At 42.0% G+C, this 288358-nt stretch overlaps 1 protein-coding gene across 1 annotated transcript; it reads right to left on the bottom strand.

The window, feature by feature from the left end:
• Positions 1–59361: 59361 nt before the first annotated feature.
• On the bottom strand, positions 59362–245745 carry Fbn2 (fibrillin 2). Its single transcript, XM_005069091.4, has 65 exons — positions 245470–245745; positions 244529–244611; positions 239981–240079; positions 237015–237110; positions 230829–230924; positions 201781–201978; positions 198712–198837; positions 176101–176226; positions 166804–166956; positions 165571–165783; positions 164429–164566; positions 158807–158926; positions 157800–157925; positions 156645–156767; positions 153851–153973; positions 149626–149778; positions 147718–147771; positions 144914–145039; positions 142026–142151; positions 136970–137089; positions 130528–130665; positions 129949–129999; positions 129373–129498; positions 126152–126379; positions 125528–125653; positions 123992–124120; positions 123073–123198; positions 121138–121263; positions 120595–120717; positions 120314–120439; positions 119461–119586; positions 117290–117412; positions 115125–115247; positions 113262–113387; positions 110155–110277; positions 109124–109246; positions 106950–107111; positions 106206–106274; positions 105627–105752; positions 104330–104455; positions 103574–103726; positions 100653–100721; positions 99310–99435; positions 99000–99125; positions 98426–98551; positions 96734–96850; positions 95135–95263; positions 94595–94714; positions 91721–91846; positions 90922–91074; positions 90300–90365; positions 89878–90003; positions 89177–89296; positions 87941–88063; positions 87348–87479; positions 78431–78556; positions 76951–77157; positions 75847–75972; positions 74189–74311; positions 72408–72524; positions 71658–71786; positions 70051–70170; positions 64498–64729; positions 63086–63260; positions 59362–61307 (listed from the first exon to the last, which is right to left on the bottom strand). The coding sequence occupies exons 1-65, from the start codon at positions 245721–245723 to the stop codon at positions 60933–60935; spliced, it is 8721 nt and encodes a 2906-aa protein (XP_005069148.1). The 5' UTR covers positions 245724–245745; the 3' UTR covers positions 59362–60932.
• Between the last annotated feature and the right edge of the window lie 42613 nt (positions 245746–288358).

The following is a 288358-nucleotide window of genomic DNA, read 5'->3' as shown; positions in this document are numbered from 1 at the left end:
AGAGCCCTTGATACCTTAAGTCCCTTGGTCACTTCTGGGCAGATCTCAAAGATCTTCTGATTCACATCTTTAGTAGGTTAACATGACTGTAAAACAGCCTTTAAAACAGATAATTACAATGCTGTGAGGAAATTGTGCATGTCAGATTAAGAACATCAGTCAGTCTTCCATTTCAGAAAATGTACTTACATGTGTATCTTGCCTATTAATCAAAAATTATTTTATGGCCTCTCTACCATAAATATAATTTAATAAGACTTTAGGCTATAAATCTAACAGAAGCTTAAAGTTTCTTATTTACTGAGAAAGTATGTAATAACTATTAATGTTTCTATATTTATCAATCTTTTTCTTTCTAATTTTTTTATGGATGGAAACAATCCATTGGGCTTAGGAACCCCAAATTTGGCATCACTCTAAATAAAAGCAGTAAACAATGGCTGGAGAGATGGCTCAGCAGTTAAGAGGACCCAGGACCCAACACCCACATGGCAGCTCACAACCATTGCAACTCCAGTACTAGGGGATCCAACAACTTCCTACAGATAAACATGCAGGGAAAACATGAATGCACATGAAATAAAAATAAATAATTATAAAAAACAATAAGCATTCTTCTTTCCTACTGTTCATTCTAACATTGTCCATCATAGTGACTACTAGTAACTTACACAACAATTCCTTATTTTCACTAAGACCCTCCATCTAATAAATTTCTCTCTTTAATATAATCCTTAGTCAGGCCATGAAATCATTGTTTCTAACTGGCAGTGAATAGCCATCCAAACTCAGTTTAACTTTCTGTGTCAAGCTAGACTAGTTTTCAGTACTGTTTATACCCATTGCTCTCCAGTCATTTGATCAATACTAGTTTTGTGTGACACATACGCTTCAAAAATTGACCAACTCATTAAATATACTCGTTATCTCTATACCGACCCTAGTTACTGTTAACAAACTATTTCAACTTTTTTTTCAAATAAAAGGTATTGATTGGTTGACAGTGTGGCCACACTGATAGTGAACAGGCACTTTTATAACAATTTAGAGAACTGCATTACAGACATTGATGGAAGTCACGGGCCCAGAGGAAAACGTACTGCTGCCCTTTGCTAAACCAGTCTTATGTCTAAGTGCATGCTAAACACCTGTTCTTTACCCACAGATGCATGTAGCCCACACTCTTCACCAAAGAAGTTTCTTTTTACAGAGGATGGAGATCATTACAGAAATCCAAACTGGTCAAAAATGCAGAGAACAACTGACCATGGGGTCCCCAACCCCAACTGATAAACCTGTACTACTGCTCTTAACACCTAAGGTTAAGAAGCATCATGGAACAGGGGCAGAAAGTTTGTAACAACCAGAGAATCAGGGTGCTTGCTGTGAGATACTATATGACAGGAAACTGTGCCCATGAAATCTTAAAACTGGTCATCTCAGCCGGGCGGTGGTGGCACACGCCTTTAATCCCAGCACTCGGGAGGCAGAGGCAAGCAGATCTCTGTGAGTTCGAGGCAGGGCTGGACCGACAGCCTCCAAAACAATACAGAGAAACCCTGTCTCGTAAAACCAAAAACAAAAAAAAACAAAAAAAAAATAAAAACAAAACAAAAAAAACTGGTCATCTCAAGACCAACACAATGACAACACCTGTTGGACTGACTGGGAGGTGCCATCTCTAGTTCACATTCTCTACTTACTGCTTGAGGTTCAGTTTGCTATTCCAGCTGCCCTTCCTGCTGCCCTTCCGCCATGATGACGGCCTCTCTGGAACCAGGAACCCAAATAAACTCTTCTATAAGTGGCCTTGGTCATGGTGTTTTATCACAGTAATGGAAATGGAACTAATAGTGTCCAAGTTTGGTAATACTAATGCTGTGATATGATTACCCTAAGTGGGTCAGTCAAGGAGGAAGCCCATAGCCCATCCAAAACTGAAATGCATTTTCAGTTATTCCTTGACTCTTCTACTTAAATCACATGAGTTGTTTTCAAGTATTATGTGAGTATTACATTATAACATAAATTTCAACACTATAAATATCTTCCATCATACACCTTACTTCATGAATGCTGTATGTGTATTGATAATCATATATTAATGTTCAGTTGAATTCAGGACATACTCCCTATTCAAATAAGCATGCACCCAATCCTATAATGTATGTATAACCCATAAATTGTTTAACCATGTCTCACTTGTCAGGTGGCTATTAACAGCCTTTTAGTTTTTGTTTGTTTTTGCTCTTGCTTTTTTCAGATAAGATCTCATTCTGGATCCCAGACCAGCCTGGAATTCAGTATGTAGCCTAGTCTGGCCTCACACTTGTAGATGATCCTTTTATCCGTCTCCAAAAGTTGAGACTAAGGCAGGAGCCCTTGTGTCCAGCTTATTTATTAATCTTACAAAGGATATGATATTATTACTTGTACACATTAAGTCTAATAAACCTGTCACCATCCTTATCACCTCTAATGGGAATCTCAGCCATCCTGACTATAGAACTACACTCTTCTACACTGGGCATAACACCTGGAATGTTCTGTAATTTAAATGTGCTTCCCACCTTTTTCATTTCAGGACCATTATAACAAAGTCACCTACTCACTGGACTAGTGGTCAAACATGTTATCACACATAAATGCGCTACTATGCCTTTGACTGTTTTTAATTTGGGGAATACTGGAATCCAGCATAGTTATCAAGGTTTTGATGTTATCAATTACCCTGTAGATAAACTTGATTGAATATTCAATAAATTACATATAAATCATAAGGTGCTAATCCATCTATGCTTGATAGACAACACAGTTTTGCAGTACTAGATACACCTAATATGCAGATCTGTATACATACATCTTGATACACATTTACAAATCATCTCTCCACTTCCCACCACATTTCCTCACATCTCTAAATGCATCACTAACAAACTCATGTATTACTGTAATACATAAGCTTCTATTCTTGCCAAACCCCTAAAACCAGAAAAATATATCCATTAGTTGAGGATAATTATATAAATATGAAATTAAATTACAACTTCAATCAACAACAGATTTCATCCTCTTAATTAAACCATCTTTGAAAACTCAAAAGCTTTATATATTGCCAAGTTTAGCAGGCTAAACTTGAGAAGTTGCTGAAAAGATTACCCAGCATTAATACAGTAAGCATAGCATCTTTTTCTCCAAGGGCAGTTTCTCTAGATTTGATTTTTTTAAATTTAATTACTAATTCAACTAGAAATAGGTTTTATCCCAACTCCTACAGAGTATATTTAACTTTCCCTACATAGCTAACATAGTCTAGTAAATAAAACTAGACATAGAAAAGGCCTAGGTGGTTTTAAAAAATAATTCCATTAGCTATAGATTTGGTCCTGGCATTTTGACTAATTTCTAGTATGAATTTGTACAAACTGCCACATGCCAGAAAGAATGCTTCATAACTCTTGAGGTCAGGAAGAAGAAGCAGGCACCAGAGAGCTCCCTGGTAGATCACAACACCTTCCTCAGCCCTCACCAGCGGTGACGTCACTGAGTGGAACTTGGCTTAGTATGTGCCACTGTTGGGGTTGGTAGACAGAATAACCCTTGTCAATATAACCAGCATAAAGGGTCTTTAAGAACATTCACAAAAAGTGGTGCACACCTTTAATCCCAGTACTCAGGAGGCAGAGGCAGGTGACTCTATGAAAGTTCAAGGCCAGCCTGGTCTACTTAGTAAGTTCCAGGACAGCTGGAGCTACATAGAGAGACCCTGTCACGAAACAAAACCAAACCAACTGAACAACCAACCAAACAAACAAACCAAAAGCACCAGCCAAAAGTGCAATGTTAAAAGGAACCCTGTAGAAGTTTACAGATAAAGGAAAAATAAATTACAAAAGTAGCTTTAATATATCTAGCTATACAATAGCCAAACAGTTATGGTTATTGCCAGAGTAAATGTCTAGCAGAATAGTTGGCAAAGTGCACACAGAAGTAGCTCAGAGTTCAAAGGACTTAGCTGTGGTCTCTGTTGTCTACAATGGACCTGTTCTGCAGTGCCTGTCCTCTGAAACTCTGAGCTGCTCTCCTGGAAACTGAATGCCATGGACAATTTGGAAACAGTAAACGACTTCTGAACATGCAGCAACTGAAGACTAGCTCCTCAAACACACAATGATGCCAAGGCGTGTCTAGCAGCCTTGAATCTCACTGTTGCACACAGTCTTGGTTCCGAACACAGCATGCTCTTTGCACTGTGCATGCCATCATGCTACATGATGCCAACAAATGCTGCCGGAAGCACTGTAGCTCAGATTCAGGACTACTGAGTGTTAAAAATGTAGTGTTTTTAGCATACTTACAAAGCTTTCTGTTCAGTAGAAACGTGGTGGTTGGATAATGGGAAAGGGAGACTTCATATTTCCTGATCACATACACATAATTTAAAATATTTTCAATATCTCATGTACTCTCTGGAGGCCCAGATCCATACTTGGTCTCTCTCACACACTCACATACACACACGCATGCAACCACAATTTTAAAATAAAACCTTTTTAAAAATTGTGTGTGGGGTGGTGGTGGTGATATGTGCATGTCAGTATGGGTATCTGTAGAGGCCAGAGAAAGAGTTGGATCTCCTAGAGCTCAAGTAACAGATGGATGTGAGCCACCATGTGGGTGTTGAGAACTGAGCCCATGTCCCAGCCCTGGTCATTCATATTTGGCTCTAGAATAAACCATCTGTTTTTCTTCTTGAGATAAGAGTGGTGCTTTTGCCTGCATGCCTACTTTGGGAGCCTGTTGTTCAAATGACACATAGACCCCAACGTTCCACTGTGAGAATCCCACACCTCTGGGCTGGGATTTGAAGGCTTGGCTCATTTCATCTCTTCCTTCGGGACAATAGAATCTCTACAGAGTTTCTCCTGCCATTTTATTCTCAGCCTTCTGCCCATCACCAACACCACCATTGCCCTCCAGCAGAGCATCTGGGCTTCAATGCAGCTCACACCTGTTATAACCGGACTGCACTGCTTTGGTGAGAGGACCCTGCAGAGCAGGACACACTGAGGGAGAGATAGCCAGAAGTCCTAGGCCTCGGGCACTCCTGATTCTGCCAGGGTTATTAGTTGCCACCCTTTACTTCTTTGGCTCACAACTGACCACTGAGGTGTGAAATACCGAGAACCCTTTGTTGGATACCATCTAATCATGCTTGCTAGCTGGAGGGCTCTTGGCAAAACCACCTCTTGCCCTTTGTACTTCACAAAAGCTATCCTTCACCTGTGCTTACAGAAAACTGGTAGGGTCACCAGAATAGTCAAAAGTATGCTGTTACCATGGAAGGGGAAGGTTTACCCACCACATAGTAGAGGCCAAGTCCCCAAACTGCCACAAGCAGAGATAACTTTCTCAGGAAGAACAGGTCACCTAAGGGAGTGTAGTTCAAATAGGACCATCTCTCCCAGGATCAATCCAATATCTTATACAGGACAGGGTGAGTGTGGTCTGCTCAGAATTTTCCAACAGGTAGAGGTTTGTGGCCAAATGATGTATCTCTGCCCAGGGCCACTCGACACTAGCGAATGACCCTCCTGCAGTTGCAGTTCCTGACATACCACATGCACGGGCACACACACACACACACACACACACACACACACACACACACACACACACACACACACACGTGACAGGGGCATTGGGCCAGAAGCCCTCATATTGATCACTAACTTGTGATAATGAAAGAAATCAGGATTAGTTGTTGTGGAGTTGGGGGACTCGAAAAAGAAGTGAAGGAAAACACCACCTTATTATCATTGGACTGTGGAAGACAAGGGTCTGGTGAGGTTATTTGGGATGTGAAGGGAGCAGGAGAGCTGGTTCCCATGCTTTGCTTCAGTGTCAAAGCGGAATTTTCCAAATGTTAAAACATGAAGCAATTGGGTACAGCATGTTGTCATAGACAGGTGATTTTGTGTTTCTGTATACTTGATGCCTATTCACTTCCCATTTTTACATTTATTGTTAGACTTGTTTCTGTTTTCTCGAAGGAATGATTTTGTATTGATCCCTGCTTTTCTTGGTCATGAAGGCTGATGAAATCAACTGAGACTTTCTACTGGAGATCCCCACTTATTAGAAATTACACAAATTACATGGGATACTTCTGTTTGACTCAATCCCAGTAAAAGCCCATGACTGAACATTAAGAGAGATCTCGGGAGATAACTGTGGCTTTCCCGAAGTCTTGCACATCATGACTTGTGATAATGGTAGAGTTAACCTTACATCTCAAACAGGCTCAACAACTTCACAAAATCAAAGTAAGTCTATTCCTAAAAGGATGGGACAGGTTCCAATCAGGCTCAGGTCACACTGAGAGCTCAGATATTCTGTTGGATGCACTTGACCCAGACCAGATAATTCTTAGAGTTTTCTACAAAACACCCTTTTGAGTGAGGAGATAAAAGGCACCAGCCCAGATCTGTGTAAGAATTCAGTCTTCTGCAAGCCAAAGCCTCTGAAGACGGTAAGAGCTGAGGCATTAGAATACCCCAGATCCTACCTGGGAGAGGAGAGAGAGGCTTCACGGGAAGTTGGTCTCAGTTGTGCTGACTTCACTAGTCCCTATGGCCAGGGGCATGTTCATTGGCCTTTGTGAAATTTGCTCTTCAGTTCTAGCATGAGGATGCTATCTCCCCATCAGACAGATCTTGGGAGACTTCAATAGGCCGATGGGGCTGGCACAGTCAGTGGTAATTTCTATGAGCCCCCCCCCATCCACCCCACCCGCATTCCCATGTGTCTGGAATTTCAGGGAATCTGTAGAGTTCTTGACCACATTGGGTACTCCAGGAACTCTAACTTAGCTTACAGGCAGGAGCAGTCCCTTACCAGATCCTGTTATTTTCTTCTCCCTCCTTCCCTTTATCTGTCCTTTTAGCCATACCTTCATGTGGGGTGTCAGGTGCAGAGACTGGCTAAGCCATTTGGATCATTTCTTCTGGTTCCTCCCTTCCTAGAGCTGTCCATCCAGCTGCTTTGTACACTGCGGTGCACCCATGAGAATCTAGAGCTGTGTCTGCCAGTCTGCTCGTATACTGTGGCTTCTCCTTAGTGTTTCTTTGCTGATTTTTCAGCAAACTCAAGCACAGATCTAAGAAACTAAGCATAAATCATTTTAGTTCTCCAATTCTGAATCGGGCTTTGTAGACTGACCAATTTCAATATTTTTCTCATGTGAGTAAAAAGGATTTCTTGATTTGTTTTGTTTTGTTTTTTGGTTTTTGAAGACAAGGTTTCCCTGTATTGCTTTGGAGGTTGTCCTGGAACTTACTCTGTAGACCAGGCTGGCCTTCAAACTCACAGAGATCCACCTGCCTCTGCCTCCCAAGTGCTGGGATTAAAGGCCTGAGCACCAACACCCAGTGTAAAAAGGGTTTCTAATAAGTCTGTTTCCATCTCCCTCCCAAGCTGGGTAGGGCTTCCGAGGACATGAGACTGGATTGCTTCCCACATTTCACCAGAGCTTTCACCCGAATGGAAGGCGGGTATCTGCGTGGACTCATTAAATCCAGGATCCTGACATCCCTTGGTTTGATTGAAGGTCCATTTGTTTATTCTGATTGGCTTAATTAAGGATCCTAATTTGATAGATGCCTTTATGGCCTGCTTTCAAAGTATTCGGTTTAAGGTATCTAAGACAGCATGTGTCACTTGTTTTAGCTTCTTACTAGGATACTGCTATTTCAAGAAGGGTTATTTAATAAACTGATCTAATGAATGTGCACTGGTTTTGTATCCCTAACACTTAGCACAGTGTCTGCTACATAATAGGCACTGGGTAAACATTTTTTGGAGGAGATGAACAAAATCAAATGAGTGTAAAAATAGAAGCTGACCTACTACTCTGGTTCACATGAGTCTGAACAAGAGCTGACACACCTCCTAAGCCGGAAGCATCTCGTTTGCCTCATTTGGACAAGGAGCTTCACGAGACGGGGTGCTGGGCTAGGCACTGGGTGTCTGTCACAGCCCACCACGATCCATGTACAGTTTCTCATTCTGCTCATGGGTTGTTTACTTATGTATTGTAGATGGATTTTCCCTTGGGCTGCCAGCTCACAAATAACACCACAGAGACCATCTCAGTTAGGGTGCCTATTGCTGCAACAAAACTGAGACTCCTTCCTCGGGTGACTCTAACTTGTCTTAAGCTGACACACAAACCCGTCGAGTACAACTGACCCTTTGTCAACTTGACATACAAACACAAACACAACCCTTCCTTTCTTATTCACCTCCCAAGAGGTAAATAATGTTAAAAGTTCCACAGTCTTTATAAATTCAAACTCATTAACATTTTAGTTCCTTTAAAATAGCCCGTCTCTTTTAAAAATTTAGCGTCTTTTAAAATTCTAAGTCATTTGTGGGACCCAGTAAATTACATTCTTACTTCAAAAGAAAATAATCAGGGCACAGTCACAATCAGATCAAAGCAAAATCCAATTCCAACCATCCAGTGTCTAGAATGCACTCACCATCTTCTGGACTCCTTCAAAGGGCTTGGGTCACTCTCCAGCTCTGTCCTTTGCAACACACACAGCTTGTCTTCTAGGCTCCGGCTGGGTCGTCTCCACTGCTGCTGCTCTTGTTAGTCAGCCTATGGAACTGACATCTCTAAAACGCTGGGGTCCTCTGCTGCAACTGGGCTGCCCTTCACGAATAGCTTCTCACAGGCTTTCTTCATGGTGCCAAGCCTCAACTTCTTTGCATGACCCCTTCAGTCCTGGGCCTTCGCATGACCCCTTCAGTCCTGGGCCTTCAACTGCTACTGAGGCTGCATGGTCACCAATGACCCCTCCTGGCCTCTCACAGGGCCAAGTCTCAGCTGCTCTCTGTGACTCCTTCGTGCCTTCGAGACCAGTGCCACCTGGGTGACTCTTACACATTACCAAGTCCGGCTGCCAGCATGAGGCACAACTATGGCCGCCTCTGGAACACAGCTTCTCTGTGCGCTCAGTAATCACTTCCCAGAAGATTTCACCTCAGTGATGATAGTCTCTCCTCAGTCACCACTAATTTCTTCGATCCAGTCAACCAGCATCAAGTATCCCAGCAAAGCAAAGTTTGCTTTAGTAGTTCTGACATCTTGTTCACCACAGCTGCTTCTTCAGCCCCAGTTAACCAGAACCACAGGATCTTAAGTCAAAATAGCAAATGGCCCTGATAGTGTCTTTAACCTTCTCTCTGAGACTTCACAAGCCAGGCCTCCATCCTCTGCGCTGTTCTCATCAGTCCTATCTTCCCAGCTCCCACAGAACATTCCACTGAGGTCTCAACACTCAATGGCTTCTCTAGCCCTAAGTTCCAAAGTTCTTCCACAATCTTCCCAAAAACATGGCCAGGTCTGTCACAGCAATACCCCACTACACTGGTACCAATTTGTCTTAGGGTTTTTATTGCTGCAAAATGAAACACCAAGACCAAAAAGCAAGTTGGGGAGGACAGGGTTTCCTTGATGTACTATTCAGGACTGCTGTTCATCACAGAAGGAAGTCAGGACAGGAACTCAAACAGGGAAAGATCCTGGAGGCCGGAGCTGATGCAGAGGCCATGGAGGGGTGCTGCTTACTGCCCTGCTTGCTAGGGCTTGTGCAGTCCACCTTCTTAGAGAACCTAGGACCAGTGGCCCAAGGATGGCTCCACCACTATTGGCTTCCACCCCAGCCCCCACTTGATCACTAATCGAGAAAATGCCTTACAGCTGGATCTCATGGAGGCATTTCCAGCTGAGGCTCCTTCCTCTGATGAATCTATGTCAAGTTGTCACAGAAAACCAGCCAGTACAGAGACTTATTTTTAATTATGAAAGCTCAGCCTTAGATAGGCTTGTTGCCAACTAGTTCTTATAACTTAAATTGACCCAAATCTTTTACTCTGTGTTCTTTTCTGTGGCTCGGTTACCTTTACTCTGTGCTGCCCATCCTGCTCCCTCTGCATCTGACTGGCGAATCTACGTTTCTTCCTACCAGCCTTCTCTCCCTGCCCAGAAGTCCCGCTCATCTCTCTCGCCTAGCTATTGGCCATTCAGCTTATTATTACACCAGTCATAGCAAGACATCGTCACAGTGTAAAAATATCGCACCACAATATATATGACCTATGTAAATAATCAACTTAATGTTGCAAAGATGTTTTGAACTGCCAGGTCACAAACGCCATGTTAGTTGCTACAGCATGGAAAGGAAGAGGCCACTGTCTTCTCTTTGAGAAAGTCACAGCCTCTTCCTATAAATAGCTGCAAGTGATGTCAACATCCTGGTCCAACAAAGCAAGGCTCCTGCAGAAAAGCACTTGTTGGAGAAAAAGGTCAGCTCTTGACTTTGAGAGGTACACACAGGAATTCAGATGACCTTTTCTGTGTACCAGGTTCACAAATGGGGGATGAAAAGCCCCGTGGGCTGCTAGACATAGACACGGGAACTCAGGAACAGTCAGCTACTGTTTCTATGCACTGTTTCACAGAAGCTCTTGACCTCCAAGTTACCATTGCTGTGTTACTGCCCAGTTTCACATGAAGAAAGTGGCTTCCAGAATTGGTGATGTCCCTTATTTCTATCTCAGGGAAAATAAAAGTGGGATCCCTCTTGGCACCGGTTCTGGTGCCCCAGACTTGCGGACACCACTTTTGTAAGAGCGCTTGAGGATCTGGGCTTGAGCTTGGACCGTCCAACCCTGAGACCAGTTGTGCCAGGGGAAAGCACTTAAGCTTTTTAAGAGATTTTAAGAGCTGGGGATGGAGCCAGGAATGTTGATGGATGTGTTTAATCCCAACACTCGGGAAGCAGAGGCAGAAGGATCTCTTAGTTCAAGGCTGGCCTTGGCTTGATAGCAGATGAGGACAGTCAGAGCTACGTAGTGACACCCTGTCTTAAACAAAAACAAACCATACAACCATAAAAGTCAAAACAAAACAAATGATAGGATGGCCTTGAACCTCTTCCCCTGTGTAGTCCCAAAGATTAGAAGAAAACTAGGGTAGAGAGGTGGAGAGAGAGGTAAGGTGAGGAGATCAGGAATGAAGCTGCCTCGGTAGGAGAAAGGAGATAGGACGTGGTGGACAGGAGCTGGTGGAGAGAACACAGAGGAGGGGTAGAGGCCAGAGGGACCGAGGGGCAACAGGAAAGAGGCTGAGACAATTGGGAAGATGAGGCTGGGCGGAGGACATCCGGAGCAGGGAGCCAGGGCGCAGGCTTCTGTGAAGCCAACCTCTTCAAAGGACCCCACAAGTGGAGGTCTAGGTGTAACCACTCAAATAAGAGACTAGATATTTTAAAGAGATACTCATAGCCCTCTTCGGCCACCAGGCTGTTGACACAATGGACCCTGGACAACTGAATGTTCCCCTGGAGTTCCTTGTTGCACGGAAGGCTTCAGCCAGAGGAGGAACTGTCCTCAGGGAAAGATTCAGCACTGTTCTGACAACTTACACCACTTTTCAGGAGAGCCTTGGACTGAGGCAAGGACTGGTCAGTGGGACCTGGACCAGGACTGTTGAGATATGCAAGCCTCTTGCCTTCTAGTTCCCAAAAACAGACTTGGGGGAGTCACGGACCTCTTTGTGTCTCTTCCCAGTGTGTGCTCACTGTGTACATCACTCTCCTTCCTGCACTTTTCCGTGTTTCTTTCTCCTTGATCGCTGTCTTAGGGACCTAGCTTGTTGGGGTTCTCAGAGGCAGTCTTTGTCTCCCCAGACTCCACTAACACTGGGGCTTGGTTGGAAATGCCTTAAGTCAAGAAGGACAGGAGTTAGTGTTTAGTTAGGTGCCCGAGTGTTTGCTTAAGGAATTAGCTACCTGCTGGTCCAGGTTTGCTCCTTCAAAGGCATCCTGGTGGCTTTTGTTCCTTGAGGATTACTGGATAATCCAGCCCTACAGGTGCCTACTGTTTTGAGAAAACTTTATGCTGAAAAACAGTCGAATGGAAGCCAATCCTCAGTTGCTTTTCAACCTGCAGTCTTTTTATTTATTATTAATTATTATCGAAAACGGATTCTTCTCTCATGCAATATATCCCACGATGTTCCCCTCACTCTACTCCTCCCTGCTCCCCTCCCCCTCCTCTGCTCTCCCTCGTATTCGCAGCCCCTTCATTTCCTCTTTAGAAGAGAGCTTGCCTCCAAGAGACAACAGGACAAACCAAGACAAAGCAAAAGCCCTCCTAAGGAGGCTGGGCACCTGCTATTTTTCGAGGGATCCTCTGTTGAGGCTGCTGACTCTGAGATTTGATAGAACCCCAGGGTTCTAAACAGAACCGGGACATTTGGCTAAATATGCAGTTGCCCCCGACTAAGGGTTCATGCCAGCAAAAATTGCGCTTCCCTCCCTCCCTCCCTCCCTCCCTCCCTCCCTCCCTCCCTCCCTCCCTCCCTCCCTCCCTCGTTCTCTCCCTCCCTCCCACGTTCCCTCGATTTCTCTTTCCCCTCCTCCGTCCTTCCTTTGCCACTCTTGCCCACGGTCCTCTTTCCAGGTTACTATAGCTGCAATTCTAAATGATTCCCTTCTGCCTTCTCGTTGATATTTCACGTTTTGGGGTGCAGTCGTATTCTGCACATGACTTGGAAATGTTTTACATTTAATTACCTTTGAAAATAATGTTTAGCCAGGCGTAGTGGCTCACATCTTTAACCCCAGCACTCGAGAGACAGAGTGGATCTCTGTGAGTTTGAGGCCAGCCTGGTCTACAGAGCGAGTTCCAGGGCAGTCAGAGCCCTTACACAGAGGAACCCTGTCTTGAAAAAGAAACGCACTTTTTTTCTTTTAAATTTTGACTCTTCAGTATTTGTATGTGTGTTTACATGAGGATATGTACACGTGAGAACTGGTGTCTGCAGAGTCCTGAAGAGGGTGTCAGATCCCATGGAGCTGGAGTTACAGGAAGTTGTGACCTGCTGGATGTGGGTTCTAGGTACTGAATTCCAGTCCTCTGAAAGAGCACTATTAACCACTGAGGCACCTCTTCAATCCCTTGTATTCAATTTTTAAAAGCATCTTTCTTTCCTATTTTGTCTTCAGTTTGACTGAGCGCAGCTTGTGGAGTGAGAACTTGATTGCCTGTTTCAAAAGCTCCCCAGAATGCAAATCTTTTGAGAACCAGCATGGAGGACCAAGGGCTCCGAATCACTGCCAGGGGCGCCCCCGTGTGGCGCCAGCGAATATTAACTCTGCATTTTGAATGTTGACCAGGGGACTAAGGAACATACAAACTACAGTCATAATGGATCTTCTTTACCTCCCTCCTCTCCTCCCTCTCTCTCCCTTCCTCCCCTCCCTCCCTCCCTCTCCTCTTGTCTCTGCCTGCTACATTTTCACATTTATCTACATGACATTCTCAACACAAGGCAGAGAGAGAGAGGATATCACATGCTTAAATAACTGTGGCACTGGCAAATGGGCCCAGTGGTGTGAAATTCATTTTGACTTCCTTTTGTGCATATCTCTAAAAACCAGCTTTTTTTTTTTTTAGAAATTTGTCAAATGATCAGGGGACACACCCCCAACTCCTTTCTAAACACCGAAGCCTGTACATTCTGATTCTGGATGGAGTTTCCACTTAGGCCACCTCTTGTCTTCTGAGCACTCTGTCTTGGAGAGCCAGGGGTATACGGTGGCAGCGCTCTGTCCTGGTGAGCTAGGGGTCCACGGTGGTAAGGTTTGCAGTCAGGAGCTGTGATGTGTGCTCTTGGCTGTTCTTTTAAAGATTGTTTCTCACCATTCTGAGTGATTTGAAGTTTCTTATAAATGTTAGACTCCACCTGTCAGTTTCTCCAAATGTCTCCTGGGATTCAGATAGAGATTGCATTGATCTTCGTGCAGAACAGGTTGGGAAAATTATATTTTAACAACATTAAGTTTGGGATCTTTGAGTATGGATTATTTTTCCTTTTACTTAGAGTCTCTTTAATTTGTTTAAATAGTATGCTGTGATTTGGGGGGATGCAAGCTTGGAATTTTGTGGTTGTTAAATTCATTTATAAGTATTTATTCATGCTGAGTAAGGAAAATGGTTTGCCCAAATTCATTTTTGGTTGCATGTATATATATATATATTTATTTACACACACACACAAACACATATACAAATGAATATTTGTAGAACTAGCCAATCTTCTTTCCCCTTGATTCTACTGTATTCATGCTTTGGGGATTGAGAGAATGCTAAACAATACTGTACTGTGCCGTAATGGTTTCGTCCAACGTTAGAGTACACCTAGTGTTTGCAGAGAGCTTTCCCACTGGGAGATGTGCACAGCAAGCATTTATCTGTGTTTACATTTATTTACTTGTGTGCGTGGGGCATGTGTGCGCCGTGGTTCTGTGCGGACCCTTGCAGGAGTAGGTTCTCCCCTTCCACTATGTGGGCCTCAGAGACCAAACTCAAATTATTAGGCTTGGTAGCTTTGTGCTTTAAAATTTGCATTTTAACATGAAGAAATAATGAGCATGGCCAGAGACTGAGATGGTGAAATTAGAAGTTTTCTTCATGCACCTCTGTGAATGGGAAGAGCTGGGGTAGCTAAGGGGACTATGCTCTCAGGAGAGAAAGAGGAAGAGCCCTGAGAATCAAGAAGTGTTAGGACAACCTAAACCCAGAGACAGAAGGGCAGCACGTAGAAAAATATTTAATAGTCCACAGTGCCAATCACCATTTCCAGGAGAAAGTGACTTGGTAGCCATAGCTACAAGGAAAGGCAAGCCGCCATGGTGACGATAGGTTGGCAGCCCTAGCCCAGCTGAGAAGCCCAGTATGGCATTTTTTAAATTTACTTTTATTTTTATAAGTATTGGTGTTTTGCTTGCTTGTATGTCTATGTGAGGATCCCTTGGAACTGAAATTACAGACAGTTATGAGCTGCCAGCTGGGAATTGCACCTGGGTGCTTTGGGAGAGCAGTCAGTGCTTTTAACTGCTGAGCCATGTCTCCAGCCCCTGGTATTGTATTTTAGATATAATTATGATTAAAGCTGAGCCAAAGAAAACGGAGCCCAGTGTGTGTCATCTTTGGCATAGTCCTAAGTGCAGGAGTTAAGGCCAGGGAGGGAGGTCTCTTTCTTGGCTCCAAGTGTTGAAAAATCCCCTTGTAATTGCTCTTTGCTGTAGGTCATCATACCTTTGGACCGAAATGTTGTCTCAGGCACATTTTCACAGGACAGTCAGGCTAGGACAATATGTCCAGAGTATGGAACACCTGCTTGACTTAGGAGGAAGAGAGGTTGTAGTTCCTTGATCCATTGCACCAAGGAACCAAATTCATACCCTCAGTTCCTCTTCAGAATGGAAAACAAGTGCATGGTCTTTAAATTCTTCCTCATTTACCATGATGGGTGGTGAGGGAGAGTAAATGAGCAGTATTGAGCAGTCCAGTCGTTAGGCTGTCAGACTGTGAATAGCGGAGATACTGGGCTGGGCTGTCAGGTTGTGAATGGCAGGGATCACTAAAAGGAGATATGGTAGTGGTAGAGATGGTGGACAGATGCTATTCATAATAATTTATGGGGCTAGGAAACTCCATTTTATTAGAGGCGTCACACGTCTACAACACAACTGACAAAGCTTTGTAATGTTTGTTTGAGAGCTAGAAACCCATTCTTGTTTATGCATTGTGGCACTTGTAGATTAAAAGAGGGAAACATGCCAATATTCTCTATAAGCCACATACATATCTGTGGGCAGAGAGGGCATAGAAAACAGAGTTAAGTTCCTGGGGGAATCCAAGCTACTGTTCAGGCCTCAAGAACCCGCAGCCTTCAGAGGACTAAGCAAGGAGGTCCAGAGTTGGGATCAGGAAGGTGTTAGGAAGGACACCCATGTTAAGTCCCAAGGCTGGCAAGCATTTCCTACCACTGTGCCACGTCACAGTGACAACCAACTAGGTCAACTGCTTTCTGCCAGGCCCCCAGACTGGAACGTTCCCACAGTTCACCCTCTGAGGGCAATTCTGTGGCAAGGAGCCCTACTGCTGAGTTCAAGAAGAACCAGTAGCCACAGGCCTCCAAAGGGAATTCATGCCTTCGTCACTCCCAGGGGAAGCAGTTAGCTGCATGTGGGTGAAAAGCTGGTGTTGTGTGACACCTTTGTCCCTCTCGTTCATCTGTGGGACTGGAACAGGCCGGAAAGAGTGTTTAAGGGAGGCAATCCTCCATTCCTCCTGATGCAGTTCCAAGAGTGCAAGCTCCTTGCCTCCTCTTCTCTCTCTCTGATAGTTCCCTGCACACAGTGCAGTGAAATAAACCTGAAATCCAACCTAACACACACTTGATTCTCTTGAATGATATAGACAAAGCGGGTTGTGACGCCCTTCACGTGACTGTTCACAGCCCTCTTTTTGCTTCTGAAAACAAGGGAAAGGTCGTTTCTTGCCTGCACATTTAATAGGCGTGTATTTGGCGATTTCGAAATGCTCATTGCAAATAGGATGGTGATTTTCTTGAGAAATCATCAATGATTGAGTCAATTTAAGAGCGATCTTAAGAAAATCAGATGCCAGTTCACGTAAGTAAGCAAACACAAACGTTTATCCAGGAAAAATGCACTCCCTGGCACAAATTGAAAGAAAAATAAATAAAATTGAAAATTTGATTTACAAGTAAGTTAAGAATAATCAACATGAGAATAATATATGATAATGCTCTTCTACTGAATCTGACTTGTTTGTAACCGTCTGGAGAGCAACATGACAATGCTAATTGTATTACTAAAGGGTGTAGCCAAGTTCCACTACGTAAGCATCAGCCCTTCATACCAACGGAAGCTACTACCTTATAATCTGTTTCAGAGACTTTTCTTTTCTGAAGGACAGCATGCAAAAGAAGTTAAAAAATTACAAGTAAAGATGCTGAAGGCTCCCACTCCTGGCAATAGTGCAAACTTGTTCACCTGAAAATCTTCCCATTACAAGTGTCTCAAATTGCCATTCTGCTAAAGGAACATAGCAACAAAATGACTCCTAAGGACATTCTGCCATACTCGTGGGCCAGTGTCTCACTCAGCCTGCCTCAGAGAAACTTCCTCTCTCAGTAGACGGGAGCAAATACAGAGACTCCCAGGCGGACAGTGTGCAGAGAGTGAGAGACCTTGGATCACTTACTTGGTCCTAAGTGGGATGTCTTTATCCAATGGCGGATGCAGCTCAAGGCACATACGCGACAGGAGTCTCACATATGGACTGCCTAGGTCTTAGGGAGCCCAATTGTCAACTAAGGGCACATCAGAAGGAAGTCTATGCGACTGCTGACTGTGAAAAGTGCATGATAAGTGATTGCTTGAACACCGTGAAGGTGGAAACCAGCAAAATCCAAACTGCGACCAGAAAACCATCTCCACCAGGCTTTGCTCTGTGTCTACATGCTCTAAAAATCTCTGTCTAGGAACTTAGTTTTCAATTGCTTCTGAATATTGATGCCTCGGATACCAGGGGAAATCGGCACTGTTCTTCGTTGAGGATGCCCAGTTCTGCGGTTCTATGGATTCCCCACCTGTGGATCTCTGAAGAACACTAAAGATACCCAGGCTCACAAAGGAGAACTTGCAGAAACAAAAGAGCACAGGACCATGGGAGAGCCTCGTGAGGGAGTTTTCAGACTCACAATAGGCACACTTTTAAGACATTTTAAAACAAAAAAGATTATCTAGAGGAGCCTCCAGGGAACAGAGAACTGTAAGAAAGGAAGTTAAAAAAAAGGACTGAACTTCTTGAATTAATAAGACACTTTGAACTTTTAGGTAGGGTAGTAGATGCAACTACAAATGCCACAGAGATGGGTGGGGATTAGTAACCCGGAGGGCAGCTGGGAAAACACTTATGCAAAGCCCAGGGCAGAGACAAGAGATGAAAATAGTGACAAAGACAGCGTGTGTGTGTGTGTGTGTGTGTGTGTGTGTGTGTGTGTGTGTGTGTGTGTGTGTGTGTGGCAGCAGTGGGAGGCATGGAGGAAGAGAGGTGGCCTGGAAAGGGACAATAGTTTCATAGTCATCTTTTCAACAGCTGCCACAAAAGCTTATAGCAGAATGTACTGACTGTGTTAAGAAGAATGTAAATGCTAATCTAGAATTTATACATAGCCACAGTACCTTCTAAGGATGGGAATGAAACACAGGCACTAACAAAGAAAAAAAAAAAGGTCCACGCCAGCAGCAGTCTTTCCATTTTCAGCTGGTTATTCAGAAATTTTATATCATACACCCTGACCGCACTCACTTCCCAGTCCTTCCAGGTCTGCTCCAATTCTTGTGACCTCCTCCCCAAAGAAGAAGAAGGAAGAAAAGGAGGAGAAGGAGGAGAGGAGGAGGAAAGGGAGGAGAAGAAAGAGGAGGGCGAGGAGCCCACAAATCCAATTTGTGTTGCCTATACAGTCTCTGAGCATGGTCAAACTCCCAGTGGCCAGCCCCTTAAAGAGAATTGAGTCCTTCCCAGCCACACCTCTGCCAGGAGCCCTGCATTGTGGGGAGCTACACTTCAGCATCCTTGCCACAATTTCAAAGAGTTCTCTTTGGTGGTTTCTTGTCTAGGCTATTACTGTTTTTGGAGGTGGGGCGGGATGGGGATAGGGGTCGTCTCCAAAGCCTCCCATGTCCCTCTTTCTCAGCTGTGGGTCTGTGGTCATCAGTGACACTGAAAAAGTAGCTTTCCTGCCCTTCACAGTCAGCGAGAGCATGGATCATGGAGTCCTACAGACATCCACATGACCTTTGCTGATATTATAGACTATGAACATCAACACGGCCCCCAACCCCAGCAGGACCATGGACCCAGACACAGTCCTTGGTAGCGGCCATGGATCATAGACATCAACATGGCCTCGGGTGGTAGCATAGATCATGAATAGACACACGGCCTTCACACACCAGCAGTGTTCACAAAAGAGATTTCTGGGGTGCATTCAAAGGCAGAAACAAGAACCCAGAAAGAATGGCTGAGGATAAAGAGCAAAGATGTGCATATAACTTACACAGCTGTTGGCAGCAGCCCAGGCCCATGTCACCGCGGACCCAGGTGGCAAGCAGGCCACTCACCTCAGCCCCCTCCTCACCACCTTCCCCCATTCACATCTGCCTCTCTTCACAGGACAAGAGTCATTCTACCTCTCTATCCCATATCCCACCATATATTTGCTTGCCATAATGGCGTCCACCCTTGTGGCACCGGGCAGGCCCTGTTCTCTCTTCCCTGCCTGGGGCGAGCAGCCTTCAGTGGCATGTGGGTCCTCTTCTCCTGCTCAGTTTACTTAAACCTTTAAAATAAGTAGCTTCCAAATTAGAAAAAAAATCAGATAAAACATGATGCTGGGGTCTGGCCTATATCAGTCCTACGCTGCAGGGGCCATCTATTCTGGACCGATGTCTGGGGCTGAGATTGGAACCAGCTGAACAGCCACCAGGTCTGACCCTGAGTGGTGGAGTGTGGATGAGGGAAGTCTTAGCTATCCAGCGACATCAAGAATGAGACAGAGACATCTGGTCATCTCAGGAGGGCTCTCAGTCAATACTGGAGACCATGTTATTTAAGCATCATCTTAAATAACTCTCCAGAAGTGGGGGTGGGGGTGGGGTGGTGAGGGGTGCGAGTGGGGGGTGATGGGGTAGGGGGATGGGGTGTAGGGGGTGAGGGGTGCTGGGGGGATGAGGTAGGGGGATGGGGGTGGCACTGGCAGAAGACATATTATCATGTATAAAGGGCTGAATAGGGAATGTTTCCTTTAATCCTAGAGAGACTCCTAGACTGCACTCAAGTCCTCAGATACACCATAATGACACCACCCACCAGTCCTCAGGCATGTCTCACCAGCCTCAGGATGGGCGTGGGTTCACCCAGGGCCTAGGTCTTTTGTTACACAAACTAGGAGCCATTCCCCTTGGTGGGCAGGCCATCTGGAGGTAACCAGCCAACATCTAAAAGACAATGGGAGTTCTGAGCTCCTGGAATTGACCTGAGGCCTATTTCCAAAATATTATATTTGGACCCTGACAAAATGAAAAGTATTCAGGCAAGCTTCAAAGTCAAAGAAAGCAAAAAGAAACATTGGGAACAAAGACAAAAATCTTCCAGTCAACACCCAGGCTAGGGGCGGATTGCCCTGGGGTCTGAGGAGGAACCATGTTCCTGCCCAGGGCCATCACTGACAGAGTGGGACAAAGAGATCCACAAGCAGGAGAAAACATGGGCCTACACAGAGACTTGAGGCGTCAGACAGACAGGCACGATTATGGTGAGCAAATGTATGGAGACTGGGGGGGGGACGGAGGGAGGGAGGGAGGGAGGGAGGGAGACAGAGAGAGAGAGAGAGAGAGAGAGAGAGAGAGAGAGAGAGAGAGAGAGAGAGAGAGAGAGAGGTTCATTTCCTAGGGACAGCTGCAGAGGTGAAAGCCGTGAGGAGCCGGCTGAGGTGGGAGACATGAATGACACTCAGCCCACGGTGATGTGTGTGCCTGCCAGGGCCCATGTGTGGGTTTATGGCTCCGATGCAGCTATGGTCAGTGTCAATACCACCACCACCACCACCACCTAAGGCCTGATACTACTGAAGGCAGAAGAGACACAGGGCTGTACCGAGTTGGCCCCTCCTCTCTCTGGCTGCAACACTGGGGAGAACTGGTCCTGTCCCTCACTGGCTGAAACCCTCAGGAGAGAGGGTCACAATGGAGCCGACCCTGTTAGCAGGGACATGGGTTAGCTGACTCTGAGCGGGCGCATGTCGTGCGGCTCCGTCTGCTGTGTGAGGGAAAGGTGTCCCTCATCACCTGCAGCAGGGGGTGCACCTGACCCACCCCCTCACCAGTTGCAGGCCAATGGGCCCTGTGCTACCTGGGTGGTAAGGAGAGCTGACCGTGTAGACAGGGGTGTGGGGGAGCCAGCCCTGAGAGCATGAGAGGGGCATAGCAGGTACCATCTCCCTTGTCTGCAGTGGGGTGATGGGGACGAGGGAAAGACGCCCCTTCCCCTGGCCCCATTGCCTCCATCTGGCGAGGGCGCTGACTCTCCCCTTTATCAGCCGCAACACTCAGGAAATGCGGCCCTGCACCTCACCTGGCCCCTGGGCAACACAATAGTGTGGGAACACCAGACCTTGAGCAGAGACCCTGTAAGACAATGTTTAGTAAAAACATGTTTACTAAAAACGATACAATAAGTTCCTGGAAAAGGCCTTCCCACGGAAACCGCCCTGACCTCGACCTTGTCCAAAGACTAACCGCACCTTCAAAACCCACACACATCCACCTCTGGTGTCAGAGCAGAACCAGCCAGGGGAGAGGAGAGAGCAGAAGCTTCTCTGGAGGGAGCCTTTCTTAGGAAGTTTTTCTTGAACCTTTTTGGGGCCTGCTTAAAGTTTTCTTTACATCATTGAACAAGTCTCTGTGTTGTCAATCCCCGACACCCTCCGCACGTTCTCGGACACAGGCCACGCAGCAGACGTGACACAATAGAGCCAATCATGTTGGCAGAAGTGTGGGTGAACCAGCCCAGAAGTTGGGGGGACGGGAGCTGTCCCCAATGCTCACACCATTCAGCGGTGTGGGTGGGGGAGAGATGCCCTCTTCTCCTCCCCCTTACCTGGGGCAGCACTCAGAAAAGTGGACCCTTCACCTCACCCGGGCAGCACAGTACTACTGACCCTATTGACAGGGGTGCAGGTGAACTGCCCCAACAACATGAGCATGGAAGATATGCCCACCCCCACCACCCCGCATCCCCATCCCCCACCCCCTTGTGCCGGGTGCAGGCTGTGGCGGGTGTAGGGAGAGATAGCCCTGAGGTCATAAGAGTAGGAGAGCAGTCCCTGCCTCCCACCAGCTGCGGCACTTGGGGGAGGCCCCTACACCTCATCTAAGCAACACATACCCTAAGATGCAGGTAAGGGAAGGATGACCCTTAGGGCATGGAAGCAGGAGAACCGATCCGGCCCCTGGTTCATTGCTGCAAAGGTGAACTAGCCAGGGCAATGCTGAAGGGCTCCCTTTGGTGGTGAGGACCGGGAGAGCTGGCAGGCTGACCAACCCTGCAACTACCCAGGCCCAGACTGTGGTATGGTTTGACCCACCCCACCCCATCTGTGATCTGCGGGAGCACGTGAAGGGGCTCCTCCTGAAGACCCTATACATAATTGGGCTGAGAAGAAAATCAGAGAAACGCTTGGGATAACTCTAACCAAAGGAGTCTTTAAAGAAAGTCTTTAAAGAAAGAAATTTAAAAAGATACCAGAAAATGGAAAGATCTCCCATGCTCTTGGATAGGTAGGGTGGACATAGTAAAACTGGCAATCCTGCCAAAAGCAATCTACAGATTCAATGCAATCCTCATCAAACTGGCACAATTCTTCACAGACCTTGAAAGAACAATACTCAACTTTATATGGAAAAACAAAAGACCCAGGATAGCCAAAACAACCCTGTTCAACAAAGGAACTTCTGGAGACATCACCATCCCTGACTTTAAGCTCCTGAAAACAGCTTGGTATTGGCACAAAAATAGACAGGTAGACCAATGGATTCTAATTGAAAACTCTGATATTAACCCATACACTTATGAACACTTGATCTTTGACAAAGAAGCTAAAAATATACAATGGAATAAAGAAAGCATCTTCAACAAATGGTGCTGGCATAATTGGAGACTGGCATGTAGAAGAATGCAGATCGATCCATATCTATCACCATGCACAAAACTTAAGTCCAAATGGATCAAAGACCTCAACATGAATCCAGCCACACTGAACCTCTTAGGAGAGAAAGTGGGAAGTACCCTCGAATGAATTGGTACAGGAGACCGCTTCCTGAACATAACACTAGTAGCGCAGACAGTGAGATCGACAATTAAGAAATGTGACCTCCTGAAATTGAAAAACTTCTGTAAGGCCACAGTCAACAAGACAAAATGACAGCCCATAGAATGGGAAAAGATATTCACCAACCTCACATCTGACAGAGGGCTGATTTCCAAAATTTACAAAGAACTCAAAAAGCTAGTCATAAAACACTAAACAATCCAATTAAAAAGTGGGGTACAGAACTAAATAGAGAATTCTCAACAGAGGGGTCTAAAATAGCTGATAGACACTTAAGAAAGTGCTCAACATCCTTAGCCATTGGGGAAATGCAAATCAAAACAACTCTGAAATACTATTTTACTCCTTTCAGAATGGCTAAAACCAGAAACACCAAGGACAGTTTATGCTGGAGAGGATGTGGAGAGTGCAAATTCCTACAGTGACTTTGGAAATCAGTATGGAGATTCCTCAGGAAAATGGGAATCAGTCTACCACAAGATCTAGCAATTCCACTCTTAGGCATATATCCAAAAGATGAACATTCATACAACAAAGACATCTGTTCCACTATGTTCATAGCAGCATTATTTGTAATAGCCAGAACCTGGAAGCAATTTAGATGTCCCTCAACTGAAGAGTGGATAGAGACAATGTGGTACATTTACACAATGGAGTACTACTCAGTGGGAAAAAAACAATGGAATCTTGACATTCACAGGCAAATGGATAGAACTAGAAGAAACCATTCTGAACAAGGTAACCCAGTCGTAAAAAGACAAACATGGTGTGTACTCACTCATATATGGATTTTAGACATAGAGCAAAGGATTACCAGCCTACAATCCACACTGCCAGAGAAGCTAGGAACCAAGGAGGACCCTAAGAGAGACATACATGGTCCCCTGGAGAAGGGGAAAGGGACATGATCTCCTGAGCAAGTTGGGGGCATGGGGGGAGGGGAGAGGGAGCTAGGAGAAAGAGAAGGGGAAAAGAGGAGGGGAGAGGAGGACATGAAGGAGCAGGAAGGTTGAATCAGGGGAAGAATAGAGGAGAGCAAGAAAAGAGATACCATTATAGATTTAAAGAGAAATCTGGCACTAGGGAAATGTCCAGAGATCTACAAGGTTGATACCAATTAACAATCTAAGCAATAGTCAAGAGGCTACCTTAAATGCTCTTTCCCTATAATGAGATTGATGACTACCTTATATGCCATCCTAGAGCCTTCATCCAGTAGCTGATGGAAGCAGAAGCAGTCTAAATACTGCTCAACACTGAACTGAACTCCTGGAATCCAGTTTTAGAGAGGGAGGAGTAATGAGCAAAGGGATCAAGACCAGGCTAAAGAAACCCACAGAAACAGCTGACCTGAACAAGGGGGGAGCTCATGGACTCCAGACTGATCACTGGGAAACCAGCATAGGACTGACCCAGACCCCCTGAACGTGGGTGTCAGTTAGGAGGCTGGACAGTCTATGGGGCCTCTGGTAGTGGATCAGTATTTATCCCTAGTATATGAATGGACTTTGGGAGCCCATTCCACACAGAGGGATACTCTTTCAACCTAGACACATGGGGGAGGGCCTAGGCCCTGCTCCAAATGATATGACAGACTTTGAAGATACTCCATAGAAGGCCTTACCCTCCCTGGGGAGCAGAAAGTGCACGGGATAGGGGGTTGGTGGGGGCAGGGAAGGAGGGGAGGGAGAGGGAACTGGGATTGACATGAAAAACGAGCTTGTTTCTAATTTCAAAAAAAAAAAATCTGAAAAAAATTTAAAAAAGAATCTCTAGCCTTTTTTTCCCAACCATTTATTGAATGACTAGGTTTAGGTGTTTAATTTTTGGAGTTCTTTCTATAGTGTAGATACTAATCCCCTGCTTTATGGGTAGTTTGCAAAGACTATCTGTGGTGGTATTGGGGACAGAGTGGAACACAGGCCTTTCCCAGCACTGTGGCTGAGCTCTTTGTCTACAGCCCCACATTAGATTTTTAACAGACCTCTTTTAGTTATTAGAAGAAAAAGCAGAAAACTTTAAAGAAACACGCAGAGAAGAAAATACTGGTTGGATCGTGTTTTACTTCAATTTTTAGATCATTCCTCCAAATTTGAATACATAATACATGAAACCCAGGGTCTGGGTGAGGCTTCTGTGGTTTTGTGTCCCAGGACTACGTGAGATCTCTCCATTCCCACACAGCCCACGTCTGTGAGTGATTATGAGCCCCGCGGAGGAGGGAAGAAGGCAAGCATCAGGTGTTAACAGCACTTTCCCCAAACATTCCCCTTCCTGCTTTCCCTAGTAATTCTGCTTTTGGAAAGTTCCTCCTGTGGGTCTAAAGTAAACAAACTACCTCTCCGGAGAGTGTGCCTCAGCCTGGCCCTGTACTCTGACCACTTTGATCTTGATTCCTGCAAGGAAACGACACCCCAAAAGGAGCTGGAATTTCGAAGGGCTGCCTTCTGGTCCTGTGGTGGAGACAAACACGGTTTCAGGGATGTGAGAATTCCCACTCTATGCGAGCCACCTTGCTTCCTACCTGCGACATGAAAAGGGGCCTTGTTCTTTGTGGGAGGGTGCGCAATCCATTCCAGGATAAGGTAAAGGCACTTTATATTATTTTATTGTCTGTGCAAAATGAGCTGACGTCTCCCGGATTGCACCGGATTCTTAGGGTTTTGCTTAGTGTATGAGGAACACACCCCACAGCCAGAACAGCCCACCAAGGACCCATCCAGCACTGACGCGTGGAAGGGAGCCATACCGAGATGAAAAATACTTTCATGTATGGAGTGAGGTGATGGAAAAATAAAATGCTTGGACGAGTATGCACGCAGACGGATACAGAGTGGAGCCTCCTCGATGACTTAGTACAGCACCTGACTTTGCAAATTGCCTTTCATTAAAACTGCTTCCAAAACCACTTTACAGTTAATAAAAAGCTCGGCTTGGGGCTGGGAACGTAGCTCAGTTTGGACGACTGCTTCTCCTGACTGCATGAAGCCCTGGGTTCAATCTTTAGCAGCACATAAAATGGGCGTATGAGGGCACACCTGTAATCCCGATTCCTTGGGAGATGGACAAAGGAGGATTACAAGTTTGCAGTCATCTTGGGTCGTGTAGCATGATGGAGGGCAGCTTGAGATGCATGGGACCCCGCTTCAACAACAACAAGATAATAAATGAGAAGTCCAGCACCTGCCAGTTGTTAGGGTTCATTATAAATCACTGCAAAGACAGCGGAAAACATTCTACTTAATGATACCACTGTCCGCTAGATGTGTCGGGGACCCCAAGGGGGCTGAATTCTGGGGTCCGAGTCCATGTTTGCGGGTTATTATTTATTTCTATCAAGCATAGACGACTTCCTTTTTGAGCTGAGACCACCAGTGTTTGCTTCGCCGGTATTTCTTGCTCTACCTCTACCTCCTTGACCAGCCCGCCGCCTGACTCTCCAACTTGCCGAGTGAAGACAGAAAAACACATACAAATTGCCAGTCTTTCTGAAATGCACCTAGGTTATGGGCAAAAATTTTGAGGTCAGATGCACTCTAGACAATTTGGGAGATATGTAACCAGGGTCTGTGTTCAATCTGGAGCCAATTTAGGGCTCTCCTGAGAATTTACAAACACTGAAATTGTGTACAACCAGACTTATCTTGGAAGCCAAACAGAAAAGGAATTGTTGGTTTTGTAAGGTAAAAAAAAAAAAACAAAAAACAAAAACAAAAAACAAAAAACAAAAAAAAAAAACTTTCCAACATCCTGGCTTTAAGAGCAGTTTCTGCTCGGCGATTGCGAATGTGAACAGTAGATGGCAGTGTTGCTCCTGTCTTCGGGGTATCAGCCGCTGGAGTTGCTGCACAAGCAGAGTCTGGCTAAATGTCCATTCCATTGGGTTGGAAATAATCATACTGTATCCCACCAGAAACAGAGGAATCTGCCTCCACTTCAATGAGCCCCCTACCCCGCTTTTCTGTAGTGTTGAAGAATCGCGTGCTTTCTTCTGCCCTGTCTAAAGAACTCAATCGAGGAGGCAGGAAGAGCTAAGGAGGTAAGGTCTATGGAGCACTCGTTTTGAAAAATTGCCCCAGATACTTCTTTTGAAAAAAAGAAAAAAGAAAGCAGAACAATTGCAGAGTTTCTACCATTTCGACAGTAGCTAGTTTAGCAAACTAATAATCAGAAAGCAGTGTCAGAACTATCGTGGATGATCCGGTCACTTAAGTGAGTGAGGAATGAGGCAGGCTCTGTGCTCACTGGTCCCCGCGTCTGCCACGATGCAGTGGGAACCATCATCCCCATTTTACAGATGAGGGCTCTGACTTTCAGAAAGTTGAAACGCTTCCTTTGAGGTGTCAGTTAACGGCTCCGCTGTTTACTGTCCCGGACTATAAGGATAATTTATTACGCTTTTCTAAGGACGGTCACATGAAGGGCAGTTCTAGGCTCGAGACACACAAATTTCACAACAAGGAAGAAGGAGGCCTTCTATACCCTACCCCAAGTAATACATCAAGTGTGTGTGTGTGTGTGTGTGTGTGTGTGCATGTACACTTTACAATAGTGGTGTACACATTGTACAATCTGTCTACCTTTTAAGGATGTTATTGCGATTTCCAAGCATCTTTGCAGCATGAAAACTTGTTCTCAGAAACTTCTACCTCATGAGAATTCATGGTCATTTTCCCTGTCATTCTCCCAGGCTGGTCTTCATTCATGAGAGCCACGGGGTCTCCCACCTCAGGCCCACAAGTGTCCAGAATTGCAGGTATCACCGCCGTGCTCCGCTCACCCACGCTTTCCTTAAGTGGGAATGCGTGTCTGAGAAGCTCTTTCCTGCAGCGGCTTCTCCCTGCTGACAAGTCGCTGTTTATTGGGAGTCCACCGTGGTGGGCGCCACCGAAAACCAGCAGGCTCCCTTTCCGCGGGAAGTGGGGGACTGGCATTCCAGGAGGTCACCCAGGCTCCTTTGGAAATCAAGGGAGCTCAGCAGAGCCAACCTTCCCATTGTCAATAGGCAGGGATTCCTCAAGTACGTACTTGCGAAGGTAGTTACGCTTCAGATAAGGGCAGTGGGTGAAGGAGCCCCTGAGAAGCGCTGAGCTTTGTGGGCCCTGAGAACTCGAGTTTGGTCAACTTGGAAAAGGTCTGCAAACATCCTCGAGCACCCGGTTTGAAGACCCCACGAGGCAGAACAAACCCACAAGGCCACAGCCCAGGGAAGGCTGGCTTACACTTGGACTCTCAAGTCCCAGTCTATCAAAACACTCCACACCTCCCGGTTTCTCTTTGAGGGCCTCGAGTGTCTTTATAAGAAAAGAGTGGACAAATCAGGTGAGTAAAACCTGCACCGTGGTAGTCAACCTCAGGTTATCCCTCGCATGTGATGCTCTGAGCATCCACCGGTTGCAAGTAGAGGCTCTTCTCAATACTCCCTTACGTTAAAGTTATAAACTGAATGAATACTGAGTGGGGGAAGCGCTCTGCTTTCTGAGATCAACAAGTATACTTTCTTAATGGTTTGGAAGGAATCTGAATTCCTGGAGCCTTCCGGGTTCCACTGCAGAGCATTGATGTACAAAAAGACACCAACTCCTCATTGCTCAAGAAGCCATATGAGCGTCTGTGGGGATACCTAGTCCATATGTCCAACTCTGCTCCCCCAGCACTGAAGCCTGGGGTTAATAAAACAGCTTCGTGACATGACAGGCTCAGTAAGATCTAGTGTGTGTGGACCTGGAAACTGTCTGTAAGGCCATCAGAGTGAAGACAGCATGGTCACATTTGGATGTACAGAGGGTGAAGTTTCTTGGGGGTCAAGTTCTTTTAACCCTGCAGAATTTCCACTCCACAGAGAAGGAGAGAGCCAAAGCTGGCCGGGACCCAGCAAGAAGAACACGGGCTTGGCTAAGGTCCTCTTTGGAGGCTCAAATGTCTATAAAATTTCAAAGTGTCTTTAAAACTTGGCTTCTCTGTAAAGCAGGAGGTCACAATGGGAGACAGCTGGGATAACAGGATAGGAAGGCCAAGGGAAGAGTCGAGAGAACATTCCTCGCAGAGGTGAGGAGGAGGGGATAGAAATAGATTTACATGGCTCAGGCCCAGGCAAACAGAACCCTGAGCAGTGGGTCCAGTATTTTAGAAGAAATTTGTGTGGTAATTCACAAAGACTGGCATTACCCTAAAGCAAAGCCCCGATGAGCACATGAGTATTTGGGCTATTGGAAACATGGGTTACAGTCACACTGCAATTTTGATTTGGGGATAGTGAGATTCAGTAGTATTGGGGATGTCTCTTAGGTACATAGAGTGGGAAGAAAGGAATTTGAACTGGGAGTGGGGGTGGGGTGTACCCCTGCAGTCCCAGTGCTCAGGAAGATGAGGTAGCAAGGTCACACGATTGCCTTCCTTTGAATAACACAGTGGTTTTTACACTCCACTGCTCAACCAGCTGGACCCAGGATGATTCTGGAATTGTTTATTCTCATAATCAGATGGACATGGGCCCCGAGTTCTAAGGTTTCATTATCTTTCTTCCATCACACCCTACCTCTACCTGCTGTGGCTCACAGACAAGCCTGTCTGGACAAGGCTATGGTTAGATGACTTTATCCAGTGTGGAACTCATTGTCGGATGGCAAAGCTGTTTCCTGGCTCCCCCCAAGAACCCTGCTTGCACATGGTGGTTATGAGCTGGCACCCTTACATTCACCACAGCACGGCACTGCCCACTTGCCCCTCCCTTGCCCACTATAAGGATCTAAGCTTTCCTAAGCATGCTGCCCAAGGTAGCTGAGGCTAATCCAGACCCGGGAGCAGCAAGCCTTGAGGTCTGTGCTTTGTTAGCGTTCTCTCGTCTTTGCAACTCTAAATCTTTTTCAAAGATTTAAAACAGTCTTTTAGAGTCAACCTTCATTTTTATTTTATGTGTATGTGTGTCTCACCTGCATGCATGTCTGGGTACCATGTGCACGAAGTGCTGTTGGAGCCAGAGAGTGCTGGATCTCTTAAAACTGCAGTTACAGATGGGCCTAGGGCACCATGTGGGCGCTGGGAACCAAGCCCGGTCCTCTTGAAGAGCAATGACTGCTGAGTCATCACTCCAGCACCTAGATCTAAAAAGTTGTTACTTGAGTAAAACCATGCAGAGGTGTGTGTGTGTGTGTGTGTGTGTGTGTGTGTGTGTGTGTGTGTGTGTATGCACCTGTGGGTGCAGGTGCCAGTACAAGCCAGAGGGGCCATCAGATCCCCTGGAGTGGGGGTTATGCTGGGAACCAAACTTGGACCCTCTACAAAAAGCAATACCCGTTGCTTAACTCCTGAGCCATCTCTCTAGCTCTCTCCCTTTTCTTATTCTATCAGAACAATATTTATTATATAATTATTGAACAATTAGCTGTAAACTTAAACTATTGTGGTAATTGATTTACATTGAGCAAGATCCAATGTTTGTATTTCTGTCTGGTCTGATAGACCTAAATCATTATTTAGATATTCTAGGCTTAGATAAATCATGCCCAAAATGTCTTTTCTAGTTTAGAAGGAAGTAAAATACACAAAGGTGGGCCATCGACTTTGGTACGGGATGACTTCCTGCCTCTGTCTCTATAGTACAAGGGGGCCGACCAGCAGTCTCCTCCTGACACGAGCTGAGTTATCTCACCATTCCTTGTTTCACCAACTGCCTGGCCTACATTCCTCCTGTTTGAGACATCTGGAGTGGTGTCAGGACAAATGATGAGCAGAAAGGCTGGCATCTCCCGGGTTGGTGTCTGGCAGCCTTATCTGATAGGCTTTCCTGTCTTGCAGAGTGAAAGTTTGGATTCCATGATTTTCAGGTCCCTTAGGTGAGCATTCCCAGGACTCAGTTTCCTGTCACTGGCTCTTGAGTGGTCCCATGGAGGTAGGTGCTCAGGTATGCGGGCTGCCACAGGATCCTTCCCAGGAACAATGGGCTGCTGTGTTTGCCTAACCTCCTAGCAGAGAGGCTTCGGGGCCAACCTCTTGTCCTGTAAAAATTCCAGCTGTGTGCCAGGCCTCAGGAGATCAGTTTTAAACCCACACCTCAGACAAAGAGCCCAAGCCCTTGGTGACCACAGTGCTGAGGGAACTCAGCCGGGCTTTGCCAGGAGCCGCACTGTTGATCCTGGCCGTGTTTCCATCCTGATGTGGACAGGCCACGGGGAGACCAACCGCCTGCTCTCACCCTCCATCCTTGCTCCCCTGCTGCGAGGGGGTTTGGGTTTCTGAGACACCGGGGGAGCTAAGTAGCTTGCCTCGGGCCAGGGGTGTGTGGCCTGTGCCTGTTGCTTCCAAGCCAACTTTAATATGCTCAGCTAGCTTGTGCTCACAACCCTGTGGCTGGAAGATGACTCAGGGCCAGATGCAATCAGACTGGGAGGCAGGCAAGTTTTAATGGAAACTGGAACGTTGTAGGTCACACCTAGGGTGTATGTCATATAAAACTAATGTGGTAGAGGGACATGTGAAGTATTGACAGGGGTTTCCCACCACTCTCCACAATTATATCCCTGCCAGCTGGGCTGAGACTAGAGCCAGGCATTGTCTGGAAAAAAGGGAGGGATGTCCAGAAGGAGCTGAGTAACAGACAGTGCAGTCTGCCTGCAGAGCTCAAAGCTCTGTGATCTTTCAACCATAGTTAGACACTTTAAGAGACAGGGCAACGACCATAATTCACTCAATCCCCCTCTCTACAACATGAATACTATCTCCGGTGGGGATGGGAGAAAAAAATGGGTGTAAACAGGGGAAAAAAGATTTTGGAGTGTGTGTTTATAAAGTAGAAGGATATCTGAGTCCAGAGCCTGTCCTAAAATAATGCATTCTGGCCCAGACATCCTGGGAGACACCATGAAAGACCTTAGGAGTATGCCCAGGAGGTGGCGTGCATGAAGAAAGTCCCTCCTCTCTCTCTGGGAATGATTCTACTCATGATGGATTTTGTGGCCTTAAAACAAATGACTCCCTGACTTAGTCTCTCGGGAAGGAACTACACGTGCAGTATGGACCATATGATGTAAACAGGGTAGTCCTTGGAGGTTCCAGCAGGTTCAGCCCCACCTGGCAAAGCACTGTGGAGGGACTTACAATTAAGTCTAGTAGGGATATGGAAAATACCAAAAGGGTGAGCTACAATTTCAGAGGCATGGCTGCTAGGTAGGGAGGCCCAGGTTAGGACCCAAGGAATGGAGGGACCCATTCATGGGGCCACGTGGAGAAGAATGGTGTCAACGATGAACACATGACAGTCCTGACAGATCAAGACAGACAGGCGGTTTTCCATGTGTGCCACTGTAGGAGGAAGTCTGATGCCGCCATTAAACATGTGACTTATTAGAGTCGCATACAGATGAGGTAATAAAAGGGCGGTTTACCACACCGCTAACCACACCCACTTTAGGCAGGACTAAAGACGTATACGTACGTAGGCGGAACTACGTCACTAGCCAGGCCCACTTTTGGGCATGGCTAGGGGGCGTTACGGGGAAGGCATAAAAGACAGCGCACAGGAAGTCTCGCTCTCTTTTTTCCTGGAGTTCGGCTTCCGGTCCGGCCGCTGAAACTGCTTGGCTCCTCTGGGTTTGGTATCTTGTGAGTAATTTCTACATTAAATATTTAGCTTTACTTTCAGTAATTGTGTGTCATGTATTGTTACAGCGTCCATTGAAGCCTACATGCCACCACATGGGCAACACTCATGAACTCTTCTCTCTGAAAGTCCCAGTACAGCAAAGGCAAGTTTCCGTAGGTTGCCTCGTCCACGTTTGTGTATAATATTGTAACTGACAAAACTTAGACCTGAAACTTGAAAAATCACAAAAGTGACTATTTCTAGAAATGACTGTGTGGAGTTTTACATATGCCATGCAACGGTGCATCAGGAAAGAATATGTATAAGTAAGTAGGTCAAGTGTAATGATTAATTTGGCGTGTGTGTGTGTGTGTGTGTGTGTGTGTGTATGGTATGTATTGGATGTGTGTGATGTGTGTGTGCATGCATGTAAGTATGTGCACACATTTGGAAGACAGAAGAGCTACTTAGATGTCTTCTTCAGTTGCTTGCCACCTACTCTTGTGACCATCTCTCACTGAACCCAAAACCCACTATCTCTGCTAGACTTAGTGGCCAGTCAGCTCCTAGGATCTGCCTGTCTTCACCTCCCAGGGCTGGGCTTACAGACATGTGGAGCCATGTCTGACTTTTACATGGATTCTGAGGATTTGAACTCAGGTCCCCATGTCTCCATAGTCACTGCTCTTACTCACTGAGCCATCTTCCCAGGCTCAATAAATACTTTTATTGTAGTTCCAGGCCATTTTTAGCTTTACTTTTAACTATAGAAAGCACCTTTCCTGGCCGTGACCTCACAAATATCTGACTGCCTCTGGCTCCTGAATATTGAAATTAAAGGTGTATGCCATCATGCCATCAAGGGAGCCATTTACTTCTTTCCTGAACTTTTCTTTCTACCGATGCCAGAGTATTAACTTTAGGAAGACAAGAATTTTGTAGTAAATTCGTTTCTATTTCTGCTGCCAATGCTGTAGACTGATCTACATCTTCCTTCCTTCCTTCCTTCCTTCCTTCCTTCCTTCCTCCCTCCCTCCCTTCCTTCCTTCCTTCCTTCCTTCCTCCCTCCCTTCCTTCCTTCCTTCCTTCCTTCCTTCCTTCCTCCCTTCCTTTCTCTCTCTCTCTTCCTTTCTTTTATGTGTGCATATTATATATGAGTGTGTGTGTGTGTGTGTGTGTGTGTGTGTGTGTATACATGTGGAGGCTTAAGGCCATGTTAGGAATGTTCCTCACTCTTCAACTGCTTCCTTGAGGCATGGCCTCACAACAAACCACAGAGCTTACCTATATAGCTAATCTCCCCAGTCATCTTGCTTGAAGGATCCTCTTCTTTGGCCTTGTCTTCCAAGGCTGGAATTACCCTTGAGTCATGACAGCCGCTAGACATTTACATAGATTAGAGAGACACAAACTCTAGTCCTCATGCTTCTATGACAAGCATTTTCTCCACACAGTCTAGACATTCACATTGCTTATGTCGCCCCTAACATGCATCTGAAAACTGATATAATCCTCTGCCATCATCGCACATTTCTCTGGTGTTCAATCCTAATTAAGAAGCTTGGTAGACATGCAGTTTCAGGCACGTCAGGAACACTGGCATTTGAAAAGAAGGTCATTGCACTACTCACCCACCATACTCTACAGTGAGACTCAAGTACAAGCATTGGAACTTAGCACATCCACTTAAGAAACCATGTTCCTACCGGCTGTGTTGTACAATTAGATGTCCCTCTGAATGCATTTGAAACTTGGCCCATGTGTTATTCTTTACACAAGAACCTACTCAAAATTATCAAAGAAGAGCATGGCAGACGGGTTCCTCAGGCAGACTGAGTTTGGAGAGAGGACAAAGGAGCCAAAGACCCCAAAGTTCACATTCCTGCCTCTCGGAGTGCAGCCCTCTTAACCTCTGTGTGGACCATCGCAGCATCCGTTTCTGTCCTCCTTGCCTCTTCTGTTAGTTCTTCCCATCCATTTCCGATCCAATCCCCAGGGTTTTGTTTTGTTTTCAGAGACAGGATTTCTCTGTGTAGGCTTGGCTGTCCTGGAACTTGCTTTGTAGACTAGGCTGGCCTCAAATTCACAGAGATCCGCCTTCCTCTACCTCCCAAGTGCTGAGATTAAAGGCGTACACCACCACCCAACTGAACTCTCAGGCTTATCCTAATTCAGAGACAAGACTACTGCCAACATTCTCCCTTCCCACTCATCCCATTTATAATATCTCTGTTGTATGCACCATCCAAAATGTTGACGTTCCCTTCATGATATGCCTCCTGGCTGTCCTGGAACTCACTCTGTAGACTAGGTTGGCCTCAAACTCACGAAGATCCACCTGCCTCTGGAATTCTGAGACCACACTTGTGCTCTTATCTTTCCTGCCTCCCCTTCTAATGGAGCCTATTCAGAATCTGCTCCATAGATTTCTCATTCCTGTGCTCAGCAGAGCACTTGCTGTGGCATAGACTTCTGGGGAGCAGCAGTTTGGTTGCCAGGGAGACAGAAAGGAGGATATTATCATCTTTTTAAGTCTCCAAGAAGTGTCTCAACATAGAGTAGGAAGAGGCAGAGAACACTAAGGTTTATAGGGACCTGCACTACTGTGGCCTTCTCTTTTTTCCTCTTTAGAAATTAAACTATATTCAGAATTTTCCCACCCTCTCTCATCACTTCAACTCCTCTTGTGTCCCCTCCTCCCACTTCCTTTCAAATCCATGGCCTCTTTTTGCTATGTGTGGCATTTTTATACTCCAGTGGAAAACATTCACTAGATGTGGACCTTGCCAATTTTGGCCACACTGTCCGGTTGGGTAGGGGCTGCGTGTGTGTTCTCTCCATCGGCCCACGCAGGGTGGGCTCCAGACGTATATTAAAGGACAGTGCGTTACCAGAACCTTCAGCTGCTTTGTTTCTCTTGGCGCTTGGCTTACCCAGGGTGAAGGTCCTAATGAAACCCACTTTCTGAACAGAGCTCCCTTTCATGCTCCTTATGACATAATGCGGCTTTGAAGTTTCAGCTTAGGAGAGAGAGAGAACAAAAACAATGTGCTGTTATGGGGCTCTAACGCTGCATGTCACCTGAGTGCCTCGCTTAATTGCGTGCTCATTAATTGGATGCTCTGTGCGGCAGATGAGAACATCTCATGTTCTGTTCCAAAATGACGGGGAAGGAAGGGACTCGAAAGCTGTAGATTTGAACAACAGCTTCAAACCAGAGGGGAACCTAAACCCTGCACCCCTGTAGCACCCTGAGCTCTAAATAAAGTTCAGAGAGCCAGAAGGGCCAGATAAATCTCCAAGGGAGGGAAATGCCACAGTCAGGTAACAGACATCAGTTGCAATGTAGAGTCCTGATCCAACAAAAAAATGCCCTTGCTCCAAGAGCTCTGTTTCCCAAGAGGGTGGCAGGCACCATTAGCTATGAAAAGATTTCTTTTTTTGTTATTGAGAAACCCACCATGTCTCTCCTCAGTTTTACATTTCCTTGGACTCTTTAGGCTGCCTATCACTGAATCTCACAACCCTAACAAGGGAAATAAAGGAACCCTCATAGAGGTGACCACAGGCCTGGAGATTAGTGTTGGTCTATTGCTGTTCTGACCTTCTATGTTACAGATGGTTCTTCCCGCCAGCTTGGTCCCACAACTGGATCAGCCCCAAATGAACACTCAGAGACTTATATTAATTATAATACTGTTGACCACTAGCAAGGGCTTCTTATTGGTTAGTTCTGTCTTAGTTATTAACCCATTTCTATTAATCTAAATATTTCTACATGGTCTTATCTTACCGGAGAAGGACTGATTCGTGCCCTCTCTTGCTGGGATCACATGATGGCTCCTCTCTCCTACACCTCCCAGAATTCTCCCCATCTCTTAGACCCGCCTATCTTGCTGTCACATTGGCTGAAGAGTGCTTTATTCATTAACCAATAAGAGAAACATATTTATACAATGATATCTCCCATGTTTCCATCTTGTCTCAGGCCCAGCAGTGCCTTGGCAGAACTTGCAAACTCCTCAGATTCCCAGCAAGTAGAAAGGTCTTGGTGCATCATGATGGCAATAGTGTAGATGGAATGAATGGGCAAGGTCTGATAGAGAAGTTGTTGACTTTACAATGCAAAGAAGATGGTGCCACAGATGTGTGGGACTGAAGGGAAGCAAGAGGAAGCCCACAAGGGAAGAGTGAGTGATCAAGAGCAAGGTGAATGGGCTGGACAGATGGCTTAGTGATTAAGATCACTGACTGTTCTTTTCAGAGGATATTAAGTTCAGTTCCCAGCACCCACATTGGCTGCCTCACAACCACCTGTAACTCCAGTTCTGGGAGATCTGGCACCCTCTTCTGGCTCCTATGGGCATTGCATTCACACACCCTCCCCAGACATAGATGCATAACTAAAAATAAAAGCAAAATCTTGAAAAAATGTAAAAAATTTATTTATTTTTTAAGTGAGAAGAACATGAAAGACAAATCCTTTCTCTTTGGTTACCAGCTGGGTATGATGTAAGCCTTTTGTTAAAAATCTCAGAAGCTGGGGAACACAGACCTACAGGTGGCCCATTGTGGCCCACTGGAGTGGCAGCTGTGGAGGGAGAAGGTTTTGGGAGAATGGGAATGCACCAAGTAAGATGCCACTTTCTGCGAAGGAAGGAGGGTTGTGCTCAGTGGGTCGGGAGGACCTGTGTGCATGTCTATGGTCCAGAAGGAAGTGCTCCATTGCTGTGGGGAGGAGGGTGAGGAGCCCTCTAGAGCACCAGGCAGAATCCGCACACTGGGGCCTGCCTGTGCCTCTCCGGTATTTCCACCTCTGGCCACAGGGTTCCCTGAGAATGAACTGTAGACTTCTGGAGTATTGTTGGCCACGTGTGTCTCTTTACACTTTCTCCCCAGACCATGGGAAACGTTACAGTACGAAGTCTGCGTGAAGGGAAGTCTAAGAAGTCTCGAGCTTTTGAGTTGCGGAGTTGCTCGGGTATCTTTTCTGCTGCTGTGACAGACGTGGCCAGAAGAACATAGTGGGGGAATGGGTCACTCAGCTTACACTTACACATCCTTTGTTGAGGAAAGCCAGGGCAGGAGCTTGGGGCAGAAACAATGGGGGAAAGCTGCTGGTTTGTATCTCTGACGGATTCACTCTCTTGTGCTTGGATGATGCTTTCTTATAAACCTAGGATCAGCTACTCAGGGGCACTCCTGCATCAATTAATAATCAGGATGATCCCTCACAGACACCCCCAAAGGCCAGCCTGATCTAGGAAATTCCTCCCTTTTCAGACAACACTAGGCCATGCCACACTGACAATGGAGGTTATCCAGGACAGGAGTAGAAAGGTTAAAAAGAACAAGATGAGTAAGAAGTAGACTCAAACTCAGCTCAAGCTAGTTTACACCAGTGTGAACCATATGGATAACGTAAGTGTGCCAGCCCAGGTAGGGAAGCATGTTTGTTAGCTCTAAACAAAAACAAAACAAAAGCAATAGGATAAGCCTGGATATGTGTAAAGAGAAACCTTTTCCTTGAGAGGAGCCTTCCCGCCAGCCTGGTTCTAGAGCCGTATCAGTCACAAATAAACACACAGGAGACTATATTAATTATGAAGCTGTTGGCCTGGCTTGTTTCTTACTGGCTAGCTCTGACTTAAGTAATTACCCCATAATTGTTAATCTAAGTATTTCTCTTACCGGAGAATAGTTCCGGGCTTCCTACCCCATGGCGGTTACATACCGAACTCTCCGTGTTCCTCCTTCCCAGAGTTCTCTTGGACTCCTAATCCCACCTACCTAGATTCCCTCTTAGGCAGACAGTGCTTTATTGACAAATGCACAGGACTTTCCCAACAGATGTGAACATTTATTTTATAAATATTTATTAATGAAGAGAACAAAACATCAACAGATAATTTTGTATTTGGGTCACTTAGTTAACACAGTAAGAAAACCAGGAGAATCAATCCCAAATTCTATACAACATTTTTTTCACTATTTTATCACTCGACTTTTTCCCTCTGTCTCTGTCTCTTTCTCTGTCTCCATCTCTCTCTCCCTCCTCCCGTGTGTTTGTGTGTGTGTGTGTGAGAGAGAGAGAGAGAGAGACAGAGAGACAGAGAGAGAGAGATTGAGGGAGAGAGAGAGAGCGAGAGAGAGAGAGCATGTGTGTGGTGTGCTATGTACTAAAGATGGAGGTATGTACTCACAGGCTCGCAACACACCCACAAACATAAGTTGATTGTTATGCTCCATGACTCAAAATACACACATATCCCATAGACGCTGTGGTGAATGAACATAGCTACACCCACACTTTTGGTTGCATCTGTGAAGGCAACCCATTCCTTCACAGGCTGATGACTAGATTTAAGGAATGGTTCACTTTACTGGAAACCAGCACTGACTCAATGGGGCTTTACGGATTTAGTGGAAGGACCACCAGCCTTCCCCCTTCTCTGGGCCTATGAGAGATACACAGTTTTCTGGGTGGGCAGTAATGCAAATCCACACTCTGCCTAGAATTGGAAATTTCTGAATCCCTATTGTCCATCTGATTCTCTTAGTCCCTGTCAAATCCATTACATTCACGAGTCTTACCTGCTACCATCGTCCTTTACCTGCTACTTATTGCCCTTTAGAGACAGACATTATGGGATATATTTGAGACCAGATTATTGGTTAAAAGTCATTACCTGTGCTCCTGAAAATCTTCTGAACATATTAATGATAGCAATGTAAGTCCAGGGACAATTAATGTGTTCAGGACTCAGTATGATATCTTAATTATGCTTCATTTCCACCAAGGAATTGATTTTTGGTTCTTTCCAAGTTGTGCTATTGGCTGAATTTACTGGATTAGGTCATTAAAGCCCAGTGGTCCTTACCCAGATTCTCTGTGGACACTATGCAGAATGAGTATGTGCTGTCCTGCCCCCTCTGCTAAACCATCTGTTGTCAGTGGCTTTGTTCCAATCCCTCCTCATAAACAAATTAAAGTTTCCCAGGAATAAGTAAAAGTCCTGAAAATCTCTGGAGCTGCCCTGGCTTCCTATGAGCACAATCACAAAAGCAGCTTGATACAGGATGACTAATGCTACCAAAAATGGGGCTCTCCATCTTGCATGGTGGTCTCTGGTTTGTACTCAGGGCAGCATCCCACACACCACAAAGAATGTGCTATACCGGTGGGGATGGGAGCATGTTACAAACAGGGCCAATTTGTGGTGCACTTGCAGGTAATGCAAGAAACACTTATAAATGCTAACTAAACTCCACATTGTCCCAGTTTATAGTGATAGACCCACCACGGGACACTTCTACCCTTCCCAAAGAGCACAGTATCATGCTCTCAGTACTGATGACTTAGCTAAAACCTGTTTATATAATGTGCTCACAATGCCAGTCTTATATATGAGGTCTCTCCCTCAGCTGCTGGATTTTTTAAATAAAGGGAGGGACTCTGTCTTTTAAATCAAACTTGTGTGTGAACAGCAAGACTCTCTTTGCTGGCTGGCTTCATTCAGTAACACCCCACTCTCTAAGCCCAGGCATTTGCATGTTGGCTTTTTATTGTGTGGGTCTTTGGTTTTCTACACCAAGAATTTCAAGAGGAAAAATAATTCCTATTTCTGTTATTCTCCTAGGAGGAAGCCTAAGACTGTTTGGATCCAGGCAGAGCCCTTCCTGTTCTCCAGAGCCATACGTGCGGTTATGGCTCAAGGAATAATTTGGGTGTGTCCTTACAAACATTTCTGTCCCTGAAGGGCTCACACAAGGAAAGGGAGCTGATATTTCTGGGCTGGCAGGGTTCTGTGCTGTTCTACCTGGTGAAGGAGGTGAGGAAATAAAGTCAGACAGCTCACAGAATCAATTCCTTTTGACACATCACACCAAGATGGCTGAAGGTCACACTGAATCTGTTCCTCATGCTGTAACCTAGATGGTATCCATCTGGAGAGAAGTGAGGGAGGTCATCACTTATCCTAGTGTCTAGAGCCTGGGAGAGTGTCCAGGGCAGGAAAGAGAGAGCAGGGGCTGGAGGTGGGCCTGTGTCAGCTGCCTTCCTATGACTGATGCTAGCCAGGAATTCTAACGGCCTCATTTCACCTAACTCTATAGCAGTTGAAGGGTGTGGATAGTCTGAGTCCTGCTATGTTACTGATGTGAACTGATTTGCCACCCAGGTCTTGGACACGGTATATATCAGAGTTAGGTGTTAACTTCTCATTTAATTCTGAACCCCATTTCTTTTGTGCTTGTTTATGCAGATAAACTGGTACCCACATGGGTAGGACAGGCCTTCATTGTCCAATGGGCAGCAATTTCTCAGTGATGCAAATTATCTATAACCCATGTCCGCCCCCTCCCCATTCCTCCTCCCACCGCCCCTCTGGGCCAGGAATACACAGAACTTTTCTGACAAAAAGCTCACATATTCTAGTCAAAATTGTTCCAATTTAAACTATTTCAAAAAGCAGCTCTTATTTTGACAAATGGTGAGTTAATTCTCCCCTCTTCCTATAGCCCATACAGTAAATTCTACCAACCAGGGGAAATATATCCCATCAGACCTTGTGATAAGTATGTATTCTTTTGGTGTTAACAGATTTGTGTATCACTTTTCTAATTTAACTCTGGAGGAAGGAAGGGTCTCTGCTGCAGGAGGTCCATGAGCATCTCACCTCTGACAAAATGTGAAAGTGGAGTATCCCTTGGATCTTTCCCTGCCTGCTGGGGAAACGCCTGGGGAATGGATAAACCCTGGGCGCCTTCAAGATAACATACAAGCATACCAACAGTTCCTCTCAGAATGTCACAAATGATGGGCAAGTTGGAGAGAGAGAGAGAGTGAGAGAGAGAGAGAGAGAGAGAGAGAGGGAGGGAGGGAGGGAGGGAGGGAGGGAGGGAGAATAAAGCAGAGTGAAATGTCCATCGCCCTCCACATAAAAATGTTTTCAGAACATAAAAAACTCAAAGCTATTTTCAGAAAGGCATCACGACAATATGAAACACCTTTGCCACCTGTTTCCCATCAGTCTCTTATCAGCTTCCCATCCTTCAGTTTGATAGGTACAGCTTTGTCTTTAGATTTAGGCTTAATGGCTTGAGGGTTCTAGCTGTGGGTTTCCATACATTTTCACTTACAGAACGCTTTTAGTGGGGGGCTGTTTGGGTGAATGGCCTGGCTGCTGGAGTTAAGTGCTCTGTGGCCGTGGGCTGGGTCTGTGTTTGGAGTGCATGTGAGGAGAGCTATACTTCCAGGCAGTTTCTGTTCCCCTCAGCATTTCTCTAGGGAATGGACTTTAATACCTCCAATCATCCTGAGGCAGGTCTAATTCATGACTACCAGAGCAGGAGCAACTTCTCACCACCCAGTTTGGAATAAGTACCTTTGAGTGGGTGAACTGCCATTTACTGCTGGTTAAGAACCGGGACCGGAGAATCAGTCACCCTGTGCGGAGTAGGGGGTTCTGAGATTGCACTAATTGCTAAGATAGTAATTGCATGTGTGTGGCTTTTTTCTTGTCCTTGAGTTCTCTTTCTCTTTATTCACTTGGCACATCTTCCTATTTGGGGGGATGTGTGTGTGTGTGTGTGTGTGTGTGTGTGTGTGTGTGTGTGAGAGAGAGAGAGAGAGAGATGATGATGATGATGATGATGATGATGATGATGATGATGATGAGAAAAATGTGGCAATAAGCTTTCACCAGCCCCAATCCCTTAACTGTTCTTTTCCCTCCTTGCACCTAAGTACAGGATATGAGGAGGCAGGGGCAGGTGAGGTGTGCTGCTTTTTCTCTAAGGTCCTGTGGTTTGTGTTCTGCATGTGAAAAGGATGCTTGGAGCAGAAGATTCTGGAAGCAGGGGCTTTGAATAGATATTCTGGGAAGTAACCTTGATGAGACTACTTGACTTCCAAATCCTGTGAATTATTATCATTAAAGATAGTAATTGAGAGAAATACTCTTTCTCTCCATTTGCCAGATAATTGTATTCTTTAGCCAAGCTCGGAGTCCAGCGGTTCTCACCCTTCCTAATGCTGCAACAATTCCTCATTTGTGGTGCCCTCCAACTAGTTTGCAGTCCCACCAATGAGGGTTCCCTTTACTCCACAACCTCTTCTAGAATTAGTTGTTAGTTGTTTTGTCGATCTTTGGCATTGTTACTGAAGTAGAAGAGATCTCAAAGTTGTTTTGATTTGCATTTCCTTGGTTGCTAAGGACAAAGGACAATTTTTGAGATATTTCTTAGCCATTTTTATTTCTTCTCTTGAGAACGATCAGTTCCAACCCATAGTCCATTTTGTCTAATTGAGTTGTTTGTTTCATGACTCGGTATTGCTCAGTTTTTAAACATACATTCTGGATATCAGTCCTCTGTCAGATGTACTGCTGGAAAGGGGACTCTCTCACTCTGTAGGCTTCTCCTTCACTGGATTGCTTTATAAAATTTCCCTTGTCAGTCATTGGCTTTAAGTCCTAGGAAATGGGGTCATAGTCCCAAAGACCCTTTCTATACTTGCACCCTGTTTTCTGCTAGCAGCTTCAGCATTTCAGGTTTCACACTGAAGTCTTTGGTCTAGTTGGGGTTGATTATTGTAGTGGTGTTGATGGATGAGGACCTAGTTTCATTCTTCTGTATGTAGACATCTACTTTCCCCAGCACTGCTTGTTCAAGCTGCTGCCTTTGTCATCTTTATTTCTGCTTCACACTTTTCTTTGTTTTTGTTAACTTCCTACCTGTGCATAATAATGAAATATGACCATATACTCTCCCCATTTCCCCCATAACCCCTCCTATAGTCATAAACCCCTCTTCGAACTTCATGCCTTTTTCTTTGTTTTTTGAGAGCCCACCAAGTGCAGTTAGTGCTGGAGAATGGGCATGGGGCTCTCCACTGAAGCATAGGAAGCTAACAGTGTCCATGTCTGCAATAACGAATGGCTCTCTCCCCTTTGGTAACCTTTAGCCTATAGCTCCTCTGTAAACGGTGGTGCCTGAAGACCATCCACATCATCCACACTGGAATGTTGGCTTGCTTGACCTTGCATAGGTCTTGTGCATGTAACCACTGCTTCTGGGGGTTCATGATTTCCATAGCCCTGTCTTATCTAGAAGACAGCATTTCCTTCATGCTCCCCATCCTCCAGCTCTTGCATTCTTTTCCCCTCTTCTTCTGTGATGTTACCTGAACCTTCGTGGTGATGGGGATAAGATAGATGCCCCCTTTAAGGCTCTTCACTATTCTCATTTTCCCCCCAGCATATCTGTTAGATAACTTAAGAATCATGAATACACTTTTCCTTACTAGGTCCAAGGAACTTAATAATCTCTGAACCCAATAGATCCTTAATAGCCTGGATGAAGTGAGTTCCCGAGCAAATGCAGGGAACAAGAGGTAGTGCATGCTTGACAGTATATAGTGTATGTTGTGTACTAAGAATGGCACTGGAAGGAAAATATATCCCTGCCTGAACTTTTTCTTATTGCTTCTATTGCTAAATTTGTATCAAAAATTAGTATCACTCAAGTTATTGGAATAGCTCCTAGCTGACCTTTCTACATCTGTCTTTGTTTGTTCAACCCTTAGTAGCCAAAGTGATCCATGCAACTGACATTATTTTTTCCCTTTTAAGAAACAGTTAATCATTTACTGTGGTCTTGGCACTATCCCATGTCAAATAAGTAACACATAAATGGGCAATATTTTCATTTTTCTGAGAAATTTCTAAAAACGTTTCTTGAAAGATTTGTTGTATTTTTCCATGTATGGGTGTTTTGCCTTTACACGTATCTGTGATACATGCAATGCGTGCCTGTTGCCTATAGAGGTCAGACTATGGTGTTAGATCCCACAAAACTGGAGTTCAAGATGGTTGTGAGCCACCATATGGGTGCTGGGAATTGAATACAAGACCACTGGAAGAGCAGTCAGTGTTCTAAATTACTCCAGCTGAGGTAATATTTTTCAAGGCTTCATTAAACCAGAAGCCTAACTTACACCTAGTATGCCATTAAACCCTCTGTCATCATCAAGATGATGTTTACAGAGAGGATGCACACAAAGAAAAGACAATCGGTCAGAGGGTTGCAGGTCCATCCAAGATTAAGAGAACAGAAAATGTCAGGACTTACTACTTTAAAATCAACTGTCATCAGAAAAGCCTCCTTATAGGGTAGTATTTGAACAGAGATAGACTTGTGATTGCTTATGAGAAGAAGATCCTAGATGAACATGTCTACAGGTGTTAGATATTTACAGGTTCTAGGAGCAGGAATCCCTCTGTATATTCCAGGAATTGCAAGTGTGTCAGCAAGACCATCAGTGGAGTGAGAAGACTCTAAGAAGAGAAGACAGGGGGGTGGGCCTGGGGCTGACTGTCAGGGTCTTGTGGGCTGTCAGTTTCTATTCTGTGTAGCCTGAGAAGGTTCTAGAAGTTTGGAGAATAGTGGAGAAATGATCAGAATGACATTTTTAATGGATCGCTTCTACTGAGGGGGGAACAAACTTCAGTGGTCATCAAGAACAGTGTAGAATGGCCAGCCGGGAGACTATTCCAATAACTAGAGTGACGGGTTTTTGTTTTTGTTGTTTTTGCTTCAGCATTGACAATGAATGTGGTCACATGCCCATGTATAATGAAAACAGTGTCCATATGATTTAATGTAGAGCGTGAGAAGAAAAGTGCCAAGATGACGCCCGAGTTTAGGATTGGATGGTTTCAGAGGCTTCATTCAGACCAAAATTTCATTTGCCTCAGGAAATGTAATAGGAACAATCAACCAAACGTTTCTGTTTATGAGACATAGACACAGCAAAGACCCATGAGAAATGATGAGAAATGGAATGGGCACCAGGATTTGTAAGCAAGTTCACTCATCTGGACCACAGGGCTTAACTTAGCTTGAGGAGCACAAGAAGTTACATGCCCTCTTGGGTTCTCTCCAGCAATTGCTTTCTATAGTTGTGTAAATTACTAGATTTCCCTTTTCATGTTGGCTGCTGAAAGCTTAATGCTATAGTCAGTCCTTGCTAAATAATGAAATCCTAAAATGAATGTCATAAATAGCAAAAATATAACTAATAGCTTATGGGTCAGCTATTTGAGAGGTTTTCCTTGCCTGGTTTTCTTATGTGGCAACTGTCACCTGGTAGCTCAGCTGTCACTTGCTATTGGCTGGGTCAAAGTCTTCAGTGGCCTTGCCTAGTGTTCGTCACTTGAGGCTGGGATCCAAGCAAGAGCAAGCAGTAACTGGGAAATCTCATGGTCCACCTTTAGAAACCACAAAAAGTCACTGTCATTGTTTTCTGATACTCAAGACAAATCCCCAAGGCAGTCTTTTAAGCTTATTTTGGTACAAAGAGCTACAAAGAATTTGTGATCAGTTTAATCCAACTAAGCCAAGGGGTAGTTAGGAGACAGTAAGCACAAGTTGATTATGGATTTTGTATTACACACACACACACACACACACACACACACACACACACACTCTCTAGCATTTTGTTTCAGTGTCCTTTTGTATTTATTTTTTTGCATCACCTTGTCCTTTCTAAACACTAGAAAAAACAATCTTAAATGTTATTACTTATCAAACTATATTATAATATACATTGGAAAAATTTATCTTGATATCTGAGATGCCTTACCTTAAAGGACTTTCTGTTGAATTGGTTGGAATTACTCTATGGTTTGAGAGTGTCATGCAAATTCAAAGTTAGCAGACATTTCAATGGGACTAGCTCATTGATATTTTCCACTCTCATCCAGTGAAAGCTGAACTTCTGCATACATTAAGAGTGTCAGTCACTGGATGAAGGCTCCAGAATGGTTATAGACATCAAGTTCATCATCAGGAATGGGCATTCAGGGTGGTGTCTACACTATTGCTTAGCTTGCCAATTGGTGTCATCCTTTTAGATCACTAGCGGTCACACTGGTGCCTGATCTGTCTTCTAACCTATGATTCCCTTTTCCCCCTATCCTATCCCCCCAGTCAACCTTCCTGTTCCCCCATGACCTACTCTCTCTTCCTCTTCTCCCCCTCTCTATTTCCCAGCTCCCCCTCCCCTCCACCCCTCACTGTGTTCCCCATCTGTTCAGAGGATCTTGCCTCATTTCTCTTCTCTTGGGTACCATGCATATCTTTTATGTTCTTTCCTGTTTCCTAGACTCTCTGTCATTGGAAGTGCAGACTGGCACTATCCTGATCCATGTCTAAAATCCATATATGAGTGAGTACATACCATGTTTGTCTTTTTGTGACTGGGTTACCTCTCTCAGGATGGTTTCTTCCAGTGCTATCCATTTACCTGTGAATTTCAAGATTCCATTGTTTTTTTCTGCTGAGTAATACTCCATTGTGTAAATGTACCACATTTTCTCTATCCACTGTTCAGTTGAGGGGCATCTAGATTGCTTCCAGGTTCTGGCTATTACAAATAATGCTGCTATGAACATAGTGGAGCAGATGCCCTTGTTGTATGAATTTGCCTCTTTTGGATATATGCCTAAGAGTGGAATTGCTGGGTCTTGTGGTAGATTGATTCCCATTTTCCTGAGGAATCTCTATACTGATTTCCACAGTGGCTGTACGAGTTGGCACTCCCACCAGCAGTGGAGGAGTGTTCCCCTCTCTCCACATCCTCTCCAGCATAAATTGTCTTCGGTGTTTTTGATTTTAGCCATTCTGACAGGAGTAAGATGGTATCTCAAAGTTGTTTTGATTTGCATTTCTCTGATGGCTAAGGATGTTGAACACTTTCTTAAGTATCTCTTGGCCATTTTAGCCTCCTCTATTGAGAATTCTCTGTTTAGTTCTGTACCCCACCTTTTAATTGGATCCTTTGGTGTTTTGGTGACTTGCTTCTCAGAGGCAAACACCCACAGTTAAACACTGAACTGATCCCAAGGAACCCAGCCACAGAGAGAGAGGAGCGATGAGCAAATTGGCAAAGAAAGGGCTGGCAAAACCAGCAGAGACAGCTGATCCGAACAGGGGAGAACTCCTGGACCCCAGACCGACAGCTGGGAGGCCAGCATGGGACTGATCCAGACCCCCTGAATGTGAGAGTGAGTGAGGAGGCCTGGGCAACCTATGGGTCCCTGAGCAGTGGATCAGTGTTTATCCCTCGAATACTAACAGACATCATGTGTCCATAACACAAAGAGGGATGCTCTCTCAGCCTGGACTCATAGGGGAGTACCTGGACCCTACCCTGAGTGAAATGACAGACTCTAGATATCCCCTATGTGGAAGGAATTGGCAATAGGGTGGGAGGATGGTGGGATGGTGGGGGGGGTGCGGGAGGATGGGAGGGAGAGGGAACTGGGATTGACATGTAAAACAAGCTATTTAAAATTAAAATTATATATATATATAAATATAAAAGAGTGTCAGACAATCACAGTTGTCTTAACAGCTTTTGTAGTTCTATATTCCAGTTTCCCTTCTGTGAATTCACAGCCTCGAGACTGACCACTGGTCAGAAACACATACTCCCAAACAAGAGGAATTGGGAGGAAACCCTACCTTGATTTGGGGTTTGCTTGTTCCAAGTAGTTGGAGACTGGAATCGATCTCAATCATATAGATCAATATTGATGTACTTACCCGTTGGGAATTGATCTGTCGTGACCCAGCACATGTAAAGACTTCACCTATGTCTGCCTATTGAGTCAGATTCAAGGAGATTATTGTTTTGCTGAAGACCAGTTGACAGTGGATTCATCTGGCTCGTCCTGCTATGGGGGATGCTGCAAAGAGTCCTTTCTCTAAACATTTGGAAGGAAGTGGATTTTCACTTGAAAATACCATATTAAAATGGCAGGACTTGGATCATATCAAGGCAGGTGAAACCCTGAGCACAAACAGGGGCTCCAGAGACGGGAAAAGAACGTCCTACCTTGATTCTTCCTCTTCATCAACAAGATGCACCTTTGTGTGGGTCACGGAGCACTCCTGGTAGGATGAGACATGTTCCCTAGTTGAGGTTTAGTAAGTTTGATTACTAAGACACATGAGATAATGATTGTGAACACAATTTGACTGAACAGTGACTTTATCCACTGGCTGTGGAAGGGGTGATGAGTGGTTTCATCTAGTATACAATGAAGAGAGTTCCTCAGGATTTGATGTTGGTTAGATATGAGAGGATTCAGGGTGACTCAACTCATTTTTATAGGTAAGAACAATGATTTTGGAGGTACACTTTTCCCATTTAAAGGTCTCCACAAGGCTTACAATGACAGTGAATGCTTAATGCTGTGATAGTATGCTATGATGCTGTTCAGGTGGAAAAAATACTGTATTCACTCCATGAGCAATGTAATAGTAAAAGAATGATGGGAAATAAACTGAGGTTGAAACTATGTAGTAATGTGCATTACTGGGTTCATAGGTGTAGTCCATCAATATTTTATGATGAAAAATCTAAACACTGAAGATAAAAAAAACTCTTTGTGGACAAATATCTGTGCCAAGGCTAGTTTCATTTATGCTGCTATGATAAAATATTCTATAAAAACCCAACTTATGTGAGAAAGAATTTATTTGTCTTATAATTCTGGGTTACAGTCTATCCCAGAGTCATGGCAGAAACTCATGTGCCACTACTCACATCACCTCCATAGTCAGTAACAGAGGGAAATAAATGCATTCAGGTCTATTTGTTTACCTGCTTGCTCAAAATCTATTCAGGAATCCCTGCCTAGGAAATGATGCCACATACAGTGGGCTGAATCTCTCGTTACAAATTAGCAATCAATACAATCTTGCACAGACACACTCATGGCAAACCTGGTCTAGATAATTCCTCATTAAGACTCTCCTAGCAGATGATTAAGTTGTAAACTAAATATCACAGTGCCCACAATGTAAAAAGAAAGAAAGCTACCTTTATAATATAATAAAGCTTGCCTTTATAATGTTTTCTCAAATCTATCAGTCAACCCATCCCTGAATTAACCTATCACGCCATCTTCTATTGAAAACCCTACATTAAAAGAATACTGCTTATAGTTACTAAGAGATGGAGACCAGGCTTGGAAAATAAGCAAGAGGAAAGGAGGGGCAGAAAAGAATTTCAGGTCACATCATGTCACAGAAGCACTGTGATGAGGAGCCCCTTGTCCCTGACCAGGACATTCCAAGTTATTCAAAGTACACTGCAGCTTTGGAAATCAGTTGTTGTAGTCACATCTAGAATGAGCTCACTGCTCTCTGAGGGTTGCAGATGATTGGTCAGCTTACTAACTCTGTGACTATCAGCAGCTTACACATGCCTAAAATTCCCATGATGCTCCTTTTGAGGCTATGGTATAGTGTATGTTAGACACTAAATCCTTTAAAAGCTACCTTTCAAATATCCACGAGAAAGGATGGAGGCAGGGATGGATGGCCAGGTGGATGAGGAAATGGGTGAGTACAGGGATGGATTAAAAAAAAAAGGTAGGCTTGAAGAGCTCTGTTCCTGTCCCAAACACACATAGCAGAGATCTGTAATCTTCAAGACTGTTTCTTTCTGTTCCAATGGATCAGCTTGTACCACAGTTTTGGGGCTGTAATTTTCTTTGCTGCTTTTGGAGATGAAAGTGACCTTATTGAGAAATAAAATCTTGGTGAAAGTAATGAAGATGTAAGTTAAGGTGAAATCATACCACTCCAGAATCGTGACTCATTGCAATGTCAGCACCCAGAAGGCTGAGGTTGCATGAGTGTGGGACAAAAACCACCTTAATGTCAGATTTTAGAACTTTGAGACAATTCTTTTCTCTTACTTACAGCGCTTGATTTATGATGCTTTGTTAGGAAACCGATGCAGCTTGCTTTCCTTATCCTCAAAGCAAGTAATAATGGTCTGCTGTATCCTGTTGCAGTAGACTAGTTCAAGGTGAAGGTTCACTACAAATTTTACTGGTAGATGTTTGTTGAGTACACATATTAGGTGGTATATTTATTTGAAATTCTGATCACCAAATCTGGTCATTAAAATTAAAAAGGGGTATATTTCAAGCAATTTAGGTAATAATAGAAATAGCATGTTTGGGGATCTGTGTTAGATGATTCTAAAAGGTGGAAACACACCAAGTCAAAGATACACATTATAAATTTAAATAAATTCAGAATTTAATTGTGCAAATTAAAAGATCTTGAAGTACAATCTTAGTTTAGATAAATAATTTTAAAATAGTTATACAATTTAATTGATAAAAACCAGCATTATACAATCTTTTAAGTTTACAACTTCATTTTGACCTCATATTCATATTTTCTGTCTCTCCGAATAGTCTCAGGCAGAAAAGTAGGGGGAGACCTGCTTGGATTGTCTTATACATGGGGTTTTTATGTTGCATCAAGAGGCATGCTTTTCTTGAAGGCTAGAAATCAGGGCAGAGCACAGAAAACATCACTGTTCATACCATCTCTCACTGATGCAAGTATGAACTCAAAGGGTGAATGGGTGATCAAGGACATCTATGGACCCAAGAACAGGCTGCAGACCCAGCGGCTATTTGAGAACTTGAAGGGATGCATATGTCATTGACTAATCCTTCATCTACCCTCAAAAGAGACTGGCAACAAGTGAGGGGACTGGATGTTTGTAGATTACAGATGAGATCAACATTATAAACCAGAACTGCTTTTATGATCAACAGCAAAATGGAACTTATATAAACTTGGGGGACATGGTTGATATCTTTCCTCTATTTTGTTTTTGTTGTAAAACAAATACGAGGACAAAGTCAGACACACAATGGAGATAAAAACCAGATTTAAAACAGACGCCAGAAAGTTGTTTTTTTTTTCTTCTCTCACTCTGAGAACCATTTGTGTGTAGTGAGTCCAGAAAGACAAAGGAGATGAATTAAGCTGCCAGGTTACTGGAGAAATAGGGGACCAAGCTGGCATCTGTAAGAGCTGGCGCTTAATATTTGAATTAGCCTTGTTCAGCCAAATGCATTTATTCTTTCAAAAAGCTCATGTAATTATTTATTCACACAAAGATTCATGTATGTTTTGTTCTCTCTCAATCAGCCTACGGAACAGTTTAACATAGCATTAAAGGAAAAGCAAAGATGACAGCATGGAAAGAAACATAATTAAAGTGGTTGACACAAGGTGTAGTGGTAGATTTATCTCTCTTCTTCTAGCTGGGCAGTTTTCACCATAATTGGGTTTACTCTGCACGGACTGAGCCTATCCTTTTACTCTAAGGCAGGGACTATTACTAAAGCTATGTTTCCTCCAGACAACTGAGTGGTTTTTTTTTTTTTTGACCCATTCAGCCAGTCTGTGTCTTTTGACTGAAGAATTGAGGTCACTTATAGTTAAAGTTATTACTGAAATGGGTTTGTTAATTGTTGTCATTTTTGATCTTTGTTTTTTCAAGGCAGGATTTCTCTGTGTAACAGTCCTGACTGTCCTAGAACTTGATTTGTAGACCAGGGTGGCCTCGAATTCACAGAGATCCGCCTGCCTCTGCCTCCCGAGTGCTGGGATTAAAGGCATGTGCCACCACTGCCCCGGATTGATCTTTGCTTTTATTGTTTGTGTTCTCAGTGGTACTTTGTGTTTTAGTGCTAATGGCTATGTAGTTCTTTCAGTCTCTTAGATAGGCTCATTTTTCTTCAGTCTAGAATATTGCTTCCTGTGTTGTCTTTAGGTTTGACTTGCTGAATATGAATATTTTCAGGCTATTCATATTGTGTACAGCTTTTCTTTTTTTATTCAACTATATCAGATAACTTTGCTGGGTACGTTAGTCTAGGTTGGCCTTTTAGGATTTTCAATGCACTGCTTCTGGCTTTCAAAGATTTCACCGAGAGGTCAGCATTATTCTGATGGGTTTCCCCTTATGACTTGAATTTTTCCTCTTACATCTTTCAATATACGTTCTTTGTCCTGTATACTTAATGTTTTAACTGTGATATGCTGTGGAGATGGTCTTTTTCTGGTCTAGTCTGTTTGGCAAGGGTATGTCATTTGTAGTTTTGGGAAATTTTCTTCTATGATTTTATTTGTGGTGTCCCACGTTTGCTGCATATTCCTTTCCTGTGTTTTAATTTTCCCCCTCGAGTTCCTCTTTTATCTATCTCCAAGTCCTGAGACTGTATCTTATGTTAATTTGTTTTATTTATGTGCCTTTTCTGTGGGTTTTCTAGTTGGGTTACCAGTCTTTTCACATTTATCTTCATCTCAGTTGAGTTTTCTTCAGTGTTTCTGTCTATGCATAGAATTCCACTTTCAGATCCTGGCTTGTCTTCATCATTCCCATCAACCTTATGTTTGTATTTTTTCATGTATCATTCATGTGTTTATTCTCCTTAAGTTTTTTCCCCTTTAATTTCATTGAGCTGTTTCTTTGGGTCTTCTTTAAATTCCTTGAATTATTTGACAAAGTTTATGGTTTTTCTTTAAATTATCAATCCCAAGGGCAAACATTTCTAAAGGTCTTGTAGGTTTTGGAGAGGAGATTCTGGCCAGATCTTTCATATTGTTTGTACTTTTCCAATGAGGTCTGGGTGTGTGGACTCTTTGTTGTTAGTTCTGTGTCTGATATGGATAGAGCAGGGTGGGGCATAATTGAGCACCTACCTGTGAATGGAGTAAGCCTAGAAGGTGGAAATGGCTTAGGTTGAATGTAGTCAGATGAGCACATCCAAGTTGGATGGTATGTAGGAGGTGCAATCTGGTTCAAGCCTGGAGCAAGGGGATAGATATGGGAGTAGGCGAGGCTGTGGAGGGGAGGACCAGGCAGATTCAGCTGATTGGAGCCTGGAGAAGGATGTGTAGCATGTGACATGGTGGAGAGACTTTACATGGCATAGATGGGTCCTGTGGGTCAGTGACAGGCAAGACACATCAGACAGAGGTAGGCAGACTAGGCCGGGACACTGGATGTAAGTGCTTGGGGAGGGTCTACGGGGAAGAGGATGCACCAGTCTCACCAGGCTAGACCCTGGAGAAGGATGCCTTTTAAAGGTTCTAAAAATGAGTACTACGTTTTACATTTTAGAATTTTGTCATGTGGTGCTTAGTTATATGGCCAGTGTGTTGCTTTGATCCATCCACATGATGTATATTGGTGAATTTTGAGTAATAGATATACCATCTCAACTATTACTCACTCTTTGTGGTGAGAAAAACATCTTGCCTTTACTCCAGGTGACACCACGATTCAACTCCTGTGGACTCTTCTCCCTTTTGTGTTTCAGTAGCCATGCAGAAGACAACTTCTAACATTTGTTCCCACTACTGTGTCAGGAAATTCTCTGTGTCAAGTATCCGAAGCTGCCTCTTAAAGGTAAAGCTCATTCCCATCATTTCTAGGAGACTTCATCTTGACATGATGTACTTCATTGACCACTCTTTCCCCAAAATTCTGGGCCATTTGTACAAGACAGTCAGTATGACCTATGGGTGAATATCATTGCACAGCCATAGATGGTTCTCTTGGTTCTCTAAATTAAGTCTGCAAAGAAAAATCATTTGTGTCTGGATTGTAGGTAACAAATGCTCCTTTGAAAAATTTACTCGAAAATAAAGCTGTGTAATATCTCCCTTGTGATAAAGACTAGTGGGCCCCTTCCCCTGACTATAACACTGTAGCATTAACAGCCTCAGTGGATCAGAGGACCCTCATGGAACAAAGCTTGTTATAGATACCCCCATCATTCCATTCTTATTTGTGAAAGTCCTACAGGACTCCCTAGAATGCTACAGAAAGGAATGTGAATCAAGAAAGTTTTTCTAAATTAAAGAAGGTGCCATCATATGGTCCCCAGAAACATGTTCAGATGTTTTCTGGTAAACTCCCTATTATGGAATTGCCTACTGTCTGCATAAGACCCAAATTCAGGAGGCAGTCCATGAAACTGACTGTTCAGTCAAAAACCTCTCCTTCTCTTCATCCATTTTGGAGGTGGTCTATGAAACTTACTCTGTACATCATTCACCATCCTCATCCTTCCTTCATTTAAAGATTCTAGACTTAGTTCTATGAGTTCAGTAGAATGATGAAGACATATGGTCACTGCTGGCTAGCGGTTCTAAGTACTACTCCACAGTCAAGGGCCAAACTTGCCTCAGGTCTGAGTCAAATACCGCCCTTGTCTTTACAAGAGGAAGAATGCAAGGAGTTTGAATCAGGAAAAAGGATAGGCAGGAGGAACTCCTGGGGGCAGAAACATAGACAGCAAGGCCAGGTCAATATGTTGCTTTTTGAGACACAATATTAGGAATTGGTTATTCATAGCTTCTACTGTTGTTTCATTAATGCAACTCATGTATGAAGCAGTAGTTGTCTGGGGAAGGCTATTCATGTTAGTGTTCGTTACAGTTTGTTCAAAATTCATGTAACATGTTTTCCGTTTCCTTTGGAAAACGTCTACACTACATCCTGACATTTAATCTTTGGCCTTAATGGGGCTGACTAATGTGAGCTGTAGGTTCTTGGCAATTTCGAAAGAAAGCCAACTTAATCTACTAATACCTTTTTTTAGGCTTGCAGGAAAGGGAGGGGGAAGACAATTAAGAAACACAAGTAACTAGTGTACTTTCCCTGAGCATTCTTAGTAAAAAGACGTGTGTATGTGTTTTTAAAATACGAAGGTCTGGTTTAAATAAAATGTTTAACCCTTCAAAAGTCAGGACTTTAATATACATTGAAAGGAACAGGCTTTTGGGTGTGGTCAGCTGTACTGCAGCCAATATCTTGGCATGTTAGTATGCACACAAATCTCTGGTTTATGAGACACTGGGAGCAGTTACACAGAGGGTGGGGTAGACAAAGCAAAAGCAGTGTTTAAATCGTGCTCGGAAAACATTTTGGATTCAGTAGATGCCAAAACCATGGGAACTGGCCTATATCCTTAGGGCTTAAAGGAGATCCAAACAGGCTTACCATGGAGTGGAAGTATGCGGAGTACCAGACTTCAGGCAGGCAAGCAGGGTTCTGGTCTCACTTGTATATAAATTGGCTATGCACTCAATTCTTACAAACCTGAGCCTCAGCTTCTTTACCCGTAAATATGAGGCTTCTAGCTCTAGCTTTCACGATGATAAATTATTCTAATGAGGGCTATTGGTGTGCATGGTCTCTTTACTCGCTTTCTTGGGGACTCTTTAGTGCGAGGACTCTGGCTGTTCATGGCTTGGACTTCTGGGCTCTCACACACAATTTCAATAAACAAGGGGCAGTATGGCAGTTGTAAACATTGGTTTATAATTAGGGCATTTACATTAGGGCATCTAAAAAATCTCACAGGTGTGGACAACTTAGGAGAGTGGTTCATCTGGGTGCTGTGTGTCTGAATGTGATCCTACAGTTTAGTGGATGTATTGGTAGTCAAAGAAACGGGCTTAGGAAGACGTCTTGGATCAGGATGTGGTCTCACTTATCCTCTAGGGGCAGCGATGGCAGGGATGTGAAGAGCAGGAAAAGTTGGCTCTCCTGAGATCCTGCTACATGCAGGGCCCTCTACCAACAGGAAGTGTCCTTACCTCATTGCATCCTTGGAGCCAGCCACACAGTGAGATCAAGTCTGGGAAATGATCAAGTTGGAGATTGGTTCCAGTTACCCTGCTTGGGCACCCCTTGGGGGAGGGGTGAGAAGAGGCAGCACAGGTGACTCACTGGGAGTCAGTGAGCAGCAGAGCATGTGGCAGACTCCCTTGTTAAGGAAGTTAGGCCCGCCTTTATACCCCCTCCCAAGGTCCTATGGGCTCAGGCGGCTGACTCTACTACCTTGTCCTTTCCTCGTTGTTGTCTCTGTGTCAGGTGTCTCTCCATCAGCATTCTCTGGGGTAGAGGCAGGCTTGGCTCAGGGAGGAAGTGCCTGCCAAGCATGCTCCTGCAGGCTGGCCTAGGCACCTGGGCAGGGTGGCTGCTGCTTGGGTAGGCTGGCCACAGTTTCTCTTACAGGAGATGTCACACAACTTGTTGCAGGAGAGACAACTAAATTGCTCTGCCCTACTCAAAGGAGGGTTGCTTGTTTTTGTTGTTGTTTTTAATTATAAGACCATATTGTCTCAATGGTTGGATTACAGACTGAGTTTTACATTGTATGTTAGGATTCTACTGAAAGGTTTTTCAATGATAATTAAAGTCAGAAAAATGTACTTTTTTATTAAGAAGTCATGGGTTTGAATGTATCGAGAAAATGAGCATGGTAAAAAAAATACCAGATGTCTCATTTCCCCACCCATCTTTAATTCTCTTTAAAAGTTCCTGGAAGTCATCCTTTACTCTTTATAAAATGTCCTTACTCACACCCCTCCCCCCCCACAATAAACTTGTCTTTAAACAGCTTCCAATTAATCTATCACAGTCCCACAGATGAGCACATCAGTCTCTTTCCACGGCACTGGAGGAGAAAAGAAACGTCCAGTGAACTGGGCATTGGTGGCACACACCTTTAATCCCTGTACTCTGGAGGCAGAGGCAGGTGGATCTCTGTGAGTTTGAGGCCAGCCTGGTCTACAGAGTGAGTTCCAGGACAGCCTCTGAAACAATGCAGAGAAATGCTGTCTCAAAAAACGGGGGAAAAAAAAGAAGAAAAAGAAAGGTTGAGTGAGTAATGCTGTCTTCCACTGAAATGTTGTAAAGTGGGAGTACAGATCAGCCGTGAGTGGCATGGAGCGCCGTGGAGATTTTGTCTTCTGAAGAGGGGAACTTTTCATCTTTTCAGCATATTCTTGAAGAGTATTTCTGAATGGTCAGGGTGAGCACACCAGTTTGCCCTTGTCTATGTCAAATATGACTGTGTTTCATTCATTTCAATTTCATATATTAATTCCGTTGTGGACCAATGTTGTACAAATTTTTGTTGTGTGTGTACGGCGTGAGAGGGGCCTTGATGGGAAGTCCCCACAGCGGGCGGGTGAGGGAGAAACCATGCTATGCAGACAGAGCTTATGTGGGAAGTTTTATTGGGGGGAGGGTAAGAAGTGGGGAGAGGGAGGGGAGAGAGAGGAGGAGAGAGGCATAGACCTGCCTGCCTCTTCAGAGAAACAGTGGGAAAGAGCGCAGAACTTGTCTCTTCAAGGGACCTTTTGAGCCTGCCCCTGCCTACAGAGCAGGAGTACTGCTTGACAGGTGATCACTCACTCTGCCATGTCCCCAAGGGGCGGGGCTGGATGTGCCTGGAGGATAACAGTGTGTCTCACCTTTAACATGCAGGAGCTCTTGTGCAAGCCAAGGTAATGAAAGCCAAATAAAGCCTCGGAGAATGGATAGTGGGACCGGTGCTGTTCCCAACCCGAAGATAATAGAAGAGTGGATGTTTGAATTAATTGTCATTTATATGCTTCTCTGAATCAAGTTCAGAGTCCTGTTGCAAAGGTGACTAACGTCCATGCAGCCTAAGCTGCCAGCAACATGGACAAAAGCCACAAGAGCTCCAAGTCACAAAGTGGGTAGGGAGAGACTCCCTGTCACCTGAATATCCTTGTCACTAGTGCATATTGTCCCTGGGTTTCGTTTAGGTTCCTGAGTCAACATTATACTTTTCTATAAACTAAAAAAACAAAAAACAATAAGAGAATTAGACTGGGTAAATTTCTGAGAAAAATGGGAATGGGAATAACAAGTTATCTAAAACGTCCTTGGTGGTTAGTTATAAGGAAGATGATGGATGGGGAAACCCACAGGCAGCTGAGCAGAGCCAGTGAGAGCTCACTGACTCTGGACCGACAGCTGGGCAACCTGCAAAGGACCTAACTAGGGCCCCTGAATGTGCGTGACAGTTCTGTGGCTTGGACAGTCTGTGAGGCCCGTCCCTAGTGCATGAACTGAATTTTGGGAGGCCTCACCCTTACCAAGAAGTGTATAGAGAGCTGGGTGGGGGAGGTGAGAGGAGCCGTAAAATGAAAAAAAAAGACTTTAAATAAAAAATAAAAAGAATGATATAAATTACAGTTGTTAATAAAGCAGCCAGGGATGCCCATAAGGATCCTACTTGGTAAACGCTTTTTGGAATCACTTTCTTCTAGCACATTCTTCCGTGTAGCATGCCTAATGCCTTTTATCTTCTGCACGAAGCTCCCAGCTGTGCAGGTTTTTAATCTTCTTCATGAGAAGGTTTAAGGTAAACTAAGAGCCTTGTTGCTTGATATTCAGGGCTAGAGTCAAACTTGGTTCCAGGTCATTTGACATTACAGAGCTCACGCTGTACCGTTAATATACGCCAGATGAAGCTGCGTGCGCATGTTAAGTTTTAAAGGATGCCCCGAGGCAAATACTTTCCTTATTCCACACAGCTAATTTCTGGTTGGCAAAGGACAGAATTAAGATCAGTCATAATAGTTCCTTGTTTTCTTATTCCTTGGATGAAAAATTTAAGCACACAAATCCTACCATGGATCGAATTAACTTGCAGATCTTGGAAACTCGATTGTGTGTGTGTGCGCCCGTGTGTCCACCCACTTTAGCAATGTATCAAAGGAGGGTTCATATTAAGTTCTGTTAAACGTATTCACTTCACAGAGTAGCGTGCACAGCATTCCAAGTGATATGCTCTGGACTGCTTTTGGGTGCAGATGCCATTTACATTGGGATGTGCCTGCGGTTTACTTTTGCTTAAAGATCTGGTACCAGTAAACTTTGTCTTTATTCTCTTAAGAGACACTTCAGGCTGCTTTATTACAACAGCTTCTACAAATATACTGGTGGAAGAAGCGAGATGCTTTGAGGTCTCTGGAAAACTGGGTCCCAGGAAGCTCAGAATTTATGCAGAACTGGATGATGCCACCATTTCAATTGTGTTATTCTGTATGATCTCCTAACTGCTTTTATCATGCATTTCACAGAAGTCCTTTTTCCTGTGGAGGTTCCCTGCCCTGCATCTAGTTCTTTAACACATAGCCCTGCAAGCAAAGTCCCCAAGGCTTCCCACAAACGTACCAGCCACTGTAGTCTCAGGACACTCAGCCAGAAAACTACCCCAAAATAAGCTTTATTGCAAGACAAGTGTCATATTTGATACATAGACCTACAAAAACAAACACAACCAAAATCCATAAGTTTTTCCTCACAAACACTTGATTACAAATTTACATTGTTTTTCTTTTTAGTTATTAAAAATGAACAAACAAAACAAAACAAAACAAAACAAGCCCCCAAACACTGGATATAACTGGTTACTACTCTTTGGTCGACACAGGTGTGAGAGGAAATGATTGGCAGTCTGTGTGTGCTTTGGCCATTTCACATCTGAGGTTTCATCACTGGTCCAGGAATGGGTTCTCTGGAGAGAAGAACTTGGGGATGTGCTTGAATTGGTACCTCCTGGTGTAGCATCTTTTCGAATGGCTAAAGCAAACTAAACATCAATTCATTTTACAAAGGTATTTCATACACAATAAGCTATGATAAAATGAGGCATATGGTGTATAACTACAGTATTAATGAAAATTCTAAAAAAAAAAAAAAAAAACCAAACATGAGTTAGAAAAAAAAAAACAACATCAACGTATATTCCTTGGCTGTGTGGCATGATTGTTTGCACATATGGCAATCCTGAAATAGCTTGAACATAATAAATGCACCATTAATCTACGACAGCACCAAACACGACAGAACACCAGGTGCTCCTAGTCAAAGGAACAGTGGTTCTTCAGCTGCCTAGGGGACCACAAGTGCGCAGCGCGCCCCTGGTAAGAATGAGGTGTTGTGGGTAGCACATGTGGTTCCTTGAGGTTATGAGAAGGAAATACAGTACAGTTTGGCCTGCGATGCTAACGGTCTCACAAGCAGTCAAGGTATTTTGCTACAGTGGTTGAGTTTCCTCTACTGTTGCCTGGTGAATCTGGTGATGTGAAACATTGTCACGTGAGCTGTTTTGGCTTTGATCTCCTTTAGATAGGGTCAAACGACATTCACGTCTTTTAAATTATTGGTTACCCTGACCATTCAGCTCTGCAAGACTTTCTTTCAAATAGCCAGGTGCGTACCAGTTGGAGGCTGGTAGAGAAACTTAAGGAAACATCTCTTGAATGTACTGATTTTTTTTAAAGCACCTCTAAAAGAAATAGCTCAAATTTATAAATCTAAAGAAAAACAAGCGAGTTTCCCTTTTTGTTTACATAGTTTGTTCATTTCTCCATATATTACTGCATTAAAATAAATAAACATCTATATTTTTTAATTAGCAACTATAGCAAAATACCCAAAGTGTTACAGACTGCTAACAGGAAGAAAGCTCACATTATTTTTGTGCATTTAGTGCCATATGCTGACCTCTTGAACATTTTTCATTTTTTAATATATTTTAAAATGAAGTTATATAAAAAATACAGTAACTATGTTTGCCTTTGCACTCAAATCTTTGGCCATACTGGAGTCTAAATTATCCCTTCTGTGAGGGTCAACATTCCAAAGTCTGAATCAGGAAGGAAAGGAGCAGAAGTCTTTTTTTTTTCTCTCCTCTTTAAAACTAGTCACTGACATTCCAAACACTTCTGAAGGCTGGCTGTGCTGGGATCTGAGCTGGGACCCAAGTCTGCAAAGGGCTAATACAGCTGAATCTGCAGCCTCATCCTGAGAGCCTCCCCCAGCACCCCCAGGAGGTAGTCATCCTCATTGTGCTCCTCCAGTTTCCTAAGCTCCTTCTTCCCATAGAGAGGGATGCTGCTGATTTCCAGTGTGTACGTGCCAGGGCTGAGCTTCTTCTTGGCTGTGTGCAGGTAGCTGAGCCCGTTCCTCTGGTGGATGCGGAAGATGCCCTCGTCATTCCCTTGGGAGATGACATAACGGATGTGGTTGTTGAGGGGCTCAATGGCCGGCACCAGTTCTAGGATGTGCTCCTTGGAGCCGAGGCCAGAGAGGTTGAACTTCATGTTGACCGGGCTGTCCATGGCAACGCTATCGAGGCTGATTTGTTCCACCTGGGGAAAGAGCAGACACACAGTGGACTCAAAAGCCCATCCAACGGCAGGTTGGGGCTGTTCCCTGCTTGGCCATCAGCTGCCTGTGAAAGAGGCCCTTGTCAATAGGAGTGAGGCAAAGCTTCATCCCACGGATGATGCCCTGTATCTAATCCATCCCCAACAAGATCGTTAAAGTTACAGGATTTAGGCCACAGAGAATAGTCACATAGACAGTTCTTTTGATGAGTTTATCAAAACAGCACATGGTGCTTGTTAGGTATTGTAAAGTGAGAGACAGTCATTTTTCTCGGGCGCTGTGGCCAGATTGCCCATGTCTCAGCAGATAGCCGCACGTTTGTGAGCCTTCGGGCCGCATTAAGGGCATCCAGTGGGATGTTAACTAAAGAAGCAGCTGGACAGGGGATGCTGTGTTGGGAGATTCTCTTCAGGGAGCTGGAGGGGAGAAGTGAGGGGTCAATGCCTCGTGTGCATTGTGTGCAGTTCTCAAGTAAACACTGTAGAGAAAAGAGGACCATTAAAGCAATGAGTCTAATTTTTATCTTTTCTGGGGTCTTCCCCCCCCCCCCCCCCGAAATCGTCATCCTCAAGGCTGGGCCCTGAGCTTACCGGGACACTCAGAATACATAAGAGTCATGTGCAGAGTGAGCCAAGATGGGTAAAAGCCAGTGGGTGGGGACCAGATACCACAACCCGAATTTGTCAGCTGGGGTGTGAGGTAGGAACGCACTTTAGTTAGACATGCCCAGAAACCCTAATCCTTTCATGTGGGTGTGTGCTTCACTGAGGCTGTGGCTACAGTTGCTTAGAGGAATCTGTCATTATTTGGACAGATTAAGTTTCATGTACCACAATAGGAAGGCTGTGCTCTGTAACTTGAATGATTTTCCCTGATTAAGCATCCACTGGAGACTTCGATCTGTTTAAAAGTAAATGTAGTATTAACTTGTTATTTTAAAATACTATCAGAGATTTGGGGGCTAAATTAGTGTGGTCCTATAGCTAAGGAAGGGTTCTGGGGTCCAGAAAACTGAAGCAAGCTGCCAGTTAGTTAGTGACTGTATTTTGTTTAGAGATGAGGGGAGGCAATTCTCAGTAATATGAATTTAAAGAGAGGTGACTTGTGAGATCATACTGTCTCTGGCCTCAGGGGCAATCATCAACATCCCTATATGTGGGTTAATAATCACTGAGACACATATGACCTGTGGGTGGGGCTGAGGGACAGATCCAAAACCACGTAATTATGCTGCTAAAATGCCACTGGGAGAGAAAAGATGCCAGAGGCTGGAAAGTCAGACCTCTGGTTCTTTATAAAAGACAAGCTAACTGAAAACAAAATGTTATGATGGGTAAGACTTGTAAGCACAAAACACCTGACTGGGCTGTGGACCCACTGAAAAACCAAAACCGACAGTGTCTTGTATGTCTGGAACAGAACTGGAAAGATTCAGACCATTCCAGTTTTGAATTTCCAAATAACTATTTCTCAAGTGGGCACCTCCCACTTTGTGGCACAAGTACAAACTACAGCAAAATGATTTGAAATTAAATCGCTGTCTTCCCCAGGGCTTTGTGAGCTAGACATCATGCCACCTAATTTTAGCTTGCTTATCTTCACCACACTGCACCTGCCAAATTACCCACTCAGTGTCCAGACAGACTTGGCTGAGCTGCAGCTGGAAGCATATAAGTGGCACTGTGACAAGACATAGATAGCTTTTTGTTTGTTTGTTTTTGTTTTGGCAAAGCAGGGTTTCTGCTCCGTGTCTACTCACAGCCGAGGCTGGCTCGGGCTCCGGGGCGCTCCTCTTTTGCCTGGCATCTTTCTTGGAGTAGCCATTGATTTTGCACTCATAGCAGGCTTCTGGGGACAGAGCATTTTCCTCATCCGTCTCTGTGTCCACTGATAGGTACTGTCCTTTGTTGAATCCCATCCCCGAGACACAGTGGCTGTGCATGAGGAAGAAACACGGTTAGACACTATCCTTAGCCTGGGCAGTCTAAGGATCTTTCAAAAACATGGAAGCCACTGAACAAGCCCTAACCCACTGTTTCTCAACCTGGGGGGGCGTGACCCTGGGGGGCTGTCAAATGGCCCTGACACAGGGCCTCCTAAAACCACGGGAGAACACAGATATTTACATTCTGATTCACAACAGTGGCAAACTTACAGTCATGAAGTAGCAATGAAAATAATGTTATGGTTGGGGGGGTCGCCGCAACACGAGGAGCTGTATTAAAGGGTCAAAGGGTCAAAGAACTGCGGAGGTGGACTCTTTAATCACAAAACCTGATCTTTGTGGCTCTTCTCCACACAGAGGGAGAGATTTCCCCTCGGTGTGATTTAGCAAAATTTTGAGGATGAGTCCTGGACTTCCCCAGTTTCCAGTCCTAACTAGACCGAAGCACGGAAGGAGAGTGTAGTTAAGGAGGTAAAAGCAGCGCTGAGAGTCCAACGGCAACGAGAAACTGCTGCTTCCTGAGTCCGAAGTTGGCTCTCACTGTTCAGGAAAAGATCCCTGTGTTAATAATTGCTATTTCCGAATTCCTATTTTAGTTAGGCATTGTGTTGGCACTAAAGTGACCCGTGCTAGGCCCAAACTTTTCTGTTACATGTGACTGTCCGTGTCCCTTGGTGCCTGCTTCATCTACTCTACCTTTCAGAGAAACATCATCCCTATTTACTTCTAAGTTACCATCTTCTGTGTCACTCTCGGTGGAAGGGTGCACGGGGTTAGTACTCAGCCAAGGGAGGTAAGATCTGAGAAAGTTCAGTTGCCCAAAGGAAACCTGCCTTGTGGAGAAGGACTGTTCCATTCCTGGGCAACATAAAACCAAGGAACAAAGGAAGAGACAAAGTCCTTGCCGAGAGGATTGCTGGCTCAGCACCTGTGGCTGCAGAACCACACAGGTCGTTTCCATGTCGACCTCTCCCAGAAATACACAAACTGGCCTCTGGTTGGAATGAGTCAGTTTCAGCCACTACAAGGAGCAAAGAGCGATACTATGAAGCTCAAGTCTTAGGCTCTCCACAAAGGAAGCCATCCTGTACTTCGTGGCGCCTAAGCCCCAACACTTGCATCTCTTGGGCTTCAGTGCTGTCAGGGTTCCTTCCTTTCCTTCCCTGCAGTGGCTGCCGGCTGAGCTCACTGGCGAGAGGAATAGTCACCCTTTGATGCTGCCTTACCCCTGTCCCACTCTGAAGTACCCCGGCGGGCAGCCGCAGAGGTAGCCCCCTTCGGTGTTGGAGCAGCCATAGCTGCAGGGGTTGTTGGAGGACGAGCACTCGTTCACATCATGGCAGGCACTGGAGAACTGGTCGAAGGAGAACCCGGAGGGGCAGGCACACTTGTAACTCCCCAGTGTGTTGTAGCAGGAAGCTGATCCACAGGCGCCAGGGTTGGAGCATTCATTCTCATCTGTTCAAAGAAAGAAAGAAACTCTTAGACTTCCCTGTGTAAGGGGCGGGGACGAGGAAGATGTGAGTCGGGGAGTGGTCTCCAAGGGCCTATCAGTTTATAGGGGAGATAACTAAACAAAAACAAAAACAAAAACAAAAAACTACTGTTAAGATTGTCTTCAACCACGCTGGGCATTGGTGGCGCACGCCTTTAATCCCAGCACTTGGGAGGCAGAGGCAGGTGGATCTCTGTGAGTTCGAGGCCATCCTGGTCTACAAAGAGAGTTCCAGGACAGGCTCCAAAACAATACAGAGAAACCCTGTCTCGAAAAACCAAAAAAAAAAAAAAAAAAAAAAAAAAAAAAGATTGTCTTCAATCAGGTAACTTCCTGGAATGCTGGGAGTTGAACAAAGCCCTATGGGAAATACAGTGGCTGGATGCATTTGTCCTTAAAAAGGCACTATAAGGTGTCTTGCCACCACTCGCTGGGATTCCAGAGAGTGGTCCTCATCTGAGTACATCCTAGTCAGTGCTTAAATAAAGCTTGCTTCAAAGTTGCCTCAAAAAAAAAGTCTTCAAAACAGAGAATATTTAAAAAGACACTTCAGAAATACATCTTTAATGGCAAAAAAAAAAAAAAACCCTAGAAACTCACACTGCCCTTTTCTATTCTATTCATACTATTTTTGAGTACCCAGCCCTAGGGACAGATATTTGCAGTTTACCTAATGAATAATTCTTTCATTTTCTTAACAAAGGGTTATTTCAAAAGCCTGCATTTCAGGTAAATCCAGAGAGAGCAAGTTGGCAGTTGCCAGGGCTTGGGGGAGGGAAGAAGGGGGAACAATGGTATGGGGTTTTTCTTGGGGGAGGGGGCAGCTGCCTACTCTTGGAGCTGACACTGTAAAAAAAAAAGGATAAATTTGATGGTCTGTGAATCAGGTGGATGTTTTTTTAAATCTCGTCTCTGTATCAGCATTTGTGTCAACTGTCCCTTAGCTCTTCCCTACCCCTTCATGTATATGGAGAGGGAGCCTTTATGAAAAACGTTGGAAACAACCCTGCTCGATGCTACTGAACTAAGAGTGGTTTTAACTGCTCCAGGGTCTGCCCCGGGTGGGGGGGATGGGGGTTAGGGCAGCCTGTGCTTTATGCAGAGCGTGGGGTGTGTGTGTAGGGGGGGTTGTATCCCGCCATTAGCAGACACTGAGCCCTTAGCTGCTAAACACTCAGCTCCAGCCCGTGGAAGCAGCACCGTTCCAGGTCTGTTTTCAGTTGGCTGTTATCACAGATTCAAGGCTCCACGGTGCTTTTGACTTGGGGAATTATGAGCTTTCTTTTAACTGTTTGGTTGATAGATAGCCCTGGGTTTGACTCCTTTGAGCTTTATTAGAACCCAAATTTCACCCTGGGCACAAGTCACATCTGGTCCATGGAATTCCTTCCATTCTTGTGAATGCATATGGAGTGTAGAGCGTCTGTAGACATATTTCAGCCCACGTGGGGAAGCAGGCCCATCTGTGAGTGCGCATACCCAGGGAATGAAATGATTGTGGGGTGGGGGTGTGGGGGGAGAGGCCTGCAGTGACTCAGGAGATTTCCTAGGTGGAGATGGGCTCAGCAGAGGCTTCTAGAAAGGAAATTGAGCTTCATTAAGCCCAGGATATGGAGGCTACCAAGAGGGCAGATAGTAGATACATTTTAATGTAATAAGCATTGTCTGAGAATTACACGAGACAACTAAGTGTTGAACTATTAGTCATCGAATATAAAACATATTCAGGTTACCTAATATGTGAGACCCCCTGGCCTTTATTATATATGGAGAAAATATATACATTCTCAGTAACCTGGTTACGTGGGACCTGAACGCATCCCGTGTTTTGTTTCTGTATTTGAGAGACTTGGCATTCTGAGCCAAAGCTCCATCCACTTTTATAATTAGTTCTCACATTAAAATATGTAGTATTTCTCCTCTAACATGGAATCTAAATCAGATTATAACTTAATAGCATGTTGCCACTAGGCATTGTGTTAGGTAGAAAAATTAGCAAGAAAGTCAATTAACTGGGTCAGTTGAATTTGAACATTCCACTTACAAGAACATTTTAAAATAGGATAATGTTTCTAGAAGCACCCTAAGATCTAATATTTATATGCTACAAATATATAGCATGGCAACATTATATGAAGTTAGTCAAATATGGCTTTGTTTAAGATTTATTGTGAATTAAAATGCTGTGCTAGGCTATGTTGTGATTATTTTTGGAGAGCTTATAATATAGAAGGAACTGAAAGTTATCAGCAATAAATGGCAAAAATTTGCATACTGAAACATTTTCTTCATGTGCAAATGTTCATTAGAGTCACAAATTTTTTTTTTCCTTCCCAGACAGGGTTTCTCTGTGTAACCTTGGCTGTCCTGGAACTAGCTCTGTAGACCAGGTGGCCTTGAGCTGGCCTTGAACTCACAGAGATCTGACTGCCTCTGCCTCCTGGGTGCTGGGATTAAAGGTGTGAGCCACCACCGCCTATTGAGTCACGAATTTTCAATTTTGAACAATCAGAATACTTAACGGTGGTCGAGAGTGCTACCTCCATCTGGGTATTCTGTGTCCTAAAATGATCTCTTGATTCTCTGTGGTATCTTATTAAACTTACTAACAGTGGGAAACTTATTAAAGTGGGGATTTGGATGGTAAGCCTTTTCCAAAATGGACACTTTCAGAGAACTTTTACTTTTCTTGAACTGGTGGTAACATGAATAATATATAAACTTAGGACTCTGTCTACCTGACAAGAGGCTGGTACAGTGACTGACGGTTTTGACTGCTCACTAAAGGACTGAGAAAACTACTTGAAATTCTTCTTTATATCCCCCGCCCCCCACCAAGCAGGGCTTATTCCAGCAGTATCAGATAATCTGAACTTTGTCATAATTCTTACTCTTAAAGCTAACTTGTGGCTTTCTTTAGCTTCCTGGCTGGGGGAATTTCACTCCGTTTCTGTCATGAACTTGAGCTAAAATTCAAACTGTGTTAAGGTTTAAAGGCAAGAATAGTGTTGATTTTATCAGAGGCCAGCTGAATCCCTGGAAGGAGCCAATCTCTGCTTGTCTACCAAGGGAGTGGCTGCTTAGAGAACCGTTTTAGGAAAGAAAAGCTCCTAACCGGCTCTTGCAGTTGGGGAGACTGCTTATGTACTTTGGTCCCCTTTCTTGTCTGGCCTTGGGTTCTCCTGCTTTAGTCTGTGGGTGCTGGGACTGTAGGCACATCTCCCCACAGCTCATCCTGGAAAAGGACTCTGCTCAAGGTATTTCTCTCATCAGAAGGCACCCAGGCCTGGGTCTGGACTCTGGCAGCCTAGGATAAAGCACTTAACTCCAGGAATTTGGTGAAAAGGAAATGGGAATGGTACCTTACCATTTCAAACTTCACTCAGGCTTTTAGAAAGGAAATTGAGCTTCATTAAGCCCATGATATGGAGGCTACCAAGAGGGCAGAGGCAATTTCAAGTGGAAACTCCAAAGTTACTAAAAGCCTGTGCAGACAGTTTTGCATTGGATGTTTACAGGTTCAAACTTAAGAAGTGTAAAAACTTGCCGGGCGGTGGTGGCGAACGCTTTTAATCCCAGCACTCCGGAGGCAGAGGCAGGCGGATCTCTGTGAGTTCGAGGCCAGGCTGGACCGACAGCCTCCAAAACAATACAGAGAAACCCTGTCTCGTAAAACCAAAAAAAAAAAGTGTAAAAACTTGAATTGATACCTTATACATGTTCTCATTTCTGTTTAAATTCCCTTGAAAAGGAAGAATTTGGTGTGAGTTAAGTACTAGGGAATGGGTCTTTTGCCTTAAGCTTTGCATAGCTAACCAAGAAGCCTACAGTCCTTACTCAAATGAAGTATAGATTATATTATATTAAATAGAAATATAATAAAGTCTCATATCATCTCTAATAGTCAAAACCACTATTGTCTGTAGTCTGCCAGCACTTGGCCTCAGTATCTATATCGTGTGTGTGTGTGTGTGTGTGTGTGTGTGTGTATGTGTGTGTGTGTATTCTGTGAAGCAAAAAGGAAGTGAATTATATTCATGAAATAATTTTTATTGGCAACTTTGGTAATCAATTTAGTCTTATCCTTTTTTCCTAGCTGCACATTTTATTTTCAGTGTCTTATTCATGTTTTTAAGTTGGCATATAAGACAATGGGTTTCATTTGTGGTACTTGCCCACACAAGTAATCATTGTCCCTTGCTCTAGATCACAGGCTGTGTCTACAGATGTGCATTTCTGCTGTGGCAAAGCATTTGCCTCTGGCCTGGCAGGAGGCCACAGTCCAGATAGAGGCATCACAGACCTCGTGTCTCTTCTGAAACACTTGGTTTTCTTCTCAGCTCATTGAGCTGCCATTAGAAACATCTTCTGAGAAGAAAATAAAAGATCAAACCAAGTCAATCCATTTGGTGGAGCATTACATTACTTTTGAATGACGTGCGTGATAGCTTACATCACTTCAGAGACAAAGAAGCATCCTGCTATTCCTGAGGTGGGGGTGGGGGTGGCTCTGCTTCCCTTCTGTTTGGCAAGGCAAGCTTCTACTCTCAAGATGTGCTGGGCAATGTAGCTACAGAGTATGTTCAAACATAGCCAGGGAATTGGGCATATGCTAAGTAGGTCTACTCAAGAAGAATACTGTTCGCTTTGATCAGTGGCTTCTTACGGGGAGAATTTCCCTGATTATTATCAATGCAAGGAAGAGAACGGAAGAAATGCCTGTGTGTTTTCTCTTATAAACATTTCTGTCTGGAGCTGTCAACAACAGTATCCGCTGTGACTAGCTGCCTTTTCTATGTTAAAACAACGTCACAGTGCTTATTAAAGCTGTATGACAGGAGGGCACAGATAGACCGGCCTCAGTTCTTAGAATTCCTGATCAGACATGGTGGTATGTGACTGTCGCTCCAGCCTTGGGTTGCAGGATCTAGAGTTTGAGGCCAGCTCGAGGCTACATAGCAAGCTACTGACAAGCCTGGGACAATTGAGGCTCTGACTCAAAAAGGCGGGAAAAGATCCTTTATGTTTCTAAGAGTGTAATGGGTGAGTACTTCTGCGACCTTTTTAAGAGTGAGCAGGGGTGGGATGGAAGCCTGGACCTTACATGTGCGGGGCAAGTGCTCTACCACTGAGTTGATATGTAGTCCTCCTACATATCAACATTAAATACTGTTTTTTCTAGGTCCTAGGACACTGTACTACATCTGCCACTTTAATTATTTATTCCGTTTTCTCAGACACTGAAGTGAGGAAAGAGAGTTCTGGGTCCCTGAGGCATGCTCACCAACACACTGATTCCATTGGTAGTGCTGAACGTATCCCTGTGGACAGCCGCACCTATAACCTCCCAGGATGTTCTGACAGCCGTGTTGGCACCTGTGGTTTCCATCACATTCATCAACATCTGCAAAAACAACCCACGTACGGGCTTTACATTCCCTTGTTAAATGCGCCCCAAACCTTTTAAGGGAACAAACAAACGGGCATGGCATACAGAGAGACTGGGCTTTCTTTCCACATGGTTATTAGTCCTTGGCGGTGCAATGAATGGCTGAGATAAGAAACCTCCTTATTCTTATGCTGCCCACCAGGCCATGGCACACCAGTGCTCTGAATAACAGCTTAATTTCAGCAAATCAACCATAGTAACCACAAATGTGGTGCATTTTGAGTTGATTAGCTCCATATGGTATGATTCATTTGGTAAATTATGTACACACACACACACACACACACATATATGCACATTACAGATTCTAGCTTATTCAAAAGTGATTCACATGTAATCCCCACCATGAGGAAGATACAAAAACAATGGAGATATCTATAAAGTATAATGGTTTTGCACGCAAAATTTCTTTGTCGGTCAAGACATGCAAATCCTTTTTAAGTATTTGAATACCTTGTTATTTTTAGACAAGATGTGGTACAGTACATATGGAATAATTTCTTTGTTAATGTATGCATACACTTTTGGAATGACTACTAAGGCTTTGAAATGTACCCCAAAAGAGTGAAATAAAATTGGCATGTCTGATGTGTGTGTAACAAATTTACATGGATAATTAATAAATAGTATCTTATGTGGATGGTCATGAGCTGAATTCACACATGGCGAGCAGCTGTAGATTCAGAAGGCTTTCAATGGCTATTGATTTCAAATATAAAAATTAAAATTACAAATTTTAAAACAAAAATGGCTGAAAAATACAACAGTCCTACAATTCTTACAAAGAGCATATTTAATATTTTGAATGTTTCTAGAGTTGAAAACCACATACTTGAAGGAATAACTTTAAAAAGGATAACTAACTCAATAACATAAATTACAGGACCATATAAAAATGGAAAGGTAGTGTCGCTAGTCCTATAATCTGAGGCCTTCAACACTAACATAGTCATCTTCCTGTACCTGAGCACTTGCCAAGTAAACGCTGAAGACCCATGTGACAGTTTTTTAGGATTCAGGCAAATTCTTACTTACCTCCCAATAAGGTGTTTTATTGGATTTTGTAAGAGAAAAAACACTTATTTCATGGGAGGCGCCAGAGGCTCCCACTAGTAAAGAGAATGGTGCGAGAGCTTCAGTCTCTGCAAAGGTCAACTCCATTTACATGCTCCTCTATTGTGCTCCACCTTGGATACTGAGGCAGGGTCTCTTGCTAAGCCCAGAGCCTGCTGATTCCTGTGATCTAGCTATCCACCTTGCTCCACACAGCCCATTCTTGCTTCCAGAGCATTGGGACTACAGAAGAGGTACTGTGCCTATTGGGCATTTATTTGGGTTCTGGGGCTCTGAACTCTGGTCTGCAGGCCGACAGGACAAATGCTTTATATGTTGGGCCATTTCTGAAGCCCTGATATTAAGGACTCTTGTGCACACGAACTCACCTTCACAGTTCAGCCCAGAGGCATCAAGAGAGAACCCTCTCTGGCACTCGCAGCTGAAGCTTCCAGGAGTATTCTGACAGATGCCCTTTGCCCCACACAGTGAAGGCTGAGATCCACATTCATTATTGTCTAGCAAAGCAACAGAATGGAGAGAAAGAGTCAAGCTTCCTGACATGTACCATGAGAACCAAATCTCACTATGTGAAATCAATCAGCTGACGGATCCAAGCTCAAGTTTCCATCGTATGGAGAAAGCATTTCAGACAAAGTTAAATCCGAATTTGTTAGCAAGAGTAGCGTAAAAAGGTGCACTTTTCAGTGACTTGATGCCAGAACATATTTTAGAGTTAGTGGAGGCACCACTTTAGATGATATAGGCTAAAAATCTCTTAACATGTGCCTTCTAAAATAAAACCTGAAAAGTCCCAGTATGCCTATTAGCCTTGGATCATATTTTATCTGAGCATCACAGCAGTATGGAATAGGAAACTTGTATTGCACTGCCTATAGTACCAATGTGTTTGAGGATTTCTGCTGCTTGACATCACAGCTTTACTGAGGATGTTCTATCGGAGCACCACACAGAGCGTGCCCACTTCACAAATGTGTGTCCAGGCCTTCTTCCTGTGGCTGACGTTCTCGTAAGCAAACATTCATGTTACCTACAACTTCCTTAGGTCGGCCAGGTTGAGCCATAGCTGGGCACTTGCCCAATGTCTGCAAAATACCTTGACTCTGGATTTGCCTTACCAATGCAAGCGGTGTGATGCTGGGTGAAACCAGGAGGACATTTACAGGTGAACCCCCCCAGGGTGTTGACACAGAGGAACTGGCAGTTGTGCTGTTTGGTTTGACATTCGTCGAGATCTGAAAAGACAGAGAGGTCCAGGAGAGTCATCAGGGCCACCCAGGTATGCATTCGTTCTCATGAAGCCACGGGAGCTGTGCATGGTCTAGGGGATCATTTGGTTTGAATTCCAGCTCTAGTCTGTGAAGGCTGCCACATGCTTATGAGGGAGGGTTTGAATGTGCATACTAAACAGACTACGAGAAGAAGGCTGTCGATCAGGGTGGGGTGGCTAAAGGTTTTTAGGGCCAAGCTTTCTTAAAGTAAGACCTGGACGGCCCAAACACAGCAAGTCCACCATTTTCACAGCTCACAATGGAAACGTAGTCCTTCTTGTACTTAATGTGGGTTAGCACAGGGGCGGTCACTTATGAAAGGGAATAGTAAATAAAAAGAAAGCAGAGTTTGGAAATGGAGGAAGGTTTACCAGATCCAAATGGAAACACCATCACTAACATGAGGAGGAGCAAAAACTTAACATTTCTGCTGGGCATGGGGGTGCAAGTCTGCTAAAAAGACAGTCAGAAACCCCAGACCAAAGCAAAACAAACAAAAACAAAACAGCCGTAAATTTAGAATTAATATCTGGACTCTTCTAATAGGAAACTCGAAATTGGACTTTGGGTTGAGTGAAATTTAACTTGGGAAGAGTACGTTCAAAGTGAGTTCCCTGTGCAGTGGGAGGTAAGAGTGCCATACATTTCACAAACCCTGCAAAATCAGTTCAGGAAAACCCATTTCTCTAAGCAGGGTCAAGAGAATTCCAGAATCTGCTGCTTTTTATGCACTTATTTTTCAATATAGGTTGGAAATAAAACCTTGCTTCACAGAGAATACAGTTAAACCATCTCCTCAATCCATTAGCCTCACACTTAGGAGGTTTCTATAAAATCAAACACAGAGTATGGCATTGAAGCCATTTTAGTGATCAAATTTAGCATGGTGAACACTCTTAATACTACACAAAAAGTAAGGCACGCACTGGCTACTCACCTTGCTGCCGTAAATACAAATGAGAGATGAAGTCTGAGGTAAGCAGCTACAAAAACTAATTTCTCAGGATTTTTTCAACTCTTGCTTCAACATTTTTTAATTAAAAAGTTACCATATGTATAGATTATGATATTTTCATACATGGACACCATTGTAATAATAACCCCCATTATCTCTTCTTGTTTCTCCCTCTCACCTCTGACCGCCTCCCCAGAAGTGTTCTTCAACTTTCATGTCATACATAGTTTCTTTAAAATTTTTAAAAATCAATATTTAAGACAGAACACAAAGTAATAGGCTTCATTATGTCATTTTTACACTCCTATAAAAAAGTCTAGAATCTGTATATGTTAGAAAACATGATCTTTGTATTCCTGAGGCTGGCTTGTTTTGCTTAATGTGATGACATCCAGTTCTGCCCATATTTCTTTGATGTAACTTTGAGTTTCCTGGATGAAAAAAAACCCCTCCATTGTGTTTATATGTGTGTTTTATTTTCTAAGGAGTGAAATATCATGATTTAGACTTTTAAATCCCCTTTCCTTCTATAATGGGAGCCCTGGTGCAGTTTTCTGTGAAGGAATGTTTTAATACAGGGGAAGCCCATGCCACAACGCTGATCACAAATATGCAAATGTTACCGGAGGCAGAAGAGAGAGATAAGGGTGGCTGTCACTGAGACTCTGCTCACCTTTGCATGTCTTTCCGTCCTCCTGCAGAACATACCCCCGGGGACAGGAGCACTGGTAACTGCCCTCCGTGTTCTTGCAGATGAAGTTGCACGGTTTTGGAGACTGGGAACACTCGTCGAGGTCTAAGTGGGAGTAACATGGACACGAGAACATGAGCGCCATGGTTACGAGACGGCCAGCCCCCTCCTCCCTCCACATTCTCACTTCATCCTTTTCTGTTCTCTGCAGTTCACAGTGGAATCAAATCCAGAGAGTAGACGCTTAGAGCAAGGGTCTCTAAAGTAGCAGACTAGCTTACTGTGACAGTCAACGGGCAGATCCTGGCTAGCTCTCAAAATGTCTAGGCAACTATTGGGGCTCAAAATTTTTCCTTCAGAGTAATGAGACTGGACTAGACATTGGGAGCCACACAGCTTCTACTGGCTTCATCAGTGGCCTCTCCTACCCTGGGTCTCCTGGACACTCCAGTGTGGGTTCAGTCTGAGCCCAAGGCTCCCTGTTGTAGCCTCTCATGGATGCCCCCTGAGCACTCTATTGGATGCCCCCTGAGCACTCTATTGGATGCCCCTGAGCACTCTATTGGATGCCCCCTGAGCACTCTATTGGATGCCCCCTGAGCACTCTATTGGATGCCCCCTGAGCACTCTATTGGAGGCCCTCCGAGCACTCTATTGGAGGCCCTCTGAGCACTCTATTGGAGGCCCCCTGAGCACTCTATTGGAGGCCCCCTGAGCACTCTAGTGACCTCTCAGGCACTCATCACTTTTCCCTCTTTCTTTTACCCATTTTTGGTCCCAGGGTGGTGTTACGCTGTGGCCTTTCTACACTCTGTTGTCCATTTACAGCATCTTGCTGTTAAGCCATACTGAGCTGTCCTCACTGGGAAGAGTCACCGCTTTACCGCCAGGCCTGTGATTGACAGCAGGCAATCTCTATTTCCTCCACAGAGCTCACTGGATGGATGCCTGCTTCATGCAGGAAAGCCCTCGATTGACAACCTACACCTGGCTAATCCCCGTCTGCTGTTTCTACTGCGTGAGTCAAATACGTATGAAGGGCCAGGTACTTTTTTACTAAAATAGGTAATTTAAGAGGATATTGCAGAAGCTGAGGAAATACAAAGAGACTAATATATGTTTGAAAGGAAAAAAAAGGCCATTCTCCAGCCTTCCATTTGCCACAACATGGTATGGATCATGGATGAGATGATTAAAGAAGAAAACTGCTTTGTAAAACAGTCAAAAGATACTGTAGTGAGACTGCTTTGCAAGGAGAGATTTTAGATGATTCCTATTGGCATTTGTAGAAATGCATTCTGTTTCACATACCAATTCTCTGGATTCACAAAAAAAAGTATTTTTTCACTAACTAAATGCACATTCGCAAATTTTAAATTAAAATAGAGAATGTTGAAAGTACATTTTTCAACTTTTATGTTTCCCTTAATGCATAGAATTTGAGATGAACTGGACCTTGCACCCCACAGAAATAATCAAAAGACAAGAACTCTGTCATTCAGAACAGCATCAGCGATGAGTTCGCATCCTTCTGTAAAGCTGCATAGACAAGTGTTCCACCAACTGCAAGTGCTCTCTAGTAAGCAGGGGTTGCCATACCGTGTGTGTGCAACCTCATCTTACCTACACAAGTTTCTTACCTACACAAGCTGTTCCGCTGATGTCGGTAGTGTAGCCAACCTTGCAGAAGCACCGGAAGGAGCCCATGGTGTTGACACACTGGCCATTAGTGCAGAGGCTGGGCATGACCTTACACTCGTCGATATCTGCAGAGTAAGAAATAAAGAAAAAGGAAGAGAAGTTAATGCCTGCACAGTGGAGATGGCAGCGTGGGAGGGGAACAAAAGCAAATGAGGAGGCAGGGGGGTGGGAGACCAACAGGGGAGGCCAATGCTGCAAGGCTCAGGCTGGACTATTCATTCTGCATTCTAAGTAGGAGTTACCAAATATAGTAAACTGCCACTTGGAAGTCTGACTCTTCTGAACTATGCGATAATTTATATAGATTTGGGCCTCCAGTTCCCACTTGCTTTAGACAAAAGAAAGGCTTCTGTTAGCAGCCAGACAAACAGAAATGGGAAAGAGTAATACTATCACAATTGCATCTAAAGCACTAGTGCATTTATGTGTGTTCTATATGGGCATCACAAGAATTCTCTCGCATAATGCTTTATAAAGCGCATGTGTACAGGTGTGTGTGGGAGCCAGGGGAACTTCCCAAGTAGGCCTGACTGGCCGGCCAGTGAACCTTAGGGTTTCATCTCCCTACCACTCCTGGCCTTTTAAAATATTGGTCCTGGGAATCTAATTCATGTCTTCATGCTTGCAAGGCAAGCACTTCACCCACCAAGCTATCTGCCCTCCCCCTCTTCCCCAGGCCATGAGTCACAAGATTTAAGAGATCTATTCCTACATCAAACCCATGGAAGACTTTACTGTTCTCACTTAATAGACAAGGAAACAGAATCACAAATCTATAGTAACAGTAAATAATGTCCCCAAGAAAATGGCACAAACCTTTCTATCCCCAAGGTCATGTTTGCTAGTAACCTCCGGACTGCCTTTGCCTTGTTGAAAGAAATGTTGCTCACCGAGTGTAGGTAGGGATTCGTTCTATTTTCAGGATACTTCCACACTAGCAAGTTTCATAACTAGGATGACTTTTTCACATTTGTTTTAAACCAATTTGGATGAATGAAAATTGACTGGTCTGACATGATGCCTGAAGTCCCTCTGCACAGTACCTCTTCCATCAGTGGCGTATCCTGGGCCATGAGGACATGTCTTTCTGTACTGGGCAGTTCCGGGAAGTGGGCACAGCTCACACTGGTGGCCCCAGCCTCGCCCGCCGTCACAGCAGCATTCTGACTTTGTGACGAGATTGCGGCTACTGGAGGCCATCTGACACATAGTCTGCAAGACCTCTGCAAAGCACAGACCCTGCCGGTTGTCTGGAATGGACACAAGGCAAGAGATAGGAGTCAAGCACAGACCCTGCCGGTTGTCTGGAATGGACACAAGGCAAGAGATAGGAGTCAAGGTCAAGGAGCCGTCAGCTTGGTTTTCAGGGGACAATCATGCTCTCCTTTTCAGCAACAACCTCCAACCTTGAAATTATTCTTCTTAATGTGAGCAGTCTACATTTAGTTATTATAAAGTTTTGTTGACATTACACCTTACACCCCATGGTATTTATACTACAAATAGATGATTAAAATTGACTAAAGTTATACAATATTTACTCTTTTCAACCCAGTGAAAGTAATGACTAAATGATAAGGAATCCTATTCCCACAGAAACCCAGAGAAAGAAACATTACATATATTTATTTCCTTTTAGATGAAGTAATGGCAGGTAGGAATTGAAAAATAAATTCACAATTATGTTATGAACATGGTGCTTATTTCATTATTCCCTGGTGTTTTCTTCACTGAAAGGACTGAATACAGTTTAGATAGCACATTACTGTAAGTATAGGAATATCTTCTTCAGTATGAATTAATAAGCCGGGTGTGCTAGTGAAATTGTAGTATGAACAGAAAACAGAATTCTTTGTAGGGTATCTTTGCTATTTTTTCAGAGACGTATTACCATTGAAGGTCTAGAAATAAAAGACATTGTCTTGAGTGTAAAAATCTTCATACAATTGGAGGTAACATGTTGATAACCTCTGATGTTTGGCTCCATCAAGCTACTGGATTCGACCACATCCTACTTTTACACCTGGTGTCATTAATTGCGATGGCTAGAGTAATGTTACATGTCAGAATTGGCTGAGTGTGATATAGTGCCCATGAGGATTCTATTTTCCACTAGAAAATATTTTGTGATTTTTTTTTCTGGACCGTAATATAAAAATTAACCTCTACTGCATTCTTGAAATATGGCATTTGCTTTGCATTAATCGTGGCAGGGCTTACTTAACATTGCAAATATTTTCTTTTGGAATTAAGTCATTTCCTCGTGCGAGTCTTATTCGGGTCACATTTTCCACAGAGCTTAATGAATCTTAATTTTGGAAAGACCATTTCAGGTTGTTATTTACAGTACATGTGCATGTATGTCGTAGGCATATAAATATATCATTTTAATAGACATACCTGTGGGGGGGCATTAGAGTACTATGCTTATGAGGTTCAACAGACTAGGATACATGAGTGAGTCTCTGATGACTTCATAAACACGCTTTGCTTACCAAGAATAATATTCATATATTCACTTACCAAGGCATTCAGTGCCCGAGGAACTTGACTGAAAGCCTTCATTGCACTCACATCTATAGCTTCCAATGATGTTAACACAACGTCCATTTTCACAGATGCCGGGCTTGGTCCTGCATTCATTTTCATCTTCATAGAAAAAAAACATGAGTAAAGGGCAGCTTGTAAAACCATAGTTTCCTAACTGTCTTGTAGTGGTTACATCATACTTAAAATTCTTTGCCAAAACATCAGTAAGATGGGATTAATAGAGTCACACAGCTATGGCGCCCAGTGTATCTCATCTATCCAGGTGGTTCCTTTTTAAAAACTTCCTTCTTGACCCTACTCCCGTAGAAGAGGGATGGTGTTCTCATAGAATGACAATGGTAGGGAGAGCTCTTCTCCAAGACATTCCACCAGAGAGGAAGAATTCTGTGGAAGAGGTGCTAAACTTTGGTGATAGAGAGATGGTCTGTTGAGATGGTGGTAACCAGGGATGAAAGCTTTTTGAATGAAATCACAGGGTCAACTGTGACCTCTGAGGGCAGTTCACGGGACAGAGAACTTAGGGAACAGTGCTCTTTGGCTCGGTGACAAATAAGTATTCAACAACAAACAAAACAAAACAAGGCAAAAACCCAACCTCATATAAATTCCCAAATATCATTACTGGGTTTGGACAACATTTTGTAAATTGTATTAGTTGATTTCTCAAAGCTGTTTTCAAGATAAGGGAGCTCATGACAACTTCATCTTTTTGATAAATTGCTCCTTTTCTTTTTATACATTTTAGTTTTACAGTCTTTAGTTTTCTGACATCTTTTTCATGTTTCCTTTTTATTAACATTTGCCTTGCATACCTTTCCCATCTCTTTGCTTTCAAACCATCATCTCACCCTTTGATTTAGGGATGTTTCTTACACAAAGCATTTAGCTGAACTTAGAATTGTAAAAATGCGTTCATCTTTCATCTAGCAATGAAGCCACTTAAGACTTGGAACTTCATTCTTACCTGCCATTTCATATATTTCATATTACTTCATATTTACTATGCTGTTGCCCCATTCTCTTAGCATCTATCAAATCAATCTAATTTTTTACGCTTTCCTTATGTCTCCAACTCAGGTTTGGAAATTACCATGTTCTTTCCACTCTTGTAGCAGCAGCCTGTAAACGATTTCAGGATAGTCCTTAAATGAATTTTCTACCAGAGTCAAGCAGAGATTTTTTTTCTTTACCCTGTGCATGCTACGTAAGCATTCTGTCACTGGGTTATGACTCTAGGCTCCTTTATGTTTTGAGAGAAGGTCTTCTTAAATTGCCCACACTGGCTTAATCTGACTCTGTAGTCTAGGATGGATTTGAACTTGCCATAATCTTGCTTCAGCCTCCTCAGGTTCTGCCTCAATAGCGGGATCTGTTCAAAAGTTTCTACCCATACCTTGTATTTATGTGTGACCGGTGTGTTATTACATATATGTAATGGCTGTCTCTTGGATTAGATTATGTAGTTTGTTTACTAGTTCAGAGAGGGCAAGGGGTTATGAAATAAATTACAAAACAGACTTTTGACAATGGCTTATTTTGATTGTTCTTATACTTCACTAAGCTTAAAATTTTAGTTCAAGATTATTTCCCTCTGAACATTTTGAAGATAGTGGGCTATTTTCTATTGTCCTGTATTTTTGTTCAATTGAAAGAATTCTAGTTCCCTCCCCCCTCCCCCTGAAGCGTTGAGTAGTTTCATTTTGTTTTTAGTGTTCCGAAACTTACAATGATGTGACCTTATCTAGATATTCAGTTTTAGGGGGAAAAAAAACCTTACTATGGAAATTTAAAAGTACTCACTAAAATGAGATAAATTATGAATATTTATGAAGGGTTTTATGAGACAGGTTTTTCTCTGTGTAGCCCTGGCTATCCTAGAACTTGCTCTGTAGACCATGCTGACCTCAAACTCAGAGATCTGCCTGCTTCTACCCGCGCCCTCCTCCCCAGTGTTGGGATTAAAGGCATGTGCTACTACCACCCAGCTTAATAAATTTATATTGACTTAAATTTAACAGTAGGGATGAAGTTCTCCAATAGCGCATTTGCTGGATACATGGCCTAACCTAAGCGCCGATACTTGAATGGCAAGTTGATGTGCCTCAAGTTCTACCGTTGTTAGTTCAAGTTACTGCCACTGGTAATGAGAATTAAAATAAAGGGGCAGAAGCTGAGTTCCCCACTACTGATAAAATCTGTAGCTTTCATTGGTTGTATCTTAGTGTTTCATTACCCAGGACATCTTGATTCCCAGCATCCATCATCTTTCCTTGAACAATTTCTGCACAGCAGGACCACCAACTATTGCCATGGAAACATGCCCACTGCTCTCCTGTGCCCATCCCCTCTTCCTACTCTGTGTCTCATCCACAGAAGCACCACCAAGAGGAGAATGATGCCCCAGGCAGTTCTCAGTTTATTCATGAGTCTGGGCACCATGGAATTTGGACTCCTGTGGGCTAACCCACTACAGTCCCTAGTGTGTCTATGCAGTCACAGTACTGGGAAGTGGATCACCTGTACTTCTGGGCACTGCCCTCCCTTTCCACAAGATGAGGCCTTTGTGTTGTCTTCCAAGTCCGGTACTTTGTTTTGCCTTCTAAGATCTCACAGTTCTTTCTCAGGAAATCATACCCTGGTATACACTCCCCAGTAACTTCTACCTTACCAACCAAACCCAGAGCAGAACACTTCTCAGTCACATGTGATGACTACGGTAACTGTCACATCTCCTCATTCTCTATTAAGGACAAAACTTGAAAGAAGGATCTAGAATTGCCCACCCCACTTCCTCACCTCTGATTCTTTGTTTTACTTGCCTGCTCTGTCTCTCTTGAGTGGGGCTTCCTGAAAGGCCACCAAATACAACTGTCATGCTGCTGTCTACATCTGACCCTTTTACTCTGCCACACCTCGCAAACACAGATTCCCTGACTTTCTCAAGACAGCACGCCATCCCACAGGGTCTCCTTTCTTGCCGGCTACTCTGTTTCCATTGCCTGTGGGTTTTCAGTTGACCTACACAGTGGAGTTCCCAGAGCTCAGCTGCTGCCTCTTCTCCTCTCTAAGATCCCTTCCTGGTGTCCATGTCCATTCCGTGATCATTGAAACAATGTTTATGCCAAGAATTTATACCTCTGCCCCATGAATGTGTGTATGTGTGACAATACCACATACACAGGATACCACTTCCACAGCAGTTTATTATCCAATCAACTCATTCAAGTAAAAAGTCGCTTCATCTTTTAGACTGCTTCCCCATCATCTACCCTGTCAAGCATCCATCAACAGTCCCGGATGTTGATTAGCTTATGTTTTTATTCTAAATCTGTCTACACAACCGTGGCCCCATCCTGGATGATTTTTAAATAGCTGCCTAAATGACATCACTACTTCTGCTTCTTCCCCCTTGAAATGCACCACTTACAAGGCAGCCAGAGTTCTCTAAGAATGTCAACTAGAGGATAACAACGCTAGCAGTTAATTGAAATTTTACCATCTGCTCAGCTCTGTCCTAAATTAGCTGTGACAACATCCCCATGAGGTAAGGGTCCTCATGATTACAATTTGTTTTAGCACAAGGAATCTGAGACACAGTTAATCCAACTTATCCTAGGATTTGTTTTAGCACAAGGAATCTGAGACACAGTTAATCCAACTTACCCTAGGCCAGCCAAAGACTTGTAACTAGGTTCTTCACGCTCACGGCATATCCCCAGCCTTACAAATAAAGCACTTTTCCTTCAGGCTTTCGCCACGGAACCAGACTCTCCACTGTGACAGAAATGTTTTGGTCCCCCTTCTGGCCTCCCTTTGTGCCATACTCTGTCACAGACTCCGGCAACGATGATCTTTGCTGCTGCCACAGGATCTACATTGATACCTACATGTCTTGAGTTTCCATTCCATGACACAGCTACCAGGTCACTCCATTAAACTCTCAAGTGCTGTCTACAGTGTCTCCTACCCAATCGCAAAACCTTATTTTCCTTAAAGGGCTTAATTACTACTGTATGACATTACCATGCTCTTTTGTTTCATTATTTGTTCAAGCCTCTTTTTCCCAAGCCAGGGAGGAAGTGAGGGATTTGTCTGCAGACAAAACCAGTTTACTTTGCCCTGCCAGCATCACAAACATGGCGAATGGTTTATAAATATAGTTAAACTAATGGGCCACTCTTGTGTAAAGGGTTTCCATGAGGCAGTATGTGCTTTTCGATGGAGATTTCAATCTTTCTTTTAAGAATTTCTTCAAAATACTCAAATATACCCTGGTGCTTTTTATTTCCTTAGTTTTCATTTCTTTCTTTCTTTCTCTTTTTTTTTTGAGACAGGGTTTCTTTATATAACATCCCTGGCTGTCCTGGAACTTGCTCTGTAGGCCAGGCTGGCCTTGAACTCATAGAGGCCTCTGCCTCCCAGGTGCTGGGATTAAAGGTATATACCATCATGCATGGCTAGTTTTCCTTTTTAAAAAAGGATTTTATTTATAAGCATATTTAGATACCTTTCACTTGATCATTTTATTGATCCATAATATTCACATTTCTAATTGAGTTTTCTGTCATTTCTATTTTGTGAAAGCACACACACACACACACACACACAGTCTTTACGCATGTGTGGATGTACGTGTGTGTGAATGGACATGTGTGTATGAAGTGTGAATGTGCATGTGTACGTTTTTGTGCACGTGTGTTGTGTGTATGCACATGTGTGTGCAGGTGCACACGGAGACTGGAGATTACCACAGGGTCCCTTCCTCTTTTGTGCTCCACTTTAGTTTTTGAGACACGGTCTCTCACTAAATCTGGTTTTCACTGTCACAGCTAGTCTGGCTAGTCAGCAAGTCCCAAGAAGCCAGCTTCTACCTCTCCAATGCTGGGATTACAGGTGCCCACTGCTGAGCCCGACTTTCATGGAGGTCGGACTGGGATTACAGGTACCCACTGCTGAGCCCGGCTTTCATGCGTGTTGGACTGGGATTACAGGTGCCCACTGCTGAGCCCGGCTTTCATGCGTGTTGGACTGGGATTACGGTGCCCACTGCTGAGCCCGGCTTTCACTCGGGTCAGAGTGGGATTATAGGTGCCGACTGCTGAGCCCGGCTTTGATGTGCAGTAAGCACTTCATCTTTACCAGCAGAGTCACCGTCCTAGCCCTGCATTTCTTCTTTGCCACTTCCCAAGTGATTTCTAGCTCCGGTAACAGGTGTGTTTCCTTTCTGAGCTTTGCCAGATTATCACTGCATCGTCTCTTCTTCTGCATTTCAATGACTTTTAAACAGTTTGGGGTTTTATTCTCACAGATTACTGAAGTGATTTTTTTTTCTAAATCATTTTCTCTTTACTGTTGTCTTCAGCCTATTTCTCCCTATCTTCCTCCCTATCTTTTCTTCTAATCTGTACACATGACGTGCACATTTGTGTAAACTGGTCAGCCTTGGATAGTTTTCTGCAGTTTAACTTGATTTATTTGTTGAAAAAGCAGCTTCGCAGTTCACTAGGGGAAAGCAGGCATGATGTATGGTTTCAATTCACATATTTCTTTATGAACATCTTCAGTGAGTCTATCACGCTTTCTGTCCGTGGGGTGATCGTTGCAGTCTGAGTCACAAAGTGCAGGAAGTCTTAAACTCCTTAGTGACTGCTTTCTCCCTCTACCTTTGGCCATGCCTCAATAAATGTCCACATCTGGACCAGCCTGTCAATAGATAATTAAACAGCATGGTGCCAGCCTGTCTCTCACAGACTGCAGGATGGATCGGGGCCACCACAAAAATACTCCCATGTCTCTCCTTCACCATGCCCCTGATCTTCTAATCAAACTTTTGGAAACTGAGATAGCTGGATAAAGTCTGGAAAGTTTACACTGTTTAAAGTCTGCTGTGACGGGGCCTTTGCTGAAGCCGAGACAACCCAGTACTCATCTCCTCCCACGACGATGTTTCTAAAATCTTCAAGGTTGAGAAGGACACATCTTTATTCCATCATCTTTAAAATAAACCGCCTTCTTCTAAATTACAATCTCAGATGCTTATGCATCCATTTTCCGTCACATTTAATGATCTCTGTATATTTTTTTCTATTTATTAGATTTTGGTATTTGTGATTTGTTCAAGAAATAATTGTTTGATTATAATGTATTGCAGGATCAAGTTTCCACCTCTGGTTAATCTTACAGTTTTCTTTTTTTGGGGGGGGTTTCCTCTGTCCTACATAACATCCTTAGCTTGCCATGTTTTATATTTTTATTAAAATTGACTTTTTCTGAGACATTTTCTTGGACTCTGGGGTCATTCATGTAAAATTTTCATCTTTCAAATGGTTTTACTTTCCATCTTGAATTTTGCAAATACTTTTTAAAATGATATTTTGTTGCTTGTGTGGGATTTCTAATTTCTAATACTACCTGCATCAAATGAACTTTTCCACAGCCTTTTTCTGGTAGTCCAAAAAGGTTTTGCAAACAGTTCCTCTACCAGCATGCTGTAATGAAAGGCTGCTTACTAGATAGCCCAGGCTGGCTTTGAACACGTGGTCCCAAGTGCTGGTGTCACAGGCTTGAGTCACTATGCCAAGCCTCAGGGGCTTACATCTTTTATTGTGTGCTTTAACAATAAAGAGTACAGATACGAAATGCTGCCTATCAGCAAGATCATAAAATATCAGGCCTTCCTCCCTACCCCTCCACCATCATACACCATAAAAAAATGAGGGAGTAAGAATTAAACCCTCTTTGGAGTTATTCAGCTCATTTGCAACAGTTGTAATGAGAAGCTTCATCCTGATGTTTACCCCCTGTCCCCCAGGAAACAAACAGATGAATGTGCTGGCATTATAACAAGAGTCTGCTAGTTATAAACAATGGAAAATTTCCATGTAAATAAATAAAGCAAAACGTATTTCTGAGTACTTTAGCCAGATAAAATTAGACTAAGAACTTACACTCTGATTTAAAACAAAGGAAAAAGGGTCTCAAGTGAGTTAATCAGGACGGTTATTTCCTCCTTCCCACACATTAGAATTTTGCCGCGTGCTAGATTTAAGAGCCTGGGTCAATCCCCTGAATTGACAGGTCCTGGATGATTAGTGATTCTAAAACAACCACGGGGTAACTAAACGCCTATGGTAGGACTTCAGAACAAAACAAACAAACAAAAACCTTAACTTCCATTAGATGAAATTTGTTAGGCTACAAGACACTGCGCTGTAGTGTGGATACTGGACGTCCCCTGAAGGCTAGACGTTAAAGGTTAGCCGCCACGTGGAGGAGGTGGGGCATCACTGAAGACTTGTCCCCTGCTTCATTTCTTTGGCCTTTTGTGGTCCGGATGGTACTTTCCCTCTTGTGACATGTTGCCTGGATGTAAATTCAGAGCTTGGGGCCTTGGGTCATGGACTATAGAATATCTACAGCCTTGAGCCAGAGCAACCTTTTCTCTCTGGAAAGTATCTCAAACACTTTTGGTTGCAATGACAGAAAGAGGGCTAATGTACAGAACTCCATGCAGGATTTAGTAGGGGGCTGCATTTCAAAGACTTAGGAATTCAATTTTGGCAAAGGTCAAAAATTTCAGATAAAGATCAAGTCACTCTAGATATGTAACCTTTAATTTAAATGTAGTTTTGGTGGTTAATTCTTGCTGTGAATTGTGATTTCTCTTTTTAAAAGTTACCCTACATACTCACTTGCTTGTATTACCTCCAGAAAGCATATTACTTTTGATTTCCTATGAAATTGCATGCTAGTTTATATTGCTCACTCTGTATGTTTATGGCTATTTCTGTATTACTATGTACATACATTTATCATACTCATTTTAACAGCAATGTATTTTCTAGTATGAATATACCACACTCTATTCATCTGTGTATCATATGCATATTTTGGTGGTTTCATTCATTCATTTTTTTGTTAGTACAAATAGCACAATGCTATATGTCATATATTTCTTTCCCTGTGGTAGCTTCATTTTTTTAAATCAACTTTACTGAGGTATAATTTACATGCCATAAAATTTGTAAGTGTATAATCCAATGGTTTTTGGTCAATCGTGGGCTCAGGGCTCACATAACTGCCACCACAATGTAGTCTTCTCACATTTCCATGCCCTAAAGGCATCCCTGCTGTCCATTTGTAGCCTCTCTCTGTTCTAACTTTGAGTAGCAGGCAACTGTGAGTAGATTCGTTTTGAAGAAATTTTATTATTTATTTTGGTATTCTTTTCACAGGAAATCATTAATAATTACTGATTCCCTAAAAATACCTCAGCTGCCCTAGAAAGTGGAGGCTGGTTAGGGAGAAACAGGTTCTCAGCTAAGCAGTCCCTGTTCCTAAAGAGGGGAGCGCTCGTGCAGTGGCTAAGGTGGCAGATGGCACTTTAGGAATGAAAGACACAGATAATGACTGGAGCAGTCTTGACATGCTTGCAGGAGGCAAGATTGGCACTCGCTGTGAAGTCATAGCTCTACTCCCCACCCCCTTAAACACGAATGCACTGAGACTCAAACATGTTGGGTGATGGAAGAATAGGTAACAGGCTTGCCTCACTCTTGGGTGGATGCAAAGGTGAGATGGTTAACCTCAAAGCTTTCATTTTGGTACACGAGTAGAGGTATTTCCTGGACTTTTTTTTTCCACACTTCAACATCTGATGTTTCAGACGTCCAGAGGCTCACAAATAACAAACGGCCATAGTTCCCAGCCGTGTGAAGCACCACTGCATGATCCAGAGCCCTGTGTGCCGCCCTGGACCCCGAGATGCTGAACACTGGCCCCGGCACAACCTGGACAAGAGCTGGCTTACATTTAGCTCGTCTGGGAAGCAGTGCGAGATCTGGCTTAGAGCAAGAGTGTCACTCCAGCAGAGAGCGTCCTTGGGGCTTACCTGTACAGCCTTCTCCGTCAGGCCTGCGGGCCATGCCAGGGGGGCAGATGCACATGAAGGTGCCAATCAGATTCTTACACATCATGCCTCGCGATTCACAGTCGTGCAGTCCTTCGGCACATTCATCCAGATCTAGAAGACAGTTGTTAAATACGTATCCAAAGGGAAACGAACAAGTAAAAATAGCACATTGTGTTTAGCGGGCTATCCGTTAGTAATTTGCAGTCATTATTTCTGGTCTCCTGACCCTTATCATGCTGTCATTTGCTGTGACAGAGGAAGGAGTAGCCCCACCTGATGAACAGCTTACTCTAGCCCAGATGTGCAACCCTCTCAGGACTGGTCCTTACAGTGAGTTCAGGGGAGGGCGGGCGACCTTTGCTTTAGCGTGAGTCCAAGAGCATGATGACAACGGATGCTCAAGCCACCCTGTCCATTGACTTTTAAGCGTCCAGTTATCTAGGTGGGGAAATCTACAGCAACGCTGACCCATTTCTTTCTGTAAGGCTCGGGAAGAAAACTGCTCAGAAGAAGACCGTGATCAAAGCATGACACATCCCAAGGGGGCAGGTCAGGCTGCAGGTCTCCCTTACCTTTACACATCTTCTGGTCTTCCCGGAGGGCATAGCCAACGGGACACGTGCATTCATAAGATCCAAAGGTATTCATGCAGCGGAAGGCACATAGCAGTGGGTTCTGGGCACACTCATTGATGTCTGATCAAAGAAATGGGCATGCACTCGCTCAGTGTGAGAGTCTTCATTGTATTTTCTCCCCTTAATCATTTCCTTAAAGAAACATTCATGTGGGCCTGGCGGTGGTGGCGCACGCCTTTAATCCTAGCACTCGGGAGGCAGAGGCAGGCAGATTTCTGCGAGTTCGAGGCCAGCCTGCTCCACAAAGTTACATAGAGAAACCCTGTCTCAAAACAAACCAAAAAAGGAAGCAACGAGGAAATCAAATTCACTTCTGGCATGTAAAATACCAGGCAAACTCATCTTCCAGCGAGTTAGCAGCTGTATGCTTTAGAACCGCAAAGGTTACTTGGAGTTTTATTGATGAGTGAAAACTCAGAGCCGAGAACCCACAGAAACTACCATTAATACCATGCTGACTGACCTCCCTCCCTCTTCCCTTCTCCAGACTATCCCGCAGGTGACCAGTATCCTAGCACTGGCAGCTGAGAATTAAATCAAAAGTCCCTTAATATCGTCCCAGGGGACAGGACCTTGAGGCCACCATGGCGCTAACAAGGGAGTGAAATTCTGGAAAGGAGAGCCAGAAAAGAGAAGTGGTGCGCTTTCTTCCCCTTCATGCACGGCGCCTAGGCTGTTGACGACTGTGCCGCACATGCGTGGGACAGAACTCAAATCGGGCTAACTTCTTGGTTTCCAGAATCAAACTGAAATCTGAGCCCTCACAGGGCCGAATGGGCTGCCATTGTGCCTACACAAGTTACCTCTGCTAAGACAAAAGCATCCGCATCGCTCAAAGGAATGTAACCAAGCCCAGAATGTATCATTCCCAATATCCAGAGTACGAACTGGAAATTAACCCATATATTGAAAAGCCACAAAAATGTAGAAAATGTAACCAAATCTTAAAGAAAGGAAAAATTAACAGATGGTAGCCCCAAGCCACTCAGGTGCTGCTGTGGAGAGACAAGTGCGTAGGACAGCCACTGGGACGGCTTGATGAGGTAGAGGAAAATGGACTCGCGAAGAGTACGAGCAGCACAACAGCTCGGTGACTAAGTAGGGAAATCATCTCCCCCAACGCATTCTGCACAGCAAAGGAGGACAGCATCATCTCAGGACAGCATCACTTGCCTTCACAGTTCATCATGGGCCCCGGCTCAAAGCCCTCGTTGCAGTTGCACTCGAAACTTCCAATCACATTGGTGCACGTACCATTCCCACAGGGATTGCCGATGGAACACTCGTCAGTGTCTGAAAAACAGGGGGAGGGGTGCAGAGTCTCACACCCGCTTCAAGGATCTGACCCAAGCACACTGCCTCCCCTCCCCCTTCCCCCCGCCCCGCAGCGCCTCCCCCTTGGCCTTGGTCTGCCTTTATGTGCGCAGGGGACTCTCAGAGGGTAGTGCTCCCTGCAATGGTCACAAATCCAGAGGCTGCGTGTGGACGTCTGTGTCGAGAAGAAGTGTGCAAAGACATACAAGAGAACGGACAATTCTCCTAGTCAGGCTTTTGTTAAATGAAAAATAAACTGTTTTTTAAATGTTAGGGACCAAACCTGGGCCTTGTGTATGCAAGACAAATATAACCTGTCATAGGACTACATCCTCAGGCCTTAGTTAGAGTTTGTGTATTTGATTAAACACAGAGATACTGGGGAACTTCATCTTCATGTGAACCAAGCTGCGTGGGAGAAATGCAGACGTGAAGGCTCTATTATTAGCTCATCTCCATTCTCTAAGTTTTACCACCACCACGGGTACCCGAAGGCCCTTTGGGCTAACTGGAGAATGAAACCGGGTATTCGGCCTACGTCAACCGGAGCCAATACTCACCCACACAGCGGACTCCAGTGTAATCCAGGTTGTAGCCCATCGGACACTCACAACGGAAAGAGCCATCAGTGTTGATACACTGACCATTTGAGCAAATGCCTGGGCTCTCAAGACACTCATTGACATCTAAAACATAAAACTGCCCATGAACTTTCTCATAGGAAAAGGTATGCCAAGACAGTCACATCTATGAAACACACATCTAACATGAATGGGACATAAGTATTTTTCTTTGTGTTAGAAAATCAGGTACTTCATATATGATACATACATATGATAAATGGTTTACAAACTATTACATACATACTTGAAATATAACACACTATAGGACATATGAAAACTAGCACGATTTATAAAAGTAACTGAAAAATCCATCTGTTTGTACAGAATGTGACAGTAGGTTAAAACGTGTCAAAGCTCACCTTCTCGAGTATCATGAAGACTAGGGACTGTCCCGTGGCCATATGGACACAGATCCTGGAATGCAACTACAGACAAACAGGTTCTCCATTATTGAAATGCTTGGTTTTAAGAACCAGTTAACACTGTACAAATCCATCTCTAACAAGAGTGTTTTCTTTATTTCATGTCGTCATGTCCCATCCCCGTGTTGTGTGTCCCTGTGTCGTCCCCGCCCCCACCACCATCTGCTGTTTAAACCGAGGGTCTAAAACTTGCTACAAAGACCAGGCTGGCCTTGCACTTACAGAGACGGGTTTGCTTTCTGCCTCCTGAGTGCTGGGAGTAAAGGTTTGCAGAACTGCACCTGACCATCATTTATTCTAAAACCAACTTAGAATACTCAGAGAAGGCTCCCTCTTCTGGCACCTTCTGCCCCCACCTCTGCAGTTCAGTCTTCAGAAAGAGAGGAAAACCAATACTTTGGGAGGAAAAGTGAGTGGGCTATCTCAGTGTACACACTGTATGTAAGTGCTGGTGGAGGTCTTGCCAAGTAGCTGCTCCTGGAACCACTGATACTTCTATATGAAGGCATCATTTTGCCCCCCCCATTGTCACAACGGAGTTCTCTGTCCATCCTCTCACCTTCGTCATCTTTGGGGCACAGCTCACACGGGTCCCCCCAGCCCTCGCCTGGCATCTTACTGCAACAGCATTTCGCTTTGGTGGTGTTGAAGGCTTTGGGCACAGAACACTTTCCGTTTTCAAAGTTGGTGAAGCAGAAACTCTGGCGGGTATCTAATCAGGAAAGCAAATGGCACAGCTTGTCACTGCTCTGTGAATGGATGGGACATGTGTGTACCACTGGTGCTCATGGAACAGTTCTCAAGGGCAGGACACAAGGCTCATGCTAGATCCGCACTTAAGAGACAGGCCTGGGCATTCTTCATGGTTCACTTTCAATTGCTAGTTCAAATTGATCTGCATATAAAATGTTATTATATCTAAAATATTTTTACGATGTGTTTAGGGATTTGTAAAATCAGCCTTAGTTAGGAAAATATTCCCATAGTCTCGCTTTTTTTTTAACTGTCACATTAAAGTTGTCCAGAAACAACGAATTTAACTTTCAGTAAGTTAAACTATGCCCCAGGCAACTCATGTACTGATAAATACAACCCATGGCAGCAACAAAATGAAAATGGTAAACCAAGACAATTTTCCTTTTAGCATAAACCCTAAATATATGCGCTAACAATGTTAACAGGGTGTTCTAAAAGCTGTCCTTTTGGGACACTCTTGAGAAGTCTGAGTTGTAATGGCAGACAGTATATTATCGACTGACAAATATTTTATCATAACAAAGCCCCAGCATGGTGGTTTGCCAGCCACATTTAAACAGTCTGGAGGACTGTCATGACAGAAAAGTCACACCACAACTTACCGAAGCATCTCCGCCCATTATCAGACAAGACAAAGCCAGGGGGGCAGACACACTGGAAGCCGCCTGGCGTGTTGGTGCAAGAACCAAAGAGGCAAATGTTGGGGTCTTCATCACATTCATTTATATCTGCAGAACAGTAGAGTTTGTCAAGCAAATCAACATTCTGTCCTATAGTTGAAAATGTCTACTTGTCCATACTGCAACAGCCCTTAATTAATGGATATTTAATAATGGAATTAAAGGTGACACTGTGTACGTAGCCAATTTATTCTTTTAAAATAAGTTATTGCCTTAAAAGTGAAAGATTATATCCGGTTTCAGCCAGCTAATATGCAAGAGCTTCCCATGCCCACCTCCAAGTCCTGACACTCCATCACTAGGGACGGGACTACACTTGCCTACCTGACATGACCAAGTTAACATGCCTCAAAGATGTAGGGTACTCGAATGTCTTTGACTCATGTGTCCCCTTCCAAATGCCTCATTTGGAAATCCAATAGGGCTTCTTAATGCCTAGACACAATTAGTGCTCAGCCTGCCTTTTCTGCTCCTTGGCAGCTTCTGCCCACCTTCAGTCGCCACCCGGTTACTTTATATACCCCTTCACCAGCTTTCAGAGGGAGATAACAGTTGCTCAATGAACAAGGTTAGTGAAAGCAAGGCGCGCAACGTCAGCGAAAGGAAATGAAATGTGAACTGAATCACAGACGCAGGTGCTCCCGTAAGGCAGGGCTATCTAGGATGCTATGCTGCATAATGACATCTGTGTTTCTATGTCCGCACTGCTAACATGCGGCTGATGTGATCACCCCACACGACAACGGGCTGTGGACACAGGGAAGAACTGAAGCTGAACGTGAAAAGCAAAAACGACGGCTCGCTGGGTAGAAGCGCTCCTTGTGCAAGCATGAGGACCTAACGCTGAGTCCCCAGAACGCACATTAAAAGCTGAGGCTGGTCATGTGTGCCTATAGCCCCAGCACGGGGAAGCAGCGGCAGAGAGAGGGTCAGCCCACTAGGGCTTGCTGCCTGCCTGCCAGCCTCACTCCGGGTTCAGCAAAGAGACTGTCTCAAGGAAAACAGAATAAGGAGAATAGCATTTGTGCATACACACATGTACTCATACACCAGACACACCACACAATACACAAGTATACCACACACACACACACAACGCATGCATACTTCCTACCATGTACACGAAACCACACACACATATACTCAAATCAAACACATACAATATATATACACCACACACATATCCCCTTCACCCCATACTCTCTTTCTATCTCTTTCACACACACACACACACACATATCACATACACACATATACATCATCCTCCAATATACCACACCCCCATATATTACACACATACATCACACACACATGTTCATATTACACATATAACACACCACACACAGATACTTATAAACTACACACACCCACCACATGTACACTACACACACATATTTCTCACATGCATCACCCTCCCACATACACCCCCAGCAGATAAACACATATATACCACTGTACCAATACTGATGCTTTAACGAAAGGGAGGGATGGACTATGGAATTTCTTTGCTACTTTGTTGTGAATTCATCCATATGTACACATACACAAGTAAAAATATCCTCTCCCATATTCCCAAAACAAAATTTTAAAAAATGGCAGAGAATCTTAAACTTTCAAGAAACTTTCTACCAACATGATTCAACTATATTTATTATTATTTTGGCTAGTAAAATAAGATCCAACCGTATAACATACAATACATACCAGCCCGAATGACTGGGGATACATATTATCTAATCACGCAGTCTGGAATAGAACTCAGTTCTATGAAGTCAACAGTCCTTTTCGCTCCGTAACTGCCTTGAATATGAATAGCAGAACTAACTATCTTTAGGATATTGCCAAGGGTGAAAGAATGAAAACCTCAAAGAAAAACATATCCCTAGCAGTCTTTTCGAGCTAGCAAAGCCTCACTTGGACGCTACTGCTTCCGAATCTCAATCACGCTGTAAAAACGATTCACAAAAAGTGCAGTGAAGTGAGCTGCACAGAGGTTGCCTCCATCATGTCTACCGGGCATTCTGAGGCTGCACAGAGGTCGTCTCCATCATGTCTACTGGGCATTCTGAGGCTGCACAGAGGCCGCCTCCATCATGTCTACCGGGCATTCTGATTCTGCACAGTGTCCTCCCGTGCTGGGAGCTTCAGTAGGAGACATCTGCTGTGACAAAGCGATTCATATTTTCTATTTTTATGTAAGTAGAGTCTTCCCAAGAGGGGAAATGTCTAGAGAATCACCAAGGTTTCTGATTCATATTCTCAGAAGCCTGGACATCTTTATTAACTATTTTAAAATCATGTGTAAAAGATGACATTGTAGATTTTTGTTGTTGTTGTTTGGAGAAAGGGGTTCTCTGTGTAGCTTTAGAGTCAGTCCTGGAACTCACTCTGTAGACCAGGTTGGCTTCGAACTCACGAGATTGGCCTGCCTCTGCTTCCTGAGTGCTGGGATTAAAGGTGTGGGCCACCACGGCCTGGCCACTATAGACATTTTTAAAAATTCAATGGGTAGCCTTTATTGACATTTAGGACACAGATACTGAGTTTAATGAAAAATCCCTTGACTAGCTTTAGGATTTCTGTTGAAGATAACAAGCCCACACCCCTAAGCTTTCACTGTCAACACTCTACAAACCAACCATTTCTGATGGTTCAGTAAGACAGGTGCAGGCAGCGGTATGTTTAACTCCTGCGGCCAGCATGTCCACGGTGGCTGGGTTTGATGTTCTCACTTAGCCTTTAGCAAGCCTTATTCTCCCACACACCCCATGACTTCAGAATGAACTCAAGCCTCACCAATGCAGTTTTCGCTTTTCACTTCATATCCTGGGGGACAGATGCACCTGAATGATCCCTCCAAGTTCTGACAGGTCCCCGGAGAACAAGAACCAGGAAGTGCCACACACTCATTAGTATCTTTAGAGAGAAAGAAGACAAAAAAATGTGACACAGAGAGGAGACAATCGTCTCAGACTTATCTGTTTGCTGAATGATAGTAACACAGATTCCCCTCGGGCCCTTTGGTCTGCTGGACAAAGATGCCCTGCACTCCTCCGATACCATGGATGGTTCTCACGAGGAAGACTGCCAATTCTTAATTTGTTTCTTCATGTACTTTCATTGAGACATAGCCTCAAGCACTGCCCCCAATAAAAACTCTCCCTATGACCCATTCCCGACTGGTTGTTAATACCTTAGACTGAAATGTCAGTGATACAGGTCATTGTAGTGCTGTGATTTGGTGATGATATGTGGACAAGCTAAGTGAGCTCATGGGGCTCACAGTGGCTCACAGAACAAAACATCATCTAGATGAGCGACTGTTGAGTTTCTTACCGATACAGTTTTTGCCATCTGGTGTAAGTTCGTAGCCCTCATTGCACAGACACTTGAAGGAGCCAATTTCGTTGAAGCACCGGCCATTTCTGCACACTTGGCCAAAAAATGAGCTGCATTCGTCTATGTCTGCAAGCAGAGAGGAGGCAGTATCTCAGGGAGCGTCTACACCGTACCATTTCACTAGCTCAAACTTGAAAGCACATTTGCTGGCATCCATTTACAAAAGCTCTACATTGTACTTGAATAACAGAAGAGAAAACGGCTCATGTTCTGAGAGCCGAATCGCTAAAAGGTCACACAGGGCCTCCTCATTTTTCAAGGACATGAGCTATAACTTAGAAAATTTATAAACAGGCAAAGTTCGACTGTTTAAGGTGAATCTTTCCTTTCTTTCCCCAATTGAAAAGTATTTCTTTTGACAGAGGAGAGGGGACTATGGGATGCAACTGTGACTGAATGATTTGCGGGCCCTTACCTGGACACATGGACACACGATCCTGGTCTGAGGACAAAGACTGAGCATGCTAACACGGAAATCAGTTACGTTAGGAAGCGTAGGGCTGCTGACGAAACGCACGGTTTGCAAAGAAGACGGCAAGTGCTGGGTTTTCAGGTGAGCCTCGGGCCCATTACAAGTGAGTCGGTGCCTATGACTTCTGAAGACTGCATTCTGATTACTGCATCAGCTGTGCCTCTAGGGTCTCCCTATCTAAACCAGGGACCGGGGGCCTACAGAGGAACCTCAGAGGGTTGAGTGAAATATCCATCCAGCTGCAAATCCTTTTCAGGATTGCAGAGTTCCTTAGGATAAGGAGACTCAGCGGGGAAGGTGGTGATTAGGAGGTGGGGCTGATCTGTGAAGATCCTATGGTAGTGGAGGGCATCCCGAAGTCTTCCCTCACACCCCCTAGTCATGTAGCTACAGTTGTAGCTGGATTATGTTGCTAAGCACCCCACAGTGTCAGGCAAACAGGGGATATACAAGTGTTGTCCCCTGTTCTTATATTTACTCTACCTCCCTGGGGCATCAACTCCCATGTCCCATTGGTATGTCTGTGGGAGGCAGAAGCTGAAATCCCTTATTTAGCACTGGTGTGGTCTGAGGGCCCATGTCAAGGCCTGGTCACTGCTTTTTTTGGGGGGGGGAGGGAGTAGGGAAAAGCATATGGGCTTTTGAAGCTGATGGACAAGAAAATTTGAAGACATGGATGGACACGGGTATGTAGAATCTGCTGGGGCTCGAGTGTAAATTAGGCACGAATTCATATAAAATATGTGAGGTAACAGGAGAATAATTGAGGGTCTCTCTCCATCTCACCTAGAGGGGGCAAAGCGCGTAAACTATAAACCAGTCCTGATGCATTTGTGTGTGGCCCAGTGACCTTTCTCCCTGATAACTGGATTTGTGAGGAAGGTCTTGAGATTGCCGAGGGAAACAAATGGCTGTAGGTGACTAGGGAGCACTCAGTGGCTTTGCCTATCTTCTGGCATGTGTGCAGGCTTAACAACAGAAGTGCTCTGTGCTCTTTGGCAAGTTTCTTTCCGTGCATTCCACCGGGATAAAAGAAGCAAGGCTGAACCAACAGAAAGACTTACCGAGGCAGTCGTTGTTGTGAGTGAGCTCAAACCCAGGGTAGCACAGACAGTTGTAGGACCCAACGGTGTTCTTACAAGTTCCGTTTCCACATGGATGCCGCTCACACTCATCCACATCTGCCGAGAAGAACTCAACTTTTAGCTAGAACCAGCTACTCACCTTTAACATTTTTTCACCCCCACTACTTCATCACTTGGATTCCCCCCCAGGACAGTGCTGGGGAATCCATGTTTGTTTGAGGAAAGAAAGAATGTGAAAAGGGGGGGAAACAAATCAAAACTGCAAACTCACAAAAGAGAGAACAGTTTAACTTATTGGCATATACGATTCTCAGAAGCAATGGGTAGGAACATGCCATTGGCAGAGATGTTGCAATGAACAGGCTTGCTTATCAAATGCTAAAGCATTACTAGCACCTGTTCAAGAATTTATAAACCTTAATTTCATAATGAAAACTTTAGTCCCTTTAAATGAAGCAATGAAATCCAAATAGGGGTTTGTTTAGAATTTAGCCATGAGCTTTCCAAAAGTCCTGGTGGGAATAGTTAGCAAGGTCATCTGTGAATGGAGACAGCAGGCTCTTGTGCCGGGAGGCCAGCTTGCAGAGCCACCATACAAGGAACACACAGTTCCTTAGCAGAAGCTATGTCTGACAGGTCTGAGGCTCCAACTGACTTTATTGTGTAAGAACTATTAGTATAGGGACATACTTTTCCTATATGAATCTCTGAGTCATAAATATCACAGATTTTTTTTGGTGGCAGACTATATTCTCTGAGAAAGTATAGAAGGAGACCCCTGTGTCTCCTGTAAGCAAACCTTCCCACGCACATGGGACCAGAACCTATGTTTTACTTTGCATAAGTACCAGTTAGAGATGTTTTCCCCTGTCATTCTGTAGCAGCCCAGGGTGGGAAAGTGCTCTCAGGGTGCAGTGAGTAAACTAAAGCTTTTCCCATATGCTCCCTGTTGCACAGATATTCCATGAAGGAAATAATTCCACACTATTGAAACCTGATTTTAACACTCGCCTACCTGGTATCTAGAATCCCTATAGACTGGGTGAACAAAAATCCCCTGGCTTTTCCACACAGAGAACATGTTGCTTACAAATAACCACATTTTAAATTTAATTTTACTTCTTCAAATACAAAGCACAACCCTCTGCTGACATCAGAATTAAGGGATTTGGTTCAATCCCAGCCTCACCGCATCCTGCCCACCTGCCTTTGCAAACATATTAACCAACACTCTCATCAATTAGCCAGCCATTGGGTTGGCTATTGGGAATTTTAAAAGAATATAGTTATATTCACACCTGCAATTATTTTAAGAGTTAAAGCTTAAATGAAGCCACTAAATCCTAAGCTACAGTTTGTATAAAAGGATGCACAGTTGCATGTGTGCTAACACTGTCACCCCTACTACTCCTTTGCATTCTGAAATGCATTGTGTGGGCAAATTCCACCTAGGCCCGAGTTCATCTGAATGAACGTCATGCCACATGAACTTCTGGAGCGAAATGTTGAGAATCACTGGGCAGAGGACCAACTACGGCAAGTCCCTACTTGTAAATTTTACCCCAAAGCCTTAAACCATTTAGCATGGCAGAGACATGGTAGTTGCCCTCAGAATCACTGTTCTTAAGTCCCAGACTCATGTCACTCCCTGGATCGGAATACCCTTCTTACCCATGCACATGGTCTGGTCTTGAGAAGCCTTAAAGCCATTGTTGCAAATGCACTGGTAACTTCCTTGCAGATCAACACACAGACCATGACTGCAAACATTAGGAATTTCCAAACATTCGTTTCGATCTAAATCAGGAAAAAAAAACACAACAAAAAAGACACATGTTATACATATCTGATTTTTATTAAGATTCCCTCGTTTTTCACAGATGTGTTTCTCTAACCCGCTATTAATTATTATAGACAGGCTAAGAATGAACCGGAACAACAGCCGAGTCAAAATAGGCAAGCCTTTCAAGTACCCAAGTTTCTCTTTTCGGTCCTGCAATGTTTGTGGGTTGACTGCGACCTCAAGGGTTCTATTTTATACCGGAGAAACCCACTGACGGAACATCATTTCTCAACAAAAGAATCTGAACGTCATGGTGGAGGCTTTTTCAGCATGACGAATAGATTGAGTTACACAATCTTTCTAAAATCATCCTTAAAGCATTTTGTGGTGAGGAAGCCAGGAGTCCTTCAGGAACAGCGAACCCACAGGTTGTTATGTGGTGACTGCTAGCCTCTTGCTTACCGACACAGGCCCCATTGGGAGAGAGCTTGAAGCCAGCCGCACACTCGCAGCGGTAGCTGCCAGGGCTGTTGATGCAGTCTGCATTGCGCTGGCAAAGATTGTCGCCATTGCTGCACTCGTCGATGTCTGAAAAAGCAATGGGTCCAGGTAAATGGTCTTTCACTATTGTGTAAGGGTCACATGCAGTTCACCAACTTCCACACTCAACTCTTAAACACTACAGAAGAGATGGTACAAAACCAGAAGCCCACCCCAGAGCCACTTATATATAGCAAAGTCTTTGGAGGTTGGACAATAGTTCCCAGATTACCTTCACAGACCAAGAGCAGGTCATTGTAGCTGAAGCCTGTTGGGCATTCACAGCGGAAACTGCCGATCTGGTTAATGCACACACCGTTTGCACAGATGCCTGGAATCTCTTTACATTCATCAATGTCTGAAATTGAATGAATTTAGTAAAGTATATGTGTTTCTGCTAAACGTGTTTCTTACCTAAAGGAATACTATGTGTAACCATGAAAATATACGCTGTTCATATCAAATGCAAACTGGCAGAAATGGTCTTGTGGCTTACAAAGAGCTACACAGTTCCTCCAAGGAGCAATGGAATAATGAAGGTGGTTGGTTAAATGCAGAAAGTAATTTTAAGTGGCAAGAATGCAGGTGAACCTCTTAAGGAATCAGGCCTCAATCACCAATAGTGTCAGGGCATCCAAACAGCTGCCATTCATCTGATAAAGCATGTTTCCTCAAGTTAATGTATTTTGTTATACACACACATACAAATACACACACACACAGATTGCTTCTAGATATGTAAGATTATATTGCTTAAACTAGGAGGGAAAATATAATAATTCTCAACAGAAAGTCCATTCAGAAGGAAGTAATTTATCTGAAAAGGAGTTCTGTAAATTCATAGTGAGATCAAATGAAAAGGATGATGTAAAAACTGAGGTGTATTTTTGAAAAGAGTAACTAGCAGTTGAAATAACATGAAGGGGCCGGAGAGATGGTTCAGTGGGTAAGCATAAGGACCTGAGTTCAGATAGCCAGTGACCACATAAAGGTTGGACATGGTGGCATGCATCTGTAACCCAGGGCTGAGAGGGGTGGAGTCAGAGGGTGGGTGGATCCCTGGGGCTCCTGGCCAGCTTGTATAGTTGAATAAATGGCCTTTAGGGCCAATGAGAGACCCTACCTCAGGAAATAATATGGAAAGTGTTGAGGGACGACATCAGATACCAATCTCTGGCCTTTAGAAATACTGGCACGCACCTACATATGCATCCTCAAAAGCACACACGAGGCACATCCACCCCGCAAACACAACACATGTATGACAATATGCATGGCAAGGGAAATCAGAATTTTTGCATGGTATTCTTGAAACTTTGAGATTGTCAAGTAGTTATTATACTTTAATTGCCAGGTTACGCTGATGAAATATAATCCTATCATTAACACTTGGTCAAAGTCTGGATGATGGTTTCTTGATTAATTAATTAAGCACATTGGCTTAGAATCCAGATGATTAGATTTTGTGGTACTATTACATTTTGAGACACTTGAGTACCCAGTGTGACATATATATCCATAGGTTTACATATATATGCATGTGTGCATTCACAAATATAATGGGAACAAACTCACCAACGGCTTTTCCTGTGTGGATGTCAAAGGTGAATCCAGGAATATTTCCACATATAGTTTTGAAGTCGGCTTTAAAACAGAAGCATAGGCAGGAACTCTTAACATTCTCAGGCACATTCAAATTATCTTTCTACCATAATAGGCACCAACAAGAACATCTTTATATTATTCACAACCGGTCTTTTAAATTGTAATTATTTGCACTTGAGAACAATGTCAGCTTCTACAAAGGGACGGTCTAGGCATTCTCTATCATTGCCATATCTATCATCAGGTTTTAATTGATCCCAAGGTAAGCAAAATATTAAAGAAGACAAAACTTCCATGACAGTTATGTTCTTTTCCCCTGATGCTACAAGAGCTTTGCTAATGGCTTGATGGCTGCTACGGTGGCTCAGCTGTAGAAGCTCCCACGCAGCAGGCTTGACCAGCTGAGCTGGGCCCCTGGGAGCCACACGCAAGGGGAAGGAGAGAACCGACTTCACAGAGATGTCCCTGATTTCTGCACACACAAAATGGCACGGACACACACACACACACGCACACACACACACACACACACAAACGCACATGCGCACGCACAAACACACACACACACACTATAAGTAAATATTTTAAATCATAACAGAAATATCCAGCTCATATAGACTGAGACCCGGAATCTAAGGAGGACATGACTGCACAAAGCACAGCTGTGCAGTGGAGACGCAGGCCAGAGATGACCCATGAGGCCAGAATTTTGTCTTGTTTGTGTTTGGTTACGGTCTACCTGTTGGAATGTGACATTTGAGAAATAAAAGGAACACTTTATCTAGAGATAAAAGAGAGACTATAAGGGTTATTCTTATTATAACTCACCAAATCAACACAAACTTAAAGGAACACTGATTTGTTAGGGCAAAGTGTTTTAGATGGCTGTCATGGCACACGTGTGTGTGGTACAATGGTAAAATGTATATGGCTCATGACTCTCAGTGACATCAGTGTGAAGATGTTGTAGTTTTCTCCTACCAGTAAACACAGAGTTGTTCAATTCAATGGCTTCTAATAGCCCAACCACCGTCAGATATCCATCCATCCATCCATCCATCCATCCATCCATCCATCCACATCTCTCTAGCATCTATCATCCATCTAGCTACCTGCCTACCTACCATCTATTTATTGACCTACCTAACATCTATCATCCAGCTATCTATCTATCTATCTATCTATCTATCTATCTATCTATCTATCTATCTATCTATCTATCCATCCATCAATCATCTCAGTTCCTCAGAAAGCATGGCACCTACATGGAATAGCCCATTTCCCAGGGAAGGTGTCATTAGAGAGGGCAAGTCCTCTGCTTGGGTCACACAAGTGACAGGCTTCCGTATACATATAGATCTGTCCCACAGACCTAAGCCCTTCATTTCCTCTCAGAGAAAATGACATTTATTTTCGCAAACCAGTAATCTTGAACTTTGACCTCTGGAGCTTGATACTGGAGACTGGAGAGAATGTCTTCACTTCATCTTATGGAACACAACCCGGGCAAGGGAAGGCTGCTGTGATATGGATGTGAGATGCCCCTGCTTGGCTCACCCTTGAAACACTTGGCTTCTGGCCTTTTAAATGCTGTTTTTGAGGCTATGGAGCATTTAGAGGTTGGACATGCCTGGTAGAAGCAGTCCCGAAGGGTTGGGCTTTAAAGGTCGCACCTGCTTCTGCCTCCTGCCTGTGTCCTCTGTGCTCTGTGAACAAGCTGGGACCTTAAGCTTCTGCTACCCTGGACAAAGCTATTCCACTCAGCCTTCACCGCCAGAGTGGGTTGTGACTTTTGGAAAACATGATATAAAATAAATCTGTTGTTTTTAAGATGGGTCTCTCAGGTGTTCTGTCACAGTGATGAGGAAAGTGATTTAAGTCACTGAAAAATGGCCCCTGTACCACTTGTCCACCCCTCTTCCCTGGAATTTATTTTAGCAGCCTTGTAAGTGAAATGTTTGAATGCATGTCATGTCAATATTTGGCAACAAATGCATAATCTGCTTTCCATTGTTCCGCTCAGTTCAACTTTCAGGATCTGTGACTCCGGAAAATTACCATCCCCTAGGCCTCATAAGGTCCAGACGAAGGGTAGTTTAAAGACAAGTGGTTGCTATTCTTGATTTGATGTTCCATTTTTTTCCTCACAATAGAATTAGCATTTGTGAAAACCCCTCCCATGCCGGGCTGGTGACATGCCCTTCTGAGCCCAGTTCCCAGCATCCCCAGGGCACATCACAGCCATCTATAACTCCCAACTCTTGGAGATTCAGTGCCCTCTTTTGGCCTCTGCAGACACCAGGCACGGAAACAAAAAGGAAAACACCTGTACCTATACAATAAAAAAATAGTTTTTAAAATTCATTGTCGTATAAAAGTTCCTTCTGTGTTGGGGTTGAAACTGCACAAGGAATATAAGGAGCTGTCTTACACAGTTTTTCATGAAATTCTTTTTTGAAATGTATTTTCAAGCAACATTTCTTCATCAAATACTTTTACAAATTTATCAAGATTTAATTTAAACAATTGTTAATGAAGTTGCTAGCTTCTAAGTTGCTTTACCAAAATATTGTCCATGGTGAACGCAGTGACAAACAGTAGTTGCTGGATAAATTCATTTGATGGATAAATAAATAAATGCCTGGGGTCTTGTTTGATGACCAACACTATGAACTCTAGCTATGGCGCTTACTGCCTTTCAAGATTTGTGGCTTGCACAGCACACGTCTCAGGAGTCACTGTTTGGCTCCCCAGGTGGGTCAGGTCATTGGGACACCAAGCCATAGCATGCTGCATTTCGGGTCTCTGTGGAACTGGGCCCCTCCGGCTACAGTCACACACACTGTGACTGTGTGTCAGACACAGCCTTGGGCAGAGTGTCAGCTGCCTACCTGTTCCTGGCGTTGGGCATGGCTCACACGGTTTGTTCCAGGCCTTGCCCACGTTGTATGTGCAACAGCACATCCTCTTGGTCACATTGAAAGGTAACTCGTTTTCACAGGTGGTCCCGTTATAGCTTCGGTAGCAGAAGCTTTTCCTCATGTCTGTGTGGAGAGAAATGTGTCAGCTCAGCATCAAGAGCAGCGAGGCCAGTGTGCTTGTTCAGCCGACTTTCCTGAGGGCTACAACTCCGGGAAAGGTCTGTCCCGTTCGGCTGTCTTAACTCTCTGAACTGCTCCACCATGCTCAAATGGACAGCCCCTGTGTTTAGGCAAGGCATTTTATGGGCCAATTAGCATGCATTTCTTCTTCTACTAAAATATTCATTGAATTAAAAATATTAGTTAATTTAATTGAAAAAAGAATCAAGTGTTGAAGTTTAAATATCATTTTGCTATACAAAGTGCATTTTATATACGTGGAGAATCAAAATTATCTAAGACCTGTAACTCCAACTCCTAATTTTTTTAAACCTCAAATTTACAGAATATGTAGCTATGTGGTAGAAGATTAAAAGCTTGAGGTACAGCAGCAGTTTATGGGACTCTGAAACACTTCCTTATTCATGAAGATTTCTCATTCATGAAGATTTGGCCTCCAGACTCCCTGAACAGTAATTTGAGAACAGATGGGCCCTAGGTGCAAAGCCAGCATTTGACTCCAGCAGCATTGGACTCCAGCAGGGCATCTCAGTGCCAACTACTGACCCATGCAGTTGTGTCCTCCGTTGACTTGCATGTACTCAGGTGGGCAGATGCAAGTGTAATTTCCGAGGGTGTTGTAGCAGGTTCCAGGTCCACACACGCCGGGATGGGCAAAACATTCATCAATGTCTACGAGAGACAAGGAAATCTGTGAGTTAGGTTAGTTCTATGACTTTATATGGTGTAGCTTACTGATGAGAACACAGGTGGTTCCCCAATGCCATGTTTATAAGATTCAGAAATAAAAAAAATAACACTGAAGGACGTGTTTACATTTACATGCCACAAGAACACACTTCAAAACTAAAAAAAAAAGATAAAAAGCTCCCAGTCCAGCCGGGTGGTCCGGGTGGTGGTACGCACACCTTTAATCCCAGCACTCGGGAGGCAGAGGCAGGCGGATCTCTGTGAGTTTGAGGCCGGGCTGGACCGACAGCCTCAAAAACAATACAGAAACCCTGTCTCGTAAAAACCAAAAAAAAAAAAAAACCCAAAAAACAACCAAACAAACAAAAACAAAAACCCAAAACCAACAAAACAAAAAAAAAGCTCCCAATCCTAAAACCTATGAACTATAAAAAAATTGCCTCATGCCTGTACATATTTGGGGAAGTTCACATTCTCCAAGAGGAAATTCTTTGAAGTCTGCTTTTTCCTATGCCTTTTGAATTAAATTTTAACAATAACTTTAAACTGAGTGTAGACTATGTGATCCTCAGTTCAAACTAGAAGTCCGTTCATAGGTTCTCAGTGTAGGGTAAATCACATTTCTTTCAGATGCATTGGGATAACAAGTTCAAAGCTAAAGGCTATAGTAGTATGTTTCATTCTTAGTGTTCAGTTTTAGAAACAGCCCCTCGACCCACCACAAACACTGAATATAAACTGTTACCCAGAAATCGAAGCAAACACAAGCAAGAATGGGCCTTGCCTCTAAAGGCAAGAAGGTCTCCTAAAAATAAAGTTATAGCTGCCATATGACAGGGGCACAGAAGAATCCACAGAACATTTCAATGTCTTAATATTATATCCAATATTTAGAAACTATCGACCATATTTACTGAAAGTCACATTTAAGTTTACCTGTTCCTACTTAAATTATTGTCAGTGTTCACATGTAACTAACTTCATATTCATAATTCCATTTTCAGAAAAAATTTTAAATCATTGCAATTGAATTTATCACTATACAAGGAGCAGCATTGCTATGAACAGATAAAAGCGGCCAGCAGTCTCCACAGGTCCCTACTGTAGGATGCAGGAAGACATCGTGTTAGGGAACAGCACCCGATCCCCTCACCTTCACAGATGCGGGTTTCCTCACTGAGGTAGTAGCCTTGTGGGCACTCACACTGGAAACTCCCAAACGTGTTGATACAGTTTCCACCCTGGCAGAGCCCTGGTAGCTCCTGGCATTCATCAATGTCTACAAGAGGAGACAGTTCATTAACAACAAACATCATGACCAAAGAGTCAATATTTTCAGCTTTCAAACATGACAGCATGTATGGGCCACAGACATCTGTGCCCCTCAAGGAAGGCCCTTAAATGCTGGTTTATTCTGACTGTGGTTCTCTTGTCTTTGCTGCAGAACTGCTGCTTTCTGAGGAGAGGAATGGAAGCAAGCTGTGGGGAATTTGCTGGGGACAATGTAATAAGGGTTTCTCTGCGTAATAACTCAACACCAGATGCAGGACATGGATGGCTACTTCTCCCCCGTAAAATTGTTGCCCAGCATGTGTGTGAGACAGACTGTCTACATGTAATTCTACTCAAGAAGCCGGCTGGCACTGTTTCACACCATCTTTTGTACCTGATTCCCTTTAAACTAAACTCTTTTCCTTATTAAAGTCTATATGACAACTAGTGAGGAACTGACCTTCTAAGATGATGGTGATGGGGTTTGGTCTAAAGCCTTCTCCTCCAGGACACAGGGTATAATATTCAGCTGAGAAAAAGAGAAAAGGAAAATGGGAAGTTTGATTCTTGGATCCCAGTGGTTGAAACAACTGGCAAACATTCAGCAACTGCCCAACTCAAATCCTCCATGGGGGTGAAGTTCTGTACTTTATGTCCTTTCAAATGCATTTATAGTAATGTATATCACATTTTACTCCCAAATATCATTATTTCATCAATGACATGCAGCGTGATAATAAAATCATTTTTTTCTGGTTTTATTTTAAAGGAAACACTTCCTTTTAGATAATTCATATCATAAATGTCCAGGTACAAAGGTTTGGGTTCTGTGCATATCGGAACATGTGTTTCAGTTTAAGGTGTTCCGTGACTGACTCCAGGATGCACTCCACCTATGGACCTGAACTAACAACCTCCAAGAACTGGGAATGGTGTTCATTTGTGATACCATGGACAATCAATATTATGACCATTCAGACTGGATTGTGGGTAAAATGATTTTTCAGAGAAACAATGAAAAGAATAGGAAGAAAGGAACTGAAATTCCTTTTCTACAAAACACTCTTGGCAGATTTTAGCACAACTACTGACAACAGTCCAAAGCAACCCCTTCCCTGAGCCCCCAGTCCAAGAATACAACAGCAACTTCTTTCTATCCTGGACTAGGAATGTTCCATTCCTCTTATTACAGCTCCATACTTACTGCTATTTACAGGGGGGCACGTCTCACAGGGGTTTCCCCAGGCCTTTCCCAGGGAGCAGCAGCAGGAGGAGCGACTGACGCCCACCCCGATCTCTGTGTTGCAGGATAGACTACCATCTCCTCGAGGACCGAACTTCAGGTAACAGTTGCCCACGCGGTTGTCTGCAGAACAACAGAAGAACTTATTGTGGTCCTTGCTATGGAGGGTATTTAAAGGACTAAGTTCAAGATTTTACACACTAATGTGGAGAGTGCGTCCTAACTCCTGGCACAGTACAATCCTTCCCTTTTAAGCTTCTCAGAATTGAGTCAACCATAACAAACGATGACACACGGCTGTCACCAGGAACCATAGACTGTTTTCCATCTATTCACTAAATAAACATCACAGTGAGGCATTCCTTACTTGGGGGTACTCTGGACATTTCAAATAAGGTGAATATAAGAAAACTGGGCATGATTAATCTGCATCCCGAGTTTGTGAAGAAGTGGAAACATACCCAGGATAAGTTAACTAAGTTTGTAACACGTTAACAATCTCATCTGGTCTGCTCTTTCGTTGGCATCGCCCTCGTGGCTTTCCTTCAATCTTCACAGCGACATGTGCAGACTATCAAAAGGTTGTCAAACTAGATTTCTCTTGTGAAAGGTTCCATCGCCTGTGAAGGCTGTCTTGTCTCTATAGTTACCATCTTGAAACATGGCTTTAAAAAGTGTTTCCTTCTCCCTGGAATGATCTCAAGTTCAGACTTCTCTCTTACCCTTCTTCTGAGTTCTAAACCTTTCTGTTTTTTTCTTTCTTGGGTATTATTAGTTATTTCCAAGTTAATACTTCCAGAAATTAAACTGGTTACTCTTTGTTCCACATACAGATCTGCTCTACTTTTTGAGTCTTTTGGTTTTTTTGGTGGGCAGAAGTTTCCACCTTTCTCTGCTCTCCAGGATTGCTGCCGTTTCTGATACCTGACTCTCATTCCCTTTGCACACCAGTGAAATGAGGCTTGATAACTTTATCTTCAAAATGTATCTGGCAATTGACATCACTGACACCTGTTCACCCTTAGTCTGAATTCCAGATATCACTATCTTTTTAAACCTAGACTACTACAATGGTCTCCTAACTCACCACTTAGCTTCAATCCTTCAGAAGAACTGCTTTAGGCCAGGCCACTCCTAAGAGGTCCCATCCCAACCAGAGTATTTGAGTCTTTATGAGTCCACAAAGTTCACTTCTGGCTGCACACAGTGCAACCATCTGGCTGCTTCTCATTGCTATACTCTGATATTTTCATTTGTTTCTGATGCCAAATCTTGGGTGCACAGAACTGAGTTAACTCATGGTCCCTCCCTTTCTTGCTTTGAATTCATTCAATATTCCTATCTTTTCCTTTCCCCCTCTTTTAACTTTATCCTCCATTCCTGTCTTTCTCTTCCCACTTGATCATTCAAATGCTCTGCTAGTAGCTTTTGCATGTGTTCTCATAAAACAGTTTTGATGTGCTAATTTAAATTTAAGTAAATGACATTTCTGTCATGTAAAATACTTGTGTTTTTGTGTCTAATTGCACTTGCTTTGTGGACAAACTGTGTTTGATGTTCAAATGATTGTATTCCTTGTCTGTTTTAAGATGCAGCACAGGCTAGACTCTAATGTACAATCCTCCTACCTCAGCTTCCTGAGAGTTTGGATTGCATTAAAAAAGTTTTTACAGTGTGCTAAATTGGTTTCTAAATCTGTGTCACTGCAAGTAATGTAATGAACATCTTACATCTATGAATGAGTCACTATGTTAACTTTGGCATATAAAACCATGATAGTAATTTATGGTTCTTAGAGCTTATGATGTATTATCTACATTCAATGGATCCTTTTTAACGTTTTAAAATGATTTTAATGGAGTTTACAGAAAATAAAATCTATACTGGAAAAAACTATTGCTTATTTTAGTAAGGATTTAGTCACCGTTAACATCTACTACCCCCTCTTTTGGTTTTGTACTCAAAATTGCCCTTCAATTTAAAACATGGAATCATCTAGAGTGTTTCTTAAGTGAACAGGCTGTTTTTCTTCAAATGAATTGTATCAAACACATATTATAGTTAATTTGTCAAGGGAATTCAAATATTCAGCTCCGTTTGTATTATTCTATTTATTTCATTTATCTTTCACTTACCAACGCAACCCACACCAGTGGGGTTCAGCTGAAAGTCAGGTGGGCAGTTACATTCATAGCGACCAGGCGTGTTCACACATAGGCCGTTGACACAGTTTATGGGATCTGCACACTCATCAATATCTATGAACATGTAAGAAGCCCTTGTTAACATCTTTATTTCTACATACGAATTGCTATTTCAAGGAACTGAGTGGATCTTTCCCAAAAGTTATTAGAGATTGCTGTGGAAGACTCAGGAAAATGAAAACAAAAGGTTCAACATACACCTAGAGCAGGTTCCGTAGTGGTAAGAATTTTATATTTTTATACATGTATGTGTGTATATGTACATGGTCACATGTGTGCACATACAGGTGTGTACATGTATGAGCGTGTGTGAGCATATATTTGTGCATATGTGTGAGTGTGTGCGAATGCGTGTGTGTGCGCATTCGCGTGTGTGTATTTTGTTTTTTTGAGAGTGTAGGGGGAGACAATAGGATTGTACTTTACTGCCCTGGCTGGCCTGAAATTCACTATGTAGACCAGAAAGGCCTGGAACTCATAGAAAAGGACATTTTAAGCAATGCCATTTAATGTCCTAATATATAAGCAATAGTCAAATGTTGCAATATTCTTCTGAAGAAGAAGAATGACTTGCTGAAGAACAATAAAGAACCCAATGAGAAGCTCCACAGGTTCAGAATTGCTATTCAGCCTGTGTTCACCGAGACGTGTGGACTCCCGGTCTGGTTAATTTTAGTGAGGGATTGTTTTCTTATTTGCAAGGTTTGTTTATAATAAATTTTATTAAAAATTAAGAAAATGAAGCATATGTACAAATTCACATGTTAACACATGCATATGAATAACACTTACTATTTTTGTATTAAATAATAAATGTATCAGAGTGTGGTTTGTTTTTTTTTTTTGGAAACACGCACAGCCTAATGTACAGGTAATCTGAGAAGATTCTGAGGAGTTTATGTATTTAGCAGAGACTGCTAATGTCAAGCGGTGAGAACGCAGTTGGCCGGGGCTCACAGTACCTGTGCAGTTTCCTCCCGTCCTGTCCAGTTCATAGCCATCATCACAGATGCAGTGAAACATCCCAGGCAAATTGTTACAGGTCCCAAAGACACAGATGTTTTGAAAGGAGCATTCATCAATATCTGAGGACATGGAAAATAAGATCACCTCTTGTTTACAAAAAGATATTTAAAGTTTTTTAATGTTTAACAATGAATTTCTTAAATTCTAAGATATTTATAAGCAGTAACATATTTTTTCTTTGTCTCTGGCTAGATGAACAGCTTGAATGGTAAGTAAGGCACACTTATCTATAGGATAAGATATAAAACAAGTCCTATTTTGGTTCAATGGGTATCTTATGCTTTTCCCCTGTTTCTGCAGTGCTAGAAATCGAACACAGACTCACGCATGCCAGGTTAGTGCTTTGCCACTAAGCTAACCCCAGACCCAAGTGTCTAATATTGTAACTGTTTTGGATTATAACATACTATAACAGGAAGTGCCAGCTTAGGCAGTATAGTAGAAAACAAAAATCAAATGCAAACCCATGAAATTAAAAACAAAAAAACAAAAACATAAGATTTTACCTAATTCGTATAAACAGTACAGTTTGTAAATGACAAATGGAAATATGACATAAAACTAAATATTAAACGTAGTAGTAAAAATGTCTTTAACACGGGCTGGAGAGTTGGCTCAGCTGTTATAGGCTAGGCTCACAACAACAACAAAAAAAGTCTTTAACACTTAAGTTTTAGTTTATTTTATAATCTGACCTATTACCACAGAATCATTTATAAACATGTATAGAATACTGCTCCTTATACCATGAACTAAAATGGCCTCACTACCCATCAATTTCTATGGATTCTGTTAAAATATATCTACCAACAGAGCTGGAGAGGTGGCTCTGCGTGAGGACTGCTCTGTCTGCCAGAGGACCTGAGTTTGATTCCTAGCAGCCACATTCAGTGACTCACAAGCATTTGCAAATCTAGCTCTGGGGATCTGATACCCTCTTCTGAGCTCCACACGCACTCACACATACATATACCACCCTGCTCCACAACACACATATCTGTGTAGTCAAAGATAAAAATCATAAAAAAGATATTTCTACTAAAACCAGAGACTCTGCTTATAAAACGATTTCATGAGGCTGCAGCTAAGGGGCAACAATTACGCAGGTATCACACTTGACATGGGAAAACAAGGCACAAAGACAGAGTAGAGGCACAGCTGAAGAGATGATGAATTTGTGCCCACATAAAAAGAGGGTGGAGATTTTAACATATAAATTGTCCAATACTGTGAGCATGCACCCCACCTGTAGTGTTTAGATTAGACTGGGAACACCATTCTCTTTTAAGGAAACAATTCTTTGAAAATGATTTTTTTAAATATAGCGTTTATTGTGTGTGTGTGTGTGTGTGTGTGTGTAAATGTGTATGTGCACATCATTGCTTGGGCATGGAGGTGAGAGGGCGATTTGTAGAAATCAGTCTTCCTCTTCCACCGTGTGGGTCTCAAGGATGGACCTCACAGCATCAGGCTTGGTGGCAGGCACCTCTCCTTGCTGAGCCACCTTGCAGGTTCCACAGCTAAGCCATTCCTAACCACTATCTTGAAACAGTTGTATCTTAAATTTTAAAGGGTCTCCTGACCATTTAAAATAGTTACACTAATTTGATTTAACAATCTCAGGTTTAAGGTGCTGTTCAAATTGCTGGGACAAGAGAGCTGTCCTCGAGAGAGAGAGAGAGAGAGAGAGAGAGAGAGAGAGAGAGAGAGAGAGAGAGAGAGAGAGAGAGAGAGAGAGAGCAAAGATTTCTTCATGTAGGTTGCAATTAAACTGCCATCAGTCTGGAAGTGGAGAGAGAAGGGCACCATCTTTCTAGGCACACATTTCACTCTTAGATGAACTTTACCAAAAGCACTCCATTCATCCTAATGCAGCAGCTTTGTAAGACAGGGTGAAAACACAGCCGTTAGATTATGGGTACTGAGCAATTCAAACAACCTTGCAAACAGATCGAAAAAGTCTTCCCCTAGGGTCTCCATCTACTACTACCCTGCACAGATGCAATCCATACTGCTGAATGGTTACTCAGACGTCACTGTCTCTCAGGCATAATTTCTCTCTTAGTCTACTTTCTGATGGTGGGGTGGGGTGAGGCTTGCCTTTGAGCCCCCATAGTACGGTTTGCTTGTGTCTGATCGATACTGACATGTTTGTGTGTCATTGCTGGTACTTGCCATTTCTTCCACACTATGGTGGGGAAAAGGGCCTGAAATTTGTTTCATTTTATCATCTTTGCCCCACAGTTAGCTTGAGTGGGGAGGGGCGAAGGAAGAGAAGGAGCCGGAGTTGGAGTGGAGGGGGTTGCAATTTGTAGGGTTTCTATGAATGGCAAATTTTGTTGAAGTTTCATGATCTCACAACAAAACTAAACTCTTTCCGTTCTTCAACCATGTTATATTTCCTAGAGCATCTTGATGGTCCAAACTACATGTAATGTGAATCGAATCTCTAACTTGAGAGAAATTCCATTTTTTTCCCTTGGACAGTTAGTATACTAGACTCAAAGCCTGGTTTTTAGGAGAGAGATGGTGTTGATTTTTTTCCCTTTCCTCCTGAACAGAGGTGAACAAGTCCTTGATGGACTTAGGAGGCTTCTAGTCTCAGACATACACACCGCAGACTCAAACACGAAAGGAAATGCCAGAAACAAGCTGCTTGGACTTTGCTGAGCATAATAAATACAGATAGATGGCTGAGGTAGGCAACAGGTCACCACTTAAAAACCAGAGACATGTGTCACGTGTCATTTTTTTCGTGACACACAAGGACAAAAGGAAATGGCGTTAAAAAAGGAAAGAAAGAAAGGAGTAAGCCAAACGTCCAACTATTGGATCTCAGCCAGAAATATTTCATAGGAGATGAAAGCCAGCCTTCCTCATTATTCATTCCACAAAATAATCCGTGCTTAAACGAGTGGCTTTTATATGTGCTGCGTGCACTGTGCATTCTGCTTCCAGGGGGAGCCTGTTCCAGCCCTTTCTGTGGCTTCATTTGCTGGTGGCTGATCCAACTTGAAAATGAGTTGGCAGCCTGGCGACCCACCTTGGCAGGACCTGCTGTCTGAGGCTGGGGTGAAGCCCATCTCGCACTCGCAGCGGTAAGCCCCCGGGACATTCAGGCACTGGCCGTTTTCACAAAGGTTTATGTTTTCTGCACACTCGTCAACGTCTGCAGAGCAAAAAAAGACATCTCCATTAAGTTCAGGGTTCCATCACACATTCATTTCCTTGCTCAAGAATGAAATCAGTGGCCTGTGTTGGTGTTCATTAGTATGAAGCAACAATTAACCCATTCGCTAGAGTTAGGGTCCGTCCGGGGCCTGAGAGCAAAGCTCCCTAGCTTACACCCTAACACTCAGCTATTATATAGACTGATGGGGGTTTCCCTGAGTTCTCCTTAATACCCACTGATTAGTCAGTATTAAAAGCAGTTTAGTAGATACGACCAAGAGCTCTGGAATTGCATTCATTCATTTGAAAGCAGAGCAATACACATGCTGGTTTCCCTAGCTGAATCGTCTTAAAGGAGATTAGAGACACCACGGAAACAAAGTTTCCTACCTACTGCTAAAGTCTCATCAGACAGTGCCGGCGTTGGTGGCACATGCCTTTAATCCCAGCACTCGGGAGGCAGAGACAGGCGAATCTCTGTGAGTTCCAGGCCAGCCTGGTCTACAGAGTGAGTTCCAGGACAGGCTCCAAAACAATACAGAGAAACCCTGTCTTGAAAACCTAAAGAAAAAAAAAAGACACAGACCCTTTCCAACGACCTTCAAGATGATCTACTTATTTTTATGAAGCAGGAAGTGGGAGGAGGCTGGATGGCCGCGTGTCCTGAGCCAGGTGGCACGGGTAGTTACTAGGCTGTGGGGTTCACCGACTTCCCTAGAAAGATCGGGGCTGAGAGCAGCAAAGAGAGCGGCAAGGGTCCCACTAAGGCCCATTTTGCCTGCAGATGTGTTTGCGACCAGCACCATTCTTTCTCTGACACCACAGCACATCCAAAGTCTAGGAAACACTCCAAAGAGAGGGAGTGCCAGACAGACAGGCTTCCTTAAAGAGGTGCCGGAAACGGGTCTGTCTGCACTGAGTGTGCCCGAGCTTCATGTGAACAATTACAGACTTACTCTTCACAATCGGGAGTTTATAGTGTGAGTGAACGCCAGCTGAGAGACATCTCACTAGTAGAGTGAAAAGTTATTTTCTTGCTCAAAAGGATGATCTAGTCTCCTATATGGTTGTAATGAGACGGAGGTTAATCCCGAGGCCCCGGAGAGTGACAGGAGTGACATGGCAACTGGTGTGTACTGACTCTTAGGGGGATGGTTCTTAAGTCCTTTGCTTCCCTTATTCTGATTACTCCTTTGAAACTGGGAGAAAAGCTAGTAAAACTCTGAGGAGGATAGTAAGCAGCCTCAATGATGTGCCTTAGAAAGAGACATTGCGCATACCGTCTTCCAAAACTAAGAAGTTCCCCCAGATCATCCACTTAGGGATAAAAATGCTGCTATGGTCACTATGCCTATTTCAAAATGAGAAGACCTGAGGCCACTCAGGCTGCTCATGTATGTAGGTTTACAGCAGAGGAAGCAGCACAGATATTGTGAACCCAGGTATCCAAAGCCTACATTTTTCTGATCAGTACCTTATAAAGTAGTAAGAGGTAACGATAGTCATTAACAGTACAGGGAATGATATGTCATTACTTTAAAGCATCCGATACCCTGGAAAGCTTTTCCAGGCTTGTGTGTTTAGTGGATGAAGGCATGTGCTCGCTCATTCACAGGCCGAGCAGAAGCACAGACACAGTTATTTCAGTTGTCTTCATAGTTTTCTGGAAACGAGAAAAGCACATCAGGTGTCCTGAGACAGACATATGGGAGCACTCGTCAGGACGGTCACTCACCTGAGCATGTAAAGCCGTCTCCCGTGAAGCCCTCGGAGCAGGCACAGCGGTATGAGCCTGGGGTGTTGACACACTGAGCATTTATGCTGCACTGGTGAGTTCCATTGGAGCATTCGTCTAGATCTGGTGACGAGTGAGCACAACAAAGGAGACAGGTAGTGAAGACGGGACATTCTAACGCACGGGGAGGTTTTGACTTGTCAAAGTTGCGAGGACATTTCTCTGTGTCCCTAAGGTTTTAAGATCATAATCCAAAGTGTTCATGCCATTAACTGTGGCTCCAGCTACCAACTCAAGAATTGTGTGACGTCTTCATAAAACATGTAAAGGAAAACTGGAGTCAGATTTCACTGTGACCTCCTCCCGTGGTGGCCTTTACCACTAGAGGTCCTATCACTGAGAGAGGATCTGTTGGGAGATAGGATTGATCTTCACAGGGGAGAGTAAGCACAGGGCTCTAAACCTACTTTCAAAGGAGGAGGGAGAGGTGTGGTTCTTGATCTCATGGAATTAACAGCCTGTGGGGAAGGATGATGTCAGACACAGAGGAGAAAGAATTACGTATTTCTCCATGGAAGAGGTAACTTTTAACCAACCTCAGAGCGCCTCCTTCCAGGATGAAGAAGCAAACTTCACTGAGTGGAACGAGAGGTGGGCATTTCTCACAGAGAGCTACACTGACAGGGCCACCCAAGAGAAGTCCAGGAGGTGGCATTAAGGGCGAGGCAGGACACAGGGGCCACGACAGTGGAAAGGGAAGCTAGAAACTGCTGCTGGGCTTTGGAAGCCAACGCTGGGGTTTCTCCTAAGGTTAAAGAGCTGAATGTCAACTGTGAAAAGGGGCTGGAGATTCCTGCTACAGGAGGATCAGGGGGTGGATATGGGGGAAGGAGGGGGCAGGCAAAAGGGAAAGGGGAGAGAGGGGAAAGGAAGACTGAGAGGGAGGGGACAGGAGGCAGAGAGGGGACAGAGGCGGTAAGGGAATGAATGGCTGAGCAAGGGATGAAGACGGAGTACTGGTGACTGAGCCCTGCAGTCTAACCACGGGGCAGGCAGGCTTGTGATAGCTGGCCAGGCTGAGAGGTGGACATGAGGCACATAAGATGGAAACCAAAAGAAGAACAGTAGGCACATGGGACCAGAAAAACGGGAGTGAGGACAGGCCTGCCTGTAAGGGTGTGAGGCTTTGCTAGTGCAAGGGCGTGGCTGGCCTGGGAAGAGGCTTACAGTCGACCTGGGGAAGCTGACGCAGGGTGTTACACATCAAAGTCATTTGGAAACTATGATGATACACATTCTCTAATTGGCTTTAAATATGTGACGAGCAGGGAACATTTGGCTGGACAGGGAAGCTTCACTCAAATTATTTCACATTATTTGTAAGAGCTATTAAAGGTTTTTATTTAATCTTCACTATAAGCTTTTACTGAGAAGTCATCATGGGGACCTCAGATGGCCGTTTTTTTATTTTTTCTATTTTAAATTGATCTGGGTAATTCCTACCAGCTGAATATAGTCTTTATTGTTACAACATGGACATATTAAACAGTTTTATGAATGACACCCAGAGTGTAGTCCAGTCCTCTGCCTCAGGGCTATACAGTATTATTAGGCTTTGGCTCAGTGGTTATGGAACTCAGGGAAAAAGATTTCCCTAGTCTCCCTTTTTCAAGTTAGACTTCTTGGAATTCAACGAAATGCTCAGCTTTGCCTGCAAGGACAATTCTAGTACTAAGAACTGTCCATTGACTCCCATCTTAAGGTCATGTGAAAAACCCCTTTGTTTCCCCCATTTATTTCACTGTCTTTCAAAATCGAACTGATTACACTATGAAAAGACTGGGAAAACACATTAGCCGTTTTTCATGTTAAAGCTGTTTAGATCACTGGCTGCACATCAAATAATTTTTTTAACTGAGAAACATGCATGAAAAGGCAGATGCCAAAGCATCCTGTTGTAATTTGACCATTTATATTAAAACTAAGGAAACACTCAGGCAGGAATTATCCCTGCAACCAAAGACAGCTTTGATTTATGAGAGAATAAATAAAAAGGAAAGAGGACATTCCCGCTAGACAATGTCGGTTAACACGTGTGCAAGGGAGAGCCATGAAGAGAGCTCCCCCCACCCCCGCCAAAAGGGTATTTCTGTTTGCAAACTCACCGATACATTTGATGCCGTTTCCCACCCAGCCTTCTCTGCAGCTGCACCTGAAGCTCCCAGGGACATTCAGACACGAGGCGTGCATGTCACAGTTGTGGGCACCAATTTCACACTCATCCACATCTGAGAAACCAGTTAAAGAGGAAAAGACAAAGCGTGAGCTAATGGAGTCTACTTCCAGGTGGGGGTTTCTGCAAAGACAACAGTTCAGGACAGACATGGGGGCTGCAGAGAGGAAACACCAGCACTGCCTTTGTCTCTCAACCGCTAAGATGCGAAACTTCATGATCATGACCAGGCAAGCCCTGCTCCACAAGAACTCTCTGGCCACTTCCTGCTGGGATGAGAACGTGCAGCTGCTGTCCCCTGCGGATATGAGTGGCAGCCTGCACATGTTGCAAAGGCTGAGACAAAGCTCCGTGGGGAGGATGTGGAGGCGCACACACATTTCAAGAGAGATTCTTGAGAAGGGCTGCTCCTTCCTATTAATATTTATCACATATTTTTCCATGAAGATAAGGATGAGCCTAACATTAAAAAAAATCTATCCTTCATTTTAAAAGTCAATGCTGCAATGTAGTTCAGGGGTAAAAAAAATGTTTGTTTGGCATGTGTAACTCCCTGAAACACACACACACACACATACACACACACACACTTACGCATGTGCGCATGCACACACAATCAATGCTACATATATATATATGTATATATTTAGAGTTTTTGTAAACTGTCACTTATATGTGCACTTCTGAGAATCTGTAAAGAATGCACCCCTCAGATGTTACCTGGAAAGGGGCCAATGCATACCATCATGTGTTTATGTTCACAAATATACACAAACACAATCATGTGATCTATTCAGGTATATACAGCCATGTGCACCCTAACGGCAGTTTTGTCAATGGCAAACCAAGTATGTGACAGTGGTCCATAAGCTTACAATGCCTAGACACGCAGCTGTGCTGGAATAAGTATGCTTTTTGATGTTAACATCAGACACATTTCTTGCGATGTATCCCCACCGTAAGGCAATACACAGTTGTGTGAATGTGTGTACACATAGTAAACACACTCATACTATATACAACTATGATGATTTGTTTTCCCAAAACTTTCTAGAATATGCTTCATGTCTGTTCTAGGAGCTCACTGACTATCAGCTGCTGCTGAACTGATACTGTGCACACACTACTGGCTTCCATCCCCTCTATCCCCTCATCCCCCATCATCTGCCTTTTCCTGGATGGTCAGCTAAAGCGTTCCCTGCAGCCTGAGCTCCTTCACTGCTGCCTTGAGCAAAATCACATGCAGAGACCTTAAAGTGAGCGTCCAGGAGACAACTAGCCAGACCTTTATAATGACATTTCCTAGTCCTATCTGTATGCAAAGGGATAAAATTAAATAGTAAAAACAAGAGTCAGGCTATAGAGAGTGTGGGAGAAGAGTAGTGAAGAGAAAAAAAAGGGAGAGAGGTAATCAGACAGACTGACAGAGAGAGAAAGAGAGAGAGAGAGAGAGAGAAAGAGAGAGAGAGAGAGAGAGAGAGAGAGAGGTATAACGCATGGGAGAAAGGCAATAAAAGCCTAAATGGAACCTAAGAGTGCATTATCAGTTAACATTGCCAATCAAATGAAAACTTGTATCTTTTAAGCCAGTGGTTGTCAAACTTTGGGCTGCAAGCCCTTTGGGGGTAGAACAGTCCTTTCACGGGGGTCCCCTAAGACCATTGGAAAACACAGCTATTTACATTACGATTATAACAGTAAAAAAATTACAGTTATAAAGTAGCAACGGAAACAGTGTTATGGTGGGGGGGTCACCACAACATGAGGGACTGTATTAAAGGGTTGCAGTATTAGGAAGGTGGAGAACCACTGCTCTGACGTTCCTTCTGTACGTGGGCCCTCCATCCGGGCTGCAATTGTGCTGAGCAACAGAATGATCCACCAGAAGCAGGGCAGTATTGACCCACTCCTTCCTGCTGGGTGGCTCAGGCAGTATGCACCTCAGCGATGCATGGTACTGATGAGAGCTATTCATCGCACAGCAATTATATCCTGGTTGACTGGTCCTAGGATGCCTGGGTCCGAGGTTGTTGAATAGCGAAATGATGTTAGCTTTAGAAACCAGCGAGGCAGAAGTCTAGCCAACACGAGGTTGAATCCTACCTGTGCATCCCGTGGTCCCCTTCTTCACCGAATAGCCCAGCTGACAGTGGCAAATGAAAGAGCCCTTCGTGTTCTCACACTCCCCAAACATGCAGATGTTGGGATTCAGGTCGCACTCATTCACATCTGGAAAATGCATTTTCTGGTTACTGCCGTTCATTGCAGTAATTCAAAAGCCACCTTTGAAACTGAATCACATAGTACTGAAATAAACAGATACAATTCAAAATACAGTCCTCTTGAAAGACTTGCATGGCAGGCAAGTACCCACTTGCCTTTAAGGGTTTCTGAAATAATTATTTTTCAGATTTTACAGTTCTGGCAAAACAGTTCAGATTTTCAAAGTAACAGTGAAAGAAGGCTTCTTTCCATTGGTATGTATATTCACACGTGTATGGGACTCTCATTTGCTGGGGGAGGAGAGCTGCCGCGGCATGCTATCTTCTGGGCATAACACGGCTATCACATGCATGAACTCACAGCAGCTGTGGCTACTTGTATAAGATCAACCGACTAAAACTGGAACACAGATGTGGTGGGTTATTTCCAGGACCCATCCCCTATTGAGTGATCAGTAGATAGATAGCTGCTGAGGGAGGGAGGACCACTCAGCTGCTGAGGGAGGGAGGACCATTCCTTGTGGAGTATGTGGCACTGGCAGGGTTCCTAAGCTCCAGTGGATGGCCTCACACCCATGCACACAAAGGCAGCATTAACTGCACTCAGTGGGTTATAAAAAACAAACAAACGTGAAGTTGGCAGGGAGACATGTTTGAGGGAGATGGAGGAAGGCACCATATTTCACTCTGTATGAAAGAACAACAAAGAAGTATCAATTGTTTGCGATACGCACCGATGCATGTTTTCATGTCCATTGAAGCCATGAAGCCATCGTAACAGAGGCAGCGATACTCCCCAGGAATGTTGGTACACTGACCACCATCACAGACATCAGGATTGTTTTCACACTCGTCAATATCTGATGACACAAAGTGACGTCCAGTGAGAGCAAGAATGTCTTTCATTCGTGCCAAATAAATTTCCTGCATTCATCTCCACTCGACAAAGTCTGGAGGCACATTTCTAAGAGGATAATCACGGCATGCATATACTTCTTTTTTATCTTTTCTATACCTGCACACGATCTCCCATCTGGCATCAGCGCATACCCCTCACTACAGCTGCATTCGTAGCTTCCTTCTGAATTGCTGCACTGGGTGTCGCAGCCGCCATTCATGATCATGCATTCATCGATATCTGTACAGACATGGTGAGCACGTTAGACGCCAAGTCTACATCCACACAAAGGAATGGTTACTGCATCTTCTTTTAAACAGATGATGCTTGAGTAGCTTTAGATTTGTCTTCATACTATTTCTACTGATTTAAGGTTATAGCATTAATCTCCCTTAATCATTTTCACTTCCTGTTGCATAGCATTCTATAGAGTCCACCCTTTAAGGAGGGAAGAACCCCGAAACATAAAAACTATGTAGTTTGGAGCACTTTTTATGATGAGAACAGTGAGTTTTCTGCAAAATCCACAAACCATCTGGCCCCCGTTTGCATTCATTTATAGTACAAACGACTCTCATAGGCTTTAGGGTAGATACATTTGGTGCCAAAACTTGATGATCTGAAAGATGAGAAATGCAGGCCTGTGTGGTCCACTCTCACCTGTACAGCCCTGGCGGTCTGGTGTAGCCTGGTATCCAGGATTGCAAGAGCACTGGTAGGTTCCAATCATGTTCACACATTTGCCATTTCTACAGAGATTGTCGCTCAAGGAGCACTCATTAATATCTACAAAAGACAAACAGAATTGTGCTTTATGCCAGAGCAAAATTAGAAGAGCCTTTAAGAGCGGGCTTTACCAAAGAATAGGAAACAGGACAATCGGGGATGTTCAGTAAAGATGCTGGTCTCTAAGTCACTAATTTCTGTCACCAGAGCTTTCTGCTGTGTTGGAAGCATTCCTTTCTTTGTCTATAGCTTCCAAAATGGTACTGAATGTTCTCCTAGCCCTCAGAATGTGTTTTAACAGAACTGAACAATCTTTAATGTTGTTTAATTTTATTTAGAGTTGCCCAGTCACATGCAGCTAGTCATTGTCATCACAGAGTGCACTGATATAGTGTATGTCATAAATGAATCTTATTATTGCTTATTTTATGGGTTTACACTGGTGCGTCCACATGGTCTTCAAAAGCCATTCAGGTGTTGCCTACGGAATCTGAACTATCCTGAAGATGCTGGTTCCAGAGAACAGTTGGCAGCTAAGACACTCACATGTTTGTTTTTTTTAGCTGTTTATGTGTCTGGCTATGTGAATCTTCAGCTCACAACTGTTAGTTTAAAACAATTTAAAACAATCCGGCTCTTACAAGATGCAAAATGCTCATCAGGAATATGTTAGACATGGTGACCATTGGCTATAAGGAGAAATTATTTCAGACTGACACAATTACCTAGAAGATTTTGCTGCATAAATTTATGCTTATAGTCACTGAGTACACATATTACAAAACATTTATAGTTTTATAATATAAATTGCCCTTTTGAGGGGCAGTTTACTCAGATGTAGGGTTGATGATCTCCAAGCTATAACAAACTAGATGCAGGACTGGGCGTTGGTGGCACACGCCTTTAATCCCGGCACTTGGGAGGCAGAGACAGGTGGATCTCTGTGAGTTTGAGGCCAGCCTGATCTACAGAGCGAGTGCCAGGATAGGCTCCAAAGCTACACAGAGAAACCCTGTCTCGAAAAACCAAACCAAACAAACAAATAAAAAACCCAAAAAACAAAACAAAACAAAAACTAGGTTCCTGCATCACTATATTGCAGCATGTCCAGCCGTGAATTCTTCAATCCCTAGGGCAAAGTCATCATTTTCATTACTATCAAAATAAAAATATTTAAAAATTTAAATCCATCCTATTGGAAAATGCCTGTTTAATGTATTATTCAATGTTCATTTCATGTACCAACACAGAAATCTATCTGACTTCATAAATAAATGTATGTGCATTGGTGAGCTGTGTTCAAACAGCACTGAGGAAGAATTCTCCCGATGAAGGTGCTTCCTAGCTAAGTCAGTGCTGAACAGCATGTGTACTAGAACATGGTAAGCCCTCTGTGGATTTACAAGCAGTAGCTGGAATGGACAAATGCCCGTAGTACTCTACTGTCAACTCTGCCATGCTTCTGAACTTGGCGCTAGCAGAAGACCTTTGTTGACAGAAGACCTAGAGACATGAGGTGTCAAGGGAGTTCTCATGATCTTCTGTGGGTGTGTGGACCCTGGGTGAGGTGTGGGCTATTCTGAATGACTAGGGGGACAGGTGTGTGGACAGAACATGGAATGGGTGTGTGCGTAGAACAATAGCCAGGAGGTGTCCTGGGCAGCCTCCGCCATGCTGCCGGGACAGTGGAACCTATGACCTTGCATAGATCTTTATGTTGGACCCAGGGCCGAGCAGTCTAGAAACTAGATATGGGGATTTTGGATTCCCAGGTTGTAATGAGCCTTAGGATCATACATTCATTAGGACTGACTCCTGGTCTCTACCCATTAGGCTCACTGTATTTCTACACAAAGGGGAGAAACTCACCCACACAGTCCTCACGGGATGGTGACAGCTCGTGTCCCAGTGGGCAGTCACACTGAAAGCTGCCCTCAGTGTTCACACAGGTGCCACCCCTACAAAGGAGAGGGTTACGTTCACATTCGTCAATGTCTGAAAGGTAAAAACGTGAGATCCATTAAAGAACTCGTAGGAAAATATATTTACACATATAGTATGGGAGAAGGGATACTACGAGGCAGGTGTGTGGCTCAGACATTAAGACACATTCAATCAGAAGCGGCTAAGTTTTACTTTTCGCTACAACATGGAAACTAAGAAACTTCTACTCTCAATACAGTAAACCATTGCAAAATAATCTAGTTCATAAGAGGTTACCTATACACATTTACTTTATATCACCATAGACCAAGGGTTAGTGCTATCGTTTCCCGTCATTTAATATTTAAGTCCAACTGAAGAACACATCTTAAGACTCCTAATTAGTTAGGGGCGTCTAATCTGTGGCCCACGGTTGCTTGTAGCCCTAGTCAGTCATGAATGCAGAGCAGCACGCTATAGACAACAATGCCCTTCTGTAACGTGAGCAGGTTGCACCCCTGACAGTGGCAACATCTGTGCTAAGTTCCATAAGTCACTCATATGAAATACTGGCCCAAACGTTTTTCCGTATCACAACTATAAGGCACAGCTCTCGTGGGACTGGCCGGGCAGAACACAGATTGGGGGTCACCACAATGTTATCCATCATAAATAAAACCTTTTTGGGTTGTCTGTGTGTTGCTTCCAGTCTGAGGAAGGGATTTTGTCTGTCCTTGACAGCTCTCATCCTCAGCACACCTCCGGTCAAGGGTGCTGCCACAGCTCTGAAGCCAGCCAAGGCACAGCAGACCAGTCTGCAGTAGGCTGGTTTCCCAGCCAGGCAGGAGGACCAGGCCAAGCTTACCCATGCAATTCTTCATCATCATGAAGCCGCTCTCATATCCCTCAAAGCACTCGCATTCGAAACTGCCCGGCGTGTTGACACAGATGCCACTGCCGCAGAGGTCAGGAGAGATTCTGCACTCGTCGATGTCTACTCCCAGTGTTCAAGGGAAAGAAAGGCACAGGATGAGATAAGAGAGTGCTGGAGGGACAGGGCCTTCCACATGAGGGAGCTGTACTTTGGAGACTTGGGGATGTCTGGGCTGAGAGTAGGAAGAAATGTTCTCAGGAGATCGGACTTCTCTTTCATGAGGCACATTCCTTTCTCCAACTGCCAAAACTGTCATGGTCAACCGGCAGGTGGGGCCTGTGTGTCTTTGAATTCTGAAATGTGGCCTCTTTGTGGCTTAGATGTAGTAACAGTTGAGTGGACCAAGTAGCTCCTCGGCAAGGCCCAAGAGGGGAGGCAGTGTGCTCACTTGGGGCTTAGGCCCAGCAAGGCCAGAGACTGTTCATTCTGCTGCCCCCACCAAGGGAGCATGTGGGCCTGGAGCGCTGATGGTAAGAAGGCTGCTGGCTGGCCGCTCACAGACAGGCAGCCTCCAAGGCAGCCACAGCACACCCCTCAAGCCAGAGCATGTGCACACAGTGGGGCCTTGGAGGGAGCCCACTGTGCGATCTGCACTACCTTCGGGAGAGAAATGCTTACTTACCAACATTAAACAAATACAAATAAATTATGTGTTGTGTTTTGCCATGTTTTCTATATTATAGTAATAGTATCTGTACCCTCACACCTGTAACGCATTTTCAGTGCAGAACTTGGATCTACAAAAAACATGTTTAAGAAAGCATGAGCCATTAAAAAAAAGTCACAATGAAATGTTTCTGCCACTAACTTATTTTAAAATATTTGTTAATGTATTGAGGCAGGGTCTTACTATGTCTCTGACTGCCCTGGAATACTCTGCAGGAGCTCACAGAGATCCCCCTGCTTCTGCCTGCTGAATGCTGGGACTGAAGGCACATGCCAGCACAACAGGCTCACTGTGTCATTTGATGAGTTGAAGTCTGAAGTCTTTCTGGATAATGAATGGACAAATTCTGCATTTCTGGTCAAGCATTTGTAATAAATTGCATGTCATCAGACAGAAACATTCCTAGCTTCATCTCTTTTTGATCTAAAGTGGTTAGGAATGCTGTTTGCAGGTGAGGAAAATAAGTCAAAATGTGTCTATTGCAAACTAAAACAATTACTAGAACATTCTTCAAGTTGATGTAACAGGCACAGACTCTTAATGGCTATATTCTTTAGTCCTTATACATTTTGAAGATCATATGCTCACATCAAAACAAGAGAGTTTTGTGTTATTTTGTAGCTCCCAAAATTATCTGGAGAACTGGCTTTTAAGTTCAATAAAAGAAAATAATGAGAGAGACAGACAGAGAAAAAAGGAGGAAGAGAGGGAGAGATTATATTTCACTGAGAAGGTAGGCTTTTGGAGGCTGTATATTCACCACAAAGGCAGGGCTTATCAATGGAGAAAAACAGCCCTACCTGTACAGTTTCTCTCCTCCATGTCCAGAGCGAAGCCATTATTGCAACGGCATTTGAAGCTTCCAATCGTGTTTCTGCACTTTCCGTAGGTGCACATCCCGGGAAAGGCTTTGCATTCATTGATATCTGAAAGCAGAACGAAGCCCAACAGTGGAGCTGCTTGGCAGGAATGAGTCCCTCCACAGCCTTAACTTAAAAATCTATCTCCATAGACCATAACTGTGCAGCCGTGGACAGGGAGAGCTCCTGGAATCTGCAATGACTACAGAGATGGCTCAGGAAACGTGGCCACCATGGAAGAGATTCTCCACCCTCATCTGAGTCTCACTTCTATACACCTGACTGTTGTATATGAGGAACAGCAGGGACAGGCATCTCTCTGCTACTGAGGAAGGGGGCAGGGCTAACTCTCCCCAGGCTATGCCAAAAGGGAAGTAGAGGGACACAGACGTGCAGAAAGAGAATGATTAGCATTCTGTTTCCCAGCTTTCTATCAGTGCTGTGTTTTACATGTAGTTTATAGTTTCCGACTTTGGGTTGGCCACAAATCACATCTTGAAAACAAATCCCATTCTCAGAGAGTGCCCCGGGAGTGTGTCGGGCCAGGGACTAGCTTGCAGTTACCTTTGTAAAATGGACGTCCAGTGAGGATGTCCCCTCTGTTAGCAAAACCCGGGCCCCGGGGACACAGTGTCTCATATTCCTTGGTGCCAGGTTTGGGGCATTCTTCACATTCTGTACCCCAAGCTGCCCCAACTGCACAGCAGCAGGCGTCCATGCGGAACTTCCCAGGAACGGGGTGGATACATTCATCCTCATCCCATTTCAGGAAGCATTGCTCCACACGTATATCTGCATGGAGAGGACAGGTGCAGGCTGAGTTCAAGTTGGAACACTCACTGAACATCCCTATACCACGTCTGGTCAGTGACTTACACACAGTGGTCTCAGGCTACCTGTGCTCAGCTAAGACTGTCCCATTTCCTAAAGATTCTGTCTTCCTCAACGGTAGTGCTGGCTGAAACCGACTCAAGAAAGCAGTGCATGACGGTGGGTCTGGAGACAGGCTTAGGATGAGAAATTGGTCTGTCACCACCTTGAACGGACTCCACAGTAATAGCCATTTAGGGAGAGTGAAGGTGAGGCTCTCAGTAGGCTATTAAACTCTCACAAGGAACCCCAAAAACTATTCTGACGTCATGACACTTCCATGGTCTTGAATTTCCTCATTAGAAAAATTATTTCAATGATGTACTCTTCTTTTTCATTAGCCTAAAATCATTTTACAGCAGTCCTGTTTGGGTCCAGTCAGTCCTGTTAGGGTCTAGTCAGTCCTGTTAGGGTTCAGTCAGTCCTGTTAGGGTCCAGTCAGTCCTGTTAGGGTCCAGTCAGTCCTGTTAGGGTTCAGTCAGTCCTGTTAGGGTTCAGTCAGTCCTGTTAGGATTCAGTCAGTCCTGTTAGGGTCCAGTCATACACAGAAATGGTCAGCAGTATCATTGCCGCACCCCATTTGCAACCTGGTAAAAACCTATTGAATTTGCTTTACTAAAACATTATGTTCTTACTTCAAGTGGGTTTTGTTCTGTCATGATAAATTTTGGATCTGGGTTTTCTCCTGAACTGTGTGGACCCATCAGCTTCTTCACCATGAAGGGGCCAAATCATTTGTTTAAATGAATGAGCATATTCCTCTTAACTTCCAACTATCCCAAACTGTATGTTAGTGCTTAGCCTGAGTTACCCAGCATCTTCACATTGTCACGTGCCAATCCTCTCCATCCTCAGAATGAATCGATTTAGAACAACTCAGGTGCTGACAAAGGCTTCCATTAGGTACAAGGCTCAAGAACCCCATATTTTGTTTCAAATCACTACAAAGGCTTGCTGTGCAAGAATGAGGACCTACATTCAGTTCAGATCTCCAGCAATCTCTTTAAAAGCCAGGTGTGGTGGTTTACACCAGTAACTCAGGTTCTGGCAGGCTCTGGGGGTTCATTGCCCACCCAGTCTAGCCAAAATGGCAAGCTCTAGATTTGGTGAGAGAACATATCTCAAAAAATGAGAGAGAGAGAGAGAGAGAGAGACAGAGAGAGAGGGAGAGACAGAGACAGAGACAGAGAAGAGAGAGAGAGAGAAAGAGAGAGACAGAGAGACAGAGAGATTAGGACTCAAAAAGAAGGTGGAGAGCATCAGAAGATGCCAGAAATTGACTTCTGGTATACTATGAAGTCACCCACATATACATGTGCTCAGACATGCACACATCCCCAAAGAAGTAAATCAATAAAATACAAAAATGCAAAGAATCTTATTTTTCTGTGTTGAATATATACTTTCAAAAGGATTCCATATGAATCACAGCACTGCTTTCCATACAAATTTAAATGTGCTGCCAAAATTAACTTAAAATAAAGTCTTTGTTATAGTAAATTAAACTGTGGCATTGCAGATTTAACTACCACTTAACCACTAGTGAAAAATACTATTGATACATTTAAATACCTAAAGATTATTTAAAGCCAGGCGTTGGTGGTGCACACCTTTACTCCCAGCACTTGGGAGGCAGAGGAAGGCGGATCTCTGTGAGTTCGAGACCAGCCTGGACTACCAAGTGAGTTCCAGGACAGCCTCCAAAGCCACAGAGAAACCCTGTCTCGAAAAAAAAAAAAGATTATTTAATATGGCATTACCATTGTTCATGCTTTGTCTACCTTCTTAAATTCTAAACACAACAATTTACATGGAAATGATTTACAAACTAAAACTGAAGGCCTCAAGTAGACCTCAGCATGGCAAGCATGGGTCTGGCAGGGCTTGCCCTCCCCCACTCCTCTGCCTTGCTAACCTGTGTGATTACACTCCTAAAGCTACCCACCAAGGTCTATTCCCTTATTTGGTCACTTCTTCCTCCTGGGGCTGACGCCAAGGTCCAGCTATCAAAGTACTGAAGTCCAGCAATCAAAAATCCTCTTTTGGTTACCCTAAGTAACATGCCCAATCAAAACATACCAACACATCCTAACACAGGTTTCCCCTTTTCCATTTAAACTGCCATTTGCCTATGGGCCATGTCTGACTCCTCTCTATCCAGAGGCCTTCAAGTCAAACATCCCTTCTCCCTCCCCTTGCTCCCCTCTTTCCCTTTGTCTCCCTTGTCTCTTATACCCCGTCTTTGTCCCTCTGTGGCAAATAAATCTACTTTGAGCTGAGAACTTGATCTTGGGGTGAACTGAGCCAACTCCAGTCCTTTCAAAAACTTTAATACCCCACAGGTTATTGGGAAAAGGTATCTATCAAAGAGAAATTATTGCTTACCTATAACACAAAATAAGTGAAAACTTTATTTTTCCATTATGAAATGCAAATTCTGACAGCTATGGCACTGCTAAAGACTAAGGGCCAAGCCACTATCAGTATAGTGTTGGCAAGGGTTCTGTGCATTTTAGATCTTTACACTTTAATGGTGGTAGAGGAGGGAGCAGGATGATTGACATACCTTTGCCCTTCTCTTCCCCCTTCAGTGGGAAAGCACAGTTGCAGTGAGCTAGTACATGCTAACATGCTGACTTTTTTCAACTCTAGGTTCAAGATATGCCTAGCTTTCTTCGATTTATATAATGGGAATAACTCAACTTGTCTAAAGTAGCAGAGACCAAAGCTTAAGTGACAGTTTTTTCGTTTTAGTTGTAAAAATGTTTTAAATAGGAACTATTTTAATAGAGCACATATTTCAATATCATGGAGTGATTTTCCCCACCAGTATGGACTCTGGTTCTGGACTTTCCCAGAAGACAAGAAGCTGACGGTTAGCTTCATGCATGTGGACAGGAAAGCCTGCATCTTACCCAAACACACACGGCCAGTTCCATCCAGTGTGAGGCCTTCAGGGCATTCGCAGTGGAAAGAGCCTTTGCTGTTGACACAGCGTCCATTTGGACAGACGCCAGGAAACACCTCGCATTCATTAACATCTGTGGGGAAATTCAGCAAGCAGAAGGATAAAGACTTTACAAATAGAAAAAGCAGGTGTAGCCTCATTTCCTGTGTAGTGTATTCAATCTGCAACACCGTGGTGTGGGTTATTACTTTAGTCAAAGCAAAAATATTCCACAACGTAGCCACCAGCTTTCCGGGGCACCAGCTGTGCAGACGGCCACAGCCTTGCTGTCCATAAAAGTGCAGTCCAGACATGCTCCCTTGCCAGCTGTTCTGTGCCTTGAAGGCTGGGGACTTCCTTATGAACTGTATAAAGAGGAGAAATGGGGGCCTGAAGGTATTTCCTAAGAGCACTGTGCTGATTACACTGAGTTATTTTAATTGACATTTCAAGGGTCTTGAAAATAGCAACTAGCTCCTTGAGTGTGAATAGTTAATTTTAGGCACTTCTCTAAGGATTTGTTCCATTCAAGAATGGCACCCACCTTCACAAGTCACACCTTTGATCCTGGCAAACCCTCTGGGGCAAGCTGCGTCTGTAGGAACAACAGGGCAGAATTTGGCTTCGTTATGAAAAGACTACATTTGTCAGGCTCAGTATGAAGGAACTGAAAACCAAAGCTTGGTCTCAGAGGCCAAGGGACCAGTTGTCTTCAGTTCAGAACGCTCGCCAATTGCTGTGGCAACACCATCAGCGCTGACCCAGATTGAAATTATGTCTCTGACAATTCCTCTCTGCTCAAACCGACAAACGAAATAAAAGCAAACGAATCAAAGCCTCAAGGACAAGGCCATCCTGTCCTCCTGGGACACATCCAAACAAGGACACTGGGTTTGAGCCAATACTCTTTCCATGTCTAAGACACTTAGGCGGTCTGCTCACACTTACAGGAAAACTCACATGTACATTTCAAAAGGAGGATGAATGCCACCTGGAAAGACATTTTTGGAGAGAAGACAGCACAGCAGTCTTCCCCACTAAAGACACACTGTGAGAAGGAACGCCCATTGACTCAGAGATGATATTCCAACCAATAGCTCTGATGGCCAGGTCAAGCTCCTACCTAGCTCACAGCGCTCACAGGGGCTCCCCCAGGCAGCTCCGAGAGTGGCGCAGCATTCGGACTTGAGGGTGGCTCCGTTAATGTTCACTTCACAGCGGTTGTCCTGGATGTTGAGCCAGCATGTCCCTTTCAGGCTGTCTGAAAAGGAATGGAAGAGACTGAGAAGCTCTTATCCCGGAAGAAAATGAACTCTGTGCACACCAAAGGGATGTGTTATGGTGTAAAAAGATACAAGAGTATTAATTCTTAAAATCATTTTTATACCACATTCTTTGAGCATAACTGGCATGTGCCTGCGTTTAAATACTGCATAAGTCAAATACTGAACAGCACTATCTCACACAATGTGGCTATTGAGTATCCACTAGTAAGTCGAGGAGAAATAATCACTGTTGCCCAGTGGTTTATTCCAGTGCTAGGAACATGGTGCATTGCCATGATAATACCATAGCACCACAGGTAGAAAGGAACAACCTCTATGATGTGTGCTTTGACAGTTAAGAACATTTATGCATATCATTTTTATTTTCCCTCATTCTTCCCTGAACAAGCCAGTCAAAATCTACATTCTATTCTAGGAGAGCCAGTATTTCCATTACTGTAGACATTTATTTGACTAATAACTTAAAAAAATCTACAAAAAACCCAAAGATGACAAATACATGATAACACATAATGGTTAGACCATCAGTTATCCCTTGGTCATACAAGGTTTGTTTTCTCTTAGGTATTTTGTCCTGAATGCTCGTCTGTAGTTTTAGCTCTATCTCCAATACTAATACTTTTTTATCTTCAATGAGTTGAGGGCATAGAGAAATAAAAACGATATAAAAATCTCATAGCAATCTGACTACCTGAGATAGCCACTCCTAAATTTTGCAATGTTTCCACATCTCACTTAACTTTTTCTTTTTAAATGGTAAATTAGCGAGCTACCACTGACATCTAGCTTTTGATCCCACATGTGGTAAAGGGAATGGTCAGTGGCCAGTGAAGTTTTGGACAGAGTGACAGATTTTAATTGAACAAAAAGTAGATGACAGCTGATTCTGAAGCAGTGGCGACGAGTTTATTCCAAGCTGACAGGGCAAATACTGACTGCCTGTATAGCTGCATGCTTAATCTTCTTTGTTTTCAGTTAAGCGTGTATGATACTGGCAATATTCCTCACTAATTGCTGATGCACAGCTCTGGGTGTGCAGATAAGAAGCCTGCATTCTTGACAGTCTCCTCAGATTATTCTGAGAACAAACCCTTAAGAACATATTGCTGCATACAACTGGGGAATATTGAAGTATATTTCCACAGAATTTACTGTAATCTCAGTTAATTCTATCTGCAAAGCTTTACTTCTAAATTCAACAATAGAACATAAACAAAAGGGGCTTCATAAATTAATAGGGGGAACTATGAGAGAAGTAATTATGATGGCTGTGGAGCATCCCAAGAAGTTGCCATGACCCAAATCCTCTGGGGATAGAGATTAAGCTAAAGCAACAATTTTTTTTCCTTGATCTAATGCAAAAAGTTGTGGGCAAGAGTGTGAGAGGAGTTGTGTTAGGATGTAGGAAGAACTGAGAGTGTGGGCAGAGCTGGGTAAGGATGTGGGAGGAGCTGAGGGTGCTGGAGGAGCTGGGTGAGAGGAGAAGCTGAAGGTATTGGAGGAGAGAGAGGGAGAAGCTGAAGGTATTTGAGGAGCTGGGTGAAAGAGGGAGAAGCTGAGGGTGTTGGAGAAGCTGGGTGAGAGGGAGAGAAGCTGAGGGTGATGGAGGATCTGGGTGAGGGTGTAAGAGAAGCTGGGCAGCTGCTTTGCTCTTTCCTTTGCCTTTGCTTTTTCCTTTTTCTTTGCTTTTTCTTTGGAGCAGTTTTTGGTTTGGGAAAAATTTATATACACTCTAGAAAGGCTGACCCAGCAGCCAGCATCTATCCCTTCAAAAATGGAACATACCTTACAGGTTTATATCCATCAGGGCCATGACACAGAGGAAACAGACCCTGCTGTAAGATCATGAATTTAAATCTTCAATTATCCATATAATGACTGGCTTATCACCCTGGCTTTGGCTACTCAGACTAAGATAACCTGGGATAACAACTGCTACTACTCACTGGGTTAGTGACCCAAGTCAATCTAGAGTCTCCCTATCTACTCAATGTGTCCAAGGTCAATCTAGTAATTTGGTGCTGCCATCAAGATCTACTCAGCGCAGTCAGATCCTAGGCTCTCACCACACAGCACTTCACTTCTTAGGGTGGCACTGCACTAAGACACAAGTTAGGAGCTCATTGACACTCATGCTTTTTATGTACACACATAGACATAGGTGTAGAGATTTGATTATGGGTTAACTAAAATGTCTGAATAAAATAAGTCAGGGCAAACATCTAGATGAGATGGAGATAGATACAGATGGAGAGAGAGAGAGAGAGAGAGAGAGAGAGAGAGAGAGAGAGAGAGAGAGAGAGAGAGAGAGAGAGAGAGAGACTGAGATTTTATCCAGGATGCTCAGAGAAGCTCGACTCTGACAGCTTAATAGAAACAGGAGGAGCACAAGGCACAGGCTTGGGTGAAGACCATCCTAGCCACAGAGACCAAGTGCAGCTGGACACGCGTGAGCAAAGGCCAGTGTGGCTCAGTGTGGAAGGGCAGCAGGCAGAGCTGTGGGGGATGGTCACAGCAGGAATGGTGTCATGAGGGTGACAAAGGTTTTGGCAAGGATGGCAACCTTGTTCTGAGTAATTGGAGGAGCTACAGTTTTTAATCACTACGGTTCCCACAAAGGAATGACACATGCTGACTTGTCTTCCAAAAGATTGCCTGAGGGCGATGTAGAAACAGACTGTAGGCAGGATGCTTGGGAGATGAAGGGAAAATGGAGTCAACAGTATTAGGAGGAGAACTAGACAATGAAGATTAATCTTTTGCATAGGAAAGGAAATGGTCACGAGAGTGAGAACCAGACTACAAAAGGGAGGAATCTGTCCCAATTCTGCATCAGACAAGGATTAATATCCAGCACACACAGAAAACTTCAAAATTAACGCCCCCACACACAAAATCCCAAGTCATCAAGTGAATATAGGGACTAATAGACTGAACAGTTAGTTCTCAAAAGAAGAAATACAAATGACCAATAAACTCTTGGCAAAGTGTTCAACAGTCCTAGCCACCAGGGAGATGCAAATTTAAACTGCTTTGACATTCTGTCTCATCCTGGTCAGAATGGCCATCATCAAGAATGCAAAAGACAACACAGGCTGGCCAGGGTGTAGGACAGAGGGAACTTATCCAATGTCAGCAGGAGTGGAACTTAGCAGAGGAACACTGAAAATCAGTGTGGAGGTTTCTCAAGAAACAGAAAACAGAAGTGCCACAGATGACTCAGCAATACCACTCTTAGAACAAAAAAGCAAAAGGCTCTTGAGCTAACATATGATGGGGATACCTATACATTGTGTTTATAGCTTCACTACTCATAAAAACTAAGACATGAAACAAGGTTAGATGTCAATCTACAGCTGAACCCATGCAGAAAATATGTACATACAGACATAATAATGAAATCCTGTGTAGCCATGACGAAAAATCAAATGATGACCTTTACAGAAAAATAGACCCAATTGGAAATGGCTAAGTGAAATAAGCAAGATTCAGAAAGACAAACATTGTATGTAGAACATAGGTTTAAATATCTCTGTGTGCACTTGTGTGGGTGTTCATACATGTATATTTATATATCACAACTAGAAAGGGGATGATGAATGGGAAATAAAGAGATCTTAAGGGAGGTGGCAAATAGATACGATAATGGAATACACATAATAGGTAGGCAGAAAGGGTGATCAATTAGGAAAAGAGAATGAATTAGTTTGTGTAGAGATAGTGACAGGGACTAATGGAGGACAGGGGGTGATGAATAAGAACACAGAAAAACAGAATGTGTATATGAAGATGGTGTGATGAAATCTATTACTATGTTAAGCTAACATAAAAGAAATTTAAAATTAGAAGAGAAATAATGAGTGGGGATGAAAAGTGGCTAAAATATGCATAACCAGCAAGCAAAATCCATAGGTTGTGCTTATCCATTCAATGTGAAGCTAGGGAGTAAGGCATCAATGCTGAGGAGGAGAATTTGGGGTGATAGCTCAAAGAATGGAGCTGCCATTGGTGAAGATAAAAAAGTGTCCAGGAAAGAGGATTGAGTTTGAATATCAGAACCTGGCTTTAGGTATGCTCTGTTGCTGTGTCCTGAGACATCCAAATGGAAACAGCTGCAGCCAGGTGGAAGCACAAGCCTGGAATTAATGGAGAGGTGAGGATGGATTCATGGAATTGAGGGACAGGGGTGAGTGCACACAGGGAGGCAAAGAGATTAAGGACCAACTGGTGATAGACTTCCGGCTGGAAGCCAGGAGGATAGGAACGGCAGAGCAAAACAAATTAAAAAGAAAAAAAGGAGCCCGAAAACAGTTGGTCGTGGGATGTCCACACTGCAAATCCTGAGAAAGTGATTGGCAGAGTTCCTCGCTAATAGTCCACCATGAGTAACAGACAGTGGGCTCCAACAGCAGGGAACGTACTGTTCTTTTATGTCCATGGGAGCTAGGGACATGGAGCAAGAGTTCATGCAGACCCAGGACAAAGACACAGGTCTGGACTATAGTGCACTATGGAACTTGAGCATAGCAACTCAGGAAAGGTGAATCAAATGCGTTGTTCTGTCATGCTAACCAAGATACAAGAGTCTTCTAAACATTTATAAACCACTAAAGACCATCGTGAGTATATCTGAAGAGATTAACTCAAACTCTGTAACTATTCTTAGTACCCAATGAAGTCACAGATGGTCTAACTTTAAATTAGTAACCACAAAGTAGATTTTTCATTTCCTAGTGACTTAGACCCTGTCACTAGAGGTGGCAGGGTAATCACGGATTAGATAGCCCCATTGAAGACATGTTCAGGGCAGGTTGGAGAAAAGGTGCTTGTCAAAAAGCCTGGCAACCTGGGTTCTGCTCCTGGGATTCTCATGGTGGAAAGAGAAAACCAACGGAAACCCTCAAATTTTATCACAATGAATGAAAAACTTAAGATACTAAGTGCGGAAATGTGGTGGTATTTAGTTTAGTTGTTGGCAAGTGGAAGGATGACTTTATGATTTGTGCATAAAACGTCTTTGTTTCATTAATAACTACAAGAACAAAAGGCCATGATGATAAAAGTCTATATGATGAATCAGGAAGAAGAATATCTTTGATGCTCAAGTAGCATACAGATTGCTTTCTCAGACTAACGCTGAGTTCATTTCCTTTATATAATAAAAATAACTCCATCTTAGTTGAAAATTGTGCTTTAGCAGAAATATTTCTGCCTTGCAGATCTAGCCCCACACCCCCAACATTGCTAATTAGATTAAAAAAATGGAGCCCCGAGCAATGCTCAAATTTCAGTGGCCAAGTTTCACTAGAAAATGGACACATGAGTGACTCCAACGGTGGTTCCATTAATAATCTTGACCTTGGTCATTACTAATTAAAAGCAAATAGGTAAGCTAGAACCCAACTCTTTATGGAGACAATGATGAAAATACTGGTATCTTTACTTAACTATTAAATCACTAATTTATTTTGGCTAGATTCAAACAAGAACTTGCCAATTTATATGGCACTGTGTAAAGTTTCCTTTAAAGGTGGGCATTAGGTAGCCAGGGTAGGGTGGGGCATGTCGCTAGATGTAGACAGAAATGACTGGGGCAGACCTTTCCCTTATACATGACGTTTTTCCCTAGACCAGACTTCCTTGCTCTGTATATATTCTGTGTCATTATCAAGACCTGGTCTTGAGCAGGCATGGTGACCCTAGCCTGCTGTCCCAGGATCTGTGAGTCTGCGATTGTGAATTCCCAGTCTGCCTCCTCTGTATCAGGTTCTAGGCCAGCCTGGGTTATACATCAAAGTCCTATCTTGGAGGAAAATCAGAATGAAAGATTTGGCCTTATTATTATCCCTAGAGATTTTCCAAAGCAAAAAAAAAAAAAGACTTATCTTCTTTTCTTTGGAGCCTTATCAAATTGTGATGAATGAGAGAAAGGAAAATACTAAACTCCCTCCATGCGTTCATGTTTAAAAATCTTCAAATTCTTGTCCTGTGAACTGAATCCAAATCCCATCCTGTCTTTGATTACTAGAGAAGGTTTAAAGATCTGTGATAGGGATTTGACGGTACCCGTGCATAAAGCATTTGAAGGGTCAGAAATGTATCTATACAGAAATGCTTACACAGCATCATATATCTACTGGCACGAAAGCCGGGCAACGGAACTGTTTAAAAGCCTGCCTAACTTCTGCTTTTCTGCTCTCCTGCTGTCAGTTCTGTTTCCAGCACAGGAAGGCTGAGGTGTGGGGTGACCTTCACAGGGAATCCCTATAGGAATCTCACCGATGCAGACGAGTCCCGTGGAACTGAGCTTGCTGCCGGGCGAGCACTCACAATGGAAAGAGCCGAGGTTGTTCCTGCAGGCCCCATTGACACACGGGTTGCTCTCACATTCATTTACATCTACAATCCAGAAGGAAAAGATTCCGTTAGAGCTGCCTTGTGTTTCTGGAAAATATTATTCCAGCAAGCCTCTCTATGCCAGAATGTCTGGTAAACTTGGCTCTTATAATTTTAATATGGTTCTACAAGGCCTAAAGTGAGTGGGGAATGAAGACATGTGTTCTACAGCCTGGTTACATATCTACATGACTGGAGACTTGGTAGGACCATTAGAAACAGTCTACTTGGAAAAAGGCTCAGTATGTGCCCCTTCTGTGACTGTAACTACATATAGCTGATTTCGTTTGCTCTTTTAATGGACTGTAACTCAGGTGAAATCCACTGGCACAACAAAGGTTGATTATAGTTCTGTGGGGTTTGAAGACAAAGGCATACCAACATTGGTTTTTATTCTGAACTACTAGGGGCAAACCAAGAATCAAGGACTGGGATATTTATGCTGGCTACAGAATTCTCCCCAGTCGCCACTCACCATTGCCTTTCTCAGGGTCTTTACAAGTTATATGATTGCTTAATTAATTACTTTACACAATTAAATTTGGTAAGACATAAATTAGGAAAACTAGAGCTGGGGCAGGGTGGGGAAACTGTTTGGTGATAGAGCACCTTCCCAAGACCCTAAATTTAATCTCTAGAACTATTGAAAATACAAAGAAAATAAATTAGATTGAACACAGCAGCACTCCATGAATACTGCTCTCAGTCTTAAATCAAATCATATACCAGCTATCTAAGCAATTTCTATTGATGACAAAAGCAAACAGAATCATAGTATGTCTACATTTTCAAGACATGTCTAAGAAATTCTCAAAGTTATAAAGTTAAATAGCTTAACACATGAGTTAATAAAAGGTAAACACAGGTTTCAGTTGAAATATGAGGGACAACATCAAGGACACTTTCCAAATAATCCAATTACTCAGCTACAAAGGCCACCACTCAATCCCATCTGTACTTGCTTAATTATTCCAAATACAGCAATGCATCTCAACACTTTTAGGTTAAACAATAGGGTTTCTGAGATCCCAAGACCTTCCCCTCTACATATATTTTTGGATTTAATATAGACACTTCTTTTCTTTAAAGCATTGGAGAAGACTTGTAAGTAAAGCTAGAAGGTTCTAATGCTTGCTTCTGCTACATCAAGTGAAATGTGAATAACCAATCTTGAAAGCGACAGGCTCAGAGTCCATTGCCTGTCAATGAGTTAAAAATATCATCTCAAAAATCTATGTACAAACTCCAAAGACATGTTTACATAGGAAGAGGAAATCAATGGGGCTTAAACCCTAAACAAAGAACTATAGGCAAATAAGGAATGATGAGAGCAGGGAAGATGTCCCAATTGGGTATTCAATACAAAGTAGTCAGCCCTAAAAACATATACATCCAAATAACATAAATGGACTGAGTCAATTATATTAATATATTTAGACACACACACACACACATAACAACAATAAAAGAAACAGAGGCCATGAACTTGAGAGACAGGTACACGGGAGGAGTTGGAGAGAGAGAAGAGTTGAGGAGAGAATTATAGAATTAAATTTTAATTAAAAAATCTATGTGGAGAGTGATTACTGTCACTTCAGAATGCCTAAAGATGTGCTCAGGTATTAATTTAGCTCTTGAACTACAAATAACTGGGGGAAATATGAGTGCATTTTGCTTTCAGGTTGCTTGCATCAGAAAAGGACTTCTTAAAAGAGAAATACAAATATGTATTATACACTAGTTCCAATGTTAGGCTTTTCAATGAAAATAAATGCTCTACAGTGCTTTCATGAAAATGCAAGCACAAAAAAACTAGATGAGCAGGAAGCAGACAATCCACCTGAGGGTATTCCACATTGAATTCTCCAATTAATTCATTTGTGAGAAGAGGCCCCCAAAAGAAAAGTGCTGCTGAGACAGCCATTTTGGATTAAGCAATGGCCAACTCTAACACTATAAACACATACAGCTACAACTACAAATATCAGCTATTTCGTTTTCCCTTAAATACAATGTTTTTATGGTATAAATGTCGTGGTAGCAGAGACTGAAACAGTTCACTGTACATTTCTCGAAATAAACTTCAAAGCACATCTGGTTTACATTTAACCAGCTATGTCACTGGAAACACAATCTAAACCACAGCACTTGATGTAAAAATTTTAACTTTCGCAGACTCCTCCAGCTCCAGCAAAATGAAATGGTTTTTTTTTTTCCCGGAACCTCAGCCTAAAATACAGTGGAACTTCCTGCTTATTGGTACTGTTGTTTATTATATATTTAAATTAATCTACTGAAAACATGAGTTACACATAGAGTAAGTGAACAGAGAAAATAACAGATACATAAAGCTGAAATTTGCAAAGGATCTGGTACCATTTCTCAGTCTAGCCCACGAAAGGCTAGAGTGGAGAGAGCTCAGGCTGACAAACAGACTGTGCCGAATGGTGGAAGTATGGAGACTCAAGGAGACGAGAGATGAGAAGCCTCTGGGTCTGTACATATGTAACTCTGAGGAGAACTTCAGATGAAAGGCAAATAACTTAACAATGGGTAAAAAAAAAAGTTACTTGGAAGTTTCCGGGGTGATGGATATTTATCTTAGATTTCCACCAACATCGTAAGGTTGGAGCAAAAAATATTGTTCTATTATTTCGTCTTTATTCATATACCAGGAGCTTCTTTCCTATGAATGACAGATAAGTTGTGCCCGTAACAAAGGAAAAACTAAGGTTTATGAAGAACAAGTGCCCTTCGAACAAAACAAGTAAAGACATCTCTCCAACCTTCCTTGTTGGATGCTTTGTCACTGAAGTACCTTACAATTTATGTGACCGTCCAACATTTTGCTACTAAATGTCTTACTGTCTTTTGCCCATTTGGTAGTTCACCTATCTGTACCTCTCAGTTCCATCTTACTTGTTCTGACAATTCAGTGTACATACCAGACCCCAACTACTTGATCCCCACTCTTTTCTCATGCCATCCATCACCAGAGGGTGTGGTTGCGTGTGACAGAGGGGAAACAGGACCTTAACTATGAATAGCTCTGAGCTACTCAAGATGACATCTCATCTACTCTTGCTTTTTATGTTTCCTGAGAGTTAGACAAACATACCCTTTAATAGAGAACTGAACTGATAAAACTGATAAATGCAGCCCACGTGTGAATAACCAGGAAAAACAAAAAAAATGTTAGAAACCCCTTATCTCATCATCCCTCTGTAGTAACACACATGTGCGCGCGTGCGCGCACACACATACACACACACACACACACACACACACACACACACACACACACACACGGAAATCTGACTGACAGTCCTTTCTGATCAAAATTCCAAGAATGCATTAAGTGTTGGTTATGGAAACGTTTTTCCATTATGTTTTCAGTAAGGAAGAGAAGTTACTAGAGGAGCATTGTTAATGTGTTTTGCACATTCCTCTAGTTATCCAGAATGGCCCAGAGAAGATGGTTTAAAACCTGAAATTCAAAAGTTCACATAAACTTTATCTCACTCTATTTTATTTGGAACAGTAAAGTGGGTTTTAGGAGTAAGAATGGAAGCCAGAAAATAGAAAACGTCACATATATTGTTGAGGAGTCAGAGTAGGGTTTACAACAGAAGCCTCTCATTCTTAGAGAACCCCTTGACCATCTGTGGAGAACAGGTGACAAGCACTCCAACCCAGGAAGGATGGGTGTGTACTGTCAGACAATAAAGGAAACAATTACCTCAGCTAAGCTAGGAAAATGTGATTTTTACATAAATGATTATCTCCCACCTCCTTGGTTAATTACTGTTTTTCAGAGGTCCCTCCGACTCAATCCAATCTTAGAACTGTGCTTTGTAATTGCATTCCATTGGCTTCAGCTGAGACATTTGTGTTTTGGCATCTTGTTCAATAGTCCTAATTTGCTTCTATCCACAAGAATGCTTTGAAGTTAAGAAGATGAAGAGAGGATGCAGGATGCTAACATCTTTTTTTTTTTGCATAATAGTGCACTTTTTCTGATGGTGGAGTCCTGAGGAGAATTACGCCCACAGAAAAAGAAAGGTTTATTCTGCAGTAATTAATATTAGCTTTGTTAAAACAAGTTACTATTTAGAAGCGTAGCTGGATTTGAGCATATGATTGGAGCCCTCAGCAGGCTCATATTGTAGAAACCAAAGGAAGACAATAAAGGGTAGTTAAGAAACAGATTATTCTGAAACAGAACTGCGATTAAGATATCAAGTCATTCCTGAATGAATTCATGTCATAACCCGAGTCTTACTGAAAACAGATACTTCCTTAAGCATTGAGTTTGGTCAAGAAACTTGCACCGCAGAAACTCATGGCATAAAACTGGAGGTTTTAAAATAGTGACCTAGTTTGGGTCTACAAACCCAAATGATATCCTTCAACTTGTCAAACGGAAAGGATAATTTTCTCAGACTATGTATTTCAGTGAGAAATTAGTTTCACATCGACTCCAAATATTTTTCTGGGTCAAGACTTTGACAGTATCAACCATCCACTTCAAAAGGAAGTGGCTGGCAGCTGAATGCTGTTGGGATGTAGGTTTGTAGGTTAATGTGTCACAGTGATTTTGTTTTTTTAAAGGGCAAACCAAGTGAACAAAATCAGGAATTTTATTTTAACAAGTTAAATAATATGGCTCTTTCTGTTGGTTCTTCCAAGTGCTTGCTGATATTCTACGTGAACAGAACAAACCAACAGTGTTTATGAATTGTGTTTATATGAATGCTATTTCCAGAACTTCCAAATCAGTGGGCAGAGATCATAAAATAGGGAAGATATACATACACATGCACACATGCATGCACGCACACACGTGCTTTGACAACACTCCTTTGCCATGACTGCTGCTGATGTATCCTGAGATGCTTCCTGGGTGCAGACATGACAAGTCAAGGAAGACAGCCCTTACCTTCACAGGTCTCCGTCTCTGTCCGAAACACATAGCCTGGGGGGCATGTGCAGCTGTAACTCCCTGGGGTGTTTCTGCATAGGCCATTGTCACAAAGCAGTCTGTTTACCAAGCACTCGTCAATGTCTGCAAACAGTCAGCAGAAGACAGGAGGTGGACATGGTAAACGGCATATCACACAGACCACCTATATTTCGTTTTTATTTGTTTTGTCTCCCACTCTGACTCAGTATCTTTATGCCACACTACAGCAAATACACACAGCACTATTTAGATGGTACCTTCTTACACTGGTGGATGCTTTCAAGATCTTTCAATGCCCTTGAAAAAATATGTAAGACTTAGCAACCGCTCATTTTTTATTCTCCTTCAGTTGCCCTCCCACACAACTCCCTAAATGCCATTATGTTAAATTTATTTTAACATTTAAAGCACTGATAAAATATGTCAGAAAGTTGAACTCGTTTGCTGGTAAACTTACATATGATAAGAATATGGTATTTTTCATTTTTCTGATTAACATTCCAAGAATGCATTAAGTGTTGGTTATGGAAGTGTTTTCCCATTATGTTTTCAGTAAGGAAGAGGAGTTACTAGAGGAGCATTGTTGGTGTGTTTTGCACATTCCTCTAGCCATCCAGAATGGCCCAGAGAAGACCGTTTAAAACATGCAGTTCAAAAGTTCACATCAACTTTATCTCACACTATTTTATTTGGAACAGATTTCACTATGTAATTCAGGCTGGCATCAAATTCACTCACTGTGGGCTGACGTTACAGGCACTGACTTCTTATCAGCAAGTATAGTTACCAAGAGGAAGAAATAACTATCCTTGGGGATAAAGAGTTCCTTTTGCTGAAAGTTACATTTCTCCTCTTGCAAACAGTTGCCCTTTGTCAAACGATACAGTGTCACCCTGGCAATGCTGAAAGCAGGATCAGAAAATGATTTTACATATCATTGCCATAGGTAATATTATCTTTCTGTTTCATTTGCGTTTTCCCCCACTCCGGATGCTATGTTTTGCTCTGATTCAGACTTTTAATATGTACAGTCACTCTTCTTCAAAGGTGTGGCCCCTCGTAGCTTGACCATGCTTCAGTGGATGGTCATAAAACCGATGCATATATGTACAGCACAAGTTGGATTCAACTAGTTATTTCTTTTTTAAATAAGGGATGAAGTTGGAGGGATGGGAGAGTAGAAGATGGAGGGGTGGGTGTAGAAGGAGCTGGGGGAGGGGCAGGAGATGTATGATGAAAATACTTTGCATTCACATATGAAATTCTCAAAAAAATAGACACATGTTTAAAAAAACAAAAACCTAATCCCAAATAAGGTCACATCCTGTGTTCCTGAGGTTGAGGACTTTGATGTGTTTACTGAGGGACACAGTTCAAGTCCACCAGAAATGGGTGAGGAAATGATGAGTCAAACACTTGGCAGGGTATGTTTTTATTTTATGAGTGTGAGTGTGTGCATTGCCTGCCTGCCTGTTCATGCACTGCATGTGTACAATGTCTGTGAACAGCAACAGAGGGAATCATGCTTCCTGAAAACCTGGGTCACAGATAGTTATGAACCACCATGTGGGTACTGGGAAATGAACCCTGGTCCTCTGGGAGAACAGTCAGTGCTCCTAACTGATTCGACATCTCTCCAATCCCTTTATCTGTAAATTTTAACAAACATCACATATATGTAAAGTGTGACAGCTATGTCACCTGAGTTCTGAGTGGGAATGCTCACAGAATTTTCTTTGTTTTTAAAAAGGTCCCACCCACATGCCCATTTGGAAAGGTCTCCTTCTGCTGAATAAAAGGTTTGGTTCATCCTTATTTATTGAGACAAGATTTCCAGCCTGGCTTGCCTGGGACTATGACAGCCATTGGGCTTGAATACCTGATCCTTCTGACTCCCAAATTCTGGGATTATAGGCATGTGCCACCACCTTTGGTTTATGGGGTGCTGAGGCTTGAATCCAGGGCTACTAGAGTTCTAGGCAAGCTCCTAGCATTGGTCCCAAACTCCTGGCCTATCTGTCTGCTTTTAGAACTGTTTGATAATCTTTGGCTGATACTGTTTCCTGTATGTGCATTTAAGTCTATTGAAGTATATAGTAATAAGAAAGTAATTTCAGTCCATCTGTACATATCTTAAACTCAAGATCAAATGGGTATATTCAATAATAAAACCATCAGCAGAAACACAGACTATTAAGTTTCTTTACTCATAATCATCAATTTTTGGGTTACAAAAGGCATGAAGGAAAATTTTAAGTATTATGTATAGCTTCAACAATGCTCATCTTATGAAAGTGGACTCAACCGTTTTGTAGGACAGTTTTGATTCTGTCCAGTCTCTTAAACATGTAAACTCCTTATCTTCCTCCCTTTACTTCTGTTGGATGTAAATTACAAATGAGTTTTTTTCACATTCTTTTATAAGTTAAAAAAGTATAGCCTAATCTCAGCTATCCTATTTGGGCACGCCATAGCAACTAGTGGTTTCTTGATAAAGTTAAGGTTCCTCCAACCCGGAACACTGCATTTTCCCAACTTCTCATTATCAAGTGCGTTAGCTTTTGAAATCCACACCTCACTGAAAACATTTATGATTAAGATAACTACAGAGAATCAGTAGGTGAATAATTCACTATTATTCACTCATTGGGGGGAAAAAGATTATCTTAAGTAGACAAGTATCCCCAACAAATTGGATACTGTGTTGTGGAACTCATTTCAAATCCCTTTGCATCAATGTACGATCAAAGGCAGTAAGAGAAGCTAAGAGATTTCTAGTTTTCATCATTAACTGTCGTTTCTTCTCTTAGCCATGGAATTAAACAATATGAGTAGCTCTTGTACATGCACCACCAATAACTTACCAATGCAGTTTCTTCCAGAAGCATCTGGTTCATAGCCACTATTGCAGTTACAGCGGTAGCTACCCCTCAAGTTTTCACAGATCCCATTGGCGCATATGTCAGGGTCCAAAGCACACTCGTTGATATCTGAATGGAATGTAGCATGTTTAACACTCACAGACACCTGTTTGTTGACAACTGATCTAATAAGGATTTTTTGACATGTGAAGTATCTAACTTTGAAAACCTGCAGTTTGCCTTTTAGAAAGAAGGAGGAAATAAGATAAGAAAATAAAACTGAAGGAGACAAGAAACTTCATTGGCAAGTCAAGGGGAAAATGAAAGGGGCTGGCAGCACCCAAATAATCAAGTCATGTAGTACGTCTATATTTTTGACAAAATTAATAAAGAAAATGTATAGGTTGTTGCCTCAAAATCCAAAGAAAAACTCAATTGAATAGGTATTATAGCCATCTAATTAAAACATTCAGATTTATTAGGAAGGCCTGTATGATTTTACAGGCACAGGATGCTCTTGCTTTGTTCTCATATTTAGCAATTACTTCAGTAATAGTATACGTAGTGCTTCCCATTGTTAATGAGTAGGAAAGAATGCAGAAGACACTAGAATATGGGTACTTGACAACCCAATGATTTACAACAAGCCACAGTCATGACTACTGCTGTCCTGAGCCGCGACAATGACACTTGAACTCCAGTGAAACAAACATGCAATTCCCAGAGGGCAGTGGGCTCTGGTGGGAGGCTATTCACAGGGAGTCAACAAGACAAAACAACAACAAAATACCGTGGTGCAAAAATCCTATTTTGCTTATTGTGAACAAATTCTGATGATGATCGTTCATAGGAACTGGGAAGGATCAGCCAGCCTGAACAACCCTATTATGCCAGCACCTGGGACAGGGAAGGCTAATCAGAAATTAAAGGCCAGCCTGGGCTCCATGACACTCTCTTCAAAAAGAAAAAAAGGAATCAGAAAGACCGCCTTAGAAGCTGTCTGCTTATCTACCTAATTTTTCACTTTATATCTGGGAAAATATCCCAGTAAAATTCTACCTCTTTCTCTGGTTTCAGATATTCACTTAAAATATAACAACCCTGCCTGAAGATTTACAGTCTTCTCAAACATGGTCACAAACCGTTAACACTTGTAAACACAGATGCACTTGCTTCTGTATCAGAGCTTTGTTAAAAATATAACATCAAGTTTGAAATAAGAAAACTTGAATGAATTTTACTTCTTCAGTTAGACAGAAACATTTTGGTGGTTTTTAAGTATCAACAATCTTAGTTAATTTGGGACAGTATATCCCAGACCTTATCCATATCAAATATCCTTTAAAGATACTTTTCTAGCTGTTAATTATTTGGTGTAGTATTTTACATAAGAAATCATGGATATGGATCATTAATAAAATTCTCAGTGAAGCACTTTTAACAGATAAATATTTATCTATAATGAAACACAGTCACGTGAAATTCCACTTAATGTCATCTTAACAACTATTTCTCTGTTAGACGGTTCACCCTATCAGTCTCCATTTGAGCATTTCCACATTAAATGTAACCATATTTATGTTATTATTAATATAATATTATTTTCAGATGTGTTTCTTTTGTTTAGGCTGCATTTGTTTAACTCTGTGAAGCTGTGACTCTTTGTCTGTCTAAAACACCCGGTGGTCCGAATAAAGAGCTGAATAACAGTGAGGCAGGAGCAAGGACAGGCAGGCCTGGCAGGCAGGGAGGATAAATAGGAGAACCAAGGAGGAGGGGGAGCATCAAGGGAACAAGGAGAGGAGGATGTCAGGGGCCCCACCCAGCCACCCAGCTACCCAGCCACCCAGCCACCCAGCCACCCAGACACCCAGACACCCAGCCACCCAGCCACTGAGACACCCAGACACCAGACACCCAGCCACCCAGCCACCCAGCCACTCAGACACCCAGCCACCGAGACACCCAGCCACCCAGCCACCGAGACACCGAGACACCCAGCTACCCAGACACCCAGACACCAGCCACCCAGCCACCCAGCCACCAGCCACCCAGCCACCCAGCAATCCATGGAGCAAGAGTAAGATTATAGAAGAGATCAGGAAAAGCCCAGAGGCAAAAGGTAGATGGGATAATATAAGATAAGGAAAGCTGACTACAAGGTCTGTCATATCATTTGGAGATTCCCCCACGGAAGGCCTCACTCTCCCTGGGGATCAGAAAGGGGATGGGATCAGGGTCAGTGGGGAGCAGAAGAGGAGGGGAGGAAAAGGGAACAGGGATTGACATGTAAAACAAGCTTGTTTCTGATTTAAATATTAAAAAAATTCAGAATATTTTACCCACTTTATTAGGTGTGCCAAAATAAATTTGACAAGTACACGTTGAGTGAATTGTCCTGTTTTCTAGCAATTATTCTTGAATTTTAAAATATAAACAATTTGTACTTCCTGAAGTTTGAAGAATTCTAACTGCTCACAATTGGTTTTACTTTTTGATCTTTTTTTTAACCTATTAAAATACTTCTTAACATTTTTATATTAACTGTTGGATGATTAAACCAACTAGACAAATGAAAGGAAGGAAGGAAGGAAGGAAGGAAGGAAGGAAGGCAGGCAGGCTAGCTAACAACAAGCCAATCTAAAGTGGGGCATTCATAGCTAAGAATTACTTGGGAGCTGGGAGGTGAGCCCCTCAAAAAGCCACAAGAGTAAAGAGTAAACAACATTACACACAGCAAATGTGATAGCCTGGAAACTATATAATTTGTATTTACAGCCATGAGCCTGAGAGTTGAGCAGAATTACCTCTTCCATCCACAGTGATGCCTACTCCACTGCTGCAAAGTCCATGGAACTCAGCTGTGTGACAAAAAAAAAAAAAAAAGAAAAAAGAAAAAGAAAATGTGAAGCCACACCCACTCCACACTCAGTCATTAACATAAAAATGAAAATAGAAAAGTCAAATAAGCTTACTCCCACACTCAGTCATTAACATTAAAAATTTATGTAAATTCATTTTAATACTACAAAACTCATTGTTTTCTAAAACATAATTATTTCAAGAACTCTAAAAATCATAGAAAAGTATAAGAAGTAGAATTACTTGTAACTATGGTTCGGGATGATCTCAATATATTGATCACTGTTTGAATATTATTCACATGCAACTTTAAGACAAGTCATCACATTGTCTTTTTTCTCCATGATAACAAGACAAGAGTCAAAACGCATGTCATAATATTTACCAAATACCAGGTATTCTCTATTTTACATTCAATAATTAATCTAATTGTCCATACCACCAGCTAGAAATCAATTTTGGTTTTTTTTTTGTTTTTTTGTTTTTGCTCTGACAAAGAATAACACAGTAATTTGCCCAAAGCCATTGAGATGAGTGGAGAGCAGGCTTGGGTCTCAATAGCATGTCATGTCAATGCCCCATTTATTAGAGTATCAATATTTTATTCTCAGGTATATGGAGGGACTATATTTCTTCATCAGCCTCTTACTAATGTAGTTAGGTCTTTCCAACTTGTAAAACTTAGATGAGTAATGACAACTTCAGTTATGCTACTTGAATGATTACTGTTTTGGAAGTAAAACTTCTGCAAGTGCGTGCTTCTTTTGAGGCTAACATCCCTTCCCTGCCCCAAAGAACTCACCCATCTGCCATGGAGTATCTGTTTTAGAGTATCTGATTTAGCATATCTTCCCATCACAGGAAAAAATGAATTGCCTATGGCTTCCCCAATCTGACAAATAAAATTGTCACTTCATTTTCTTTTTGCAGCAGACATCTTTTCACGTGGAAAGCTACCATGCATGTGTATTCTCCTTTGCAAATACCCGTGTGTACTAAATTTTTTTCTACAGAGCGTTTCCACTTTCCTTACTGATTAATGTTTGCTCCTTGGAGAGTAAGGGAATACCTGAAATGCTTTCTTTCAGTTTAAACCTCTGTTTTGCTACCTGATATGTACTTTAGGATACTTTATGTCCTCTTTTTTTTAAAAAAGAAACCATCGTAATTCGAGATGCATCAAGTATTGTTTTCAAAGGTTTGAACAACCCCACTTGAGACTTTCAACAGAACTCAAAACCCATCAGCTTTTGTTTTCTTCCATATGGAAAGAGAACTAACCCAGTGTGCCCCCTCTCTGCTGCACGCTCCCCAACGCCCCAAGCAACACCTTCCCTACTCTCTGTTCCTGACCCTTTTGGGTGCAGGTAATACTACATTGTAATTTGTGTTGGCTGCCTGTGAGCTGAAGTATCTTCAACCTGAAGAAAAAGCAGGGCGTTTGTTTACTTTTGAACCCCACTGTACTTATTTATATTCCACACAGGCTACTGAAAGTCTGAATGAAGAAGAGTCAACCATATTGTCTTGTCTTTATAAATTTAAAAATGGGGAGTATATGTCGAGGTGTTTTATATTCTCAATAACAACACAGATCCAGGGAACTGAGGATAACATTCCAATATAAAATCTGTATGAGCAAATAGTTGCTGTTCACTGTGATCATTTGTGGGCTCAGCAAAAGCATGCACACATTTTGAAACTCCCTCCCAACTACATACATCTCACACACCAATGCAAACTTACTTTTTCTTTTTTGATTCAGAATAAGGACAAAAAATCACCTCAGAGCAGATATAATCTTTGCGCAAATTCTGTTGTTGACCCTCTAGCTTCTTCCTACAAGTGAATACCTGAATTTTTAGCAGGGCAAGGCTGGCAGGGCTCTCCAAAGCCGTAGTCCGGGTTAGCGCAGCAGCATTCAGACTTGGTGACTGCTCCAGGGAATGGGCGCACACACACTCCCTTCTTGATTCCACCATAGCAGGTACTGCGCATGTGCGTATCTAGTGGAAATGAGCGGACGGCAAAAGAGACAGAGACTGTAAAATGGAAGGCTTCTTTAACCTAAGAGGCTACCACACCAGGAGCTTCCAGAGAATACCTGATATTTCTTCTTCTTTTGCATCTTTAGCATCTCCAAAGTTGGGGAAGGAACAAATGCTTGTGGAGTAAGGGGAAAACTGAGAACATATCAACAGGGTAGGTCTCCAGCCCTACCCTGTGCCACACAGGTATGCAGCATCCCACCTAGTCTTACAGGCCTTTCGTTGGCTAAGGATATAACGACAATCAAGAACAGCACTCTGAGCTTTAATCTCGGAGTTGTCCTTAGTCGCAGCCTGGCATTTAACTCTTGTTTCTATTGGACAAGTTCTAAGGAGCAGTGAAAATAAGCTGTCTTGAAGTGACTGAGTGTTTCCTAGGAGATTGCTTGCTTTGACCGCTTAAATTAGAACATCTTTCTTTGCAACCCTCAGGATGCTGTTGGTGACCATGATTTTTTATCTCTGATGCTCATTTAATAGTCGTGAGAAAAAAAAATGAGCTGAGAATGATGATGCACACCTTTAATCCCAGCACTCAGGAGGCAGAGACAGGCAGATCTTCGTGAGTTGGAGGCTAGCCTGGTCTACAGAGTAAGTTCTAGGCCAGTTACATAGATAGACCCTGTTTCAAAACAAACAAAATGAGCATAATGAGCACTCTTGTCTCTGACACTATATTGAGTGGTTATGCAGACATGATCTCATGAAACAGTCAAGTCACGAACTCCAGTGTTGAGGAAGGATATGTAAATAGGTCAAAGTAACAAGCTCTCCAAGGCCCACGCTGGAGTTCAGAGTGACTTCCTAGGTACCTCCTCTTGCCATTATGCCCATCCACGGCCCTAAACATCCTGTTTTGCTTCATTCCCTCACTCCTGAGCCTTATGAAATATGTTATAGTTTTATGAGGCAATAAATAATGGACTATTTAAAAATTCAGAACACCTTAAAAGTCAGAAAACTAGCATAACTCAGCAGTAGAGCATGGTAATTTCATCAGAGATGGCCCCCACTGAATGTATATAATATTGTTCACAACTTGTTGGAAATAACTGTATCTGTTTCTTAGAGTATCTAACAATGCTTTCTTAGATTCTAGTAGGATTGTTCGTTCTTTATTTAATAAACAGAGCTAATGTGGAAAGGGCCAGAGGGACTGTATCATCCAAAACCACACACCTGGTAAATAACAGAGCTGGTAAAGAAAAGAACGTAACTTTGAAGAAACAAAAATGCTGGTGTCTGGAAACTTGATGAAATGTTCTAAAGCTAGTGTTTAAAAAGGCCTGCTGAAAAAGAAAATTTAACTGAAAGTTCTCTAATAGCAAGGCAAATTCTGAAAAAGATATAAAAAATTAATGACATATGTATCTATCATTTATCATCAACCATCTATCTACCTACCTATGTATCATCTTCCTATTTATCTATCAATACTCTATCATCTCATCAACATCATCTATTTATCTATCTGTACGTATATCATCAACATCATCCAGCTATCTAACACTTAAGAAAATAGTTTTTAAAAGAGTTTTTTGTGCATAACCTGGGTTATAAATTAAGGTTCTTTTTCCTTAAATCTCATCAAGACCAAAAGAGTACCATGGGATCTCTGGAAGGGCTTTTATTCAGTCCTGCCTGGAAGGTTTAATAGGCAAGTCCAGGGCTGTGATGCCCACTGTGAGGAGCAAATGGCAGGAGAATGCTATCCTTGGGTCACAGTAGGCAGGGCAGAGGATAATATGTCTATGGGCTGGACCACATGAAGAGAGGGCCCCATGTAGCAGCCACACTGGAAGAAGATGGCTTTAAATATTTGCAAAGCTGGGAAATCTTTGTTTGTTTTTTGAGGCAGGGTTTCTCTGTGGCTTTGGAGGCTGTCCTGGAACTAGCTCTTGTAGACCAGGCTGGTCTCGAATGCACAGAGATCCTCCTTCCTCTGCCTCCCAAGTGCTGGGATTAAAGGTGTGTGCCACCACCACACACGCAAAGCCAGGAAATCTTGAAGCCATCCTAGGGCAGTTCCAGTAACACAAAGAATTCCTGCTTCCACAGTCCAGCCTTTTCCCCTAAACTCCAAAACCCTTCCCCATTGCAGAGCTGAGCTTGGAATGGAATTTGTTATTTAAAACTCAGCTTGGAATATTAATTATTATATGCTAGTGAACATTCTAATTTCTAAATTCAGATTATTCTCAATAAATAAATTTCATAGGATTTTATTGTTACCTAAAAGAAGACTGAGTTTTCTTCCTTCATTGTGGGATCTACTTTGCCTACTGAAAAAAACTAAAAAATGAAATTTAAAAGGATGGGGATGGTATGGAAACATAAGTTTTGCCTCTTGTTTACACTCTGCTTGTGAGTCAGGGTTCATCAATATACTAATTAAAACCATAACTTAACTTAATGGAAGTTAAAAAACCTCAGTTCTTACAGAAAGAAAGATATAATAAGAAATCTAAGTTAAAGAGCCAATTCAAATAACTCATAGGACTGATTTCTTCCAAACACAAGAAGGAATGACTCCCATTGTTTACTGGGTGGACTGAAGAATTCCACCACAGTATGTAATTTTCCACCCAGACAATGTCCTCCCATTTCAAAAAGCTGAAGCCACTCTAATGATGGAAAGCTCACAAAAGCATTCCAGTGATTTCTGATGTGTTCCCTGCACATGGATAGAGGAATGAAGCCTTGGCCTTGAACATCGATTTCATGATAAATATACATAGGCTGGCTGCTTGAGATAAAAATAATTTCTCCTTCCTAAATCAGCTTTACGCTCCCTTTAGGTTTCAATGGAACCATGTAGGTGTAGGCAAAAAGCAACCAAGCATTTGAAGGCAACTGAAAATATTTCAGCTCTTCCTCACAGGAAGGAGCTACATTCTTCTGCCTGCTCTATTTGAAATTCCCCTGGACAAAGTGCTGACGACCTGCAGGCTGGAGTGCAGCCTGGACAGAGGATGAATCTGAAAACAGATGACTTCCCTCTGCCGACCCCTCCTCGTCCCTCCTCACCCCTCCTGGGATCCAAGAGTTCTAAGTAAAAAATTAACAACTATGGCTAAGAATTTCCTTCCTCTCAGAACTACATTTTCAAACCAGGCTTGCTGTTTTCCTGTCTAAACTGAGAATCAGGGGGTACAAAATGGCCAACTCATCCTTCAAGTTTCACAAAAGCACTTGGAAGGGGAAACCTAATTAATGCATTTTCCTAACTTCGTTCCTCTCGGTGTCAGCATCATGGCTGAGGTCTCAAGAGCCCACAGCATCTCAAAAGTACTTTGTGTCTTTTCAAAGACCATTGCATAATCATTTTGATTCATTTTCATGGCATCCACTCAGCAAATATTTCCAAAAAGAATTCAGAATGGCTCAAAGTAAAATGTATATTCAGTCTCCCATTTTCCCTTCGGTAGTTGGTGGTGGTGAGGAATAATCCTAAAAGTTTAAGCTTTAGCTATCAGTGCACCTCTATGGCACAAGTCACTTGTGACTCAAGCTTTGTTTGTATAAAAGAGTTTACATGAATGTAACTATAACCCCCAATTTTATATCTGTTATTAATAACACAATTTCCCATAGAATTCAGAACTATGTTTCTTTGTATATCATCAGAAGCTTTGAAAGGAGACTGTGGTGGTCTGATTTTTGTAACGGTTTTATTAAGATATAATATACAAGCTATAGGATTTACCCATTGAAACTCTACATTTAAAGATCATTTACACTCAAAATTGTTTTTTAAGAATATTTCCATGTCCTTTAGTTATCATTTTCTTCTCCTTTCTGCCCTAAGCAATCACATTGAATGAATGAAGATTTGCCTATTCTGGAAATTTCCTATAAATGACATCATACACAAAAATGGTCTTTTTGTGACAGACCTCTTTCATTTGGTGTATGTATATTTAAGCCCTACCTGTGTTTCATCATGCATTCTGTTTGTGGTAGATACATCCTATTTTAAATTTTCAGAGATCACCTGGGGCCATCAGGCCATTTCAGAATGCTCACTTACCAACACATACACGTCCATCTACCCCCACAGCCAGGCCAGGGGGACAGTCACAGCGGAAGGATCCCTCGTTGTTGATGCAGTGCCCGTTCATGCAGATGCCTGGGGTCTGACATTCGTCAACATCTGCCCAGGGGGACAGAAGCTAGTCCATTACTGAGCAGTAGACTTTGTTTGCTGAACTGGTATATCCTACCAGCCTTTCAACTGAGTAACTTGCAGAAGAACATATAACAATGGCAACTGACCTTCTATAAAAATAGGGTTCTCTCAAGCACATTTTGTAGAAAGTTGAGTAAAATCTGTTGTATTCATTGAGAAAAACAGAGTCTCATAACATCTATTATTTATTTGATAGCCTTGTTTGCTACTACTAATATCGAATTCAAATTAAACATCTACAAATCTATGATTAATATTTGCAATATTTCCATACAGAAATATTCTGTTTTGACATTAACCTCAACATTTCATACTAACAAAATAAGCGGAGATATTCCTTGTTATCTTCAGTCCACTTGCATTTATCAAATTCTGCTCAACATTAAGTGGTTTTCTCAACCGCAGAAACACACCTTAGACACGGAACTGTAAGTTATGGCCATTTCATGACATCTGGAGTCTAACGTTTTAAATGAGGAAATTAATGAAAGATAATTTCCAGAAGGGATGCACAGGCAAAGCCAAAGTCATCTTTATATATGCCTTTAACTTTCCTAAGAAATCCTGAGATGAAGTTCCAGACTGTCATGCAATGCTGTATGATACAGAAATGCCTGTTACCTGTCCCATCTTAAATCTGTCTACTGACCTTGAGATATAAAACCAAACCTACAGATTTCCCACTTCATCTTGTATCCCTCCCCATTTTTTCACAATAAAAAGCTATTTGTTATGCATAAACTTTGTATCCCTCCTGTCCTGGAATTTCAATGAAATCATAGGAATTGGTAACGAAATCTTGCTTTATTCAGGTGAATTGGTGAAACTGAAGGCAGAAAGGATTTGTTGAGTTGATTTCCTCTAAGGAAAGAAACTGAAATAAAAAGTAAAAGCTTACATCCAAGATGAAACCAAAAAAAAAAAAAAAACAAGTTCCATGTTCTGCTTGTGAGCATGAACACCATCCAGTGTCATATATTTCCAGGAGGCCTCTATCTTGATTATTAAAATTATCACTAGGACTCAGTCACCAGAATGGCTGTGTAAACAAAATCGCTAAAGAAAACATAAAGAAGGCATAATCTTATGTCTTCAATTGATTAAATTAAGATTATAGGATCACGATGTGTTTCCAAATGGCCTGTAGATCAGTGCTAAGATGTGATAAGGAGTGACTTTAGAAAATCCAGGCCTGGGAATATATAAAAGTGTATGATTGGACTTTGGGAGCCCATTCCACACAGAGAGATACTCTCTCAGCCTAGACACACTGGGGAGGGTCTAGGCCCTGCTCCAAATGATAGGACAGACTTTGAAGATCCCCATGGAAGGTCTCACCCTCCCTAGGGAGCAGAAAGGGGATGGGATAGGGTGTTGGTGGGGGATGGAGGGAGAGGGGCAGGAGAGAGAACTGGGATTGACATGTAAAACAAGATTGTTTCTAATTTAAATAAAAAAGAGAGATACCATAATAGAGGGAGCCATTATAGGTTTGAGGAGAGATCTGGCACTAGGGAGATTTCCAGAGATCTACAAAGATGACATCAACTGGCAATCTAAGCAATAGTGGAGAGGTTACCTTAAATGCCCTTCCCTGATAATGAGATTGATGACCACCTTATATGCCATCCTAGAGCCTTTATCCAGTGGCTGGTGGAAGCAGAGGCAGACACCCACAGCTAAACATGTAACTGAACTCCTGGAACCCAGTTGCAGAGAGGGAGGAGTTATGAGCAAATGGATCAAGAAACCCACAGAAACAGCTGACCTGAACAAGAGGGAGTTCATTGACTTCAGACTGATGGCCAAGAGGCCAGCGTGGGACTGATCCAGACCTCCTAAACATAAGTGTCAGTAAGGAGGCTTTGGCAATCTATGGGGCCTTGGGTAGTAGATCAGTATTTATCCCTCTCATATGAATGGACTTTGGGAGCCCATTCCACATGGCCTGGACACAAGGGGAAGGGCCTAGGCCCTGCTTGGGATGATATGACAGACTTTGGGAATCCCCCATGGAGGGCATCAACCTCCCTGGGGAGCAGAGGGGGGATGGAGCAGGGTATTGGGAGAGTTAGTGGGGGTCGCGGGAGGAGGGGAAGGAGAGGGAGCTGGGATTGACATATGAAGCAGACTTGTTTCTAATTGAAACAAAAATAAATAAAAAACTGTCTGGAATATAAAATTACTTTAATCTTAATAGTAAGGGAGAAAACAAATTAAAAAATATGATACACAGAGTTGGTTTAAAAGAGCAAACAATGCATACAGACAAAAAAAAAGAGTGGGAAAAATGACACTTTTGCAAGGGCAAGTTTTTTTCCTACTCTTGTTCATTTAGCCAACAAGAAGGAAAAAGCTGTTTCTGTATTGTTTCCTTCAGACCTGCTAAGATCAATCTGCCATTCCCTTATTTTTTCCTATACCTTTGTTACTCTGCAAAGACATTATTGTTTCCCAGTTCTCAGTGTCTTTTTTTTTCCCTAAGAAGTTTTAGACATCTGCCTTGCTGAACTGGCAAGAGATAGGAACACCATGAAATTGAAGTCAGGAAAATGGAATTACTCTTGCATGATCCACAGATAAGAAAGGGATGGTTCCAGTCATGGTGACTTTCTTATCTCAAAGCAGGACATACCTGTGCAGTAACGGCCACTTGGAGCTAGAACAAACCCTGGCTTGCATATGCACTTGAAGCTGCCATCTTCGTTGATACACATCCCATTCAAGCACATGTTGGTAGTTGTGCATTCATCATGGTCTGTGGCAGAAGACAGAATGACTTTGACCCTGACATCAAAAGAACCAAGTCTCTCTCCTTCCATGATCTCCAGTCAAATCTACCTCATATATGAATCCTGTATTTGTGGGTACTATTCTTTCACTTTTTAAGATAATTTAGCTTTTACTTTGAGATTATGATATAATTGCATCATTTCTCCCATCCCTTTCCTTTCTTTAAACCTTCCTTATATACCCTCCTTTTCTGTTTTCAGATTCATGACCTCTTTTCCCACTAATTGTTGATATTCCTAAACACATAAACACAACCTACCAAATCTGTATAATGCTGCTTTTGTGGATGTGTTTTCAGGGCTGAACATTTGTTCATTGCACTTTTCAAACCAAGAATGCCTAGTGCACACTCAACAGTGTGAAGACTGAGAGGAAGCTGCCATGTGGTGAATGAAAAGGCAAGGAATGCACCTTATGCTTAATTGCTTTTAAAACCATGTAAACACAGCAGTGGTGCTTTGTTTCCCCAAAAAGATGACAAGGTTGCAGTGGGTGTTGGGGTTACAATGGAATTAAAGTATGGTAAGCCCGATTGCAGATGAAATGAGCTGAGCTTTCCTTAGTGAATGCATAAGTCTCACATCTATGTGGCATCTATTGCTCAGCTAAGCATGCCAATCAGTGACTACAGATATCAACATTGCCATATTCTCCCAAATTCAAGAGGCTGCTTCTTCTCTATCCTGTCAGCATTATGACTCTGGTATCTCAAGCACAGTATATTGCTGAAGAATAAGTGCTCCTTAGACTTAAACATGTACTGCAAAGGAAAAATGTGAGGAATCATAAATCATGAGCCGTACCATTACTAATTAATTCTATCAGTTTACTTCTGTAGTGACGTTAATGCATTCATCTTTTATTTGCCTACCTCATGTGACCAGCTTCCTTTCACACATGAGATGTGGGAACCTTTGTGGAAATCATATATATGACTCTAAATAAAAATGTATATCCTCTAAAATTCGTTTCCAAAGGGAGAAAAAAAATTCCATACCGACACAGTTTTTTCCATCTGTGGTTAATTCAAAGCCAGCATTACAAATGCACTGGAAACTTCCATCTGTGTTCACACACCGGCCATTTTTACAAAGAACCCCATTCTGGATGCACTCATCAATATCTGAGAAGATTAAAGAGAGACAAACAGTATTTCTTTGTAAACTTGTAGATAAAAAACTGTAAGATAATGCATGAGATTTGAAATATGCACTATGTTTTTACATGTGATACCCAGAACTGCATTGCTTTCTCAGCAAAATTTTCATCTCTCACCAGTTTTAATTCTTGCATAGAAAGTGTAAGCAGTTCCACAGACCAGAGAGTAGGTAAAGAGCAAACAAGGGAGAGAAGGAAATGGGGTTTCGGTGAGCTTAGGAGCAGGTAGGAGGAGTCTGGAATTATTGATGAAGCTGCTTTGGGTATAATAGACAAAGACCTTAAAAGTCAGAACCTGATGTTGGCTAAGTGAAAGAAGCTGCAGGGGTTCTGGGCTAAGAGCACCACAATAACAACTGCAGGAGAAAGCGATTCAGGCAACTCACTATCCATGAATGACCAGGAAAGGAAAAGACAAGAGAAGCTGTCTGGTAAATGGAGTCTGGGGAGAATCAGCAGTGAGGTAGGCTTTGGATGGTGATGGTGGTGAAGCAATGAGACTGTGAATATAGACAAGGCATGATTTGGTCTTGGACTCTGAGTGGGGCTCAAAGAAAAGAGTAGCTGAAATGACTATAAATCTTCAGCGCAGTGAAGGGTAATGCTGACATTACCAGGGTAAAGGAAGCTGTGCTGTACTGGCAAAGGCGACAGACTGAAGGGTTTTGAAGCCAGATACTAAATTGCCTGGGTTATATAAGCTTATGCTACAAGGGAGATTCTCCAAGGGCGTTATAAGACAAATCCACAATGTAACAGTGCTTAAGCAGTTCATGTCTCATTTCAGTAGGTTTCCTTTAACTTCAACAGCCTTGCTGACTCTCTTTCACAGAAACCCGGCTTTACCAATGCATGCTTGCTTCGTAGGAGTCCTCTGGAATCCAGCGTGACATTTACAGTAATAGGATCCAGGTGTGTTAACACAATCTCCATTAGTGCAGGGATTTGATGTGCATTCGTCAACATCTGTGAGCAGCAAAAGAAACCATTACAGACGTCACTCAATTTGTAGAAATGTTTGTTTAAAGTGCATTTAGCCTCCCAAACTTGAGAGAAGGCCAGCCCGTGGTAATAGTCTAAATAGCGGAGTATTTATAAATGAATGAAAATTCCTTTCCTCAAGTACACACAGAGTCCAATGTGAAGATTTACAAAAATAATGCTTATTGGAGAGTACTAGAGAATTTGCTTTAATCAGGAAATAATGATTTTTTAAAAACTGGAATAATGCCAAGTGATTAAGGGCACAGGCCTTGAAAAGCAATAATGTGAGTTCCAATGGACTATAAAACTCAGTAACTACAGCAATCTAGGCAAGATAATAGCTTAAGGCCTTAGACAATGACATGAGAACAATGAATGATTTCTAAAGACACACACACACACACACACGCACACACACACACTCTACATGTGGTCAATACTGTTAGTTTCGAAGAATGGGACTGATGGACTACAGGCTTTTTTTGTTACTGTGATGGGGGCTCATCTATATAAACACAACTAGGTATTCACCGAGGCTTTATTTTGTAGTAACAAGCAAAGTATGCGGACAATTAAAACTGATTAAAAAGCTATGTTTTTCTCCATTAACTTCAGACTTCCCGAGGGTCTTAAAATTAGCACTGAGGATTTTTCTCGAAGACAATGCAATTTTATGCAACTACTATCTGATCTGAAAGATGAGAAAGGTGAAGGTTCTCACGTAACTGCTGAAGCTCCATCATATGTGACTCCATTATAGCAGCTTGGGTGTGGAAAACCAAGGACTAGACTGACAATTCCAGGGAAATTGCCAGACAAATCCCAGGGAAATCACTTGTGCCAGTGTAAGTTGAATTTATCTTCCCTTAGCAATGCTCACTAAATACTATTTTGGACGCTGGCGAGTTAAAAGAGCTGGTGTGATGGTTTGCCACATCAGGTACATGGAGATGCCATTAACATTGCCATTTTAGCTAAACCGGAGAAAACAACAAGGCAATCAACTCGCAGGGTGACCATTTTAATAAACAGATTGCTCCTTCCACAGATGTTCCTGCCACAGGACTGCGCTCTCTCAAACACACCAGCCTCGCTTATATAAACTTTCAGATGGAGTGCAATTAAACCCTTTCTGGTAAAAGAAGGGAAGGCAAAACAAAACCTCATGGTGAATACAATTAAGACACCAAAGTCTAACAGGATTAAATGCTTTTTCAATTCATTTAAAGGCCCCTTCAGCCCATTAAGACTCACTTACATTGACACTTTTGGTTGATAACATCAATTCTACTGAGCCAAAGGAATGAAGCAGAGCCGGGAGAGAGAGAGTTTAGAGAATTAGCAAACACACAAGGTATAATCAGTGCACTTTCCACTATGAATTAGCACCTCCAGCTTGCAGTGCTGAAAATCACTTCGTTTATCTAGATGTACATTATTGAAGTCCAACAATTAAAAAGCATTCACAGATGTATCTTGATGGAAGCCCCAGTGTAAAACTGTTTAAATGAAGAATACAAGAGACCGTACACCCAACATCCTCTTTTCAGGTAAACGGTGTGGGAAGCCACAGCAGACTGGAAGAGTCTACAGTGTCACTTCAGCATGTCTTTCTCCCGTAAGGGCCTACACTCATGGCTTATAGTTGCCATGACAACTCCTCCTGCTATGTATATTCAGTGATATCACAGCGTCTTCTTAGCCTTCAAGGTCCAGCGAACAGATAGGTTGTATCTGTTCATTACTTTTATTTCTTCATTGGCAAATTAAGTTGCTCTATAATTCCAAGTGCCTTTTAAACCTCACTAGTTGCTTTTTTGCAACTAATTTAACAGGATTATGATTTTGTTTTGTTTTGAGACAGGATTTCTCTGTCTGTAGCTTTAGTTGTACTGGGAAGTTACTTTGTAGACTTGACTGGCCTCAAACTCACAGAGATCCACCTCCCAGGTGTTGGGATTAAAGGCATGTACCACCATGCCCAGCTGAATTATTTTATCTTTCATTTTTATCTTTTTTTATAGTCCTGGGGATCAAATCCATGGCCTTAAGCATGCAGGCAAGCCCTTTATCATTGAGTTCCAGGCCCAGCTACAGGAGATTTGGTTTCAGAACAACCACAAACCACTATCACCATCTTCTGAATCGTGCATTTCATGTTTCTTCTCTGCTGTGTGTCTCCCTTTACAGTACTGCAAAGTGATCACATTTATCTTTATTAAAGGGTCAGAGATAAACAACTATGAGTCACTACACTTTGGCTTTTTCTACGACTCCCTTAAGGACTGAGTAGAGCTAAGAAGAATTCACGGGAATCTTAGACTCCTAAAACAAATGAAAGAATTGATTATTTAAGTTGTTGAATTTTCATGCACTACTTGAGTTTAAAAGTTTATCCTTGAAAAAATACTCTTTATATATCTGTTTAGAAAATATTTAATTTGAAGAGCTCTGTATTACCGGTGGCAGAAGAGGAATTCATTTATTTCTTATTGTCCCATAATGAAACGATATGAAGTAAAATGATTTTAACAACAGTGTGAATTAGACAGGCTCTAGGCATTGCAAAACTTCACAATAAGAGTAGAACAAGAAGTTAAGGGGAATATGGGGAGTAAATGTAACTGCTTACAGACTTTGGGGGTAACTCTTGTAGAAGCAAGAAGGGACAAAGTTTTCGCTTTGTTTTTAATGTTTAACATGGTGATTTCCTTATGCTTTAGCAAGCATCTAACGGAAGTTCCAAATAGAACAGGCAATCTATCACACCTCAAAGCAATGACACATTTTAAGGAGATACCACTCTTATTCTGGTAACTAGAATATTAGGTATCAGTTAAGTATTCAGCCAGTTTTTTATAAAATGCTAATTTGTTCCTCATGAACAAAGTTGGGGATTCTCTATAATAATAACTGTTCTCAAGGTTTGGTCTATAGGCTCCTAGAAGTCACTGGGATTTCAGGAACATCATTAAAAAGTTTCTTAATAATTACTTGAAAGATGCACTGCCTTCTTCAATGTGTGGACACTTTCTGTGGCGGGGAAAAACCAATGCTTATTTCTGAGCATAAAGAAAAGCCACATTGCCAAGGACACACAGCATAGCAGAACAAAGAAAAGCCACACTGGGCAAAGAGCATCATTCATGACAATAAAACCTTACCATACTAGATCCTGAGCTGTGAGTATGATTCCTGAGATCTCTTAGGAAAGTAATGTATATTACACACTGTTGCTGACTTAATTACCACAATTGTCTCAGAAATGAATCAGTGCAATATTATTTGTAAGCCATGTTTTGTCACAGAATACTATTTTTACTTGAAGATGAGCTAACATTAAAATTACAGTTCTTCAAATGTGTGAATTTGTATGACATTTTCTTGAAGAAGAAAAACAAGAACCTGTCCTTTTAAGGAAAAAAAAAAACCCTAGTTCATGCTAAAGCTAAAATCCCAAGCTTAAAATGGAAGAATTAAAAAAGAATACTGCCAATTTTTAAATATTTAAAAGAGGTGAAAATGCCAAATGTGTTTTATAATAATGGCAAAATATCTTGAGTGTGGAGCAACTTATAATAAAGGGAGCCATTATATTTCTGGTGACACCCAATGCACATTGAAAAATTCACCCAACATAGGAAACAGGCCAGTGGGCTCATCACAACACTCAGAGAGTTTGTTGATGTTTTCACACTGCACATAAGCTCTACGAATTACTGCTTACTGGCCTTGAATAGAATAGCAGAGACGATCCACAATTATCTAAAAAGCCTTCAAGACTTCCCTCTCCTTTCTCAAGTATTTATCTAACTTAAAATTAAGTTTAATGGAATTTTTCTATTAATACAACCTATCACAGCTGACTAATAGAGACTCAGAGAATCTCGGTTTTAATTTTTGCTTTAGGAATATGCCGTATTTATGTTATTATTTAAATTTGCTTTAAAATTTATCTTTATATTGAATTATGTGTGTGTCTGTGTCTCTGTACCTGTGTGAATGTGTGCCACCTGTATATGAGTGACTATGGAGGCCTGAGGAGGGTGTCAGATGCTCTGGGGCTGGAGTTATAGGCAGATTGTGAGTTCCTTGACAAGGGTATTGGGCACCAAATGGAGGTTCTCTGCAAAAGTAGGAAGTACCCTAAACCCCTGAGCCATTTCTAGCTCCTGTTGTTATATTGTAAAAGATTTTGTTTATGCTATTCTCTCTGTGTGTGCATTCATGTATGCAGGTGTGGGTAGAGGCCAGAGGTTGTTATCTGTGGTGGTTTGAATGAAAATAGCCCCCACAGGCCCACAGGGAGTGGCTCTATTAGGAGGTGTGGTCTTGTTGGAGTGTGGCCTCATTGGAGAAAATATGTCACTGGGGGGTGGGCTTTGAGCTTTCAGAAGCTCAAACTAGGCCCAGAGTCACCCTCTCTGCCTGCTACCTGCAGATCTAGATGCAGAACTCTCAGCTACCTCTCCAGCACCATGTCTGCCTGCATGCTGCCATGCTTCCTGCCAGGGTGGTGATGGATAAACCTCTGAACTGGAAGCCAAGCCCCCTTAAATGTGTTCTTTTATAAGAGTTGTCATGGTCATGGTGTTTCTTCACAGCAATTCTCCATCTTCTTATTCTTTTTCCTTTGGAGACAGGATATCTTACTGAACCTGAATGTCCCTGACTGGCTACTGGTTGATCAGAAGGTCTCAAGATCATCTTGTGTCTGCTTCCCCATTGCTGGGATTACAAGTGCATAATCCTCTGACCTCAACTTCTCATGTTTACACAGCTAACACTCTATCAGCTTTGTCATCCCCACAGTCCTCTGTCTTTGTTAGATGTAGTCCTTCTGTATCTAAGAAGTTGATGATTGTTGGCCGTGGTAGCACACTCCTTTAATCCCAGCACCCAGAAGGCAGAGGCGGGTGGATTTCTGTGAGTTTGAAGCCATTCTAGTCTACATAGTGAGTTCTAGGACAGCCAGAACTACACAGTTTGTCTATACACCAGGACTATATAACTTGTCTCAAGAAACCAAAACAAGGAGGAGGAGAAAGAGGATGAAGAATTCGTTAATGATTATAGTGATATAGTCATAGCCAGCACTTTTTAAGAGTTTAAATGAGTCAGGGACCAAAATATTTGCATATTTGTAGTTAACATTGTCACTTCAAAAGTGATGATGAGGAATATTGTTTTCAAAATGCATTCACTTTAAAATTAAATTCAGAGTAAGGATAAACAACTCTATCAAGAAATGACAGACAAATTATACTTATATTATATTTAGAGAGAATGGAGAATTCTTCATGTGACTTAGGTCAACAACCAGTTAAGGGGTTCCAGAATATAGAGTGACATGCAGACTAGAGAGACATCAGAAAAATTAGTTTTACTTCAAAAGACCTTAAAAAGTCCCATTTAGTCCCATTTTTTCTTTCAGTCTAGCAGTTATGTGAACACTTAAGAAGACTTAAAGAATTGAGAGCTTACCTATACAGTCTCCATTTGCATCCTGCTTATAACCCATGTTGCATTCACATCTGTAGCTGGAAACAGTAGGTATGCAGCGTCCATTCAAACACAGGTTGGCATGGTGCTTGCATATGTCTATTGTCTGGTTGAGAATTGCTATGGAATATTATGACATAATCAGACTTGGTCATTACAACAGAAGTTATTTATTTGAACTGAATTTTTAGAAGTTTAATAGAAATTAATTAAGTACATTTCAGAAACTTGCATTACTCTGTATTTTATTAAATTGTGTTTTCCATTTCGGAGGCGTTTGAAATATGTGTGTGTGTACTTCACTCATAGTCATTCTCTGGTACACTCACATTTTTATTAAATTTTAATATGAAAGATCTTAAAAAACAAACACTCGAGACACATGGCCACAAGTCGTGCTTGTTAAGTCACACATCTGGAAACTCTGCTCATGTCTTTTGAAAAAATTTCAGGAATGTTCTACCATACATGCGAGCACTTTCCTTTTCTTTTTCTTTTTTCTTTTCTTTTGTAACTTGCTGAATATGTAGATGTAGCAAAAAGGCATCGTGCCAGAAAGAATAAACATAACACCATGGGACATTATTAAATATTATTATCAAGAATAGTGCTTTTAAAGAGCGAATTTAAATGTCAAGCAAATGGATGCCAATTCTGCTCCAAAGCCCACAGTTCTCAATTTCAGGCAATTTGACAACAATGGCAAAGCACAAGGAAAGGGGGCTGTGGGCATTAGGCTCTTTGGAGAGGCACGGCGCAGGGCTTGCTTTATCTCATTTGAGACATGGTGTTGGGAGATAATCCAAGCAGTATATGAGTAGGTCAGTGAGATGGGCCAGATGAACCAGAATCCAAAACATGCTTTCCAGTGATGTCATCTAGATTGGATATTCTTGGACTCTTATTTGTGTTTTCAAAGAGCCTAGGTCACGCATTCTTTTGTTCCAATTTATCCAAAGGATTGAAGAACAGAACAAATGCTTTCCTGCCACATTTTCTTAAATTTAATAATCAGTTTATTTCAGACACACACACACACACACACACACACACACACACGTTTGTTAACATAATATCACTTGAGGCTGAAAACTCAAGAATCTACTGGAAATGTGAGCACTTACTTAGTCCAGTGATGATGGGTCCCTGTCCCCCGGCTCCGACTCCAGCTCCCCCAACACCAGGAGAAAAGCCATTGCCTCCAGGGATGGGGAGGAAGCCTGCCCCTCCTGGGCCATAGCCATTGCCATTGCCACCAGTGCCTCCAGGTCTAGACACTGAACTCCCTGGAATGCCACCCATTGGAAGGCCATCCAGGCACAGTCTACGATATTCCTCTGTAAGAAAAAGAGTGTGGTTAAACACAGACAGAGTCTTGCTGCATCATAAAAGCAGTTGTCATAGATCATTTTCAGTTTATTTATTCAATACCATATGAAAAGGAAGTTGTTACCTTGTTAAATATTTTCAATGCTGTATATTAACAAGAACAAGGTATAGGTGTTTCAAAAATATTTAAAACTCATGTTCCTCATTATTTGAACTGACTTACACAAAGAGTCCTTTGTGTGAGCCTTTTTACTTTACCCCCTAAGTAAAACTCATAAAATTCCAGGCATAACTATTCTTGCAAGAAACTTACTTGAGGAGGTGAAAAGCTTTAGGTAAATCATTCTACATGTTTGGTTTTACTTGAATTCTCATTAGTATTGTGTCCACCCAAATTTTACGTCTGTTTTCTCCATTTTAAGGGATTTGCTATTAATATAGACTCAGAATAACATTTTTAAAATAAATTTTAGCAGTAGACAGTATCCACGTAGCCTTAAAATCTTTACTTAGTTGTGTAAGTATCAAAAACAAGTAAGAAGAAGCAAGGCTGTAGCAACTGCCCTATTTTCCTAATTATTCATGGAATTAGGGCAGTATATTAGAGATCAAGCTTGCTGGTATAATACGGATTCATGCTTTTGAGAGAATAAAGAATGTGTCTCTTTTTCTCTCTATAACCACGCATGTGCTTTTATAAGTAAATTTCAGAAGTTTTAATTATTTTTGAGTTTTAGAATTCCACACAGAAAAGATAATGGAAACTGTAAACCTATTTGTTTGAGAAGCACTAATCAGACTTCACTACTCATATCTACCAAGAAGGCCTTCTTGCTCATACTAACTCCCTTTTCCAATAAAAACTCACTTATAAGGCACAGGACATGAGAGAGATTAATTCTCAGGTCAGGAGAAAGGAAAATACTATTATAAAGAACTGATACACTACAAGCTGATGGTAATCCAAATAAATGTTAGCTCTGCTGTAGAAAGCACCAGTATTACTGACTGTCTTAATATGCACTCACCAGAACCTCTGACAGGACAGGCTTCAGGAATGGTCCCCACGCCCCAGCAGCGGCCAGGCTCGCAGCAGCACTGAGCTTTTGCCATTCTGCCTGGGAGTTCTTGTGCACAGCGCCCATTCACCAGGCCGGAGAAGCATGTGCCCATTCTCTGATCTGTAGATGTAAAGGGGAAACGGAAGACATGGCAGAATTACCTCCAGTTCCTACAGCAACCACTTCCCATGATGGAGAATATGGGGGAAGTGAATTGCATTGAGTTAGTCTTGTTTATACCAGCTTATTCCTTTGTCTTTTAATTTTTATGTATCTGATTATTCTGATCATTGCTTTTTTTTATTTATTCAGCAAAGATTCCTTTACATACTGATTCTGTGATATGTTCCTTGAATATGAAAGTGAAAGACATGTAAATCTGAGGCAAGCTTCCACGACAAGTCAAACAGGTCTGCTGCTCCAGGAACAGTGACAGTCCAACCCCATTCTTCACAATCCTGTTCAGGTTTGATTAAGACCCTTTCTTAAACAAGAAGGAAACGGGGTTGCACTATGCAGCTGAGGCGCCTAGGCTTTCTATGTATTCCAGTCCAGCATCAAACTTGTCCTACACAAGTCCTACTGTCTGCCACTGAGCTCTATATAGCTATTCACTTTACAACTACATTCTACCTGATGGAGATGCTGACTTAAAAATCGACCAGAAGCCACTAGAGACACTTATGACTGAGTACATGGTCTGCAACCATACAAATAACAGGGTCCTAACTGACTAAAGAAGAGGAAATTGCAGAGGCTACTATCACAGGGGTCCTAAAGTCACTATGAAAGGACTAGGGGATTTGAATGCAATGTTGTAATGATTTGTGGATAGGATGGTTTCAATCAGAGAAAAGATAACGGCTGGCATTTTAAAGATCTCGACTGCAGTGAGAGCTATGAGAAGAGAAAGAAGAGCCATTAAGAGGACACAGAAGTGATTCCTCAGAAGTATTGATTTGGCAATTCAGTTATGTTGGTACACTATCCAGGGAACTTAGGGTAGGAAAGTAACTGATCTAATTTTAGCATAGTAGAGGCCACACTGTCAGCTAAATTGAGAAAGAATCAGAATGGCAGATAGCATAGGAAGACAAGCTTTAATGGTAACAAAAGTCTGTCAACTCTGAATCACATAGGAATAAAAACCCAAATCATCAGCAAACTTGATACACAACCACCTTTCTTTTCTCAAAGGAAAATGTATGTCCAGTTAACACAAATAAATACACGCACACACACACACACACACACTCACACACACACACACACACACACCAATATTAATTAAAGAAAAAGAAGTCATCAATCTGAAGGGGGCATGGGAGGAGACAGAAGAGGAAGAAGGATGGATAGAAATGGTGTAAATATAGTACTCAAGAAATTATAAAAATATTGTATGTAGTTCCAGTAATATTAATATATATGTGGCATTCTTGGCATTAGTTACATAGTCTAACATAAATACATCATTTCCTCAAATGATCCATAGCATTCTTAGATTGCTTCCAACCCAGCTTGAAACAAATGAGTTGGCTTTCAGACAGCCAGTAGGAAGTGGAATGCTTTCGTTTACCAACAGATGCTCAGCTTGCTCAAAACCAAAGAACCAAATCTGCTGCATGTGTGTATGCTTTCCAATTTTAGTATACGTTCTGCCATAGCATGTATGCTTAAGGCCATGTGAGACACTACAAATCTTAGGAGCTCAGTTTGAAGAGTTTGTAGATGGGAATGATATTCCGGGTTAATTTCTATTGTAAAGTGAGTCATAGGAGGGAACATATTTTACAATATTCATTCCAGGAGCCAAAGTATCATAACTGTAGCTCCATTTGATTGCTGTACTTCTCACAAACAAGAGTTAAATTAAGATAAGAAAGCTCTGGACTCTTAAAAATAATCCCCCCAACTGTAGAATACAACCAATGTTACAAGGTAGGATGGAAACATGAAATTTGGCAAGGCTTCTGCATGATGGAGGGTGTGGCATGTTTGAAAACAAAACCAAAATCACAGCCTTGAGTCAGGAGACCTAGATTTACTTCCATAGCTGTATCTAACTCTTCTTACTCATGAATCGGAGTTGGTTGGAAAATGAAATAAAACAAAAGTTCACCAGGTCAAGTGGTAGATTGTCTACCATGAATGCCCTTCTATTTGTACTATTTGAAATTATCCTAAATAGTACAAAAATATGTGGATAAAAAGTACTCTGCTAGCATGAAAAGCAAGATAAAAGGAGTCTTCAGATGAAGTGAAGATGGCCATCTTGGGAATTAAGTGTGCCATTGGGTTTCACTTTTCGGCTTCTATTATACTATGGATATGACAAAACTTTGGTACAGTTTTGTAAGGCACAAAGCACACAGAACAGGAAGTCTGGATCTCACCCACCATGGTGTAACTAGGTGCCTCGAGGGCCAATGTCCTGAGGGTATTAGTGATGTATTGAGGGCAGTGCCTGTCTCTATGTTGGAGCTGTGGGGAGAAGGAAGCAGCTACATTGTGAGAATTTATAATCATAGGCTCTTCACACATAAACAACATTGACATTATAATTCATAGCCTGTTTTCCTTTGACAAATCTCAAAGAAACACAGTTTTTCAGGTCCAGGCATACCACATAGCCAGAAAAAGCCAATACAAGTGAGCACCACAACACTGAGAGAATCTCAAAGGATTTTCAAGAACTTCAAAGAAAACAGACTAGCAGTGAAGGAATCAACACGAAGGAACAAGACTAAATGAAGATAAGGAAACTGAATGAGTACTTTTTTTTTATAATAGAATGATCAGACCAATTCTGCCAAGTATTAACCATTCTAAATCATTAATAGTTAAATGCTGACTAGTACAAAAGTGTTTTTAGCAGTTTAAAAGCAGTGATGTCTGAAACTATGGATGGTGTAAAAGAGGCTATACACAATGAAAGAACTGTCTTAGACAAGCTCTATGAATCCTGTGCCTGAAAGGGTGGGTACACAGCTGGATTAAGGAAGCTCGCAAATACATTAAACAAGGCTACCACATGTGAATGAAGAGCAATTACTGATGCAGTAGGTGTGTATGCACGAATTCTCTTCAATGTAGTTCTGAGAGGCAGAGATGTGAAACGTCCTAAGAAGGCTGAGAAATGTGGAGACGGAGGAAAAAGGGTAATTGTCTAACAAGAGTGCTGGAAGAAAGAATGGACAGTAGCAGGTGATGTTCTACAGAAATTTCTTGCAATGTTATAAGTTCAGACCTAAGTAATTCAATAAATCCAAAGTGGGACAAGAAAGAAGAAACCCAAACTATATAAAATAAGACATAGAACTCATGGTAAAAACTAAATAAATCTAGCCCTGTAGTAGAATGCTCACAACTCTTTCAATAGGACAGTCACAGTAGACACAGTTCTGTAGGTAAGAAGAGCAGCAACAGCAGACACAGTTCTGTGGGTAAGGAGGAATCTGAACTACAAAGCCATGGAGCTTGATCTCATAGGCATATCTGGAGTCTATCAGCCATGACCTGGGGAGACACACATGGAAGATTTAGAAAAACAAAGCATTTGCTATGCCATCAGGAAATATCACACACTTCTTTGATCAGAATAAATGGAATGAAATTGGCTATCAATAGCAAAAGAAACCATGAAGACTCTACATACTTCGTCTCATAAATCAGGTAACATTCCACTTGGAATAAGGCAATGTGTATAGAAATGTGAAGCACAACATGGCAAGTGTATCAGAAAGCCATTCCATATGGACCCCAGATATCAGCTGTGTGCTTGGATACTGCCAGTTCAGAGACCTGTATCTACCAGAGGTATCGGGAAGTAAGTGAATCATGCTTCCCACTGCACACGCACAGCTCTGCTTCACATTGATAAATGGATATACCAGTGGGACTAGGAAAGCAGGACTTCACTTAAAAACATGACTGCATACTAAGTTGTCTTTTAGTTATGTATTTTATTTCATATATTACATTACCATCATGTAGCAAAGTGGAAAAAATTGATGCTAAAAAAAGGGTCTTCAAATTGAAAAAAAAACCCAGTAATTCTTAGTCTATGGTTTCAAAATCTCAAGCTAGTGTTGTAACATGCACTTAGGAAACTAGGCCACATGTAAGAGAGCAGAGACAGAGAGGGAGAACTATAAAGATCATAATAAATGTTTTAACAAATGTCATGATTACTCTCCCCTAATAACAACAAAGAGATGGATGACGTACTTCTAATCCCTTAAGACACACAGAATATTCTAGGATGAGGTACAGGATAGTGGTATCCATGGCTAAGGTTCACAAAAAGATATACTGTGAAGGAAGTCAGTCCAGTCCAGTCCAATGTGTCTATAATTCTGTGGTCCTTACAAAGGACTGCATTAAAGTGTTTTATCAAGACAGAAGATAGTCAGAAGAGCATCTGGCTGAAAAGAAAGCTGCCCAGGAACATTATTCCTTGAAGCAAGGACTTATTCAGGCCAAAGGCAGAGAAAACACATATAAACATGGTCTTAACACTTGTCTGTGCACTGAACTAGACTGACACGTTGTAAGTAAGGAGAGCACACTAAGTCTACCCCTCTAGTCATGCCCACACTTGTTAAATTGCCCAAGCAAGCTTTACAAGTCTTATTTACCACTGTCCCCAGAAAGAGGAAACAATTTACCTCCTCTGAATAAAATGTAAACCTTTATTGAAACAAAATCATGGTACAATCATTAGAATGTGCCTCATGGTCTGGCATTTAGTCTAAATTTGGTTGAAGAGAGCTAATGGCATTAATAAGGTGAGATGAGTGATGAAACCTTGGTTACACTTGGAGATGGCAACCTGAAGTAGGCAAGTCTTTATTGAATGGCCTCTGCTCATTAAAACATGGAGCAGAGAAGGTTAGCTCAGGTCAGAGTCCTTGTGACAGTTGGTGCCCTGGCACTGGCCATCCACGCCTCTGATGGCCTAGCTCCAGTGTGGGCTACTGTGGATTAACTCCACAGACTTGTCTTTTCCCAGGATACTTTTATACAAACTTCATGCTGACAGTATTCAACAGAAACTGAACTAAGAGCAAAGAAAGAAATTGAACTACAGCGGGAACCAGGCTTACTGCTTCCTTTGAGGTAGTCAAGATTCTTCCTTGTCTCATTTCATCTTTGGACACTCTTTCTTAATCACTGGTCTTCCTTGATATGACTGTGAGCTAGCTACTACACTGTTCATCCTTGACTTGTCCTCTAGCTTCTATCAACAAACACCTTTAAGTATTTCACGTTCTTCCTCAAGTGTTTTCTTGCAAATGTACTAGAAACTAGCACAAAATGTAACAGAGTTCCACACACTGTACACACCAGGGGTACATTCTGAGTCTAAAAGAGCATACGATAGCCATCAAACTAGGTCACTGAATGACAATCTTGCCTTTTGACTGACATGCTCCATCCCATATGACTCCCGGCCCATTGATTTTCATGACTTATCCTGCTATGAACTCTTGGTGGACACTCACGGCACTCAGGATCCACCTGCAGTCAGCTCTAGCATCAGACTCAGTCTCAACACATTCTTTTATTTTGTTGCCCACCAGTCTCCTACTCAGTTCTTTCCCAGCTAAGCTTTGCTCAGTGTCTCCTGAGCCCACATGGGACACTTTCAGTACCCAGATGCGCAGAATTCTCTTGTTTGGCCAATCCTATTCTTTCCATGGGTCCTGTTCCTATGCACATCTGCATTAGTGCTCTCTCCTTGAGGGTTTTCTTTCCAACGCTCTGTGTATGTGTGTGTGTGTGTGTGTGTGTGTGTGTGCGTTGCACGTATTATATGTGTATGTGTATGGGCATATATGTTTGAGGTAGTACATGTACATGGGTGTGGACATATGGAATGAAGCCCGAAATGATTCAATTGTTCTCTATTTATTGAGCAGAGTTTCTCATGGAACCTGGGAATAACTATTTCTGGCCAGTCTCACTAACCTGCTTGCTCAGAGATCTCCTGCCTTTACCCTTTAAGTGCTGGGTTCACATATAACTGCCACAGCTGCCTGGCTTGTGCGGGTTGTGGGGAGCAAATCTTTGACCTCATGCTTGGAGGGAAGTACTTCATTTCACTGAGCCATCCCTCCAGGGCTCTCCTTTAGAATTTTAACTTTAGTTATCACCATTTAAAACATTTTTGTTATTCTTCTATAAAGTTGAAGTTAGAAGACAACTGTGTGGCGTTGGTTCTCTCCTTCCACCTTTATGTGGATTCTGGGGATCAAACTCAGGCCACAAGACTTGCATAAGTACTTTACTGCGGGGCATCTAGCCAGCTGTAGACTTTTCTTTTCATTTGCTTTTCTTTTCTTTTGTTTAACAGTACACGTTACCTTAAAATTATTCAGCAGTGAGTTACTTCTTTCCTCAAACATTCTCCCCCCCACATACATACACACCTATCTTGCCCCTCCCTCCCTCTCGCTCTCTCTCTCACACACACACACACACATTCTTTATATTATATTTTCAGTTTTGTGTCCTCGGGATGTTCTAGGTGATGCTGTGTAATGAAATGTGTACTGCTGCAGGAAAATGCATTAGAATGTTGTGACATCACTTTCTGCAAGACTTTCTAAATGTTTAATCTCTTTTTTATTAACTTTTCTTGCCTCAGATTGACTGGCATCAGCCAGTCCCTGTTGAGGGCAGATTGCTAGGCTGTGGGCACAGAGGCAGCCACCTTCACCTGCATCCAGCTTGCTCGCTGCGGCTTCAGTATTTACTACTTATTGCTCCTTGTGCCACTCATCCTTCAGTGCCTGCATTAAATTGTGGAAACTAGGTATTAATGATGCCCAAGGGGAGCAAATTCCAAAATGACATAAGGCTCATTAAATATCGCTATTAAAATGCTTTTAAGGAGAATACTATTAGTGACACTTCAACCCTTTTTCAATGTGGCATATGTTAGTTTCTCAGTTAAATTTTTTCTGGATTTAAAAAAATGATTAAAACACTAGGCAAAATTAAGTTAGGATTTTTCTTCCTAATTTAGCATTAAATGAAATGGGAGGGCTACCCTATTTGAAAATTGAAACGACTAGCTAAATGCTCATGCCTCATGAAACTCTTCTATTGTCCACAGGAGAAAAAGGATCAAGTTCCCTGACACCTTATGTGTTTTAGGCTCAGTGTCTTGATTTTGTTGGTTTTCTTATGCTGGTGTAGGGAGAGTGTGTTAACTAGGACAAGGAAGCAGGGCAGATGCAGCAAACATCTCTCTCAGAACAAAGCTGCCATAGCAGGAAGCTTCATACTAAAGACTGTTCGGAGTTTATCCTGCTAAGTATCATCAGCATGTACACTATGCACTTACAAAACAAGCATCAGAGGGAGAGTCATATATTCGTGACACAAGAGTGTATCATAAATAAACTCAACCTAAGAATATATACACTAAAACTAAAACTAAAAAAAAACCTCTTATGCGTTAAAATGCTGTATTTGGTTTTTTTCTTCTTCACACGGAAGCACACTTATTTAAAATACAGTGTATTTTTAATTAAGCTGTTTACTTAATTTTAGTGCTAACTTTGTAATTCCAGGGAGTCATTTTTCACTTTTGTATTTTTGGGGTGCCCTCCATCTCTCTGTCCACTGATAGAATGTTTCCTCTGAAATGAAAGTTATTTCTGGAGGCCCAGGACTCAGCTTCTGGAGTCAGCCTGTGAAGTATCCAGGACCACAACTGAGCATTGCATCATCTTGTCTACCCGTAAACCAAAGGACACAAAGATGTCATTAGCCAAATGACACTCCTACACCCTCTACCATCTCATTCACACATTTGGTAGTTTTCCCCTTCATTCAAATGTGCTTACTCAGCAGGAATTGCATACAACATGTAACATGGAGCCCCAGATCCATGAGGTTGACTAAGGCAGGAGCCAAAGTCTGGCTGGTGGGAAAAGCATGGGCTCTTAATGGTAAAACAAAGAGAAGAAAGATAACTAGTCCTTGTGGTGAAGTGCACACATTTTATAACCTGTTCTTGTTTCTCCTAATAACAGTGATCACAATGACACTATTTTATTAACTACTTTCTATAGAGGAGGTGGAGAGAGACCAGTAGTTTGCCTGAGTCCTAACAGATCTGCAGGTGAGACTGAGGGTGTTCAGTGCCTCACATGTCACATACAATTCATGATAGCTGTGACTGTCACTGTCACCACTCTGTGTGATAACAACATGGCCCTCCGATGGCAGGACATACACCTTTCACAGTCACTGACGGATGGCCATAGTGCCTGGTAGATAAGATATTCATCAAATGGTCTCAAGCCATAGTCCTTCATTGCTGGTAAGAGATTTTCAGCTTGTCTCCTTAACTCTGGGTCACTTGGTACTGTCACTAATCCACAGAGCCCTCAGGGAGCTACTCCTATACTAACTGCCAGACTGGGACAAATCCTCATCAACCCACTTGTTGCCTTCAGTGGACCATGAAACTCTATCCTGTGGGCACTAGACTAATTTCTCTAATTCATCATTACATAAACCTTGAGTGCTGCCATAGAAATTGTACATATTTTTCCCTCTCTGTGTAGCTGTTATCAGCTTAATATTGGAACTGACCAGGATGAATGCCCAAGGCAAGACATGTGAAAGTGACTAACTATACCATGATTGTACATCAAAGGACATTTCATAATCTCCGGGTTCACGTGACAGAAGCCCAAGGCGTGCTTCCTGATGGGTGAGGACACCATGGCTGCAAAGTCCAGCTTTATTGTTTTAAACAGAACAGTGTAAGTATATTTGTCTTTAATTTGAATGTGTTGGAAACACAAAATTAGGGCCTTTGTAATAAGTACTTTTTTTTTTACCAGAATAAACAAGCTTTAAGTAAATAAGATGTCGTCTGCGTCCATGATTCATAGCAACAAAGAACCTTTAATTACTATATTCTAGCTCACTAAGCAGATTTTTACATCTTTCTAGTGCTGTGGCTGCCATGCTACATAATGGTTATGTTCTGAGCAAGTCTTTCTTCCAAAAAATGATTTCGACAACATAAAACTAGGCCGGATGGCTCCTGAAAGTGAAGACCTTACAAACTGTACTTGTTCTATCAATTCCTCAGTGATGCTAAATACTGCTAAGGTTTTAGAACAACCTTGTCATCTATTTTCCCAGTGGTTTTATAATTGTTACATCTTCATACCTGTTCTGGCTACTCTGTCACTACAAAGCAGCCATGTATTGTACCTTTGAAATTCCAAGGCTTACCAATGCATCGAGAGCCATCTGTCGAGGTTACGAAGCCACGTGGACAGACGCAAAAATAGCTTCCCACGGTGTTGGAACAGTCACCGGTTTCACAGACCCCAGGAACCACGCTGCACTCATCGATGTCTAATCAAGGGAAGATAATTGAGAAAGGCCTTCATTAAACAAAAGGATTTAGAAACTATGAGAGCACTCATGGTTGATTGGTCAGATCATATAACCCTGAAGATACTCTGGTTTCAAGCCCTAAGGAATTTCTCACACATATCTATGGGAACTGAGTTGAGAGTAACCTCCCAGGGCAGCAGAACAAGGCCAACAAAAGCAAAACTCTACATAGTCCTTTCCCCTCAAATGTAACTTAAATTGCAAATAAGATGTCAAAGTTTTAGTTCCAATTCTACATCCATGAGGGAATTATCCTCCTGGAGCCCTTCAAAAACAACACATATACAATTGCTTTTTAAATATGGACTAATTAAATACAAACATAGCTAATTTTAACAAAAAACATTGGAACTAACAAAGGGCATTGGGTTATTTTTTTCCTATTTGGCTTTAGGATGTGCTTTTGGTAGGTGCATTTGAATGTAGGTGCATCTGAAATACTGGGAATGACTTCAATTTGCAACCATGTAGAACTATGGCAGAGAGAAAACCTGAGAGGCCCTGGGAAGGCCCCCACTTTTCCTACTGCAGCTCTCTGTGTTCACCCACTCTACTTAGTTCTGGAAACCGACTCTTTCCTTTCACAGGAAGGAAAGTCTGATTCTTTTCCTTACGTTGTCCTAAATCAGGAAACCCCAGTGCTCTTTCTATAAGCTTTCCTGTACTTCTCTTTTAATCCCATGAGCACAGAGAGGCAGAAAGTCAAACAAAACCTCAATTAGGCACACAGGGAGCTGAATGTTAATCCCTTTTACAAAAGGAAATGAGCCACTGGGAGAAAACCCAGCCAGGGATACCCAGTTGTTGGCATTGTTCGCAAAGACACTGGTGTGGTAAAGGACCACTGAACAGAGGAAGCAATTATAAAAGTCATAAACATAATTACTTAAAATCAAAGTAAGTGGGAACTTTTTGTTTCTTTTATGTTCTTGTCCCCTTGTGCTGTATACATTCTTTTAGAATGTCTCAATTTACAAGACAGGGAAAGTAACTGCATTTTAATTATAAATGAGAGGGAAAACATTTAAGCTCAGTAATTACACTCCTCCCCCCGAGCCTCAGGGATCACTGCAGAAGAGGGGGCAGCGGTGAATTTTCAGAGGGAAACAGTGCTTCCTAGGCCTGGCAGTACATATAAAGTTCACATGAACTCACAGGGGCTGTGACGGCAGGCACAGGGTATGCATAAGACGAAACTAGCCAAAATCCCAGCATGGAGCAGGGAGGTGAACGTTAAGGCCCACTGTTAGCTGAAGAGAGGTTGACAATGATGGCTGCCGGAGGAGGGAGAGTCGGTTTTCTTAGGGATGTGGTTCCTGAGAAGCCAGCCCTGAGTAGATGACTCTATATCAATACACATAGGGGCAGCACGAAATGGACTCTTGAGTGTTTAAAAACAGAGAGGTTGGAGGAAAAAATAGTGAGGGAGAGATAGAAGGAACTGGAGGGGACAGAATGGGGACATTGATCAAACACATTCTGTACAAGTATGAGATTCTGGAACAATCAAAGAAATTAAAACTATGAAATGGAAATTATAAGGAAATAAACAATTCAAAGGTTTTAAATAATAACACATAAATTTAGCCATCTTTTTTAATATCCCTCTATTGATCCACTCATTACTTTTTGCCCATTTATTCTGACACATCATCAGGCTAGTAAGTTGCATCACAAAGCAACCATTAGACTTTTAAAAATCTCCTTTGTAACATTCAGACATCACCTAACATATCAATTCATTTGACACTCAACAGGTACTGAAGGACAGAGACACAAATCCACACCTATCAATCCCTTGTGATGTCAGAATTCTAACACGAACTGCCTACACAAACGAGGATCAAATGTGTAACCTGATAACAGCACTCTCATCAGCCCTCACCCAGCCAAACAAAGCCATGTGTGCCAATTATGGCCTGTGGTGTCCTGTGCTGCCATCTTCGTGGACACCATGGTTTCATACAACAGAGAGTAGCACAGACAGGAAGCAGGAACAGACAGACTGCAAGCAACAAGTCTCACAATCAATCCCCTCTCTCCAAGAGGCACAAGGCAGAGAACAGCGCGATGCGAAGCAGATGACACAGATGGAAGGCTGAACCCTGCATCCTGTCCTCTTCATTGGCCAAAGTACCAACAGTCCAAGAGTTTCAGGAGCTTAGGACTGCCGAAACTTTTTAAGTATTGTAAGATCTCATGTCCTTCATCTGAACACTAGCTTTTATTTTAAGCATTTCCTAATAAAGGACATTTTTTTGTCCCAAACTGAAAAGTGAAAGAAGTTTGACATTGGCGGAGGTAGGGGGTATTTTTGAAAGAAATATCTGGGATATAGAAATACATGGCATGAGCCGAGCGGTGCTGGCCCACACCTTTAATCCCAGCACCCGGGAGGCAGAGACAGGTGGATCTCTGTGAGTTCGAGACCAGTCTGGTGTACAGAGTGAGTTCCAGGACAGACTCCAAAGCCACAGAGAAACCCTGTCTGGAAAAACAAAACAAAACAACAACAACAACACAAATACATGGCATGTTTCCTAGTTTGTTTTCTGTTGTGATACAGCACTGACCAAAAACAACTCAGCTTACAGTTCATCGTTGAGGGAAGCTAAGGCAGGAACTAAAGAAAGGAACCTGGAGACAGGGACTGAAGCAGAGGCCATGGAAGAGTGTGGTGATGCAATATTACAAAGTATCTCTTGCATTCTAAGAGACTGGGGCTCACAGTCAAAGTTAATAATACACCTTGAGGTCACTTGAGACTTAACGACTGCTATCCTACTGTGAACTCAAGATGTTTGATTAACCTGCTTTTAGGAGAACAATGTAACAGTCAAGCTTATGTGCCTTGGGGTTGCCATGTAAATCAGCTTTTACAAACTGAGCTAATTCATTGCTGTAACCTTAAATTATATACTCTTCCACACCCTGTACCCAAATAACACGTGTGCATCACTTGGTGAAAGCAGCAAACACAGAAGCTGAAAGCAACTTTCTAAAATCTGCTGCATTAAGTTGAAAGCAAACATTTATGGATATTGGCTGATAAGCGATGATGCTTGTTAACTGGGTCAGCTGGGGTCAGTGGGAAAGAGTGACCTAACCCCTTGTAAAAACTCTGTTAAACATTTCTGAAAAATTTCTCCTTCCCTTCCCTTCCCCCATGTGATGCTTCCTGTACAGTTCAACAAAGACAGAGCAACGCCTTGTGTGAGGGAGACACAGATACAACAGACAGACAGGAGACACAGGGAGCATGATGTGGAGGATCCAAATTTGGATTTGTTCTTGGTTAAATGACTCCAACAGGGAGCATTTTTCTTTTCTTAGTTCAACATCAGTGCATTGCTAGGAACTCTCGAGTCCCCAATATGGTCATGAATGCACTTAGTCCATGCAGAGGAGTGCTGCTTACTGCTTTCTCCCGATGGCTTGCTCGGTGCGCCTTTTTCTATCACTCTGAAACGTTGCTCAAGATAGTACCACCCGTAGTGGGCTGGACTCTCTCACATCAACCAGCTAAGAAAATGCCTCACAGCCTTGCTCGTAGGCCAAACCAATGTGGTCATTGCTCAAATGAAGGACCCTCTTGCCAGCTTATTCTGATTTTGTTAAGTTGCTAAAAACTAACCAGCATACTGTGACATTCAATTTTTAGGTTTTCTTGTTAAAATAGTTATTTTACAAAATCTCTGTGTATTTAGAATGAGACAGAAACCTTAAAAGGTTAAGCTCAAAATAGATACATGCCACAAACAACCTGTCAGAAAATGATTTTTTCCCAAGTATTTTTAGGCAATGTTACTCCACAAATTTTAAGAATTAAAGAGGTAGCTATAAACAAAACAATACAAAAGCAATGACAAACAGAAACATGATGGTCCAGACATTTTGCGTTTCAGTATACAAATGCCTAGTATTTATTCATCTAATGAAATTTAGCATTTATATTTATGTTCAGTGGGCTACATGTACACAGTTCACTCACTAATTTGTTTCTTCGGGACCCTGTGTTGAAATCAGATTTGAAAGGAGGCCCTACATCAATGAACATCACATACTGCCTCAATATAAGCAAGTGTGTCTAAGGGTGACAGGCCAATTCAAAGGAAAAAATAAAGCCATTTCTACACACCTATTATACTTCCCCTGCACCTTCTTGAAAATTTTGAATTTTTAAAAGTGAGATAGGATCTTTGGTTTTCACATCTCAAAGAGACACATTTAAACATAAGACAGATATTTAATAGCATCATGGCTGAAAATCCAGGAACATGGAGCTCAGGTTTGGTTAGACCAATGTCTCCTGCTTTGATCACAAGATACTCATGCTGATGTTCTACGACCATATTAGCCTTGCAGAAATGCAGGTAACTCAAGATGACCTGATAAGAATGGAGGCAAGATGGGGGGCAGTTAAGAAGATCTTCTTCCCTTGCATCCCACAAAAATACAGATTAAACTGTTATACACCCAGCTGTCTGAACATTCTGGTCCTTGTATTACTTCCCTAAGAATTCTAACTTTCTATGAATTGATACAGACACTGTACAGAGAAAATCTAGATTCTTTCTCTGACTGGTCTAAACTGTCAATATCCCATTTACATTCACCTGGTTCTGTTTCCTGGAAAGTTTCTGGAAAACAAAGAAGCCCAGGCAGTTAGTTACAGACCTGAACATCTGGTGACAGCCTCTCTGTACTCTGACTTTATCTTCCATCATCTTCCTTGATGGGGTCAAAATGGCTACAGAAAGTATAGCTTGACTTTTGACTGAGTCAACCAGTTAAAGGCAGGTTGTTTCTCCAGGGTCTCTGCCCTCTTAAGAATTCCATGAGAAAGAGCCCATAACCTCCCTTTTCATCCTAATATAGTGAAATGACTCACAGACAATACCTGAACAAGTCCTTAGGCAGAGAAGGGGCTCCAGTGGTATAAGCCTAGAGTCCCCATCATCACCAGGTTTAGAATAATACGTCACAGAAAGTGGAAGGGTGTGAGTGATTCTGAAACATTGCACAGTTGAAGACTGGGACTTGCAGGAACAGGGATTGCTGGGAAGCTTGGGGTAAAAGGTGCAGTTGGGAGGACAGACAGTAAATCCTGCAGCATTATCTTTAGAGTTTGTCTTTCATTATGAAGGAGCTGTCTGCCCTCTAAGATTTTAAATGAAACATGAGCATTTCATGAAGAAAGAATATTGCAGGATGCCTGAATTTAGGTTTATGAAGAAGAAAAAAAAGTCAGTAAGAAATCAGGACAAAACAACAGAACTTTACCACTGGAAAGACATGTCAGACCATCTACCCTGATTTATCAGATAGATGCTGTACAATGACTGGGAGAGAATGGGGCATGGGAAGAGTTGGTCTTGAGAGAAGTAAACTAATGGCCTGCCCAACTAAAAGTCTGGGTATGGGATTCAGCTGAGAGCTAAGTTCTGGATTCATACTTTTATGGCTTAACTCTAAGCATGCAGCTTGCATTAGTTGTAACAATGGATAGGATTTCAAAAGGTAGCACAAGGCTTTAAAAAAGGAAAACATTGTCTAGAGAAAACTATTGCCAAGCCACAGAACCTCATATTCTTGTAGGTCTCTTAACAGGATGTGGTGCTGACTTTGTGAGTAGAGTGACCTCGGATACCACAAACTTCTAAGAACATGGCCCAAGGGATGCTCTGTTGTGACAGGCACATGGCATCCTCTAAAGTGCTGCACGAGCACCTGCTCCAGAAAACTTGGTGTGAACAAAGTTTTGCTTATAAAATGCTAGTAGAACACTTCCCACCAGTGGCAATGACCTGTGTACAGCAGGTACAATCTGTAGAGCTATTTATTGTTATGTAACTGTTTTGTTATATATATATATATATATTTCTATTTATTAAGGTTCATTGGTGGACAGTGGGCAAATCCAGGAACTGCGATGTGATAGTCAATCAACAGCTGTATATTTTAGTCCCGAATAGGGCAATGTTGGCGTGGTAGAATGAATTGTAAATGGAAAACTCGTGCTTGCTTTCTTCCTCCTTTTTAGGTTTTGAGAACACAGCACATATGAATTGCACTCAGAGTTTTGTTTTACACAAGGGGCTTAACCGAGAAACAATTCATATACTGCACACTTCATATGTTCACCTTACAAAATTCTACTATATTTTTCTAAATGTAGTGCAGGGCCGCGAGACCGTCACTGCCACCTAATTTCACGACACCTTCGCCCGTCCCAGCCAATTCCACTCCACTATTAATCTTTCTTTATAGCCTCCTGTAAGCTCCAGGTAACCATTAATCTAGACTGCATCGTGACACAACTGGCTGTTCAGCACAGCCCGTGCAAATGAGATCATACAGTACGTGGTCTTTCGGGACATGCAGCTTTCATGTGGCTTGACATTTGCTCAGCTGCCCCGTGCTGCAGTGTGTTTCAGATTTTGTTCCTTTGCTGATGACTCTGCAGCTTTTCATCCATTGTGGATATCTGGGTGATTTACATTTGGGCACTAGTGGACACAATGTTGTCATCAACATAAAGTCTAATGAGTCATGAAGGCCAACTGTCTTCAAAGCGGAAGTCATACTCTTCCCTCCCACTACGAGGGTGCGAGCATTCCACTTTCTCCACATCATTACCCACAGTTTTTCATGCTACTCCATGCTAAATTGGGCTTTCTAAATGTATCTATTTAGGATGGAATCCTACTCATTACATCGTTACTGTAACAATAAAAGATGACACATTAATTTCCCATGACCAGGCAGCTAGTTAGCATGAAATTACTTTTTCTTCCACACACTGTGTTTATGAGACATTAGAAATATATAATCCCTAGAAGAGACGGGAAAGACAGTTGTGCCGTTTCTAAATGATTGCCTCTGTACCTTCATCACTTAGATATTAGCTCTAGTTATCAATTCATCACTATGTTTTGTGCAAAAGGGCTAAATAAGATGGGGGTTTAAACAAACAAGGAGACTTCAGCTTCTTGATGCTGAGTTTCCTTAAGAGGCAAAACATTTCAAGCATTTTTGGGGGGGGTACAAAAATAACAATTGAAATGATAGTCTATTTAAAACACCTTCCAGTTAATTTCTTTAAACAATGAAAAACAATTGATTAGACACATGCTATTCATTCATAAGCTCAAGAGGTTACCTCTGATCAAAAGCCTTTGATTTGTCACATACCAAGAACTAATTATGCATGGTCAGTAACTGCCAGGAATTTGCAATCTGCTAAAAAGATGGATATAAAACAAAGCAGTATTCCAACTCAATTCAGTTGTCAGGCTCAGAACAAGTATTTGAAGTCATAGAATCTGATAAGAGACCTGAAAAAAAATTGACAAACCCATCACATGTATAGGAAGGAACAAAAGGTTTCTTTTGTTTGTTTTGTTTTTTTCAGATAGGAAACAGTGAGAGCCAAAGTATGAAGGGAGCTTCTTGGATGAGGAATGAAAGTTTCCTGTGAACTGAGGTCATTTATTTAGGAGATAAAATCAAAGAGGGCCAACTGGATCTTGGAAAGTGTAGTAAAGGCTGACTTGAGGTCCACAGCTGGCGAAACAGACCTTCCAGTGCTGAGCAGTAATATCCAGTTAATGGGATCAGGACCGGGGGAGAAAAGGATAAAGGCAAGCATACCCTTAACACAAGAAGGAAGGGTAAGAGAACAGATATAGCAAGTTTCTTTAGTGAGCTGGAGATAATAAACCAGTAAAGCAAGACACAATGGTATTTTAGGGGAAATCAATGGCTTCATCATGAGATCCTTGGTTAACAGTATCTTGAAACAGTTGAACTTTGGAAGGTGATTGTTAGCCAAGGACATAGGAGGATGAAGAGACAGGTAAAATTAATGAGATGGAAGGTATGAAGCAGAGGAAGGAGATTACGATAGAAGCAAGATGATAAAGGGGTTCTGCTAAGTCCTACACCAAATCTTGTAGAGAAACAACTCAAGAAACACCCTTCAAGTCCCCCACTGACATGGGGCAAAGTGTTTGAGCTTGAGATAGTGTCTCAGATTGACTTCTGATGACTTTGGATGTTCAGCACCAATGTCTTTGAGTCATGCATTCCTGGGCTGAGAAATGCCTTGCTTTTCTCAAAGATATACATTACTGGGTTATCAAATCTTAAATTGAATGTAATAGTAAGTAATGAACTCAGGAAAAGGGCTTAAAATGCTACCATACATGGCCTTTAAATGGTAAAGGATGGGCTAGACAAATAGCTCAGTGAATAACATACTTTCACATAAGCACGAGGATTTAGTCTCATATTTCCAGTACCCATTTAAATAAGAGCAAGGTGTACTTGTCCAGCCTAGATACCTTGGGGGTGGAGAGGTGCCTTGGTCCTGGCTCAACTAGATGATGGGAGAGACTTAGTATACTTCCTATGGGAGGCCTTACACTTTCCATGTAGCAGATGGGAGGTGGGGGGGGGAGTAGAGGGAGTGGGAGGAAAGGAGGGAGGGGAAACTGGGATTGGAATGTAAAAAATAAATTAATAAAAAAGAGAAAAAATAAGAGCAAGGTGTAATGTTACACATCTGCAATCACAGAATTGGTGGGGAATACAGTAGGGTGTACCCACACACTTATGCATACACCACACACACACATGCATGCACATGCACACATAAGTATACAGCATACACGAACATATATATATGCATATATCCTATAATACATGACACAAGCATTCACAAACATGTACATATCACACATATGCATATACCACACATAAACATGCACATACATGTATGTTGCATACACATATCACACACATGCATATGCTACAAACACACACATGGGTGCATGTGCATGCAGTACATTCACAGATGCATACATTATACTCCTACATGCATGTAACACATACACACACAGATAGAGATGGACAGAGAAAGAGAGAGAGAGATGAAAATAGACATAAGCTAAGGAATAAAAGTTTCCTCTAGTATCTAGAGTTTTCCCTTAGACTTTTTGAAAAGCATGTAGCCCTGAAAATGCCTCGATTTCAACCTTCTGAGATACATTTCTGACTTGGAATTATTTAGAAGTAGAAGATAGTAATAGAACCCATGTAAACTATGTTTAATGCATTTAGTTTATGTGTTGGAAAGTGCTGGCAGCAATAGGAAACTAGAAAAAACAAATAATGTCACAAAAGAAAAAGAAACCACACACAGTGAGAACCTTGAGGTAACTGCTACATACCAGCTTTGACGACAATCTACTGAAGAAGTCTGAAGGAAACGGTGTAGTAAAAGGTGACTCAGAGTTGGAGGGAAGACCATTGTAACCTCTAGGATGACTTTAGTTGCATGCAGTATAGCAGCAACTAGAATTAATAACTAGTGGAGGCAAGAGTTCAAAGAAAATGAGATTAAGTGAAGAGCTGGGACAATGTTCTCTGGAAAAAATTGGAAGACTTTTCACCAGAGGCAGGGGAGATGGAAAACAAGTTTAACAAGTTCACACTGGACACTTCCCGTCTTCTTGATGGAAGGAAGTAGAAGACATGTTAGAGAACACTAATGTGCTCAGGAGTTACCAGCACAGACTATTGGATATGCAGATCTTGACTTCAACTCAAGTGTAGTAAGCACTCTGCCTTGCCCCATTCCAAACACAGAGTACTGACGGAAACCATATGAAGACAAAGGGAATAGAAGATACACACTTTCCTAGACCAGCCATGGCATAGCCAAGTGATGAGTTGAGCTGAGACAAAGGAAAAAATTTCTTCTCTAGAAGTTGGCAGTGGTGACTAAAAGAGCAGGACTACACCCGAGGACAGGATGGTGTGACAGTGTGACAGCAGGAATCGTGCCTGGTGGAAAAGGAACTCAGAGACAAGTGGACCAACAGAGATCTCCCTGGGAACGTGAGAGTTGAACAGATAGGTAAGCAGGCCAACGGTAACTAAGGTGGAGGAAAAGGGCACACACACAAGACTGGACAAGAATGAACTAAGTAAATGTGTCTGAAATAAGTGTGTGAGGGAACAAGTGAGCCTGGAAATGTCAGCAAAGAGAGAAACTAGATGGCTATCAATTCCAAAGTTTTATGTGAAAAAGTTGGAGAGTGACAGCAGTCACTGAAGATGAAGAGGAAGGAGATTCTTCCAGGATGATGGAGAACACTAGGTGCTGTGTGGAAAGTAGAACACTGGTCTACAGCTTGACATCAATGTCTTATGTTATTTTGGGCTTTGTGGCAATATCTATTTATCTGTCTGTCTGTCTGTCTATCATCTATCTAATTTCTTGAGCACTTTTTTATTGTTGTCAAGCCTATGAAAGTGCATTTAAAATGGTCTTTGTATGTTAGCATAAATGAATGCCACTGAAACTTTGTCACGAAGCGTTTTGTGATCACTTACTATGAATAATAGAATTTGTAAAAAGGCTACTATGTGCAATGTAATAAATGGTTCCCTGTTGTCCTGAAATCAGTGCTGCATCTTCCTGGGCACTATTTTGAAGTAATAAAGGCATGAAGTATTGGCAGCAAGAGGCACTGTCATCATGAAGTTTAAGTGGCATTGTCACAACATCTGTGAAACTATTCCCACTTCAAAATACATAAATGTCACTAAAATATAGTTAAGCAACATAAGTTTTAGTTTGGGGGATATATTTTAAAATGGCTTCCTTGGAGAGCACAGCCACTTACCAACAGTGGCTAACTGCCTCCCTCCACAGTCCTTGAATCATCATTTTACTCGGGGGGGGGGCAATATTTTGTCACCCTTTGCTAATCCAAACTTAAGACACATGGGAAACAACCTTACATTTAGAACATGGACTTCTAGGATAAATCAAACCAATTATTATTTATAACTTTAAAATACTGATGAGTCAACATGGTGAAGTCACATATGTGATGAGCAGCACCTCTAACAGCAGAGTGGAGCCCTATTGAATTATCTTCCAACATCATTCTTGGTTTTTATTCCCACTACTGGCTCTGGGGATCAAACTCAAAGCCCCACACCTTCATAGGAAGCACTCTGCCACCACAGTCATATTCCCAGAGGACCCTCAATAATTCTTTGCTCCAATTCTCCCCCACCTTCACAATTTCCTTGAAATTTCAATGAGGGGAAGATGAATTGAAAGTCTCTCTTTAAGGTTGGATAAAAACTGAAATTTCATGACTATGAAAGTCAGGAAATTCCAAAGTTAAATTTACTATAACCATTTGGACTTGGCAAAGTTTCAGGAATTCAGTACTTTGTACTCCTGTTCTCATTAGCAAGCAGTACATAAAACTTTGATATTTTTAAAAAAGCATTTTGGTAATATCCTGTAACAAAAGTCATGAAGTTGATCATTCCTCAATGCTCTAATGATACATTTAAGAGTAATTTATTTTTATCTTCCATATACATGTTCTCAAGTGAAAATGAACCTAGTTCTACATTCCACTGTAGTACTATGATGTCGTGAGTGTTGAGCTCCCCCTGTGCTTTTCATACTTTCAAGAAAACAAAATGAATGTAATGAAATCTCTATGCTCACTCATTAACATATATATACTCCATACAACTCCTGCAAAGAAAGTTGACTTTCAAACTGGCATAGTTGTATTTTCTTAGTTGTGCTTTATTCTGAATATTCTAACAGGTTACGTTTTTAAAAGTTTAGCTTAATATTTAACACAGGGGCACAAGGCTGGGAATGCAGATCGGAAATAGATAACCTGCCCCAAACAAACAAGGCACTGTTTTCAATCTCCAGCTCTTCACAAAAGCAGCTGTACATTTACTGTGTGATATAAACACTATCTGCATACAGGTAAAAGGGGATTGTGTAGCTGGATACACTAGTATGGAAGGGGCACTCTTCAGGCTCAGCCTATAATAAAGTGGAAGTGGTGGATCACAAAAATTCACGGAGTCATTTTCCATGGAAAATGACAAAAATCAAAATGGCTGACCATGTAGCCTATTAGTTGCAAGATGAACTGCAATAGACTCTAACTAGCCTGATTTAGACACACCCATCTCTCACTCTAATTAGCTGATTTAGACACACTCTTCCTGCACTCTTGGATGACCACCTTATGATGTAGGAAACAATCCTCTGTTGCTCACACAATGAAGGAATGCAACCAGACTCTATTTTTACAGAACTTTATAGGCTTATTGAGACAGACTTACCTTCACAGAGAAGGTTCCCTGTTCCTTCTATTACTATCCCCAAAACACATGTCTCTCAATGTGCCCTTAAAACCTCAGATGTGACCCATTCTCTGTTTGACAGTGGCAGTAAAACCAGCTGAGTCTAGGCAGGAATTAAGTGGTCATCTGAAATCCCTGGTTCTACATCCCCTCATCACCATGCCATTGCCCTCAGCAGTTTATCAGATTATGCAAATAATATACTTCAGCATGCCAATTATGATATTTTTGAAATTTTTGCCAGCATGTAAAAGCTTACCTGTTGGATGCTGTGCTGAATGCCCATCCCCACTGAAATGATATATCAAAAACTCTCAATAATTTGTGCCATAAAATGCTGTATTTTATGACACACATGCAAATCATTGGAAGGAAAGTGATGATGATAACACTAAGGGGGAGACTTTAATGTCCTGGTGTTGGCATAGCCCCTACTGTCCTGGTGTGTGGGCAATTGACTTTGTGTTACAGGTACTCCATTCTCCTCCCTTCCCATGTATATTCTGGAAATTGCTTCACACTTAAGTTATCATTGCTCTCTACATGCTTCCTCTTACTCAGGAATATAATTATTAAAATAAAATTGTGCCAGAAGTTAATTGTGATCTGCCCCCCCTCTCTCTCTGTGTGTGTGCATGTGATATGCACGTGGAGTCTATGCCAATGTCAAGTATTATTTTCTACTCTCCATCCTAGTCATTATTATAGTTATTGTCTTCTCCTTATTCTTCCCTCCCTCCCTCCCTCCCTCCCTCCCTCCCTCCCTCCCTCCCTCCCTCCCTCCCTCCTTCCTTTCTTTCTTCTTCTGAGACAGGGCTTTTACTGAGCTGACTGACTAGAGTGACTAGCCAGAATGCTCCAGGGACCCTCCTGGGGATGCCAGGAATCTCAACTCAAACACTTTACCCACTGACTCACCTCATCATCTCAGATCTAGATGTTTCAACTTTTGATTCACAACACATAGCAGTCCATTTTTATAGCCTAATGGTTAACTTTTTTGTTGAACAGTTTTGATCATGGATGCGCACTTATTTCAGTGAATTTATATTCATAACAATGATGCCACCCGTTGAGTCTCAAATAAAGACCTTGGTGAGTCCTGTGAGATGACTCAGTGTGTAAAAGTCCTTGCTGCCAATCGGAGTTCGAACTCCAGGACCCACACTGAGAAAGGAAAGAGCCAATATTGTTAGCTGTTCTTTGACTCCTCCATGTGTGCCAATATGTACAGATACTAAATAAATGTACAAATACAGTAAAAAAAGTTAAAGTAATTAAAGAACTTCTCCTCTACACTTCCACTAAAAATTATGTAAGTAACTTTTTTCTATAGACCATTTTGCTGAGTTTGAAATAAAAAAAAAGTTCATTAGTAGCTCCCCACACACTCTTGCTGTTGGCTCACTAAAAGGTGGTTAACTTGACCAATTTCATTGTCAAGGTAGCAGCAAAGTTACTGAACACCCATGGAAGTCATTTGTGGGAAGAAGTTGGGAGGTTTGTAAGGGGACTTCTGGTCAGCAAGCTGAGCAGGTGATACAGTCCCCCCCCAGCCTGCTCAGCTCAGAGTTGCTATTCTGGGTCCCTGTGGAGTGCCTGTCAGCACTACCCCACCCCCTCCCCTCCCTGCTGGTCTCTCATTCTTGGATGTGGTACTTCTGTTTGTGAGACAAGGGTCATCTAAAGGTCAGCCTGACAACCCCACTGCTAGCTGCCATTCCTGGATGGTTTATGGGGGAACGGGTGCTTCCAACGTCTAGTTTTGACTTGATTCACTGTTTTCCAAATGAATTTGCTCAACCTCAGTCCATTACAAAGGCATCATAAAAAGCAGAACTTTTAGGATATAGAAGTTTTACTATCAATTTGTCTGAGTACAAATAATTGTCCCTACTTTTAAATAGATTATTAATATACTTAGATGGTTCAAAGAAGGTAAAAAGGAAAGAAAACAAAACCATCCGCTGGGGCACTGAATGTAAAGATGTCTCCCCAACCTTTTTTCAAGCCATCGAATTTCCATGGTTTAGGATAGTGAAGGAGAATTCCCTCAGGTCCTTCCGTTGACACCCTGTGCAAAAACAGGTAATGCATACACAAAACCGACCTGGACCAGCAGGTCTTTCTTTAGAGTGATGGCTAGAAGATGAGAAGACAGAAAAACTGGGCTACAGAATCTTGTCCAACCTATGTCTTATGCCAAACATCTTTATTAAGAACAGCATCTCAAAACCAGAAAAAACACACCCAAGAAAGGGACATCAGCGGGGAGGGGTGGTGGTGACAGGGACACCAGAGGGACTCAGGGCAGCAGCCCTGAACTGACCAGGCTAAGCAGGGCGACTGTATCTCTTGCAGCATGCTTACCAGAAGTCCTGTTAAAAATCTCCCCATGTTTTTCAAGAAACATAGGACAGAGTCAGTAAAAAGCCATTAAATGATGGGATGACTTCAGCTCAGTAAGGAACTATTAAATAATGTTGCAAAAGGAGAGAATACAGGATGTCTCATGGGCATCAGAGACCAAGCACACTGCAGCTCTGGGACTAATAACCATAGCCTCTACATGGTGGAAAGAAGAGGGTTCTCAGGATCCAAAGCCACAGCTTCCTTCCACAAGGCCCTGGCCTCAGGCCATTACTGGCTCTGCCAAGCACTTTCCTGGTTTTAGAGAAGGAATTATGTTCCTTCTCTATAATCAGGGTCTCAGGGAATGCCTTAGTTTGGTCTAGCCCTCAACATAGAACGTTTTATCCTCTATATGTAAATGTTTTACAACTTGCTTTTGCCACGGGAAATATATCTTTAATGCATTTACATAAACATATGAGGCAACCACAATTTTTAAAAAGGTCATCATTTCCTACTTTGTGCTTTATACCAATCACTCCACTATTCTATGTATAGTTTACTATATTTTGCCATTAGAGAAAAGAAGACATAATCTTATGTCTATAATTTTTAAATCATGAATATAGATAGGATAATATCTTAGGATTAAATTTTATAGATTAAATATGTTAAGTGCATTTGTATTTTGGTAATAAAAATATTCCTCATATTTTTGTCAGGAATTTATGCTCATGCCTAAGACCTAACATCATCAGTGAAATAGTTTTCATTAGAATTTTATTTTGTCATAGATTATTTGGCTTACACGTTTTTATTCTATGTAAGGTAAAACACATTTAAAAACAGCACTCAAATAACAATTGCCTTTGTTAACAGTGAAATCAGATCGTTGATCTTTTATTAGAAATTTTCTTATTGATTCAATCAAGTTCTTTATGCGTTTTGAAAAAATGGTTTTTAATCTGTTCTAAGAATAGCCTTTTTCAGTTTTCATGTGTTTTTTATTCATGTTTATGGTGTTTTTCTCTTTTATTAGCATGGAATTTACTTTCAGAGACTGGAATTTACCAATCTACTCCTCTACAGATTCAGGGTTGAGAAAATATTGGAGCATGCCTTCTTGGGCCTAGAACTATATAGCATGCAGCTTTCTAGTCAAATATCTTTCAAATTTAATATATGGTTACCTCAACATAATTCATTGCATAATTCATCACCTCCCTTATTGAGTAAATGATATATTTTTGTTTTTGTTTTTCTGGACTTCCTTTGTTGAATGTCTTTTGGTCAGACTATTTACATTCTAGGCCCTTGGCAACTAAGGAGAAAGTAACTGGGAAAGTCACCTGTTGGTCAGTTTGTTGAGTGATGTGTGACTCCACCATCCCCCAGATCTCTCCTGTAACCCACTTCCTTCCTCTCCCTTTCTTACTCAATCCTTATGTCCCACCAGAGTGTATGCCATCTCATATGGGAGATAAAGAATCCATAGATGTGTTAAAAACAAAACAAAACTGTGTTGTAAGTTGAGCAAGGTATCCCTCCATAGGGAATGGGCTCCAAAAAGCCAGGTCATGTACTAGGGATAAACACTGGTTCCACTGCTATTGGCCCCACAAACTGTCCAAGCCACACAACTGTCACCCACACTCAAAGGGCCTAGTTCGGTCCTGTGCAGGTTCCCAAGCTGTCAGTCCAGAGTCAGTAGGGAGAAGGTAGGGGGAGGTAGAGGATGGGAGGGAGAGGGAATTGGGATTCTTTTTATGTAAAATAAGATTGTTTTAAAAATAAAATAATAATAATTAAAATAACAACAACAAAGAAACCTCTGCTCAAGGGCTTGAGGGTTCTGTCTTTGAGAAGAATCCTTCAGAGACACTTGCTGGTTTACAAAAAACAAAAAAAAAACAAAACAAAACAAAAAAAACAAAACAAAACAAAAAAAGACTTGGGACTCTGTTTCTCAGACCAGACACTATAGTAAATATTTTAAATATTTTTTAATCACACTTTAGTGTTTAAAGGGTTAGTTTTTATCTGCCTTCCTAGTGCTATGATTAAAGGCATTGTCACCACACCCACTAATTCTCTACTTTTAAGCTTTCATCTTATCTTTCCATAGGATAGTTGAACACACTCTTGTTTTAGAACTATTTCTCTCGAATACTGCTATTGACCCCTTCCGTGAGCAAGGGAATTATTTCACTTCTGCTCTCAGACTCTTGCTTTTCTAGACCCACTAAATTCTATAGTTTTGGCAAGTGGATTAGTTAAGTGCAGTGGTACAGAATAAATCACATTTTAGTGAATATAAACTGTGCCAGAAAAGCCACTAGCTGAGTATGTAAATGCATCATCCAGAGAGGCAGCAGAAGGCATATCAGTGGAAAGCAAGCTTCCTACAGAAGTAGGCCCTGTGGCCAGCCTCCTGAAGAGCACTTGTACACTGGCTGCATTGGGATGTTTGAATGACCACTCTGAGAAGAGAGCTGGGATGGCAAGTCATCTGGAACCACAGAGCTCCAGGTTACATGCATCTCTCATCACCAGTGACATGGGGAAGGCCCAAGTGAAGAATGAAGCATTAGGCTGCATGTTTTCTGTCTTTGTTATATCAGGGAGGGGATGGTGCCTTTTCCATTCATGAAGCTTACTGACTCCACAGCCAGCAACTGGACCACAAAACTGCATCTACTTATGACCTGGCTTCATATTCCAGAGTTGTGTTTCAATACACAAACCTAGAAAAGTCTTAACGACAGCCCTGACCGAGAACAGGCTGAATCTCAGGATTGTCTCAGATAGTCATGTTACCTGGAGAGTGTTGCTAGGCCCTCTGTACCTTGGTGTTTTCAGTTGTGAAGTAGATTAGTGTTAGCAGGCCACCCTCCAGCTCTGTTGTGATGATTCAGTACAACAGCCAGTGTAAACTGGGTTATCTTATTGCCCCAGTAGTGCCAGAGGTTATAGTAAGTGCATAGTGAACGTTAGCCATTATTATTGCTACATGTAGTCTGCTGGCAGACTCAGGCATGAGAAAAATAACAAGGTAACTTAAAAACACAGTGGGATAAGTGACAGAGGGATTAAATATGTTTTATTATGCGGGTGGGAAATGGGTTTGGATGTGGCAGTCTCAACTTCTGTATTCAACAGAGGGAATATATCTGTTTCAACCTCAAAGTCCTAAGCTTCCTGAAGGATTTAATCAATGTTGGTTTTCATGATCCTTTCACTGGTGACCGCCCAAGTTTCATCAGCTCCCATTGCTAACAACTGTCTTCCCTCACTATCCATTTCCTACATAGGCTCCACTCTAAGAAATAGCTGGAGCATTTATTCCTTATTTCAGAATTAATTTACTTTTGGAAATCTGAGTAAAAGCAAATAACATATCCCCCCTGGTTTATCAAAGCAGAGTTGCAATAGCAGCAAAGGATTCCATGCCAACACGTTCTGGGAGCTTCCCAAGCACAAATAAACACGCTTGCTGTCTCAGACTCCAAATGACAAAATTCTGTGCAAATAGACCCAGGCCAAAGACTCTTTGGGATAAATTTAAAACAAGCATCTGACACATAAAGAGTTTCTAGAAGGGAAGGCTGCAATGTGGCTTCCTGTCTGCACAACGTGCCAAGACAGAATAAATGGCTCAGGAATGTTAGAGAAGGTACAGCGGGGAAGAGGGGAGCAGGCAGGGCCATCTGGCACCCACTTGTCTCTATCCATGCACAGGGCAAAGCAAACTGACGTAGCATGTTTGGAGAAAGAAGAAAGCTGGGCAGTCTCAGTGGTGCGTCATCATATTGCGCGGAGGTACTTAGTGTCTCATCTTCATTTAAGCTATGTGGGTTTTTTCATTAATGAATGTCTGAATGGGATAAGTGGCTAGACCAACTGCCTTTCTGGATGTGAAGGAATCACTTACTCCTCTGAAGAACCATTTGTCTGATGTCTGACAGGATCAGGAAATTAGATTTTGGAAGCAAATGGGCTCAGGAGAAATAAGCATGGCTACAGTGGCTACCTTCAGGAAGTTTTGGAATTGGGCCCCTAACCAAGGAGAACAGAGAAATGATTTTCTTTCCACACACAGGAACAAATATGGATACATACTTTTTCTAGATATTGGTTGAGATTTAGGGCTTGACTAATAGTCTACATTGGACATAAGAGGGGAAACCAGCTGCATAACATAAACATACTAGAACACCTATGTAAAACACAACAGCTTCCTGAAGGCTCCAAGGGTCAGATGGAGTCTGTTCTCATCCTGAATCAGGTCATAAGCTATTCATGCTCAGCCCATGACTGGCAGATCAAGCCTTTCACAATAACAAGGGAGGTTGTTCTGATAGGCGAACAGATAGATATCTGAAGAATCTCTAACCTCAGAACAAAGGGTCAACATAAAGGGACAATGACACAGAAGACAAAAACAACACACCACATTTAATGTTTATCTTGGTTTTCTAGTTTCAGGAAGACTGGTACAAGTTTAAGGCCAGCTTGACCATATAGTTCTGGGCAGTCAGGGCTATATGGTAGAGGCTCAGTCTCCAAATCAACCAACCAACCAACCAACCAACCAACCAACCAACCAACCAACCAACCAGCCAACCAGCCAATCAATCAAGCAAGCAAGCAATGAATGATGAACGAACAAACAAACAAATAAAGGAATAAGTATTTTTAAAAGAAAGCAAAAGCTGGTTCAATGAAGGAAAATTTCTGCTTGACGAATTTCCTCTTTCCAAACATAGTTATACCCTGGTCTCACAGTTCGACTACTTTTTGGGCATGAACTCAGGTCAAGTAGATCACCATTTCATAAACTCTGGTTCCTACTAAGCAACATCTGTTGGTAAGAAGTCTGCCAAGTATGCCATACATAGTTCTCAGGTCTGGAACACAGTAGTGAAGAAGGAAGAATTTCTGTCCTCAGGAATCTTACTCAAGCATTTGAAAGAAATAGTCAACAAATACACACAAAGTGCAACGACATCACTATTACCAAAAATCAACAGCCCAGTGCTGTGATTTACTGCAAAGAATACCATCATGCAGTGTCTCAGACTCAACAATGCTGTCTCTTAGTTTTGAGCAGACAGAGAAACTTAAATATTAAGAGGTTTCTTTTACATGAACAAAAACATGGAATTTCATATAGTAAAAACAGGAAGGGCATAATTTAAAAGTGAATCTGCCACTATTCCATTTTAAATTTTTTAACACTGAAATTTAAATACCTAGGTTTTGATAATAAAAAGTAACTTCTGTAGCTATATTTTTATTTAGAACATCTATCAATTTGAGCTTATGACAACACAGTATTAAATTATATGTGAGTATAATTCAAAATCCAATATTGCGTATAGCCACGGCTCTGGTATTCCAAGGTACTCTTTGATAATAATTGAATTAAATAATTTCATGTAACTGCTGCTTGTTCTTTTATATACAGGAACAGCACTATCCAAAGAAAATTGATAATAGCCACTTTGAAGACAGATCTAAGTAAACATGCCTTATAGACAAGTAAAGCTTTCACAAATCCTTTAGGTTTCAATTCCTAACTGGCCCCTGTTCCAATTCCTCCATTTCCACAAATCACGAGTACTAAATCATAGACTTCTTTCTGGGCACTGTTTAAATAGAGTTGGCTGCCTGAGTAGGACGGAATCCAAGACATGACTGGATTCAGGTCCCCGGTGGTGCCTATATTATATCAATAATTCCCATTCCCAAAGAACTGGGCAAACGGGAATAAAGAGTAGCCCTGTCCTTCCCGGAGCTCTGTCTTGGCTCTGCATGCACTTTGGATGAAATGTGATGGAGAAAAGACCTTTTCCATTTTCTACTAAAAAGAAAGTCATTGTTTGATGTGGAACGGAAATGTCACAACCACTAGAATCAGCCAGTGGCAGCACCTTCTCACCTATAATCAAACACGGGCTTTTCTTCCCTCACTCTCAGACTTTGGAGTTTATTCCCTAAATTAAAAGTAGAAGGGAGCAAAAGAAAGAGTCATCAATGAAATAAACTCCTCCAAAAGCCTCGGAAGGAAAATTGAAATAGTGACACTCTTTTGGTAAACCATTTAATGTTTGGTGCACTTCCTGTGCTAACTCAGATAAATTTCCCTCATTCACAAATATTTATTAGCCTTTTCATTATAAGTACACTGGCAACCAATATTGTACTGAAGTAACGAAAATACTTGAACTTTATTAAAAACAGTGTCATAGAAAATAAATTTGATCCTTAAAATAAACAACTATATTCTTCTCACCTTCCTCTTGTGAGGAACACAAAATTACCTGGTAACTGTGTTAAATGTGTAAAACTATAAAGATGAGTGCAGGCTGACTATAAATAAATAGAACATGGGAAATAAAGAATGATGCCAACAACACATAGGATTGTGGCTACTAGTAGTAAAACAGTAGCCTCGATGCCCACACATTAATCTCCTATTTCCCAGTAGTGCTCAGATTCCCATTTGCTGTGTACAATCAAGTACTATATTTTTCACTTTCCTGCTTTCTTGTCTATACAGATGGGCCTGTGATAGGGGAAGTCCTTCTGTGTATATGTTATTCTATTGGTTGATGCATAAAGCACTGTTGGCCAATAGGGAAGCAAGATAGGTGGGACTAGGAGTCGAGGAGGATTCTGGAAAATGTAGTCAAGAGTAGATAGTTGCAATGTGATCCCAAGGAAGAGAGGATGCGTCAGAATGCCGTCCTCAGAAAGATAAGTCTTTATAGAAATATGTATTAGTAGTCATGGGTTAATACTTAAGACAGAACTAGCCAATGAGAAGCCCTGGACACTGGGCGACAGTATTGTAACTAATAGAGTCTCCATGTGTTACTTGGGGGCTGAGACAGCAGCAGGACCCAGGCGGTTGGCAGGAAGAATACATGTTACAGGCCTTCTTCTTTATAATTGGTCAAGATAAAATACACTACTGCCTTTTACAAAAGGAGAAATCTTAACTAGAATAAATGACGATGCTTTTTTACAACTAACTGTCTTTAGAAACTACCTTTGGGTTACATAGTGGCTCAGTGGATAACTGGCTTGCTGTAGAAGCATGAGGATCTAAGTTCAGATCTTCAGAATTCATCTAAAGGCTGATGTGGTAGCCACGGTGCCCTCATAGTGAGATAGAAGGCAGAACTAGGAGAATCCAAGAGACCTGTCTTGAACCAGATGGAAGATGAGGACAGATAATTCAGGCTGTCTTCTAACTTCTATAACATACCATGGCATATATGTACCAAGGCATGTGAAACCTGTCCTCAAACACAGAGACATGTACACAGATACATTACAGAAGCACACACACACACACATACACACACACACAATTAGACACATGGACACACATAGCCACACACAGACACACACAGTAAACATTTACCTGTGATGAAATAAATTCATTAAAGTAGGGTAATGACCAAAAAGTTTCAGTACTACTAAAAGCATTCTCAAAACATATATGCTCTTGAAGCTAAATGCATTTATAAACTTCTTAAATTTTATAATAATGACATAGACTTTAATCCCAGGTAAATTAGAACAGCAAATTTACTTGATACAAGTTCACAGATGAAATGAAAACCTACCTTACAAAAAAATATGAGGCTATATGACTCACTCTTGCTACCATAGCTATTGAGATCAACCAGACGCAAAAGGTTCACTTCTTTTTTTGCAGATCAACTCCTTTAAGGCTACAATACATGCTCCTAAATCCCACTGCTATAGGCTACACTTGGGCTTCCATGTTAAGATAAAGAATCATGATTATTGTCATTAGATTTTCCAATTCAGTTCACAGTCAGCAGCCAAGCTCACCTCCCTCAACACTCTCACCTTCACATTTCTGGGTTGTCTCACTCTGCTTGTGTCCAGCAGGGCATCTGCATTCAAAAGAGCCCACCGTGTTGATACAGTTTCCTCCCTGGCACAATCCTGGAATTGCCTGGCATTCGTCAACATCTGCAAGAAGAAAACATTTTACACACAAACCAAGCTGATTTCCAGACTATATCAGTACTTTTCTTTTATGTCCAGGGGAAAATGCTGTTCTCAAGACAAAAAGAAAACGGAATGTCACCCAAAGTTGACTTTTAAAAACCTAAAAGGCAAACATGTTCATGGGACTCTTATTATCTTCCCAGCTGTTGGTGCTAATTTTAGGGGAGTTGTTGAGCTTTCTGGAAATGGAGCTTCCCCGGAGAAAGTGGACGACTGTGGAGGTTGCCTGGACCCACTTATTTCTGCTCCTTTTCCTGACTGTAGGTGCAATGGCGCCAGCTGCCAATCACTGACACTATGCCTTCCCCACCGTGATGGACTGACTGTGTCCCCTAAAACTGTAAGCCAACATAAACCCTTTCCCAAGTGGCTTCATGTCAGAAAATAAAATCAGAGAAAGAATGTAGTCTGAAAAACCTTCTAAACTGAGGATTAGCACGTGTCCTGGAACATCCTCACCGTGCTGTGATCTTGAAGCAAAGCAGAACCTCTAATCTCGCTTTCCCAGACATTTTAACTATGTGTTAAGTTTCATTTTGCTCCCATTACTGTGCTAATCCATTACAGGTTTGAGGCAAATAAAGTTTAGAACTTCACCTCTGCTGCATAAGCAAAACCAAGCAAGTACATCTTGGGACATTACTAATGACTGACTACACAATCCGAACATGGATGACACATCTCTTAAACAATTGTGTTCTCAAATATGAGGCCTCTGACAGAACACTGAAGGAAAAAAAGACATGCACAGACAGATGAGGAGATTTAAAAATTTGGCATGCTTTGGCTGAATGACTTTTTAACCTGAATGATTTCTTTCCTTGAAATACTAAGTTTTGAAATATTTATATCCTGCAACCATTTCTTGCCTCAAAGTTTATTTACTGCATCACTCACACTAGGCACTTAGATGCGTAAACTCACAAGTGAATTACAAGATTCCTGCCTTTATGCAGATTATATTCTACAGCCTGGGAGCCAAGACAGTGAAGAAAAAAAAGTGTATTAGGAGTTGAAAGGTGATATAGAATAAAGAAAAGGCATTATTATAATATCTATATAATGGGTTATCGTATTTTCAATAGCTATCTATGCCTATGGTGTCCTATGTACACTAATTTTGGAAGTGTCTGGAGAACAGTAAATACTATCCAGAATGTATTACAGTACATCTTCACAGAGAGGAGGTTTTACTCCTCAGACTGATGAACGTCCATAAGAAATTAGAGAAGTTTCCTATTCAAAATACAGAATATTAAAATCATCATTTAACACAGCTTTCATTCTTGAGGGCTTGTCTGTAATTGTTACCAAAAAACCCTGTAAGTCCACAAGTGACATGGCTTTCCTCATTTTCTGCTCTGTGGAGTTGTATTGTCCAAGCAGTGTCCCGGAAGCTCTCTTTTGAAATTTACTACAACACAGTGATTAATCTGTGATTAATTCACACCAGTGCAATCACGGATTGCTTTAGCTGAAGAGTTGTTCTCAGAGTTTGGACTGTCAGCACACACCAGATGCCTTGGTGAATGGGACACAACTCTAAATACTAAGTTCGTTTACGCTTCACATACTTGAACACAGAGCTTCACTATAATTTTACTTATTTTAATGATTTTGTGCATTTTAAAAAAGATTTATTTTTTGTCTTTGCTTGTATGTGTGTGGTTCTGTGTGCCTTCCAGATGAGTGCAGGTACCTTCGGACACCAGAGAGTGCACTGGATCACTGGAGTTCAAGGTACAGGCAATGATGAGCCTCCCAATTTAAGTTTATGGAACCAAATTTGGTTCTTCAGCAAGAGCAGCAAATACTTTTAACTGTTGAGCCATTACTACATGCCCGGATTCTGTGCACTTTGAAAGCAGCTACCTATATGAAGTCACAGTGGAACTGTTCCACTCATGGCATTATGTCAGTTCTCAAAATGTTCTTGGTTTGGGGAGTTTTATGGAATTTTGAATTTTGAACTTACGGGTACTATGCCCATATCCTTAACAACACTACAAAACTAGCAAAAATCTTGAGGCTACTGCTTATTTTTTTTTTAATTACCAAACTGCCCATAGTTTATTGTTCAGTGAGCTAGGGTTGCATGTGCTTCCTGAGCTGTGATTTCAACATAGAGGAGGACACTAGTCTGCTTACTGAACTATGACATGTACTCAGTGGGGCTGATGTTCTCATCACATCTGATATACTTGCTGAAACCTTGTACATGACTGACTTGTAAGCTCATTTAACTCCCATCTCAAATAAAAGCAACATCATATCTATCAATACAAACGTCATCTCAACCTCTGTATAGCAACTTACTAGAGAGAGTAGTTCCAAGTTCTAAAAATAGATTTAGTTCATATGATATCAGAGAAGTAGACAATGGATGGCAAGGGCTCTGTTGATTAAAAATGGATGGTGCTAACTAGTAAGTATAGGACCATTCTAGGTACTTGGGTTGGACTCTGTAGCTGTAAGAGCCTTGGGACTCAGATCTGCCCTTGGTATATGTACCAGCGCCATTTATGAGGTGTGGGAGTCCCTGGAGATTTCCTGGAGAGAAAGACATTACGGATGATGAGGACAGAGAAGAAATCAGTGTGTGTGTGGGTGCAGAAAGAACAGCGCCATCAGCACACAGACACGGAGCAACGCGCCCTCTCATTGCATTACGTATTTTAAGAAGTCGTTTTAAAAAGTTTCTTTATTCTTCATCTTCTTCTCCATTAACGTTAAGAACTGAGACTTTCCATTGGGTGGCTAAAATATAAACTACTTCTAGTCAGACTCCCGAACAGGATCCACCCTGGCAGTGGGTACTGTTTTCAAGGTTCCCACACACAGTTGCAGGTTTTTTGACTCCAATCAAAGATGTGACACCTGTGGTGCTTCACACAGATGACTCACCTTGACACGCTCCCGTGCGGATGTTGGGGATGAAACCCCGGCGACAGGGCTGAGGCTGGGCTGGACACATCTCACAGGGATGACCCCAGGCTCGCCCAATGGTGGCACAGCACAGTGTCTTTGTGCAGACGATGCCTGTCAGCTGACCCTGGCACATCTGATTATTGACTTGTGTGAAACAGGGGCCTGTCCTGTAATCTGGAATGAGAGAAAAGGCAGAAAGACATCTTTTACGATCATGCACTAGTCTTAGACCCCACTACCAAACACAGGAGCCAGAAACTTCTCCTAAGCAAAGCAGCCAAGGACAGAAGAGTAGTGAGTTTCATTTTGAAAATTCATAATTTTCCAACCATGAGATGTGTATTCAGAGACTACAATCAATTCTGAACCGGGCATTGTCAACGGATGGCTCATGACAACCAGATGTGCTTTCTTGACTTGGATGGTTTTAAAGAATTTCAGTTGGTAGTCAACAATACAAAAATGGGAAATTTCACAAGAAACTTGTATTTCAGGCTTTTCTTTAAAAAAAAGAAAACCTGGAAGTTCTAGCTGTGCTAAGCCCAACATGTTGCATGGCATGATAGGATGAAGAGATTTTCCTCCTACGTTCCTCCTACTTTAATCTAAACCCTCAGTACACATTCAAAAGCCCCTCCTGGGCTCTCAAATCATTCTCATTAAGGGTTATTACTCTTCCCTACCCCCTAAGTATTTTCTTTTCAGACTAAGAGGTCAAGAGTTCACAAAGCCAAAATGACTTTGTGAAGATGTGTTTTGTATATCAACAATGTATTCGGGAAGTCTAAATAATGCATAAATAGTTAGGTCTAATAATCTGACATCTATCTCTGTATCAGTCTGTAGCTTTATGGTTAGCTTAGAAATGCTAAGAGAGACCTGCAGTCATGAACTCTTTACAGGCAAGGTAATGTTGTATTCTCCTTGCTCTCTGACAGATGGCGGTTGTCTTACACTGCTATAGATGATAACCAAAGTCTGAGGAAATGCCTGACAGTTGCATGATTACAGTCACTCCTATGATGTTCCTATGAGGTCAGCAGCACTCTTAACACCTCAAAGCTCAAGGTCTAGGGCCCAGCTACTTTCGTGTCACTTCATGTCCCACCCTGAGGCCCACTGACCAAGACTCGGTATATTTAACCACACGTTCAAGAGATTCCCAAGCATCTCAAAGCCGGAGGCTAAATCAGACTGAAGGCTACTCAAAGGCTGGCTCTGGGTACTTCTAGTCTACTTTCTTCATTCTGTGAGTCTACCTCAATAAACATTCTGAGGAAACAGTAAACATTCTTGTAGACAGAGCTGAACCACCAATAAGACAGCCATTGGTGCTGATTTTTCAAGATGTAAGAATCGAAAGAAAAGTTAGTTTCCTAATGACCACTGGCCCTGAAAGTTAGACCACACAAAAAAAGTTTCTTTCCAGAAATGCTACAGCTCATCATTGACCAACTCTGGGGAATAAGAAATGTCTCTTGGGCTTTCATTGCAAAGATTAGGATTTGATTCTTATGAAAAACTGCTACCGTAAAAGTCAAACTTGGATAACAATCTGACATTCAGAATAGCGTGGAGGGTGTATTATAGCATATATTGGCTGCACACAGTCAAACAAAAACTTAAAACCACATAAAACAGTGTTTAACGAAAACGGAGGCCTTCTTGTACAAAAGAATGGGATATTTTAAAAGTTCAGTGTACTTTGAGAGCTAACATAAAGATAAGTAAAGTCAATGTAATGAAACAAAAATCTAGAGTGGGTATTTTGGCACAAGCTGGCTTAAAGTTCTCAGCTTAACTTCCACAAAAATAGCTTATTTTAATATGCCATAAGAATAACAGACGTACTGGCTGCAAGATGAATTCTTCAAGAAAAATCTTTTATGTATATGGAAAGCTATACCAAGCTTATGAATATGCATTTTCCAGGTCATAATTTTTAAAAATCCCCATAAAGCCCCCATTTTGCTATTTTAAACATTGGGTTTACAGTTTTCAATTATATCAAGTTCTGAACATGTAGGAAAACTCCATTTCTTACCAAAAGATATTAAAATTATGACTTCTCAAGGTGCATGCCTGAATACTTGTCTTCAAATACTTTAAGGTTTTCATATCCCCAGGGCAAAGGCCTGTGGGGTTTTCCTCTGACCCATCCTCAAGCAAACCAACAAACCAGGAGACTCATCCCTTCATCTCACCACAGGACCTTCTTAAAATGCTGACTTCTTCGCATATTCTCAGTGAACACAAGCAGCTGTGTGTCTTTGTGATGGAGCATACTGATGCAGGCAACCTTATACTCCCTTCCAACGACAGATTTCCGATGTCTTCCTCCTATTGTTTACACTTTCCTCTGCATCAAATATGCAATAGCTTACTTACTCTGAAGATATTTTGCTTTCTCACTTAAGTAGCTTTAAAGTTTAAACTTGTACTCTTAGTTCTGCACGCAGCAACTGTCAATAGGCAAAAGGAGAACAATACTACACGCTGAAAAGGAATTCCTTGTCAGATTAAAGTACTCTATCCCTACATTCTACTTATACCTTGGTTATTAGCAAATGTCTGAAAAATGCTTGTTGATCATGAATTCTGTTTATGAAGGTTTCACCATAACAAAATATTACTGCATACTTCATTAAGCATTAGGAATCAGGTGGGAGCTAAGTATAGGAATGTCTCATCAGCTTGGGGTGTTGGAGCCAATGGATGGGAAACTAGTAACTTCCTCCTTGAGGTATGACCAACACATTTTAAAAAAATTATTCTGGGAGCTCAAATATTGCTATGTTTATTTTCTAACATCTAAGTGAAATGCTACTGTTTGGGAACTTGGTTTAAGCCATTTCATTTATTTATTTTTCAAATTTATTGCTTTATCTTTTCTTATTGTGTGTGTGTAATTGCATAATATGTGAGGGGAGCAGCGTGTGCACCACAGCTCACATGTGGAGGTGAGAAGAAAACTTTGTGTCTCCTCCCCCACTTTATGTGTATTCCAGAGATCAGACTCAGGCCAGCAAGCTTTCAGCTTGGAGTAGCAAGCATATTTAATAGTTGAACCATGCCCCTGGCTCTTCACTTCATGCTTTTGAACATTAGGACAATTAGCAAGCTCATAAAAAGTTTGGCAACTCACCGCATTTCTTTCCTCCACAAACAACTTACTAAGGTATATATTACATGTCATAAATCCATCTGTCTAAAACACACAATTAGATGATTTGCGGTACATTTACTGAAATGCAAAACTATTATCACAATGCAGCTCTGGAACATTTTTTGTTACTTCCCTAACAATCCTTATGTCTATTATCAGGTCCAATCCTAGACAATTGCTCTCTAAACCCTGTCACTACAAATTTGCATCTTAGGACAATTCATGTAAATAAATGGCATCATAGGCTAAATTGAGTGTGAGGTCTGAATCTGCATGTGAGAGTTATCCTTAAATGTGTGAGGCAAAGCACTCTAGCACCTGGTAGAGGATGGCAAGGATACAGAAATGTAAGTGTGCATCTTGACAGAGGAGGTGGGGAAAGAGATTAACCAAAACAAAGTGGGTATGAAAACTATATATATATATATATATGTACATATATATATAGCATCTCATAAACATATTTAAAATATGATTTACATTCTTTGAAAAGGGAACTTGATGGGAGCTACATTGTATAGTCAGAAAAAGCTGTTCCCAGAAGGTGTAGGTTATTAAACTCCAATGCCACAGGTGGGATGCCTCTGAGCTGTTGATCAAGGATGTCCCAGGGACTCCAAAACATATGGCCTTTCTATTCCTTTTAGTCGCCCACCAGAGGTAGATGAGAAGACCTAGTACTGAAAACACTATTCATCTTAGATGTGTGATATGGGGAAAACAGCTAGGACTGAGCTGGAAACTTTCCTCCTCCCAGCTAGCTTTCATGGTGCCAGAAGATGCTATGCAGGCCTATAGAGGGAGAAGAGTTACCAATGGCCTTACTTATGACCTTATGAGACCAATCAACTAAAGAAGTAAGGTATGCCCTTAGGGGCACTATGGTTATGGGGGTAACCATTTGCCTTATGATTGGATTTGATATCTACTCCACAGAAGGCAACACAGACCTTGTACTAGAAACCTGGACAAAACCCTGTGACAAGGGAGATCATAGGCCCTAAGGGGGAACTGAATACTGCTGTTTATCTAGATTGATACAGCATCAGGCTGCTCTGTAAATATGTATGCTAACCCGCAGATAAATGTCACTCTCAGGTTTATTCAGGCAAGCCTCTCTTCCTAGTGAACAGTGATGAACAGAGATTTACGGTTGTACAAGGTACACAGTATAAGCGACAGAAGAATGCTCCACCTTAGCAAAGTAATCTATTCCATCCTCACAGAGACTCAGGGAACACTGCCCAATAGAGGGCACAGCAGAAAGAATGCAAGACTTAGAAAATAAAGAAAAAATCTACGAAAGAACATCTTGTAGCAAAGACACAGACCTACAGTCTGCACTGGCCCACACAAGGTGGTGCTGCCAGCAGTAAGACATGGGTGGAGGAGGGATTCAGTAGGCCCTAACCCTTACTGCTGAGCTATAGTTTTACCTATGGACTAATGGAAAATGCATGTAATTACCTTCAGTCATGTACTCACTGATGACCCCCCCCCACACACACACACTGCCACCATCAAGCTCAGGTAGTTCCAATCCTATGGTCACACAGATGGCTTGGATTGAACCAAACCAAACCAAGAGTCATGACTGTGGGACAGGCATGTAGGGGAAGGGTTCCTTTTGAGTGACAGGAGAGAGATAACAAAGGCTGGAAAGGGGAGAATAATCAGAAATATATTATTTGGGGCTGGGGAAAAAGAAATACATTATATATTTATGAAATTATCATATAGCTAAATTAATCAATAAAAAATCCCAGGAAATAAAAGTTAGATGATGGGCTGGGAAGATGGCTCAGTGGGTAAAGTGTCTGATTCGCACAAATACAAGTCCCCGAGTTCTGGTCCCCAGCACTCACATAAGAACCAAGCCTGTAAGCCTAGTGAAGGTAGGGACACAAACAACAAGAACCTGGAGCTGGTTAGCCTGTCAGTAGAGCCAATCAGTGAGCACCAGGTTCAGTGAGAGATCATGTCTCCAAAGGTAAGGCAGGCAGATGGTATAAAGGGGAATATTGGAAAACCAGGTAGGGAGAAGGGAAGAAGAAGAACAAACAACACTAAGTATGTTTGATAAAGCATCAAGGAATCATATTATTTTATGTGCCCCTAAAATTACACATAATACATATAAGTATGGGTACACACACACACACACACACACACACACACACACACCTTAAATGAAATTATGCAACCTGAGATGACAATACTCCCTACAAGAGCCATAGACTATGCAACAAGAATCCCAGTACCAGGTATGAGATGCTTTCTTTAAATTGTTACTTAGAATGGCTCAAGTGATTCTCAAAACAATGTAAGCTACTGCTGTTGTCCTTGGTTGCCTCATGCTCCTTCAGCATGAAGGAAGTCATGCCTGGTACTAGAGACAGCCAACTATCCAGTGCTAGAGAGGTCATAATCTTGGCTGACAATCTATTACTGCCACTTTACTAAAGCAGCATAGTTACTAATTAACTCTAAGTACTTATATCATTAGACCTGAAGATAACTGCAGTCCTCAACCGTCATCAACGAAGCTTCTGTTTATAGCAGAAAAATCATTGCTGGCCATAATGCAAAGATCAATGGACTGGATCATGGGATCCAAGCCCCAACAGATACATTTATAACACAACTCTGGCACCTAAAGCCTGGGGAGTAGTACAGAAGGTGGTGGGGTGAGGGCATAAGAGGCAGGGAACCAAGAAGACTGCTGTGAGATTTTGTCTTCTGGAAATGACAGTGAAGCTGCATACTCATGATATTGTAACAATATGGCTACCTACACAAGACCTGAACAAGTACAACATCAACAGACATACTAATGTCTAAGTGAGAATGTTACCCCTAGACAAAGAAGAACTATAGGCAGCAATGAAGGACAATTAGTGTTTCCCAAGAATAAGGCCCCTAAATGACTATCCAGTAAGTAATGGTTAGCCCTGCAACTAACATGGACTCATCAGGGTGTACTTATGATGGGAGATGTCATTCTGTAAATATGTCTCTTTTATTGGTTGATAAATAAAACACTGTTGGCCAATAGGGAAGCGAGATAGGCGGAGCTAGGAGAGAAGGAGGATTCTGGGAAACGTAGTAGGAAGTTGCCATGTGATTCCAGGAGGAGAGGATGCATGAGCCTGGCGTTCTCCATAAGGTAAGACCTTGTAGAAATAAATACATTAGTAGTTATAGGTTAATACTTAAGACAGAGCTAGCCAATAAGAATCCCTAACATTGGCATTATGACCAATAGTCTCTGTGTGTTATTAGGGATTGATGCAGAACTGGGACCAGGTTGGCAGGAAGAGTTATAGTAACATACTTACGTATTTATGCATATATGAGTGTTACAACAGTAATCAAAGAAAAGAGGTCGCTTATTTGAGATGGACTGGGGTAGAAGACATAGAAGGGGTTGGAAGGAAGAAAGGAAAGGGAGGAAGTGATGTGATTATATTTTAATTAAAACAGAATAACTTTTTTAAAAAGATGAAGTGTTGATTTCTGGTTCCATATCCACACACAGTATAAGTCACACATGCATACACACACACACACACCCCACACCCACACCCCCCACACACACGCAGCATGTTAAGTAACACGAGTGATGATGGTGCACACCTTTAATCCCAGCACTGGGGAGGTAGAGGCAGGTGGAGGCATGGTTTCAAGGTCAACCTGGTCTGCAGAGTGAGTTAAAATTAAACTGAGATAAGATTTCTATAGTAAAAGGTATAATGAAATATAAAGAAGCAAAAGTTCTAGAAACACATTTTTTTCAAAAATAGAAAAAAACAATTAAAAAAGGGAAAAATAGAAAAAGCAACTAAGAAAAAAAGTGAAAACAAATTCTTTCCTTCATAGGTAGATCTATAATCCTGTGTTATATAAAAGAGAAAATATAATCTTTGCTTTTATAGAGCAGTAATTTATCAATTAAAGTATCATAATAAATTTGTTTATTAATTTATTCTGATGAATTTATTACAATCACAACATTATTAGAATGATACCAATAGACTCCTGAGATTTCTACTGGATGCCATGTCTTTAACAGTATGCAAAGCTGAAAGCTGCCATGGCCCTTGTGTGGAGTTTTGAGTAAAAGAGCTGAAGGCCACCCAAGAAAAGCCCTTCCTGTGATGTTTTAAAAAAGGATGTTTTTTCCCAACTAGAGAATTTATGACATGGAACTGATCATTTCAGAGAATCAGAGGACAATAGTTATAAAATCACATGGCACCGTGGCTTGCCAGCATGCACATCTGTGTGACTGAATGTGGTAGCTAGCAGCCACATGTGGCTTCCTCAATTTCAGCTTAAAATACGAGTGACATAAAACAAACACTCTCTTCTTCAGTCACACGTGCCACATGTCAAGGGCTCAGAGGCCGCATGGTGGTTAGTGGCTACCAAACTGGAAAGCACAGTATTTAAATCATCCCTGAATGTTCTGTCTATATATGTTCTTGCGGTTATCTCCCAATACCACAGAAAAATGGAAATCAAAACAGCACTTGGTACAGAGGCAATGGTTCTATAAGGGACTGTGTGTCTGAAGACATACAGATTCAGATTAAAAATGCAATGAAACATGGCAACACTCAGGACTTAGAAGTTGGTCAGCCTCAAAAAGCTGTCTAATGAGAAGTTTTGGACTCTAGCAGTTCTATGACAATTCTTTCTGATTGTCCTGCAGGTAGGAAAAACAGGGACAAACAGCACACGTGTACTAACCATGAAGTCTATGCAGAACATGGGCACACTACTGCTTCATTTGTAAACAGTTCTGTTTGGTGGCATGAGTAGCTTTTACTGAAGGTCACAGTAGACACACAGGTTAAGCAAGATTGCCCAAAGCAACACAGTTGGTGCCTAAGTGAAGCAGATTTTGAATGAGTAATTGTACCCCACATCAAATCCCTGATCCTTTTTCAAGATTTTGTTGTGTACCTGTTCATACATGTGCATGCATGTAAAGACCAGAAGTCAATGGTGGGTGTCTTTCACAATCTCTCTCCACATCATCTTTTGAGATAGTCTCCCATAAACCAGGAACTCTGATTCCAGTAGACTGGCTAGCCAGGGATTCTCCTGCCTCTGCCTCCTCACAGTATGGCCATCTGCCTCTGTGTCAGAACCTTTTACATGGAGGCTGCCAATCCAAGTTAGGTCCCCATGTTTGCACAGTGAGTACTTTATTGGCTGAGCCGTGTCCCCACACCCAAATCCATATTCTCAACTACCATACTGTCTCTTCTGTTTCTCAGCATCTTTGATTATCATGGCAGAGGTCATTCCACACCCGATCAACAGCTCTTGCTTTGAGTTAAATACATTTATTTGTTTCCATCTATTCCGTCCCATATTTTAAGACTTTGAGGTCTTTATTCTGTCAATAAATTAGCTTGGTTTACTAAATGCTTCACTGGGTGCTTTGATTTGGGTCCCAGGAGTCACTATGTCTAAGACTTGTGAGCCACTGCCCGGACAAAGTTGTTTCATAGCTGCTACTATTACATCATTCTCAGCTAGGGACGTTCTCTTTCAGCGGGTACTCTACAGAGTTACAGCATAGCCCACTCAGGTCCTTATCAGTAGCTTTGCTGATGTTCGCTGCACGGGCAGAGTATAAGGAAAGTGCTGTTTCAGTGCTGAAAGGGGTTGTGGCGATGGAGCTGGGTGGACGACAGAAAAGGCTAACCAAGTGTCCAAGAAGCCAGACACACTATCTACAGAAGATAATGTTGAACTTCTAAGTTCAGTTTAACCCGAAGTATTACATGGGTGCCCCAAAAGTTTCAGACTATCCTAGATGGAACATGCAAAGGTATTTTAAGCACTGTAACAGACTACTTAAACTCAAATCATTTTCCATAGCTTTTAGATGTAAAACAAAGAGGTTTAATTATGAATCAATGGATGAGGGTATGAAGTCTGCCAAGTTTGAGTAACTAGTCTTATTAGGAGGATTTAAGGTGACAGCCTGAAACTTATGTCTCATCCTCCTGCTGTATGCCATAGAAAATGCTACCTGGACACTTACAACTAATGACTATAAGGTGTTCAAGCATGTGTCTGGTCTGATTCATGATTTTCATGACCAAATATACCTGATTGAGATTCAGGATAGAGTATAATTCAGCATTTCTCATTATGTGGTCAATGCACACCAGAACATTAGAAATAGTCTGTCCAAAAAAACAAACCAGGATTCTGTGGTCAAACATGAAAATTCAAGAAAACTGGCTTAATGTACTTATGTGAACATTAACTGCCAAGAGGAGGCTAGAGAAGGTAGTCTTCAAAATTTATTTGCTCATAAAAAGTTTTATATAGAAGCATTCCTGAAGACCAGTGTGGGGTGAAATACACTTTGGCAAGCACCTATCTAACTTCCTCACCATGTAAGCCCCCCTCATATCCTCAAATGTGGCTGCCAGAAATAGATTTAGTGAAAGGATACCTTTTGTGTGACTGGCGTTCATCCAGATGGCATCACTGCCCCCATAAATATCACAGAGAATGTCAGAATCTGTGCCATGCTATGCTACACAAGCTGTCTGCAGCAGATCCCATACTACTGCCCAAGTTGCTAATGGTGCCAATCTTTTTTTTTTGTAAATGGCCATAGCTCCAAGACTCTTCTGTCTTCCTTGAGTTGTTTCACTCTCTACTAAGGTCTTATCTAAGGCCTAATATATGATTCATAAGTTCCTATGCAGGATTTTGTAAGCAATGCAGGGCAAAGGAAACTGCATGTATACGCACTTGTATGAGTGCAATATGGTGAGGCATGTATGTTTATTTCAAATGGTACTAAGATTTTCAAGCAGTTTAATTGCTTCTGCTTAACTCTGATAATCAAGGTATTACATCCTGCCCCTCTGTATAGGAGCACCCAGCACAATGGCTGGGAATGGGGGAGGGGCTTCCTGGCAGTTCTAGAACCCCAAACTTTCACCAACTACTTACTTGCTTGCAATTTTTAACAAACCCACTTCCTTCTATCTCTGTGTTCATAAAATGAATCCAGTGCAACAGGAGAGCTTCCATGGAGTAGATGCTATGGGCGTGTGCATGTGAGGTCAAAACTTCAGCACTGGACCAGTGTCCAGCTTTCAATAAATACACACCACCTGGCTTCTAGTCTTACCGCTATAGCCATTCTAACATCTCAGGCCACTGTTATTTGCAAACCACTTCCCTCTTTAAGTTCCTCAAGCCACAACAGGGACATTATAAGGTGAAGCATGAGGCAGGCAGAAACGTCTATTCAAACCTTCCTGTGGCCTCGAGCCTCATAATTATATATGGATAAAGTGTTCTCATTTATAAAAGCTGGAAGAAATCACGTATATGGATAGCAGGGTCCTCCTGAGAAACAATATACTTCCTTTCAGGGTAGATCTCTCTACTATTCAAATTCCCTCTTCCCCAAAGTTTGGTTTAGAATCGAAGCCAGGATTCACAGCCTGAAAACTAATACTGAGCAACCAGGAATAAATTACTCTGCAGAGAGAAATACCAGATCCCTAGAAATGTTTTACAGGAAAAAAGAATTCCCCCCCTTTTTTTTTCACCTCACCAAAAAGTACAGCAGGCAAACACAAAAATGCAGCCTCTGTCGGTGTCTGTGGTCTGCAGAGGACAGGGCATTTGGAGGACGGGGCATTTGGGTCCTGGCTTTTGCTCAGTCTTGCTCCCAACAGTGCTGCTCTGGCCTGAACAGGAGCACAGCCCAGGATTTCTGATTATCCCTGAGGTTAACATCTATCTCCCTGTAGTCTGTCTGGCCTCCCTTGAACACTGGGCTTTGAGTCACTGAGAGTCTGCCCCACCTATGAAGCACATAGGAGAAAACCTAATTGGGTATCCATGTTTCCAAATGTTGCTAACATTCCAGAGATACAAAAACATCTTATATTCAATCAATTTGTAAACCTTTTTATTCAGGCTTTTGATTGCTCGTTATCACCCAGGCGTTGGTGGCACACGCCTTTAATCCCAGCACTCGGGAGGCAGAGGCAGGTGGATCACTGTGAGTTCGAGGCCAGCCTGGTCTACAGATTGAGTTCTAGTACAGGCTCCAAAACAATACAATAACCCTATCTCAAAAAAATTAACACAATTGATTGCTCATATCTGTACTTCTAGGTGTTCTCAATATTGAGAAAAGTGTGATTCTTATTACACTGTAGTATCTATTTGCCTATAGTCAATCTACATATTACCTATCTGTGTATTGTCTATCATCTACTTATCTATGCATCTATTTTCTGTCAATCATCTATCATTTATCAATCATGTATCATTTATCCACCACCTGTCAATCATCTAGTTATCATGTATCCATCACCTACCATCTCTGTTCTTTCCCATCAATCATTTATCATATTCTGTCCTTATTCAGCAAATATATATAAATACCACTCACTCCACATTTTCATTTTTGGTATAAAAGGCCTTTGTCTATTTTCCTTCTAGTCACTAAGAAAATTATCCCAATTCTCAGGTAACTGCAGACAATTTTGCTTAATATACAGTCAGGAAATAGTAAGACCTATGAGGTGGGCTTCCTTAAATGAACATACCCTTCAGAAACAAAGTCAAATGCTACACATAAAAAGAATGCTAACCAAATTGGAGCAAAAAAATTGAACAGCTGAACTGTTCTAAACACTTTTTGCAACATAGTTTTATTCTAAAGCTGAACTCCCATAAATACGGATTCACAAAGCTCCCAAAGCTCACACCCAAAATAAACCCTGAGCTATGTAGAAAAAGTGAGGAAATATCTGACTTGACCTAGGCCCAAACCTTCATTTCAGATGGGACAGATTTCCATTGTGTGCCTTGGTGGGAGAATCCTACAAAGTCGCGTATTTGAACGTTTTTCTTAGCACAAGAGGACAATGGAGGCAGCAAAGTGTAGAGGAGGGACCTGGATGGGTTTCTTGCCTCTCTTCCTCAGCACCTAATCTCCACTTGCCCCACACTGCCGGCAAGTCCTGTCCCATGACATACTCAGTACCTTACACAACATTCCTTTTGTGACAATCTTTAATTATAGAGGCTACTTTTAGTCTCTGGTTGAGTTTTGGCAGCTGAGAATGCTAACTGAAGCATGTGTCATCTTAATGAAAATTTTAAAAGTTTAAAATGTTAATTACAATGTTAGAATTTCATATTTTTTTTCTGTTTCCGATTTGTTGTTACAGGGTGGCATCTGTAAGTAGCAGACATTCTCTGCCAGTGAGTCTGGATTTAGGCTACAAGTTTAAGTATAGTTGCACTAGTTCTGTTCTCCAGTGGAGTTCCGAATTTTAATCTTCCCCACATCTCCTGCAATGTTAGGGTACTTAAGAGGGTCTTAGCCATCATTAAGTCATTGAAATAGGCTTAACCCTTGCAGAAGCCTCTGTACATGCTGGAATCCTTCAACACGAATCGTTTCTCAGTCTCCAGCACCCCTACTTGTCAGGATGACATAGACAGGAACTTTGCAAGATAGGAACAAAGGATCCAGTGGGATGCGCTGGTGTGAGATCCATAGGAGTGAAAATGACTTTTTGAAGGAAAGTATTCAATGAGACAAAGAGGCAACCGACTCTAGCCAGAAACGAGAGATGGTCTTGCAAACCACCTAAGATTGGCTGATGTTTCAACCTGGAAGACGTTGCCCAGCCAAATGCACTCTCTTAATAGACATTGGAAAACTTAGTGTCTGCCCACTTCCAAATCCTGAATTCCCACTAAGTGGGAAATTCTTAATGAAATGTGAAAACCTTAATGAAATACTCAGGGCAGGTGAGTCTGTGAGCACATAAAATATAATGACTCTGAGTGCTTAATAGTGTTCCATGCTCTGAAAATTAGGCTGTATTGGGGCATTTCAGAAATCTTAATACTTTATATAAATCAATGAATCTTAACATTTTAAATGAAAATATCTGGAAAACTTAAGTATGTAGTAATATTTTTCAAAAATCATAATCTTTATAGAGTAGACGAGTCTGGTTGCCAGAAGAGGCTCCATAACTGCATTTCAATCTCGCGGCAGTGTCTGACGCAAGTGTGGGAGTGTAACGGTCTTCATAGTTTCTGCTGTTGAGGCTTATGCCTGATGGGGCTATCTCACACATTGCTGGGATGAATGGGCAAGGGCAGGCGCAGGGCGAAAACTGTTCAATGGAGAAGCCCATTTCTCTTGGTTTTGCTTTGTTGTTTGAAATTTTCATACAATTATAGCTCCCACATTCTTGTACAGAGAACTCAGAGCTCTAGGGATAGCCCTATAGCAATGTAGGCTGAGACTCGGCTGAATTTGGAGACAAAGAGATTTCAGTGCAGTGGATGAAAAGGACAACAGGCATCATGTGAGACTGTGAACTAGCCCAGGAGAACATCAAGGAGAGAATAGTGGCATTTAAAAAAATAAAAGAGACATTTTGTTTAATTAGATGTTGGAGAAGAAGTTGATGAATTAGAAAAATAACTTAAAGATACATTAATGTACAAGGAAAACAATTATAGAAAGAAGACAGAAGCTTTGCTGACCTGGTCCCCAGTAAAACAATTATTAAAACCACTTCATGCAACAGTCATTTTAAGTCTCTGAGTATTGTCCTGTGGGCACAAAACAAACTGGTTAACATTTCTTCAAGGAAGTCTATGAAATCTCAGTAACAGTAAGAGTCTGTGTCACTGGGAGCCACACCAGCTTAGGGTCATGAAGCTCTCCATAGAGGCAAGAACATCAGGAGACGCAGACAGCCCTTTTCCTTTCCTGCCTCAGTCAAGGCCTGAGTCTTGTCTGCCCACCAAGAAGACTATTCAGTGTCCTCAGGTTGGTGTGGCAGAGGCTCACTCCCAGGGACAGACAGGTGAGGGTGAGAGGGGTCTGGTAGAGTGGATGACTACTCTGGCATCGGGCCAAGGACATTAGGGCAGACACTGCTAGCATATCAGCATGATGGTAAGGGGAGAGGTTCCCAGGGAGGACAGGGAAGCTGAGAAGATGCAGACCACCGTCTCTAGCTCCAATCCTGAGCAATGGCTCAGAGGTTTTGCCCACAAGAACTGACTGTACTTGAAATATTACAAAGGCACTGTAAGGAAGAACTAAGACTGCTTTTGAAAATGGATACTTTTGGGGCTGGAGAGATGGCTTGGGGGTTAAGAGCACTGGCTTCTCTTCCAGAGCCCCTGAGTTCAATTCCCAGCAACTACAGGGTGCCTCACAACCACCTACAGTAGGATCAGATGCCCTTTTCTGGTGTAAAGTCAACAGAGTACTCATATGCATATACATAAAATAAATAAATCTTTTTTTTAGGAGTTCTAGGACAGTCAGAGCTACACAGAGAATCCCTGTTTTGAAACAAACAAAAGCCTGAAAACAAAAACAAAAATCTTAAAAAAAAAAAAAGAAAATGGAGTTTTCAAAATTTTCTCGAGTAAGCAAGAGATATGCAGGTAGCTTTATGAGGACAATGGGTGAAACCACAGCCCAGTTAGTTTTCTGGAAGAACCACAGAAAAAAAGATCCCTCAGGGCCTCAAAGCCTGGACTCAAAAAACCTGCAAAGGGACCTGAATTTAATTGTATCAACCTGTGGAGCAATGCAAGCCCTAAGACATACAGAAAACAATTAAGGAATTAGCGAGCAATTAGTGGAACCCCACAAATGGGTGTGACATCAACAAAAGCACACAGCTTAACAGAGACCAGAGAAAGGGAGAGTCAAAGGGAGTCTTGATAAGACCATTGGCACCCCAGGGTGAATGACAATGCTCAGAACTGGCTCTCTGAGAAACAAAGAGGCATTCAGCTGGAGGGGAAAGTTACTTCACTAAACAACTGCACTTAGGTATAATCAACAGGCAAATTGTAGCATCAAGCTTCAGGGTTGCAGAAGCATAGACTTGCTATAATGTATCATTTCCTAAAGTTTTCAAGAAAACCAGTGAAGAATCAGGAGACTGTACTCTAGTTCATATTTACTTATTTGTAAGCATCCAAATAAGTAAATAAACCCACTTCTGTCTATAAGTTGTCTTTGTCACTATGCCTTATCTATCATAGTAGCTATGATAACCTCAAAAAAATTCAATACAATCCAAGTCATTAAAAATCAGAAACTGAAACCTAGACATTGAGTGAAATTGTTAAAGCAATTGGAGGGGGGGAACACCTCCTATACAATATAATCCCAATATAATTAATGGCTTTCTTGTCAGAAAAAAATGATAAATGACAAATTTGAGGCTGGGAAAAGAAGAGCAAACTGGTATTAAGACAAACCAAAAGAAGAAGATACACATTACAGAGAAATAAATGAAACTAAAATGGAAAGATTAAAGGAACACCAAGAGAACTAAAAATTTGTTCTTTCATACATAAAATTGGCAAATCTTTGGCTAGACAGACCAAAAAGAAAGAGGCACTAGAGTTGCAACACCAGGAATGAGAGAACAATTATTGCTGGTTCTACTGAAACACAATTGATCATGAGGTGATACTATGAACATGGCCAATCATATATCCATAAACTTATTATAGAAAAGGACAAAATTGCAAAATGATACAATGCATCAAAAGTATTTCTGGCTTAGTTTACAAATCAGACTGAAGTAGTAACAAATCATTCTATGGGGGTCACAGTTTGGAGAGCATTAAAAGCAAGAAAGATATAAAAATAAAATAAAATTATAGACCAATACACTTTATGGATACAGGTCCAAAAACTCTCAGCAAAACACTGGCCGGCAAAGTCTAACAACCTAGACAGAGGATTATACCCATCACTAAGAAGATAAATGCAAGGATTAAAGCTGGTTCAATGTATAGAAATTAATAATAATAATATACAATATCAATGTAGTAAGTCAAAATCAATCTGAATAACTCAATAGACATAGACAAGAATTTGATAAAATCCAGTATCTTTTATAATGGAAACACACAAAAATCTAGAAATCTAGGACTAGAAGAGAACTTCTTCAATCTAGTAAAGGATATCTACAAAAAGGGAGGAAGGAAGGACAGACGGAAGGAAGGAAGGAAGGACTCAGGACTTAATAGAGGGTCAGGCTATGAACTGTTGCAAAATCTTAAATATTCTCGTGGTCACATTTAATATACAAACAAGGGAGAGAGAGAGAGAGATGGAAACTAGAAAAAAAAGGTCCAAATACCAGAACATCATCAAGGCTTTAATTAGTGAATATTTAGACTTCTCAAGGAGATGCCCCAAATACCTTCACTTCCTCTGTTCTTTCAGAACTTTCTGATGGGAGGATCCTCAGTTCTGATGTGACATTCTTCCTTCAAGGGATAGTTACCCCACAGAGGATGCCTGAGGCACACCCTCCAAGCTGTCTTTTTTTTCAAATAGCCCTTTACACTCTACCTCCTTGGCAAACATTTTTAACATGACCAAACGAAATCCATCATGTTCCTCTGGCCTCACTTACTCTTTTTAAAAAATCATTAAAAGTGACAGCATTCTAAAAAGAGTAGGTATTATAAAAGGTAACATAAGAAATAATAAGTGTCCCTTAATGCATCTTACTACAGTCTACATACTGTCTCTCTAAACCCACCAAATCTCTCACAGGATTATAGGATAACACACAGTTCAACTACAGCAAGATATGTTAGAAGGTCGTCTCAAACAAGTGAGATTATCCTTTTAAAAGTCTAGAAAAAGCTTTCCATTTTGTACATACAGTTTTTAAAGTTTATTTGGATTATTTCTAGTTTATGTCGCAGAGCCCAAGATGATGTCTGAAACCATTGTGCTCTGGGCTCCATTTTGCTCCCAGCAGGCGTCTGCACTTCTGGATTTGAGGTCAGTAGGATTTAAAAATAGAAGATACAGAGAAAAACTAGATTAAAAAGTAGGCTACTTTCAAATCCCGTTTTGCTGTATCAGAGGCAGGCACACAACTATTCTAATGATATAATTTGAAGACTTACAACTTGGTTCAAAATAGCCTAAAAGTGAATGTCATCCCAAATGGCTTCATTTGGCTCTCTCTGCAATAAGACAAGTTAGTACTGGATCCTGGAATATTGCTAAGAAATGATTTGTAAGCTTCTTGGTTATCAAAAGAGAAAAAAAACAGCAGTCTGTTTAGGACCATGTGCTACTTAGTATTTCACAAAGTAATCCCATCTATAATGGGATTAGTTTGTGGGCTTGCAAACCACAGATGGTTAGTTACGCTTTGGTCCCACTGCATATGAGGTGAGGCCTTTGCCGGCATTTTAAAACTCCATGGTGTATAATATCCTGGTATCACTGTACTGAATCAGAACTTCCAGGGAACTGGCATGAGAATGTGTATTTTGTTCAAAATATTCAGGTTATTCCTATGACCGAGAAGCAGCAAACACAATGCCTTCATTTTCCCAACAACAATTTTACTTACAAGCTTGAGGAACACAATAGACTGTTAAATTATGATTAATTCTTCTACATAAAATTTAGAACTTAATTCTTTTCCTTTTAGGATGAAAACAGTCTTGTTCAAGCCTGGAATGTGCCTTGTGTGCTATTTCTAAATCAGATGAAAACATGCAACTTGGCCCATATGGAAGGAATTTGCATGCATTAAACTGTGACATAAAGTATGGTCATGGGAAACATGTGCAACCCACAGAAGAGGAGGCACCCATGGAATCGGGGTTCCTGGTTCCATTAGATGTACCTAACGCATTGCCATAATCTTACTTGTAGATATCAGATACAGAAGCACAAATTATATCCTATGAGAAGTACCTACACTTGGCTTTCTGTATGACTTTAGACAGATTTCCAAGTCAAAAATTTCCGGTGATGTCAACGTCTTAGAAAACAGCAAATTGAAAACATATCACAAACTCTTCCCCTTCTCATAGAAACTATGAACAACAGCAACTTAACAGAGGTCAAAACCAACAACCAAGCAGAGATTATCACCAGTACCTAATGAAGGAAACAGTCCCAGAAGGGCATCATAATGACAGACCAGGATTGACACAGAAGAGCTTTGCGAACCTTCCCTTGCAAACAATACAGGGGATGAGGGTAGATACTCAAAACCCTGAGAGAGTTCACTGATTCTCCACAGAGAGCTCTATTTGCCTTTAGATTGTGACGTGGAGACAATGTGCAGGAGTAGAGGCCTTGCTACCAATACAGCATCACATTGGGAGGAAAAGCCAGAGTCCCAGATGGCCCCAGCCAGTGTGATGGCTACCAGATGGGAGGAAGTTGTGGAAGATGTGATGATCATCACCACATAGGGCCAGTTATCTCCAGCATCAAACGGAAGAGAAGAAGTGAGGAGTGTGAGGGTGGCAGAGTCTCGGGGGGTGGGGCAGGAAACTGTGAAGCTAAGGGAGAGAAGGGACCAGCTCACACTTGAAATGGGGGCGGGGCCAGCACAGTTTGAAGAAAGCCTTTGAAAAGACAGAGCCATCTGGCCACAGAGGATGCAAAGGACATGGAGTACAGAGTTCAAATCCTTCCCCCAAACTACCATAACCCAGCTGAGAGTGTCATCTGTCCCCAAGGGCTCTGATCACCAAGAACCTGAAACACCTAGGCCTCCAAACAAGAGCTACAGAATGGAAATAATGTGCAGGCGATGTTCCAGGGGAGAAGAGAAAATTTACGCCCCTTGCCTGATTACCACAAATAGAAGCTCTGGACAGAGCTTCCTTTTTTTGCAGGGAGAGGGATAAAGGACAGGGCAGGAGGTATGCAGCATGTTACAATTCTCTTTATTTACCCTGAGGCACAGAGTAGGCTAAGAGAACAAGACTGTTCCGTTATCCAGGTGAAGAAAAGAGTAACTAGAAAACAAAAGCAAAAGCCGAAAAGGAGTTCTTTGCACCATGGAAGTCTCTGTCAAGAACTACATAAGGGAATGAATTGACGGTCTGGAGAGATGTCTCAGCATTTATGAGTATCTGCAGAGGACCTGGGCTTGGTTCTCAGCACCCATATGGTGTCTAACTCCTCCTCCAGGGGATCTGGTGTTCTCTTTTGACCTTCCCTGGCACCAGGGATGCGTGTGGCACACATAAAGACATGCAGTTAAAACGCTGATGCACATAATAAAGCTAAAAAAATCTTTAAAACCCCACTTTTTAAAAGAAAAATGAATTGACAGATAGAAGAGAGGTATCTAGGTGAAAAAAAAACCTTAAAAGCAAAATAGGAAAACTTCAAAGTTAAAGAAAGAAACTGAAGACAAAAGCAGATTAATATAAAACTGTTAGTTGGTGAAAAGAGCAGATGGGTTTAAAAAAAGAAGACTTTCTGACAAAGATTAAAGCAATTATAAAGTAGATAACAGATTAAGTTTATTGATAAATATCAATAAAACTGAAGAGGAAGACCTAAAATTGAGCTCAAAGATATAGTAGAAGAAAATTCGCATGTTTTCAAATGGATATTATTCCATATCAATTAATCATTAAAAGCTGTATAATAAAAAAGAAATTGTGAGTGGGAAGTATGTAAGCTTCCAAAATTAAACATATACCACTTGGAACTCACAAATGAGACAATGGGTCCATATTCTCCACAATAAGAAAGTACTCATGAGTGGAATTTAGAGAAGCTACTCCATAATAAAATACAATTGTTCAACCATGAAGTGAAAAGAACACTGCAATTATCTTTCAGTTCAACATCCAGATTCTCCTTTAAAAGATTAAAGAATTAGAAATAGAAGTTATTTACTCACATGGTTACATGTTCTAAGGGTCTTTATTTAATTATTTTGGTATAAATTTTACATTTTTGCCCAGTAATAGTTTCCTTTGGTCTGAAATCTTTAACACTTTACAGCGATGACGTTTTCATCTTTCACATCTTAAAACTGACTTACTTCGTTTTCCTTTTTGAAAGACATTTTCTAGGTCTGCACGGGTTTGTGTTTAGTGACAGTCAGTGCTGTGACCATCTGCAAGCCCTCCAAGAAGAAACTCTCTGGTATCAGCATCCTTATCATCCCTCCTCCCCTCTGCTGCTAGGGAAACTTTCACAATATCCTTGCCTTTTTAGAAATTTCATTATGATGTTCCTTGATGTTGTAAATGTTTCTTTTCTTAGGGTTCACTCATATTCTTGGTCATGTCAATTTTCAACATTTAAAATGTTTGGAAATTTTCAACTATTATTTCTGTTTCATCCATTCCTCTGCTAACTCTACCCACATACATTTAATTTTCTAGAATTTGGCCCAAAGCTCAATATTTTAGCCTTTAATTCGATGGTGCCTGTATTTGTAGTTCATTTTATATTTTCTCTTGATGTGTATTTAGCTTCACTAATATGTTCATCTATGACACCTAATTTCCCATGTATTGTATCTATAGAGCTTATGTCTAAACTTTGCTTGGTTTCCACGTGCTACTATTTTCTCTAACTTTATGGACAAATAAAATACCCTAAACGCAATCTTTACATTGGTCGGTCTGCAACTCTGACATTTGTTACCAGTTCTGGGAGTTTCTGATTTCACTATGATCATCCCCTCTTACTTCCTTATGGGAAACTTTCAGTTGTTAATAGCTTAATAGATAATATGTATTATCTGTCCAGGGTTTCCTGACCATTTGGAACTTTGGTAATCACATAAATAACTCTGAATTTAGAAATGGATATTTGATCTTCTTAAGTATTTACCTTCCAGAGTCAATAGCCAGGCCCAGAATAAAATGTGTTCTATGGATAACTACTCTCTTTTATTCCTTAATACTTTGTTCCTTAAATACTTTTCTGAGTATTAAAATCAATACCTCAGAAACCATTTGGTTTTACATCTTTGACTGAGGGAAGAGCACATTTTCAGACGTATGCTCAGAATATTATTCATTTTGGCTCCCTTGGGCTGTTCCTTCTCCAGCTTCAGGATGACTGCTCCTCTCTAGACCTCATGTTTTACAGAGAGAGTAAATGATGTGATCCTGTGTGTACATCCCAGTCCCTTATATATGTGCAACTCCTCTCTAGTGTTTTGTCTTAAGAATTCTAGCCATCATGGTCTGCTGGAATCTCAGCTGCCTTTCCCCATCTTAGGGAGTCTCTGAGGTTGGGACTGCGTTCTTTCTGAGGATATGGAAAACCCCAGCAGCTAACTGGGGAAATCAGGTAGCTCATACCGTTCATTCATTTTTCTTTCTCTCACCTCTTGGCAGGGAGAAGAACAAAGCTGCTCACCTCATGACACTGAGGAAGAAGAGAAAGAGTCCCTCCTCCAAAGCCATTAAGGTCATGAATCCATCAATGGATTCATCTGATGGAAGTTGAAGACCTCACAATACTAGCCTTACACATATACAAGGCCTACCTTTTGAATTCGGCTACTCTGAGGAACAAGCCATTCTAAGTTTTTAGGAACATTTACAAGACAATCTATAAAACATTGTGTCCAAATTTTTGAAAATTGCAGTCTCAAATATTTTCCTTTCATTGTCAATCAGGAGGGTCAATATAGACTCCATTTGTTTATCATGGTTGCAAATCAAAATCTCAATTTGTTTTAAGTTAATGAATTTTGAAGATTGTGGACCAATATAAGAACAAGCTTTGAATATATGAGTTGAGAGGTATAATCTTAAATGTATATGCAAAACACTCATTTATGCCAGTAGCAAAATAGTTAAGTGCCAGCAAAACATTGGCTTCTTGCGAATTTTCACTCATTTCTGTAGCCCATCCCTGTTATTCTTACACAAAATGACTGGTCCACACTGTGCATTTCTAAGGAGGCGGCCTACATACATCAGCTGAAGGTATGGTTAAGCATGTGGGTTCTGAGGCTATGCCTCCGGTGTTTAAATCCCCCTTTATTTTCACCTATTAGCTTGGTGGATGTGAATAAATGACCTGGTTTCCCTGTGAACCACTTTTTTCTTGGTAAGAAAAATTTAAAAATGCTATCATTGTGCCTGAGGAGATAACACAGTAGGTAAAGTGACTGCTACCCAAGAGTAAATGACCTGAGTTCAGGTCCATGTCACCCACATGAAAGTCTCATGCAGTGGTGTATGTATGTAACTCCAGTGCTGGAGCAGAAACATGCGGATCCATTCAGTGGAGCCAATGTGTGAGCTCCAAATTCAGCGGGAGATCCTGTTTCCAGGATCTAAGATAGAAGAGAGACTGAGCAGGACATCCGGTGTCAACCTCAGGCTTCCACAATACACACTCAAAAGCGAGCAACGTGAAGATTAAAAATTTGTTTTTAATTTAATTAAATTAAAAGATGCTTTCTTTGTGTTATTACAGTTAAATACTTTAAAGCAGCTATCAGAGGAAATGTCCAATAAGTATCATTTCTCAATATGACAGACTTTTCTACTTAATATTTGTGCTAACAGTCTAACTTAGGCAGATATACATCATACTTCAGTGAGCGTGTTATATAAACTTAATACTGGATTGCTTCACTCCAACTGATATATGTGCACCCTCCTAATTCTTTTTGCTGCCCTTTCGCTTCCCAGACTACATTCTGTCTTGTCACCCCAGACTGACCTTTGGGAGAGCGACTTTCAAGTCCTGAAGCCATTCAAAGCACTTACCCCAGCGCAGACTGAGTAAAGAGCAGTCTTTGCCTCTGGTTTCCCAAACAATGTACACTCAGGTGCAAGGTTTTTTTTTCTTCCAGCCTTGTCCTGTCTTTCACCGACTGCGTATTATGGCCATGCTAGATAAATGAGCCCCTGGGGACATTTAAGGGCCCTCTCTAAGCTCTTCCCCTCTGGTTAGGTCTGTTGGGAATTCCACAGGCTCACAGTGCAGCTATTCTGTGGTTTCAATTGCACTGTTCCTTATGAAACCCAAAGAGCACACAAGGAAACATTTCTACTCACAGCCCAGTAAACACACACATTACACAGGGATAAGCGCAGCTACCCAACAGAACACGGACAGGTGGCAGACAAAACAAAACGGCTATGTGTTTAATTGTCACAGATAAATAAGATGTGGAGAGGTGATGGCTTTGCAGACTAATAGCTTCCTGAACTGACCAAAGACCCCTCTTTGTGAAATCCTAGAACCATATTCTGTGCACAGGGAAAAGACAAACTTTAAAGGGGGTAAATATAAAAAAAAACACTAAAAGTAACTATGATATTTTGGGTAAAAAAAACTTGTCAAAATAAGACATTATAGAGTCTGATCATTCAACTGCATAACAAGCCAGGTAGTGAGAATGCTGCAGAAGATTCTCCTGTCAGTCTTGTATTGTCACAAAATAACAAAGATGACACTGGTGCAGCTTACAATTCATGTATCCTAAACCAGAGCAAGAAGCAAGTGCCAGGAATCCTAAATCATACCCCTCACACCCATCAAGATCCTCATTTCTAAGTGTGCATATCCTAACTTGGCTTCATGGGTTTTTATAGTTATAACACCTTTTCTGTGCCAACACTGGCCAGAAACTTTCTCAATTAGTTCTCCTTCCATGAATATGAGAGGTTCCCAAAATTTCCCATTTATTCCAAGTACTTCTCTGGTAAAAGCAGCATTAAACTTCATCTCTGTAACTTTTTTCTCATTGGTTCTCCCATATGAGACTTAAGTTTGAGTAAATAACTGTCACAAAGATCTTTTTGATAATTTGGAGCATCATTAAAACTATTAATATCATCATCTGTGGAACTGCTAGGCATTACATTAGTCATTTAATTATCATAGACACTTACCGCCTATGTAGCAGCAGATGTTTGAGAGGGCAAGCAATGCCACACAAAGGTAATACTAACCTTTGAATTTTTACTGTACCCAACATCCATGAAACTCAACAAGTAACAGTGGGTGCCAGCTCTGTGGCAGGTTCACAGATAATGTGTCAGGTTTTACTATTTTTAATCCTCCCAATAACTCAATGAGTAAACTACAAGGCTACATTCACTCCTAGAAACAGGTATTATTTGTTTTGGATCTTTGGGTAATAATTGTATTTGTTATATAATGTTCTCCCATCTATACACAGATGTATTTAATTCCTTTCAACAAACTCCTACATAGCAATATTTTATTGCAATTAAGTTTTATGAGTTTATATATGGTACGACAGCTTTGCATAGTTTCCAGACCTGGTAACTTCTTATTGTCACCTGATCTGATGTTGAAGTGGATAAATGTCTTATTCTGCAGATGTTACAGAGAAGCTTAAGCTAACTAAGAACAAAGAGATGGAAGTCAGGGCCTTTTCCAGATGAACCTATTCAGGTAACGACTTTCTCGGAAACTCAAGTCCTCCCTTGACACAGCAAGCATCACAGCCCTGCCTACCACTGCCTCTCGCATCTCCATCATGTTTTTTCTTCTCTTCTTTTGCTTCTGCTCCTTAGAGTCTGCTCCATTCCCCACCCCACCCCCACCTCGTCTTCTTAATGGCATCCGAGATGAAGATGTCTTCTGAGCTAGTGCCAAAACATACAGTTCTCACAGATCTTCTGGGACTTCTCTGATGCCCATGTAAGGCTAAGTTTAGCTTAGAGGGCGCAAGGTTATAAAAGGCTCTTCTTCGTGACCTTGCCAGAGTAGAGCTGCATGTGTGTGCACTGTTGAGACGTGTGTACTCACTGACTCACAAGCATATGTGTGTTTAACATACGTACTCAATAATGTCTCCTCTTTACAGTGTCCGCTCTACTAAATCTTCAGTGTGAAAGAGAAGGGAAATATCATTTATAATATCCGTGTATGGGATAGCATGATGGCATTTTGCACTACATTTGCCCCTGACAAGGGAGCTGTTCTAGTTTCTAACAGTTGAGATGCATCTCTGAGGTCATTACTTCTTTCCATTCCTATTATGGTATCTATCATGGGCAGTGGATCTTTGTGTTTAAAGAGGATTTCCAGTTCTGGTCCTTCAATACACAATTTGCTTCTTATGAATAGGGTATACACTATCTCTTCATAACTAGACTTATAAGTACTCAATCTTTGATAAGTGAATAAAGGTTAAACATCTTGAACAAATGTAGTTTAGTCTTGCTAGTATATTCTAATTTATGGCTTAAAAGGTAAAAAGAAATAAAATTCCACAAGCAGGAGAAAAAATAGATATTTATAATATTTTAGAAAAATAAAGGATTTTCCAAACACACTAAATAAGGAAACAATCACAAAAAAATTTTCCATGGAAATGAGCAGAACATATCTCTGTTGTTTTTGTCACATGGCAGAAGATGGTCCAAGATGGCTCTCTTCTTGTTTTTGAGAGTATAGACAAGGTCTAAGTGGTTTAGTGACTATCACAATTACATTATCTCTTGATATGTGAGGGGGCAAACAAACATGCAGATTCAAACCTTTTTTAATGAGACTTGAAGTTCCAATCACGTCTACTCTAGTGGTGACTAGGATGGAGAAGGTGCTATGACTACATTCATGCTTAACCAGATAATACTGGATGTACATACACCTTTTTGTGTTTTTGTTTTTGTTTGGTTGCTTTTGGAGACAAAGTATCTCTGAGTATCCCTGACTGTACTGGAGCTCACTTTGTAGACCAAGGTGGCCTCTAAGAGATCTGCTTGCCTCTGCCTTCCAAGTACTGGGATTAAGACCTGCGCCGCCACCACCTGGCTGTGTGTGCATACTTTAGGTGTTCAAGTTAGGTAGCAAAGAAACAGTGTAGTATTCAACCAATCAGGACACATAATGAAAGTGCTGCAGGTGGGTGTGAGTGAGAGCCCTATGGCTCCAAGGCTCTAGGAAATACCAGAGTATTCAAACTCAGCGCCCTTCAGACAATGAGCTCATGCACCTGTCTCTACAATGGTGTGATTCTATGAGAACTGCCCAAACACTGAACTGATTCCATATCATTTTCCCTAAAGGCTTGAAAGCTTTGTTATTACAAACAATGCTACTGTAACTTGGTCTCACGATCCTATATCGGTGCAAATGAATACCTTGGAAAGGTTTTTCTTGAAAACATTGATAGGTTCAAAAAGCAATCCTGTAGTTCCTCCTTTTAAAAATCATCTTCTTTTGGTAGTGCTGGGAAGACTTAAAGTTTAAAGACAACGTCACTAGGCATCATGGTATTTGAAGGTTTAGAGAACTGAATGCTTTTCTAAGAAAAATTTATTTTACATGACAAAAGTAATCTGTAGTCACAGTTTATGTGTAACAAAAGGGTATAGCATATATTTTTAACAGATGCTCCTCAGGGAAGCTACAGGGGAAATTTAATCATTAAATAGGCATTCAGTTCACTGAAGTCAAAGAAATTTTAAAAAGAGTCTGTGGGCAGACCGCATCGGGAATCAAATAAGTATGTGAGTGTGTCTAAAGGCCCTTTATGAGGACTCATTTATGTCCTCTCTGCCTCCTTGAAATGTCTGTTGATAAGCAGCAAGGTACTCTCAGTTGGGGATCATTGAGGCCTGCTGTACAATGCTGACTTCTGTTTCTGCTTTTTCTCAGGTGCATGGGAAATATGATTGTTTTTCATCTTTTTTTGTCAAAGAAGCAAACATAATTGAACACTTCTATGTGCTTTAGACACAGCTGAGCCGTCTGTGTTTTACAGTCAGCATGTGACCACAAGGCCTCTCTCTCTTTTCCTGCTAACTATAAAAGGTCATTGTGTGTATCATAAAGACAAGAGACTCCAGAGTTTCAGCTTACAGCTCCAAGACTTGAGCTAAATACCTTAATCATGCCAGTCATTAGCTACCCTCAGTCTTTGCCTGAGTCCAGAGAGCAGTCTGCCAGAACCCGGATAGCTGCAAAAGCAGGCCTGCTCTATGTGACCCCTGAGCCCAGGAGGCTGGTTTAAAGGAAAACTGTATGTACTCTACATTAAGGAGAACGTCCTTGACTTTAATTAAGCTTTTTTTCTTATTTAATATAGAACATGTATTCTGAAATCAGTAATTGAATAAAGACATGAACTTTAACTATAAACAGGTAAATTGGTATATTTACTCCACATAAATGGGCCAGTTCTCTTGTATGTAGTAGTTACAATAGTTCTTAAGAGAGATTATGTAATGCCTGGAAGGCTGGGCTGAAAGGCTGCAACCACCTCTGCGCCAGTTAGGAACTAACTTTGACGAAAGAGCTGTAGAATTCACATGAACGACAGACAATAATGAGCATCGTTTCCACTGGTCCTGACTGTGTCTGCATTTTTAAGTTGATTATCTTCTACTCTATGGTCTTGAAATCTGTATTATTTCATTCCTATCAACTTGTGCTAACATCTCACAATTCATTTTCCTTCTTCCAATGAGAACATCTGGTAAAAGCTTTATACTTCATCCTAGGAATAATGATGAACTCTGTCATCTCTGGAATGTACTTTAGTCCCAAGAAGTCTTCATTACATTAGGAATAGCATAAATATCTCAGTGTGCACACACACAGACATATGTTAAAAGTTGCCATACATCTAACTTCTCATACTTCACCATTCTTATTCTCAAGGCTTACCCTGAACACCAACATGACATTTTTGTGAGGATAATGAGCTTAGATTTTGAATTTATCCTCACAATTCTAAATGTTCTCTGCATATCTATCTGTAATATTTCATTGATATTAACTCCATCTACTTACTTTTCCAATAAGTGCCATTTAACTTTAGATGCCACCACAAACCCAGGGAAAATAACTTGAAGATGTATGTAACAATGGGATCAATGGGATCATGTAATGCTACTTTTAATCTAAACTTACACTCCCTCTCGCGGCTCAGGGCTAAGCAGTTATTTATTACATATGATGGGTTTAACTTCTTGGATGGACCATGGCCACACCTGCTCTTAGCCAACTACGGCTAAGCTGCTAGAGCATCAATGCCGGCTGTTCTCAGCAGCTGGTGGGAAGCAGGTTTAATTGCTATTGGAATCATTGTAAGCTGATTTCATGTCAGGTTTAATGACTGTTTATGGCGACACAGTGGTCAGTGCAGGATGCTGTCTTGAAACATCTATTCCTTGAACTCCACTGTCTTGCCCAAGGGGAAGTTCTGCTGGGTTAACACACCCAGCCATTTTTTGCGTGTGGCTCTGGGAAAGCTTACCTCATACCACACCATAGGAATGGGTCCTGAATCCAGAGCTAACACAGTAACACTATCCTTTGTCATGGACGATTGTTCAGAAGCCAGGCTTAATCCCACCAGCATGAAATATCTCTGAAGACCATAACTGACCGAGAGAGGTTTCTCTCTATAGATGCATCAAGGAAGTTTGTTGCCTCAGTAATGATGACAATTCTCTTACAATCACAAAACAAACAAGCAGCAAGAAAACACTCTGAAACCCACCAGAGTAAGACCTGACAGAAGCACACAGGACTGCAGAGCCAAGAGGAATGCAGCAAGACACCAAATGCCTTGATCTCGTCTGATACGAAGCCCAGTAGCTCTGGACTTGTGTTACAGAATGTACTGTGTTTCTTTATTATTATGGCAATTTGTGTCACATTTTGTGGGGTTCAGCCGGGGACACATTGCTATCAAATTTTTTATAGCAGTCGGGGGGTACTCCCAATAGTGTCTAGAAAACAAGCGAAGTGCATGATAGGAATCTGACACATCAGTCAGCATCATCCTGGACCTACTGCTTCTGAACTGGCCTCTCAGACTCCATCATTGTTGCGAAAATCACTGAAGGCTTCTGCTTCTAAGAGGGCTACCCCAGCTCTTACCATTCAAACCACTGGGGAATAAATAAATAAGTATGGCTCATTGACATAACTATGAACCATAGAATAGCAAAAACACTCACACATCGTTATAACATTGTAGAATAAACGTTGAAAAACTTAGTTCCCCAGTCTCTTTTCCCCTCTTACCTCTCTCACACTGTGGCCCTGTGAATCCATAAACACAAGCACAGCGATTGGGGCCGATGCAACGCCCACCATTCTGGCATCCATTTTCACAGACAGCTGCGCACAAAACATCAAGAAACAGCTCGTTAAACAGCAAGTCTCCAAGTATAGCAAGATCCTGCAGCAATGCTGCTAAGAAAATACCTTATAACCAGTTGCTTCTCTAAAATGTGAATAAATGAATCTATCAGAGATGCATCAATAATCCACAGATCTTATTGTTAATCAAACTTATTGTTAAGATTCATGAGGATTGGCTGGGTCTGATGCTCACAAGAGTCAGAAGGTCACGATTCAATATTCTATTGCCTATTCTTCTGGGACAAAAGGGGCACAACACATTCATGTGCCCTCCAAGTGAGGTACATATCAAAAATAAGAAGCTCAGTAAGTAGACAGGTGTAGGCTGAAGGCGCGGCCACTGGGCTCTTTCCTCAGCCGTCATCATTGTCCAGAAAGCACTGGCCAGTGATTGCTGCTCTATCAATCACAGCAAGAGAACACATACTTGCAATGAAACGATTTTCTCATTTCAAAGCATCAGCGTGTCAGTGGCATCAGGATTACTTAATGCAGTCACACTTTGATGCCATATACTATGTGACCTTGGGGCTAGTTGCTGCAGTCACAGTTTGCTCAAAGGCATGCCGCTCACAGCTCTGGGGGAGTGTGCCTTCCTAAGAGTCACATCTGCTCTTTATACACCACATGTCACGTTTCTAAGGAGCACTGTGGACACATCATTGCCCGCAAAAAAAAAAACCCCAAACCTTGGATGAGTAACTACAAACGATAGGACAGGGGGAATGAAGGCCATGAGGGCTGTGAGACAGATGGGGGTGGACGGAAATATCGGCGAGTAGAACGTCCCAGAGATCTCTAAGGAGAGTGTAATTCTTGGAATCGTTTGCAGGATTTGAAGGCTCAATTGTAAACAATGACTAGATTTGGATCTAGGATTTCCCAACTGACCAACACATATTTTGCAGACGGATAACTATAATTGGATGTGATTAACGAAAATGTAAGGAATCTTCTTTAAATGTTATCAAGTGGAAGGAAACTGGAATGAGAGCCGCTTCCCCAGTCACATCTTGTTACTATACCAGCCTTTGGAAAAGACACAGATGGGCTGGGGAGAGGGCTCAGCCAGGAATGTACTTGCACACAAGTATGAGGGCCCCAGTTTGGACTTCAGCATCCATACAAAAAAGTCGGTGCCCCCGTTATCCTAGCACCGGGGAGATGGAGACAGGCAGATTCCTGGAGCTCCCTGGTCAGTCAGCCTACCTGAAAGGTAGCCCCACCTTCAGTGACACCCCCTCTGCCACCACCCAAAATAAAATGAACTACTGAGAAAGACATCTGACCATCTCTGCCCTCCAAACACATGCATATCTATAATATCCCGGGATAGACACACAAATGGAGAGACTCTGTCTGCTCCTGACTGGGGTCTGTAAGCAGGAGGAGGCTGCTTCTCTGAGTCTTCCAGACCCAGACAGGACAGTGCTGATGAAGGTTTGGCTTCTGCTGCAGAGACTTGCCACTTAAGGTGTAACCCTAACCTGGCCTCTCTGTGCTAGCCTAACAAGTCCTTCCTTCTTCACAATGTGTTTGAAGGTTCAGAAAACAGAATTACTGTTCATAAAATACTATGTGAACGTATGACATGGATGAACACCAGTTTTAAAATGGTTCTGATATTTCCGATTTCCTATTTCTAACAGTGAAGCCTGACATGGATCCTGTAAGCAGAAAGGCCAGGACCCACTGCACTGCCGGTGATTTCTTGCTGTTTCTACCAGTTGCGTGAGAGGACCAGTTAGCTGGCCTTAAGATCTGCCCTCCAAGCACCACCGTGGTTACTCATGCAACCCTGTGCTGTACCAGCCCTTCCCAGCACCTCTGCTACTACTCCGTTGGGCAGGTATGGGTAATGAGCAGTGAGTCCTGTCCTCCATGCCAGCTTTGCAACCTCCCTTGTCCTCAGCGGGCCGCTCACAACAGCTGGTGGTTCCCCGCCCACAAAACTGTGAGAATTAAGCAAACCTGCACGAAAAGCCAAAGGCTTTTTTATACTCTTGGAGCGTTTTTTGGGGGGAGTGTTGTTTGGTTGTTTTGAGATAGGGTCACCTTTTGTAGTTACTGCTAGCCTCAAACTCAGAGATCTGCCTACCTGTCCTCCCAAGTGCTGGAATTAACAGCATGAGCACCACACATGGCCTCTTTTCTGTACTGCTGGGTTTTTGTTTTTTTGTTTTTTGCTATGAAATAGGAGATTTGTTTTCCAACATCCAAAGAGAAACAATAGAGAAGCAGAACTATAAACGGAGTAGAAGCATTCAAAACATAAAACTGGGTAATTTCGTCTTGGTCACCTGAGAGGAGGGAACTTCAATTGAGAAAATTTCTTCATGAGATCTGGCTGCAGGAAAACCTGAAGGGTATTTTCTTATGTGGTGACTGATCGGGGAGGGTCCAGTCCATTGTGGGTGGTGCTACTACACCTAGGCTAGTAGTCCTGGGTTCTATAAGAAAGCAGGCTGAGGGAAGTCATGAGAGCAAGCCAGTAAGCAGCACCCCTCCATGGCCTCTGCCCCAGGTTCTGTCTCCATGTGAGTTCCTGTCCTGCCTGCCTTCAGTGTTCCACAGTGATGTGGAAGCTTAAGTCAACCCTTTCCTTCCCTACCGCAGCAACAGTAACCCTAACTACGACCCTTGACTGCTCAAAATGCATTTGTTTCCCATCGTATCTGGGAGATTGCTCAAGTCTCTTCCCTGGCCCGTAAAACCAAACCTTCTTCTCCAGATCTGTCTCCTGCCATTATCCTTTGTCTCCATATTACACCAGGAACAGAGGTTCTGTCACCGTTTTCACAGCTGACAGTGTCTTCTTTCTGTCGCAGCATCTCTGAACTCACTTTTCCTTGTGTCCGGAATACTTTCTCCATGGGACTGCAATCTGTGTGCAAATGTGCATTCCCTTTCCCTTCCTCTGTTTTATTCTCATCCTAGATCTTTTCATTACTGAAATTTGCATTTGATTACATACTATCTATGCTTCTGTTGCTATAGTGAAACACTGGCCAAACCCAACTTGGATAGGAAAATTGGTTTACAGTTCTTCTTAGTAATGGCACATAGTTGAAGCATAGTTGGGGCAGGAACCTAGAGGCAGGAACTGAAACAGAGACAGTTGAGGAACACTGTTTATTGGCTTGCTCAGCCTGAACTGACTTCTGTGGTGCTGGGGATGGACCCTAGGGCCCTGGTTGTATTTAGACAAGCCTTCAGCCTCTGGATCCCACTTACAGCTCCATAGCCAGTGTGCCCACTGTTCTATTCCCCACTTCCCCATCACCTTGAGGACCTTCTGAGGCCAGTGTCTTCTACAAGGCCAGCAGAGAGCTTTATATATACAAAAGGACATGGGGCTCTTGAGCTGAAGAAAGGGAACACCTGGAGGGGGCATTTGAAGGATCAAAGCTGTCATCCATTGGACAAGCTTTGCTATACAGAGACAGAGGCTCACTCAGAGCCTCCATTTCAATTTCAGGCATGCCCCACCTCAACTCACAGTAAGCTGGGTATCACTGTTCTCCTTTACATTGGAAAAGTCCAATATTACTTCAAAATTTGCCTACACACTGAAATGGTTCAAGAACAGAACTGAGCAAGCATTCCTCAGTTAATTCACAGCACAGGGACCCAAAAGTTGGCCATGGGATAAGAAGAAACTGAGCACAGTGACCTTCCCTGTGGGTTTTCCCAAAGCATATGGAATGGAGAATCCTCTCCATCCTTCCTACCCTGGAAGAAGATTTGTTCCTTGGGGTCTGGCTTGCCCTGTCTCTTGCCTTAGGAGTGGCAGCATAAGCCTCTATTCTCTCCAGTGAGAAATCTGTCTAGCCATAAGAGATCAAACCATTCTGCTAGGATGAAGCCCAATCTCCTACTATCCTTATATTAATGCTAGCTTTCATGATGACTGACTGGGACTTCTCACCTTGCTGGTCATGTGTGTGGGAGGTGACGCTTCTCATACGAAGCCCTCAGAGTGTACTTCTAAGCTTTTCTCTGTGTGATTGTTGGTCATGTATGCAACATTGAGTATCCAAGATGAGAGCGTTCCTAAGTACTGTAATGGGAGTGACACTGAACATCCAGGAAAGAGGGAAGACTGATCTGCTGAGAAAGCAAAACTGTCTCTTCTGGATGGGAGGGGCCCCAGGACTGGGAGTCTGCTAAACAGACTCTGGGCTGGATGTTTAGAACACAGGGGTCCTGGTTTGCTCATTTCCTCTCATTGTTTATGTTTAGATAGTGGTCAGGAATAACTCATGCTTCCATAACAGAAACAGGACAAACAGGACAGCTCTCCTATGTCCCCCAAATCCATTTCTGAGTATATGTCCAAAAGAATGGGAACCAGTTATTTGTAAAAATGGTGTTGGCAACAGTGTTATTCACAATAGCCAAGAGATGAATTAACATAAATGTCCATCAAGATATGCATAAACAAGACACACAGACACACACACACACACATGGGGGGGGATTCCTGACAGTAATGTAGTCTTTAGGAGAAAGGAGTTCTGATACATGCTACAGCCTGTGTAAAACATGAGTTTATCAGGCTAAGTAAATGAGAAGGACCAGCGAAGAAAGGGCACATCCTGTGCTTACTGTCCTTATTACTACATTTGTGTACAGTATCTAGAGCAATCAAAGGCATAAAGATAGAATGGTCGGTGCTAGGGTGGATGAGAAGAAAATGACAGCAATGACCTCATGGGCACAGAGCTCCGATTTTATAGCACAGACATCCTGAAGATGAGGGTGTGATGCTGGCCCTGTAATGTGAATGGACTAAAGCCACCAAACTGTCACTTAAATTTTTTAAGATGATAAACTCCATGTTATACATGTTTATCACAATCAAGAAACATTCTAAACTGCAACTAAAATAAACAATAAAAAGTAGATACCCATGTACTTAACATCAGTTCTTCTCTGATGGAAATAGATCAGCAGTTCTTAGGGAAGCCCAGAAGTCTAGACTCACATGCAATGAGTGAAGTGTCATGGATGATCTTTCTCTAAATGATTCACCCTTCTCTAACGCTTACTGTGCTCTTCGTACGTGATGAAAGTTACACTAATTTTAGTCAAGACAGCCCAGGCAGTGCAGGCCTGTACATCTCAGCTACTGGGAAGGCTGAGGCTGGAAAATCACAAGTTCTAGGCCAGCAAAGGCCAGATGGTGAGTTCAAAGACAGCCTAGGTAATTAAGTGAGATCCCATCTCAAATTAAAAAGTGAAGAGGGTCGGGGCTCCATCTCGGCTCCAGAAGCTTGCCTATCATGCACGAACCTTCAGACTCATGCTTAATATTGCAAACTGAACTAACCCAACAAACAGAAACAGTGTAAGCTCTCTTGAAAGTGTCACAGCCCAGGAACACCAAGCAAATTTATTCCCCACGGATGTGTCACAGCCCAGGAGCTACACTCTACACCCTTGTCCAAACAGGACTATCTCTTTTTTATTGCATGATTCTCTCCAGTGAATGCACTTTTATTTACTGGCATAGAGATACAGCACAGTGCTAATCTCCTTGCCTGGCGGGTGCAAGATCCTGATTACAATCTCCAGTAATTCATGTAGGTAAGAGCTCTTTCTTCATAGTGATATCTCAGCTTTTCAAACAATTCTACAGTACTGTATTCTGGCATTTAATACATTTGAACAAATGGTAATTTGTGAAATTGGCTTATCATAGGGTTAACTTGGAACAATTCTTGAAAATTGTGTGTGTGTGGTGGGGGTAAAGGGAGCTATAGAGTATCCTTTACCACTTTTACAGGAAAATATCTACGTGCTGTGGCATAAGTGCCGGTGATAAATGTCAAACTGGATAGCACATCACTAGTACTCAATATATTATAAAGCACAAAAACTACTGAGTTAGGAGAACTCCTCTAGGCTAAATGTATAACAATTCCTTGTGAACTATGACTTACTATATAAAATAACCTCTTCTAATCACCATTTATGAGTTTTGCAAGAACTTATGCTCTGACTAAAATGGAATGGCTACTAAGTCACACTATTTACAATAAAGTTGTTGCTAAGGTTTCTTACGCTGTCCACAGTAGGTCCCGATGTATCCCTTCTGGCACTGGCAGTGGTCATCAGCACAGGTCCCACCGTTCATGCACCTCACACTACACTGCTGGACTGAGAACACAAGAAAAATACAGACACCGGTCACCAAATCATATTCATGAGCTTGAACGTCTATGAACTACATGTCCAACCTGATGACAAATATAGTCTATGTATTCTACTGATACCGATGTTATAATGCAATACATATTTATTATTTGTCATTAAGTCCACACATGTGGATATACCTGTTACCACAAGTGACAGTATATTTAAAATAAACTACAATTCCAGTGTCAAAAGAATTCCCTAGAAAGTGTTAGCGGCATAGTTTAGGGCATATGGGAGACACTCGTATCCACTTAACAGGGTCTATGAACCTGTTGCATGAAGGATTTGGGGTCAGCCCTTATGGAAAATAGGAGACAGAAAAAAATCAGTTTAAAATCATTATGAATAGTAAATTTATAATTACACAATTTAAAAACTGTATGGAGAAAAATAGTAAGGAGGAGGATGGTCTAGGTTCAGTAGGAACTTAGATACAGCAAGTAGAAAAAAATCCACTCGGATGTGACCTTTGGATTTATTGTTGAAAAATGAGAAAGAGACAGGTATGGACAGTATCAAAAAACAGCTTCAGAAGGTTCAGAACCCAACAATCCAAAGACCCCTTGGGATGCAGAAGGTGCAGAAGGTGTCTTAGAGAGACAGGCGAGGCCAACCAGATAAGGTGAGGCTCCGTGACCACCAAAGGGTTACGTATGTCCCAATTGCAGATGGAAGGAAGGATTTCAATAGAAGTGATTTCATTTTAAATGGTGAACTGCCGTGTAAAAGGGGGATTTAAAGATGTCACGTAGATGGGAGTCTGGAGGATGGATAAGGATGGCTTGAACCACATAGTGAGCAAAAGGTGCAGCTGAAATATATTGTCTAGTAGAATCCACATATTTAAAGGTTTACATGGACAAAGAAACCTGCAGTTGCACAAACACTGGGTGGGTGACACGGTCACCTCCTGAGGCCAAAGAAGCTGTGGACACGTAGACAATGGCCAGCAGTAACAATAACAGCAATGAGTTAAGAATTTCAACTTGGAAGAGAGCTATAACCGAGGAATGGCTCCCCAGGTTAACTTTTGGCTTCTACATGAGTGAGCGCATGCACACATGCACGGACACATGCACACATGTGTAAGAAAGTGTTTCAGGCAGTTGCTAGTGATAAATGGTGCTAAAACACTTTATCAAGCAGGATGAAGAAAGGTTGGAAGGGTTAGAAAAGTTCCTGATAGAAAGGAATTAGATATTCTCTAATGGACAAATGAATGTGTAGATGTCTGACTAAACCAGGTTCCATGTAAGCATTCCCTGTTCGGGCCTGCTCATTAAGAAGCAGCATTGCTTTTGTTTTTGTTTTGTTGCCAAGGGTGGGTGAGAGCAAATTGAGAATTAGATAATACAGACACAAGGAAGTGTCTCTGGAAGACAGTCTGGCAGGGAAAATGTGCTCCTGAAGGCATTTGACATCCTTGTGAGTGTGAATGCTAAGTCCCAAATCACTGGGAAAGCACAGATCACTAAAAACAATGAACCCAGAGGTTTGTGTCAGTGGTCCATCAGACAATAAACACATCAGTTTGAATATCCCTCCTGAATCAGACAGCTTCTACATTACCCAAGTTTAGCAAAAAACCCTTGGAGGGAACCTCTTAAATGTAACATTTTCATACTCATTTTAGGGAGACTTAAAGCCCTTGTTTAGATATTGAGCAGTTAAATAAGCAACATCACTTCTATTTTACTCTAATGTGATTTTAAATGGTTACACGGAAGGTTAATCTTGGCCTTGGGAGTCCCAGCATTTTAGAGTCATGAAAAATTGCATCCTTGGTCTACTGTTATAGTTACCTTTGTGGAATTGTTGGGAATTAATGTGCAGCAAGTGAGTTAGTACATACGAAGCATTTGGTCAGTATTTCAGTAAATATCTGTTGTCTTTCTTATCTTCTCTCCCCATAGGTAAGGCACAAATAGAAGGCTGCAATAGCTACCCAGAAAAGACAATAAATACAGGCTAGTGTTTGAGATTGCAGGGTTAGCCAGCCTTAGTCAGTAGACTAAAGTCTGTGTTGCCTTGGGTAGCTGAGCTGGTTGGCATAAACCGCAGTCATCTGGGAAGAAGGACCCGTATTAGAAGAACTGACTCATTTGACAGCCCATGGTGACGTTTTGTGGATATTTTCCTGATTAATGATTGATGTGGAAGGGCCTAGGCCACTATGGGAAATACCACCTGGGCAGGTAGTCCTGGGTGGGGTAAAGAGGGTAGATAAGAAAGCTAGGAAGCAGCATTCCATCAAGGACTCTAACTCCATTTCTGATTCCAGCTTCCTGACTTGAGTCCCTACCATGACCTCCCTTGGTGATGGGATGTGGCTTAGGAGCTGTAAGATGAAACAATTCCTTTCCTTCCTCAAGTTGATTCTGGCCACAATGTATATCACAGCAATAGACATCAAAGTAGGACATGCGTTAGTTTATATATATATATATATGTATATATATATATGCCTCACTTTCTTCCTCTGCAAAATGGAATCATAACTCTGTCAAATAATGTTGATGAGAGGATTAAAATAATGCGGACACTCCCACAAAATGCTGCACTTAGTGAAAACTCAGGAGGTTATAGCTATTACAAAGCATTAACTTGGTAGAATCCCAACCATCCTGCCACCTGCACACATCTTCTGTTGACAAATCCCTACTCAAGACAAAAACTAAGGCACCAAGACCGTCATAGTTGGAAATTTAACACAGGCAAGCCTGGTTACTGAGAGCAATCACCAATCCGTATCTTCTTCGAGGAGGACGCTTGTCACTGGTTCACAGGCTTAAGGAAAATGAGGTGGCTATAGCCACAGAGAGGCAACATACTTGATTTCGCTCCGCAGGTCGGAGATATCTGTCCACTGGAACAAGTGCACATGTTGGGACGGGAACAAAATCCATCTCCACAACTGTTCCTGCAAATGGCTGCAGAGAGCACAACAGGAGTGAGTGACAGCGCCCTCAATCATGCTTCACGGTAAGAAAGCAATATTTTAAAACCATGGGTCTGGAAAACCAGGCTATGAAATTAATGTCGCAAAACACCTGACTTTTAGTATGTAATAAGACTGCCCGCTGCAGATATGGCACCAAGTTTTATAATTTCTGTGTCGTGGTATACAAATAAATAGGGCTCTTTTAAAATTCTATAATACCAACTGACACCCATTTTTAAGTCTGAATATCAATGCAGGCTGCTTTTTCTATTCAAAACTGCACACTTGAATTCAGGATTCACCAAAGGAGGCAGTCATGATCCTAGTGAGCTGGTAGTGGTGAGGAAATCCAGGGACACTGAACATCTTAGAAACTATAACTGTCTAAGAATGCGAAATTGGTGGAGACAGAGACCCCAGGTCCTAATGAGCTGGCCCAATGCCATGCTCCCTGCGTATTCCATCCCAGCTGTCTTCTGGCCTACCCTGTCTTCAGTCTTTAGTCCCCTTCACGACTCCTCTCCTTCATCCGGTCTTTCTTCTGCCAGATTATCACCACAACGTAACCCACTCCTGTTGCTCTAAAAAGCTATTCTGATGGGGGTTGGGGACTGAAGTTTCCTACAGCTGTGACCTCTAGTGAATACAAGGGTCATCCAAGCCAAGTCTAGGCTCACTGACATAGCACATACCATAGATACTCGAAACCTACAGTCAAGTGCCTCAGAAAGGGAACTCTCTCCCAAATTTAGTCTGGCCATTAAGGAGCAGAAAAATTTATCTCTACATCCCTAGTTGAATTCCCTCTTTGAGCATGAAGGCTGTGTGCTGATTTTCTCTGTCTCTGGATGCAAGAAACAAGAGGATTCCTAAACTACATGTAAATACTTGCATTATGTGCATATGAATTTTTCCATGGAGAAGGGTCTGCGAGCTTTCAAAGAAACTTGAGACCCCCATAACGTGAGGAAGGCATTCTACAGGAGCAAACCAACTTGCTAATAGCTTTCTTTGTCTAAGACTCCCTTTAGCAACGGTATAATATGGAAAGTGCCTCAACTAGTTATCCTGAATGCAAATGCTGTGAAAATATTATGGTCTTGAGATTTAAAAAAAAAGGCAAGAAAATGGCTTCTACCATAGAATTAATACTTAAAATACATTATTAGTTTCTGACCATAAATAATTTTTCCATTCCAGATGCTCACTAAAATATAGTTTTACTTCAAGGGCCCCTCTTTCTTTTCAGGCAGGTGAATCTAGGTTTCGATGAAACAGCCCCATTTAGGTTTTGAGGGGCTGGAGCCTGGACATTCTCAGGCAGTTGGTTTCCTGTCGAGGCTTCAGACTGTCCAGTACACAGGCCAGGATGGAGCAGGACTGAAGAGCCCCTTCCTCTCTATGCTCATTGCAGTCCATGGTCTCATTACTGCTCCTCCGTTTTAACTGAAATTGTGAATCCTAGGAATGCTGAAGGGCGAGGGAGCGAGGCTGTACGCTAGGTGATGTTAGAATCAGCCGCATGGACTGTACTGAACGCATGTGGTACATAGGGGGTGTGGAGTTGCGACCTCACCTGACAATGGCCCACTGTGAGCACAGAGAATACTCACAATGTCTCTGGGTTCTGTTTTCTCATTAGAAACATAAATGAAAGGGGATTACATTTCATTGTTTCCCCATTGATCAAAACACGGCTGCATAATTTCTCCATAAATAAATGCATAAGCAAACTCCTCTTCCATTATTTCATGTTCTTAGATGATTTTTCTAAAGGTTTTTTTTTTTTAAAGAAGAAAGCTAGAAAGTAGGTTTGGAAACAAACATGGAAATTTGGAAGTACTTCAATGACATTTCAAGCCACAATTAAGAATAATAACAGTGGGGCATGATGTCTCAAGCCTGTAATCGCAGCGCTTGGAAGACTTGAGACAAAGCCTGGGAGTTCAAGGCCAACCTGGGCAAAACAGTTCCATTCTAGCAGACTAGCTAGAAATCCTGTCTTCCAAAACAAATGATGATCACAAATGAAAAAGGGAACAAAATCATAATGCATCAAGTTTTTTTAAAGTAATAGACACACTTATTTACTGTCTTCTCGTGTGAAACCTGGTAAGAGCCAAACTAGAAACATCAGCACAGAGACAAAGTGGGGATGTAACACGTGAGAAAATTAATCAGGGTCTTCATGTCATTACCATTATTTTGCAAATTGCCTCAGAACTTGTCTTTGCTTCATGGTGAAGTAAATCCAACAAAGAGATGTTTGTTACCAAGGAATTCAGGAATTAAAAATTCCTGGTTTTAAGTTTAAAATGGTTTTAATTTCCATATTTCTTCACATATGGCCCTTTTAAGAGGCAAAAGTCGCAGGATTACTGACTTCAGTGTACCTAAACCAGGAGAGGCTTAAAGGAAAGCACCACGGCATCACGTGCTTCCTGTAGATTTTGTGAACAAGTTTCATACTCAAGTATGGAAATGATTTTCCTAAGATGGTAACAATAAATAGTATTTCATATGCCAGACATAATTATCATAAATATTTATTTGAGATATAAAGATAATGTCAAGGCTTGCCTAAAGTATTTATCTCATGAGCACCTAAATATTTCAAATAGAAAAAAAATGTAGGTGACAAGACTCACTGTGGTATGCTAGAAGCTGATCTTCTACAGAAGGAAATGGCATGACGACAGTCAGAGACCCAAAGTATTTAAAAGTGAACACTCAGTGGGCCGTACATAAATTACAGCTGGAACTATGCTGGGAGGCTTTGCTCTCTGCAATTCCCATTCCTTACTGATCCAATAAAACCCAACTCTATAGATTTTCAACACGTACCATAAACCTATCCCTTCTCCTCGGCTGCTCTCCAACTCAATAATGGCAGTCACATTCGTTACATTTAGTGAGTCAGACTTTCCACAGAGCCTAAGTCATTCCCAGCTAGTGTGGCAGGTGTGTGGTGAGTGACGTTAGCTGTCTCGAGAGTCTATAGATCCCAAAAGTGTGTGGCAGCCACCGGGATGTCCCAGTGGCGGGAAAGGGTAGTGCACCTTCTATAAATACCTCACATATGACTTTCTGTGATGGAGAGAAGACAAGTGACCATCATGCTTTTTTCTTTCCTCCCATAAAACCAAAGAGCCATACATACATGGCATGGGTTTATTTAAAATATTTAAAATATGTATGCATCGATTACTTAAAAGGACGCAGTGGCTGTTTCTTATTTTTGTTTCATTACAAGAAGTTGTGGGATTTTGAATAGAAGGATAGAGAGAGGGAGAGAGAACTAATCTTTACAATAAAACTTCAGATTTCTGTCCTTTGAAAGAACTGCACAGAAATAGCATTTAGGGTCTGTCTCAAACCCACAAAACCAGTAAATACAGAGTCGGAGATGCCACTATACCCACAGTACCCGTTGGCTAGGGTAGCTTGCCCTTTTTCTGTTCACAGTGGCATAATTATCTTTCCTTTGGGGAGCACCAAGGTCAGCCTAAAGTCAAGACTGGCTGTAAATGCATGTGTTGTCTGTGACCTGGCTGTCCTCCAGAGTGGACAAATATGACTGGGCTACATAAACACACAGGGAAAAGCCTTTACCAGCGCACCCCACAAGCCTGCGATGTAAGATCCCTCTGAGTCCTTGATCACAGCATTACAATCTCACAAGCTTAGAACTTGGAGACCAGTGTCTGTACTCTGGGAACTGGGGGAAAGAAAAGGTAACCTGAAGTTACCTTCACGTTCTGATACGCAGATCTTTTCAAGGCTTAAGAGTCACATTGGAGAAAACATACTATCTACTCTAAGATTTGGCATGTGGAAATTCGAAGTTTAACTGTCCCCTTGCCACAAAAGTATCAAACAACTTGTATCAATACTCTTGCAAACAACACAACACAAAACAAAAAAAATCTGTTAACATTTGGCTCAATTCAAAATCTGTGAGAGTACTCCTTTTAAATCTTGGCCATGTGGCTGCTGAGAGCAACCCAGAGATGAGAAGCTAGTGTGCATGTCTAAGACTGATCTTCTGCTGGCCCAAACCTAGGATACCAAGAGTGACACAAGTGACACAAGTGACACTGTAGTCCTATCTGGGATTTAAAAGAAAGGTGATGTTCAGTCATCTAGGGAATTGCTCTGACACATAGCCCCCCCCCGTTTGTATCAATACACACAAATGGTAAAACAAAACATCTAAGAATTCCAAAGTCTTCATCAACACCTGTTTTCCTCCCTAGTTTCTCCTAGTGAAGTCTCAACTGATGTGGCTTCCCCGACCACCGAGCTCTCCAGGTAATCCATGGTTGTGTGATGGATGGCTTTGTATGGGCAACTGAGTGTTTAAACACTGAATGTAAGGTCAGCCCTGAAACACAGCTGGGTGTGCTGCCCTCGATTGTGGGCCCCGGCAGACACTCACGGACAATGCATTGATTTCCTCCTGGGAGTGTCTTCCATCCTGGGCAGCAGTAGGAATGGAATCTAGAACCGCACACGTTGGGCCTGCAGGGGGACAAACGCGGTGATACTCACGTAAGGATGGGCCCAGCAACACAAAAAAGCTCTTCCTAAGCAAAGCCTGAGCGAGTAGACACCAGGACAACGAACAAACCAAAGCTCCTCTTCAAATTCTTGAGGATTGGGAAGCAGATGTGGAAGTAAATGGGCTAGACTTTGGAATGGGGGAGGGTCCAGAACTTCTAAACATCCCCTCTCATCTGCCCTCCCTTGCTTGACTTTTTAAACCGGGAAAAGAAACAAGACACACTACTATTCTAAAGTCCGGATGCTGAGAACAAAAGGGAACACTCCGTTCAAATATCCTTGCCCTTGTTCCCAAATCCATCCCGCCTTGATCAACGGTTGTCTCTGGGCCCTAAATGTCAAGGAAAGCTACTTAGAAGGCGGAGCGCTGGATCTGGTGATGATAACCAGTGACTGCTCCCGCACACGTCCTCAAACAAAAGGCTCTAGAGCTGCGCCCCTGACGGTGGGGAGCAAGCAGACTCGGGGAAGGGGGGTGTTGCGCAGGGCGGACCCAGGCCCTTTTTCGTCCTGACACTGGGAACATTTCCCAGCGCCACAGACGTTGCACATGCTCTGCCACCCAGACCCAGAGGCCCGCTCCCACTGCCAGCCAGCCGAAGCCCCCTAGGGAGGGCTTTCCGCGAAGCGACTGAGGTTTTCCGGGAGGAAAACGAGGGGCGCTCTTGGAGCTTTAGGGGGTCTTTAAGTGTCCTAGTGGAGGGGACAGAAGCTCTACCCCTCCACCCGCCAGCGCGACAGTCAGGAAGGGTGTGAAGTAGAAGGCAGGGATGCCGAGGTGCCCCGCACAAGCCAGCCACCCCGCCGCCCACCTACCCTCGGAGTATGTCCTGCTGTCCTCGCCTGCGGACACGGCTCGCCGCCACAGCACCCTCGTCCCGGTACTCCGGCCCCGCGAAGCCACCTTCGGAGCCCGCTGCTGCGGGCCGGACCTGTTGCGGGGGCGGCTGGGGCCGGAGCGTTTTAGGTGGCGGAGGCTGGGGCTGACCGGCTGTACCCTGCGCCCAGAGCGCCACGCAACCCAGCCACACGAAGTAGGGCTGGAGACAGGACCCCCGCCGTTTCCCCATCGCAGACACCAAGAGCGCGCTGATCGAGGCCCGCGGAGAGAGGACTGTCGAAGAGCAAAATCCGCGAGGCCCAGGGGGGAAAAAACCTCAGGGTCTAAAGCAGCCCTTCGTCAGCTCGCGGGACTGCCTTGAGTTGCGGTGCCCTGGTGGAGCGCGATGCAGCGTCAGCCCCTAAGTGGCAGCGTGCAGGGCGCGGGCTTCTAGTGCTGTGGCCAGTGAGGCGCGGCGGCAATGCAGCCGGCAGCCCCGCGCGGTCCACGTTGCATCCCCCGGGCCACTGCCCCGAGCGACTCCAGGACCGCCAGCGGGTGGGGGCGGGAAATTACAAAAGTAACCCGAGCAGCCGCGGCATAAAGTTACAAAGAAAGCGGACCTCACAAGGGAAAAAAAAAAGGCGCGGCGGGGGAGGGGGGTGCAGAAGCTGAGCGGATTCCCGTGCGATCTGGGCACAGATCCTGAAAAGCTGCAGAAGTCACCAAAGGAAGCAGGCGAGCGAACAAAAGTCACCCCCAAAAGAAGAGGAGGGTCTCCTCGGGGCTCGTTTGGGGTCCTGTGGGGCAGCTAGGCGCGGGCGGCGGCTGCACAGCCCGGCGGAGGTGCGCGGGGCCCGGGCAAACGGCAGGCGGGAGGGAGGGCCGGAGGCTGGACGCCGGGGAAGATGCCGCGGAGGAGGGCGCGGCGCCGGGGTTTTAGAGGCCCGGCGGGGCGCGGGGCGGGACGGCGGGCGGCGGCTGTCAGAGGGGGCCGGGGCGCAGCGGTCCACACGTGGAGCGCAGCCGGGACGGAGGGGCCAGCGGCGCGGGGTGGGCGGGGACAATGTTACGGGGCGATCTCGGGCTGAGACGAGGGGGAGCGAGCGATGGGGGAGGGGAAGAGGCAGGAAGGGGGCAGGGCGAAGGGAGCGGAGGGGATTGAGATTGGGGAGAAGTTGGGGAGGGGGGAGTTTGAGCCTCCAGTCTAGGTTGGAAGCAGGGCTTCGGATGAGGGATTGGCGAGCCGGGGTGCCAGAGGAAATGAGAGGGGGGAGGGGGAGGTGAAGGCGAGGAGAGAAGTGGGAAAGAGGAGGGAGGGGAGGGGGCCAGGGCCCGCTGGAGGGGCCAGGCGAGGCGGCCAAGCTTCCCGTCCCGCTCCTTGGCCGCTAGCTCTGTTTTGACTGCCTTACAAAGCAAGCAGACGGAGGGGGAGGGGGCAGCCAGCGACCAGGTTTGGGGAGAGACCCCGCAGACGGCCCTGCCTCTGCTCCTGAGAGCTCCGGGGTCTCGAGGACTGCAGACAAGGAAACCTAAGAGTGCAACTGAACTTCCCCGTGGAACAGAGGCCGCATGGTAGAAAATGGGACCCAGTTCTGCAGAGATCGAGACTCTGATCAGAGATGGGGGGATTCGCAGATGACCAGGGAGGCACCCTCACACTGGAGCTCAGCCTCTGTCCTTGGAGTCTAGGCCCATCGGATCGCCCTGCTACCCCCTCCAGAAACACCATCAATCGGCAGAACAAACGCGCTGGACGTTTCCAGATTGAACTGCATCCGCAGTGTACAGAAGGAATTCGTATCATGGCAAGGAGCCTCGGCCACGCGCTGGCGCCACAGTTGCAAGGAGTCCTTAGAGGAGATGTGCTCAGGTGTGACCCCTGGCAGAACTCTGCCTCGGTCCTTAAACCAGAATGGTTTCTTGTTGGGTCAGTTGGCAGCATAGTTGGTAAATGGGACCTGGGCGTGGCTTTGGTTTTTGTCTTGGACCCCTTCTGATTAATGATTAAACTTGGCAATTGGTGCGATGAATGGCCTGTAAATTTAGGGTGTCTTTCCCTCAGATTCTGGGGTCTTTTGTGGCCCTGCTTTCAGGAGGTCTCCATGAAGCCCTTGCCACCTATTAGTCAGTGGAATTAATGGGCCAAGGGACCACACACCTCCGAAAACTAGGAATGAGCAAGCAGTTTGGGAAATGGTTCTTGAGAACAGTGACCGACTTATTCCAGCACAGAAACCCTTACTTTGAAAGAAATGAGTGCGCATCCTTGTTTTTCCTAGCCTGGATTGTCCAGATGTGCTATTTGACAGCCAAAAATTCTTGGAGAATTGGCACACCTCCCTCCTTTATTTCCCCAGTGCAGTTGTAGTTGGCAGACAAAGGCTCTCAGGTAGTAACCCTTCTAACAAAATCCACTTTGAGAAGAAGGAAAAGCAGGAGTTACAGTTTGTGAGAGGGGACACTGGGAGCAATAGAGGAATTTTATTTTCTGCATTTTTGAGTCAAACAAATAACTGTTTAAAGAGCTAAATAAGTGATCTCACAAGTTAAGGCAGCATTTTAATCTTACCCCATGACTGCATTTAATACTTAAACGACTTCATATGTCATTCCTGCTTATTGCATTAAGCCCAAATGTTCTAAAATCGCATATGCTTTCATTCTTTCACTCCATAATCCCACTTTTAGAAGCCTGCATAAAAATACTTGGAAAAATACAGAATGATGGTTCCTTTAAGCTGTTGGTTGCAGCACTGTTGTAATAGTGAAGGACTAGCAACATAACCATCTCATCAATGAAGAATTGGCAGCATGCATGCTTAATTTGCTTTATGGAATACTATGCAAATATGAGAAACATTAATTAGAAGCGCTGTGTTCCTCTGGAGTGGTGTCTAGCAAAGAGGGTTGGAGGAAATCATCAAGGTGTTGATAAAACAGGTCATTTATTGAGCCTCAAAGTAGAATACATATTAACAGGAGCTAGGGAGAGAGGAAATAATGAGTCATTGTTTCATGGTTGCAGAGTTTCTATTCCAGATTATGAAAAAGTTCTAAATTGTGATGGCTGCATGTTGAGTACAAGTTATCCTATTTAAGCAAAATGATTAAAATAGTAAGTTTATACTATAAACCATTTTATTATTATAATTATTTCAAATGAAAGATATATGATTTCACATTGCATGATGCATTTTGTCTGTGTGTTTGTGCTGTGTATCGTTTTGTAGTAGAAGCCTGAGTCAAATCTAACAGAAATGACTTGTAAGGGGTAAAGAAGGTAGAAGAAAATATAGTGGAAGCTACACCTACTGTTACAGTTTTGAAACCATCTATATATCTTATGTAACTAAGAATAATTAAATTTTAAAAAAACTAAAAGCAAACTAAACTGGTTACATTTATAGCATAGTCACAGAGTAAGCAGTTAGTCAAAACCATATTTTGAATGATAACTCTCTACTGAAATATAAATTAGGAATGAAAGAAACATAAAAAATCCAAAATTGAGCAAGAAGAATGAATGGTTCAGTGGTTAAGAGCTCTGGTTGCTCTTCCTGAGGTCCTGAGTTCAAGTCCCACCACCCACATGGCAGCTCACTACTGCCTAAAACTGTTCATGTAGATTCCAATTTCCTTTTCTGGTATGCAGACTATGTGGAGATAAAATATCCATATATGTAAAATATATAAATAAAAAGAAGTCCGAAATTCTACTTAGTGGGAATTATGTGTGGGAGAGAAAGGTGGGCAAAGTTTGTGTGAGCCTGATCTCGAGCCCAAAACTCATGTAAAAGGCCATATGCCATGGTGCACATCTGTAATCACAGTGTTCCCGTGTGGAGATGAGAGGGAGAGACCAAAGAAATCACCCAGAAAGTCTGGAGCTAGGTAGCCTAGAGGACACAGCAGCAGAACATGAAGAAGACATTGCCTTCATAGTGGAAAGATGAGAGCCAACTCTCAGAAGTTTTGTCTTGCCTCACATATACACTGTGGTGTGCGCACACCTGTATAGTCAGGAAAGTATTATGTATTAATGATTGATTTTTCATTTTGAATGAGGAGTTACTGGCACATTTGATTATATATTTAAGTAATACAGTTATTAATATTATCCCAACTGAAATGTTTTTGGTGCTAAAAATATGATGTTTCAAGTTTGATTTAAACTACTTGGGGAAAAAATAAAAGACTGAGCAGTGCCGGATGTCCTTTTGTGTACATGTTTCTCTTATAGGCTGATGAATAAAACACTGATTGTCCAGGCAGGAAGATAGACAGGACTAGGAAACGAGGAGAATTCTGGGAGAGGTAGGCAGAAAGAGACCGCCAGAAACAGAAGACATGAAGTCACCAAAGGAGTAAGAGGTCCGGACCCTTCTCCAGTAAGATAAGACCACGTGGAGATACTTAAATTAATAGAAATGAGTTAATAATTAAGACAGAACTAGCCAATAAAAAATTCTAGCCTTCGGCCAACAATAATTAACATTAATCTCTGTGTGCTTATTTGGGGCTGAGAAGGACAGTAAGACTTGTCAGGACAAGAAACCCTCAGCAACAACTGGGTTTTGAAACTATAGGCTAGATGTAATTTTTTCTATACCCCTTGCTGAACATTCTTAAGCTAACATGCTATGGGGTAGAAAAAAAGAATCAATATGCCCAGAAAGACTTGAAACAGTGGGAAGAAGGTAGACTGCATAGTGAGCTTGGAACCTGGGGAATGACATGGAAGTGAGTGCCTCGTGTATGCCTGGCTGGTGCTGGGGAAGATAGCAGCTTGGGAAAGCCAGCAGTGTAGGCTAAGAAAAGTCTCTATCATCTGCCATCTGCAGGCACAGGGATAAAAGTAGATAGCCTAGCAGGACTAGAACCTTTCCAACAACTAAAACACGGAATCAACTGTAGTTTCCGCACATACCCCAACAGAGGTCAAATGGGAAATTGTCACCCACACTGTAACAAGGTGACCCCCCACTTCCTAAATAGCATCAGAGAAGCCCCTGTGGGGAGTGTGACTGCCAATCCTCCCATGCAGTAAGGAGCCAGCATTTCACCATGTCAGTGGAGAAGCTGAACTTTGAACCTGTTAGTCAGGGTTCTCCAGAGAAACAAAAAACCAACAGTAGTAGATATGTCAATATGCATTCACTAGAGGGCTGACTTACAGAACCACAGACTGAAAAACCTCTTTTACAAGCTGAAAATCCAGAGAACTCAACAGTTTTACTCATCCCAGGAAGCCAGACAACACAGAACCAGGGAAGCCAGAAGTAGAGTCTCATTGAGCTTGAGAACCTCAAAGGACTCCTCGGGTCCAACCAGAATGAAATGTTAAAAAACCAAGACCAATGATCAACCACTTGTGTCTCAGTTTTCTTTCATGTTGCTGGGATAAAAATACCCTGACAAAAAGAGCTTAAGGGAGAAAGCACTGTTTGAATTATGGTTCCAGGTTGCAATCCATCAATGTGTGTGTGGTGTGGTGGGGTTCAAGGTAGCAGGAACGTCCAGCAGCTGATCACATCACATCTACAATCAAGAGCAGAGAGCAATGCCTTAATGCTTGCCTGCTAGTGTCCAGCTTGCATTCTCCTCTCATTTAGTCAGAGGTTCGGCCCGTGAAATGGTGCCTCTCACATTTGGGGTGGGTATTCTCCCCTCAGTTAACCCAATTAAGATGACTTCCCATAGGTGACATGCCCATAGGTGAATTTAATCTAGGCAATCTCAAACTGAAATTTCCTTCCCCAGTGAATCTAAATCAGTGGTTCTCAACTCATGGGTCGCAACCCCATTGAGGGTGACATATCAGATATCCTGCATAACAGGTATTTACATTATGATTTATAACAATAGCTAAGCTACAGTTAAGAAGTTGCAACAAACATAATTTTATGGTTGGGTGTCACCACAATGTGAGGGACTGTATTAAAGGGTCATGGCATTAGGAAGGCTGAGAAGCACTGTTTGATAGCACTAACCATAACAAGCTGGAAAATTTTGTACCTTGATTTTCAGAAGAAAGAGCCAGAAGACTCGGCTCCTCTTTCTTCTATTTCTTGTGCCTCAGGTCCACAAGAAGTGGTGCTCAGGCATATTGAACCTGTTCACTTAGTCTACTGACTCCCAACCTAGTAATTTCTTTAGTAAACACTTAACAGACATAAACACAAATCGTGCTCTGCCAGTTTTCTAGACATACCTCCATCTGATCCATTCACACTGACATCATCCAAAAGAATCATCAGGCATCCAGTCTTACGGTAGAAATGCTCCTATCTGATTGGATGGTACATGACATGCTCCACTGACTATGTGGATACCCACACCATGGTACCCTCCTGGGGAGCAGAAGTAAGGTGCCATGGCCCTTCCCAGCTAGGGGGATATTCATAAGCTACAGAGAAGTCTGTGCTCCACCCCTGCTTGGCTATGGTAGTGTGTTCATCTTCCTGAAGAGTGTCAACAGGCTTAATGTGGAAATAGGACTTCCACCACTCCCAAACAGTAGTGGGGGAGTTTCCTCTTTACTGTCCATCACTGTGATGCCAAGAAGGCTACTAAAAGATAGTTTAAACATATAAATGTCTCATAATGCAAAGACCAAAGTGACCAAAACTCAACTAAGAATCGTTCACCTTGCAAAACCCAGCAAATCTCATACAAAAATGAGAAATGAAAATCCATAACACCAGCACCAAGATGGCATGGATGCTAGATTTGTCTGACAGTACTTTTAAACTGGCCATGACAAAAATGCTTCAGTGAGTGCTCATGAGCATAGATAAAAAGAAAGGAACGAGAAAGAAAGAAATGAAAATTTTAGAACAAGAATACAGCAATAAAAATATGCAAGTGGTGTTACTTATGTGCAATGCAGGAGATTGAAGCTAGCAAGCAGTTTGCCACTCAGCTGTCTTCAACCTCATTCCTATTATTTTATCATCATCATCATCATCATCATCATTACTGAGGTATAATCTTGATGAGTTGCTCTTGCCCAGGAACCAGCAATCAATGAATTTTCAGTTCAAAAAATAGAATTACTGAATATAAAAGTCTAGAGAAAATCAGTTGAAAATTAAAGCATCAGAGGTCCAGGAAACTACAAAACAAAATCATCATAACCCCAAGAGAAGAAAGAACAATGTTAAACTACCTGAGGGAACAATGGCTAAAATTTTCCAAAATGAGGAAATAAATATATACACACTGGATTCTAGAATCTCAGTAAATCATAAACACAGTAATACCAAATAAATTGATACCAAGATTCATTACAAAGTAACTAAAATATAACATAAAAATATTGTGAATTCAGCCAGAGAATTGACTTTCCCCATTGGAGAAAAGCAATTGAGAACCAGCTAGGAGCAGGTTTTTCTCCAGAAATGACAGAGGTGGAAGAAATTGTCCACCTAAAATCCTATATCTGAATAAGGCATTTTCAGTTGAAGAGCAAGAAAGAATTTTTCTTTAGAAAATCTACTGTAGCTGTTTCTGGGCCACATTCATGTGCCTGGGGACTGCCACTGAATCTCCCATCCCTTCAGGAGCCAATGCACCCTAGCACCCTAGTCTGCTTCACCACCCACAGGACAAGGACTAGGACTGGGAAGAGAAGAACTACCAGAGTATTGGACTTGCTTGTACCCACCTACAAGGAACCCTGGTCCTCTACCCACCAGAAGAGAAAGAGGATCTTTCTGCACCCACTGGTAAAAGGGATGGGAAGGAGACAATACAAAACCACACTCAGCAACAGAAGAACAAATGACACCGCCAGAGTCTAGAGGCTCTATACCAGCAAGACTCGAATATTCCAATGCAAATAAAGCAGAAGAGAATGACCTTAAAAACAACATCATGAAAATGATAGAGGCCCTCAGAGGGGATATGAGAAAATCCCTTGAAGAGATGGAAGAAAAAACAAACCCAAAAAATGCAAGAAATGGAAGAAAAAGCAAACAAAAATGCAAGAAATGGAGGAAAAGACAAATCAAAAATTGCAAGAAACAATTTAAACAGTGCAAGTGTTGAAAGCTGAACTAGAGACAATAAAAAAACACAGTCTGAAGGAATGCTGGGAATAGAAAAGCTGGGCAAATTGTCAGTTACTATAAATGCTAGCATAACCAACAGAATACAAAAGATGGAAGAGAGAATCTCAGGTGTTGAAGATACACTAGGAGAAACTGATTCATTGACCAAAGAAAATCTTAAGTCCAACAAATCCCTAACACAAAATATCCAGAAAATATGGGACATGGTGAAAAGACCAAACCTAAGAATAATAGGCATAGAAGAAGGTAGAAAACATATTCAGCAAAATCATAGAAGAAAACTTTCCCAACCTACAGAAAGACATGCCAATGAAGGTACAAGAAGCTTACAGAACACCAAATATAGTGGATCATAAAAAAAGTCTCCTTGCTACATAATAATCAAGACCCCCAAACATACAGAATAAAGAAAGAATTTTAACAGCTGCTAAGGAAAAAGGTCAAGTAACATATAAAGGCAAACCTATCAGAATTACACCTGATTTGTCCATGGAAACTCTGAAAGCCAGAAGGTCCTGGATAGATATCCTACCAAAACTAAGAGACCATAGATGCCAGCCCAGATTATTATACCCAGGAAATGATCAAATTGATGGCTGAAATCAATAAAGTTGAAAACAATACAAAGAATCAATGTAATGAAGAATTGGTTCTTTGAGAAAATCAACAAGATAGATAAACCTTTATGCAAACTTATCAAATGGCAGAGCATGAACATGCAAATTAACAAAATCAGAAATGAAAAGGGGACATAACAGAGAATTATCAGGTCACACTTTGAAAACCTGTGCTCCACAAAATTGGAATATTTAAAGGAAATGGACAATTTTCTGAATAGGCATCACTTGCCAAAATTAAATCAAGAAAAGATAAATAATATATATATATATATATATATGTAGAACTATAACCCCTAAGGAAATAGAAGCAGTCATCAGAAGTCTCCCAAACAAGAAAAGCCCAGGTCCAAATGGCCTCAGTGCATAATTCTACCAGAAATTCTTTGCCAAACTCTTTTTACGAGGCTTCAATAATCTTGATACCCAAGACACACAAAGGTACAACTGAGAAAAAGAACTTCAGACCAATATCCCTCATGAACACTGATGCAAAAATATTCAATAAAATACTTGGCAAATTGGATACAAGAAAACATCAAAACAATCATTCACCATGATCAAGTAGGTTTCATCCCAGGGATGCAGGGATAGTTCAACATATGAAAATCCATCAACGTAATCCACCATATAAACAAGCTGAGAAACAAAAATCACATGATCATCTCACTACATGCTGAAAAAGCCTTTGAAAAAAAATCCAACACCCCTTCATGGAAAGATCTGGAATAACAGGAACATACCTAAACATAATAAAAGATACAGAAAACCAACAACCAGCATCAAACTAAATGGAGAGAAAGTAAAGGCGATTCCTCTAAAATCAGGAACAAGACAAGGTTGTCCACTATCTGAATATTGTACTTGAAGTTCTAACTAGAGCAATAAGACTACAAAAGGAGATAGAGGGGATACAAATTAGAAAGGAAGAGGTCAAAATTTCACTATTTGTAGATGATATGATAGTTTACATAAGTGACCCAAAAAAAACTCTACCAGGGAACTCCTACAGCTGATAAATACCTTCAGCAAAGTGGCAGGATACAAGATCAACTCAAGAAAATCAGTAGCCCTACAATATACACACCATATAAAGGGCTGAGAAAGAAATCAGAGAAACTTCATCCTTTACAATTTCCACAAACAACATAAAATACCTTGGGGTAGTGCTAACCAAACAAGTAAAAGACCTGTATGGCAAGAACTTTGAGCCTTTAAAGAAAGAATGTAAGAAGACACCAGAAAATGGAAAGATCTCCCATGTTCTTGGATGGGTAGGATAGATATAGTAAAAATGGCAATCCTGCCAAAACAATCTACAGATTCAATGCAATCCCCATTAAAATCTCAGCACAATTCTTCACAGACCTTGAGAGAACAATTCTCAACTTTTTGTGGAAAGACAAAAGACCCAGTATAGCCAAAACAACTCTGTTCAACACAGCAACATCTGTATCTATAGCCATGCACAAATGTATCAAAGACTTCAACATGAATCCAGCCACACTGAACCTCTTAGAAGAGAAAGTTGGAGGTACCCTTGAATGAATTTGTACAGGAGACCACTTCCTGAACATAACATCAGTAGCACAGACTCTGAGGTCGGCAATCAATAAATGGGACCTCCTGAAACTGAGAAGTTTCTGTAAGACAAAGGACACAGTCAACAAGACAAAAAGGCAGCCCACAGAATGGGAAAAGATATTCACTAAGCCCACATCTGACAGAGGGCTGATCTCCAAAATTTACAAAGAACTCAAGAAGCAATTCTCTAAAACACCAAAGGATCCAGTTAAAAAAAAATGGGCTACAGAACTAGAGAATTCTCAACAGAGGAGTCTAAAATGGCTGAGAGACACTTAAGAAATTGCTCAACATCCCTAGTCATCAGGTAAATGCAAATCAAAACGACTCTGAGATATCATCTTACTCCTGACAGAGTAACACCAATAACAGTTTATGCTGGAGAGGATGTGGAGAAATGGGGAACACTTCTTCGAAGACTGATGGTGGGAGTGCCAACTCATGCAGCCACTTTGGAAATCAGTAAGGATATTCCTCAGGAAAATGGGAATCAGTCTACCTCAAAACCCAGCAACTCCACTCTTACGCATATATCCAAAAGATGCCCATTCATACAACAAGGATGTCTGTTCCACTATGTTCATAGCAACATTATTTGTAATAGCCAGAACCTGGAAGCAGCCTAGATGCCCTCAACTGAAGGGTGGATAAAGAAAATGTGGTACATTTACACAATGGAGTACTATTCAGTGAAAAAAACCACAATAGAATCTTGAAATTTGCAGGCAAATGGACAGCACTAGAAGAAACCATCCTGAGTGAGGTAACCCAGTCACAACAAGACAAACATGTTATGTACATACTCACTCTTATATGGATTTTAGACATGGACCATCCACTGCCAGAGAGTCTGGGAAACAGGAAGTACTCTAAGAAAGATATGCATGGTACCCCAGAGAAGGGGAATGAGGCAAGATTTCCTGAGCAGATTTGGAGCATGGGGGGAGGGGCAAGGGAGCCCCAAAAAGAGAAGGGGAGAAGAGAAGGGGAGAGGAGGACTTGGGGGAGCAGGAAGTTTGAGTCAGGGGAAGAATAGAGGAAAGCAGGATGAGAGATACTATAATAGACAGAGTCATTATAATTTTGAAGAGAGTTTTGTCACTAGATTTCCAGAAATCTACGAGGATGACATCAACTGGCAGACTACACAATAGTGGAGAGACTACCCTAAATGCCCCTCCATGACAATGAGTTTGATGACTACCTTATATGCCATCCTAGAACCTTTATCCAGTGACTGATGGAAGCAGAGACAGATGCCCAATGGAAAAAAGAAAGTATCTTCAACAAATGGTGCTGGCATAACTGGAAGCTGGCATGTAGAACAATGAGGATAGATCCATGTCTATTTCCATGCACAAAACATAAGTCCAAATGGATCAAAGACCTCAACATAAATGCAGCCACACTGAACCTCTTAGATGAGAAAGTGGGTGGTATCCTTGAACGAATTGGTACGTAACACCAATAGCACAGACACTGAGGTCAACAATTAATACACGGGTCTTCCTGAAACTGATTAGCTTCTGTAAAGCAAAGTCAACAAAACAAAAAGGCAGCCCACAGATTGGTAAAAGGTATTCACTAATATTCACTTTCAATTGAGTCCCCAGGACACTGATGCTTATGCCTCAGATTTCACTTTGCTCCTACCACATGTTTCTTCCTCATTTATCCTGTCTTTTAGTTCTGGGGCTGGTTTTCTTTGTTGTTGTTTTTTGTTTGTTTGTTTGTTTTTCCAACTCCTGCTCCCCCTCCTCCTGCTTCTATTCCCTCTCCTCCTTTACTTAACCTGATTTTCTTTGTGTGAATACATTCTCTGTATATGAGGTATCAAAATATTATTGGTTTTAAATCTTACCTGGTTTCATTTCATATTTTGGTTTTAAACCCTTTGTTTTTGAGTCCATGGATTTTCTTGCCAGTGTGTGTTTGCGTGTGTGTGTGTGTGTGTGTGTGTGCACGTAACTGTCATTTCAGCGTAGCAGCTATTATTAACCTCATTGGAACAGCTGTGTCTACTCACAAGAGACCCTCAAGACTGGACTTGTTGACATTCCCTCAAAGAAGGAGGGCCTGACAAGGGCCATGGGACTTTCATCTGAGATTTCAGCTTCTTGGTGCTGCACCTCCTCACTCCCAGCTGTATGCGTTTCTGCCTCAGCTGCTTGTGGTCTACTGCTGCCAAGAGGTGCTGTGGGGAGCAAATTGAGTGGATTCTCCATCATCTATGTATCTATGGATAAGTTGTCAGCCATGCTGGCCCGAGACTTTCCAGTGATATAGCTGCTTTGAAGTCACCTGTGCTATGGAAGTAACTCCTATCCCATGTTCTAGAAGTCACTCCAATAAACACCTTAGAACTTTCGTTTAGCTACGAATTGCAAGGTGCATGTCTTGTTTTCTGGTATGACTATGTATGCACTGATCAGGATTTATATTTTTCTAGCTATAACTTCTCATTATAGCTGCTTTAGACAATATTGACAATATTGACTGATGTCCCCATGAAAAGTCAAATAATCAGTGTTTTCCTATTATGTCACATACTGGTACTATATTGCCATTTATTAACTTATTCACCTTTAAATAGTCATTGATTAATTATTAATAGAGTTAGAAAATGAATTTAAAACAGGAATTTCCTCAAATTTCGTCTTGTTTCATTTTATTTTCATAACTCACAATTTACCAATGTAACATCCCCTTTACTCAGTGATGAATCTTACCTTAGTTCATTCCTTATTATGTATTTATCTCATCATCATCATCGTAGTTCCAGAAAACACACATGACGAATGAATCAAACCGTAGCTCTGTCACTGGGCTGTACCCCAGTCCTTTTGCTAGATATTTCCATTATTTCTGAGTTTCAATGTGCAGTATTGGGGAGTGGTTTGTACCTTCCCTTAGCTTAGTTGGGATACTGGTTGCACAGTTAGTTACTCGTGACTTTGATTGGAGTTCTGAGTCAGGATGTAGCCAAGCTGCTTTGCTCTTTCATCTTTTTGACTACACTCAACCTGCTTTTCCTTCTCTGGAAATGTTTGTATTATTGTTGATGTTTTACAAATATATCTAAGACCTGTCCTAGTAGATATTGTCATTTATATTTTTTCCTTGAACATAATATTATACTGCATGAACCGACTCAGTTGTTGCTTTTTTCAGGATAATGAATGCCTTATTGTTCTATCTTTGACTATCTTTTGGACTCTGTGAGCAGAGTTCCTTATTTTGATGACAGATGGTGTGTTTGGCCTATTAGTTGATTCACTGGCCTCAATTGCTGTGTCTCTTTCTATGCTGGCTGTGGTTATGTCAAAACTTCCTTTTTTTGTTGGTAATCTGATTATTAGCCAAGTCTATGATTGTTTAATTTAGTCAGAAAAGATGTTAATGTTTGATCTGGTTTTGCTTCTTAACTTATATTTTAGGGTCTTAGGTCTGAAGTTTTTAGTTAATGGTCATTTATCTTCTCTCCCTATTTTTAAACATATTGGGCTTTGTATTTGGAAACTGAAGCAAGAGACTTCAGCTTACAAATTAGTAAAATATTACAACAGTGCTAATTATACCTGTATTGCTACAATTAAGCTAGACCATAATTGACAGTCTGCTTGCACACACAAGCAGTGCTAAGTGAACTCACTGGGTTAATAAAAAGAGAAAGAGAGTACATGAAGTTGGAGGGAAAAGTAGTGGTGTGTAGGAGAGGGACTAGAGGGGAGAGAAAAGGAGTGGACTCTATCAAAATGTAGCCTTCATCCAGTGACTGATGGAAGCAGAGGCAGATACCCACAGCTAAACACTGAACTGAACTCCTGGAACCCAGTGACAGAGAGGGAGGAACGATGACAAAAGGGGTCAAGACCATGCTGGTGAAACTCACAAAGACAGCTGACCTGAACAAGGGGGAGCTCTTGGACCCCAGACTGATGGCTGAGAGACCAGCAGGGAACTGATCCAGACCCCCTGAATGTAGTGTTAGTGAGGAGGCCTAGGCAATCTCTGGGGCCTTGGGTAGTAAATAGTAGGTCAGTGTTTACCATGGTGCGCATGAATGAACTTTGGGAGACCATTCCACATGGGGGGATGCTCTCTCAGCCTAGATACATGGGGGAGGGCCTAGGCCCTGCCCCAAATGAAATGACAGATTCTGAAGATCCCCCATGGAGGGCCTCATCCTCCCTAGGGAATAATGTGGGGATTGGGTGGGGGGCTGAGGGACTGGTGGAGGGACAAGGTAGGAGGGGTGGGAGAGGGAGCTGGGATTGACATGGGAAGCAAGTATGTTTCTAATTTAAATAAAAACATATAACAGAAAAAATAAAAATAAAAAATCTTATTTTTAAAAGATTCTTTCTTATTAGGTTCATGCTGTCATTATTTCCTAGGGAAATTCCATCTGAATTTTCCATTATCTGTCTTGTAGATAATCGTCATCTGTAGCATGCAGTATGTAACTTCCTGGGTACCACACTGCCCTGTTGGCAGGGTCCTCATCACTCAGTTTATTTGGTACAGGAATGTACACAGCACAAAGCAACTTTCTCAGATTCTTAGAAGCTCCTAGTAGTGCATGCCATTCTTTTTTGTTTCCTACCAGTCTTAGTTAGGATTCTACTGCTCTGTAATAAACACTACACTCAAAAGCAACTTGGGGGAAAAAGAGTTTATTTCATTCCACAGTTTATAGTTTATTATTCTGGAAAACCAGGCCAACAATTCCAGACAGAAACCTGGAGATGGGGACATATTCAGTCCATTGAAGAATGCTGCTTACTGGCTTGTTCCCCATGGCTTGCTCAGCTTGCTTTCTTCTGTGACCCAGGACCTCCTACCTAAGTGTGGCACTCCCCACAGTGTGCTGGGTCCTCCTATATTATAGTTGGTTGTTTTCACTCTTTTCATTCCAACTCTTTGCTCTTTGGCTCTTTTGGGGGGGCTCACCACCCAGCTCCCAAATAAATCACACTGAGGATTATTCTTTCTTATGAAGGCCACCCTTAGCTTGACTTATTTCTAGCCATCGTTTCACAACTTAAATTATCCCATCTACCATTTGCCTCTGGGCATTTACCTTTCTCTATTTCTGCTTGTCTTTTCGTTTCCTCTTACTCTGTGTTTGGCTGTGTGGCTGTGTGGTCATGTGGTTAGCTCCTGGAGTCCTCCTCTCCTCCTTTTCCAGTTCCTTGATCTTCTCACATTTCTCCTCCCATTTATTCTCTCTGCCTTCCAGCTCCACCTATCCTTTCCTGCCAAGCTATTGGCTGTTCAGCTCTTTATTAGGCCAATCAGGCAAAGTAACACAGCTTCACAGACTTAAATAAACGCAACATAAAGAATGCAACAATCTTTGCATTATTAAGACAAATGTTCCACAGTATAAACAATTGTTAACACATCTTCAAATAATATTCCACAACATCATATCAATCATTAATCAAGAAAATTCCCCCACAATCCTGCCTACTGGCCAATCTGATGAAGGAATTTTTCTCCGTTTTTTTTCCAGATGATTGTAGCTTATGTCAAGTAAAAAAAAAAAAAAAAAAAAAAAAGATCAAAAAGATCAGCCCACTTCCCTATATATGCTTTTCCCTATATAGGCACAACTTTTGTGTGTTGGCTCAGCTTGTGTTATGGTTGAAGATCTTATAAAAATTAAATTTTTCTGTCACATATTTTGTCTACCATGCATGGGTTCCAGGGTCAAACTAGAAATTATATTTTACAACAGAGTTTAGATTAGTGAGTTCAGGAAACTTCTCCCTTATGCCTTCCCCTTCTTTCTCTTCCCTCCTTTTCATTTGGGGTTGAACATTTTGAATTGTATGCAATGAAATTCTGCCCTTTCCTTTGATTGAATCTGAGGAATTTTGACTAGTTTCTCCTCTTTGTTATTCTCTCATTACAGTTGGGAATAGGGGAGTTTCAGATGTTTTCATTCTGCCATCTTAACTTGGAAGTCTGTACGAGTACTTTAAATAAATTTTAATCAAAGCAATACAAACAAATGGTCACAAATCAAATCAAGCAAAAATATTTTGTTAAGAAACAACTGAACCCAGCTCCAGGGTGGCTGAACTCAACCTCACTCCCCATAAGCATTTTTCTTTTTCTCTATAAATGGAGGGGGAATTACATATTATGATGTATACGTATTGTAAGTACATAGTTTGGCGAACTGTGATGATGGTTCAAAGCCCTTTAACTCTTCCTGTTAAAATATAGATTATTTCCATCACTAGGAGAAGATCCCCAGTGCAATGAGTCAATTAATCTCTCCACCCTATCCAGGTGGCACATTATGCATGTATTATTTTACTCTGTGTTAGTTTGCCTCAAGTAGAACACATAAACATCATATGAATGGATTCATGTAGCATTTTCCCGTAGCTTCTTTCATTTAGTATGAAGTAATCACTCATTCATAGTGTAACAATTGTAAGTTTATTTCTTATTTCCATACAGTATTCCATTACCTGATTTGCTTAGTAATTGTACTGTAGGGGTATTTCAACTAGTGCTTATTAATATTATAATTTCTCTAAGTATTTGATGATGAACATGCAATCCTTTTTGTTTAGAGTTATGGGATTTTGATTGGAATTGCAAATAATTTGTAGAGCGAATATAGAAGAGTGGATATCTCAGCAGTACTTAACGTTTGAATCAATGATACAAAACAACTTTTATTAGATATTTGTTGATTTCTTTTAGTAACATAATCATTAATATTTTGATAAGTTTATCATAAGGATTTTAAGATCCTTCGGTGCTGTGGAGAATAGTCTTACTAGTTCTACTTTCCTTTTTCTTGCTCAATGTGGTTGTCAATTTTATGTGTTCATTGGATATTTTTATAATTAAATTAACCACTAGTCTAGGTGTAGTCATGGAGGCATTTTGTAAATTTAGCATTTATAATAATAACTTTTAGTAGGGAGATTACCTTTGCTAATCTTAGCGGGCCTGGTCCAATCAGTTGAAAGTCCTCAAGAGTAGAACTGAAGTTTCCCAAGGGAGAAGATAGCCTACCTATCTACAGAAGCTTCCCTTCCCTTGAGTCTCCATCTTGCCTTCCTGACTACCTACCCAGTAGATTTAGTACTTACCTACCCAGCCTAGACTACCGAGCGAACCTAATCCTTGCTATAAATTTATTTACATCGTCTTCCTGACTTGCACCCATCCTACTTTGCATGCATTCACTTTCCCTCCCACATCCAGCCACCCATCCCACCCGATAAATAAGTGAATGTAAAAATAAATAAGTAAGCAAACAAAAATACTGTGATCGCTAAAGGTAAGCAGCCAGGTCTATATTGTTCCTTTCAAACACTATAAGAAGTAAACTTTAAAGGAACTTAAAATATAAAACAATTACAACTTACTGATAAATTCACTAAAGTGATGTTTATATATAATGTAAGGATGCATTATAGAAAAAGAATGTTACCTGCTGCATATATTCATCAAAGGTAGACTTTCAAGACATAATTTCCTTTGGATTGACTGTACTTCAACAGGGTTGCTTAAATTTCCCTATGTAGTTGAGTGGGGATCCATTCTACATTGAACAAATCTTAGGTAGAAAGAGTGGTCACATCCAAGATTCTGAAATGTACCGTTGCAGTTGGCTTCAAAAATCAACTCCATAAATTGCCTAATAGAGTTTAAAGATGTGAAATTTGAACCTGCATGATTCCAGTAACCACTTCAGGGGGAGAAGGGAAGATGAGAAAAAAGGAGTGGGGGTTGTCAAAAAGATGCTCAAGCAAGTCCTAGTAAATCCAAAGGTTTAAGACAAAAACTAAAGAGGCAATAGTTTTGGCAGCTTCCTATCACTTGCGCATACCATAGAGTTTCCTAGATAATTAGCTTTCTAAAATAGCCCATGTTCCTTTTGGGAAAAGCGCCAAGCACCTGGCTTACTTACTGGTCATTTATAAGCAGAGCAAGTGGAATTTATGAGAATAATGGAGGTTTTTTATTGATTATATTTAAGTGGTTTAGTGAAAAATTAAATAAAATTCCCATATATTGTGCCAATGTCAGAGCCAAAAACTAGTTGGAAAAGGAATAGAAAGATAAAAATAACATAAAATTCATGATAGATGTTAAAGTTTTGTTACAAGTTTTGCTTTCTTTAAGGAAAGAAATTGAATTGGAAGTGGAAAATATGCAACTTAATTGTCAATGTTTTAGTAAAGTGAGCTTAAAGATACAGTGCATGAAATATTGAAAATAGGTATCCTAAAAAATCTTACTTTTGTTCCTGTCAGATGTAGGAAGATACTAAATAAAGGTTTCATCTATTTCTATAGAAATTATAATTTAACAGGTAAGCAACCCAGTCAATATAGAAACAAAACTAGTTTGCTTTTCTTGAGTTTCATTGTCTCAAACATAAAGAAATAGAACTTCAGGGGTCCAAACATACTCACAGGAGGGTGTGGAAGAAACAGCAGTTTAGAAGGAAGAGCAGAGTGGAGTTACATGTCCAACCAATGACTTGGAGATTGTTGTGTTCTGAATAAGGCAGTGGTGAGAAAACCAAGAACTCTGAAACCACTCGGAGACCTCCAAGAGGCAGAGCTGTGTTCCTGCAGTCTTAGAAGATTAAGCACAAGTAGCATTAGGGTTGGCAAATGTTAAACACACTGTAGGAATCTGAAAATGCAAGTTGGGGAGAGAATGTAAAGTGAGATGGAGAAATTACCAGTTTTCAGGTCTATTCTGAGATCTGCTGCAGTTAGAAGAAGCTGGCAAGAAGCTGCAATGGGTAAGGAATGAGGTGGGAGTCAAGAGCATTGTGTGAGAATGAGTGAGAGATCAATGGTTCCCAAGGCTTCTGTTGAGTAATAGGAAATGACTAAATGAATATGGGAAAAATGAACTAATTTGGGGGGTGCATGGGAATAGGTACTTTTATGGGTTATTCTTTATATATATATTTTATTATTTTAATTTCAAATAGTTTTACATGTCAATCCCAGTTCCTTCTCCCTCCCCTCCTTCCGCACGCCCCCCATCCCCCCATCCTCCCACCCTATTGCCAATTCCTTCCACATAGGGGATAGCTAGAGTCTGTCATTTCACTCAGGGTAGGGTCCAGGCACTCCCCTAAGAGTACAGGCTGAGAGAGCATCCCTCTTTGTGTTATGGACACACGATGTCTGTTAGTATTCCAGGAATAAGCACTGATCCACTGCTCAGGACCCCATAGGTTGCCCAGGCCTCCTCACTGAATCTCACATTCAGGGGGTCTGGATCAGTCCCATGCTGGCCTCCCAGCTGTCAGTCTGGGATCCAAGAGCTCTCCCCTGTTCAGATCAGCTGTCTCTGCTGGTTTTGCCAGCCCATTCTTTGCCAATTTGCTCATCACTCCTCTCTCTCTGTCGCTGGGTTCCTTGGATTCAGTTCAGTGTTTAACTGTGGGTGTTTGCCTCTGCTTCCATTAGTCACTGGATGAAGGCTCCAGGATGGTTATAGACATCAAGTTCATATCAGGAATGGGCATTCAGGGGGTGGTCTCTACACTATTGCTTAGCTTGCCAATTGGTGTCATCCCTTTAGATCACTAGAGGTCACAATGGTGCCTGATCTGTCTTCTAACCTATGATTCCCTCTTCCCCCTATCCTACCCCCCCAGTCAACCTTCCTGTTCCTCCATGACCTATTCTCTCTTCCTCTTCTCCCCCTCTCTATTTCCCAGCTCCTCCTTCCCCCCACCCCTTGCCATGTTCCCCATCTGTTCAGAGGATGTTGCTTCATTTCTCTTCTCTTGGGTACCATGCATATCTTTTAGGTTCTTTCCTGTTTCCCAGACTCTCTGTCATTGGAAGTGCAGACTGGCACTCTCCTGATACATGTCTAAAATCCATATATGAGTGAGTACATACCATGTTTGCCTTTTTGTGACTGGGTTCCTCACTCAGGATGGTTTCTTCCAGTGCCATCCATTTACCTGTGAATTTCAAGATTCCATTGTTTTTTTCTGCTGAGTAATACTCCATTGTGTAAATATAACACATTTTCTCTATCCACTGTTCAGTTGAGGGGCATCTAGGTTGCTTCCAGGTTCTGGCTATTACAAATAATGCTGCTATGAACATAGTGGAGCAGATGCCCTTGTTGTATGAATTTGCCTCTTTTGGATATATGCCTAAGAGTGGAATTGCTGGGTCTAGTGGTAGATTGATTCCCATTTTCCTGAGGAATCTCCATACTGATTTCCAAAGTGCCTGTACGAATTGGCACTCCCACCAGCAGTGGAGGAGTGTTCCCCTCTCTCCACATCCTCTCCAGCATAAATTGTCTTCGGTGTTTTTGATTTTAGCCATTCTGACAGGAGTAAGATGGTATCTCAAAGTTGTTTTGATTTGCATTTCCCTGATGGCTAAGGATGTTGAACACTTTCTTAAGTATCTCTTAGCCATTTTAGCCTCCTCTATTGAGAATTCTCTGTTTAGTTCTGTACCCCACCTTTTAATTGGATCCTTTGGTGTTTTGGAGACTTGCTTCTTGAGTTCTTTGTATATATTTGGAGATTAGCCCTCTGTCAGATGTGGGGTTAGTGAATATCTTTTCCCATTCTGTGGACTGCCTTTTTGTCTTGTTGACTGTGTCCTTGGCCTTACAGAAGCTTTTTAGTTTCATGAGTCCCATTTGTTAATTGTCAATCTCAGTGTCTGTGCCACTGGTGTTATGTTCAGGAAGTGGTCTCCTGTACCAACTCGTTGAAGAGTATCTCCCACTTTCTCTTCTAAAAGTTGAAGTGTGGCTGGATTTATGTTAAGATCTTTGATCCATTTGGACTTAAGTTTTGTACAAGGTAATAAAAATGGATCTATCTGCAGTCTTCTGCATACCAATACCCAGTTATGCCAGCACCATTTGTTGAAGATGCTTTCTTTTTTCCATTGTATAGTTTTAGCTTCTTTGTCAAAAATCAAGTGTTCATAGGTGTGTGGTTTAAAATCAGGGTTTTCAATTTGGTTCCATTGGTCAACCTGCCTATTTTTGTGCCAATACCAAGCTGTTTTCAAGACTATAGCTCTATAATAGATCTTGAAGTCAGGTATGGTGATGCCTCCTGAAGTTCCTTTATTGTATAGGGTTGTTTTGGCTATCCTGGGCCTTTTGTTTTTTCATATAAAGTTGATTAATGTTCTTTCCAGGTCTGTGAAGAATTCTGCAGGAATTTTGATAGGGATTGCATTGAATCTGTAGACTGCTTTTGGCAAGATTGCCAATTTTCTTATGTTGATCCTCCCAATCCAAGAGCATGGGAGATCTTTCCATTTTCTGGTATCCTCTTTGGTTTCTTTCTTTAAAGACTCAAAGTTCTTGATATACAGGTCTTTCACTTCCTTGGTTAACATTAACCCCAGATATTTGATGCTGTTTATGGCTATTGTAAAGAGTGAGGTTTCTCTGATTTCTTTCTCAGTCACTTCATCATCTGTATATAATAGGGCCACTGATTTTTTTGAGTTTACCTTGTATCCTGCCACTTTGCTGAAGGTGTTTATCAGCTCTAGGAGTTCCCTTGCGGAGTTTTTTGGGTCACTTATATAAACTATCATATCATCTGCAAATAGTGAAAGCTTGACTTCTTCTTTTCCTATTTGTATTCCCTTGATCTCCTTTTGTTGTCTTATTGCTGTAGCTAGAACTTCAAGTATAATATTGAAGCGATATGGAGAGAGTGGACAGCCTTGTTTTGTTCCTAATTAGAGGAATTGTGTTGACTTTCTCTCCATTTAATTTGCTGTTAGCTGTTGGTTTACTGTATATTGCTTTTATGATATTCAGGTATGTTCCTGTTTTCCCTGATCTCTCTAGGACCTTTATCAAGAAGGGGTGCTGGATTTTGTCAAAGGCTTTTTCAGCATCTAGTGAGATGATCATCTGGTTTTTCTTTTGAAGTTTGTTTATATGGTGGATTATATTGATCGATTTTTCTAATGTTGAACCATCCCTGCATTCCTGGGATGAAGCCTTCTTGATCATGGTGGATGATTTTTCTGATGTGTTCTTGAATCCGGTTTGCTAGTATTTTATTGAGCATTTTTGCATCGATGTTCATGAGGGAAATTGGTCTATAGTTCTCTTACTTAGTTGTGTCTTTGTGTGGCTTGGGTATCAAGGTATTTGTAGCCTCGTAAAAAGAGTTTGGCAGTGAGCCTCCTGCTTCTATTGTGTGGAATACTTTGAGGACTATTGGAATTAGCTCTTCTTTGAATTTCTGGTAGAATTCTGCACTGAAGCCATCTGGGCCTGGGCTTTTTTGTTTGGGAGACTTTTGATGACTGCTTCTATTACATTAGGGATTATAGGTCTGTTTAGATTGTTTTTCTGCTCTTGATTTAGTTTTGGCAAGTGCTATCTATCCAGGAAATTTTCCATTTCCTTTAGATTTTCAAATTTTGTGGAGTACAAATTTTCAAAGTATGCCCTGATGATTCTCTGGATTTCCTCAGAGTCCATTGTTATGTCCCCTTTTTCATTTCTGATTTTGTTAATTAGCATGCTCTCTCTCTGTCTTTTGGTTAGTTTGGACAGAGGTTTGTCTATTTTGTTGATTTTCTCAAAGAGAAGCCATCGTTGGAAATGGGGTGAAGTGAAATGATTCCTAATTATATTCTGCTAGACTCATAGATCAGTGCCTAGCCCAATTGTCCTCAGAGGAACCTCATCCAGTAACTGATGGGAGCAGATGCAGAGACCAACAGCCAAACACTAGGCTGAGCCAGGGGAACCCAGGGGAGGAAGGTTTTCAGGGGGAGGAAGATTGTAGGAATTAGCAGGGTAGAGGACACATAATCCATTAAGCTGGACTGATAGGAGCTTACAGAGGTTGAAACTGCAAACATACCCTATATGGGTCTGAGCTAGGTCCTCTGCATATACTTTATGGTTGTGTAGCTTGTTCTTGTGGGACTCTCAACAATGGGAGTGAGGAGCGTCTTTGACTCTTGGGCTTGACACCCTTTCCTCCTACTGGGTTGCCTCATCCAGCCCTGATATGTTGGTTTGTATCCAGTCTTACTGTATCTGTAAGGTCATGTTCAGTGGATGTTCCTGGGAGGCTTGGTCTTCTTTTGTTTTTAAGGGAAAGGGAGGAGGAGTTGATTTGGGGGAGAGAGGCGATGGGGGAAAAGACTGGGAGTTCTGGAGGGAGGGAAACTGCGGTTGGGATGTGATGTGTGAGGGAAGAATAAAAGTTTAAAATATGACCAGGGGCCTCTGTTCATGTTGCAGCTTCAGTAGGGGAAGATCCCACAGGCTCCTTCTGTGTACTGTGCACGAAGAGCAAGTTGGTCAGTGAGCACCACACAGCTGTAGCTTTTACAAATACCAGGAAGAAGTCCGTGGAAACAGATGCTTACTGGCTCCACTAGAATTGGCTTAATCAGTGGAAAATGGTGGTAGGAGTGGAGGTGCAAAGGGAAAGGACCTGGATGTGATGGATTGGAAGGTCAGAACTGGGCACCTACTAAGGCACCTATGAAACATCACAAGGAAATTTTCTGGTGATAAAGATCCTAACTACTGGGTGTTCTTCAGATCAGAATCTTTAAGTGGTTCTGCCCTGAGCATCCTTTCAGAGAAGAAAAGGGCTGCTTTCATCACTACTTCCAGGTTGAGGTTCCATCAAAGATATTTCAAGGGACCTCTTTCAAAAATGATTGTTGCAAACTAAGTGGGGGGTCAGGAAGTAGGGGTGGCAGAGAGAAGTTTCAAAGGAATAAGAAAAAGCATAGTAGAGAGAGACATCAAAGAAATTGATAACCATCACATTTTCTAGAAAGAAAGGAAAACGAAAAGGTAGGGACTAGCAAACTCTTGAGAATCAGATTGGCACCAGTCCTCATAGCACCCTGATTAATAGAAAATATAAAACTTTACAAAGTGACGAGGAGAGGCTGGCAAAAGTAATAGTGGACCAGCCCAGAAACTGTGCCCAGAGAATTGCAAGCCAGACTAGACATTAGAACCCCAGGCCAGAGTGAGAAGTTAGGTTCAGGTATATGTTTGCAAGTGCTCAGTTTTGTCAACTCATTATCTAGTTCCTTTTGCAGGGATCATCGTCACTGTGTAGCACTGGTGGGACTGGGTTCTATAGCCTCACATATGGAGGAAAATGGTGAATCACTCCCCATTAGACACTGCTGAGTCACTGAATTAGACGTCTGGGATGCGACGTTGAAGGAGCAGGAATGAATAAAGAGGACAGATGTATAGCATTTAGTAGTTATAAGTCCTACCTTTTAAAAATGGCCATTCCACACACTTGTTTCTTGAGTCTTGTTCTGTAACTTTCATCACAAACATTTAACTCATTCTGAAGAGTAAGGAGAAATGCTGCTTTATCCTTAGCTTGCTTGCCGCAAACATAACCCTAAAACATGTCCCAGAAAAATAGATAGGGTTGCATTCTTGCCATACATAAGATACTTAGGACCCATGCATGGCAAATTGCTGTTCTCAGAACACTGATTCCTACAATTTGGATTTTTGTGCCCCTTTACAATCTATGTTGAAACAATCTCCAATAAGGTTGTATTGAGAGGAGGGACCTTTGGTGAATGACTGGGTGATGAACGCTCCACCCTCATGAATGGGATTACTACTTTCTTAACAGAGGCTTCAGAGAGCCCCTGGCCCTTCTTGTTTTTATACATGTGTCTCTTGTGGAAGGATGCTGTAAGAACTGCTGTCTATGAAGCAAGGAGATATACTTTAGCAAATATTTCATAGTTCTAAATTTTGATCTTGGATTTCCCAACCTCTAGCTCTTCATAGTCACAGTATTATCATTTTCTCCCTAACATCTGCATGTATTTATCTAAAGATAAATTTCCTTTTCTTTCAACAGAAAAAAAGATAGGTCTTAAAAAGTATATCCATTGTACAGTATTTTTAGGCTATTTTCTGCTTCCTGCTTTCTAACCATCCCCAACACTAAGAAACGAAATTATAACATATTTGTTTATGCTTGCCTATAGTCTCCAATGTGAGTTTGGAGTATGCAGTCTGTGTGTGGGAGAGAGAGTCACCTATCATTTTAGACTTAGGTCTCAGTGTGAGCAAAGCAGTAATTCACTGTTGTCTTTCTCGTGGTTTTTGATATTGTGTAGTTCTTGCTATTCTATCTCTCTCCCATGGATTATATACTTCTTTTTAATAGTTGTAGGTATAATAAACTTGAATATTCACAAAATAAGAAGTACGCAAGCCATTGGAAGTGAAAAAAAAAACCAGTGCCATGAGGGATTTCCCAGAGGAGCCCAATGAAAAGGAGGCAGAATTCAGAGCTGAAAGTTGAACAGCATGAGTAATGAAGCTGCTGTGATCTGTCTTAAATATATTTACACATTTATGAAATGTAAGCTTGGATCACGTAGTGTCCATAAATTAAATGGCCAACGAGATTCCAAGATGAAGTCATTTTATTACATAGGAAAGTTTAATTTATCAACTTCAAGATCCCATAACACTTATACTGTCTTTTGAGCTTTCTGAATGCATTTGCTTGTTTTGGTGTTTGGCCCAATGAATGATATCTCAAGAGGTCATATTTTATACATGAATGCAAACATATGAAGCAACTTGATGGTCTGGAGTTTATAGTTAAACAAGTTTGTGTTATACTGGCTTAATTCTGTCCCTCATAATGCAGACAAGTCATATTTTTATTAAAAAAAACAGACAAAAGTCTGTCTCAGAAGTGCCGAAACTGGAAGTGGTGAGTCGCTTGAATCTATAGAATCAGTGCCGTTAATTCCACACAGATGTCTTGGTGCATTCCTGTAAATTTTCAGACTGAAAAGGAAGTTACACCCTTCCCTTTAACAGCCTAGGAGAAAGTATTTCACATATTCTACTTATACTTTACCAACAGCGAAAACACAAAAATGAAGTAATTGTCACTTTGAGCTTAATATTTTACTATTAATAAAAAATCAACAGTGCACTTAACAGGCAGTACATAAGCCCTTCTCTATGTCAATTTCCACATTTCAATCATAAAAAATGTAGTCTGTGTTTTCAGATAGTGATTGGGGGAACAATGTGTGGACAAAATTTGTATTTATTTCTAGCACACTGAATAGTGTGACTGTCACGTGTTTGCGTTAGTCTTAAGCATAGGGGGTAGATGCAATTGTTCTTCATAAACACTGCAAAGGTTAAGACATCATTTGAGGGACTTATACAATGGCAAGTGTTGGATGGTTTGCATCACTTTTAGTGTCTCTATATTCTCCAGATTGTCTTCAGATGGACCACTAGGTCAGCAGCTCTTGGTTGGATACTGAAGAAGCTGTTATCATTTCCTAAAAGAGATACGTGTATAGCATGGATGGTCATCTTTCCATTTCTCTCATCCAAGTACCAACCAGGCCCTACTCTACTTAGCTTCCAAGATGAGACAAAATTGGATACATTCAGAGTGGAATGATCATAGATTGATCTTTTTCTTCTAGCACTGTTCTTCCAACAAAATACAACTTCTCCCTCAAAACTTTCTTAATAGATAACCATTATTAGGCATATGGATATGGTCCAGGCTATGAAGAATGATTTTTCCTTGATTGAGTTAGTGTTTGTTTGTTTTCTGATAAAAAAATGAGGGCTCAGAATAGCTAAAGAGCTAACTAGAAGTCATTTGGCTAGAAAGTGTTAACAATAGATTCTGATTCTGGAATTATTCCTGATGATTTATGTGCCAGTAATACTCCAGTGGTTAGGATGTGGGATTTCCCTAATATTCACTTATTAATCAGTTAGCATCTAAAGGCAACTGAAACTTGGCATTTCTTGCTGTGAGGAAAAGCATTGAGTCCATTTGGACCGAGAGAATCAAGAAATGCTTTTGAATGAATTTAGCCATGGTGACGGAATATAACTGAGTGGTGTTAAACATTTTAAGGCATGTGTGGCTTGCAAGTATTTGAAGACAAGCCATGAGCTTACATAGTTGGGTTTTAGGACTACCACAATGGCATGTGTTATACACTAATGTATAAAAATAATGCTACAGGAGTTGGGAGAGACACATACTTCTGTTGTCTAGCTTGTTTAGGAGCTTCTCAGCAGGAAGGGGAGATTTGTTGAACACATGTGTTTAGCGTGAAGAGACACTAGCAGTAAACTTTCTTACAAGGTGTTGAGAACATACCTTCAGAAGTTGAGATCAGTTAGATCTATTGAGTATAGGGTTGATTTGTGGCTTGTAAACCCCATGCAGATGTGACCTTCCAAAATTAGTTGAAGCTATTATCAGCCCCCTGACTGACTCTAGGTGTATGAATCAGCATCCTACCTGGGAACTCCTTGCAGAGAAAGATGCTGGAGGAGACTTGGAATTTGTTGGTACCTTGCAGCCAACCTGGGGACCTTGCCAGCTACCACACCCTTGACTTGATATCACCCAGCCCGTGGTGCTCTTAAAGAGGATACATGCAGAAGAAACTGTGCATAAGACACATGGACAATCAAACTGAGGCTTCCACTGCACTTTGAAAGGGTGAAATGTCCTATCATTTCTCTTGCTTTGGTCAGAGGTTAGAGTGAGCACACAATGCATTTGATGACCAGATGCGGTGGTCTGTTTATATTTGCTGTTATTCTGTGTTAGCAGGAGTCAGGAATTTGAAGGAAAGGTGCTTCTGGTTGCTGTGTATAGACACAAGTTTGGAGCAAGGAGGGCAGTTTTTCCTAAAGCTTTTGTGCAGAAGGCTGGAACAAAGAATCTGATGCCAAACACTATACTGCCTCTTTCTTCTTCTAGATGCTGTCATCTCCCTGCTGATAGCAGGTATACTTGTCCAGGCTTCTCATCTCTCAAGGCTGACTAGTGGGATGAACAGTTTCACAGTCATATATGTTAGCATGTCAGAGATCAGGAGTATTGCTGGTCAAGCAGAGGCTCAGTAGTGAAGAACTTAGGTAGCACGAGACATCAGTATGGTCTATATAAACAAGAACAGATTATTGAATCCTCTACAACAGGATTTGAGGGGAAGAGAATGTCAACAATTCGTCCCTTAGTTAGTGACTACGTCTTCTGGGTGGGCTTTTGGTGAGCAGGTTAGAGCCAGCATGTAGAGTACCCTCTGAGAAAGGTATATGTGGAAGGGACCAGAAAAACTGAGAGATATAAAGATGTGGCATGCACCATGGGCAGCTGAGCTTTGGGAGATTGCATCACCCAGAGGTTCTGGCTGGCAAATTGACAGTAGAATGATCGTAAGAGCTTATTCTCAGATCTGAAGACATGACTCCGTCAGTAAAACACTTCTTTGCAAAGCACGTGGACCTATGTTCAGAACCCTAATACTCACATATAAGTCAGGGGTGGCATCACACTAGGCGCTAGGAGGAGTGAGATAATTGATGGCAGTCAGATCCCTTTTAGTTGCTAGATAGCTAATTTAGTTGAATCATCGGGTTCCAGTTTCAGTGAGAGGCCCTATCTCAAATAATAAGGTGGGAAGAGACTAAGTAAGACACCTGACATCAACCTCTGACACATGCACATATACAAACTTACATATGCACCTACAACATACGCAGCAACATGCACAAAAGAAAATAATTTAATTGTGATGTAGGCAGCATGTAATTAAATCATGTGGAATCATGCATACTTCCTACTTTAGTATGAAAAAGATATTGTCTCTTCTCTAAATCTTGAGAAAGGCTTGGTTTTCAAAGTCCAAAGCCGGTAAGACTTTGGTGGAAGGATTGTTCTTTCAAAAATGAAAAACCTTTGTGCCAGGGTAACAGCAGCCCAGGGCCACCATGAAGAGAAGGCTGGGTGCTGAGTGAGAGAAGGCAATCCCTGACTCTGATGGAATTTCCCACTGGAACTTGCCATTTACTGAGTGGCAAACATATCCGGAAGATGGTTAATATGTGGCAACCTCCAAGACTCGGGTTGAGTGTGTGCAGAGTAAAGATGGATATGAACAAAGGGAAATAGAAGGCTGATGACTAAAACCCTGCGAAGCACTGATAATTGAAGATGTTTGGAACATTTAGCTATGTATTGAGAATGTAAGCCACTGTTCCATACCTCTATGAATATGCAGTAGAAAATCTCCATTGAGTATCAGTGCTTATTAAAACTCTCTCTCTCTCTCTCTCTCTCTCTCTCTCTCTCTCTCTCTCTCTCTGTGTGTGTGTGTGTGTGTGTGTGTGTGGTTTGTGTGAAGGTTTTTGATGGAATATTTATGAACTTCAGTTTAAGACATGTAGCATGTACCGTAGGATATTTAGTCAAAAGAATTCAGTTAAATTTGGTTATCTACACTTGGGAGGTATTAGTTAGACAGTAGTGTTTTATTTAAGAAATGAAAATGCACTTGCTATGCAAACTTGATGACCTCAGTTCCATTCCCCAAACCTACTAACACTCACATTTGCCATATATGCACATGTGTTAATCCTTGCACAGACACACAATTATAAATTTAAAAGGAGACTATTCTCCATTTGTTTTATTCTTGAGGTTTAATATAATGGACAACATCAGAATGTCACTTTCTATCACTAAGAAAGTGAGGAAAAAGCATTAGGTTCAAGTTCATGATGGGAATGTTTCGCAGCTAGTTCTCAGCACCCAAGACAGTGCTTTGCACAGAATACAAGTGCGCGTTAATAAACGGAAATAAACTTATAAGTTATTATGTAGACTAAAAGCAGCATCTGCTTCTTAAAAGATAATCCAAAGGGAGCACTCACCTCCAGGTAAGGGAAGTATTTACCTGTGTGGAAGCAGCTTTCACAGTATGTGTATCCTCCTCATCCACAGGGCACCTGAGCTGTAGTTGACACCTGCCATTCATAGTCACCACGACTCTGTCCAGAAACAAGCAGGAGAGCTCCTCTCTTTCAGACCTACTAGGTCCAAGAAAATGTGTCTTACAACTTGGAACTCTGGCTATATCACTCCTCCCAGACAAGTGAAAATCTTAGACGTTTGCTATCCACCCTCCCATTGATAAGTATGGTCCATCATTGCACATGAGGATGGGCTACACAGGGAAGTCTTCATGATGAATTTGTTATAGAGTATCATTTTACTATCATGTAAAAAGATGGTAAGTTCAACAATTCAGACTATACCTCACTTAGGGTGGCAGTTGGTCTTTATTTGTTACTGTGTCATACCAGGTGACACTACCATTTTTGTTTGTTTGTTTGTTTTTAAGATAGGGCTTCACACAGCCCAGGCTGACCTTGTCCTTCTGATCCTCCTGCCTCCATTCCCGAGTACTGGGATTACAGGCAAGAACCACCATGCTTAGCTTTGAAGTTATGTTTTATTAATAGTCTGCTCTGTGAACTGTAGCAAGGCTTTGAATTCATTTTGGCAAAAGCTGTCCCCCTTTTTTGGTGAGTATTTTTCCACCATCTCTTTTTCATCATCTGTATTTGTCTCTGTATTTCTGCCAAACTGTTTGATGCTGTGTTTGAAACTGACCTACATACTTATTAATCCATTCTCCTGTTGTCTCTGTGTCAAATGCTTTGTGAAGCAATAAATCAACCCATGTGAATACATTATATAATCTACAAACATCTTAACTCGTTTTCCTGTTAATCATAAAGATTTCATATATCACTGCCTAAGGACTAATTTTTCAAGTATGCTTAGAGTACATTCTTCTTGGGACTGACTTACCGGATGATGTTAGTAACTGTATTTTTGTGAACTTACTCATTCTTTGTGATTGCCTTATTGACTGTTGTTGTTCAGTTTAATCTCCTTTGGGGGGGGAACACATTATTCATGTTAGATCAAATGCTCAGTCAAATTTTTGTTTGCATAACTTTCTTTTGATTTCATCAAGCTGCCTCTTTGGACAAACTTTCTTGGTCTCACCTGTAGGTGATCTTATTTCCCTGTCCAAATTCTGCTAAATATTCATTGGAAATATGTCTTCTTTGAAAGCAACCGTTTCATTAGCTCGTTCTGAAACTCACTGTTGGGTTTCTCTCATCTTTTGTACAATTACACTTTATTCACAGAAAATTAAAACCCTGAAAAATAAGATTACACAGAATTAAAAGACTTCTGCATAGCAAAATAAAATAATTATATCAGCAAAGTGAACAGAAACCACAGAATAAGAGAAAAATTCTTTGCCACCTACTTCAGATAATGGCTCAATATTAGACTATACCTTACTTATATTATATTATACTTATATTATACTATATTATACTTAATATAATTTATTCATGCTGTGGTGAATATAAATTGATACACTTCATTTGGAAGTCAGTCTGGAGGTTTCTCAAATATAATAAGTATGTATGTATGTATATTTGTATGTATGTATGTAGACAGAATTGCCATATGACCCAGATGTACCATTCTGGAGTATGTAATTAAAGGACTCCATATTCTATCAGAGAGATACTTTCACACTCATGTTTATTCCTACTCTATTCCCAAGCACATGAAATGTACTTACATGCCTATCAACAGATAACTGGATAATGAAATTTGTAGTAAATACACACAATGGAATTGTATCCAGCTGTGAAGAAAACTGAATTTATGAAATGTGCAAGAAAATGGATGTAGCTGAGAAATACTGTATTGAATGAGGCAATGGAAGATTAGGAATATAGATACACGTTCTTTCATGTGACTCATGGCTCCTAATTTTTATATGTTTATTTATGAGAGACTAAGTTGGGTAGAGGCCAGAAACCCAGAAAGGGAAGCTTGAGAAGAGAGGGAAAAGAAGAACCTTCAGGGAAGGAAGGGAATAGTAATAAAATGCATATGATATGGAAATAGGAAGGAGACATTGGAGGTATGAGGGTACACATTGTGATCATGGACATGGATCTAGGGAAAAGGGTTGTGGAGGAATCTAGAAAACATAAGAAAATGCGGTAAAGAAATTTGTTGCTTTGTATGCTAACTAAAACATAAAGAAAAATGTAAACTGATATAGGACCTTTAATCTCTGACATGTAAAACCTTGGAAGCTGTCACTCCCATCTTCACATGAAGAAAAATGTTTGGTAAATTGAAAGTCAAATTTCCTTGGACTCATTAGAGAACTGAGGTTACAGAGAAAATTGTCATTGTTAAATCAAGGCACTTGGATACAAAGAGTCACTGTTGAGATGAGGTTACCATAGAGGAAGCCACTGTGGCGATAAACTGGTTACAACACTGCAGGGGTTATTTGAACACATGCTGGCTAAGTGTGGACTAGCTGAAGAACAAAACCTTACTGGGGTTAAGTCCTTAGGCATCCCCATATTGTTGCCAAACCTTCCTCTGGAAACTCTCATGATGAGGAGTCAAGAAGTCTTTTCATGTTTATGGCTGATGCATAACCACTTGGAAAAACTTTGTAGAGTCCTGTGCAGGGGAATGGATTCCAGTGGAGTCTTATCTGACCTGTGTAGGACAGTCTGCCAAGTCCATAGCTCGGGGCATAGGCCTATTCCAAGTGTGAGAATCAATCATAGGATTAGAGAATGCTTCCCCTTCCATACCTTGCAGTCACATCAGCAGGGCTCCAGACAGCCAAATATATTATGTAAAAGTTGATAGGGATAAAAAGAAAAATAGACACATTTGCAATATAGTTGGATATGTCAACACTTCTTTTCTTTCCAGTGAGCTGAACATCGGTTAGCATGTAGCTGAACATAATAGCATCATTAATCAACTGTATCTATTGGGAAACTATAGAAAAATCACCCAGAAACAGAAAATTTCCTTTTTTTCTTAACTTGGAACATTCAACTCAGAACTGTCAGCAATACAGACAATACACTGGGTCAGAAGCCATTATTTCACAAATTTAGACAATAGAGATCATAGAAAGTTAATTAACATCACAATGGAGTTAAAATGGAAATCTACAACTAAAAGTTGGAAAATGTTCAGACACCAGGCAATTAGATGACTTAACAAGCCTAAATAACACATATGCAAAAGTCTCAAGAAACAATAAATATTTTGAACTAAATGAAAAAGAAAGCCGGGCAGTGGTGCCTCATTGTTTTAATCCCAATACTTGGGAGGCAGAGATAGGTGGATCTCTGTGAGTTCGAGGCTAGCATGGTCTACAGAGATAATTCCAGGACAGCCAGAGCTGTTAAACAGAGAAACCCTTCTCAAAACAAAAACAAAATCAAAAAAAGAAAAGAAACAGCAGAACTTAAAATTTGAGGAGCACTGGGAAGATAGCCTGTTATTGAGGGAAGTTGATCATATTGAATGCATTTGGCAAAAAAGAGAAGAAATAAAATCAATAATTTATGATTTTATCCATGGAACCTAGAAAATCAAGAGTAAGAGTACAGTAAATAGACCCTGTTTTCTTTTCTTTTTACTTTTTAAAATTACTTTTTATTTTTAAAACAATCTTATTTTACATACCAACTCCAGTTCCCTTTCCCTCCTGCCCTCCCCTCTCCCTACCTCAAACCCCATCCATTCCTCAGAGAGGGTGAAGCTCCCCATGGGGAAATCAACAAAGTCTGGTCACATCATAGTCCAGTCATAGAGAAGGAGGAGTGTTAATATGAGCAAAGGGGTCAAGACCATGATGGGAAAACCCACAGAAACAGCTGACCAGAGCAAGTGGGAGCTCACTGACTCTGGACTGACAGATGGGGAACCTGCATAAGACCGAACAAGGCCCTCTGAATGTGGGTGACACTGGTGGCATGGGCAGTTTGTGGGGACACTAGCAGTGGAACCAGTATTTTTCCCTAGAGCATGAACTGACTTTTTGGAGTCCATTCCCTTATAAGGGATACCTTGCTCAGCCTAGAAACAGAGGGGAGGGCCTAGGCCCTGCCTCAAGTGATGTGATAGACCCTGTTTTCTAATATATTATTCATTAACCTTGATAAGCCGCCAATACTGCTTGTTATACAAAATGGGTCTGAAACTTGTAGTCTCAAAATTAATGACATATGCAAAACAAACAGACAAATAACTTTTGAACAAACCCATCTCCATTGATGGCATTTTCTAAAAGGCATAGGCTAGAGTCATTTGGAAGAGGCACCCTCAGCTGAGAAAATGTCTCCAGACCTACACCACAAAAGCGAGTGCCACTCCTGGGTGGGTGGTCCTGTCCAGAAAGCGATAAGGAGCAAGCCATAAGCAGTATTACTCTATGGCATCAGTTACTTCCTTCAGGTCCTGCCCAGAGTTCCTGCCTCGACTTCCCTGGATGAGAGACTACAAGCTGTAAGTTGAAATAAACAGGTTCTTTCCTGAGTTGATTTTAGTCAAGTTTTTTAGTTTTTAATAGGAATATTAATTAAGACTGAGTCTATTAAAAGAGCTTCCAATATCTGAAACTGAAATTTTTTTTTCTAGACAGGGCTTCTCTGTGTAGCTTTGGAGTCTGTCCTGGTACTAGGTCTTGTAGACCAGGCTGGTCTCAAACTCATGGAAATCCCCCTGCCTGTGCCTCCCAAGTGCTGGGATTAAAAGTGAGTGCCACCACCGCCTGGCAGAAACTGAAAAATTTGAGCAACGAAATAAATAAAATAGTGTGGATTATAGCCCAAATTGCAAAACAAACATCCATGAGTCCATGAACAAATTAATTAATAGAGGAGAGAATGTAACTCTTCCATGCACACAAGTTTTAGCAAATTGCATAATTGCTCCAGCTGAAAGGAAGGAAAAGAGAAATACCCACTCCCTTGGAGTTTGCTGTACATAGTGGTGTCCTTGCAAAGAGAGAAGTTGGAAAAGTTGAAGAGCAGTTAAGAAACTTTATAAACATCAATAGTCACAACTCATTCTGAAGTTAAGCAATATTAATAAAACATGACAAGTGTGGTACTTTATCTCTGAGACTCTGTCTCTGCGTTAATGTTAACTTATCCCATTTTAGTGTTAAAAAAACACCAGGCTCCTATAAAAGGTATTCTACAACACGACTGTTCAGTCTGAAGGCTGCCACAGATCGTTGGTCATTCACACTTTATTATTAGTGAATTCGTGACTGGTTTGCCTGCTGCCAGGAAATGAGATTCATGTAGAAGTGTTGTTAGATGTCCACTGAAATATTGGCTTTTCCTGACCTTTTAAGAATTGTGTTTGATTTACCATCAAAGCCTACAGGAATTTGGTAACCTCCAAGAAGAAAAGACTGTTACAGTTAAAGGATGCTTATTATGATTTACATTGTAACGGTATTTATTCCACATGGACTTCTGATTTGGAACTGAAGGTCACGGGCTATACATGACACTTCCAGGATTTTTAGCCTCTTCCCATACCCTTCACATCATTTTCCACAAGATTCCATGAGCCTTGTGTACAGTGTTGTAGAGGGACAAAATAAGACTACTTAACTCACTGTCAGATGTCATCGTTTTGACCAGTTGTGGGTCTCCAAAATAGCTTCTGTCTACTACAGAAAAAACCTTCTTTGATGAGGGGTGAGAGCTAACTACATCACCCTGTTGGTCAAAGGATATATATTTTGGATACAGTTGGAAGCTATATTGGTTTACCAAGATAACAGTAGCAGGTTTCCTTCTAGGTCTATACCAGGCATGGATTCTCTCCTTTTGAGCAGGCCTTAAGTTCAATCAGACAGATGGTGGTTACTCCCAAGATATAAGTGCCACTATTAGACCATATATACCATGCCATGGTTGGTCACTGTTGTAGTTCCCAGGCTTTACAACTGGAAAGGACTATTGGATACTATTTTCCCTTGGCAGCTTGCAAGCTACCTTCTGATTCTATGATCACCAGTCTACAGGGAGGAGGATTCTAGGTCATTTCCAGATCAATTTCCTCAAGTCCTGTGTCCAATGTGTATGTTAACAACAGGGTCTTACCTTCAAGTTCTTGGAGGCAATCAAGGACAAGGGGAATGACAATAGCCAATATTATTTTTGTGAATCTCTTGAAGGCCCCAACCAACAACTCCAAGGGGGCTTTCCTTTGTTTGGCACTAGAATTTTTGTGGGATAGTATTGGATCTTGGGGGGATCATTAACACCCTGTGACCTGACAACTTTAAAATAAAAATAGTTTAATTTATATAATATACACACATACGTTATATATGTGGTTTTAATTAAGCTTATAAAATAATGTTTCCCTGTGGCCTTTTTTGTAGTTCTCATTCCTCCAACTCCCTCCCATCGATTTAAAGTTCTCTCACTTTCTCTGTTCCCCTTTCATACCTATACCGTACTATGCCCTCTCTAGACCTCCTTGCCCAGCTCAAGGTCATCTTTGGCTTTTCTGTCTTCTCTGGTTATTTCAAGTTACATACTCATATCAAAAGATTTGGAGCTAGAATCCTAGACAGGAGAACATGTGGTATTTGTCTTTATTGCTCTAGGTTATTCCACTTTACTAATAGATAATATTTTCTATTTAGCTGGAAACTCATGGTTTCACTTTTTATAACTGAATACAACTCTGTTGTGTATTTGCAGCATATTTTCATTATCCTTCCATCAGGTGAAAAATGCCCTAATTAGGTTTTTGTTAACTTGATACAAGCTACAGTCATTTGGGGAAAGGAACATTAGCTGAGAAAATGTCACTATCAGATTGGTCTATAGACATATTTGTGGGACATTTTATTAATTAATGATTGGTGAGGGATGATCCAGTCCTCCGTAGGTAGTGCCACCATTAGACATGTTTATGTCCTGGGTTATATAACAAAGCAAGATGAGCAAGCCATGGAGAGCAAGCCAGTATGTAGCATTCCTCTATGGCCTTTGTTTTAGTCCTTGACTTGAGGTTCTTGCCTGAGTTCCTGTCCTAACTTCCCCCCAGTGATTGTGACCTGAGAATGGTAAGATGAATAATCTTTTCCCTCCCCAAGTTTTTTTTTGTCATGGTGTTTATCACAGTATGGAAACTCTAAATTTGACATGGGTACCTAGGCTAATTCCATTTCCTATTGTTGTGGATAGATTAGAAAAGAACAGGGTGATCAAGTAATAGGATATGAACTCCTTTGGGCACATACAAGGAGTGATATAGCTAGGTCATATAGATCTATTTTAGTTTTTTGAAAATTGTCTAAACAGATTTCCATAGTTATTGAACTAATTTGTGATTCCATCAACAGTGAATAAGAGTTCTCTTTCCCCATCATTTTCTGTCAGTTATTTTGTTCCTAGCATTCTGATTGGGATAAGATGAAATCTCCTAATTTAAATTTGCGTTTCCCCAATTGATAAGGACATTGTACATTTTTAAAGCTATTTCGTAGGCACTTTTTATTTAATACTCAAAAATTCTCAATCAATTCAGATAGTGTAAAGCAGTAGTACAAAATGCATTTTAAAAATGGGGGGGACATAAATGACAAGTCTACAAAAATTCCTCTTTTTTTGCAATAATAAAATCATCTGGTTTCAGGATCTAGGCAACACATTTCATCACTTAACAAGTGGTATTCTAGTTATCCACCTACCCAGCGTATGTATGAGTGTTAAGCACTGACCAAAAGCAGGTAGATTCAGATGCCTGAGTGCTGACCCATGCATATCTTTTATTTCTTTCTGATTTCTGAGATAACTTAATTATAATAGACTTACATCACTTTCTACTTCACTTACCTCCTTTCAGCTTCGCTCCCAGGTACTCCTCACCAACCCTTTCCATACCCCCATTCTGTATTTCTTTGGAGCCTGTCCTAGAACTAGCTCTGGAGACCAGGCTGGCTTTGAATTCACAGAGATCTGCCTACTTCAGCCTCCTGAGTGCTGAGATTAAAAGGCGTGTGCTGCCAATGGCTGGCTCCATTGGCAGCACATTCTTAAATTGATAGCCTTTGATTATTATAAATTGATTATTATTGTTACATTTGTGTATATATCTATCCACAAATTCACAAATACACCTGGCAGCATCAGTTTTCATTGTTTATTTATATATGATTTAGGTCTAACCACCTTGTGTTGGGTAATCAGTAAGAAGGCTCATCCCTGAGAGAAGATAATTTTCCCTCTTCCAGTAGTCATTTGTTGTCTGGTGAAGAGAACCCATGAACGTTATTCCTTCCATTTTAGCATGTCTTTTGATATTGCTATCACTCTTGTCTTGTTTATGCAGCTAGTTCCAGGAGATCCATTTCACAGCAGACTTCCTGGCATTCTGCCTCTTAAAATCTTTCCACCACCCCTCAACCCCGGTTTCTGCAAAGTTCTCTGAGCCATATATGCAGGAACTGTGGTGTAGATATATCTATTGGGCCTGAATTCTCCACAATCCATGAGTCTCAACAGACTCAAAGCCCAATTGGGCTTTCTGTGATGGTCTCAATTTGTTGTAAATAGAAGCTTCTTTACTTTTTTTGATGAGCAGTAGCAGCTACTACACTTTTCTGTGGGTATAGGGATAACATTTAGAATGAGTAAGGAATTTTGCTGGTCTAGCAAAGTGACAGTAGTAGGTCTTTTCTAGCCCCAGGAAGATGTTTAGGTTTCTAGTACCAGTCCTAGTTTTCCTACTGGTTGAATGGGTCTCAAGTCTAACTAGACAACAGTGGTTTATCATTGACATGTGAGTACCAAGTGTATCTCTGCAGATATCTTGAGATGCTAATTATTGTTTTTTCTCATAGGTGTCACAGCTGGGTAGGACTATTCATGTCTTCCCCCTTTAGCAGCTTGCATAGTATTTTCTAGTACTATGGAAGCTGGAAGACAGGAAGGAAGTTTTCAGGTTAGATCAAGCTCAAATCACTTGACTCTTGTGTCGTAAGTGTGTGGTATCTTCACCAGTTGAAGCAACCGAAGGATATAGTAATAGCTTGTATTATTTTGGAAGTCCACTTGGGATATTTTGACCAACCAGGGAAAAGAGGTTTCTCATGCCTAGTACTGGGGAATTTTAGTCTGTGGTTCTTGTAGGGAGAATTGTCAGCTCAAGAGGCTTAACTTCCTTTTATTTGTGTGTGTGTGTCTTGGTTTTCTTTATTCTTTGTTTTGTACCTTGTGTATGTATTAATCTTTTCACCAATGAGTAGCTGGTAGTCTCTCACTCCATGTGCTTCCTCTTTACTCTGTAGATTGCTTTCTTGGCTGTTCAGAAGCTTTTTAAGTTTTGTGATGTCCTACCTGACATCTTAGTTTCTGAGTTTCTGAGCTAATTTTCCTACTCAGAAAATCCTTTCTTTCACCTGTACATTGCAGAATACTGCCACAATTTCTCCTAGTACTTTCAACCTTTCAGGTTTCACATTGACATATTTGATCCACTTAAAACTGGTTTTGATAAAGGGCGATAGTCATGAGTCTGATTTCATTCATATACATTTGGACATCCACTTCTTCAAGCACCATCTGCTGAATGCTATCTCTGCTCCAGTGGGTATTTTCGGCATCTTTGTCAAATTTCAAATGACTGTCATTATGTGCACTCATGTTTGGGTCTTCTCCTTTGTTTCATTGCCCTACATGTCTTTTTGTGTGCCAGTGCCACGTTCCTTTTATTATTATGGCTCTGTAATATAGCTTGAACCTCTCTAGTGTTTTTGTCAAGATTGGTTTGATATCCTGGGTGTTTTGTGGTCCCATAAGCATTCTAGGACATCTTTCCATGTCTGTGAAGAATGTCATGGGGATTTTCGTTAGGGTTCTATTGAATCTATAGATAGCTTTTGATAAGAGAATAATTTCACAATATAAGTTTTACTAACCCATGAGCATGAGGGGGGCTCTTTCCATATTCGAGTGTCTCTCTCAATCCCTTTCCTCAGAAATCTAAAGTTATCATTATAGATATCTTTGGTGGTTTGAAAGAAAATGGCCCCCAAAGGGAGCAGCACTGTTAGTATGTATGGTCTTTTTGGAGGAAGTGTGTCACTGTGGGGGTCAGCTTTGAGACCTCTTTTGCTCAACCTTCCCTCAGTAGGCTGTCATTAATTTCCTGTTATATGGAAGATGCAGCACTCTTAGCTCTAGCACCATGTCTGCCTGCACACCGCCATGCTCCCTGTCACGAGGATAATGGACTGAACCTTTGAAACTAAGCAACCTTGTAAGCAGCATTCTCCATGGCCCCTTCATCAGCTCCTGCCTCCTGGATCTTGTCCTGCTTGAGTGATGAACAACAATGTTGAAGTGTAATCCAAATAAACACTTTCAACCCCAGATGACTTCCATTTCTAGTAGTCACTGAAGTGTGAGAACAACTCATAACATGTCTAATATATATATATATACATATATATATATATATGTAATCTTGGAATTTGAATTCGATGCAGAAATGGACAAGAATAAGGGAGATAGGAAAGTGGCAGACTATAAACTCAAGTAAGGAAACTCTGTAGCCATTCTATATACAAATGGCAAGCAGGCAGAGAAGGAGATCATGAAAACATGATCTGATCCCAACAACCTCAAAGAGTATCCAGAAATACACACAAACAGGGAAGTGAAAGATAATGTCCTACTTTGCCGCACCCGCTGCGCAGCCTGTGTCCGAGAATGTGCGGAGGGTGTCGGGGATTGACAACACAGAGACTCGTTCAATGATGTAAAGAAAACTTTAAGCAGGCCCCAAAAAGGCTCAAGAAAACTTCCCAAGAAAGGCCTCCCTCCAGAAAAGCTTCTGCTCTCTCCTTACTCCTGGCTGGTTCTGCTCTGACACAGAAAACTGACTTGACTTTGTTAGAAGAGGCGGTTAGTCTTTGGAAAAGGTTGAGGTCAGGGTGGTTCCCATGGGCCAGCCCTTTTCAGGAACTTATTGCCCCAGGCATTGTATTGTTTTTGGTAAACATGTTTTTAGCAAACATTGTCTTACAGCTGCCTTCTCCCAGACTGATGGGGAAGTGGGTCTCTGGCCAAGGTCTGTTGTCCCCACAAATCCCCCTTTTTGATTTTCTAATGAGGCACTCCTGGCTTAGGTCAAGTAGGGTCACCTCCCTTGCCTGTCTTTGAGGGACCTTGTGACCCCTGTCTTAGGAGGGAGGGGTCTTCCCCACAGGTTGTCCGTCACTGGAAGAACCTCATCCTTAAATCATTTGTAACCAAACTTCATGGCTATCGGGATTGCCAAGGGCTAAGCTAAGCAATTCTTGGTTGCGGATCTCTTGCCTCTGGAACAAGGCACGTTTGAGCTCGGCATAAAGCCAGAATGCCTACCACCACTGCCACCATTTCCAGGACCCCCATTGACATAGTGCCTCTCCATCACCATACCCATCACCAGATCTGGGCCATAACATTCTACCAGCCTTCCTCTGTTACAAGGGTAACCCGTATATGATTTACAGTTACAATTTGATGGTCAAAACAGTGATAAAGTTTACAATCGTTCCAAGATCTACTCAGGAAAGCATTTAGAAAGTGCACTTGCACAGATACATTAGGTACAATCATTGATATTACACGTGTAGCATTATAAAAATATGAACATGAGTCTTGTTGCACTATCCACAGAACACCAATTTTTTCCCTTTGGTGATGCAGTTTGTTGATTTAACGTCAGTAGCCTTAGCTGAATATGCAACTTGAGCCAAAGTCTCCTTTTTGTCGAATTAGGACAAGTTGTGTTTCTCCAGAAAAATACACTGGCATAGGCGCGATTCCAGAAACAGGAACCACCAAGTCTGATATTTCAAGTGACTATGTCCTGTTCAAATACTGAAAAGAGGCTTTTGCCACTCATCACAGTCCATACCAATGTCCAGATGTTTTAAATGGGTCCTTTTTTTCCCCCAAAGGGAAAAACTGGCAAAATAAATTCTGTTGTTTCAAGGTGTGTCAAGGGCAGACAGTTAGTCTTTCTAGTTCTCTGTTGGCTTCGGGATGAAAACTCACAGGTCCGGGAGGTTGATGCAGCAGGCCTGTTGAGAAACTGGAAATCTCAAACCCACTGTCTTCCTTCTTTCTCGGGCTGTAGATTCAATGACATCAAGGGTCAGGAATGCTGATTTAGGAGATCTCACTCATACTGGCTTGGGTAGGCTCCCATGGTCTCAGGTCCAGTTTTTCTCTGCTCCATGCATCTCACCAAATGGTCTGAAAGCTGCCAAAGCTTTATTCTGTTCCTGCAAGAAAACACAAACATGCCCTTAACCCGAAATTAGGGTCTTCCCCACTGTCTAGTGCATGGATGTCTCCATTTGACCTGAGCAATAGTTGCTCAAGTTCCATCATGCCAGAATCTGTCTGAAGCAGATTGCTCACTGGCATTCACATTTTAAAATTTTTAAATGAGGAGTGTATTATTTGATGAGTCATGTGGGGACTGGGGACATTAGTCCCCCTTTTTTATTTTCTAAATTTTGTTTGAACTGTTGAAGCTGGACCATAACAGTAGAAGGATTTGTCTACCATCCTTAGTTAACTATCTAGGTGAGTTGGGATCACTATGTAGATTATTAGTAGATGCTCTTTAAAAAGGACATATCCATTAAGTATTTTCCAAAAACTTCTGAAAATCACTCAAAGATTATAAACTATACTGTGTCCTAAATAACTTTTGAAAATTATTTGAAGTCTGTGAACAGTCTTTCCCAATCTAACCTGTAGAGCTCTCACTAGCTGACAAGGCCTCACACTACTTAGTATTTTTATTGCTGTGACAA

This window comes from Mesocricetus auratus, unplaced genomic scaffold, assembly GCF_017639785.1.
Source record: "Mesocricetus auratus isolate SY011 unplaced genomic scaffold, BCM_Maur_2.0 Super-Scaffold_6730, whole genome shotgun sequence".
NCBI classification, from domain to species: domain Eukaryota; kingdom Metazoa; phylum Chordata; class Mammalia; order Rodentia; family Cricetidae; genus Mesocricetus; species Mesocricetus auratus.
The sequence above is the reverse complement of the archived record's forward strand: the minus strand, read 5'-3'. Positions and strand labels throughout refer to the sequence as shown.

What these genes read in the sequence shown, in the direction of transcription:
- Fbn2 (XM_005069091.4), bottom strand. Translation starts at nt 245,723, where the DNA reads ATGGGGAAACGGCGGGGGTCCTGTCTCCAGCCCTACTTCGTGTGGCTG. An exon ending in AGGGCCACAGTGTGAGAGAG is followed by an intron (nt 201,979 to 230,828) that starts GTAAGAGGGGAA and finishes CTCTCATTCCAG; the next exon opens with ATTACAGGACAGGCCCCTGT. An exon ending in AGAGACGGAGACCTGTGAAG is followed by an intron (nt 137,090 to 142,025) that starts GTAAGGGCTGTC and finishes TCTGGATTGTAG; the next exon opens with ATGTAAATGAATGTGAGAGC.